The following is a 222395-nucleotide window of genomic DNA, read 5'->3' on the forward strand; positions in this document are numbered from 1 at the left end:
AAAAACCCAGGCGCTGCCAGTTGTAAACGTCCTCAGAAGCTCACGGGCAGCCGCTTCCCGTCAACTATGCAAGTGCTCCTCTGCGGGCGGGCGGCCCTGTTGGTGGTGGAGGAACCTTCCTCCTGCGACCTCCCAGCCCCTGGGTCCGTGGAGGGGTTGGGTGCCCCCAGCAGGGCCACTGGGCCAGGAGAGCAGCACTCCTGGGTGGCTCGTGTGGGCTTCAGGACTGGCTGGCTCCAGCCGCAGGGCGATTCTGTGGACGTTTGTGTGGATGGTGCAGTGTTCTCAAAATCTGTAGACCAGACCGGTGGAGTTTTACAAATGCAAGAGTCTAAAGGCTGATTACAAAAAACACAACGACTCGCTGGTGTGTTTTCTCCCATCTGAGGCGTCAGCGTCGCCTGAGCGTGGTCCCCGCCTCCCAGGCCCTTGGCCTGGCCTCCTCTCGGTTTGGGTCCTGCCCTCCCCGAGGCCTTCTGTATTCATTCCCTGCGTCGGGGCGGTGTCCCTGCTGGAGTTCCCGGCACTGGGGTCAGCCTCCGGGCCGCTTGCTTTGATCCGTTCTGTGTTTCAGCCACGTTTCCACAGCGGCCCCGCTTGTGTTACTCTGTCCCCATGTCAGTCAGTGACTATAAATACAGCCTTGATTTGGATGAAACTGTGGTCGTGTGTTCTGTGTGGCGTTGGGGGGCTGAGCTCGCCCAGGCTGACCCCCTACAGCCGTAGCTTCCTCCTGCGGATGCCTTGGGATGCCAGGCGCCTCGGTGGCCCCACGCTGTTGGGTGCTATCGCCACGGAGGTGAAGCACAGCAGGTCCTGGCGTCCTGGCCCCGCTGCCACCCTGACTGTGCCGAGGCCCCTCCCCCCAGCGCCACCTCTTCCCCCCAGCACCCTCCCCACAAATGCAACCTTTCGCCCCGTGCCCCCTCTCTCCCATCAGCGCCACCTCCCCCCAGTACCCCTCTCCCCCAGTACCCCTTCTCCCCCCCGTGCCCCCTCTCCACCCCAGCACCACCTCTCTCTCCCAGCGCCACCTTCCCCCCAGCACCCCCTTCCCCCCGTGCCCCCTCTCTCCCCCCAGCGCCCCCTCTCTCCCCCCAGCGCCCCCTCTCTCCCCCCAGCGCCCCCTCCCTCCCCCCAGCGCCCCCCTCCACCAACGCAACTTCTCACCCAGCGCCCCCCTCTCCCCCCAGCGCCCCCCTCCACCAACGCAACTTCTCACCCAGCGCCCCTCCCTCCCCTCAGCTCCCCCCTCCCCCGCCAGCGCCCCCTCTCCCCCCGCAGCGCCCCCTCTCCCCCTCACGTCCACCGCATTCTGCATAGAAGGTGCTCTTTGTTCCTGCCCTTGTGCCAGAAAGTTCTGGCCGCACAGGGACTTGCGTCCTTGTGGGATTGGCCTTGCCCTGGCTGTGCCCGGGTGAACAGGAGAGGGCAGGAACCAGGTGCAGAGGTGGCAGCTCCCACCCTCCAGTGTGTGAGTGCCAGGCCCACCTGCCTCTCTGCCCAGGTGACATGATGGGGTGGCCCCCTGGCTTGTGACTCATGTGATTATGTATGCCCTATCACTAAGCCTATAGATGACGACCTCATTCAGGACTCTTGTACCTAATAAATACAGATGCTTCTGGGCACTGGGGGCTCTCACCGATCTCCGCTCATAGGTGGCGCGGCCCCCCGAGTCCAGCTGCTCTCCAGTTCTTCAGTGTCCTGTCTCTTTACTTCTCAGATCCTGCACCTCAGCACAGCATAAGGGACACTCCACGACTCTGTGGGGCCAACAGCCCTACAGACCACCGTAGCCTGGACCGAGGAGGGACCGCCGCAGCCTGGACCGAGGACCCAGACCCTCCACCCTGCTGCAGTCATGGGAGGAGCCCCAGACTGAGGGACAGTCTAGAAACCCCACCTGCATCCTCCCAAACCACTCAGGTCTCACTGAGCACGGGAGGAAGCTGGGGCGGTGTGGTGGGCTCTGGGCTGCAGGGAGGGCCCTTGGGGGAAGTGTTTTAGTCGGTGAGAGAGACCCTGAGGTCTTCCTGGGAGCTGAGGTGGGAACACTGCGGGGGGGCCTCTAAGGTGCGTGGGGCCGGCAGGGACTCCTGCGGGCTGGGGGCCAGGTTCTGGGCTGCAGGACCCCACATGCCCACTAGAGGGTAGCAGCACTCTGCGGTCCTGGACACCCCCCGCCCCGCCACCACCCCCACAGCCAGCTCTGGAGAGGGGGGCTGGACCAGGGTGGGCAGGGGCTAGGCTACTCTCCAGAGGCAGCACAGGTGGGTGGGCAGCCCCTCCTGATACCCCACAGGACTGGCAGGAAGACTGCCAGGATGATCTGCCACGCCCTCAGTGCCCAGCACACACAGGGCTGTGGTCTCTAGGCCAGAAGCCTGGTCCTGGTGCTGGAGCCTGGCTTGTCTTCTGGGAACTTTCTGCTGTTCTGGAACGTCCATGTCCTCAAACAGCCCAGGCAGCCCTGCAGAACAGTCCACAGTGGCTAACACGACTCCCCAGACCCCCACAGATAGCCCCAGGCCCCCACTGACACCCCCAGATGCCCACTGACACCCCCAGGCCCCCATGGACACCCCCAGGCCCCCACGGACACCCCCAGACCCCCAGTGACACCCCCCAGACCCCCACTGACAACCCCCAGCCCCCACTGACACCTCCAGTCTCCCATGGACACCCCCAGATCCCCACTGACACCCCCTGGCCCCTACTGACACATCCAAGCCCCCAAGGACACCCCCAGATCCCTACTGATATCCCCTGGCCCCCACTGAAAATGCCTGGCCCCCACTGATACCCCTCAGCCCCCAATGATACCCCCCAGGCCCCCACTGACATTCCCAGGCCACCACTGACATTCCCAGGCCCCCACTGACACCCCAGATTCCCACTGACACCCCCAGATTCCCACTGATACCCCCAAACTCCCACTGACACCCCCAGGCCTACACTGACACCCCCAGCCCCCCACTGACACCCCCAGGCCTACACTGACACCCCCAGGCCCACACTGACACCCCCAGGCAGCCCTGCAGGACAGCCCACAGCAGCTAACACGACTCCCCAGGCCCCCAATGACACTCCCAGGTCCCTATTGACACCCCCAGATGCCCACTGACACCCCCAGGCCCCCACTGACACCCTCAGACCCCAGTCGGACACCCACACACCACTTGACTGATACCGCCAGACACCCTCAGAACCCATGGCTACAACCCCAGACTCCCCAGCTGGAAACCCCAGACCCTCTGGCCACACCCCCAGACTCCCTTGCCCACCTCAGCCTTCTTGGCAGACATCCCCAGATGCTGTGACCCCCAGCTGGACTCCGCCACATCCCATAGCCAACACCCCAGACCCTCTGGCCCATGGAGCGGACTGGCCAAGCCCCGTCGGAGGAGGCAGTTCCTCTGAGCTGCTGGCTGCTTCCCACAGTTGGCACGGCCAGGGCAGAGCCTGGCGTCCTCATCCCTCCTGCTTCCCACAGTCGGGCACCGGCCAGGCAGAGCCTGGCGTCCTCATCCCTCCTGCTTCCCAGTCGGGCACCGGCCGGGGCAGAGCCTGGCGTCCTCATCCCTCCTGCTTCCCACAGTCGGGCACTGGCCGGGCAGAGCCTGGCGTCCTCATCCCTCCTGCTTCCCACAGTCGGGCACCGGCCGTGGCAGAGCCTGGTGTCCTCATCCCTCCTGCTTCCCACAGTTGGGCACCGGCTGGGCAGAGCCTGGTGTCCTCATCCCTCCTGCTTCCCACAGTCGGGCACTGGCCGGGCAGAGCCTGGCGTCCTCATCCCTCCTGCTTCCCACAGTCGGGCACCGGCCGGGGCAGAGCCTGGCGTCCTCATCCCTCCTGCTTCCCACAGTTGGGCACCGGCCGGGGCAGAGCCTGGCGTCCTCATCCCTCCTGCTTCCCACAGTCGGGCACTGGCCGGGCAGAGCCTGGCGTCCTCATCCCTCCTGCTTCCCACAGTCGGGCACCGGCCGGGGCAGAGCCTGGTGTCCTCATCCCTCCTGCTTCCCACAGTTGGGCACCGGCCGGGGCAGAGCCTGGCGTCCTCATCCCTCCTGCTTCCCACAGTCGGGCACCGGCCGGGCAGAGCCTGGCGTCCTCATCCCTCCTGCTTCCCACAGTCGGGCACTGGCCGGGCAGAGCCTGGCGTCCTCATCCCTCCTGCTTCCCACAGTCGGGCACCGGCCGGGGCAGAGCCTGGTGTCCTCATCCCTCCTGCTTCCCACAGTTGGGCACCGGCCGGGGCAGAGCCTGGCGTCCTCATCCCTCCTGCTTCCCAGTCGGGCACCGGCCGGGGCAGAGCCTGGCGTCCTCATCCCTCCTGCTTCCCACAGTCGGGGGATGGTTGGGGGATGGGCCTGTGGGGGGTGGGCCTGTGGGGGATGGTTGGGGGATGGGTCTGTGGGGGATGGGCCTGTGGGGGGTGGGCCTGTGGGGGGTGGGTCTGTGGGGGGTGGGTCTGTGGGGGGTGGGCCTGTGGGGGGTGGGTCTGTGGGGGGTGGGTCTGTGGGGGGTGGGCCTGTGGGGGGTGGGCCTGTGGGGGGTGGGTCTGTGGGGGGTGGGCCTGTGGGGGGTGGGCCTGTGGGGGGTGGGTCTGTGGGGGGTGGGTCTGTGGGGGGTGGGTCTGTGGGGGGTGGTTGGGGGATGGGTCTGTGGGGGGTGGGTCTGTGGGGGTGGGCCTGTGGGGGGTGGGCCTGTGGGGGGTGGGCCTGTGGGGGGTGGGTCTGTGGGGGGTGGGTCTGTGGGGGGTGGGCCTGTGGGGGGTGGGTCTGTGGGGGGTGGGTCTGTGGGGGGTGGGCCTGTGGGGGGTGGGTCTGTGGGGGGTGGTTGGGGGATGGGTCTGTGGGGGGTGGGTCTGTGGGGGTGGGCCTGTGGGGGGTGGGCCTGTGGGGGGTGGGTCTGTGGGGGGTGGGCCTGTGGGGGGTGGGTCTGTGGGGGGTGGGTCTGTGGGGGGTGGGCCTGTGGGGGGTGGGCCTGTGGGGGGTGGGTCTGTGGGGGGTGGGCCTGTGGGGGGTGGGTCTGTGGGGGGTGGGTCTGTGGGGGGTGGTTGGGGGATGGGTCTGTGGGGGTGGGCCTGTGGGGGGTGGGCCTGTGGGGGGTGGGTCTGTGGGGGGTGGGTCTGTGGGGGGTGGGCCTGTGGGGGGTGGGCCTGTGGGGGGTGGGTCTGTGGGGGGTGGGTCTGTGGGGGGTGGTTGGGGGATGGGTCTGTGGGGGGTGGGTCTGTGGGGGTGGGCCTGTGGGGGGTGGGCCTGTGGGGGGTGGGTCTGTGGGGGGTGGGTCTGTGGGGGGTGGGTCTGTGGGGGGTGGGCCTGTGGGGGGTGGGTCTGTGGGGGGTGGGTCTGTGGGGGGTGGGCCTGTGGGGGGTGGGCCTGTGAGGGGTGGGTCTGTGGGGGGTGGGTCTGTGGGGGGTGGGTCTGTGGGGGGTGGGTCTGTGGGGGGGTGGGTTTGTGGGGGGTGGGTCTGTGGGGGATGGTTGGGGGGTGGGTCTGTGGGGGGTGGGTCTGTGGGGGGGTGGGTCTGTGGGGGATGGGCCTGTGGGGGGTGGGTCTGTGGGGGGTGGGCCTGTGGGGGGTGGGCCTGTGGGGGGTGGGTCTGTGGGGGGTGGGTCTGTGGGGGGTGGGCCTGTGGGGGGTTGGTCTGTGGGGGGGTGGGTCTGTGGGGGGTGGGTCTGTGGGGGATGGTTGGGGGGTGGGTCTGTGGGGGGTGGGTCTGTGGGGGGGTGGGTCTGTGGGGGATGGGCCTGTGGGGGGTGGGTCTGTGGGGGATGGGCCTGTGGGGGGTGGGTCTGTGGGGGGTGGGTCTGTGGGGGGTGGGCCTGTGGGGGGTGGGCCTGTGGGGGGGTGGGCCTGTGGGGGATGGGCCTGTGGGGGGTGGGTCTGTGGGGGATGGGTCTGTGGGGGTGGGTCTGTGGGGGGTGGGTCTGTGGGGGGTGGGCCTGTGGGGGGTGGGTCTGTGGGGGGTGGGTCTGTGGGGGATGGTTGGGGGATGGGTCTGTGGGGGCTGGGCCTGTGGGGGGTGGGTCTGTGGGGGGTGGGTCTGTGGGGGATGGTTGGGGGGTGGGTCTGTGGGGGGTGGGTCTGTGGGGGGGTGGGTCTGTGGGGGATGGGCCTGTGGGGGGTGGGTCTGTGGGGGATGGGCCTGTGGGGGGTGGGTCTGTGGGGGGTGGGTCTGTGGGGGGTGGGTCTGTGGGGGGTGGGCCTGTGGGGGGTGGGCCTGTGGGGGGTGGGCCTGTGGGGGGGTGGGCCTGTGGGGGATGGGCCTGTGGGGGGTGGGTCTGTGGGGGTGGGTCTGTGGGGGTGGGTCTGTGGGGGGTGGGTCTGTGGGGGGTGGGCCTGTGGGGGGTGGGTCTGTGGGGGGTGGGTCTGTGGGGGATGGTTGGGGGATGGGTCTGTGGGGGCTGGGCCTGTGGGGGGTGGGTCTGTGGGGGGTGGGTCTGTGGGGGATGGTTGGGGGGTGGGTCTGTGGGGGGTGGGTCTGTGGGGGGGTGGGTCTGTGGGGGATGGGCCTGTGGGGGGTGGGTCTGTGGGGGATGGGCCTGTGGGGGGTGGGTCTGTGGGGGGTGGGCCTGTGGGGGGTGGGTCTGTGGGGGGTGGGCCTGTGGGGGTGGGCCTGTGGGGGGTGGGCCTGTGGGGGGGTGGGCCTGTGGGGGATGGGCCTGTGGGGGGTGGGTCTGTGGGGGATGGGTCTGTGGGGGTGGGTCTGTGGGGGGTGGGTCTGTGGGGGGTGGGCCTGTGGGGGGTGGGCCTGTGGGGGATGGGCCTGTGGGGGGTGGGCCTGTGGGGGGTGGGCCTGTGGGGGTGGGTCTGTGGGGGATGGGCCTGTGGGGGATGGGCCTGTGGGGGGTGGGCCTGTGGGGGGTGGGCCTGTGGGGGTGGTTCTGTGGGGGGTGGGCCTGTGGGGCTTGGTGCCACCCCTGCCCAGCCTTCCAGGCTCCGTGGTTGTCCTCATCTGGCTCTTGCTCTACTGGCCCCACCGCGCATCTCTCCGCACACGGAGCCTTCACCATAGTTTCTTTGCACGGGAACCTGCCGTGGCCTTTTCTGCACGGGAACTTGTGCGGGATTGGCAGGTCCATCCGTCAGCCTCCAGCTGTGGCGGCTTCCCCGCAGGGATTTCCACCCCGGGCCACAGCCGCCCCTTCCCCAGGACCCGCCCCAGCCCGTGCTCTGTCCCACTCTGGGAGGGCCTGGCGAGCCCCTTGCCTGCGGCAGAATTTCAGGATCTCCCTCCGTAGGCCCTGGGTCCTAGCGGCTAAACCCGTCCTTCCGGACATCCCAAGAGAGGACGGTGTAGGCTGGGGTGGCGTGGCCGGGGAGGGATGGCCGTGGGGCTCTTCCTCTTCCACAGTCTCCTGTCTGGAGCCAGCCACTCCTGGTGGCTGGGCAGTGCCCGCTCTGGTGTTCTAGCCCAGGAAGACGGGGCCCCCGTGTGGCAGGCCAGGCTGCTGACCCAGCCCCCAGGCTTCCCCGATGCCCTCCCCTGCAGCACAGGGCTCCACGCAGCCAACTCCTTGCAGTGAGGCACGGGGCTGGCGGGACGGTGACAACCTAGATCCCAAGTGGGCCCGTTGCCCAGGAGGGAAAGCTGCTCAGGTTCTGGGGTGACTGGGGCGGGGCACAGGGCACAAGGCTGCTCAGGACCCTGGGGGACTCGGCAGCACAGGGGCTGCGTCTGTGGATTCATTTGCTGCAGGGCTGGGTGGGGCAGCGGGTGGGCAGCTGGGGGGCGTCCTGTGAGCTGTGAGGTCGAGTGAGCTGCCGGGAACGGACAGGGAAGGGAGGGCAGAGGTGGAGGAGGGACGTGCTCTCACTGACAGCATGGCCGCAGCCCCAGGCCGGGGCTCCAGGAATCCAGGCTTGCTCCGGAGGCTTTGGTCTCCGTGTTCCGGGAGCTGCAGGAGCCCTGCTCAACGTCCCTGACACCCCTCAGCTCCAATCCCTCCAATTCAGGGTTGCACTGTGGTGGCTGAAATCTGGAGCTCGCCCACCAGGAGGAACCCCCGGCCTGGGGCTGACGGCGACCCCGCCTTGGCCTCTGTTCTCCCTGCAGAATCGCTTTGCCTGCTCCTGAGGGCGGTGAGGCTGCCTTGCCGTGTCAGATTCATGGATTGCAATGGAATTCATCAGGTGAAAAGCAGACAAAGGAACATACAGGATGAAAGATTTAAAAAAACTGTGAACAGTGCAAAAATATTCCCATTGTCACGACCCAGCATTAAGAGAGAGTACAATCCTGCATGCTTGCTTCAAGCCCCTCTGTGCTTTCTCTCTATTTAAGGTACGCGATTGTTTCTGTAAAAATAACACATACTCATTCCAAAGAATTTAACCGATGCAGAAATGTGCCAAGAAAATAGTGCAAACACTCTGGGCACCTTCACGCAGGAAAGACTGCTGTTGACATGCGGTGATTATTATTCCAGGTCAGTGGCGGATACGCAGAAACCGCTCCGAATGTCAACACACTGTGGGTGCTATTTGCAGTCAGAGTTAAATTTCATTCACTTGAGCTTAAGATGAGAAAAGGAAACTCAAGGGGTTTTTGAATTGCAAATGCATAGTTCTCTAGCAAGTTATTTTTGAGAGAGTTCTCTAAGGCGATTGTAAAAAGTTTACAAAGCAGTGCAAGCTTTGAGTCATCTTTTAAGAATGGATGACAGTTTTAGACATACCTGTAAAACGTGGCGAATTTGTGTGTCCATTCTTCTGCCTGTCTCTTTTCCTCCCACTCTGACAGTTGTTGGTCATATCCTTGCTTTATATCGTCCTGCTTCGCAACACTGGTGTTCCAGTCTGAGACAATAATTCCTGCATCACTGGGTATAGGGTCTCTTTCCAGGATCCAGTGCTCCTGTCAAACACAATGGCTTTCACTTTTCTATTCCTGAAGTTGGACTCCACTCTGGATTGCTTTGCCAGCTGGAATCTGGTTTTTTAGGAAGGGTTCTTGGGTGCTGAACTCCTTTCATGCCTCTGTTCCAGGTGCTATCTTGGCTGGGTATGGCTTCTGCAGTCCTGCAGCCATTCCCTGTGTACTGGGTGATATCTTAGCTGGGTATGGCTTCTGCGGTCCTGCAGCCATTCCCTGTGTACTGGGTGATATCTTAGCTGGGTATGGCTTCTGCGGTCCTGCAGCCATTCCCTGTGTACTGGGTGATATCTTAGCTGGGTATGCCTTCTGCAGTCCTGCAGCCATTCCCTGTGTACTGGGTGATATCTTAGCTGGGTATGGCTTCTGCAGTCCTGCAGCCATTCCCTGTGTACTGGGTGATATCCTAGCTGGCTATGGCTTCTGCAGTCCTGCAGCCATTCCCTGTGTACTGGGTGATATCCTAGCTGGGTATGGCTTCTGCAGTCCTGCAGCCATTCCCTGTGTACTGGGTGATATCTTAGCTGGGTATGGCTTCTGCGGTCCTGCAGCCATTCCCTGTGTACTGGGTGATATCTTAGCTGGGTATGGCTTCTGCGGTCCTGCAGCCATTCCCTCACACTTGGCCATGGTTTTCCTCTGCCTTCTGGCTCTGAAGATGGCTGGTAACGTCTGAGGCCAGTGTGGCTGATTTTTTCTTGTAAATGATTTACTTTTTGTTGCCTAAAGAGTCTTTACCCTCAGTGTTCAGGAGCTCAACTATGTTTTCTTTCAAAATTTTCTGGAAAACAGGGCCCTCTTCAGATCTGCCAGTCCAGTGTTATTATTTTTTTTTAGAGAAATTTGTCTTTGGATGTATTATGTCTTGAAGGGGAGATTTATTCAGCCAGGAGCAAGGTGGCATGGTTGCCTTATAGCCAAGCTTGTCTAACAAAGGAAATCTCGCCTTTATATAGGCTCACAACTCTAGATATTACATGTGAAAGGGTCTTGGGTTTACAGTTTTAGAAGGTACCTGTGAGGGGGTTGGGATTGATGAAGTAAGCACGGGGGTTTGAGCAAGATCGAATGGGAACCATAGAGGGCGTTTCTCCATATCGCCCCCACCCTTAAGATTGCCTGAGATCTTAAGGGTCGGGGGATTTAATCTCTAACCTCCAGGCCACTGATCTCATGCCTGCTACTTCTCAGCTTTTACTTCCTCCTTCTCTGAGACAAAAGGCAGGGAAGAGGATATTTTTTCCTCATTTCTCCCCTTTGAGAACCTCACTTACTTGCTCTTAATAACCACTACCTGTGTTATGCTTATTATTTAAACTTTAGCTTGTTTCATTTATTTTATTTATTAAATTTCCTTCCTCATTTCCCCCCTTTAAAGGCTTTTATTAAAAATGAAAACTATTATTAGAAAGCTTTTACCTTCTTATTAATGTACAGAGTGCTGGAACAATAGGACAGAGTCTAAGTCTCCTCACAGGCACTTGCTTGCCTGCCTGGGAAGTTACTTTGCCGGGTACCTGCTCCTAGCGCTCCTTGCTGAGAGCAGACTGGCTCCTGGGTACCTGCTCCTAGCACTCCTTGCTGAGAGCAGACTGGCTCCTGGGTACCTGCTCCTAGGTCTCCTTGCTGAGAGCAGACTGGCTCCTGGGTACCTGCTCCTAGGTCTCCTTGCTGAGAGCAGACTGGCTCCTGGGTACCTGCTCCTAGCACTGCTTGCTGAGAGCAGACTGGCTCCTGGGTACCTGCTCCTAGCACTCCTTGCTGAGAGCAGACTGGCTCCTGGGTACCTGCTCCTAGGTCTCCTTGCTGAGAGCAGACTGGCTCCTGGGTACCTGCTCCTAGCACTGCTTGCTGAGAGCAGACTGGCTCCTGGGTACCTGCTCCTAGCACTCCTTGCTGAGAGCAGACTGGCTCCTGGGTACCTGCTCCTAGGTCTCCTTGCTGAGAGCAGACTGGCTCCTGGGTACCTGCTCCTAGCACTCCTTGCTGAGAGCAGACTGGCTCCTGGGTACCTGCTCCTAGCACTCCTTGCTGAGAGCAGACTGGCTCCTGGGTACCTGCTCCTAGGTCTCCTTGCTGAGAGCAGACTGGCTCCTGGGTACCTGCTCCTAGCACTGCTTGCTGAGAGCAGACTGGCTCCTGGGTACCTGCTCCTAGCACTCCTTGCTGAGAGCAGACTGGCTCCTGGGTACCTGCTCCTAGGTCTCCTTGCTGAGAGCAGACTGGCTCCTGGGTACCTGCTCCTAGCACTGCTTGCTGAGAGCAGACTGGCTCCTGGGTACCTGCTCCTAGCACTCCTTGCTGAGAGCAGACTGGCTCCTGGGTACCTGCTCCTAGGTCTCCTTGCTGAGAGCAGACTGGCTCCTGGGTACCTGCTCCTAGCACTCCTTGCTGAGAGCAGACTGGCTCCTGGGTACCTGCTCCTAGCTCTCCTTGCTGAGAGCAGACTGGCTCTTGGCTTGACCTTTGCCTCTGTGGGCCTCCCCGCAGCTGTGCGTGTCTTAGTTAGCTCTCATCTTTCAGGGAGTCTTACCCATCATTGACCAACCTGCCATCCACTCGGAGGGCACAGCGTTGCATTCTCTTAAAGAGAAGCACAAGTAAGCCCGTTAGGAGTTAAACTCGGAGCTCCTTCTTGCGCCATTTGCATGTGCCCAGGTAGGAGTTGGATCACACCCTAGCGAGTTACTTTACAAGTGATGTTTAAGACTTAGCTTCTGTACTTTGTCCTTGTACATCTCTGTGTGTAAGCCACATACAAGGTGAGGAAAGGGAGACGGGAAAGGAAAATAGCCTGTAAAAGACCTACATCCATTTCATAGCCTTCTGCCCTTTCATGCGATGAGCTTTCTTCTGTGGGTAATGGCTGTTACCTGTTTAGTGCCATTTTCAGGGAGGCGATGTGTTTTGTCAGCACTGCCTCTGTGGTGGACTGAATACCCCCAGACAGGAGTGGCAGAAAGCCAGGGAGTGTTAGCCGCCCGACAGAAGAACCGTGCTCCCTGTGAGAGTCCTGAATCCGCCAAAAGATGAAAGCCACCCAGCGACACAGTCTGGAGATCAACCATTTCCAGGTTTGGACTGGAGCATGGGTGTGACTGTTTCATCTAGCTGCCTGTCTGTTTCATTAATTTGTAAACAACAGTTAAATTTGCCGCAGGCTCCTCCTTCTGAGGCCAGCAGACAATCGAATGCTAGTCCGTTTTGATAGACTGCATTTCTCATTTGTGTAGACTGTACAGCTAACACATCTAAAGCTCTAGAGCTTTCATTAGTCATAATTTCTAATCCTGCTTGTAATCAGATGTGATTAATTACATAGATGGGAGTATGGTATCCCCACCTCTCATCTTGTGCCCAAGTAGCTGTACCATAATAGTTAATTATTCCCTCTGAAGGCCAATCTACTTCAAACGCTGACCAGTCTACTTTACACCAAGTTCTAAGTTTCCCTGGTGTCATGGTGATGCCATAATCTCCACTACATCCTTTCTTGAATTTTTTTTTTTAACATGGCCCCTAATGGAGTGGGTTCACTCCGCATCTTACCCATCTCCCTGTGTTAGGATGAGAGGTAAAGGGGTTGCTCACTGGCTTTGCCCGTTACTGCGGCTTGGGGCTCAGCACTTTACCCCCAGTTTTCTGCCTGTTACGGTGCCGCACGCATTCTCTCCCCAACCGGGTCCCACCACACTCACTCACAATTACACACGTCACACCAACCAAGTCAAGAACAGAGGCAAGATCACCAGTACCCACCTAGAGACTGAAACAAGTTCAGGTACTGAAACCAGTCACAGAGAAACGAAATCAAATCCCGAGTGCCGAGACTGGCACATGTGGGTGTTCAGGCCACCCTTCCACCCAGAGGAGGTGGGCAGTTTCCCAGGATCGATCCTACCAGGTTTCTGTTGTCCAGACCTTCCAAGTACCGGTTCCTTCTCAGTGTTCAGACACTGGGTGGATCCACACCACGAGGGCTTTCCTCCTTTGCTCTGGCGAGGCTTTCCACCAGGCCAATACCTGCCTGGGAGCACTCTCAGGAACTGCATCGCCCGAGCTGGCGGGACCCCGGCAGGGCTGCTCTGAAGGGCCAGGCAAACTGCCTGAAAAGCTGTGCCAGCCGTCTGCCAACTGAAACTCACTTCCCGGTCAGGGAACCAAATGAAGCAGGAGCGGCCGCAAGAAACACGCCTCTTGAACACCAAACCGGGAAGGAAGGGGTGATTTATTCGGCCGGGAGGCACAGTTGCCTAACAGCCGAGCTCCTTTTATGCATCTTTCGAGTTGATTACCTTCTCTCTCAACTGTCTTTTTCATCTGCATTCACCGTTTATCTCAAGCTTTTCTCCTATGATAATACTTGGATTTTCAGGGGCAGATAATACATATGGAAATGTATATGTATTATGCATTTCTTAGTAAAGGCTGGTGAAGTGACGGCAAAGATTATAAACTGGGATTAAAACCATTCAGGGGACGGCGGATGAGGCGGCACATCCACAGGGCGCCAGAGCAACGCCACGAAGACGACCTTCCGGTGTGAGCGTGGAGAGGCGGCTGCAGACGGAGGAGGCAGGCTGCCACCGCCGCCATCCCAGGCTCCTCTAACCGTCGCTCACAGCGGGACAGCCAGATGTCACTGTTGTGATGTGACTCAAAGTGCACAGCACAACCCATGGAGGGCGGCCACACCAAGCCTTCCCCACAATCTCCTAAAGCCTTTAGACGAAGCTTGCAGTTTCCAGATAACGCCGGAGGTGGAGCAGGCTGAAACACCAGGCACAGCAACTGCACCAACCAGCCACCAAGGTTTGCCGTGGAACGGGCGCCCTGTGCCCCTTGGCAGGCCGGCGGCACCAACAAGGACTTGCTTGCTGACGCAGTAGCCCAGGGCCACGCGTGGCTCTCCACGGGTTCTGCCTTCAACACATCTGCTGCCCGGGACAAGTGTTATGTCGGTTCAGGTCTGGAATTGGAAGGACAGCACCACAGACCGATGGTAACCGCACGGTGTGTCCTGCATGTGCGACCGCGTGAGGAAGAGGCGGAAGGGTCTGCAGCGTGGAAACGTGGAATCTTTTCTTTTTTGATAGGCAGAGTCTTATTCTGTCACCCAGGCTGGAGTGCAGTGGCGTGACGGCTCACTGCAGCCTTCACCTCCCGGGTTCAAGCAGTTCTCCTGCCTCAGCCTCCCGAGTAGCTGGGACTACAGGTGTGCATCACCATGAATTTTTATTTATTTATTTACTTTTTGAGACAGAGTTTCACTCTCGTCACCCAGGCTGGAGTGCAATGGCATGATCTCAGCTCACTGCAACCTCCACCTCCCGGGTTCAAGCGGTTCTCCTGCCTCAGCCTCCGAAGTAGCTGGGATTACAGGTGCACACCGCACCCAGATACTTTTTGTATTTTTTTTTTAGTAGAGACGGGGTTTTACCGTGTTGACTAGGCTGGTCTTGAACTCCTGACCTCAGGTGATCCGCCCACCTCAGCCTCCCAGAGTGCTGGGGTTACAGGCGTGAGCCCCGCACCCGGCCTAGAAGCATGACCTTTCCGTGTTGTCATTTTGCTTCCATTTTCTGATATTCTGCAAGGCACATCTATTACTTCCATGATAATAAAAGGGTTGTTTTACAAATAAATGTAGGATACGGAATTCTGAAGGCACCGAGGTTTAATGGTGCCGTTACATTTCTCGGCACTTTCAGGTTCTTCGTCAGGACCTTAATTTGTTTCCTTAGATCTGCAGTCTCTCTCTTCATATCGCTTTATTTTATTCTCTTATTTTGAATTCTTATTTTTATTGAACTTAGGTTATAATTAAGTCGTTTTACTAAGAAAAAATAATGAAAAACTTCCTTTGGTCCTAGAATGACGTTCCCTGTGTTTCTGTCTCCCGCCTGTATTTTGCACGCGTTCTCTCTCTCCCCCTCCCTCTCTCTTCTCGTCTCTGTCTCTCTCTCCTCACTCCCCTGTAGAGTGCCCAGTTTCCCGGACGTCCCCTCTGCTCTGGTGTCACGTGGGTGGCTCTGGACTCTTGCCTCCGGGCACTGGCCACAGCCTGGTCACCGTCTGCGGGCGTGGGGACCCCGGGAGCCGCGGTGTGCCCTCGGGGTGCTTGTGCAGAAGGCGTCCCGCCTCGATCTCGTTTCTTAGCAGACCTGGTCTGTGGGGATTGGAGGGCGTCTTCTCTCCAGGTGCGTCCCTTTCCCGCCCTTTCCCCCTTTCTTCCTGGTGGTTCCTGGATGGCTGGGGCTGCTTCCTGAGGCCAGTGGCGGTGTCTGGCAGAGGCCTCGGCTGTGACGGCCTGAAGCCGTGCTGGAGGCCTGCAGGGTCGCTGTGAGCAGAGACCACCTAGGGCCTGTGATAAAACCCACAGAATGCTGCAGGAGTCAGACTCAGCAGCTCTGGGGAGGGGCCTGGGGCTCTGGGGTGATGCGGACACAGCTGGTCTGGGCCACACTCTGAGGAGCCACCGTTTCACCAGGTTTCAGCTACGTGCAGCTACGTGTCACCCGTGCCCAAGGGCTGGGCTCCGGGTCCCCAAAACAGGGTGAATTTCCTGCAGGTTTCATTTCTTGAAATTGGAGGGGTGTCCCACACTCCCTGGGGAGGCCCCGGGGCTGGGCTCTGTACAGAGTCCTGGATCCTTCACGCTGTCAAAGAGGGCCAACAACAGCGACCCTGTCCCCACTGCCAGAGAGAGCCGACCCCAGCACCCACATCCCCGCTGTCATAGAGAGAGCCGACCCCAGCACCCACATCCCCGCTGCCAGAGAGAGCCGACCCCAGCACCCACATCCCCGCTGCCTGAGAGAGCCGACCCCAGCACCCACATCCCCGCTGCCTGAGAGAGCGCCGACCCCAGTACCCACATCCCCGCTGTCAGAGAGAGCCGACCCCAGCACCCACATCCCCGCTGTCATAGAGAGAGCCGACCCCAGCACCCACATCCCCACTGCCTGAGAGAGCGCCGACCCCAGCACCCACATCCCCGCTGCCTGAGAGAGCCGACCCCAGCACCCACATCCCTGCTGTCAGAGAGAGCCGACCCCAGCACCCACATCCCCACTGCCTGAGAGAGAGCCGACCCCAGCACCCACATCCCCGCTGCCAGAGAGAGCCGACCCCAGCACCCACATCCCCACTGCCTGAGAGAGCGCCGACCCCAGCACCCACATCCCCGCTGCCAGAGAGAGCCGACCCCAGCACCCACATCCCCGCTGTCATAGAGAGAGCCGACCCCAGCACCCATATCCCCGCTGCCAGAGAGAGCCGACCCCAGCACCCACATCCCCGCTGTCATAGAGAGAGCCGACCCCAGCACCCATATCCCCGCTGTCAGAGAGAGCCGACCCCAGCACCCACATCCCCACTGCCTGAGAGAGAGCCGACCCCAGCACCCACATCCCCACTGCCAGAGAGAGCCGACCCCAGCACCCACATCCCCGCTGCCAGAGAGAGCCGACCCCAGCACCCACATCCCCGCTGTCAGAGAGAGCCGACCCCAGCACCCACATCCCCACTGCCTGAGAGAGAGCCGACCCCAGCACCCACATCCCCACTGCCAGAGAGAGCCGACCCCAGCACCCACATCCCCGCTGCCAGAGAGAGCCGACCCCAGCACCCACATCCCCGCTGTCATAGAGAGCCGACCCCAGCACCCACATCCCCGCTGTCATAGAGAGAGCCGACACCAGCACCCACATCCCCGCTGTCATAGAGAGAGCCGACCCCAGCACCCACATCCCCGCTGTCAGAGAGAGCCGACCCCAGCACCCACATCCCCGCTGTCATAGAGAGCCGACCCCAGCACCCACATCCCCACTGCCTGAGAGAGCCGACCCCAGCACCCACATCCCCGCTGCCTGAGAGCCGACCCCAGCACCCACATCCCCGATGTCAGAGAGAGAGCCGACCCCAGCACCCACATCCCCCCTGTCAGAGAATGAGCCGACCCCAGCACCCACATCCCCGCTGTCAGAGAGAGCCGACCCCAGCACCCACATCCCCGCTGTCATAGAGAGCCGACCCCAGCACCCCATCCCCGCTGTCATAGAGAGAGCCGACCCCAGCACCCACATCCCCGATGTCAGAGAGAGAGCCGACCCCAGCACCCACATCCCCGCTGCCTGAGAGAGCCGACCCCAGCACCCACATCCCTGCTGTCAGAGAGAGCCGACCCCAGCACCCACATCCCCACTGCCTGAGAGAGAGCCGACCCCAGCACCCACATCCCCACTGCCTGAGAGAGAGCCGACCCCAGCACCCACATCCCCACTGCCTGAGAGAGAGCCGACCCCAGCACCCACATCCCCGCTGCCAGAGAGAGCCGACCCCAGCACCCACATCCCCGCTGCCAGAGAGAGCCGACCCCAGCACCCACATCCCCGCTGTCATAGAGAGAGCCGACCCCAGCACCCACATCCCCGATGTCTGAGAGAGAGCCGACCCCAGCACCCACATCCCCGCTGCCTGAGAGAGCCGACCCCAGCACCCACATCCCCGCTGTCATAGAGAGAGCCGACCCCAGCACCCACATCCCCGATGTCAGAGAGAGAGCCGACCCCAGCACCCACATCCCCGCTGCCTGAGAGAGCCGACCCCAGCACCCACATCCCTGCTGTCAGAGAGAGCCGACCCCAGCACCCACATCCCCACTGCCTGAGAGAGAGCCGACCCCAGCACCCACATCCCCGCTGCCAGAGAGAGCCGACCCCAGCACCCACATCCCCACTGCCTGAGAGAGAGCCGACCCCAGCACCCACATCCCCGCTGCCAGAGAGAGCCGACCCCAGCACCCACATCCCCGCTGCCAGAGAGAGCCGACCCCAGCACCCACATCCCCGCTGTCATAGAGAGAGCCGACCCCAGCACCCATATCCCCGCTGTCAGAGAGAGCCGACCCCAGCACCCACATCCCCGCTGTCATAGAGAGAGCCGACCCCAGCACCCACATCCCCGCTGTCATAGAGAGAGCCGACCCCAGCACCCACATCCCCGCTGTCATAGAGAGAGCCGACCCCAGCACCCATATCCCCGCTGTCAGAGAGAGCCGACCCCAGCACCCACATCCCCGCTGTCAGAGAGAGCCGACCCCAGCACCCACATCCCCGCTGTCAGAGAGAGCCGACCCCAGCACCCACATCCCCACTGCCTGAGAGAGCCGACCCCAGCACCCACATCCCCGCTGCCTGAGAGCCGACCCCAGCACCCACATCCCCGATGTCAGAGAGAGAGCCGACCCCAGCACCCACATCCCCCCTGTCAGAGAATGAGCCGACCCCAGCACCCACATCCCCGCTGTCAGAGAGAGCCGACCCCAGCACCCACATCCCCGCTGTCATAGAGAGCCGACCCCAGCACCCCATCCCCGCTGTCATAGAGAGAGCCGACCCCAGCACCCACATCCCCGATGTCTGAGAGAGAGCCGACCCCAGCACCCACATCCCCGCTGCCTGAGAGAGCCGACCCCAGCACCCACATCCCCGCTGTCATAGAGAGAGCCGACCCCAGCACCCACATCCCCGATGTCAGAGAGAGAGCCGACCCCAGCACCCACATCCCCGCTGCCTGAGAGAGCCGACCCCAGCACCCACATCCCTGCTGTCAGAGAGAGCCGACCCCAGCACCCACATCCCCACTGCCTGAGAGAGAGCCGACCCCAGCACCCACATCCCCGCTGCCAGAGAGAGCCGACCCCAGCACCCACATCCCCACTGCCTGAGAGAGAGCCGACCCCAGCACCCACATCCCCGCTGCCAGAGAGAGCCGACCCCAGCACCCACATCCCCGCTGCCAGAGAGAGCCGACCCCAGCACCCACATCCCCGCTGTCATAGAGAGAGCCGACCCCAGCACCCATATCCCCGCTGTCAGAGAGAGCCGACCCCAGCACCCACATCCCCGCTGTCATAGAGAGAGCCGACCCCAGCACCCACATCCCCGCTGTCATAGAGAGAGCCGACCCCAGCACCCACATCCCCGCTGTCATAGAGAGAGCCGACCCCAGCACCCATATCCCCGCTGTCAGAGAGAGCCGACCCCAGCACCCACATCCCCGCTGTCAGAGAGAGCCGACCCCAGCACCCACATCCCCGCTGTCATAGAGAGCCGACCCCAGCACCCACATCCCCACTGCCTGAGAGAGCCGACCCCAGCACCCACATCCCCGCTGCCTGAGAGCCGACCCCAGCACCCACATCCCCGATGTCAGAGAGAGAGCCGACCCCAGCACCCACATCCCCCCTGTCAGAGAATGAGCCGACCCCAGCACCCACATCCCCGCTGTCAGAGAGAGCCGACCCCAGCACCCACATCCCCGCTGTCATAGAGAGCCGACCCCAGCACCCCATCCCCGCTGTCATAGAGAGAGCCGACCCCAGCACCCACATCCCCGATGTCAGAGAGAGAGCCGACCCCAGCACCCACATCCCCGCTGCCTGAGAGAGCCGACCCCAGCACCCACATCCCTGCTGTCAGAGAGAGCCGACCCCAGCACCCACATCCCCACTGCCTGAGAGAGAGCCGACCCCAGCACCCACATCCCCGCTGCCAGAGAGAGCCGACCCCAGCACCCACATCCCCACTGCCTGAGAGAGAGCCGACCCCAGCACCCACATCCCCGCTGCCAGAGAGAGCCGACCCCAGCACCCACATCCCCGCTGCCAGAGAGAGCCGACCCCAGCACCCACATCCCCGCTGTCATAGAGAGAGCCGACCCCAGCACCCACATCCCCGATGTCAGAGAGAGAGCCGACCCCAGCACCCACATCCCCGCTGCCTGAGAGAGCCGACCCCAGCACCCACATCCCTGCTGTCAGAGAGAGCCGACCCCAGCACCCACATCCCCACTGCCTGAGAGAGAGCCGACCCCAGCACCCACATCCCCGCTGCCAGAGAGAGCCGACCCCAGCACCCACATCCCCACTGCCTGAGAGAGAGCCGACCCCAGCACCCACATCCCCGCTGCCAGAGAGAGCCGACCCCAGCACCCACATCCCCGCTGCCAGAGAGAGCCGACCCCAGCACCCACATCCCCGCTGTCATAGAGAGAGCCGACCCCAGCACCCATATCCCCGCTGCCAGAGAGAGCCGACCCCAGCACCCACATCCCCGCTGCCAGAGAGAGCCGACCCCAGCACCCACATCCCCGCTGTCATAGAGAGAGCCGACCCCAGCACCCACATCCCCGCTGTCATAGAGAGAGCCGACCCCAGCACCCATATCCCCGCTGTCAGAGAGAGCCGACCCCAGCACCCACATCCCCGCTGTCATAGAGAGAGCCGACCCCAGCACCCACATCCCCGCTGTCAGAGAGAGCCGACCCCAGCACCCACATCCCCGCTGCCTGAGAGAGCCGACCCCAGCACCCACATCCCCGCTGCCTGAGAGAGCCGACCCCAGCACCCACATCCCTGCTGTCAGAGAGAGCCGACCCCAGCACCCACATCCCCACTGCCTGAGAGAGAGCCGACCCCAGCACCCACATCCCCGCTGCCAGAGAGAGCCGACCCCAGCACCCACATCCCCACTGCCTGAGAGAGAGCCGACCCCAGCACCCACATCCCCACTGCCTGAGAGAGCCGACCCCAGCACCCACATCCCCGATGTCAGAGAGAGAGCCGACCCCAGCACCCACATCCCCCCTGTCAGAGAATGAGCCGACCCCAGCACCCACATCCCCGCTGTCAGAGAGAGCCGACCCCAGCACCCACATCCCCGCTGTCATAGAGAGCCGACCCCAGCACCCCATCCCCGCTGTCATAGAGAGAGCCGACCCCAGCACCCACATCCCCGCTGTCATAGAGAGAGCCGACCCCAGCACCCACATCCCCGCTGTCAGAGAGAGCCGACCCCAGCACCCACATCCCCGCTGCCTGAGAGAGCCGACCCCAGCACCCACATCCCCGCTGCCTGAGAGAGCCGACCCCAGCACCCACATCCCCGATGTCAGAGAGAGAGCCGACCCCAGCACCCACATCCCCGCTGTCAGAGAGAGCCGACCCCAGCACCCACATCCCCGCTGTCATAGAGAGCCGACCCCAGCACCCACATCCCCGCTGTCAGAGAGAGCCGACCCCAGCACCCACATCCCCGCTGTCAGAGAGAGAGCCGACCCCAGCACCCGTGTCCTCGGCTCTGGTTGTCCTGGCACCGTTTCCTCAGCCTCAGGCAGACAGAGCGGGAGGACGGAGGTCTCTGGGTTTTGCTCCTCTGAGACCCGGAACATTACTGTGAGTGCCAGGATTTGAGTGACTCATAGTCTTTCTCTCAAAATAATGTATTTTCATATCACAGGGACGATGACAATCCAGAGGACATTGCACTGGGCGGCTGTCGGGAACAATCATGGCCAATCTGCCTCTGAGCACGCGTGACACACCAGGACACTCAGCTTTTTCCACACACGTTTCCTCGGGGCTGAGCCCACGCTGCGGGGAGGGGACCTCTAGGCTGGGTGGGTGGGGGAGGGCAGGAGTTGGCCTCACCCTCGGGACAGGGCCTCCCTGGGGGGGAGGGCGCAGCGCCAGGTCATGGCACGGCCCCCCCAGGTAAGGAGGAAGTCTAATACGGCGGCTCGCCTGCATTCGATCGGTCGCTGTCCCGCAGGCTCTCCCCGCGGCATCTCTGCTGTCTGTTCCCCCAGCCAGGGTCCACGGAGCACCTGCCGTGGCCACGCCCTGGGCCAGGAGGTCCAACCTGCCGTCACGTGAGAGTTGGGGTCTCTGTCCTGCTGCGTCCGGCCTGGGCCGGTGAACCGGGGAATCATTGACTGTCCCAAAGGGTGAGAACTTTGGGAAGTACAACATCAGAGTGTGTGAAACGCTGTGACTCGGGCTGGGTGCTCGTGGGGCTTCTCTGGAAGGGACAACTGTCCTGGGTGCAGGGTGGCTGGAGAAGGGGAGGCAAGGCTGCCGGGGCCAGTGGCACTGCCCGCTGAGTGCAAGGAGGGTGGGTCTTGGTCAGTAGTGGCCAGCGGGTCCCAGCCCAGGAGCGGAGGGAGGGCTTGCTGCGTCCCCCGGGCTCTCACCTGCCTGTCTCCCACCCCTGCCGGGTGACTCAGCTGCTCACCCCACCCCACCGAGGGCGGAGTCTCTTTCCAGTCCTTGGTTCTGTGTCTGTCTATGGGATGGGACTTGGGCAGAAGCTGGGAAGGCACCTTCTGGTTCTTCCTCTCACCCTCACCATCGCCAGGTCTACGGTCCCCGGCGGAGGACGAGACACATCTGAGGGACGGGGCAGCGCTGCCTGGTGGTGGCTGGAGCCAAGCAGCCCTAGACCAGTGGGTGAGCCCTGAGTGGCCCCGATGGACAGAGGAGCCACCCGCTGAGCCCAGCCTGGCCCTCGACCTGCGGCTTGGGAGCTAAATCAATCCTTGGGTGGAAACCAGGGCTCCGGGCGACTCACTTCTAAGCATTATTGCTACAAAGGTGAGCTGATGGAGCGAGGAAGCACGAAAGGAGGTCAGAGGGACGGGACCGGACCCCGCAGGCCCTGGGGCCACATGCAGTGAGGTCTGGGGCACTGAGCCGTGATTTCCCCGCACAGTTAGTACTCTCCAGAGCGCTCTGACAAGGAGGAGCCTCGGGGGACGTCGCTAGGCAGAAGGTGGTCCCGGCTGTGCATGAGCAGGACTGAGGCCGGCCAGGCGGTGGGGGGTGGGGATGGGTGCCCCAGGACTCGGACCTCGGGGGCTGGAGGGGATGCTCAGGGCTTCCACCACCCGTGGATAAGTGAGCTTTGTGCCTTAGCGTGAGCAAAAATAGGCAGCCGTTCTCTGATTATGTCAGTAACTGAAGTTTCCTGTAGATAACTTGTAAACTGAAGCCTCAATAAGAAAGGAAGTGTTGTCTCTGATGCTCCGTGAAAATCCCGCTTTACACGTGGGTGACACATCGCATGTAACTGTTCTCCAGTTCACAGAGCCGAGCCAGCGCACACCGGGCATGAGTTTATAACTTTTCTAAAATGTAACATATTGTGTGTGCATTATACTTTTTGCAACACGATCTAAGTGCCCGCAGGGCAGCCAGTGTTTAAACACACGGCATTTCTCCAACCCGCCTCCTGCTGCTGGATGTCGCTCTCACCCTCACGGCTAGGCATCGCTGCAGGGAAAAGCTGCCGCCGAATCTCAGTGGCTGGGGTGCTTAATTTTAGGTATTAACCTGACTGGGTTAGGGGAGACCCGGAAAGCAGGTGAAACATGGTTACTGCATGTGTCTGTGTGGTGCGTGAGCCGGGGTCAGAGGGGAGGCTCCCTCACACATCCAGTCGGCTGAGGGCCCAGATAGAATGAAACGGTGCAGGAAAGGTGAATTCCCCCTCTCTCTTTCTCTTCCCCACCTCCCTGGCTCCTCCTTCCTCTCCCTCTTCCCTCCCTCTATTTCTCCCCGCCCCCTCCTGGAGTAGGAATGCCCTTCTTCTCCTGCCTTGGAGATCAGAGCTCCAGGTTCCCTGGCCTTGGACCCCAGGGCTTGGCCGGCGTCCACCACCCCTTGTTCTGAGGCCTCTAGACTTGGGCTGAGCCATGATACCAGCTTCCTTGTTCTCCAGATTGTAGACAGCCTGTCATGGGACTTCTCGGTCTCTGTAATCATGTGAAAGAAATTGAAGAGGATACAAACAAATGGAAAGACTCATGGATCAGAGCGCATGGATCAGAATTACTCCTGTTAAAATGACTATACTGCTGAAAGTAATCTACAGATTCGATGCAATTCCTATCAAAATACCAATGACATTCTTCACAGAAATAGAAAAAAATCTTAGCATTAGAAAGAGCTTAACAAGGGACTCAATCACAAAAGACACAGAATAGCCAAAGCAATCCTGAGCAAAACGAACGAAGCTGGTACAAAAATTAGACAGGTGTGGTGACACGCATCTGTAACCCCAGCTACAAAGGAGGCTGAGGCAGGAAAATTGCTCGAACCTAGGAGGTGGAGGTTGCAGTGAGCCAAGATTGAGCCATTGCACTCCAGCCTCGGTGATGGAGTGAAATGCCATGAAAAAAAAAAAAAACAAAGTTGGAGGAATCACATTACCAGACCTCAAAATATATGATAAAGCTACAGTAACCAAAACAGCATGGCACTGCCATTAAAAAAAAACAGATACATAGACAATGCAACAGAGCAGATAAGCTAGAAATCAACCCATCTATCTACCACCAACTGATATTTAACAAAGGTGCCAAGAGCACCCACTGGGGAAAGAACAGCCTTTTCAGTAAAAGGTGCGGAAAACCTGGATATCCATACTCAGAGGAATGAAACTAGACCCCCATCTCTCACCCTACACAAAAGTCAAGTCAAAAGGGATTAAAAAACCTAAGTGGAAGAGTCAAAACTACTAAACGTAGGGAAATCCTTAGGACATTGGTCAGGAAGAGATTTTATCGATAAGATTGCAAAAGCGTGCGCAGCACAGGAAAAACTAAACACACGGGGCTCATGTCAGACTAAACGCTTCTGCACAGCGAGGGGACAGACAGCCGCTGAATGGGAGAGGATGTCTGCAACGTACTCATCTGACGAGGGACTGATGTCCAGAACTTACAAGAAACTCAAACAGCTCAACAGCAAAACAATGGATTCAACAGCAACAATTTGATTAAAACACTGGCAAATGATCTGAACAGATAGTTATCAACAGAAGACATGTAAATGGTCAACAGAGCTGTACAGAAAGGCTCCGCATCGCTAACCATCAGGGAAATCCAACTGAAACTGTGAGGAGATAGCATCTTGTACCAGTCAGAACTGGTGCGTTATCAAAATGACAAAAAGAAGTAAATGCTGGCAGGGATGCAGAGAAGAGGGAATCTGTGCCCTGTTGGTGGGAAGGTAAAGGGACACGGCCGCGTGGACACGGCACGGAGCCTCCTCGGAAGTGCAGACAGCGCCGCCTCACGATCCAGCAATCCCACTTCTGGAGGTTTATCAAAGGGAAGAGTCTGTGCCTGCGAGAGACGTCTGCAGCCCGTGCTGACTACAGCCCTGTCCACAGCCGCCAAGATGTGGAGCCAACCTGGGTGTCCAGTGGCAGATGACTGGGTGAAGGGAGTGCTGTGCACACACTCCGCAGAATACTATTCAGCCGTGAAAAAACTCAAATCCTGTCCTTGGGGGCACCATGGATGGCACTGGAGGGCATCAGGTTAGATAAGTCAGGAATGGAAAGACAAATATCACCTGTCCTCACATGGGGAAGGTAAAACATGCTGACCTCAAAGAAGTCAAAAGGCAAAGAACGTGCTGGGTGGCAGAGGGTGGGGGAAGGAGGGGCGGGAAGGGTCTCTAAAGGGAGGAAAGTCACAGCCGGGCAGGAGGAGAGGTGCGAGGTGGCTGGCGTGGCAGGATGAGCAGCACTGACATGTGACACGGTCTCAAACAGCTGGAGGGATATTGAACGTTCCTAACAGAAAGAAATGGTAAGTGTTGGAGACGATGGTGTTAAAAAAAAAAAACTTCAGCCAAATCAGATTGAAAAGAGTGTAACTGAGCAAAGAACAATTTGCAAATTGGGCAGCCTCCCGCGAGAGAGTGGGCGCAGAGACTCCAGTGCAGCCGGGTGGCAGAAGAAGATTTATGGACGGGCAAGGAACGTGATGTCCAGAACACGAGAGCGACGGACAGAAATAGCCGGATTGGTGGCGGCTCGGCGTTGGCCTCATCTGAGCGCGGTTTGAACAGGTGGCCGCCTGTGAATGGCAGAACTCATGATTGGCACAAGAGCAGGCTGTGGTCAGTTTGCCCCTCCGTCGAGGCTCCCGGGCTCGGGGTACACGGAAGGACACGGCTTTAGCCAAACTTCATTTAACAATGGATACGCTAATGACCCTAAGCTGATCGCTGCGGTTGTACGTACGGAAGGAGCGCTCTGCAACTCTTGAGTATTAGACAATTATTAATTATTAAGTCAAAACACTTAAAAAATTGGGAAATATAAATTACTCCAAGGAAGAAATGGAGAACTAGACATCTTCTCCAAGGAAGATATACAGAGACATACACAGATACACAAAACCCCACGCCCAGGCAAGGAGGCTGCACGCCACTCATCATCACAGCACGATGAGAAATCGCCTCGCGCACGTTTTAAGTTGGGTGCTGAAGACCAGAGATAGCCAGTCAGTAAACACACAGAGACACTGGAATCCTTGTGCACTGCTGGAGGGAAGAAACGTGGACAGCTGCTGTGGAAGAGGGGAGTGTGGAGGGGCCTCGAAAAGTTAAAACTAGAACTACCGTCGGATCAGCAATTCCTCTCTGGGTAGATGCCCAAAAGAATTAAAGGGAATGGCCGGGCGCGGTGCCTCACGCCAGGAGTCCCAGCTACTCGGGAGGCTGAGGCAGGAGAATCGCTTGAATCCAGGAGGCGGAGGTTGCAGTGAGCCGAGACCGCACCACTGCACTCCAGCCTGGGCGACAGAGCGAGACTCCGTCTCAAAACAAATAATTGAAGGCAAGGTCTCAAAGAGATATTCGCACAGCTGTGTTCATACGACGATGTTCACAACAGGCTACAGGTGAACACAACACAAGTGTCTGGTCACAAACAGATAAACGCACGCAGTCCCCAGTACAATGGGACGTTATTCCGCCAGAAACAGGAAGGAAATTCTTTTTTTGAGATGCAATCTCGCTCTGTCACCCAGGCTGGAGGGCGGTGGTGCAATCTCAGCTCACTGCAACCTCTGCCTCGCAGGCTCAAGTGACTCTCCTGCCTCACTCAGCCTCCTGAGTAGCTGGGACCACAGGCGTGCACCACCACGCCCAGCTAATTTTTGTATTTTAGTAGAGGTGGAGTTTCACCATGTTGGTCAGTCTGGTCTCAAACTTCTGATCTCAAGTGATCCACACGCCTAGACCTCCCCAACTGCTGGGATTACAGGCGTGAGTCACCACACCTGACCAACAGGAAGAGAATTCTACAACAGGCTGTGAGGTGGACATTAGGCTGAGTGAACTGAGCCAGCCACAGAAGGACAAATCCTGGCGGATCTCAGTAATACAAAGTTCCCAGAGTCATCAGATCGAGAGAAAGGACGGAGAATGGAGGTGGGCAGAGCTGGGGGCGCGGAATGGGGAGTTTGAGTTTCAGAGGGCAGGGTTTCTGTTGGGCAGGACGGGAAGGTTCTGGAAGTGGGCGCTGCTGATGGCCGCACAGCAATGAGAATGCGTCTCGTGCCACTGAAGATGAAGTTTTTAAACAGGTAAGAGTGGTTAAAACAGCAAAGGTTACGTCATGCATCTGTTGCCATGATTTAAAAGTTAATGCATCTACAACTTACCTCCGAAATGACATCGAGACGCTTTAGCCGAAAACCGTGGCCTAGCCCAATCGATATCCAAAATGAACCGAGATCTGGGGCTGAGGAGGGACGGGTAGAGTTTCCAAGAGTGGAGAGACGGGGGCCGAGACAGATGCGGGCAGGTGGGGGGAGGCTGCCTGGACCCCGCTGCTGCCACTGGTGCCCGGGAGGACAGGGTGAAGGGCTGGTGCTCTGGCACAGCGTCCCCTCCTGTCCTTGTCACCCCAGAGCTCAGGCGGAAAGCAGAGGCAACCCAGTGACGAGAGAACAAGTCGGGGCGGGGAAGGGAGTGGGGTCAGAGGTCACGGCTGCCCTGAAGAGGACAGAGACCTCAGGCTGAGGCCAGGGCTCCTGGAGTCCACACTGTTGACCCACGGGACAAGGTGCCACCCATCGTGGGGTGATACCCTAGAAGCCAGCTCCTCCTCCTCCTTCCACTGGAGCTGGTGGATTCTGCCAAGCCCAGAAAAGTCTGTAGACCACTGCTCAGCGCCTTTCTGCCGAAAACCTCCCTCTGCACTCCCAGGATCTCCCACTACAACCTCCCTCTGCACTCCCAGGATCTCCCCCCTTAACTTCCCTGTGCACTCCCAGGATCTCCCCCCACAACTTCCCTCTGCACTGCCAGGATTTCGCCCCTCCAACTTCCCTCTGCACTCCCAGGCTCTCCTCCTTCAACTTCCCTCTGCACTCCCAGGATCTCCCCCGTCAACTTCCCTCTGCACTCCCAGGATCTCCCCCCTCCAACTTCCCTCTGCACTCCCAGGATCTCCCCCCAACAACTTCCCTCTGCACTCCCAGGATCTCCCCCCTCAACTTCCCTCTGCACTCCCAGGATCTCCCCCCTCAACTTCCCTCTGCACTTCCAGGATCTCCCCCGCAACTTCCCTCTGCACTCCCAGGATCTCCCCATTCAACTTCCCTCTGCACTCCCAGGATCTCCCCCCTCAACTTCTCTCTGCACTCCCTGGATCTCCCCCAACAACTTCCCTCTGCACTCCTAGGATCACACCCACAATTTCCCTCTGCATTCCCAGGATCTCCCCCCACAACTTCCCTCTGCACTCCCAGGATCTCCCCCCTTAACTTCCCTCTGCACTCCCAGGATCTCCCCCCTCAACTTCCCTCTGCACTCCCAGGATCTCCCCACAATTTCACTCTCCACTCCCTGGATCTCCCCAACAACTTCCCTCTGAACTCCCAGGATCTCCCCCACAATTTCCCTCTCCACTCCCTGGATCTCCCCCAACAACTTCCATCTGCACTCCCTGGATCTCCCCCCACAACTTCCCTCTGCACTCCCAGGATCTCCCCCCTCAACTTCCCTCTGCATTCCCAGGATCTCCCCCCACAATTTCCCTCTGCACTCCCTGGATCTCCCCCAACAACTTCCATCTGCACTCCCAGGATCCCCCCACAATTTCCCTCTCCACTCCCTGGATCTCCCCAACAACTTCCCTCTGAACTCCCAGGATCTCCCCCACAATTTCCCTCTCCACTCCCTGGATCTCCCCCAACAACTTCCATCTGCACTCCCTGGATCTCCCCCCACAACTTCCCTCTGCACTCCCAGGATCTCCCCCCTCAACTTCCCTCTGCACTCCCAGGATCTCCCCCCTCAACTTCCCTCTGCACTCCCAGGATCTCCCCCCTCAACTTCCCTCTCCACTCCCAGGATCTCCCCCCACAACTTCCCTCTGCACTCCCAGGATCTCCGCCCTCAACTTCCCTCTGCACTCCCAGGATCTCCCCCCTCAACTTCCCTCTGCACTCCCAGGATCTCCCCCCTCAACTTCCCTCTCCACTCCCAGGATCTCCCCCCAACAACTTCCCTCTGCACTCCCAGGATCTCCCCCCTCAACTTCCCTCTCCACTCACAGGATCTCCCCCCACAACTTCCCTCTGCACTCCCAGGATCTCCCCCCTCAACTTCCCTCTGCACTCCCAGGATCTCCCCCCACAACTTCCCTCTGCACTCCCAGGATCTCCCGCCTCAACTTCCCTCTCCACTCCCAGGATCTCCCCCCAACAACTTCCGTTTGCACTCCCAGGATCTCCCCCGCAACTTCCCTCTGCACTCCCAGGATCTCCGCCCTCAACTTCCCTCTGCAATCCCAGGATCTCCCCCCTCAACTTCCCTCTGCACTCCCAGGATCTCCCCCCACAACTTCCCTCTCCACTCCCAGGATCTCCCCCCTCAACTTGCCTCTGCACTCCCAGGATCTCCCCCCTCAACTTCCCTCTGCACTACAAGGATCTCCCCCCACAACTTCCCTCTCCACTCCCAGGATCTCCACCCACAACTTCCCTCTGCACTCCCAGGATCTCCCCCCACAACTTCCGTCTGCACTCCCAGGATCTCCCCCCTCAACTTCCCTCTGCACTCCCAGGATCTCCCCCGACAACTTCCCTCTCCACTCCCAGGATCTCCCCCCTCAACTTGCCTCTGCACTCCCAGGATCTCCCCCCTCAACTTCCCTCTGCACTACAAGGATCTCCCCCCACAACTTCCCTCTCCACTCCCAGGATCTCCACCCACAACTTCCCTCTGCACTCCCAGGATCTCCCCCCACAACTTCCGTCTGCACTCCCAGGATCTCCCCCCTCAACTTGCCTCTGCACTCCGAGGATCTCCCCCCACAACTTCCCTCTGCACTCCCAGGATCTCCCCCGACAACTTCCCTCTCCACTCCCAGGATCTCCCCCCTCAACTTGCCTCTGCACTCCCAGGATCTCCCCCCTCAACTTCCCTCTGCACTACAAGGATCTCCCCCCACAACTTCCCTCTCCACTCCCAGGATCTCCACCCACAACTTCCCTCTGCACTCCCAGGATCTCCCCCCACAACTTCCCTCTGCACTCCCAGGATCTCCCCCCTCAACTTGCCTCTGCACTCCCAGGATCTCCCTCCACAACTTCCCTCTGCACTCCCAGGATCTCCCCCCTCAACTTCCCTCTGCACTCCCAGGATCTCCCCCCACAACTTCCCTCTGCACTCCCAGGATCTCCCCCCTCAACTTCCCTCTGCACTCCCAGAATCTCCCTCCACAACTTCCCTCTGCACTCCCAGGATCTCCCCCCACAACTTCCCTCTGCACTCCCAGGATCTGCCCCCCAACTTCCCTCTGCACTCCCAGGATCTCCCCCCACAACTTCCCTCTGCACTCCCAGGATCTCCCTCCACAACTTCCCTCTGCACTCCCAGGATCTCCCCCCACAACTTCCCTCTGCACTCCCAGGATCTGCCCCCCAACTTCCCTCTCCACTCCCAGGATCTCCCCCCCAACTTCCCTCTGCACTCCCAGGATCTCCCCCCAACAAGTTCCGTCTGCACTCCCAGGATCTCCCCCGCAACTTCCCTCTGCACTCCCAGGATCTCCCCCCTCAACTTCCCTCTGCACTCCCAGGATCTCCCCCCACAACTTCCCTCTGCACTCCCAGGATCTGCCCCCCAACTTCCGTCTGCACTCCCAGGATCTCCCTCCACAACTTCCCTCTGCACTCCCAGGATCTCCCCACTCAACTTGCCTCTGCACTCCCAGGATCTGCCCCCAACAACTTCCCTCTGCACTCCCAGGATCTCCCCCCTCAACTTGCCTCTCCACTCCCAGAATCTCCCCCCTCAACTTCCCTCTGCACTACAAGGATCTCCCCCCACAACTTCCCTCTCCACTCCCAGGATCTCCCCCCACAACTTCCCTCTGCACTCCCAGGATCTCCCCCCACAACTTCCCTCTCCACTCCCAGGATCTCCCCCCACAACTTCCCTCTGTACTCCGAGGATCTCCCCCCAACAACTTCCGTCTGCACTCCCAGGATCTCCCCCCTCAACTTCCCTCTCCACTCCCAGGATCTCCCCCCTCAACTTCCCTCTCCACTCCCAGGATCTCCCCCCACAACTTCCCTCCGCACTCCGAGGATCTCCCCCCAACAACTTCCGTCTGCACTCCCAGGATCTCCCCCGCAACTTCCCTCTGCACTCCCAGGATCTCCCCCCAACAACATCCCTCTGCACTCCCAGGATCTCCCCCGCAACTTCCCTCTGCACTCCCAGGATCTCCCCCCACAACTTCCCTCTGCACTCCCAGGATCTCCCCCCTCAACTTGCCTCTCCACTCCCAGAATCTGCCCCGCAACTTCCCTCTCCACTCCCAGGATCTCCCCCCTCAACTTCCCTCTCCACTCCCAGGATCTCCCGCCCAACTTCCCTCTCCACTCCCAGGATCTCCCCCCCAACTTCCCTCTCCACTCCCAGGATCTCCCCCCAACAACTTCCGTCTGCACTCCCAGGATCTCCCCCGCAACTTCCCTCTGCACTCCCAGGATCTCCCACCTCAACTTGACTCTCCACTCCCAGAATCTCCCCCCTCAATTTCCCTCTGCACTACAAGGATCTCCCCCCACAACTTCCCTCTCCACTCCCAGGATCTCCCCCCACAACTTCCGTCTGCACTCCCAGGATCTCCACCCAACAACTTCCGTCTGCACTCCCAGGATCTCCCCCTCAACTTCCCTCTGCACTCCCAGGATCTCCCCCCTACAACTTCCGTCTGCACTCCCAGGATCTCCCCCTCAACTTGCCTCTCCACTCCCAGGATCTCCCCCCTCAACTTCCCTCTGCACTCCCAGGATCTCCCCCCAACAACTTCCGTCTGCACTCCCAGGATCTCCCCCTCAACTTGCCTCTCCACTCCCAGGATCTCCCCCCTCAACTTCCCTCTGCACTCCCAGGATCTCCCCCCTCAACTTCCCTCTGCACTCCCAGGATCTCCCCCCACAACTTCCCTCTGCACTCCCAGAATCTCCCCCCTCAACTTCCCTCTGCACTCCCAGGATCTCCCCCCACAACTTCCCTCTCCACTCCCAGGATCTCCCCCCACAACTTCCCTCTGCACTCCCAGGATCTCCCCCCTCAACTTGCCTCTGCACTCCCAGGATCTCCCTCCACAACTTCCCTCTGCACTCCCAGGATCTCCCGCCTCAACTTCCCTCTGCACTCCCAGGATCTCCCCCCACAACTTCCCTCTGCACTCCCAGGATCTCCCCCCACAACTTCCCTCTCCACTCCCAGGATCTCCACCCACAACTTCCCTCTGCACTCCCAGGATCTCCCCCCACAACTTCCCTCTGCACTCCCAGGATCTCCCCCCTCAACTTGCCTCTGCACTCCCAGGATCTCCCTCCACAACTTCCCTCTGCACTCCCAGGATCTCCCCCCTCAACTTCCCTCTGCACTCCCAGGATCTCCCCCCACAACTTCCCTCTGCACTCCCAGGATCTCCCCCCTCAACTTCCCTCTGCACTCCCAGGATCTCCCTCCACAACTTCCCTCTGCACTCCCAGGATCTCCCCCCTCAACTTCCCTCTGCACTCCCAGGATCTCCCCCCACAACTTCCCTCTGCACTCCCAGGATCTCCCCCCACAACTTCCCTCTGCACTCCCAGGATCTCCCCCCTCAACTTCCCTCTGCACTCCCAGGATCTCCCCCCACAACTTCCCTCTGCACTCCCAGGATCTCCCCCCAACAACTTCCCTCTGCACTCCCAGGATCTTCCCCCTCAACTTCCCTCTGCACTCCCAGGATCTCCCCCCACAACTTCCCTCTGCACTCCCAGGATCTCCCCCCACAACTTCCCTCTGCACTCCCAGGATCTCCCCCCTCAACTTCCCTCTGCACTCCCAGGATCTCCCCCCACAACTTCCCTCTGCACTCCCAGGATCTCCCCCCACAACTTCCCTCTGCACTCCCAGGATCTCCCCCCACAACTTCCCTCTGCACTCCCAGGATCTCCCCCCACAACTTCCCTCTGCACTCCCAGGATCTCCCCCCACAACTTCCCTCTGCACTCCCAGGATCTCCCCCCACAACTTCCCTCTGCACTCCCAGGATCTCCCCCCACAACTTCCCTCTGCACTCCCAGGATCTCCCCCCTCAACTTCCCTCTGCACTCCCAGGATCTCCCCCCACAACTTCCCTCTGCACTCCCAGGATCTCCCCCGAACAACTTCCCTCTGCACTCCCAGGATCTCCCCCGCAACTTCCCTCTGCACTCCCAGGATCTCCCCCCACAACTTCCCTCTGCACTCCCAGGATCTCCCCCCTCAACTTCCCTCTGCACTCCCAGGATCTCCCCCCACAACTTCCCTCTGCACTCCCAGGATCTCCCCCCACAACTTCCCTCTGCACTCCCAGGATCTCCCCCCACAACTTCCCTCTGCACTCCCAGGATCTCCCCCCTCAACTTCCCTCTGCACTCCCAGGATCTCCCCCCACAACTTCCCTCTGCACTCCCAGGATCTCCCCCCAACAACTTCCCTCTGCACTCCCAGGATCTCCCCCGCAACTTCCCTCTGCACTCCCAGGATCTCCCCCCACAACTTCCCTCTGCACTCCCAGGATCTCCCCCCTCAACTTCCCTCTGCACTCCCAGGATCTCCCCCCACAACTTCCCTCTGCACTCCCAGGATCTCCCCCCTCAACTTCCCTCTGCACTCCCAGGATCTCCCCCCACAACTTCCCTCTGCACTCCCAGGATCTCCCCCCTCAACTTGCCTCTGCACTCCCAGGATCTCCCCCCACAACTTCCCTCTGCACTCCCAGGATCTCCCCCCTCAACTTCCCTCTGCACTCCCAGGATCTCCCCCCACAGCTTCCCTCTGCACTCCCAGGATCTCCCCCCACAACTTCCCTCTCCACTCCCTGGATCTCCCCCTCAACTTCCCTCTGCATTCCTAGGATCTCCCCTACAATTTCCCTCTGCATTCCCAGGATCTCCCCCCCAACTTCCCTCTGCACTCCCAGGATCTTCCCCGCAACTTCCCTCTGCACTCCCAGGATCTCCCCGCTCAACTTCCCTCTGCACTCCGAGGATCTCCCCCCTCAACTTCCCTCTGCACTCCCAGGATCTCCCCCAACAACTTCCCTCTGCATTCCCAGGATCTCCCCCCACAACTTCCCTCTGCACTCCCAGGATCTCCCCCCTCAACTTCCCTCTGCACTCCCAGGATCTCCCCCGCAACTTCCCTCTGCACTCCCAGGATCTCCCCCCTCAACTTCCCTCTGCACTCCCAGGATCTCCCCCCACAACTTCCCTCTGCACTCCCAGGATCTCCCCCCACAACTTCCCTCTGCACTCCCAGGATCTCCCCCCTCAACTTGCCTCTGCACTCCCAGAATCTCCCCCCTCAACTTCCCTCTGCACTACAAGGATCTCCCCCCACAACTTCCCTCTCCACTCCCAGGATCTCCCCCCTCAACTTCCCTCTGCACTCCCAGGATCTCCCCCCTCAACTTCCCTCTGCACTCCCAGGATCTCCCCCCACAACTTCCCTCTGCACTCCCAGGATCTCCCCCCACAACTTCCCTCTGCACTCCCAGGATCTCCCCCCTCAACTTCCCTCTGCACTCCCAGGATCTCCCCCCTCAACTTCCCTCTGCACTCCCAGGATCTCCCCCCACAACTTCCCTCTGCACTCCCAGGATCTCCCCCCACAACTTCCCTCTGCACTCCCAGGATCTCCCCCCTCAACTTGCCTCTGCACTCCCAGAATCTCCCCCCTCAACTTCCCTCTGCACTACAAGGATCTCCCCCCACAAGTTCCCTCTCCACTCCCAGGATCTCCCCCCTCAACTTCCCTCTGCACTCCCAGGATCTCCCCCCTCAACTTCCCTCTGCACTCCCAGGATCTCCCCCGCAACTTCCCTCTGCACTCCCAGGATCTCCCCCCTCAACTTGCCTCTGCACTCCCAGGATCTCCCCCCACAACTTCCCTCTGCACTCCCAGGATCTCCCCCACAACTTCCCTCTCCACTCCCAGGATCTCCCCCCACAACTTCCCTCTGTACTCCGAGGATCTCCCCCCAACAACTTCCGTCTGCACTCCCAGGATCTCCCCCCTCAACTTCCCTCTGCACTCCCAGGATCTCCCCCCTCAACTTCCCTCTCCACTCCCAGGATCTCCCCAACAACTTCCCTCCGCACTCCGAGGATCTCCCCCCAACAACTTCCGTCTGCACTCCCAGGATCTCCCCCGCAACTTCCCTCTGCACTCCCAGGATCTCCCCCCAACAACATCCCTCTGCACTCCCAGGATCTCCCCCGCAACTTCCCTCTGCACTCCCAGGATCTCCCCCACAACTTCCCTCTGCACTCCCAGGATCTCCCCCATCAACTTGCCTCTCCACTCCCAGAATCTGCCCCGCAACTTCCCTCTCCACTCCCAGGATCTCCCCCCTCAACTTCCCTCTCCACTCCCAGGATCTCCCCCCTCAACTTCCCTCTCCACTCCCAGGATCTCCCCCCACAACTTCCCTCTGCACTCCCAGGATCTCCCCCCCAACTTCCCTCTCCACTCCCAGGATCTCCCCCCAACAACTTCCGTCTGCACTCCCAGGATCTCCCCCCTCAACTTGCCTCTCCACTCCCAGAATCTCCCCCCTCAATTTTCCTCTGCACTACAAGGATCTCCCCCCACAACTTCCCTCTCCACTCCCAGGATCTCCCCCCACAACTTCCGTCTGCACTCCCAGGATCTCCCCCCAACAACTTCCGTCTGCACTCCCAGGATCTCCCCCTCAACTTCCCTCTGCACTCCCAGGATCTCCGCCCTACAACTTCCGTCTGCACTCCCAGGATCTCCCCCTCAACTTGCCTCTCCACTCCCAGGATCTCCCCCCTCAACTTCCCTCTGCACTCCCAGGATCTCCCCCCAACAACTTCCGTCTGCACTCCCAGGATCTCCCCCTCAACTTGCCTCTCCACTCCCAGGATCTCCCCCCTCAAATTCCCTCTGCACTCCCAGGATCTCCCCCCTCAACTTCCCTCTGCACTCCCAGGATCTCCCCCCACAACTTCCCTCTGCACTCCCAGGATCTCCCCCCACAACTTCCCTCTGCACTCCCAGGATCTCCCCCCTCAACTTCCCTCTGCACTACAAGGATCTCCCCCCTCAACTTCCCTCTGCACTCCCAGGATCTCCCCCCACAACTTCCCTCTGCACTCCCAGGATCTCCCCCCTCAACTTGCCTCTCCACTCCTAGGATCTCCCCCCTCAACTTCCCTCTGCACTCCCAGGATCTCCCCCACAATTTCCCTCTGCACTCCCTGGATCTCCCCCCTCAACTTCCCTCTGCACTCCCTGGATCTCCCCCCTCAACTTCCCTCTGCACTCCCAGGATCTCCCCCCTCAACTTCCCTCTGCACTCCCAGGATCTCCCCCCTCAACTTCCCTCTCCACTCCCAGGATCTCCCCCCGACAACTTCCCTCTGCACTCCCAGGATCTCCCCCCTCAACTTCCCTCTGCACTCCCAGGATCTCCCCCCTCAACTTCCCTCTCCACTCCCAGGATCTCCCCCCGACAACTTCCCTCTGCACTCCCAGGATCTCTCCCCTCACCTTCCCTCTGCACTCCCAGGATCTCCCCACTCAACTTCCCTCTCCACTCCCAGGATCTCCCCCCGACAACTTCCCTCTGCACTCCCAGGATCTCCCCCCACAACTTCCCTCTCCACTCCCTGGATCTCCCCCAACAACTTCCCTCTGCACTCCTAGGATCTCCCCCACAATTTCCCTCTGCATTCCCAGGATCTCCCCCCTCAACTTCCCTCTGCACTCCCAGGATCTCCCCCCTCAACTTCCCTCTGCACTCCCAGGATCTCCCCCACAATTTCCCTCTGCACTCCCAGGATCTCCCCCCTTAACTTCCGTCTGCACTCCCAGGATCTCCCCCCATCCACCCCACACAACTTCCATCTGCACTCCCAGGATCTCCCACACAATTTCCCTCTGCACTCCCAGGGTCTCCCCCCACAACTTTCCTCTGCACTCCCAGGATCTCCCCCCTTAACTTCCCTCTGCACTCCCAGAATCTCCCCCCACCCACCCCACACAACTTCCCTCTGCACTCCCACGATCCCCCTGGCCCCTGGAGCTGGCCTCTTCCCCCCCCCTCTGTGGCACATCCTTCGGGCTTGCTTCCTCTGGCATCTGCTAAAAAGGATGTCTTCTGTTTTAGTTGAATGTGGAAGTCGGTTCCATCCAGGCAGTGCTGTTATTATCTGGTGCTGAATTTCAAGCAAAATGAAAATTAAAACCCCCAGCTCATGAATCTCACCCCTGGCTGCCACGCGACGTGTTGTTCGTTCCCAGAACGGTCTTACTAATGGTGTCAGAGATGTAATTATATTTATAATTGGACACGTAAATCAGCTTCTTCTTTTGTGGTGCTGCATCTGAATGTGGTGTGGTGTATGAGCTTTCCACGCGTGTGTATGAGGATGTGCGTGCCAGCGTGTGCTCACGTATGTAGGCATGTGTGCGTGTGCACATGTGTGCATACATGCAGGGTTGTGTGTTGCATGAGTGTGTGTGCATGTGTGCATACATGCAGGGTTGCATGTTGCATGAGTGTGTGTGTGCACGTGTGCATACATGCAGGGTTGTGTGTTGCATGAGTGTGTGTGTGCACGTGTGCATACATGCAGGGTTGTGTGTTGCATGAGTGTGTGTGCACGTGTGCATACATGCAGGGTTGCATGTTGCATAAATGTGTGTGTGCACGTGTGCATACATGCAGGGTTGCGTGTTGCATGAATGTGTGTGTGCACGTGTGCATACATGCAGGGTTGCATGTTGCATGAGTGTGTGTGCATACATGCAGGGTTGCACGTTGCATGAATGTGTGTGTGCACATGTGCGTACATGCAGGGTTGCATGTTGCATGAATGTGTGTGTGCACGTGTGTGCATACATGCAGGGTTGCGTGTTGCATGAGTGTGTGTGTGCAGGTGTGCAGCTGTGTACACGTGTGCATGTGTCTGTGCGTGTGCGCCATCTTCCTGGGCACACAGTGTGAACAAACAGCATGGCTGCCCCAGTTCTTCGTGCTGCTGATGGCGGAACCTGAGTGTGCTGGCGTCCAGGAAGTGGAGCTTGTGTGGATTCTGGTGTTTGGGATGCAAAGTGCCCGGTACCAGCGCTGGCTGGTGGGTCTTGGCCCTGGGTGCCCAGGAAGGCACCTGCCCTCATGGCATGGCCTGGGCTCTGCCGGTCCCCTTTCATGGGGCATCTCCCTCCTGCTCTCCCACCTGTGAGGCTGTGCCCGGCAGAGCAGAGCGGCAGTTGCTGGGGAAGGCCCCACGCTGCCAGTTGCTTAGGCAACCTCTCCTTGGCTAACCAAGGCCAGTTTTGTGAGGCTCCAGGCAGTAGCTATGTGCTTGGGGAGGCGGCCCCACCCCAGCCCCTGTGTGACGCCCCACTGGACTCAGCCTATGGTGGAATTCAATCGGCCTTTCCATGATTGGAGAGACCTGAACCCTCCAGGCCACCGGGCCACGGGACCCGGGGAGTGTCTGCGGAGACATTGTTCTCAGTCTTACAGAGGGACACAAGGAAGGTCTGGCCCCTGGAGCTCTGGGAGGGTGACGCTGGAGGTGGGCATGGGGTGGGCAGCTGCCGTGAGGTCCCGAGGAGCTGTCAGCAGCTCTCAGAATCCCTGCTGAGAGAAGAGCCACCTCTCATGGCTTCATTCGCTTTTCAGCTGGGTTTTCTTTACAGCTGAGGCACCCGATGGGTGCAGGGGCCGAGCACTCATCAGTGATTTTTGTACTCACTCCAGAGCTGAGGCTTCTTATCTGCAGGGTGCGTGGCCACGTGGCGCCTGGGCCAGAAGCCTGGAGCTGAGGCTTATTCTCTACAGGGCGCGTGGCCACGTGGCACCTGGGCCAGAAGCCTGGAGCTGAGGCTTATTCTCTACAGGGCGCGTGGCCACGTGGCGCCTGGGCCAGAAGCCTGGAGCTGAGGCTTATTCTCTACAGGGCGCGTGGCCACGTGGCGCCTGGGCCAGAAGCCTGGAGCTGAGGCTTATTCTCTACAGGGCGCGTGGCCACGTGGCGCCTGGGCCAGAAGCCTGGAGCTGAGGCTTATGCTCTACAGGGCGCGTGGCCACGTGGCGCCTGGGCCAGAAGCCTGGAGCTGAGGCTTATTCTCTACAGGGCGCGTGGCCACGTGGCGCTTGGGCCAGAAGCCTGGAGCTGAGGCTTATTGTCTACAGGGCGCGTGGCCACGTGGCGCCTGGGCCAGAAGCCTGGAGCTGAGGCTTATTCTCTACAGGGTGCGTGGCCACGTGGCGCCTGGGCCAGAAACCTGGAGCTGAGGCTTATTCTCTACAGGGCGCGTGGCCACGTGGCGCCTGGGCCAGAAGCCTGGAGCTGAGGCTTATTGTCTACAGGGCGCGTGGCCACGTGGCGCCTGGGCCAGAAACCTGGAGCTGAGGCTTATTGTCTACAGGGCGCGTGGCCACGTGGTGCCTGCGCTTTTCTATCAAGGCCCCGTGGGCCTCAGCAAATGAGGCAGGGGCCCTTCTTCCTCCCCCTCCAGGAGTGGCTGGCACCAGACCCACGTCTCAGCCTTTGCAGGCCACGCTTTGGGCATCCACAGAGAATACGGCAAAGGTGGTGGAATCCCAGGCACTGCCGGGGGCTTTCCCAGACCCCTGCACAGACTCATCCGCAAATTCCTCCCTCAGTCCTAATAGCTCCTGGCACAAGCTTTGGGGATTGGACTTCGAGCTCGGTCTGGACACAGCCCTGGCTTCTCCCGCTCAACCACAGTAGAGGGCTCCATACCCAGCAGCCTGTCTGGGGATCTGAGGAACCCAAATCCAGCTTCCACTGCTCACTGGAAAAGGGAGGCTAGGCCAGACCGGAGGTCGTGGGGGCGCGGCTGTCACAGTCGTGTTTTTTTAAAAAATGCCAGCTTAGGCCACGTCGTGAGAGCCCGTCTCTGTAAAACATGGGCCAGGTGTGGTGGCTCATGCCTGTGGCCCCAGCTACTTGGGAGACTGAGGTGGGAGGATCCCTTGAACCAGGGAGTTGGAGGGATCAATTGGAGGGTCACTCACAGGTGGGGACAGCAGAGGCATCCAGGGCCACTCACAGGTGGGGACAGCGGAGGCATCCAGGGCCACTCACAGGTGGGGACAGCGGAGGCATCCAGGGCCACTCACAGGTGGGGACAGCGGAGGCATCCAGGGCCACTCACAGGCAGGGGACAGCGGAGGCATCCAGGGCCACTCACAGGCAGGGGACAGCGGAGGCATCCAGGGCCACTCACAGGCAGGGGACAGCGGAGGCATCCAGGGCCACTCACAGGTGGGGACAGCGGAGGCATCCAGGGCCACTCACAGGCAGGGGACAGCGGAGGCATCCAGGGCCACTCACAGGCAGGGGACAGCGGAGGCATCCAGGGCCACTCACAGGCAGGGGACAGCGGAGGCATCCAGGGCCACTCACAGGTGGGGACAGCAGAGGCATCCAGGGCCACTCACAGGTGGGGACAGCGGAGGCATCCAGGGCCACTCACAGGTGGGGACAGCAGAGGCATCCAGGGCCACTCACAGGTGGGGACAGCGGAGGCATCCAGGGCCACTCACAGGCAGGGGACAGCGGAGGCATCCAGGGCCACTCACAGGTGGGGACAGCGGAGGCATCCAGGGCCACTCACAGGCGGGGACAGCGGAGGCATCCAGGGCCACTCACAGGTGGGGATGTGAGCTACAGTGAGCTGTGATCGCACCACTGCACTCCAGCCTGGGCGACACAGTGAGATCCTGGTTCAAATCGATACGATACATTACAATATAATACAATGTATAAATGTCGGTAGACGGTATTTAAAAACCAGGAAATACGTTAAAGAACCAGCTGTTCTGCACGGCGGGCCGGGACTCCGTGGCAGCATCGCCTTTGGAAGGGGTGCGCTCCCTGGTTGGGCGCAGGCCTCGCCCTCCTCACCGTGCCCGCCCCAGGTCTGGGCGTTGCTGGACACCCCTAACGTCTGTGCCGGCTCCCTGGCTACTTCCTCTGCCCACTGAGCGCCGCCGGGTGCAGCCCTCGACCGAGCAGCCCACACAGCCCTTTTCCTGCCGCACACTTGGGGTTACGGCTTCCAGCTCCAGGTTTTCAAGAGCTCCTTGAGGTCTGAGACAGTTTCACCAACCTGGTCCTGCCCCTCCTTCCTCTCTGGTCCCTCCTCAGGGATCTGAGATCAGTAGCCTGCGCTGAGGTCGGGGGTGGGCAGGACCAGGGCCAGCGCTCATGCCTGTGACACTGAGTGCCTCTGGCGTGGTCTTCGGGTGGAGGGGCCTCACCCTGTCCCCTGCCTGCTGTAAGAGGAAGGTAGAGATGGCACCACCAGTGCCAGCGTCGCTCCTCCACTGTCCCGCCCTGAGGCCCTTTGACAAGCCCCTCCCCGTTCCGGTCTGTGCCACACGGAGGGGCATCGCCCTTGAGCCCACAGTGGGCAGGTGACCAGGGAAGACCAGCGGGAGCGCCACAGTCCTCTGGCCTCATGCTTGGCTCAGGGAAAGCTGGTGACCCTGGACGCCACCCTGGTCCCCACCTGTGAGTGATCCTGGATGCCATCCCCGTCCCCTGCCTGTGAGTCACCCTGGACCCTGGCCCCATCCCCTGCCTGTGAGTCACCCTGGATACCATCCCCTTCCCCACCTATGAGTGACCCTGGATGCCTCCGCTGTCCCCTGCCTGTGAGTGACCCTGGACTCCGCCCCCATCCCCATCTGTGAGTGACCCTGGATACTGTCCCCATCCCCACCTGTGTGTGACCCTGAATGCCACTCCCGTCCCCTGCCTGCTGCAGAAGAAGGAAGGCACGCCTCCCTCCTGCCCACAGAACCTTCTGAGCCTCATTCCTCGCTGGCTGCAGTGTTTGGAGCCCTCTTTGCAGAACTGGCCTCAAAGGCTCAAGGTCAAAGCACCCCTTGAGCTGCTCTGGACAGAGAGATTTCATCTGATAACAAGTGAAACAGCTGAGCCAGGAACTCGTGACTTGGCTGGGCTTCTAGGTCCAGCAGGGGACTGAGAGGCACAAAAGGACAGAGAAATGCAAAAGTTCCTTTTGTTTAAATTAAGCAAATTGAGAGGAAGTGGCCTGAATTCCACCCGTGAGCACCGTCTGCACAGCCCTGCTGCCCACAGAAGCCGCTCACCCCGCCCCATCGCTGGAGGTGAGGACGGGCCTGGTAGTGCCGGGCACCGCTCTGAGACGTGGGACCCTCTCCCACTCTGTGGACGTCTAGACCCCCGAACACCTCTTGGATGAGCAGAGGCGTGGCCTCGTGCTGAGCTGGGCAGTTTCCAGGCTGGGCTGGAATGAGCAGCTCCCTCCTCTCCACACTGGCCAAAGCCCGTCCCGAGGGCGGATGGGGTTTGGCTGGAGTCTTTTGTCACTGAGCTGGCTGCTGGCCAGGAACTGGGACTCTGAGGCCACGGCATGGGTACAGGGGCGTCTGCCCAGGGGCCCCTCACTGCTCGTGGACCTGTGGGGGCCGACCCTCACAGCAGCACCCATCATTTGGGATTACGGTCAACTGCACCTAACAGAAATCCAGCTTCGGCAATTTAAACAAACAGGAGGGCAGACACGGTGTCGGGAAGAAGCAGCTCCTGAGACCTCAGTGAGAACTCAGACTGGCTCCCACCCCATCACCTGCAGCACGCATCTCCAGAGCTCACAGCCACATAGTGGCCGCCGCCCCTCCGAGCATCTTCCAACGGGGAGATGGAACGGGGCAATGGCTAAGTCAGAAAGCCTGAGCCGCTCCCAGAAATCCCTGGGGACTTGACACACGGTCACGTGTCACCGCGAGGGCATCTGGGAAGTGTGGTTTCTAAAGCTGTCCTGCTGAACCCCACGGCAAATCGGGTCTGCTGGAAGCCAAGGGGAGGGCGGGGCTAGTGGACAGCAGGCAGCTGCTGCCAAGCCCTGGAGAGAAAGGTCACGGGGCTGAGCGGCCGAGCGCTCCATCGCAAGGGCCAGGCAGGGAGGGCACGAGGCATGCCCGGGTGGAGAAGGCAGCTGCACCCAAGCGAAAAGGGACGTAATGAGTTCAGGAAAAAATCATAACACGTGTTTGTTTTTTAGAGTGGTTTTGGCTTACAGGGAACTGAGCAGAAAGCACAGAGCCCCTCCCCCATCACCAGTGTCCCCTGTAATTAACTCTTTATGCTGGCGAGGCCCACCTGTTACCACACGTGGGCCAGCATCGACGCGGGGTCATTAACCAAGGTCCGTGTTCGCGGTGGGGCCCCCGGGCTTCACAGCCTCATAATGACAGGTGATCGTGTGATGATGTAACGACTGACATGTAATGACGTGTGCTCATGCAATGACACTTAGTGACTGACACGTAATGACGTGTGCTCATGTGATGACACGTACTGACATGTAATGACACAGGACCACATGATGACATGTAATGACTGACATGTAATGGCTGACACGTAATGATGTGTGATCATGTGATGACACGTGCTGACATATAATGATGTAATAATGTAATTAGATGTAATGACTGACACGTAATGACACGTGACCATGTGATGACATGAATGACACATAACGACGTGTGATCATGTGATGACACGTAGTGACTGATATGTAATTGCATGTAACGATGCAACGACACGTAATGACTGACACGTAATGACGTGAACATGTGATGACACGTACTGACATGTAATGTCATGCAATACTGCAATTAGATGTAATGACTGACATGTAATGACACAAGACCACGTGATTGTGAAGTTTGTTCTTGGGTTCTTGCCAAGTTTAAAAGGAAGAAACCGAGGCCAACACAAGAAGATCCAATGTGAAGGAATTTATTCAGGCTCCTGGGTGAGGTTCTGCGGTCTGACAGGAGGGGCCGGAGAAGTCGCACGGACTCCTCTCCGACGTGGGGTTTTATAGGGAGTGAAGGAGCTCGATTGGTTGTGGGAGAGCAGGACTGCTATTGGGTAAGGTTACAAGCCTTTGTTTGCATACAGGACTTGGCTGCTATTGGTTAGAATTACTTGGCTGCTATTGGCTAGAAAGACTCGGCTGCTATTGGCTAGAAAGACTTGGCTGCTATTGGCTAGAATCACAAGACCCCGCTTGCATACTGGGTTCTTTAAGGGAAGGCCAGGCTGTGCGAGAAGGGGAGAAGGGAACATGCCCCAGCTTGTCCGAGCTTTCGGGGAAAAAAGGGGCTGCGGGGGGATGTACGTCCGAGCTCCCGGCGAGGCAGCCGGCCTTACAGTGATGACATGTAATGACTGACACGTAATGACGTGTGATCATGTGATGATACATAATGACTGGCATGTGATGACGTGATCATTTCATGACATGTAGTGGCATGCACCCATCATGCCTCACACGGAGGCGTTTCACAGCTCTGAGAGTCCTCTGTGCACGTATGAGCTGTTTATTTAATCCTCACCAACCCCCTCGAGGAAGCTTGTATTGTGGCAGGCATTTTACAAAAAGGGAAACTGAGGCACCAAGCCAGACGGCTCAGCACATTCCCGGGGAGCAGAGCCAGCACTGGCCAGCATGTGTGACTGGCCCCAGTCTGAACTCTTGGAGGAGTGGAGTTCCCAGGCGGTGGAGGTGGCCGGATGAGAAAGCCTCCCAGGCCAGGGAGCAGCCAGCGTGGGGGTTCCTAGGTGCCGGTGGGGCCAAGCGCCTCCCTCCGCCCCGGCCCGACGCCCTGAGCGGCCACGGCACACCTGCTATCTTCCTGCAGAGCCGGGGATGGAGAAGATTCCGGATGCAGCTTTCTCCTCTCTTAGGGCTCCCACGTGCCTGTTCATTCTTCACCGCAGGCAGGTCTGCTGAGTAAACGTGGGCCCAGTGACGGCACCAACAGCATTTCCTCAGTAATCGTTATACTTAGTCCAGGTGTAATTACCCATAATTTGCGGGGAAAGCGATCGTGTATTAACCTTGTAATTTGCAGCCGCATCTTAGACTGATGTGCTGCCTCTTCCTACGGAAAGCTCCGGAACGCGTGAAGAATCTGCAGCTCACAGACAGCCCACAAGGCGAGTGTGTGGGCCGCTGGTGCGGGTGGCGGAGTGTCTGGCCGCCTGGGGGGGCCCATTGCACGAGCTCCTCTCCTGGGCTGCATCCCGGGCTGCCGACAGCTCAGGTCTGGACTTCGGCCCAACCCATGCAGCCGGCCCAGACCTGCTCCCACCTGGCCAAGCTCCCTGCGGGCTCCCGTTCCCTGGGCTGCCTTCATCTGCTCACGCAGTGACCTGACACCCGCTGCACAGCAGGTCGCATTGCAGAGGGAGGCGTGCAGGTCTCCCCATGGGGCGGTGGGAAGGATCTCTCTGGCAGCCTCTGTAGCTGTGGGCTTGCAAATGTGTGGCGTGGGCACCCAAAGCCCTGGCGAGGGTCCAGCAGGGCCACCTTGGGCAACGTGGCCTTCAGAGCACCTTAAGGGGAGGAGGTGGCGTGTGTAGCAGGGATGGGACAGAGGGTGGGGAGGGCCATGCTGGGAACATCTCCGGGACGTCCTTAGAACCCCGGCCACTCAGAGGCCACCTGTCCCAGGAAACACTGCAGAGAGGCTGTGGAGGGTGCTGTGGAAGCAGCAGCTTGGGCCACGGAGCATCCAGAGCAGGCCCCGTGTGGCCTCTGTGGCATTCCTGCTGTGGCCTCCCTGCCGTCCCCCAGCCCTGGCCCAGCCGGACCCCCAGGGCTTCACGGCCCCTTCCAGTGCGTCCCCTGGACCTGCTCTGCCCTTCCCCTCCTGGGCCCCTTCCAGTGCGTCCCCTGGACCTGCTCTGCCCTTCCCCTCCTGGGGCCAGCACCCCTTCCAGTGCGTCCCCTGCACCTGCTCTGCCCTTCCCCTCCTGGGGTCAGCACATCGGAGGCCACGGCACAGCATGTTCCCAGCGCCATCTGCGGCAGGAGTCGCTTTCTGTGAAGGCCATGAGGACGACCACGGGCTGCCATTCACGCAGACGTATTTTCTCACCTCTCCAGAGGCTGCGAGGCCATGGTCAAGGTGTGGTTGGTTCCTGGGAGGCTGCGGTGGGTGGGGGTCTGCCCCAGGCCTCCCTCCTAGGCTGTCTCCATCTCCCCACACCAGCCCCTACATCCAAATCTCCCCTTCCATAGGCACAGAGGGGTGGGGCCAGTCCGTCCTGTTGTCTGGCCCTGGGAGTTGGGTGGCTCCGGCCTGCGCAGAGGAGGATGTCCCAGGGAGGCCCCGAGGCCCCTGCACATCCCAGCCGCTCCCACCTTTGTCCTTCGGGACCCCACGGACACAGGCGGTGGGAGAAGGAGGCGGTGTGTGTCCTTCACGGCGTGGCTGCCTGGCTGAGCCCTGCAGCAGCCTGTTCATTAAGGCCGGCCGCAGCATCCAAGTGGCTTAATTAGGGGCTTCATTAAGAGGGAAGATCAATAGCCAGAATGAGGAAAGCTCAAAGACGATGGAAACAATGGCCGCGCTTTGTCTTCCGTGACACACGACGTCGGGTCTGGCGAGTCCTCCTCCAGGCCGACCTTCCGGCTCCGCTGGGCGGCCGCGTGGGTCGCCTGGGAACAACTGTCCACCCAGCCCAGTCAGGCAGCACCCGCCCCGCCCCACGAGCGTCCGAGGTGTGCGGGGATCCTGGTTCTGGGCCGGTTTCCAGGCAAGCCGGGGAGACCCCCCTGCGTCACCCACGTCCACCAGGGTCCCCACTGCCCTGCTCCTGTGGGGACGCCCGCCTGCATCACCATCCTGACACGTCCTGGGTGGGGGCTGACGTTGGGAAGATGAGGATGGTGACCCTGAGGTGGGAGAGGACCGGGTTAGAACGCAGCGAGACGGAGGGAGGAGGGCGCCGCGAGCCGCAGACCTGGCGGGGGCTTCATGGACAGGTGACCTTTTATTCCCAAGGTCATGGAGGCCACTAGGACTGTTGGGTGCAGAAGGAGATGGCACTGGCGGGGGTCTCTCGAGGACAGAGGGGGCTCCTCAGGGAGAGGGCGGCTGAGTGGGACTGTGCTGGGCCCACGTCCACCCATGGCAGTGATGCCGGAGCACACTGGGCCGGGAGAAGCTGCTGCCCACAGGACTGGCAGAGGTGGCCGCAGAGGCCACAGGACTGAAGAGGTTCTGCAGCTGGGGGACGGGGACCGAGGCCCTGGAGGAACACAGTGGGTTTCGGTCCCCGACGGCCACACCTGGGCGGCCACCTGCCTCTGCGGTTCCTGCTGTCAACGAATCATCCCCAGCTCACTTGGGGGTGATGTGAAACCTGGCAGCTTCCCCAGGTCGTCGCCGCGTAGGGGGTACGGCCCTCGGACGGACGGTGCCACAGAGGCCCCTCACCGAGCACGGGGTGGGGGCTTCCTGCAGCCGCGACTCCCGTGGCAGGCATGGAGGCAGCAGGGAGCGGGAGGGGCTGCAAAGGGAGAGAGAAGCCGGGTGGGACTTGAGAGTCCATATCCCCAGAGTTAGAGCTCGCGCCTCTTAATCAGGCAGGTTCAGGTGCGTTCCCGCTGACGGTGCGAGGGGCCGGAGGGAGCCGCAGCCATCGTCGGGTCGACACCCCTGCTCGTTTGCTTCCTGCGGCTCCTGCCCAGGCCGCACGATCGCCCCAGCTTACCCTGCTCAAGAACTCAGGAGGCCTGGGCTACCCACGCGCACGGAGCAGGGACCCAAGTCTGACGGCCGTGGTGTCCTGGAGTGGGCTCTGCGGCCTGGCCCGGCTCACACCACGTGGAAGGCCCCACGCCTGCCACCTGCCCTGCACCCACCCGGCCTCCCAGGGCCGCACCTGCCATGGGTGCCCCCTCCCCCACAAGGCACTCGCTGCTCCCCAGCGTCTCTCGGCTTTTGCCTCCATGGGAAGGGGGCTTGGAAGGCTTTTCTTCTCTTTCTGTTTTGTGTTTTGCAAAGGCCTGAAAGCAAGCTGTTCCGTGTCACAGGAACATATGAGAGGAAGCACAGCTCTCCACACACAGTTGCTCCCCGGCTCAGACCCGGGAAGGCAAAGTTTCAGGAAGTAAACACCAGCAGATCTGAGTCAGAAGCAGCAGATGGTAGGGCTCCTCGGAGGCGGGCGCGCCCCCCGCCAGGCAGAAGCAGAAGCCGCCTGAGTCACTCCCTGCAGGGCTGGGAAGCCGCTGCCTCCCTCCTCCGACCTCAGGTGGCTCCCAGGAGCCCAGATGGAGTGGGGAGGACTGTGGCGCTCACGTCAAGCCGGCAGCATCCTTCCTTCTTCATGGGTGGGAAACGGGCACACTGAGCGGGGCGGCGTCCTGTGTTCTGCCTGGGAAGGGAGGTCGCCCTGCAGGGATGAGGTCGGGCCAAGGCTGTCCTGCTGCTGTCGCCGGCAGGGGTCTGGGGTGGGGTCGGGAGCTGCTGGGCTGGGAGCCGCAGGATGGACCGCACTCCCAGAGGGCACGTTCTGTGAGTGGGGCCGCGGGACGGATGGCAGCCCAATCCCACGTCTTTCAAAGCAGCGCAGCTGTCTCAGAACCTCAGCTGCGTCGGAGGAGGCCCTGGGGGTTCAGGGTGCGTGGAGCCCAGGGCGGTGGGGGCTCCGGTGTCTGTGTCGGGGAGCGGGGGAGGGGGTGCCGGGCTTCCCCCTGCTTTTGGGAAGCGGGGACGGTCTGACAGCATTTGCCCCGGTAACCACACGTTAAACGTGAGTTGTTCGCCACAGACGGCAGAAGCAGCTGGGCCTCCCGGAGCCGCGCTGTGTGTTTACACAAGGAGAAGCTCGTGTTAGGCCGACAAAGCACCAGGCGTCCGCACCAAGGACCACTGGCAGCTGCTTCGATCGGCAGGGGACTGGCGGGCACGGCTGGGAGGGACCGGACCAGACCTCAGGCGCCCTCGGGGCTGGTTCGCGGGAGGCTGGAGCCTGACACGTCCAGGTCCCACGTCAGGTCAAAACGCCTGGAGTAACTTCGGATGAACCGGAAGCTCCTTCGCGATGGAGAAGGAGGAGGCTCGGCCTCCAGACAACGCTGGAGTTTTCAGGTTCGCTTTGGTTGCAAGTGACAGAAAATTGATCTGAACTCACTTTGGCAAAAGGAGGACTTGCTGGAAGGGCCTCGTGGAATCAAGGGCAGGGACCCCCGGTGCGGCCGCAGGACCCCCAGGGCCCCGAGCTCCCCAGCGCCGGCTCCCGTGAGCGTCTCCCTCCGCGGCAGCTCTGGGTCCCCGTGCTCCTGAGATCTGTCCCTGGAGTCTCGCCTCATCCCCTGTCCTGGCGGGCAGGCTGTGCGCAGGTGTGCTGATTCCACTTGGAGGTTGACCTGGGACTGTTTGGCGGCGCAGGGCTGGGTGTTTCCCAAGGGTGGGGTCCCTAAGGAAGAGGGTGCGAGGGCTGACCAAGATGGCAGCACCTGTGGAAACCCAGTTCCCCACTGCCCACATCCCTGGCTCTGGCACCCTGTGTTCAGGGAACCCGCGAAGACTCCCCCCATTGTTGTCCGTGAGAGACCCCACCTTGGCCTGGAAGCGCCGCTGCCTCCCGGTGTGACGCTGGCTGAGCTGAAGGGTCCGTATGCCTTGGCCTAGACAGCGACAGCTCCTGTCCCCCGGGCAGGCCGAGCCCACGGTACCAGGGCTTCCCCGCGGGCTCCGGTGGGGATGGGGGCCCCACTGGCCTCCGCCAGGTGCACCCTTCCTCCCCGTGCAGGCTGACAAGGCACTGGCCAGGGGGCCTCTGCCGAAGGAAGGAGAGGCCAGGCTCCCCGGGCTCCGGGGCCTGGAGCAAGCCGGGCCTCCGTCTCACCGCCCTGCACCTCCACTCACAGGGCCATGGACCCCGAAGGTTCTGCTCCAGCCCCAAGAGCTAGGTTTCCTGTAACTTGCCACAGAAAGCCCCGAGCAAGCCACTGAGTACTGACCCAGAGGATGGCATCGCCAGCACGTGGAGGAAACGCCAGCTGCGGGGCCGACACGGCGGCTGATCTCGGCGACTAAATACAAAACTGTTTGCTCTCGGCATCGAAAGGCCACGCCATCATCCAGCGCAGGCCACGTGGCTGGTCGGCCGGGGCAGGGCACAGTCCCCGGTGGCCGAGCAGTCTCTGGGTGACCAGCCTCCTTCGTCATGTGGCTCTGTCCCTCTCTGACCCTCAGAATCCTCTTCACTCAGCCAGAGGCAGAGAGCAGGGCGTGAAGACAGGTGGGAACGATTCCTGAGCGTCAAGCCTGCAGGGACGCCCACGCCTGTCAGGGCCCAGCTCCACGGGAACGCCGTCCTGCTGTGCGCCCAAGTGGAACCGCAGAGGCCAGGTCCGCCCAGGCCGCCCGCCGCTCCATCACGGCTGCTTCGTCACGGCTGGATTCGTGCTCACTGCTGGGCTGACGCTGGGGCAGGAAGCCTCCTCAGCGGGACACCGTCCGCCCCTCCGCACCCTGGAGCCCACAGCCCCCGTCAGGCCGTATTCTGAGCCCCGAGACCCTGGGCGGACTGATGGAGGCAGTGGCGGTGGCAGGAAGTCCCGCCACACTCTTCATGAGACATTTGAGACAAACTCCGAGGGGAAGCCGCTCCTACCAGCAAGCTAATGGACCAAGCGCATCTCCGCGCAAAGGCGAGGTGCCCGCCTGCACTTGGGACGTCTGCAGCCGCCTGGATGGGGCAGGGAGGCTTAGCAGAACGTCACTTCGGGGCCAGAGCCGCTTCCTGATTACAATTCGGGATTACCGCGTTAATCTCTGCTGGTGGAATCCAGCCACGGACCCTGTGCGTGGCCACCTCCCTTGGGGGAAGCCAGACAGAGAAGCCAATTTTCCGCAGTCCCTGCTGTCTCTCTGGATGGACTTCGAGGTGTGGGGAGATTAATCAGAATGCCGCCGCCGGCCGGCCACACCTTCTTACAGGTGCGCGTTTATCGACCGATTTACTCCTTTTCTGCCCCGACTCCTCCCTCCTGCTGAAAAGCACTGGGACCTTCGGTGAGGGATGCTGGCAGGAGGAGGGGGCTCAAACCCGTCCACAGAAAAGCGGCTTCCTCCAGGCTGAGTGAGAACGTGGTGCCCGCACAGCCGGCCGCTTGCAGCGTCTCTTGCCAGAAGCCTGGAGCAAGCACTCAGGCCTCGAAGGAAGGGGCGGCGGGCGAGGGCCCGGTGGGCTGGCACACAGGCTTGGCGGGGTTGGGGCAGAGGCTGGGCCGGGTTCTGGGTCGGGCGTGGCAGCCGAGGGCGGGGACACTGAGCTGTGCCGGAAGAGTCCCTAGCAGGGGTGGACGCGGCCGCCTTGCCTCATCTCTTCTGGGGACTGGCACGTCTGTAGGGCCATCTCTATCTCTTGGTGCCGGCTTCACCCACACCTGCCACAGCCTCTGCCTTCCCGATCTGTGCAGGCATCACTCATGACCCGCTGGGCGGTGGGCGCCCCGTTGAGGCCTCCTGCGTGGCAGGCACGGGTGAGCTCTGAGTGCTGCGGTCGGGGGAGACCCGGCGCCTCTCCCCGAAACGCAGAAGGATGCAAGCAGAGACATGGAGAAAAGAGCAACGTGAGAAGAACCCCAGGAAAAGGGTGGGACTGGGGCTCCCTCAGAGCCTCCTGAGCCGCCATCGCCTCGGGCGGGGCCGGGCTCGGGGCCCCTGCAGGCCGGAGTCCTTGAAGCGGAGGCACCGTGTCCGCTGCGAGCCATGCCCGGCCTGGGACGGCAGTGTGCTCAGTGGATGTTCTCTAGCGTGTGGAAGGCGGATGGTCCGTGGGGTTCAGAGAAGAGGGGTCCTGCAGATGGGGAGCACACACGTTCCATGGGAAGGCCCAGTCCCCAGATGAACCCCCAGAGACCCAGAGAAGCCGCCAAGATTCCACTGCTCCCCATTTCCCGAGTTGCAGAAACGCAACACAGCTGTGGCTTGTGACGGCTGCAAGGTCCCGCGTGACCAGAACACGGGGCTATTATTGCGTGAAAGCAAAGCCCCGTGCCCGACTGTGCGCCCAGGCTGGAGGGCAGTGGCTGCTCACCGGCGCGGCTCACTGCAGCCACCACCTCCCGGGCTCCAGCTCCCCTCCGCCTCAGCCTCTCCCAAGTAGCTGCGGCCACAGGCGCCGCCGTGCCCACCGTTTTGTTCGTTTTTCTCTTTAGGAGCATGAGCCAAGCTCCTCGGCCATGGCCTCTTCCCTGGTGCTCCTGTAGCCGGCCCCTTCCTGGGGTTTTCACAGAGGCCGCCCTCCCCGCAGTGTCTTTCTGTCATCCGCCTTAAGTAGGCATATTTGGAGGTCAGCACAGGGTCCTCTGCCAGGGTGACCTATGCGCCCCACTGCAGGGCCTGCAGGCTCACAAGGGGGTCTCCGGCTTGTCTATGCTGGTGGCAGTTCTGTGAACGAACCCTCCAGGCGTCCTGGATGGGGAGTGGGGGGGCCTCCGGCCTCTCGCAAAGCAGCAGCAGTGTCCAGGACACCAGCAGCTGCAACCGTGCGGGGGGGCTTGGGGGTGACAGGCAGTGCCGAGTCTGGAGCGCAGGAGACACAGAGACAGCCACCACTCATGTCACCTTCGCTCAGCCCGGCGAGCCTCCGCCTCCGTGTGACTCAGAGGGAAACAGCTTCAGATTTCTCTGTCCATTTTGCAGACGAGAAAACATGACACCTGTGGGAGGTCCCACGCTGGGAAAGGGGTAGGGGTGGGGGAGATCCAGGGCCTGCACTTTTGAAACGACAAGAAAAAAAGCCGTCCTTGGGGGGTCGGTGACCATGATGAGCTCACAGCTGGGTGAGCCTGTGCTGAGGGAGGGGGTGGGGCAGAGCTCCCTGCGGAGCTGCAGGGAGGAGGATGGGAGAACATGGCCTTCTGCACCCAACCCTGTGTCCCAGCCCAGAGCCCGGCCCAGACCCCAGGGACTTGCTCAGCCAGGACAGAGGTTCTGGAGCCCCTGGGCCTCTCATAAGCTCCTGGGGCAGGGGCTGCGTAGCCCCGTGGTCTCGTCCCTCATACCAGCCTCTAGGGCTGTGCCAGGGCTCTTCTGGCTTTAACTCTCAGTGTCCATCCCCTCCTGTCCCAGGAGGGCCATGGCTGTGCTCAGCTCAGAATCTCAGAGGACAGACACTGGTGAGATGGGGACACAGATGGGGGACAGGGGCCATTCCGTTGCCTAAGAATCCAACCAGAGGCATCAGCTGGGCTGGGTGGGTGGGGAAGCGCAGGGCCCAGCCCCCCAGTGTCCACGTTTTGGTGATTCCAGGGAGGCCCCCTGGTTGGTGAGCAGCCTGTGTGCGATCTCACTGAGGCCGGTGCGCTCACCCCACTTCCTGCAGGAAGAATTGGAATTGGTGTTGGTGGTGGAGATTACGGTAATGATGGCAGAACTTTTTCCTGAAACAGGAGCTCTGGAGAGGTTAGGGATCTCTGTAAAAGTGATTCCAAATATGAAAGTCCACAAGCCAGGGACGTGAAGTAAATGGCTGATGTGGACTGGATGGGAATTGTGGGAAATTGGATTTTGCGTGTTCTAAAAGCAGGGCACTTACTCAGGTCCACCGCTTTGTGCAGGGAGGAAACGGGGCTTTATGCAGCCACATTTTCTAATACTTCTAGAGACACCAGAAATCCTGTGAAATATTCTGCTTTGAAAATATTGGGAAATAACTCAAAAACCTAAAGAAACGTTGATGTGCCACAGAAGACATATTCACTGGAAATATGAAAACCTCTTTTCAGAATGAAGGTGAAGTGAAGAAGAGACAGAAATCCAGGGCCTCGGGAGCAAGACCCCTGCCCTCCACCCCCTGCGTTCCAGGAACCTGGGCCAGGGACCCTCCCAGGCCTCCCTCCCCCAGGCAGCTCCTACTTCCTCCGAATCTGCCTTCCCTCACTTCTGAGGCCCCGGGAGTCCTGGGTCCCAGGGGCACCTCCTTAGAGAAAGCAAGTGGGGGCTGACTGAAGCGGGTCCCAGCTCTCCTCAGGCCCTGCTGGGGAAAGTGATATTCAAATTTAAATGGTGCCTGTTTGGGAAAACTCTTCCCGGGGCCTATAATCGGAGCCGTGGGAACATTTACACTAACGGAGAATTAACAAAAGCTTTGTTGCCGCAGTTAAGAGGAAACCTCAGAGTTTCCTCAGGAGGGGCCCCAGAGGCCCTCCCAGCTCCTCCAGAGGCCCTCCCAGCTCCTCCAGGGCCCCTCCCAGCTCCTCCAGGGCCCCGCCCAGCTCCTCCAGGGCCCCTCCCAGCTCCTCCAGGGGCCCCACCCAGCTCCTCCAGGGGCCCCTCCCAGCTCCTCCAGGGCCCCTCCCAGCTCCTCCAGGGCCCCTCCCAGCTCCTCCAGGGCCCCGCCCAGCTCCTCCAGGGCCCCGCCCAGCTCCTCCAGGGGCCCCCTCCCAGCTCCTCCAGGGGCCCCCTCCCAGCTCCTCCAGGGCCCCTCCCAGCTCCTCCAGGGGCCCCTCCCAGCTCCTCCAGGGCCCCGCCCAGCTCCTCCAGGGCCCCTCCCAGCTCCTCCAGGGCCCCGCCCAGCTCCTCCAGGGCCCCGCCCAGCTCCTCCAGGGCCCCGCCCAGCTCCTCCAGGGCCCCGCCCAGCTCCTCCAGGGGCCCCCTCCCAGCTCCTCCAGGGGCCCCCTCCCAGCTCCTCCAGGGCCCCTCCCAGCTCCTCCAGGGGCCCCTCCCAGCTCCTCCAGGGCCCCTCCCAGCTCCTCCAGGGGCCCCCTCCCAGCTCCTCCAGGGCCCCTCCCAGCTCCTCCAGGGGCCCCACCCAGCTCCTCCAGGGGCCCCTCCCAGCTCCTCCAGGGCCCCTCCCAGCTCCTCCAGGGGCCCCCTCCCAGCTCCTCCAGGGCCCCTCCCAGCTCCTCCAGGGGCCCCACCCAGCTCCTCCAGGGGCCCCCTCCCAGCTCCTCCAGGGCCCCTCCCAGCTCCTCCAGGGGCCCCTCCCAGCTCCTCCAGGGCCCCTCCCAGCTCCTCCAGGGGCCCCCTCCCAGCTCCTCCAGGGCCCCGCCCAGCTCCTCCAGGGCCCCTCCCAGCTCCTCCAGGGCCCCGCCCAGCTCCTCCAGGGGCCCCACCCAGCTCCTCCAGGGGCCCCCTCCCAGCTCCTCCAGGGGCCCCCTCCGAGCTCCTCCAGGGCCCCACCCAGCTCCTCCAGGGCCCCTCCCAGCTCCTCCAGGGCCCCTCCCAGCTCCTCCAGGGGCCCCACCCAGCTCCTCCAGGGGCCCCCTCCCAGCTCCTCCAGGGGCCCCACCCAGCTCCTCCAGGGGCCCCTCCCAGCTCCTCCAGGGCCCCTCCCAGCTCCTCCAGGGCCCCTCCCAGCTCCTCCAGGGGCCCCCTCCCAGCTCCTCCAGGGCCCCTCCCAGCTCCTCCAGGGCCCCTCCCAGCTCCTCCAGGGCCCCTCCCAGCTCCTCCAGGGGCCCCCTCCCAGCTCCTCCAGGGGCCCCACCCAGCTCCTCCAGGGCCCCTCCCAGCTCCTCCAGGGGCCCCACCCAGCTCCTCCAGGGCCCCACCCAGCTCCTCCAGGGCCCCTCCCAGCTCCTCCAGGGCCCCTCCCAGCTCCTCCAGGGCCCCGCCCAGCGCCTCCAGGGCCCCTCCCAGCTCCTCCAGGGCCCCTCCCAGCTCCTCCAGGGGCCCCACCCAGCTCCTCCAGGGCCCCACCCAGCTCCTCCAGGGGCCCACCCAGCTCCTCCAGGGCCCCACCCAGCTCCTCCAGGGGCCCCACCCAGCTCCTCCAGGGCCCCTCCCAGCTCCTCCAGGGGCCCCCTCCCAGCTCCTCCAGGGGCCCCCTCCCAGCTCCTCCAGGGGCCCCCTCCCAGCTCCTCCAGGGCCCCTCCCAGCTCCTCCAGGGCCCCTCCCAACTCCTCCAGGGGCCCCCTCCCAGCTCCTCCAGGGGCCCCCTCCCAGCTCCTCCAGGGGCCCCCTCCCAGCTCCTCCAGGGCCCCACCCAGCTCCTCCAGGGCCCCACCCAGCTCCTCCAGGGCCCCTCCCAGCTCCTCCAGGGGCCCCCTCCCAGCTCCTCCAGGGGCCCCCTCCCAGCTCCTCCAGGGGCCCCCTCCCAGCTCCTCCAGGGGCCCCCTCCCAGCTCCTCCAGGGCCCCTCCCAGCTCCTCCAGGGCCCCTCCCAGCTCCTCCAGGGGCCCCTCCCAGCTCCTCCAGGGGCCCCACCCAGCTCCTCCAGGGCCCCACCCAGCTCCTCCAGGGCCCCTCCCAGCTCCTCCAGGGGCCCCCTCCCAGCTCCTCCAGGGCCCCTCCCAGCTCCTCCAGGGCCCCTCCCAGCTCCTCCAGGGCCCCACCCAGCTCCTCCAGGGCCCCCTCCCAGCTCCTCCAGGGCCCCTCCCAGCTCCTCCAGGGCCCCACCCAGCTCCTCCAGGGCCCCTCCCAGCTCCTCCAGGGGCCCCACCCAGCTCCTCCAGGGGCCCCCTCCCAGCTCCTCCAGGGCCCCGCCCAGCTCCTCCAGGGGCCCCGCCCAGCTCCTCCAGGGGCCCCACCCAGCTCCTCCAGGGGCCCACTCAGGAGACAGAGCTCTGACCAGGAGGAAATGGCTTTTCTAAGGGCCTGGGCCACGAGGCAGAGGAGAAAATCAGAGAGAGGTGGAGGGAAAGAGGCGGGGGAGCCTGGGGCTGGGGTGGGGTGGCCTTTGGGTCCGCGGCCTTCTCACTCTGGCCGGCGGTGACTGTGGCTGGTCTGTGCCTGCCTTGCACTCGCATTTCCTCTGAAACCCTCCCAAAGGCCCCGGGTGAAAAGCAAGGTCATCTTACAGACACGGTCAGGACCGGACGGCCCAGAGGCTGAGGACTTGCCCAGGCCACACGCTCTCCAGCGGTGATCACGAGTCCCCTTGTGTTTCCCCAGATTCGTTGTGGGCATCCCGACCTCCCAGGACTGCGGGCATGACCTTGCATCTGGAGCTGTGGCAGCCGTGAGGTGTTAAGACGAGGCCACTCTGGAGTGGGGCGAACCGAACCCAGCATGACTGTGGCCTGATGGAAAGGGCCACCTGGCCCGGAAACTGGCACATGGGGAGGCCACGGGAGATGAAGCCAGAGACCGGGAGACCACCTGGAGCCACGGAATGCCGGAGAACACCGTCGCCCGGAGGGACGGGCCGCACCTCCTGCCTCGGAAGGAAGCTGCCACACAGGCCCGGCCTCCAGAGCCACAAGAGGCCACGCGTGTTTGGAGGTGGAGGCTCCCGGCACGTGGACTCCCCAGTGGGCCCAGAATGGAACCCTGTGCAGCTCCAGCCTCTGCCTCCCTTGCCTCGGTTCCTCTGTGTCAGGAGGGGGACCCACGGCTCTCCCAGGCGTCTGTCACGAAATGGACTAAGCCGTGGGGCTCGGGCGGGGCTCACGCTGCGTGGGCATCACTGTGGGGTCAGTGCCCCCTGCGTGGCCCTGCCTGAGCCAGTGGCTGCTGGTGTTTGACGGAGGAAGCGAGATTGCACTGAGGTGCAGGAAGGGGGGGTGATTTGCTGGAGGTCACAGAGGCAGACCTGAGCTCAGGCGTGTCCCCAGCGCGGGTCTCCAGGACACAGGAGCCCACGTCACCCCCCACCTTGAAGGGCACCCAGAGGACACCCCAACACCACCACAGCATCGGAGTTGGAGGAATCTGAGATGTGGCAGGTGAAGGCTGGGGCGCAGATGGCTGCTGGGTCATGGGGGCAACCAATCCACCTGAAGTGGGCTCCGGCCGCCGGGGACGGCACCAGCGGAATGCGCGGGGCTCAGAGCAGGACTTGGGTGCCTTCGTGTCTCCTCTTACCCCATGACCACCACAGAAATGTGCCCAGGCCAGCCCACTGGCGGCGGAGAGTGGGGTCATCTCAACGGATGCCCAGACACAGAAGAACCAGGCAGGGGCAGCAGAACCACTGAAAAACCCACAGCCAGCCACAGATTCATGAGTGAGCCTGGCCAAGTCCAGGAGGACCCACAGCCGGCCACGGATTCACAAGCCCAACCAAGTCCTGAGAACCCACAGCCAAGCCACAGATCCATGGGCTAAAGTCACTGTTCCCTGCTCTCTCTTCTCAGAGCGCTCATGTGGCTGTCACAGGGTGACGGTGGCGATGGAAACGGACTCCTAATTCACAGGTCCAGATGGTGGTCCACATTCTCACAGAGGACATAGGAGGCGCCACAGCACCCCCACAGGCCACGCGACGCCGTGGTTCTGAAGCGCCGCAGGACTCAGACCCACATCGGCAGCCTCCTCCGTGGGCAGCCCTGATCTCCCCAGTCAGCCGGCTCGGAGGATAGCTGCCTCATCAGTCCCGCGGTTCCAGAGGTGACAGCTTCCAGAGTGCAGATGGCATGTCTTAGCCATTTCCTTCGATAAAGTTGCTAAGATAATTATACGTGGTACTGAAGTTACGTAACAGTCGTTACAGCTCGCTTAAAAATTATCTGAATTTAATTGATCAATTAGATTGAATTATACAGTGGTGAGAGCTGGCAAACGCCCAGGTCACAGCTCGCAGGATTTGAAAAGCCCACAGTCCCGGTCCCGGAGCCTTGAAGCCAGCGCAGGTTTTATGTTGTTAACGAGGTTGTCACAGGTGATTCTCAGTGGTTCATTTAAAGCCGAGAGCAGGTGAAGACCACCGAGTCAGAGGCCTCACGAGCCCGGGAGGAGCCTCGCGCAGTCAGCTTCCTCGCGGGGTCCGCACACAAGGTAACTGCAGCCGGCCACGTGCTGAGAGGGCAGAGTGTGCCCACGGGGGCAGCACCGAGGCGCGGTCGCGGGCGGGCGTCCTGGGCTCCTGCACCCGGGCGACCTCTGGGTCGTGTACCCTTGCGGCAGACAAACACCTACAGCCCCGGGGCGAGCCGGGGTGGGGGTGGGGTGGGGCGGGGCCAGCACCCCGCGTGCTTATTTGTACACAGCAAAACTTTACCTATGATGGCCCCAGAGGCCCAGCTTGGCGGGCAGGAGGGCTGGCCGGCCTTGATCGACCTCTGTGAGAACTCAGCCTTTTTTTGTTTTGTTTTTTGAGACAGCGTCTCACTCTATCGCAGGCTGGAGTGCCGTGGTGTGATCTCAGGTCACCACAACCTCTGCCTCCCGAGTTCAAGGGATTCTCCTGCCTCAGCCTCCTGAGTAGCTAGGACTACAGGCACCCGCCACCACACCCGGCTAATTTTTTGCATTTTTAGTAGAGACTGGGTTTCACCACGTTGGCCAGGATGGTCTCGATCTCCTGACCTCGTGATCTGCCCGCCTCGGCCTCCAAAGTGCTGGGATTACAGACGTGAGCCACCGCACCTGGGAGCCTTTGACTCAGAGGGAGGGGGCCGCTGCAGGGTCGGGAGCAGATGGCAGTGTTCCGACCTCAGTGTGATGGCGGCTGCTGTGCCGGGAACATACTGAGCTTGGGAGAAGCGGGAGGGTGGTGGGTGCTGGAGCTGTGGTCTCAGCTGTTATCTGGCTGAGAGATGAGGACGCCTGGGACCAGGGCTGGGCTGCAGAGGTGGCCAGAATCGGGCAGATTCTGCACCTCTCCTGGGGACGGGGCCCACCGTGTTTGCTGACACATGGGGAGCCAGGGGTCAACTTTGCCACCAGGCACGGTGGGGATGGGGTGACTGTTCACTGCGCAGGGATGGAGGGTCAGGCAGGTTGGGACAGGCAGGCGCGGGGCTCCGGATGCTGAGTCAGGGGCTTTGACCCGAGGGTAAAGACAGGTTGTCGCCCCCCACCCTCCGAGAGCAGCGGCCCTTTCCTTCTCCACCTCCGAGCCACTGGCCCACACAGCGCACGAGGCCGGCTGCTTCCTGTTCTTGGGGTGGGCACCGCTGTAGCTGGGGCTGCTGGTAGAAATCCTGGGAGGGCCCGCCTGGGAATAAAGTCAGCCAGGACGGCAGGACGGTGGGGAGGTGGGGGGGTGCAAGGGGAGATGCAGATGCGGGCACAGCCGGTGCCGGTCCCTCCCGGGTTCCACCCCTGTGCCGCCGCTTACTTGCTAAAATGATCTGCAATCCCCACGTAGAACCCGTGTCTTTCTGGCCATTCGCAGGCGTGCACAGAGCTTCGGGAATCCTGCGGCCCCGCGCGGCCCCGGCCAGGGTGGATGAGGCCAGGCTCGCCTTCCTGCTTCTGCCCTCGGAGTACACGTGTCCCTTTCGTGGTCTGTTTAGGGTCGTGTTGTTCACATTTTTGTGCTCTGTGTTGGTGACGGTGCAGCCGACGTGGCCTCAAGGGCAGAGCTGAGGTTCTGTCCAGTGACCCTGAGTTCAGGAGGCTGTGGCGGGTGACGGAAAAGCTTCGTGCAGTCCCGTGTGGAGGATGGAGAAGCGTCACTCCGGCCCGCGTGGGGGATGGAGAAACGTCACTCGTCACTCGGGCCCGCGTGGGGGATGGAGAAGCGTCACTCCGGCCCGCGTGGGGGATGGAGAAGCGTCACTCGTCACTCGGGCCCGCGTGGGGGATGGAGAAGCGTCACTCAGGCCCGCGTGGGGGATGGAGAAGCGTCACTCCGGCCCGCGTGGGGGATGGAGAAACGTCACTCGTCACTCGGGCCCGCGTGGGGGATGGAGAAGCGTCACTCCGGCCCGCGTGGGGGATGGAGAAGCGTCACTCGTCACTCGGGCCCGCGTGGGGGATGGAGAAGCGTCACTCCGGCCCGCGTGGGGGATGGAGAAGCGTCACTCCGGCCCGCGTGGGGGATGGAGAAACGTCACTCCGGCCCGCGTGGGGGATGGAGAAGCGTCACTCAGGCCTGCATGGGGTGCTGCTGGCCGTGAGTTCCATGTGAGTGGATCGACTCTAGACACTAAATACAGTGTCTTTAAGCAGAAACAGATGTGGATCAAGGTGACATGTGGATGGACTGGTGAAAATGTGACCAGAGGCGCCACGGAATGTGGCCCTGTTTCCCGGAGGAGCAGAGGCTCAGCCCAGGCTGGAGTGGTGGGGCATTGTAGGGCATGGCCACTGAGAATGGGGAGGATCAGCCCCCCCGCCCCCCGCAACTCGCGAGGATGAGAGGACTTCATTTCACTCCGGGATGCAGCCATGCCCGAGGCCCTCAGCTTATCTCACAAGTCCGGGTTATAGAAGCCAGCCTCCTTCCTCCTTTGTTCAGGCTGGTTTGCGCCGGATCTCTGCTGCTGCTGACAAAATCTACCCTCCTAACACAAAACCCCATCTGGCGCCAACAGCAGGGTGACTTCTTTGTCCTGAGAAGTAGCCTGCTAGACTCTTAGAGACGGGCCTTCACTGGGCTTCCCAAGAACGTGTTCAAGCCACCGCCGGGGCGGGCAGTGGCACTCTGTACACACACGCTTGCTCCGTGCGGCTCTGGAGCAGCGAATAGCAGGAACGGAGGGGCAGGGAGGAACAGAGACCCCGCCCTGCCTCCTGCAGGACATCTGAGGACGCACGAGGACAGCCCGCCCACTTCCTCTCCCTCTGGCTTTTCAGCCAAACTCCCCAGAGAGGCGTCGTGGAGCGAGGCCATCACACAGAAAGATTTATGACGGTCATTTGTATACACGAGGCGCTCACAGACACCGCACTCCCGTGCCGCTTTTGATTTTATTTAGTGTGAAGGAGCAAGCTGTTCCAGCTCACGTCGAGGGCTCCTCATAAATCACGCGTGTCGGGGCGCCTTCCAGGGGCGGCCCACTCTCTCCAGTGGCTGCCGGTCAGCAGCAGCATCGCATGGAGCCGAACGTCCCTGCTCAGCTCAGAGCCGGGGCACAGAAAGGTGCAGCCAGCAAGGGCCGAGGGCAGCGAGCTCCTCCTCCGTCCATCCGGTGCGAGCGCTCAGCCCTGGGGGTTGCGACTGCTAACGTCACCTGATTTTTACACAACTCTCCCACTCTTACAACTCAGTATCCAGCTCAGATGCTGTCTTCCCAGAGCGAATGGCTCCCTGACCCTCGAGGTGGGCAAAAGATACACTCACACCCACACACTCACACTCACACATGCACACACTCACACTCATACATGCACACACAATAGCACTCACATACACAGGCACACACATGCATGCACTTATACACACATGCACACACACGCTCACAAATACCCGCACACTTACATTCGCACACATATGTGCATACGCATGCTTGTACACGTGCATGCACATGTGCACACATGCTCACACACACTTGTGCACACATGCATTCACACACTTGCACACCCACGCACACACGACACATGCAATTTCACACATGCACACACACCCACACATGCATATACACACGCACACACTTTGCACACACATCTGTGAGCACACACACTCACACCTGCACACTCAGTGCATATGCACATGCACACACAGGGTCCCCACACCCTGGTCCCCTCACAGCACTCCAGTGTCCCTGTGCTTCCTCTCCTGAGGGCAGGGCCTTGCTGAGTGGTTCAGGCCTGGATGGGCAGGTGGGGAAGCAGGCGAGGACTTAACAGCAAGTTCGGCTTCCTGTCCCCAGGGCCCAGAGGGGAGGTGGCCACATGCCTCTTCCTCGGAGGAGCCAGTGGAAGGACAGGCAGGAACCGAAGCTGAGAGCAGGTGGGCAGGGTACACAGTCACAGGAGACAGTGACTGCATGATTGTCTCTACTCAAGGGACTGAGGGTGGAGCAGGGACGGAGGGCCCCAGCGACTCCCGTGGCCACCAGGGAATCACCTGCGGAGGGCGGGGTGTAGGGCACGTTGGGCAGCAGATATAGGGCTGTTGGGGCCCCACAGGGTCGTGGGGTGTCCCTTATGCTGTGCTGAGGTTCAGGATCTGAGAAGTAAAGAGATAGGACATTGAAGAACTGGAGAAGAGCAGCTGGACCAGTTCTGCTCGGGGGGCATGCCACCTGTGAGCAGAGATCTGTGACGGCACCAAATGTCCCAGAGCATCTGCATTTATTAGGTACAAGCAGAGGACAGGGTCGTAAGTGAGGTCGTCATCTATAGGCTTAGTGACAGGGCATACATAATCCCGTGAATAACAAGCCAGGGGGCCACCCCATATGTCACCTGGGCAGAGAGGTGGGCCGTGCACAGTAGGGGGCCGTGCCATGCACAGTAGTAGAGGGTCGTGTACAGAAAAGGGGTCCACCCCCATTGGGTCACCGAGGCAAGGAGGTGGGCTGCGTGCAACAGGTGTCGTGCGCAACACTTCTTACCTGGGGGCTGGAGACTTCAGAGGATTTCTAATAGAAGGATACTGTAAGCCAGCGCAGTGGGAGCTGACAGACTTGTGCTCTTCTCTTAAGATATTTATGGGAGGATGATTTGAGCCAGCACAGAAGGGAGAAAAGACTGACAGGGTGTACAGCCGCCGTGACTGGTCACACCAGAGGGGTTCTTCTTCCTCGATTATTTGCAGGATCTCAGGCCTGAGGCCGACTTTCCACAGGAACTGGATGCAAGGTGCTACAACTCCTTTATCAGGAGGAGCGGCTCCTGCTCCAAGCCTGCCATACAGCGTGTGCCCTTTCAGGCAGGGACGCCACCGCCTGGGTCTTCGGTTCTCGTCCTGGTCTGGCTGTTTTCCCACGTGCTGCTTCTGTTCTGTGACTGCTCTGGGCATTCCTCCTACTACAGACGGCTATATGGTTCTATGGAAGGATTGTATAAATCAGCACTAAATGTGTCGGGACAGCTCCGACTACAATACCTATATGATTACGTAGAAAGATTATATGGGACTAAGTGTGATTATATGTATAAGCCAGATATAAGTAAGCAGTGAGTTATATGATTATATAGAAAGATTATATGGGACTAAGTGTGATTATATGTATAAGCCAGATATAAGTAAGCAGCGAGTTATATGATTATATAGAAAGATTATATGGGACTAAGTGTGATTATATGTATAAGCCAGATATAAGTAAGCAGTGAGTTATATGATTATATAGAAAGATTACATGGAACTAAGTATGCTAGATGTAAGTACTAAGTAGGATTATATAAGCTAGACAGATGTAAGCAGCAAGTTACACTTCAGGCACTAATTCAATAAACTAACGTGTGATTATATATGAAGGATTATATAAAGGAAACAGCTGAGTAATGACACTATAAACTAAGATGTTCTTCAGGCACTGTTTGTGCCTGGGGTCTGGACAGTCCTCCTTCCTTGAGGCCCCTGGGGGGTGTTACCCATGGGGGGCTCCCTGGAGGAGACACTGCTGGCCTCGCTGCCCTTCCCAGCTGGAATCCTCTGGGCTGGAGGAGGGAGGATGGGAGCTGCATCTGCAAACTGAGACTGGGACTGAGACAGGGCAAGGGGGAGGGGGAGGTGGCAGCTGGGTGTGCGCAGAGGCAGGCTCAGGGAGCGGCTCCCTTAAAGCCTCCACCGCAAGGGAGGTAACAGGGAAGGGGAAGGCGAGCGGCCCGGTGCATCAGAGGACACCTTCTTCCTGCCCTGCCTTTGCTCCATGAGTTAATTTTTAGGGCAAAAAGAAATTATTGCTCTTTGCAGTTGCAAAGAAAATGATTCCTGGTGTTTTCCCACTCCCCACTCCATGGGATTTGATTTGACCAAAGTGGTGCAAGGAACAAGATGGCGGAGACGGCACGGGGCTTGTGGCCCCTGGTTCTCACACCCGCACAGCCTGTGGGACAGGACAGCAGAGACGGCACGGGGCGCGTGGCCCCCATTCTCACACCCGCACAGCCCATGCGACAGGACAGTGGAGATGGAGCGGGGCTCTTCAGCCACCCGTGACTGTCCCTCTCTCCCTGAGGAGACCCCCAAGTGCTCAGAGCCCACATCTACACACACACAACCCCAGCAGCTTGTCCACATGCTAGAACTCACAGGCACAGGCTATGCTGTTGGGAATCGGGCCAGGGAGGAGGTTCGTCTCGGAGCTCCAGCACATTCCAGGGACCAGGGTGCACGTGCAGCTGGATATTAAGGGTGCAGGTGATGGTGAGAGGAACAGACGCAGGATCGGGCTGACTCTGGAAGCGGCTCGCCATGCCCAACTCCTGAGCTGAATGTCACAGCTCGTCGGGCAGGACAGGTGCAAACTGCGTGTCTGCCTGCCTGAAATGCAGGCCCCAGGTGGCCCTGTGAGAGGGTGGAAATGCTGCGCCTGCCTCGGTGTGACTGGAGGGAGGGATCCAGAGGCCCAGGGAGGCTGCGTGTCATGCTGGACCTGTTGTTAGACCTGCCCACCGCCCCAGGAGGGGCTCGGGGACAAGGCTTTCACCGCAGCTGGGAGAAATACCTGGGTGGGCTCTGTGGTGGCTCCTTCTGGGGGGCAGACCTCACAGTGGGAAATGCGGCCACAGCCTCAGGAAGCCTGAGTGCCACGGCGGGAAATGTGGCCACAGCCTCAGGAAGCCTGAGTGCCACAGGACTTCTGGATCCTGGGAAGGCAGAGCCGGGCGGTGGCACTCACGCACTGCCAGGCTCAGGCCTCCACCAAGGCCAGCTGCGACCCTCAGATGTGTGAGTGCCCAGCCAGCCGAGGAGTGCAGCTTCCTCCGGCCCCGACTGCCAGTCAGGGTCCCGGACCCCAGACACAGAGCCGAGTCCTCCCACTGCGTCCTGCCCACCGATATGTCCTGGTGCTAAGTGACTGCTTGCTGCTGTTTCCAGCCACTGGTTGGCCGTGGTTTGAGTATTCTGGTGGCTGAATTGTTCACCACCCTGAGCACTTGTGATAAGGAGCAAGTGACCCACACCATGGGCCAGCAGGAAACAGGAAAAATGAATCCTTTGTAGGATAAAAAAAAATCTATTTTAGGGTGGTTCGCTGGCCGCAGAGGCAGCTCAGAGACCAGCTTAAGGCTGCAGCTGGACGGTCCCGGGCAGAACCTGGCTGTGCCTCCTGTAACTGCAGCCTCAGGCAAGTCACGGGAAGCCCAGCTGCCTGTTCCCTCACCCACACCATGCGTGTGGCACAGACGCCCGCTGTGCTCTGAAGATGCAGGGAACGCCCTCTACATATTTGATAAACATACTTTTGATAAATTAAGGCAAAACTCGAAACCCTCCTAGGTGAAGGTTCTGTTCCACAGAAGAGACCAGCAGGGAACAGGCGTTTGACCCTGTTGACAGCTGCTGCCAGGGAACGGGATCGTGCCACAGTGACCACGACGCTAGGTCAGGCCCAAGAAATAAACGCCCTTTCAGCAGTGAGGACAGTCAAGGTCTACGACCCTTACAGTGTTGTGGGGAGAAAAAAGAGCAGAAAATGCACCCAGAGTCCTCGGTTTCATTACAGCTCCCTTGCACCCATCCTTCCTTCCTGCCTCTCCTTTTTCTCTTTCTCCCTCCTTCGCTCCCTCTTGCTCCCTCCCTCCCTCTCCCTCACACACACACATGCATGCACACACACGTACACACGTGTGGGAAGAAAGTGGCCCAGGTGCCGCGGCAAGACACTGAAGGCACGACTTGTCCCAGTGTAATAAGTAACTGATTAGTGTTAGCAATGACACCAAATATATTTAGAAACAATCACATAATCAATTATATAATCCTGTTAAATCATGGTTCTTTATTAATCTTTGCTTTAGTTTTATAGCATAGATTCATTGTAGCCTTATAGTGTAGACATAGTCGGGTGAAATATAATTCAGAAGTGAAGGGACACTGAGAGGTGACCAGGAGGCGAGCGTGAGAGCCTTGCGGTAGCGCCGGCGTCTGGGGAGGCGCCCGTTACTTAGCAGGCCGTGAGGGGGAGTTTCCCTCTCACTGGGGGAGTTCAGAGAACACTCTGCTCTGCTGGCTCTTGAGGAAGGCCTGACACTGGCCAGCCGGCCCGCAGACATCCAGGGGCTTAAACACCTCTCCGTGGTGCTGTGCTCCGGCGGCCACCATCCTCGTCCACCTTCATGTCCCACTTTCCCACCGATGCCCCTTGTAAATTCTTAGAAGCTGTGAGAATTAAGAATAGAAGAATCCTAAAAGCCTTTGATCTTTCTGATAAGTGCATGGAGAGATGCTGACCTATGCGATTCTCCTCCTTGCAGCAGCTGCCTGAGACGGACGGCCCCTGTGCTGTAAGCATGTGATTTGCTCAACCCTGTCAAGCATGTCAGATGATTCAGTCCCCTTACCCTGGCCCCATGCCCTGTATACAGTAAATTTCAGCATGTCCAGGCATTCGGGGCCAGTGCTGGACTCCGCACCTCGGCAGCAGCGGTCCCTGGGCCCAGCTGAATTCTTCTCTTGTCTCCGCGTCTGCGTCTTTCTTTCTTTCGATCTTTTGTCTCCACACACAAAAGAACACCCACTAGACCCTGTGGGGCTGGTCCCTGCACACAAACGTGCACACACATGCACATGTGCAGGTGCACACATACAGAGGCTCATACACGCACACACGCACACATGCATACACACGCACATGCACGCACACATACATGCACACACGCACACATGCACACACACATGCATATATACACAAGTATGCACACACATGCATATAAACGCACAAGCACACACACACATACACAAGCACACATGCACACACATGCATATACACAAGCACACACACACATGCATATACATACACATGCACACACACATGCATTAACATATGCACACACAAGCACACATGCATATATACACACGAGCATGTGCACACACATGCATATACACACAAGCACACACGTGCATGTCCATACACACACATGCATATACACACAAGCACACATGCACACACATGCATATACATACACATGCATACACACAAGCACACAAGCGCACACACATTCTTGCCCTGGCACCACTTCTCACACCTCTTCACCTGTTGGACTCACCTCTTTACCTGGAGAAGGCGGGTGGGGCCTGGGCCGCTGGGTTTCAGTCCCCTGTGTCTCTTCATCTTCAGCACACTACAAACCCACATTACCCGCCGGAGGCCCGCTGTGCCCAGCTGTGGAGTTAATGGGCTGTGGGCCGAGCCAGCTGTCACACAGGGGCATGTGAGGGTGGCACCAGGGGTAATGAATGAATGGCCATAAACATCTCTGCTGTCTCTTTAAAGCCACCAACAGTCTGATCTGCTGCCAGAGCCCAAGATAGGAAGACAGGGCTTGGAAAAGCAGGCTCAGACCCATGCCCTCCGTGTTGATGGGTCAGAGCTTAAATCCTGGCCTTGCTGCAAAGGACTCATCTTGCCAAAGTATTATAAGCGAAGTGGAATGAAAATTAAAGTTAATTCTGAAGCCAGGGTACTCTTAGGAAAAAATAAATAAATTTGTCTGATTTAATCATTCCACATTTTAAACATATCAACATCACATTGTAACTCATATAACATATACAATTATTTGTGAATTAAAAATAACTTTAAAAAAATACAGAAAAGCAGGACTGGATGGGGAGGAGATGGGGAGGGGAGGGGAAGGAGGGGAGGGAGAGGGGAGGGGGAGGGGAAGGGAGAGGGGAAGGGATCAGGGTGTTGTAGGTTCAATCTAAGAAACTCTGTCCCCAGGAGTCAGTATGTGCAGTGGAAAAATCACAGGCCTTAAAGTCCAACAGACCAGTGTTCAAATAATGATTCAGTTGTTTAAGAAGAATCTGGGGTGTCAGTTCCCCACACTTTGCCTCCTGGACCTGAACTGGAGCTGTCAGTGCACGTCTGTGGAAGTCACTCTCAGCAAGGACTTGGCCTGCACGCGGGTCTCCCGGGGGAGGCCCCACCCTCTTTTCTGCACTCCATGCCCAGAGGATCTCGGCCCAGGAGGGGGAAGCTGAGGCCCAGACCCCCCCTTGTCAGAACCAAAATGCGCAGCCCCCTGTCAGTCTTGCTTTTGTCCCGTCTTCTGTGACGTGGTCGCACTGGAGTCTGGTTTAACAACGCACCATACATTGGTACCCTGGGGATCCTGGCATTTGGGGGTGTGGGGTGAGTTTGGAATAAAATCCCGATTTGCTGGAAGGCTCCTGTGCTGATGGAGAGAGCTCGATTCTCCAAAAGACCCGGTCCTCCTGTCTTCTGAGCACGGGACAGGATCACCCTTCCCAGCCCACTGTTCATGCAGGGCCCGTGTGACAGTCTCTGTCCAGTTGGTGACACTGGACAGGGCGGGGGTCGATTTGGAGTGGGGCGTTTACAGCGTGAGGCCCCCGAGTGCTCCTCCTGGCTGGCCATCACAGCACTCTCGCCGGGGGCTCTGAGCGACTCTGGTCAACAGAACTCCCCGGTGACCCCAGTGGATGTGTAATCCCGTGAGAAATCACCGTGTCATTTGTGCCGCTGAGGTGTGGGGGTTGCTTGTGATCACAGCATCACCCGGTCTGCTCGAGGGACACTTAGGTGCTAAAACACGGCATGCCATGTTCCCGGGGTGATGCCTGAGTGAGAACATGCCTTTCTCTCCATGAGGCGGCCGGAAAGCACTTCAGTGACTTGAGTTCCAATCTGTGGTTCCAGGAAACGGCCAGGTCCAAGTCAGGGCGAATGCAGTTCAGATCTGTGCAAAATAATCCAGGCTAAACCTCCCAAGGGCTTAAACTCACGGGTGGGAAATAACCAGCATTTCCCCTCACTGGGCTCATTTTAAATTCCATGGCTGTGCCCTCCCATGCGCCCTCTTGGACGGGGGTTCATCCCTGAACCCCTGTGGGTGCGTGCGCCTTCTCGGACGGGAGATTGTCTCCACACCCCGGGGACTGCCTCACATGTTACAACTCACCGAGCATTCACTATATATATATTTTTTTCTGGTTTGTTTGTTTGTTTGTTTGTTTGTTGAGACAGGGTCTCAGTCTATCACCCTGGCTGGAGTGCAGTGGTGCCATCTCAGCTTACTGCAGCCTGGACCTCACCAGGCTCAGGAGATCCTCCCACCTCACCCTGCCATGTAGCTGGAACTAGGTGCACACCACCACGCCTGGCTAGTTTTTTTGTTTTGTTTTGTTTTGTTTTGTAGAGATGAGGTTTTGCCATGTTGCCAGGCTAGTCTTGAACTCCTGGGCTCAAGTAATCCACTGGCCTCAGCCTCCCAAATTGCTGGAATTACCGGGGGGAGGCCATGGCACCTGGCCTCCCGTATATTCTAAAAATCAAGCAAATGCTGGTTTGCCAGCCTAAGTGCGTTCTCTTCCACGTGAAGCACCCCAGTATCTTCCCACAGCCAATGTACTTGTATTTCCAGTGAAATTTACCCAAATCTTGACAGCAGTTAGGCCACATCTTTTCCTGCTAGATTTTCGAATGCAGGAAAATGTATTTACGTAAATAAAATGTTTTCTCCTACAAAACCACTTTAACATCCCTTTCATTAAACATCTAACGAAAAGTGCTTGGTGTTTTCTCTCGAGCGACCGTGGCTAATATAGTCAATTCTGGAGCCCAATTGTCTGGGCTTGAATCCCAGAGCCACGCTCTGCCATTGACGTGACCTTGAGAAGCCAGTGCCCGCTGGGTGCCTCTATTTCCCCAAAAGGATAATGAGATGACGCCCGCTTGCATTACACCTCAATGCGGCTGCTGTCCGTATTAACCAGGAGATAGCCACAGAAGGCCAGTGCCTGCGAAACCGTGGCACTGCGCGTGCACCAGCGAGCTGCATTACTCTTCCAGTAGCTATCCTCGTAATGTCGGGAAACACTTTACAACCTGCATTTTATAAACAGAAAAATACTGCATTTTAAGGAGGAACATGGGAATGGCTATTGATCAAAAACAGACCGGGGTTTATCAAGCTTGCTGCATCACAGGCGTCTCCGGAGTGATGAGTGAAAGCAGGTCCCAGCTCCGTCTCAGAGCAGGTGATATATCTGGTAAACGCCCTGCAGACAGCTGCCACCGGCCCAGTGTCGGGTCCTGCCTGGTTCTGGTCCTCTGCATTTCCTGAGATAAACGTCCTAAGGAGAAAAGAACGGCTCAACAAAGAAAGGAGAAATGGGTGTTCAGCTCGCCCAGCCTCTGCCAAGGGGCGGAAAACCTCCAAGTTGGATAGGCTGTCATGCCTGATGCCAAGAAGCGCATATTTGAAGAAGACAGTACTGAGCTTGGAGCCAGAACCCCGTAGGTACCCCTACACACATGTGCATACACAGACACACAAACACAGTCACATACACACTCACATGCACACACAGACATGCACACACAGACACACAGTCACACACATGCACACAGAGACACATGTACACATGAACACACAGAAATATGAACACACAGACGTGCACACACATGAACACATACAGACATGCACATACATGAAAACACAGACAGATGTACACAAATACACACAGACGTGCACACACAGGTATACATACAAACACAGACACATGCACACACATGAACACAGACACATGTACACACAGGGACACATGAACACACAGATACATGCACACCGATACAGACATGCACAGACACACAGACATGCACATACATGCACAGAGACAGACACATGCACACACATGGACAATGAACAGAGACACAGGCACACAGCACGCAGACACATGTACACAGATACAGACACATGCACAGAGACACATGCACACACAGACACACAAACACATGAACACAGATACATAGACATTGAAATACATAGACACACAAACACATACAGACACATGCACACACAGAGACAGACACATGCATGTGCATGCACGCTGACACAGCACAGATGTGCACATATGCAGACGCACAGGTGCACACAGAGGCAAATGCATGCACACACGCACACACACGTGCTCACACACGGACAGAGCCTCTGTACGGAAGGCCAAGCACAGGCGTGCTCTTAGTAAATGCTCTGTCATTTACTTACTCACCCCACAAACGTTTACTGAGCACCAACTCCATGTCCGATATCTGGAACACGGCGGTGAACCCTGCCTTCCGGGCGGAGTGCCTGCCTTCTGGGTGCTTGCATTCTGCGGCTGGAAGTTCGGCCCCTGTGCCCGGTGGCTTGGCTGACGTCTCCCTTGGATTCCAGGGCCTCCTCCATAAAACGCCGGTGTGGGGCCAGATCAGAGCCTGGGCTGGGGGGTCAGCCAGGGTTTGCGGGCCTTGCTTCCTACCTGAGAGCCTGGCTCAGGGACGGGCCTTCTCCTCTCCTGGTGCTGCCTGGGGCGGTCCCGCTGCATCCCAAGCCTCCCCGCCTGTCCTGGGACTCAGCTTCCCCGGTCCTCAGCCCTGGGAGGGGGAGCTTGGCTTAGGAGGGGTGGGCAGGAGACCATCAAAGCGGCCCTGCCCGGGCCCCTGCCCGGCCACCCCTTCCCCCATTCACGTGCCCGACACCGCCCCGACCCCTGGCCGGGCATTCCCCGCGGCCCCGCCTCCCTCGGGTCAAGCTTGAGGTCAATTCGGACCCTGTGGCCGCCGGGAGCCCTGGGGGTCGGGAGGGTCCTGGGGAGGGAGTGAGGGAGTGTCCGCGCCCGCCCGCCCCGCCCCCTCCCCGCGCCCGCGTGCCCTTGGCCCAGGCTCCCGCCGCGCGCTCCCCTCCGCAGCCCCGAACCCACCGTGCCGGGGTGCCGGGGGGTGCGGGCGCGCGGGGGGCGGTCCCGGGGGGCGCGGGGCGGGAGGGGCTGGGGCGGGCGGGGCGCGCATGCAGATGAGCCGAGCGCGGGGCCGCGTCACTCCGCACCGGCGCGGTGGCTGCGGGGCGGGCGGGAGCCGGCACAGCCACCCAGCGCCGCCCGCTCGCGCCGCCCTAGCCGCCCCCCGCGCCCCCCGGGGCGGGACCCTCTGCGGGGGATGCCGGCCGCGCCCCGCGCCCCCAGCCCCGGGCAGCCCCGTGCGCGCGGGGACCCCGGGCGGCCGCGGCCGGGCGCGCCGAGCTGGTGCTGAAGGGACAGCTCCCGGCCCAGCCCCGCGCCCCCAGCCCCGGGCGGCTCCTGGTCCCCGAAGCCGAGGTCGGGCGGGGAGGCCGGGGATGCCCCGCGGGTGAGGCGCCCCCGCCCGCAGCCGCGTTCATGGCGGTGGCCAGGAAGATCAAAACTTTGCTGACGGTCAACATCCTGGTGTTCGTGGGCATCGTCCTGTTCTCCGTGTACTGCCGCCTGCAGGGCCGCTCCCGGGAGCTCGTGCGCATCGTGGGCGCCGCCGACCGCCGGGTGCGCAGCCGGCACGCCAAGGTGGGCGCGCTGGGGGAGCGCGAGGCCATCCTGCAGCGCCTGGACCACCTGGAGGAGGTGGTCTACAACCAGCTCAACGGTGAGCGGGGGCGCCGGCGTGGGGCGGGGACGGAGGCCGCAGCCACGTCCACCCGGGCGTGATGGGTCGGGCCGGACTCGTGTGGGCGCCCTCTGCGCCCCTGTGGGAGGGTATACACGGGAGAGACAGGAAAGGGAAGGGCTGTGGAGGCCCCTCCAGTGGAGACTTGAGAACCTCCCCCAGGATGACTCCAAACTTTCTCCCCAGGAGAACTTCGGCAGGGATCCTTGGACCTGCTCTAGGAGCAGGCAGTGCCTAGTTCCGAGTGCAGGGTTAGGGGCCAGCCTGGAGCTCCAGAAGTCGGGGGCGTCAAGTTTAGGCTGCGCCTACCCCTCAACTCTTGGAGGTGGGGACGCTGCCCTTGGGAGGCTGCTGCAGTATTCTTTGTCCCTGAGGCTCGAAGGCACCCCAAATGCTTCGACACCTGGCCTAGTTGACCTCCTGTCCTGGGGGTGCCTGAGGCTGCATTAGAAAGTTGTTGTGGGGGAAGAAGCAGGAGCCTGAGACCTGAGACCCGTGGGGGATGGAGCTGGGGACCTAGTGGGGCCTGGTGGGGCTCATGACTCAGGGGACCTAGGAGGTGGCACCTGGGAGCCCCAGAGTCCGTGAGAGCCTCCAGCTCCTGGTGGGTCTGTTTCATCACATGAGGACGTAGGTCAGCCTGAGAGGCAGCACCAGTGTCACCACAGGTCAGGGCCAGTGGCTGCAGCAGCCCAGAGTAGGCACTTTTCTGCTGGCTACACTTTCCTGGAGGAGCAGCTGCCCCCCGGGGGGGCTGCTCTGTGAGCTGAGCCGGAAAGCAGGAAGAAAGTTTGTGTGTGTCTCCATCGCTAGCCAGCGTTTCTTTCCGTTCCGAGTTGATGATTCAGGTTTCTGCATTGGCAGCCCCAGCAAACCTCCTCCAGAAAGCGCCCGTTAACAGGCTGGAGTGGGAGGTGTCTGGGAGCTGGGGTTACGCGGCCAGGCGGGGGCTCCGGATCTGCAGGCCGTCTGGCCTGCTGTGTGGGGGCGAAGAAGTGGGGGTCGTCTTACATTTCCTTCAAGAAGCCGCACCCTCCCTTGAGGGTGGGCTGCAGACAGGCCTCGGGGTGGGGGGCGGGCGAGGTGAATCCCCAGGACACGGTGTTGCCCCAGCTTTGTCTGGCTCAGAGCACCCTGACTTCCTGAGCGCCTTCTCAGCACCCACAGAATCCCTGACTCTCCCGTAGAGCTGTTCTGGTGAGCTCTGTGGCTTCTCTGATCTTTCCGATTCAGCGGGAGCCACTGGGGGGGAAATCCTTCCCCGAGGGCGGCGTGTGGCAGCAGCACACGGCTCTGTTGAAGTGTGCTCGCCGCGGCGTTATGGTCTGTTTTATGGGGAGAGCCGGAGGATTACATAAAAACACTGGCAGCGTGCTGAGGTTGTGTAATACCACGGGGGCAGCTCCGCCCAGAGTCGCTTCCCTGCCTCACCCTTCAAGGTGAGGAGCGCGGGGACTCTGGGTGGTGGAAAAACCCAGAATGATCCGCTTTCCTGACATTGGCGGGAGATAAAGCAGCATTCCCGGAAAGGGCGTCTCCCCTCCCCCCCTCCCCACCCCCCACTGCCTCCCCCCTCCCCGCTCCTGTCCTCTGTCCCCTCCCCCTCCTCCTTTCTCCCTTTTAAAATCATTTCTCCTTCTTTCCTTCACTCCAGCTTTCCTCCCTCGTCAACCTCTGAACTGCCCCCGCCATCTGTCTGCCCCTCTCTCTGCCCTCCACCTTTTGATGAGGCCAAGTTTCGTCCCCCTCTGTGATGAGGCCATGCTGTGCCCTCTCTGTGACCGGTGGGGCTGGCAGTGTCTAAAGCAAGAGTCAGCAAACCTTTGCCCAGGAAACGGTGGGAGAAACCAAAATCGCTGTCCTCCCTGGTGGGCCCTAGGGGGAGGGTGGTGCAGCCGAGGCCTGATGTCTGTGCCCATGAGGCCATTTGAAAACCATATTGCCCACTCCGATGCTGGCACAGGCTCTCAGTGTTACAAGGTGTGGAAGAAGGCTTCCTGGAGGAGGCGGCCTGCTCTTCCATCACCGCCTGTTCCAGACTGACATCCCAGGATATAAAATTGATTCCTGGGAGCTCCCACTCGATGCCACCCACCCGAGCTCAGATACCGACCCACCCAAGCGCAGATACCGACCCACCCGAGCTCAGATACCAACCCACCCAAGCGCAGATACCGACCCACCCGAGCTCGGATACCGACCCGCCCGAGCGCGGATACCGACCCGCCCGAGCTCGGATACCGACCCGCCCGAGCTCGGAAAGGACGGGGAATCCAAACAAAAGGGACTGGCCACTTTTCCCTGCCCTGACTGCTTCCTGGAATTCCTCTGCTGGCTGAGGGGGCCTGGTGGAAGGGTGTCCACGTCTTCCTCGGAGCCAGAGGAACGGGAGGGCCGTCGGGGTGGGGAGGGCCCAGAATCGGACGGTCTCCCCACACCCTGCCTCCGCTGGCCCAGTAGCCTTTCTTTGGGGTGTCCATTGACCTTGGCCAAGAACTCCTAAGGAACGTGTGCAGATTCGAATTCATGAGGCTCAGGAGGGAATGATCATTAAGGAGAAGCTGTGAGGTCAGTCCTCTGTGTACGCGAGTGTTTGCTCTAAATTCAGTGCTCAAAGCAGGGAAAAATGTTTATACACAAAAACCATCTTCAACTGCACATAAAAGACAGCATCCATGGTTCTGTGCGTGCAGCGCACACAGCACGTCTCACAAACGTGGAACTTGAGAGCCTGTAACTCAAGGAAAAGGAGCAGGGAGAAATGTCTCCCCTCGCTTGTCTGGCATTCAAACCCTTCTGCCTTGGAGAGAATTTTCAGGCCCCTTGAGATAGGAAGGCAGGGGAGACAAAGGACCCCCCAGGCACTTGCAGGCCCCCCGCAGGCTGGCACGCAGGGCTGTTTGCTGCTGTGGGCATGGAGCCGGTGAGGGCCACCACCAGGGAGCAGGGGCTGGACTCCCACGTCTCAGGGATGGGCTCACTCTATGCTGGGAGAGGAGAATCACCCCCATGGTGTGGCCCCACCCTCTGACCCCTCAGGAAGAAAGGCTGTGAGCAGAGGATGGAGCTGGGATGGTTGTGAGGGAGGTCGTTTCTAAAATTCAGGGCACACATGTGTGAATTCCCTCTAACTAGCCTGCCCCAGCCCAGGTCCCAGGGCACACTCAGGACTGAGGAGGTTGGGGCCTGTGCAGCAGGAAAGTGGAGAGCCTGGGGTGGGCGGGCCACTGGACACAGAGGGCTTCAGCCGGCGGAGAGCCTGGGGTGGGCGGGCCACTGGACACAGAGGGCTTCAGCCAGGGGAGAGCCCAGGGCGGGCAGGCGGGCCACGGGACACAGAGGGCTTCAGCCAGGGGAGAGCCCAGGGTGGGAGGGCCACGGGACACAGAGGGCTTCAGCCAGGGGAGAGCCCGGGGTGGGCGGGCCACTGGACACAGAGGGCTTCAGCCGGGGGAGAGCCCAGGGTGGGAGGGCCACGGGTCAGAGGGCTTCAGCCGGGGGAGAGCCCAGGGTGGGAGGGCCACGGGTCAGAGGGCTTCAGCCGGGGGAGAGCCCGGGGCGGGCAGGCGGGCCACGGGACACAGAGGGCTTCAGCCAGGGGAGAGCCCAGGGTGGGCAGGCGGGCCACGGGACACAGAGGGCTTCAGCCGGGGGAGAGCCCGGGGTGGGCGGGCCACTGGACACAGAGGGCTTCAGCCGGGGGAGAGCCCAGGGTGGGAGGGCCACGGGTCAGAGGGCTTCAGCCGGGGGAGAGCCCAGGGTGGGAGGGCCACGGGTCAGAGGGCTTCAGCCGGGGGAGAGCCCGGGGCGGGCAGGCGGGCCACGGGACACAGAGGGCTTCAGCCAGGGGAGAGCCCAGGGTGGGAGAGCCTGGGGCGGGCGGGCGGGCCACGGGACACAGAGGGCTTCAGCCAGGGGAGAGCCCAGGGTGGGAGAGCCTGGGGCGGGCGGGCGGGCCACGGGACACAGAGGGCTTCAGCCAGGGGAGAGCCCGGGGTGGGAGAGCCTGGGGCGGGCGGGTGGGCCACGGGTCAGAGGGCTTCAGCCAGGGGAGAGCCCGGGGTGGGAGGGCCACGGGTCAGAGGGCTTCAGCCGGGGGAGAGCCCGGGGTGGGCGGGCCACAGGACACAGAGGGCTTCAGCCAGGGGAGAGCCCGGGGCGGGTGGGCCACGGGACACAGAGGGCTTCAGCCGGGGGAGAGCCTGGGGCGGGCAGGCGGGCCACGGGACACAGAGGGCTTCAGCCGGGGGAGAGCCCGGGGCGGGCGGGCCACGGGACACAGAGGGCTTCAGCCGGGGGAGAGCCTGGGGCAGGCGGGCCACAGGACACAGAGGGCTTCAGCCGGGGGAGAGCCCGGGGTGGGAGGGCCACGGGTCAGAGGGCTTCAGCCCGGGGAGAGCCCGGGGCGGGCGGGCCACAGGACACAGAGGGCTTCAGCCGGGGGAGAGCCCGGGGCGGGCGGGCCACGGGTCAGAGGGCTTCAGCCAGGGGAGAGCCTGGGGCGGGCGGGCCACGGGACACAGAGGGCTTCAGCGAGGCGGCGCTGGCTTTAGAGGGACCCAGGTTTCTGTCATTGCTAAAAGTTTAAATTTAAAAAGCAGAAGGCCACACTGTGGCCAACCGGTTGCCAGCCAGAGAACCTGGGCATGGCGGTGTCTGTGGCAGGCTGGTCCCGCCCCGGCTGCTGGCCCGTCAGCCGCAGGAGGACAGTGTCTCTCGCGTCTGTGGCGGGAAGCGCGTGCCCGTCAGCGCCGTGCGATGAGTGACGGCCTGGCAGGAGCTGGAGGACAGCGGGTCGGAGGGGCACGGGCCGGGTCCGGCCGGTGTCTCTGAGCGTCCTGCGGCCCCCACTCTTCCGGCTCTGGCGCCCCCTCCCTCGAGAGCTGCAGACGGTGTCAGGTGTGCGTTTCTAAAAGGCTTTCCGAGCTTCTGCTCTGCGTCAGCATTTCCATTTTGGAAACGCTCTGAGTTCTCCTTGCTGGGAAACGCGAGTTCCAGCAGAAGCTTTTCCTATTTACGTGTGAGTTTTATTTCCCGAATGGCTCCCGCTGGCTCTGGGCAGCCCTTCCAGCATGAGGTCACTGTCTCCGCCGTCCCCCGAGCTCCCCCCGCGGGTCACAACGTCCCACACCGCTGAGCCGAGCAGCCCGGGAGGCCTGGCTTCAGCAGCAGCGGCTTCCACGGGCGGACGTGGGGCCGTTTCCACGCGGATCCTGAGCCTCTCCGGCCCCCCGGGCCAGATTCACAGCTGCCCACGACTGTGCATCTACCGCAGAGAGTGAAGAGCAGTTACAACCGACGGCGGGAGCCCCGCTCTGACCCCGGGGAGCAGGCCGCGTTCTCGGCTACCAGACGGGAATGGCCTCTTCCGGCCTGCGGAGAAGCCGGCATTTCCGGGGTGTGAGGAGGTGAGCGGCGTTTCCGGGGTGTGAGGAGGTGAGCGGCATTTCCGGGGTCTGTGGTGAGCGGCGTTTCCGGGGTCTGAGGAGGTGAGCGGCGTTTCCGGGGTCTGAGGAGGTGAGCGGCGTTTCCGGGGTCTGTGGTGAGCGGCGTTTCTGGGGTCTGAGGAGGTGAGCGGCGTTTCCGGGGTCTGAGGAGGTGAGCGGCGTTTCCGGGGTCTGAGGAGGTGAGCGGCATTTCCGGGGTCTGTGGTGAGCGGCGTTTCCGGTCTGAGGAGGTGAGCGGCGTTTCCGGGGTCTGTGGTGAGCGGCGTTTCCGGTCTGAGGAGGTGAGCGGCGTTTCGGTCGTGCGTTCTCTTCCTTGCATGTGCAGCGGCACGTCAGCTGCACGAGGACGGTGTCCACTCACGCTGCCCCCGGATTCGCCAGGGGTCTTTATGCCAGCGGACCACAGACGTGTCGGATCCGCTCGGCCACTCTGTCACCCGCAGGGTGGGCTCTGCGCGGACCTGTGCCTTTGCGTCTTGTGGGAGGCGGGTTCCGGAACGATTGTCAGCCCCTTGCCGGCCACAGCCTGCGTCCCACACGCAGCAGCCGCTGTGCTTCTAGGAGGGCCCGACGGGCGGTGACCCCCCAGTCCCGTGTGCCGGGCTGAGCGTTTCCATTTACGCTTCAGCTCAGCGAGATTCATGTTTGAGTTTTGGAACTGTTTTCTGAAAGGACAGTTTATCCTTCATATCCTTCATTGGCTGGAGACTTGACAAAAATCGGTCTGTAAATTTCCATGTCTGATGTCCCGCTGAGGACAAACGTGCAGGACGGGCCCGCGTCTTGGGACCTGCGCAGGCAGCGGCCCGTCCTCTCTTGAACAAGCACAGATGCCTGTGAAGGGACAGGGAGCTGGAGAAGCCAGGAGGGGCAGAGGAGGCGCCGAGGCTGACGCTTGGCTCCCGCGCCCCAGGAAACGCCCTGTGACCCCAGCTTTCCCTCACGGGATGTCCAGCCGAGCGATGGCCGCCCCGCCACTCAGGAGGGACTGGTGTCAGCGTAACTCTGACATTTCCCCCGCTAGTTGCCATTCGCAGAAGGAGAAGCTCATTTTCCTGTCGTTTAAAAGGCGCTCAGGGCTGCGTCTCCTCACGGTGCGGAAGCAGCCCTCGGTGTGACAGCAGCTCAGCCCTGGGCTCACAACGCCCTCCAGGAAGCCGCCCAGCCTGCTCACGCCTCCATCCTGGCAGAGCCTGCCAGCCCTGTGCCCATGCCTGGGGGCGCCCATGGTGCTGCCCCAAGTTCTGGAAATAGGAGGGGCACACTGTGAGGGGGGCCCCAGGAGCAGGGTCAGGAGCTGCCCCCGTCCCCGGTGCAAACACTCGCCCTCCTGGAGCCTTCTGGGGGCTCACGACTGAGTCATGGACAGTGATGCTGGGGTCCTTGCTGAGCTTCAGCTGGCATTTGTGGGCCCAGCCCCTGCACCCCAAAGACCGCTGTCTCTGTGAGTGATGGCGCCTCACGTGCCCGCGTGTCCGTTCCTTCCTGGGGAATTCATGCGCCTGCTGTGTTCCTGCACTGCCCTGAGGACCCAGGCCTGAGCCACTGCAGGGCCTGGGACACACACGTGAGTGGGACGGAGCCAGTGTCTGAGTGGTGAACGAGGATAAAGAGCCTCCAGGAGAGAATCTGGGAAAAGCACCGGGTGTGGACGGCAGGTGCCGAGGCCCCAGTGGGCCCTGGGGTCCAGGGTGGTCGGGGGACGTGAGTCAGGAGGCGTCGAGGTGCTGGGGCATGGGCTTCTGGTCCTCTCCCGGTCTCTGCAGCCCCAGGAAGGATGCCAGCTGCACTCCCAGGCTCTGGGCCGTGCTGGGAGGTTCTTGACGAGGGATGTGACACCATGAGTGCCCGTTTCCCGGGGGCACTGAGGTCCCATCTCTGGGAGTGCCCGTCTCGCCAGCTGCTTGAAGCACATTTTCAATTTCATTCAGATCTGCCAGGACTCAGATGAGCCGGGTGGCTCATTAGCAGATGGGAAACCAAGGTTTCCGGAGCGGCTGCAGTTCCGTGGCCTTGATTCCAGACCGACGGGGCCCCTCAGCCAGGGCTGGCATGGGCGGGCGGTTCTTCCTGGCGGTGCTGCCCTGGGTCGGTTGTGAATGCTGAGCAGTGTTTGGCTCCACGCACTGCCAGGACACTAGGAGGCCCCTGGGGTGAGAGTCCACCCTGGCACCTGCCTGGCTGACCCTGTGGTGCCAACCGTCTGGGTCCACATCAAGCTCCTCCTGCCTCTGCTGCATGACTGTGGGCCAGTCACATGCCCCCTGCACTTCAGTTTCCCTGTCTGTAAAGGTGGATGCCAGAGCAACAGCCTCAGAGGGGCCTCGTGGCACTGAAGGGGGCAGTGGGGGTGGAGACCTCGCTGTGCCAGGCGCAGCAGAAGGACCCCCGCTGGCACCACCCACCTCCCCTCCGCCTCTGAGATGAGGGGGAACTGACGCGTCTCCAACCCCAAAGGCGCCTGTCGGGGGCTGAGGGCTTTAGGTGGCCCAGGGACGCCGAGTTGGGGAGAATCAGATCATGTCACGCCGTGGAAGCTTCCCTCCTCCCGCCTCCACCCTTTCCCACGGCTCCAGGACCACCCTCCCGGCCTCCAACCTCGGCAACCTCCCTCTCGATCACAGACGAGGCGTCCCTCCCGGCGCCGCACGGCTGCGCTGGCAGACACACCCGGCCAGACTCTCAGTGTGGCACTGTTTCCGTTCTGTTTACTAATATTTACTAGTAAAACGATACGTGTTTTCTACTGGTGCCAACCCATCACTTATTTAAGAAACGAATCAATTTAACTTAAAAAATGAGTCGATTTAAAAGAAACCGTTAAGTAATATGAACTCAAGCTTCTGCAGAGACGACACATTCCCCGGAACCCGGAAAGATCTGAGGTGGAGCGTCTGCACCACGTGGCCCTCGAGGGCTCTGGGCCGTGTCTGCCTCCCTGCCTCCTGGGGCGGAAAGAGAACCCACGAAGGAGCTCCGGGCTCCACAGCAGCTCTCCGGGGCGTGCCGCGCCTCTCAGTCTGATTTTAAACAACAACAACAAATAAAAGTAAAACGAGTGTGGACGAGCTGCGGGAGACGGCTTGGCGACAGGCCCTGGCACGCTGCACCCACGCCGATCTGGGGACGTTGCTGCAGGAAGCTCCGTTCCTCCGGGAGCAGCCCGAGGCCTGCCAGCTCTGTGAGCAGCTGACATGGTTAATTTTTAGCTACAGAAAACTCGAGCCTGACTGAGCGCACGCTAGCGGGACCCAGTGGCCAGTGGTTCTGGCATGGGGCAAGGTGTGACCCAGCGCCGGGGCCCCTCGCTGCCCCTTTTCCTTAGGAGCACCCGCCTCGGATCCCCGCCTGCGTAGTGGGGTCAGCGCCCCCGAACCTCAGGAAACTGAGTGGAGAAGACCCGGGTTCCTCGGAGGGAGGTCAGGCTGCCTTAGGCGGGCACGGAAGGCGGAACACCCAGGCCTGAGGAGTGTCTTCTGCCTGCGTGGGGCTGCAGGGAAAGCACCAAGGTGACCTGTGGCCACCTGTGGCACTGGGCACGTGTTGCATGGGCCACGTGTTGCACTGGGCACGGCGGTGTGCGTGGCGGAGGCGGGGCATTGACCTGCACCAGATGGAAAGGCCTGATGAGAAGCAGACTCAGCTGTTGTGCGGGTCAGGGCTGTCCCGGGGAACTGAGCCAGTGGAGAGAGACCCGGGAGGAGATTCAGGGTCGGGCTCAGCTCCCTCGACTGTGACTGCCAGCCACGAGGCCGCACGATCTGCCGTCCGCAAGCTGCAGGCCCGGGAAGTTGGTGGGGTCCTGAGTGCGGAGGCCTGAGGCCCGGGGTCAGGGTGGGAGAAACGGTGTAACTTCTACTCCAAAGGCCTGGGACCTGGCAGCTCCCTCCGATGCCCACAGGCAGGAGCAGAGGGAGGTCTCAGCTCACACGGGACATGGAGCCGCCCTCCTGAGCCTTTCTCTCCCAGCTGGACCTCTGAGAAGAGGCTGATCCCCGTCCGGCTGGGAGGGCAGGCCTTCCTTCCTCAGCCCCCATCAGACTCGAATCTTGCACAGACGCACCTGCGCATCCGAGGCCCTCTCGGTGGACGAAGAATTTACCATCACAGCTGGGGAATTTACCATCACACCACGGGGACACCCCTCCCTCGAAGGCACACACACTGCAGGCTTGGTGGCTCGGTGGCGGCCACGGACACCCAGGTCTGTCTCTGCTCCTCCCTCCCAGCGAGTCTCCGCAGCGTCCAGAGGACCCGTCCAGCCGCTCGGTGAGCATGAGCAGGGCCACGAAAGGCCGGAAGCCCCGCAGGGACGTCTGGGGACATACGAGCTTCCTGCCTCTCTGCTAGGACTGTGTCACCTTTGAGCACCGAGCCAGCCGCTGGCAGAGGACGGGAGGAACGCCCTGTGGGACTGGCCGGTCATGACTCGCCCGGGGCTGGGGCAGGAGCGGGGCTGCGGCAGGAGCAGGGCTGGGCCTCCTCCCGCGACGTAGAGGAGAGTGGACCTGACCACAGCTGGATCGGCCAGCGGACAAGAGGAGGGCAGGTGGCCCGCGGCCATGCAGCGTGTGACAGCGCTGCCCACACCCCGGCTACACATCTCAGGATCCACCGGGAGGTTTAGGGCGATGCCGAACCTGCAAGTCACCAGCTCCCGCCTGGTCCCACAGCTGCAGCCCGACCCCGTGCCAGGGTTCAAGCGTGGATGCCGCAGGTGAGGTCTGAGGCCCCTGCTGATTGGACGCCGGGTTTGTGTTCCTGGTGGCCTGAGGCCCCGGTGTTGGAGGCTGGACTGAAAGCTGGGGCGAGAAGGGACAGTGGCTAAGGACAGTGCTCTTCAGGCCCTCTGAGGAGAGGCAGCCGTGTGGGTTCCCCACGCACCCACCTCGCCGCTCCCTTTGGGTCAGGCCCGCCCAGTGCCTGCCCAGCCCCACGAGGCACCCAGCTCGCTCCATCCGCGTCCCGCCGCCCACGCTGCCTGGTCAGAGGGCTGCGCTCAGGCTGTGGGCCGTCAGGGTTTTATTTTATTTTATTTTAAAAATTTTTACAAGGCAGAGTTTCACTCCCACCACCCAGGGTCAAGTGATTCTCCTGCCTCAGCTTCCCAAGTAGCTGGTGCCCACCACCATGCCCAGCTAATTTTTGCATTTTTTGGTAGAGATGTGGTTTCATCATGTTGCCCAGGCTAGTCTTGAACTCCCGAGCTTAAGTGATCCGCCCGCCTCAGCCTCCCAAAGTGCTGGGATTACAGGCGTGACCCACCATGCCTGTCTGTGTTTTACTTGTAAGTAAACAAGCCAAGTGCGACTGTTCTTTGAGACGCCATCCTGGCCCCTGGCGGAGCGTGGGAGAAACAATGAGATCTGGTCGACCGAGAATCCCCCTGTGGCCCCTGGCAGCCCCTGTGCAGCCCCTCGGACGCCCTTCCTCCCTCCCTGCCTTCCCTGCCCTGGTTGGAAGGGACAAGGCTGGGCCTCGGGGCCGGAGGGGCTGAGGATGGGGCCAGCTGGGGACGGCCGGGCGCAGCCTCCACTGAGCGAGGGGGTTCTGACCACTGCAGTTTTTGAGCGTTTAGGAAGGTTTTTAAACACTCAAAATCTCAACGCAGACTTACCAAAATTGTAGTGTATTTACACGTTTATGGATAACAAATTAATGCTTTTAACAGACTTGCGGGAGTGTGATCCAATGGTGCTGTTCACAGATGATCCTGGAATTCATAAAATCCACAGGTCTCCACGGGGAGGTGGCCCGGCAGAGGAGCTGACCCCACGCTAGGGAGCGAGTGTGGACGGAGGAGCGGCGAGTCCAAGGCCTGGGCCCGGGCACTGACCCGGAGGACTTGAGCGGAAGGAGCAGGAGAGAGGGTGTGGCAGAGGGGGCCAGCGCAAGGGTCCTGTCCACGAAGCTGGGCAAGCTGACGCTGCCACTGCCCCTGTGGGGTGTGGGACCGGGCTGTGCTGTGTGGGGTGTGGGACGGGGCTGTGCTCTGTGGGGTGTGGGGTGTGGGACGGGGCTGTGCTCTGTGGGGTGTGGGGTGTGGGGTGTGGGACGGGGCTGTGCTCTGTGGGGTGTGGGGTGTGGGACGGGGCTGTGCTCTGTGGGGTGTGGGGTGTGGGGTGTGGGACGCAGCTGTGCTCTGTGGGGTGTAGGATTCGGGCTGTGCTCTGTTCTGTGGGGTGTCGGATGGGGCTGTGCCCTGTAGGGTGTAGGATTCAGGCTGTGCTCTGTTCTTGGGGGTGTGGGACTCAGGCCGGGCTGTGCAGCGTTCCTGGCTTTCACCTGCTAGATCCTGGTAGCTGCCCCTCCCCAGGTATGATAGCCAAGCCTGCCCAGGTCTCACCAGCTGTCCCTGTGGGTCCCAGTACCCCATGTGAGCTCCAGTGCCGTGGCAACGGGAAGGAGGCTGGGTGGCTCAGAGGGAGTTGGCTGGGGTGGGCGTTTCTGCCAGATCTGAAAGGATGGCCGGGGGACTGCCCAGAGCACAGGGGGGTTTGCTGAAGGGGAAGACAGAGGTCAGGGACACGCCCTGGTGGGAGGAGGGACAAGGCCCCGCGGCACCCCGTACCTCAGACGCCGGCGTGAAGGTGCTCGGGGTGGGCAGCTCAGGTGCTCCTGGATTCCCCGTTTCCAGGGAGGGAGGAAGCACGGCCATCCGAGGTTGAGAATTGCAATTCACTTCCTTTTCTTTCTTTTTCCTTTTTTAGTGAAGCTATAGCACTAAATAGCTTTGTAAAGAAAGTATATGCCCAGTTACAGGGGGTCTCTACTTCCTCTCAGAATAGGGGCATAAAAATGCATCGTGGCATGGGGACGTGGGGTCGTGCTGGGTGAGGACCCGCAGGCTGTGTCTGCCGGGCATGGCGCCCCCTTTGCAGGTGGGGCCCTGGGCAGGCACGGAGTGTGTGGTCCAGCTCCGCGCCTCTGCGGGAGACCCCAGCCGGGCCCCGGGCGCTGGGGTCTGTGGGGTCGCCTCCCCACCTTCGGGCCGACTCCTGCCTTGCCCACCTCTTTGATCAGTGAGAGGAGGCGAAAGGCTGGTGAGGAAAGATGGTGGAACCCAGACCTGCAGGCGTGAGGGGGAGGGCGGGGCGTTTCGGGGGCTGCTGTGCGTCCCCTCCATCCTCCACTCTGGAACATTCCGGAGGCTGTTCTCAGGGCCAGGAGCCACCTCCCTCTCATGCTCCAAGTTCCCATTATCGTCTCAGAAGGGACCCAGCACAGGGGTTTAGACTTCTCCTGGGGCCACGTCACTCACACCCGTATGACGCCGTGTGGCGTGTGAGTGAGTGGTTCCAACACGCAGCATCCCGAGTGCGCCCGGCCCTCTGTGCCACGTGGGGAGGCCGTCTCCAGACCCTGCATAGGACACCAGGGCCAAGTGTGTGTCCACAGCCTGGTGATGGCAGAGCTGGGACCCGAACCTGCGGGCCCGGGAGGCACGACCTTCTCAGATCAGCAGCTGTAGCGTGACCTTGCCACCTCCTACAGGGGAAAGGGGCTGTTTTTACTTTCAACAGAATAGTTCCGTGGCATCGGCTCTGTGTGTAGCCCCGGTGTGAGACCCAGCAAGCCGTGATTTTATTTCTAAGTAAGAAAAGAACAGGTAGGGTCTGAATCCTGCAAGGGGCGATTTTCACACTATTTTGAGAAAATCGTGGAAATACCCGTTAATATTCCGAGGCCCGAGCACTGTGCGGTGGACCCAGGAGGCCACCATGATCACCTTAGTGCTCGGTGCTGTCTTGTGGTTAAAATGTGGCTGGAGCGCTGGCCACCGGGACTCAGAGCCGAGCCCCACCACCTCCCCCGCGCCACCTCCGTGAGGCCACCCAGCGTCCCGCTCCACTCACCTCTGCCGTGAGGACGCTGCATGGGGGGCGCGTGCAAAGCTCTGGGAGCGGCACCCGGCAGCGGGTCGTGCTTAGTAAGCGACGGAGCTGCCGCCGTTTCTCATTTCCACCATCCGAGGTCCACCCGACCTTCCCGCCCGACTCCACTGCACAAAAGCTAGTTCCACTCCGGCCCTGGATGCGTGAACTCCAGGCTTCCAGGGGAAACTGGAGACGGGCGTCGGGGAGAGGGTTTGATCCGATTCACGCTTCATTCATCGAGCACCTGCCGGGCTGTGCAGAGCCCAGCAGGGTGTGCCCAGTGCCCGGAGCGGGCGCCTCTGCGAGCCCACAGCAGGCAGGGGCGGCAGCCTGCCCTCTGCTCTCTGAGGCACAGGAGAGGGGATTGCTTTGAAGGGGAAGGTCAGGACAGCTTCATGGAAGAGGAACCTTCGAGCTGCACATTCGGAGTTGGAGGGATCCCCATGTTCCAGACCCCCGTGTACTTTCCAAAGGGAAGCAGAGGGCCAGGAAACCCATCCGGCCAGGCGCGTCCAGCCACCCCGCCTACCTCGCTTTGGCCGCATAAACATTCATATTAGTCGAACATAAGTATTATGTGTGACGATTTATCAAACGCTGTATTCGTCTCGGTGAGAATATATTTTGCAGGTATTGCCATGTCCTGCAAAATATTCATGACTTCATGGCTTCAGAAGGGCAGTCAGTCTTTTCACTGTCGACAATATGTTATCAGTTTGGGTCCCCAGGGAATCTTGCAAGACCTGTCTGTAATGAAATTAGCTGTTGTATTTGGAGAGAGAGACATTATCTACAAAGGCAAACCAGGGTCTCTCTTTTCTATCTTCACTTGGTAATCATCAAAATTAATAGCTAGGCACATTAAATCAGTTTACATTTTTATAGTGGAAATAAAGAGGGGGCAAGGGAGCAGGTGGGCGCTCTGGCTGCTGCAGCTTCCACACTCCCCTCCGCCCTCCACAGCCCTGACGCGGACACCCAAGGTCACGGGCACGCGAGGGACACGGGGCCCGGAGGGCTGGGTGATGTGCGGCTGGCAGCAGGGTGGGGTCCTGCTTGCTGGGCAGAGGCCACGGTGGAGGCTGCTGGTGTCCTGGGACCCCAGGGCGGAGGGAGGGCCGCCGTCCCACGGCAGCGCCCGGGTCCGGAGTCACCTCTGTTCTTCCCGCCCGCGCTCGCTCACGGCGTTCCTTTCCCTTGTGTGCCTCGTTGCGTTTGACTGTGTGCTGCTCACTGCTGTTGAACGTGGATTTGCAGGCATAACCCGTGGCCTAGGTCGCGTGTGCTCCTCCGGGCTCCTGGGGGCTGCCCGCGCTGCCCCTGCCCGCGCTGCCCCTCTAATGCTGAGTTCGCGTCTCGAGGGTTGCTTGGGACACGCGGACGCTGCACGTCCTGAAGGCCGGTCCCCAGTGCGCCACCCTCACCCCTGTTTATGAAGGTGAGTTTTCCATCTGGCACCTCTGGCTTCTTCCCCTCTCCCTCAGAGTTACAATATTCAGAACACGCCCTTTGGGAAAAAGCCAATTGCAGGCCCATTCCTTTCTCCGATTCCCGTTTTCCCTTCACTTTTGGCCTAGGGGTTTCTTGCCATCTTGTCAGGTAGTCATTGATTTTTAGAAGTTGATGATATTGTTTCAATCCAGCGTTCTTCGTGCTTTTCGGAGGAAGGCAGCTTGGTCTGGCTCGTAGAGGCCACAATTACGGGAAGCCTTAGCTGGTGCCATGTGCCCAGTGGAGGCGGGCGCCCTGAAGGATGGGTGTGGACAGGTGGAGGCTCAGAACGGGACAGCGCTGGGTTTGCTGTTTGGGGATCACATCCCTTGGGCCATGGCCATGCCCAGTTCCTCTTTTCGTGGGAGGACAGCGTGGCACCCGTGTGGCATCCGCCTTCCCAGCAGCCCCTCCCTCTGCCCCTTCCTCCCAATTATCTTGCACCTGGCCGCCTCTCAATTTGTGCTGTTCCCTCTCTCGGAATATTGGCTTCAGTTGCTGTGACAGATGGAAATCAGTGACTCAAAGAGAAGCTGGGAGCTTGAAAGCCCACTTCCTTCCAAGTCGAAAAATCACAGCCACCCACATCTCCCAGGTATGGTGTGCTGAGTGAGCCGGCGGCCAAGTGTGAAATGACTCTTCTGGGGGCAGGCACCTGGAGGGAGCCGGCAGTGACGCCCGCTTTCCCGGAGGGCTCTCCGCCCCCAGGAGACGGCGGCCCCATTCTTCTGGGTGGGGCCGGGAGGTGGGAAGCACCCTGACTTCACACGCCTGACCTCTCGCTCCTGGCACTCGGCCCCGGCTCCTCTGGGTGAGGGAACTCACGGCCCTGACAATCCCGGCCCCTGCGAGCCTCGGCTCCTTTACTTCTGAGCGTAACACACCCGGACCAAAATGCCGAACCGCGGTGCAGCCCGTGAAATCCGGAGGGCTGGTGGGACCCTCGTGAGCCCAGTCGCACGTGCGTCCCGGCCCCTGCTTCCTGCACGAGGCACTCGGCCTCATGGTCACACGCTGGCTGCCCCAGCCCCGAGCATTGAGTCCTGGTTCCAGGCATGAAAAATGCTATGGGGCTGTGGATAAAGCCGAAAACCGCAGATTCCAGCAGAGTCTGCTTTTTTAGACGTGTTTCTCAGAAACTCCACCCAGCAAACTTCACTTGAGTCTTACTGACGAGGTGTTGGTCCGGCGCCACCGTCAGCCGTGAGGTCACCCGGGGAGGCCGGGGTTTCACCTGTGCCCACTGCCATCAAGCAAACAGTGGTTCTGCTGCTGGAGGACATGGGACGGGAGCTGGCCGGGCAGCCTGGGCGTCTGCTGGGCCCTTCCCCACCCCTCTCGCTGCTTCCTCGTGCGGCGTCTTTCTCTGTCCTCCTGTGGGTCCCTGGTGCTGCTGTAACACTGACCACAGACGGGGTCTGTGCACAACAGAGGTTCTCTCTCTGTTCTGGAGCCCGGGAGCCCGAAGCCATGGAGCCGGCAGGGACAGCTCCCCAGGGGAGGTCTGCAGCTGACCTGTTGGGGATCTGGGCAGCTGTAACTCCAGCAGGGACAGCTCCCCAGAGGAGGTCAACCGCAGGCCTGTTGGGGGTCTGGGCACCTGTGACTCCAGCAGGGACAGCTCCCCGGGGAAGGTCTGCTGCTGACCTGTTGGGGATCTGGGCAGCTGTAACTCCAGCAGGGACAGCTACCCGGGGGAGGTCAGCCACAGGCCTGTCGGGGGTCCAGGCAGTTGTGATTCTGTCTCCTCTGACGTCGCATGGCCTCTGTTCTCTGCCTGTGCTGATCCAAGCCCCTCATTTTCTTTTTTTTTTTTTTGAGGCGGAGTTTCGCTCTTGATACCCAGGCTGGAGTGCAATGGCGCGATCTCGGCTCACCGCAACCTCCGCCTCCTGGGTTCAGGCAATTCTCCTGCCTCAGCCTCCTGAGTAGCTGGGATTACAGGCACGCGCCACCGTGCCCAGCTAATTTTTTGTATTAGTAGAGACGGGGTTTCACCATGTTGACCAGGATGGTCTCGATCTCTTGACCTCGTGATCCACCCGCCTCGGCCTCCCAAAGTGCTGGGATTACAGGCTTGAGCCACCGCGCCCGGCCGAGCCCCTCATTTTCTAATCAGGACGCTTCTCATTGGATTTAGGCCCCCTGTGCAGAGTCCAGGATGACGGACGTCATCTGAAATCCTTACCTTGATTATACGTGGAAACACATTCCTCCTCCGTCTACACTCCCGATTATCTTGAACCCAGGGTGGAGATAGCTTTTGGGGCCCTCATTCACCCCACCGTCCTGCTCCATTCGTCTAACCTGGAGCATGACCCCTCGACCTCCAGCGGCTGCTGCGTGAGGCCTGTGGGCAGCAAGGGGGAGGGGGCCGGTCAGCCTCGGGCGTCCCTGGGGCCGACGTCCACCCAGCTCATCTCTGCCCCGCATGGCAGATCCGACTGTCAGATTCCTGGATCCCTCCAAGGAGGCAGGAACTCCAGGTTTTCAGGTGAAATCTATGGGGAGTTCCATGTTGGCAAAAACTCAGGATTCTGAGAGCATCGCGTGGGACAGGCACACACCCGTGGCCCGGTGGACTGAATGTGTGGGCCCAGGTTCTGCCCGCCGCCCTGCAGGGCTGCCCACAGGGCCTCTAGGACTCTCCCTGGTTGGGGGCAGAGGCGTGGGCCAGGCACCAGCTGACCCCTGCTCCACAGCCCTGCAGCCCCCGAGGGTGCTCAGCCGCCTCCCTCCCCGAGCCTGTGGGGGTGCACACGTGGCTCGGGAAGGCCTGGGAGCTGCAGCCTGATGGGTCTGTGTGGCCGCGGCGAGCCTCGCTGTCTGAGATGGGGGCGGCATGTGGCTGATGTCACGGGCAGTGTGAGGATTACAGGACGGGGACCCCGAGGTGGCAGGCAGGTGCCGGGCCCCTCTTGTCTCAGCCCTGGCATGGGAAAGCACCCGGTCCAAGGTCCCCCCAGCCCCGCCTGCCTCCCCGGCCTGTCTGCTTTTGGGGACTGCCCACATTCCACAGGGCCTCCCCTGCCTTTGGCAGTGTCTGGGAACCTGCTGGGTGCAGGCTCCGCCGGGGGCTGCTGGAAGAGAGTAGCAAACAGGATGGGGTGGTGGCCCCCAGCGAGGGCAGTGTCCGGGCACAGGGCAGGGTCGCACTGCAGGGCGGCTCCTCACAGCACCTCGGCCAGGGCAGGGTGGCACTGCAGGGCGGCTCCTCACAACACCTCGGCCAGGGCAGGGTGGCGCTGCAGGGCGGCTCCTCACGGCACCTCGGCCAGGGCAGGGTGGCACTGCAGGACAGCTCCTCACGGCACCTCGGCCAGGGCAGGGTGGCGCTGCAGGGCGGCTCCTCACAACACCTCGGCCAGGGCAGGGTGGCGCTGCAGGGCGGCTCCTCACGGCGCCTCGGCCAGGGCAGGCCTTCTGCGTGGCATGGCCTTGGGGGCCGCAGAGGCACCAGGCTGAGGTTCTGGCCCAGGGGCCCCCTCCTGCCCTCCTGGCCAGCACTGGGCTGGGTGCTGGAGGGTCCCCTGTGTTTAAACCGTCTTGTGTGTTGGGTCCACTTGGTTTACCCGCTTCGCCTCTGTGTTATTTCCTGTGCTGCCGTCAGAGATCACCACAGACTGGGGGGCTTAAAATGACACACGTTTCTTCTCTCACAGCTCCAGAGTCCAGACGCCCAAAGTGGATTTCACTGAGCTGTGGGCAGGGCCACGCTGCGGGCAGGGCCACGCTGCAGGCAGGGTCTGTCCTTCCCTCCCAGCTCCCCGGGGTGCCAGGCATCCGTGGCCAGGCGGCTGTGCCCTCTGCCTCCGTCACACGCAGCTGCCCCTTTTCCATCTGCGTGGAGTCTCCCTCCGCGCGTCTTGCTCCTGGTGTGTTGAGACAGCGTCTCCCTCTGTTGCCCAGGCTGCAGTGCAGCGGCACGATCACAGCTCAGCATCCTCCACCTCCTGAGGTCAAGCGATTCTCCTGCCTCAGCCTCCGGAGTAGCTGGTCTTATAAGTGCCCACCACCATGCCCAGCTAATTTTTTTTTTTTTTTTTTTTTTAAGTAGAGATGGGGCTTCACCATAATGGCCAGGCTGGTCTTAAACTCCTGACCTCAGGTAGTCCGTCCACCTCGGCCTCCCCAAGTGCTGGGGTTACAGGCGTGGGCCACCGTGCCCCGCCACTTCTCTGACACTTGTGATTGCATCCAGGGTCCACCTGGGTGACCAAGGCCACCCTCCACCTCAGGGCCCCTAACTTACATCTGTAAAGCCCCTTTCACCAGGAAAGTGGCTGAGTCATGGCTCCAGGGATCAGAACCTGGTGCCTTTGGGATTGTCATTTACCCGCCACAGCTGTCCTGCCTGATTAACAGATAGAGACAGACCCAGTGTGTGTTTGTTAACCTAATGCCATTTCTTTCCAAATGTCAATTCATTGCTGACATGTACAGATACAAAGCTGTGCGCTGGCACCTTCTGCTGGGATTGTAGAGGGCCTGGCATCTTTGCACCCGAGTCCCTGGTGGCGGTAACCCTTCGGTCCGAGCCACAGTCCCCGCCGCTCCCCGCTGCCCCAGACACACACGCCAAGTGACCGTCGGCTCAGGCTCGAACTTCCCTGGTGGTTTTCCTCGGGGTGCATTGAGAGGAGGTGCCTGGGAAGCGGGCATAGGTCCCCTCACAGCCCAGAGCACCCCCAGCTGCCCAGCTGCTCACAAACTGAGTCAGCCCCCGTGGAAATCGCATTCCCCACCAGGCTCCCCGACGGCTGTCTCCTCCCTGTGATCCTCTTCCAAATTATCTCCTGTAATTAGAAAAGTGCGCTCCCTCGGGTCATGGGAAAGGAACTTCAAATGGTGATTCCATAAAAGCAGAATGACCACGGGCACTTGGCGGCCACGCGCGTAAATGAGCCATCTTTTCCAATTACCGAGGCGACGATGAACGGGGCGGGGAGGGAGCCTTGTGTTCAGCCCAGAATCTCAAAAGGAAGCTGCTTTTCCTCTCGAAAGTCAAATCGCTGCCTCCAAAACCAAGCAGTGTCGGCGGCTCTGAGCAGGAGCGAAGGTGTGGAGAACGTCCCCCCAGGAAAGTGGGTGCCCTGTGGCACTGTCGGTGCCCGGGTGGGCGGGGGACCACACAGGCCTGGATTCTCACCTGCACCCTCCCAGCCGCTACGTCCGACCTGACTTCCCTTAAGAACTGGCTGCCCACAGCCTGGACCCCTGCTCTGCCCACCCACCTGCACCTCAGCTCCCAGACCCCCGAGAGCTGCCCCCAACAGGCCTCTGCATGGCTCCGGGACGACTCCTTGCCATCTGGGACAGCAGCTCCCACTGCTCTGCGCTGCAGCGTCACCTGGTTTGGACATTGTGGCGCCCCGGCCATTACGCCGACTCAGCGGGGAGGCCCGTCGGACTCCACGGGTGGCTCCTGTGCAGATGAGCTCCATCTGTTGACCCGAGGCAGCTGCTTGCAACGCTGCCTGAGTAAGGGTGCCCCGGAGGCCTGGTTAGGCCAAGCGTGGCCCCTCTGGGGGTTCGGGCTTAGTGGGTTTGGGGAGGGGTTCAGGCAATGCTGGGAGGAGCCAGGAGGAGAAGCCCCAGGCCTGGCATTCACACCTGCACTGGGGTCACACTGTCTACCCAAAGGCCTCACTGGCTCCCCTCTCTCAGGGCCCACTGAGCCCAAACATCCCCCAAATTGAGCTCCAGGAGGCCCCCCGAGCAAGGCCATGCCCAAGCAAGGATGTACCTAGGCAAGGCTGCACTCAGGTGAGGGTGTGCCCATGCAAGGGTTTGCCCTGGTGAGGGTGTGCCCCAGTGAGGGTGTGCCCCAGTGAGGGTGTGCCCCTGTGAGGTGTGCCTGGGTGAAGGTGTGCCCGGGTGAGGTGTGCCCGGGTGAGGGTGTGCCCTGGTGAGGTGTACCTGGGTGAGGGTGTGCCCTGGTGAGGTGTGCCTGGGTGAGGGTGTGCCCGGGTGAGGGTGTGCCCCTGTGAGGTGTGCCTGGGTGAGGTGTGCCCAGGTGAGGTGTGCCCGGGTGAGGGTGTGCCTGGGTGAGGGTGTGCCCCTGTGAGGTGTGCCTGGGTGAGGTGTGCCTGGGTGAGGGTGTGCCCTGGTGAGGTGTGGCTGGGTGAGGGTGTGCCCGGGCGAGGGTGCTGCTTCTCATCCCTCCTCTGCTTCCATTTTTGGTGATGTATTCTGGGCAGCTGCCTCTCGTGTTAGATGAGGACACCCTGTGAGCCTGTGCTGGTGCTCAGGATCCCTGAGCGGGGCCTCTCTCCTGGAGATGAAGGCACTTGGGGCGCTTGCCCAGCCTCAGCCAGTCACTGCACCCTGGGGTGAAGGGTCTGATGGGGACCACCGGGTGAAGGCAGGCCACGGGCTGACAGCCACAGTGCGCATGGGAACGGCCAGTCCTGAGAGACACAGAGAGGCTCTCCTGAGCGAGAGACAGAGAGAAACGAAGACAGAGCAGAGGGCGGGAAACCAAGTCTTCCGTGTGCACGCCATCTCACCCCCAGCAGGGGTCGGAACGCCAGACCCACACGGGCCCCGGGTTCCACCCTCGTCCCCTGCAGACGTTCAATGCAGTGGTTTATCTGCATGGAAAGCCTGACCACTGTGCCCTCCCTCCTCTCTCCTGCTCAGCTCAAAGCTCCTCCAAACTCCCTCTTCCTGCAGGATCAAAGTAAGTTCCCAGCCGACACAGAAAGCTCTCACCCTGTCCTGTCCGGTCACACCAGAAAGTTCTCACCCCATCCTGTGGCCCCAGAAAGCTCTCACCCCATCCTGTCCCATGGCCCCAGAAAGCTCTCACCCCATCCTGTGGCCCCAGAAAGCTCTCACCCCGTCCTGTCCCGTGGCCCCAGAAAGCTCTCACTCCATCCCGTGGCCCCAGAAAGCTCTCACCCCATCCTGTCCCGTGGCCCCAGAAAGCTCTCACCCCATCCTGTCCCGTGGCCCCAGAAAGCTCTCACCCCATCCCGTCATCCCCGTTCTGCCCCCCCCCAGCCCTGACCTGCCCCTGCAGCCACTCACAGGACACCTTCCTGCCCACCCCCGGCCTTTCTCTTCCCTCCAGTTCCTCTTTCTGGGGACCCTGCCCCCTTCTGCCAGTCTGCGTGACTGCTGACCTGCCCTCTTCTGGGGACCTGCGTGGAAGCGGCTGCCCTGGGCTAGCCATCACCCAGCTGGCACCCGCTGACCTGTGTGCGTGACGGGCATGAGCTCTGGGGCGGGTGGGCAGGCGGGTGCTGCGTTCGCTGGGGCCCTGGGCCTGCCCTGCTCAGGCTGCTCTTGGAATTTAGAGAATGGATGGATGAATAGATGGCGCAGCTACAAATTGACATTTCATGTTTGCAGCCATCAAAAGTTATGTTTATGAAGAATTTTTAGTGACATGGGAAAATACTTCAGAAGTAGTGATAAAAACAGATGCAGGCGACAGACACCAGATACAGGGATGGGGCTGTGCCGAGGCATCACACGTGACGTTAACACGGAGCACGAAAATACTGATATTAGTTTTCCCTGCGGATGAGACCCCAGGTGATCCTCCGTATGCGTGCGTGTGTGTGTGTGTGTGTGTGTGTGTGTTTAGAATTTTTTACCAGAAGCATTTATGACTTTTCCAATCAGAAGTGATGCGCTTTCTAATTAAAGTAGTGGAAGCATATACTGCTGGCAGTGAGACTAATCTAAGCCTTCTGGAAAATGGCTTGGCACCAAGATCTATGAAATTCCCCATCTTTGACGCAGTGGCTCAATTTCTGAAGTAAGTAACCATCCTAAATATGTAATAATAAATATGATGAAGGCGTGGGCCTCCAGAGCTGTCAGGCAGGCGTTCTGTGGACTGCCGCCTGGTGGATGTTACCTGGTGGCTGAGAGGTCAGTGCTACGGCTGCAGTGGGATTCTAGCTGTGACGGCACAGAAGGCATCCGTGGCCGTAACTTTAGGTGGAGAGAAGCAGAATGCAGACCCCTCCCTCCGGAAGGCAGTGCACGAGCGCTCCGTGACCCTCTGGAGCCACATCCATATCACCTTCCCCGTCCAAGGCCACACAGGGCTGAGGGACGGGGAGGCTGCATCTGCCGGGGAGAGGTTGGCCTCACTCTCCTGCCAGTGAGTGGGGCCCCAGGTCCCTCCTCCAAGGCCTGCTTCAACCCGGATGCGTCCACACGGCCGTGCTCCTTGTCCCTGGGCATCAGGAGGTCCTCGTGTGGTGCCGGTGGTGAATGTTCGCATGGCCATTCCTGCCTCCAGTCAGAATTGGGAGGGGTAGGGGCCAGCGATGGGGCAGCGCCATGGACAGAGGAGACCCACTGCATGCCCTGGAGGGGAGGTGTCCAGCTGGTACCTTGGTCTGATCCAGAAACGCCGGTGTGGTCCTGGCATGGGCGGCCCCCACGTGCTCGCCACAGCAGCGCTTGTCTGCAAAACGGCACAGAAGGGAAGTGCAGCCCGAGGTCCCCAAGCCTGGGGGTTATCATGTGAGTTGGTCATCGTGGGAGTGACTTGGTCATCTCGGGAGTGAGGTGGTCGTCTCGGGAGCGAGGTGGTCGTCTCGGGAGCGAGGTGGTCGTCTCGGGAGCGAGGTGGTCGTCTCGGGAGCGAGGTGGTCGTCTCGGGAGTGAGTTGGTCATCGTGGGAGTGAGTTGGTCATCTCGGGAGTGAGTTGGTCATCTCAGGAGTTGGTCATCGTGGGAGTGAGGTGGTCGTCTCGGGAGTGAGCTGGTCTTCTCGGGAGTGAGTTGTTTATCGTGGGAGTGAGTTGGTCGTCTCAGGAGTGAGCTGGTCGTCTTGGGAGTGAGTTGGTCATTATGGGAGTGAGTTGGTCATCGTGGGAGTGAGTTGGTCATCGTGGGAGTGAGTTGGTCATGATGGGAGTGAGTTAGTGATCTCGGGAGTGAGTTGGTCATCGTGGGAGTGAGTTGGTCATCTCGGGAGTGAGTTGGTTATCGTGGGAGTGAGTTGGTCATCGTGGGAGTGAGTTGGTCATCGTGGGAGTGAGTTGGTCATGATGGGAGTGAGTTAGTGATCTCGGGAGTGAGTTGGTCATCGTGGGAGTGAGGTGGTCATCTCGGGAGTGAGTTGGTTATCGTGGGAGTGAGGTGGTCGTCTCGGGAGTGAGCTGGTCGTCTCAGGAGTGAGCTGGTCGTCTCGGTAGTTGGTTGTCTCGGGAGTGAGCTGGTCATCATTGGAGCGAGTTGGTCATCTCGGGAGTGAGTTGATTATCATGGGAGTGAGTTGGTCATTGTAGAAGTGGGCTCCTGGTGGAAGGCAGAGTTCCCCACTCCCCCTCAGCCCCTAATGCATGCATGCTCTCACCATCCACACGGGATGACACAGCACAGAGGCCCAGGTCAGATCCATCCTCTTCATCTTGGACTTCTCAGCCTCCAGAGATGTAAGAAACAAATGTCTTTTCTTTGTGAATGGCCACATCTTAGGAATCGTGCTGAACACTGCTGTGGCCTGTCTGTGGCCTCTGAGAACAGCAGGATGTTGACCTTGGTTCATTTTTCATGAATGTTGGGGACAGACCTTTCAAAGGCTGAGCTAATGGGTACAAATTTCCCATTGTTCTCAAAATCTGTCTTACTGGAGGATGAGATGACAGGCTTGCGTGTTGATTCTGCCTGGAGGAGGAACCTGGGATTTCAAAGAAGAAAACACAAGATTAAGATCCTGTGGCCCAGGAAGACGCTGGCCGGGAGATCTGGGGAAGAGTCCAAAGCTGGGCCCTTGGGGATGGGGTGGCGCCGGCATCTCCTGCTCTTGAATCCCAGACAGACCTGTGTCCACTGGTCCCAGTGTTCTGGACGGTCATTTCCTGGGGCTGCCGTGACAAACTGCCACAGGCTGAATGGCTAGAACGACATAATCTGGAGCTCTCCCTTCCGAGGCTGGCGGTCCAGGACCATGGTACCGGCTGAGCCTCGCTCCCTCCGGAGGGTCAGGGGAGGATCCTTCCTGCCTCTTCCAGCTCCTGGTGACTTGGCATCCCTGGCGGGTGGCCGCTTCATTCCTGTCCCTGCCTCCATCCTCACACATGTCTCTGTCTCCTCTTCTTAGAAAGACACCATCGTGTTCAGCTCAGCCCCATGCACCTGGCACCGGTACCACCTCCTCTCTCCTTGATGACCTCGCAAACACCCTGTTCCCAGATAAGACCCTATCCCAGGTCCCCAGCCTAGGGCTCGGCCTGTTTTTCTGGAGGACACAATTCAACCCACAACAGTCTGCACAGCCTTGGCTCCCCACCCGCCCCCACCCGCCCATCCCTGGACCTCTCCTTCCCCCCCACCCGCCCATCCCTGGACCTCTCCTTCCCCACCCCCACCGGCCTCACAGGAAACGCGTGTGTGGGAGGAGCTTCGCTCGGCCTGGGTCACAGAGCTGTTGGCCCTAAGATCAGAATCATCAATAGATATTAAATAAGGCATCTTTATGCAGAAACACATGGAAAACCAAGTTACCTACTGAGGGGAAAACATGGCCAGAGGCTCCCTGGAGCCAGCCCGAGCTCCCCTGGAGCAAGCGTCCAGCGTCCACCATTCGGCCTCCACAAGGCCTCTGGAACCGAAACCACTGTGAATAACAAGAACTGATGGTATTTCCCAAGAACCGTCAAGCGAGTGCTGCCCGGAGGCCCCTCCCCTGCAGCCCCCAGCTGACCGAGCACCCCCATCTGTCCCCCGCATCTTCACAAGATGCCAGCCTCGAAGGTTGAGGCCTGGCTGGCTCAGCCCCGCTGGGGGGTGAGGGCTCAATGCCCCATTATGGCGGCCCTGGCCCCGCCACTCCCACCCCAGTGAGCAGAGCTGAAACCCCAAGTACCCCTTAAAGTGCGCGGAATTCCTAGGGACATGCGTTCTGGACTCTCCCTCTGCCTGTGCCCTCCAGGACTCTTCTCCTGGTGTGAAAACCTCTCTTTCCAGCATCTTCCATGAACGCACTGCGCACGCGAGGCGGTGTCCTCCGCAGAGCACCCATGAGTGTTCCGTGGATTCCTCCCAGTGACAGTGGTCTGGGCTTCCCGTCTCACCGACTCCATTCCCTCCCCACCCTGTTCCCCTCCCCTTTCTCTGAAATCGCACCCCCTCCCTCGGAGCAAGCAGTCCCTCCTTCGCTGTCCCCCGCTGCTGGATGCTGGAGCTCTGGCCCAGGAGGCGGTGCGGCCTGATGTCCAACCTCATCGGGGCCTCAAGACTTTCCTTCAAATACAAGCCTCCTCCCGTGTTCTGTGCAGCATTGTAGGGTTAATGCCGACGCCCGGGGGTCGGCCCAGCCAGGACCAGGATGGTGCTGCCCGGGCTCTGCTCCATTCGTGTGGAGACCAGGACCTCACACAGCAGGGCCCATGTGGGAGTCAGACTCGGGTCCTGCCTAGCACAGCCATCGAGGCCTTGGCTGGGCAAGTCGGTGGCTCAGGGTCCCTGCCTCTCCCGTGGGATGGGGGGAGGCAGTGCCCTGGAATCCACTCGGATCTGTTCACCCACCTCAGTGGCTCACCAGCTACACGCCATGAACACACTGTGAACACGTGAGATGCCAGGTTAGACGGTGGGAAGATGGGACAAAACCCCCGTCTCTTGCTCGTTGAGGGGAAGCAGAGCGTGGCCGAGGCGCAATTTTAGATGGTGATGAGTTCTGAGCTCTGGGAGCAAAGGGAAGCAGGGACTGAGATGCAGTCGCCTGGAGGGGCTTCAGGTCAGAACCTGGGAGGTCTCCGAGGGAGCAACGCGGAGCCAAGGCCTTAGCGAGGGGAGATCCAGGGAGGGGATGCAGCAGAGCCGAGGCCCCGGACCGTAAGCAGGAGCGTGGCTGGCATACCTCGAGCGACGGGGGCACCCACGAGGGCTGCAGAGGCTGGAGGGATGTGGCTGAGCCAGAACCACAAGAGCAGTGCGATTCAGGCCCACGGCTCCCAATAGGGGAGTGGCTCTAGAACCCTCTACACGCTCACGCTGGCTGCTGAGTGGACGACTGCAGATGTGGGGACAGGGAAGCCGGGAGGGGACGAGGAAGCAGGGAGGAAGGGAATGTGTGTGTCTGGTCTCCGGGGGCGCCAGCGTGGGTGTGGACATGGGCACTGTGGAGGTGGATGCTGTGGACTGGGTGCCGTGGGCGTGGTTGCCGTGGACATGGGCACTGTGGGCGTGGGTGCCATGGAGGTGGATGCTGTGGACTGGGTGCTGTGGACATGGATGATGTGGCTGTTTCTGCCTCTGCTTCCTCCTCCTGTACCACCAGTGTGGCCGGGCAGATAGCACAGAGAACAGCCTGTGGGGTGGCGATGGCGCCAGAGCACGGAGCACAGCACCCCAGGACACTGCGTGATGGGACAGCCTCGCTTACGCCCACGGTGCCTCGGGGTGGGGCCGCCTCTCACTGAGAGTCTGTGGCTTGGTTGGGCCTCTCTGCAGGGCGAGACCTGTCCTGGGCCCAGGCTGGGCTACAGTGAAGGGGGCTCTGCATATGGTGTGAGCAGATGGGGCAGGTGCCTGGCTCTGCAGGGGCCAGGCGGGGAACCAGGACATCATCCCTTGGGCCCTCTTTCCACAGGCGGCTCACAGACCAAGCCCCAAGTCAGGGAGGTGGGAAACCAGCACCCCGACGAAGCCACTGCAGAGGGGAGTGAAGAGCCATGGCCAGGACCCCACTCGTCCCCCGGGCAGCCTCTCTCTGCAGCTACAGGACAGTGACGGCACCGACTGCGCTGGCTGAGGAAGAAGATCGGGTCGAGGCAGCAAAGGCTCCTTCACCCCCGCTGCACGCTCAGTGCTGGGCTTGGCCTCCATGCTCCACATCTACCATCTGCACAGTCCTTAGATGGGAACTCGACGGTGACCTGCCTGTGACCAAGGAGGACCCTCAGGCCAGGAGAGGTCGGGCAGCTCAGCGTGCATGGCCCGTGGGCATCTGTGTCTGGACCAGGGGCTGCTCGGTTCTCTTAAGCACAGATGCAGCAGTGACGGGAGGTGTGGAGCCCCAGGCTCCTAGGGTGGAGGGAGGATGAGAACGGCAGCCTCTCGCTTCAGAAACACAATCAGTCAGAGGCATGGCAACCCTCACTGCCTCCTCCTCAAGGAAGCTGTGAGTGGCAGTGTGGCTGGGGTGTCCTCCAACCCCCACATGAGTGACTGGGGGCCACAGCAAGGAGCAGGCAAGCCAGTGAAGGCCCAGCTCCTCCACTCCTTCTGGCCAATGAACAGATTCAGGCAAAGCTGGGGGCGTCTGCCAAGTCCTGTTAGCCATGTAACGTGACACTCACCAGTTCCAGGGATTAGGACGTGGACAGCTTTGGGGCTGCTGCAAACCACATAAAATAAAACCAATTTGCCATTTGTGCAAGGCAGGGGTGATTGGAGAACAAGAAGCATCCATCCTTTGGGATTAAAAATATGACAAAACCAACTCAATGGACAGGCTAATTAGCAGCATGGCACAACAAAAGATCAAGCTGATGATATGAAAAACAAGAGAATGAAAATGGAGAAGGAAGCGTCAGGAGGCCAGAGATAAGCCAGGAGGGGAAACGTTCATTTAACAGAGGTTGCAGAAGAGAAAATGGGGATGGCAGATGGGAATACAGTCACATAATTAATAGAACAAACTTCCTAGAGCTGAGCATCGGCACGAGTGTGGATGGCCAAGCGTGACTGTGATTCATTTCAAGATATGCCCTGACCAAATCTAGGATGCCAATGACAAAAAAAAAGATCAGTTTCCAGAGAGAGGCAAAAATAAAATGCCAATCTGCAGAAGAAAGAGGGTCCCGCTGACCTCAGAACGCTCGCTGGCCACAGTGGGCGCTGCATGAGGGGGAGAAAGCCGTCGAGCCTGGAATTCTATACCCAGCACAATTATCAATCAAGCATGAAAGGCAATGAAAGGCACTTTCGGACATTTTAGGGCTCAGAAGTTTACTTTCCACATAACCCTTCTTCAGTTTTCTTTAGGAATATACTTCAGTGCGATGAAGAGGAAGTTCAGGACCCGAGCAGATGTGGGATCCACAGGACGATGGAGCCCACCCAGGCTTAGAGAGATGAGGGCCCAGGGGTGGCCACTGGGCAAATGACGGATGCAGAGGAACCCAGGAGTGAGAAGGCCATAAGGTTAGGGTGCCGAGGGCCAGCCCTGCAGTCGGGAACATCTCCAGGATGTGTTTCCGTCACATCGTCAGGAGGCCCGAGCTTACATGGCAGCAGAGCCCAGCCGTCAGAGCAGCTGCTCCATGCCACGTTGCCTGGGTTCAAACACGGTTCTGGTGCTGACAAGCCCTGTGACCTTGAGTGTGTGGCCTGGCCTCTCTGAGCCTCAGTTTCCTCATCTGCAAAATGGAGTGAAATACAGAACCTACATCCCTGGGGTGTTGTGGGGAATGACAGGTTAATACGCGTAAAGGGCACATGCTTGGTAGATATTATTGTTATTAATTATCTTTGTGTCTGCTCTGAAAAGGCATATGGAAAGTCAAGATCCAAACCTAAAACAAGTCAAAATAAGTCTGGGAAATTTAAATAGAGTGTCAGGAAAGTCAATTATATCGTCTTGACCTTTAAAAGTTCTTCATTAAGCAGTGCAGGCTTAGTGGGTGATAGAATCATATTTCGGTCCTAGTGGTCCAGGCTGCGCCGGCGACATGGTGAATAATAGCTACGTAACCCTGATGTGGTCATGTCAATTCACTTTCCTTTTTCTTTTTTTTTTGAGATGGAGCTTCAGTCTCTCTGTTGTCCAGGCTGGAGTGCAGTGGTGCAATCCCTGCTCATTGCAACCTCCGCCTCCTGGGTCCAGGTGATTCTCCTGCCTCAGCCTCCTGAGTAGCTGGGATTACAGGTGTGCACCACCACACCCGGCTAATTTTTTTATTTTTGGCAGAGATGACATTTCGCCATGTTGGTCAGGTTGGTCTCCAACTCCCGACCTCAAGTGATCCGCCCGCCTCAGCCTCCCAAAGTGCTGGGATGACAGTTGTGAGCCCCTCGCCCAGCCGCTTCTCATTCTAGAACTACCCTGAAGTCAAGTCCTGTGGACCGCTCACTCACAGTGATAGAGCCGAGCGTAGATGTCGCGTTCGTCTTTGAGGACATAAAAGCAGCGGCACAGCTGAGCAGCTGGCCCCCGGCGGGGCAGGGCGCCGATTTCTCCTCTGAAGAGGTCAGGAATCAAGAGATGCTGGCTAGAGCTGAAGCTTCCAGAAATAGAGGCTTAACTGTTCCTTTTGAAGCCACCAAGGTAACCACAGAATCACTAAAAATAATAGCTAAGAAAAATTGAGGGAAGGAGGAGGGGGCAGGCGAAGAAGGTGAAAATGGGCTCAACTTCTCATTTTTCATGCCAAGAAGTCAGGGCGTCATCCCAGGCTGACGAGGCAGGACCCGGATCGCAAGCTTACCACGCTCGTGTGCTGCAGACACCGTGAAAAGAACTCAAAGCAAAAGGCGAATCTCCTCTGGAGTGTGGAGCTCGCAGAGAGACAGTGCAGATGTTAACTCTCCGTTTTGTGATTTTTCTGGATTGTTTGAATTTTTCAATGTGTGCATGTTTTACTTTTACAAATGAAAAAGTAAAGTCCCAGTGCCAGGCATCAGGCACCCATCCCAAACTGTGATCGGGCACCAAAACCACGCTCGGCCACCCGACCCGCGCCCAGACACCCGACCCTCCCGCCCGGACACACCCGACCCTCCCGCCCGGACACACCCGACCCTCACGCCCTGACACACCCGACCCTCCCGCCCAGAAACCCGACCCACACCCAGACACCTGAACCACGCCCAACCCCTGCCCAGACACCCGACCTGTGCTCAGAAACCCGACCCTCACGCCCTGACACACCCGACCCTCCCGCCCGGACACACCCGACCCTCCCGCCCAGAAACCCGACCCTCCCGCCCAGACACCCGACCCTCCCGCTCAGAAACCCGACCCACACCCAGACACCTGAACCATGCCCAACCCCTGCCCAGACACCCGACCTGCACCCAACCCCCACCCAGACACCAGATCTGCACCCAGGCACCCGATCCATTCTCAGACACCCAACTCGCGCCCAGGCAGCTGACCCGCCCTCAGCCACCCGAACCGCACCTGAACCACGTTCAGACACCTGAACTGCACTTGGCCACCTGACCGCCCTCAGCCACCCGAGGCGTGAGCCCCGCAAATCCTGGGACGCCTCTCCCTCGAGTTAGAGGCTCTGCGCTCGCCTCTGGGAGACGTCCACTCCAGGCTTTCCAGAGTGAACAATGCAAGTGCAATATCGATACTTAAAAATGCAGGATTACATATTTATCTCAAAGTATTAAAATAAGAAGTGGAAGTGATTTGTGTCGTGTAATTTTTCAATTCTACATCCAATCTGTATCCTTCAGTCCTACATAAACACACTTTGTTTGCCCATTTAAAATGGAATATTCCAGAAACTGCAGAGGTTCTGGGAGGCTTGAGCCTCAGCTGTGCTGAGCGGAGAAGCCACTCACTGCCCATGTGGGGGGTGGGGATCATGGGCTGGGATCTTCCCAGGCCATCGCTCCCTCCCCGCCCTCCCTGGAGCAGGAATCTGCAGAGATGCTGCTGCTGCCCCAGGAGAAGGGCCTCCCCCACGCGGGCAGTGAAGGACGTCAGCAGCGATACTTCCCGAGTCTGCGTTTCCACCGGCCTTCCTCCGAGGGCCAGAGAACTCTCTGTGCAAGCTGACAAAAGGCAGCCCAGCCACAGGGGCCCATGCCGCCTCTTTCTGGCTTAAAACTGCTGCCCTGGCACCTGCCCCCACATCCAAGCTACCCCAGAGACTCGCAACTCAGAGAGCACCAAGGGTGCTGTCTTTGCGGGAGGACACCCGTCGCGTCCCCGTCCCTCTGGGAACAGCATCCCCAGGCCACATCCACTTGCCTGGCACAGCTGATCACCTAGAAGTTTCCCTGGCCCGGCGCCCCCCTTCCCGGGCACCCACTCCCCACACCCTGACCAAGCTGTGGAGCTTCCCGAGCAGCCCAGACATTCCACCTGCTCCTTTCCAGCTGACACCGCCCCACCCTGGGGTCCCCATCCTGCCCCATGGCTGAGGGGTGGGCTGTGAGTCCGTCTGTTCTTGACCCTCACGATGGTGGCCAGCAGGGGTAAGGTCTCCCGTGTTGATTGTTCATCTCAGCGCCACGTGTGTGAGCCACATCCAGTGTGGACGACCCGGTTCTTCTTACCCCAGAGGGCGCCACGTGTGTGGATGTGTTATGCTCACGTTACGCAGGCGCTGGTGGGGTGGTGGCCGTGGCAGGGTGTTTAAAACACCTGATCTTCTTAAGACTCGTTGCAATTTCTGAGCTGATGTTTTGACATTCGTGGGCATGGCTGTCAGGGCAGCTTTGGGTTTATAGAGACTTAGTGCGGTTCCCGCCTCCGCCGCCCCCACCGCAGGTGCAGTGCCCAGGTGTGAACGTGCGTGCGTGCGCTGTCGCCGTTCAAGGGCCGATCCTGCCAGATGCAGGCCGCTCACTGTGGTCTGTGGCCCCGGGGGGCTCACTCGGTGTCACATCTGCTGTGAGTTTGGACGGTTGCATAAGAACAGGTATTGGCCGGTGCTCTGGCTCACGCCTGTAACTGTAATCCCAGCACTTTGGGAGGCCGAGGTGGGTGGATCGCTTGAGGTCAGGAGTTCAAGACCAGCCTGGTCGTCATGGTGAAATCCTGTCTCCACAAAAAATACAAACATTTGCCAGTTGTGGCGGTGCGCCCAGCTACTCAGGAGGCTGAGGTGGGAGGATCGCTTCAGCCTGGGAGGTTGAGGCTGCAGTGAGCTGAGATCGGGTCACTGCACTGCAGCCTGGGTGACAGAGCGAGACCCTGAATCAACAAATACATAATAATAACAACAAATCTTCACCGTGGCAGCGTCACACGGAGTCCACTGCCCTTGACTGAGGTGTGACACCCGCTCCCCGCCCTCCTCCGCCAGGCACCGCCCTCTCACTGCGCAGGGTCTCAGTCTCGCGCTCTCTGGAATGCCCCAGAGCCGGAGCCTGCCATCTGCAGGGAGTTGGCCAGGCTCGCCCTGGGGGATGCGGCCGTCAGGGAGGGCAGGGGGCGCGGCTCCTGGGTGCGGCCGCTGCGCGTACCGGGCCTGCCTGACTTCCCTCTCTTCGTTTCGCCCAGGCCTCGCCAAGCCCATCGGCCTGGTGGAGGGGCCGGGCGGCCTGGGCCAGGGCGGCTTGGCGGCCACCCTGCGTGACGATGGCCAGGAGGCGGAAGGCAACTATGAGGAGTACGGGTACAACGCCCAGCTCAGCGACCGCATCTCCCTGGACCGGAGCATCCCCGACTACCGGCCCAGAAAGTGAGTGCCCCCACGCCGGCCGGGACCGCCCAGCGAGCTGTGGGTTCCTGGGAGAAACACACGAAGGCCCGCTGTCGGAAGCAGGGCGGGCGGGAGCCCCGGGCCTGTGGCGCCGCCTACCTCCCTACCTTCCCTCTCTCTCTCCTCCTCTGGCTCTCTCTGTCTCTCCCTCTTTCCCTCTCTCAATCTCTCTGGATCTCTCTGTCTCTCCCTCTTTCCTTCTCTCAGTCTCTCTGGCTCTCTCTGTCTCTCCCTCTTTCCTTCTCTCAATCTCTCTGTCTCTCTCTGTCTCTCCCTCTTTCCTTCTCTCAGTCTCTCTCTGTCTCTCCCTCTTTCCTTCTCTCAATCTCTCTGTCTCTCTCTGTCTCTCCCTCTTTCCTTCTCTCAGTCTCTCAGTCTCTCTCTGTCTCTCCCTCTTTCCTTCTCTCAATCTCTCTGGCTCTCTCTGTCTCTCCCTCTTTCCCTCTCTCAATCTCTCTGGATTTCTCTGTCTCTCTCTGTGTCTCTCCCATTTCCTGCAATCTCGGCTGCGGGCGACCGTCTCAGGACTCTGGTCCCAGGTTGGGGCCCCCCTGCCGAGGCTGCCTCTGCGGATCACGGAAGCCGGGCTGAGCACTGTGGCTCACGAAGCTCCGGCCCCCGGTGTCAGGCCCCGCCAGCCCTGGTCCTGCCCGCTGTGGCCTCAGTCACTGCCGAGCTGGGTGTCGACCGTGTCAAGCGAAGGCCTTTCTTTCCCGTTTCCATCCACGGCCTGTGCATCTCCCATCCCGTCACCCCAGGCCTGGCTTTGCCTCAGCGCCACTCGGGTCAGAGCTGGTCTGTGACCCTCACACCTGTCCTGATGGAGCAGCCAGGACAAACGCTCCATCAGTGGCGGATAAAGTTCACCCCAAGCTCGGCCTCTGGGGCTGGGAGCGACTGGCAGGTTGGGCGGGCCCCTACCCCAACCCCTCCCGCCCCTCCGTCCCAGAGCCCAGCCCACAACACGATGCTGCCCCAGGGCCCCTGGCGGCCTCAACCCGCAGAAGCTGGGTGCTTGCGCTGCGCAGTGGGGTTGAGTTTTACCGTGGGGTGGCAGCGGGCGCCTCGGCCACACTTGCCTCCTCCTGGAGCTGCCCGAGGGAGGAAGGGCGGGCGGGCAGCAGTGCCCTCCACGGCTCCTGGTGTGGTCAGCCTGCCCCGTCCGCCAGCAGGCCCTGACACCGGATGCTCGTTTGAGAGGGGGATGGGGAGGCTGGCAGGGAAGAGGAGGGAGGGGGAAGGCGAGTCTGAGCCGCATTCCTCATGCCTCGGGCACCGGTCCCCAGGGCATTCACTCACCTGGTCTGGGGTTCCCTGCGTGTGGACGGAGGGAGGTGGGACAGCCAGGCAGACCCGCGGGGTCCCGGGGTGCAGGGAGCGCCCCGGGCGGCCTGGAGGGTGCGGGGGCCGGAACTCCCTGCTCTAGCCAGGTGGGCTGCTTCACACCTTTCCCACAGATGCACACTGGGAACTGATTCTCAGTGCGATGATGATCCCTCAGACAGCATGGCGCCTCACGTGGGGCGCGCCCAGCTCCCAGGTTCCAATCCCGCTGAGGTGTCTCCACGCGTCCTTTAGACAGACAGGGCCGAGGCCTGGGCACGGAGGCTTCCGCACCTCCACCACCTCCAGAGTGTGGCAGCCTCGTTTCGTTTTCATTCCACTTATTTTCATGGTTTCCGTGGTTTAACACGCGTACTGCCAGCTTTCCGTTCGCAGCGATGAAACAAAGATTCCTTTTCAAATAAAAAATGCATTTAGTTTTAAAATAGGCCAATTTAAAGAAACACTCTCCATAAATAAAAACACAGTGATGTTTTCATGTGGCGCCAGCTGCAGGCACGGGGCTGGAGTGACTTCGGTTTGGAAAGTGGCTCATGGGCTCGTGTGAGTTAGCCCAGCCTGTGCACTGAGGGTGCATGGTGTGTGTGTGTGCATGTGCTGGTGTGGATGTACGTGTGTGTGCATGCATGCATGTACATGTGTGCATGTGTGTATGTGTGTGTGCACGCACGTGTGTGCGCGTGGTTGTGCATGTGTGGGTGTGCGTGTGGGTGTACGTGTGTGCACGTGCATGTATGTGTGGGTTTTTTAACGCTCCTGTGTGTCCTGAATTTGGGGGTGAAATTGGTGTGCCATTAGGGCTCCCTCACTGCTGGAGTGAGTGCCGTCCTTGGCCGTGAGCCTCCAGGCAGCTGTTGTGCAGCAGGAAGACCCCTGAGACCACCGTGACGTTCCACACCTCTCTAGAAGGATCGACAGAGCCCAGCCAGGCTGCTTTTCCCTGATGAGTTTTCTCACAGCAGAGGACACAGGTCAGCAGGGGGAAGAGACACCCAGGCAGGGCCCAGGAGAGGCTGGGCATGAGCTCCCAGGCGTCCCCTCCCAGGCGTCCCCTCCCAGGGCATCCCGTGGACTTGATCCTCCAGCACCGATGTGTGACAACGTGTGCCAGGCGGGACCAGCCAGGGAGCCCTCTGAGCGCCGGCGTCCAAGGTCCTCACTGAGTTGGTCTCGTGGACATGGCCGACCTCGGTCTCCACCCTCCAGAGGTCAAGCTGATGCCACGAGGCCGCAGCCCCACTGTGAATCCTGGTGCAGCACAGACCACCGGGGCGGCCGAGGCTGGGTGAGCAGGGCTCTCTTCTCCGCAGCAGGTTCCAGGGCCTGGGGCGGGCAGGGGCCGGTGCAGATGCTTGGGGTGTGGAGGAGCCGCCTGCCAAGTTAACCCTTTCCTGCTCACATGGCAAGAGTGGAAACAGCACAGCCCATCTGGCAGATGAGGGGTCCCCAAGTGCCCTGCCCCGTCCCCACCTCTCCTGCCCCCATCACTCCTCCCCTGTGACTTGAGGGGCTTCCAGCCACGAGGAAGGAGCTGCCCTCCTGGCCTGCCTGTTTTATCTCCCGGCTCTTGCTGTGAGGGAGGGAGGCTCCCTCCAGCACTGGTTTTCGAATCCCTGCAGGCCTTCGGTCCCCCGTGGAACCCTCTGGAGGATCGCAGCACGGCTGTGCATGACCTCAGTTGGTCCAGTCGGCAGGCAGGGGCCCGTGCGTCCAGTCGTGGGGGCTGGGTCATCTCTGAGTCGGGACTGAACCCGAGCTGCAGCTGAAGCCCCGAGTGACCCTTGCATCCCCCAAGGTTTGTTTTCTGGAGGCCCGGGAGACTGGACCCTGGGTGCTGAGTGCAGGGTGGGTGAGGGTCTCTCAGGGCCCAGCCTCACCCCGTGTCAAGGGATGGCTTTTCTAGCATAGATATGGGCCTGTGTGCCTTAGGTGTGTCTCATCATTTGCCTCCTGAGGTCCTGTCCCTGGCTCCGGGTGGAAGTCCCCGCGCCCCACGCTGATCCATTTCAGCCCAGCTTCGGATGCCCTGGCCCAGGTCTAAGCCAGAGCGTGACGGTCACCCCAGGCACAGAGGATGGCTCAGGGCTGGTCAGGTGGTTTCAGCTGGTCCAGTCAGAGTGAATTCTGCAATTACCAGGGGGCCATCGAGAAAAAAACCACCAGGCTTTTCCCACAAGGTGAAACGGCAAGGCTGGGAGACGAGGGAGCCGCAGCCACCTTCTCATCAAGAGGGGAGAGCTCGGCGTGCACAGGGCCCCTGTGAAACCCAAGAAGGGGCTGGTGACTGAACACCTGACTCCAACTGTTCCTGAAGCCGACATGCCTGGCTTTGCACTAAATTAGCACATGTTTGCACGCATGCACACACAGATACACGTGCGCACATGCATGCACACATACCTATTTAATTTTCTGTGTGAACACCTCTGAATTGGGTTTTCTGTCCTTAGAACCACAGGGGTCACAATGGATTCCCCTGCTGTGGGGGGTGAACCCCCAGGCCTGGCCTTGCTGCATAGGGGGTTCCTGCTCTCCTTTTGAGGACCCAGAGCCCTGCTGCCTCCCTGCAGGTGTAGGTGGCCCCCATAGGCAGAAGTGGCCAGTCCCAGCTGTGTTTCTTACATCGCAGAAGAGGACATCGGGGTGAATGTTGAAAGAGCTGGCATTTGCTCCGTCCTCACTGATAGAAACTCAGTTTAGAGATACTCTGGTTTGAAGGCACACAGCTCTGTGCCTCCTGAGTCAGAGAATGTGAATTTTATAGAAATATTTACACGTTTATTTATATCCCATTTCTTTCCCAAAAAAATTGAGGCGGCTTTGACACCAGTGACACACACACGCCCCGCGCCGCGCCTGCCTCTGTGCAGATGACAGCAGCTCTCTCGGCTCCGGGCACAGCCCGCTTCCCCCCACCCGCCGCGTCTGCGGAGTGGATCACAGGGCATTGTTCACGTGCAACAGCCGTCTCGAGGAGCAAACCACTTAGAGCGCAGACCCCGGTGGACGCTGGGTCTCATCCATTTCCCAGGGATCGCGTTCCCGAAGGGAACTTGGGTGGCGCCATCCGAACCCGGCGCAGCTCAGGGAGTGTGGCTGGGAAGCGTCTTGCGGTGCCCGGCCTTCCCCGGGGTCCCTGAAGAACCGCTGGCTGCAGACCACGCATTGCTCCCTTAAGCCCTGTAGCAGGCTTAGCGGCACAGCCTGTTAGTGCCCCACTGTACACATGGGGAAACTGAGGCAGGAAAGGTTACGCCTCTTGACTGAGATCCCACGGAGAGTAGGTGGCCGAGTGGGGAGTGGAACGTAGAGATTGACAGAAGAAGAGCGCAAACCCCGGTCGTTCCGAGGGAGCAGGTGGGGTGAAGGCCGAAAGCAGAGGCTGGGAGGGGCTGGGGGCTGCCCTCGGGGTCTCCCCCCCGGGTCTCGTCTCCCTGTGGGGCAGGCTCAGGAGTCTGGGGGCTCCGCTCCTTCCCGCAGCGGCCACGTGCCTGCCGGCCTCCTCCCGCCTCTCACAGACCCTCCCTCTCTAGCCCTGCGGGAGGACGTGGCACCCCCGCCCCTAGCTGCTTCTGGAAGCTTCCACGCAGGCCGCGTCCGGACGGCTTGCTCCACAGACACAGACGGGGCACCGTGGTCCGCCACAGGGCGCGGCGTGGGGCCGGTGGGGCCGAGCCTGGGCTGGGCAGGGGAGCCCAGGGAGGCACCAGCCTGCAGGTCCCGGGGCTCCGCGCGTGGCAGCCGCAGCCCGCCGTGCCCGCCGACGTCTTCCGACTCTCCGAGCAACAGTGCAAGCAAAATCTCAGGCATGACTTTCATTGGCCCACGGCAGGTCACGTGCTTGTCTGGGAACCAATCACAGCCAGCAGCCCGAGGAACAGCGTCCACTGATTGGCCAAGCCTCGCTAGCGATCCGTGGGAAATAAGTGCGCACCGTGGGGGCTGGGAGCGGGGGCGCGGCGCGGCAGAAGCCGGGTCACCGGGGCGCGCGGCGCGCTCCAGCCGTCTGTGCGGTGGGGTCCGAGGGTAGCCCCGGGAGGCCGAGTCCCGTTCAGATGGGCCGGGCCGCGTGGTGGGGCGGTGGCGTCCACAGCAGGGGACAGCGACGCTCTGGGTGCCCGGGCAGCGTTGGGGCCTTCGGACGTGGCGTCGGGCCCCGAGCCCGCAGGGCCCCCCTGATCCTCAGGCTCCCCAGGCGGCAGGAGGGGCCCTGCCCGCGGCCCGCAGCGTGTGCGGTGGGCACGCCCTCGGTGTAGGAGGCAGTCGGGGCGCGGACAGAGGACGGCGGCTCAGGGGGGCGCTCCCGGGAGCCAGCGGCAGACGCACCGGCCCCGGGAGGGCAGCGCAGCCCGCCTTCCTCTGGGCTTCCTCCCACCCGCAGTGAGCGGCCCGCAGGTGCCGGGGACCGCGAGGTCGGGGCTGCAATGGCTTCTCCGGCGGGGTGAGCACCGGCTCCGGGCGCGGCTGCCGCCGGCTCAGGCCCTCCCGGGCGGGCTGCGGGTGCGGAGAGGACCCCCCAGGTTAGGGGCCTGCGGTTCCAGCCTGCTGTGCTGCCTTCAAGTCCTCAAATAACCGGTATGTTTGAGGCCTAATTATTTGATTTTTGGTGCGTTTTTACGCTCAGAAGTCTGGATTATTCACACCTAGAGCCATACCCCGAGAGCGTGACGCGGCGTTCCTGCTGGCGCTGCTCACACCGGGGCAGGGAGCTGGACTGAACGCTGTCTTGCTGGAGCCTCTCCTCCCGCCTCACTTTAATCCCCACTCCCAGCCCCCGGGGGCCCTCGGGAAGCCTGGCAGCCTGGCCCGTGCCCACTGTCCCCGGGGCTTCCCCAGAGCCCACAGGGGCTGGACGCTGGGCCTAGAATGGGGAGGAGGAGTTTAGAAAAGTCAGACTGGGTGTGGGAGCGAGGGGAAGGACGGCAGGGGACGGGGAGGGCCACAGCAGCGCGCCGTGGTCAGAGCGCCACGGACCGTGTGACTTATAAACAACGCGCCGCATTTCTCACTGTTCTTGTGGCCGGAAGTCCAGGATCGGGGTGCCGGTGGGGCGGGGCCTGGCACGTCTCTCTGCTAGGTCATCAGCAGCTGTTCCCTCGTGTCCTCACGGGGTGAAATGGGTGAGGGAGCTCGGGATTCCCTTGTCTGTGGCACAAATCCCGTTCGTGAGGCTCCACCCCACGACCTCATCACTCCCAAAGGCCCCACCTCCTGATAGCGTCACTGGTCAGAGGGTCGCAGCTTCCACATGTGACCTTGGGAGGAACACAGGTGTGCAGACGGCAGAGCTAGGGCCTCTGAGGACCGCCTTGGCTGGACGCGCAGGAAGCCTGGGTGTACGTGGACCGCCTTGGCTGGGCAGTGCAGGAACCCTGGGTATCCTTGTGCAGCCTCACGTCGGGCCCCCTGGCTGCACAACCAGGCCTTGAATCCAGCAGAAGCTGAAACCCCTCCCTGGGCCCGGGGCTGCGGGAACCCAAGCGCACCTGCCTTTCCCCAGCCTGAGCTGGAGTTCTGTGAGTGCCACTGCTGGATGCTGACTGACAGGCGGGGCCCGAGCATCAGAAGCAAGTGGCTGGGAGCTGTGCTGGGTGCGGGGCTACCCGGGCTCTGGAGGGGAAGCGTCTCCTAAGCTGGAGTCCCAGCTGCGGCTCAGGCCCGGGCCGCTGTCACACCGGCTCAGCGACTTCCTCGTGACCAGCGTCCCAGGACTCAGTCTGCACACGTTGTCTGAAAAGGACCAGATGCCGATGTGGGAGGCATCCAGGCCCCACGCTTTCCACGGCAACTCCTCAACCCTGTGGCTGTGGCAGGAGAGCGGCCGCTCAGTCCCTGCATGAGCGGGTGTGGCCGGAGCCAGGACCCTGCTTCCACGGAAACAGATTGTGGGCGGGACTCCGACCCTGGGCCTCTGCGCGCTGGTTCCACGGAGTGCATTTTTCCAGAATCTCACTTTTTCACGTGGCCCGGTGTGGCAGATAGTACTTTCCAAGGATGGATGCAAACATGTCTTCCAGAACCTTGTCCTCCCCTTGAAACCAGTGGGATTCTGCGGCCATCAAGACAGGACGTTCAATGCGATGCTACGTGACTTCAGGGCGGCTGTGGGAAGGTTGAGTTCTTCTGGCCCAGTGCTGGCAGCAGAGCAGGGGCCTCAGGGGAGCCCCCAGCAGTCCTGGAGCCGCCAGGCTGTGAGGCGGCCCACGTGCTTCACACGGACAGTGAATGTGGATGGGCCCTGGGGTGGCATGAAGACAGGTGTCCGGCCAGTGCCAGCGCTCCAGCCCCAGCAGCCATGGCAGAAAGTCACGTGACAGCTGCCGCACGAAGCCACACGCTGGAGGCCGGCTGCACAACGAGGACGGGGACGTGAGTGGGCAGTGGCTTAGCCGGGACGTGGCAAGGTGGCAACACGCGGGTATGTGACATTAGCGGTGTCTGTGGGAGTCTTCCATCCCCCACCAGCCATCACGGAAGCTGCGTCTTGTCCCATGTGGGTGGAAGCGCCCGGCCACTGCAGGATGATTAGATAAGTAAACAGAAGCACGTGCAGCCCGACCCATTCAAAACGTTGTGGCTTGGATTCCCGAAATGCTTTCACCCCTTGGAGGCCATAACCATCCGTCAGAAACTGCATTGCTGGGTGGGTTGGTTTGACGGGTCTGGTCTTCGAAAATACATGTAGAATGTAGGAGTGTGTGTACGTGTGTGTGCCTGTGAGTGTGCGTCTGTCTGCATGTGTGTGCATGCCTGTCCACATGTGTCCGTGTCTGTGTGTGCATGCCTGTGAATGTGCGTCTGTCTGCATGTGTGCATGCCTGTCCACATGTGTCTGTGTGTCTCTGTGTGTGTGCCTGAGTGTGCATCTGTCTGCATGCCTGTGCATGTCTGTGTGCATGTGTGTGTGCATGTGTGCCTGTGAGTGTGCATGTCCACGTGTGTGCCTGTGTGTACATGTGTGCATATGTGTGTGCCTGTGAGTGTGCATGTGTCCATATGTGTGCCTGTGTCCGTGTACATGTGTGCATGTGTGTGCACCTGTGAGTGTGCATGTGTCTCTGTGTGCCTGTGTGTGTACATGCGTGCATGTGTCCGTGTGTGCATGCCTGTGAGTGTGCATGTGTATTGCATGTGTCCGTGTGTGCATGCCTGTGAGTGTGCATGTGTGTGTATGTGTATGTGTCCATATGTGTGCCTGTGTCTGTGCATGTGTGTACGCCTGTGAGTGTGCGTGTCCGTGTGTGCCTGTGTGTCCATGATACGTCCGTGCATGCCTGTGTCCACATTTGTACATGTGTCCCTGTGCCCACACATGTGTACACGTGTGTGGACATGCATGTACATGTGTGTTCTGGCACCAGCAGGCAACTCCATCCGCTTTCAGACCCAGCTCCTCCCCACCTTTCCCCATTAGCTGCGTGGCCGATTTCCCTTTGTCTGGGGTAGATGCTTTCCTAATTAGGCAGTGGCTTTAATTATGGCACAAAGAACATGACACAGATCTTGATGATTAGGAGTGGCCCATGGGATAATGAATGGAAGACTGGCAGCTCCAAATTAAACAGAATCGTAAAAACGCGTGCCTAATCCGAGAGGCCGTCCCACACCCAGCACAGGAACGTTTCCCGTTCCGTGTCTGCGGAGTCTTCATGTGTGTTAATTGCCTTAGCCCGAGCAGCCCGGCTGTCAGCTCTGATAAGTGAGGATTTAGTGGAAGGCCTTTGAGGAGCTGGGAGCAGGCACCTCAGCCCAGCCCAGCTTCCTGACGAAGCTTCTCTGTCTAAGGCCTCTTGCATTTCAGGTCTGTGATGAGAAGGCGGGAGGCATGGACGGTGAGGACAGGAGAAGTCGGGCGCCATCGTGGGGCTAGAGGTGTCCTTCCTCATCAAGGTGTGGGAGCGGCGGCCCGTTCCCCAGCTGATGTCTCCCCGTTTCACGCATCCCTGGCTCTGTGCAGGCCCGGGGTCTGTGCCTGGGAAGGAAACCTCTCAGGGGGAGTGGGACCCTCGGGTGAGCTCAGGGGGAACACACTCCCACTGGGTGGTCTTTGCCTTTGGAGCAGCTCTGCGGGCCCCTCCGGGCACAGCTTCAAGCCAGTCTTGTCCTTGGTTCACGGAAGCGAAACTGGAAAGCCAAGGTTCCCACCCTGTGGCTTCCTGCTCTGGTGTGGATTTGCTGGGACCCATGGGGCAGAGCCTGCTCCATGCCAGGCAGCCCTGGACTCTAAGCCGGAAGAGCCTCTTGGGCCTGGGTCCAGCTCCCTCTTCTGCCACGCAGATGGCTGGAGAGCCTGCTGGGGATCCCTGGTGGCCTTGGGCAGGGAGGGAGGGCCCAGCAAAGTAGCAGGAGGAGGACACGTGGCATCCCCACTGAGCAGGTGCCCACACGTGACGTCGCCAGGCCTCCAGGGCAGCTGCCGGTGTGTGGGCCTCGTGCCAGGGACTGTGGGGGGGTGCCCCTTCCTTGGCCAATACACTGCCTGGAGAAGCAGAAGGACTCAGCCCTGTGGACCACACCCGTGCAGACCACACCCCCATGGACCACACCCCTGCAGACCACACCCCCATGGACCACACCCCTGCAGACCACACCCCGGGCCTGGGGGGCCCCTTCTTGATGCATGGAAGCCCCAGACGCCCAGGGATGTCGCACTGCCCTGAGTAGGTTGTCAGTCAGCCCTGGGGGGCGCTTGGCCTCCAGGAAGCTGGACCCATCAGTCACCTGGAGGAGACCCTGAGGGATGGCCCCGACCCGTCTCTGTGTGAGTGAGGGGGGTGGGGAGGACCTTTCTCTGCCTGTGTTCAGAGGTCTGTGTCTGATGCGTGGGTGTTGCACGCAGGTGTGCGAGGCCCGAGAGCATTGGCATGTGTGTGCGCACACGTGTGTGTCTGAGTCACGTGTGCTCGTTCCTCAGCAGTTATACATTGGCATGTGTGTGTGCGTGTGTGTGTGTCTGAGGGTCACACGTGTGCTCGTTCCTCAGCAGTTATGCATTGGCGTGTGTGTGTGCGCACGTGTGTCTGAGGGTCACACGTGTGCTCGTTCCTCAGCAGTTACGCATTGGCGTGTGTGTGTGTGTGCGCGTGTCTGAGGGTCACACGTGTGCTCGTTCCTCAGCAGTTATGCATTGGCGTGTGTGTGTGTGTGTGTGCACGTGTGTCTGAGGGTCACACGTGTGCTCGTTCCTCAGCAGTTATGCATTGGCGTGTGTGTGTGTGTGCATGTGTGTGTCTGAGGGTCACACGTGTGCTCGTTCCTCAACAGTTATGCATTGGCATGTGTGCATTTGTGTGTGTCCATGTGTGTGCATGCGTGTGCATGTGTGTGTGTCTGAGGGTCACACGTGTGCTCGTTCCTCAGCAGTTATGCATTGGCGTGTGTGCATTTGTGTGCGTCCGTGTGCGTGCATGCGTGTGCATGTGTGTGTCTGAGGGTCACACGTGTGCTCGTTCCTCTGCAGTTATGGCTGAGGACAGCGTGGTGCTGAGTGAGCGGGTGCAGCCAGTCCTGGCCGTGTGTCTCTGTGGAGGTGGGTTTGGGTTGTAGGGACAGGGCCTGTGGCTGTAGGTCTGTGGGGGTCTGTGAGGGTCTGTGTGGAAGCATCTGTCTGTGATCAGTGCATGCCCTTGACCTGATGAACAGGAGCCGTGGGTGATCTGAGCACCTCAGCTGCGCCCCGGGGTCTGTTCGAGGTTCAGCTCTCTCCAGTGTGTGCTGGGTCTGTGGGTGAGATGCTGTGTGCGCACATGCGTGTGCCCAGGTGTGTGTGGGTGTGTGCCCGTGTGTTCATGTGTACACAGCGTCTTGTGTGTGTTTCAGGGAGGTCAGCTCCGGCCTCACCCGTCTCTGCCCCTTCAGCCCCACCCTTCATTCATCCATCCGCCTCGGGAGGCACCACGATTCTCCCAGCACTGAGGACACCATGTGTTCTTGGGGAAGATGGAACAGGCCAGACTTGGGAAGGTGCTCGGCTAGTTACTGCCGCCGCCAAACACGTGGCCCTGAGGTTAGTAGGGCTTTAGCCACGCTGAACACGCGTGGACACACAGGGCAGGTGCAGGGGGAGCAGCTCCTCCCTGGGCAGCGCTTCCAGGGGAAGTGTGAGGGGCAGGGGCACCCGGTCACTGGGGGGGACGTGAGCGGCACCCGGTCACTGGGGGGGACGTGAGCGGCACCCGGTCACTGGGGGGGACGTGAGGGGCACCCGGCCACTGGGGGGGACGTGAGCGGCACCCGGTCACTGGGGGGGACGTGAGCGGCACCCGGTCACTGGGGGGGACGTGAGGGGCACCCGGTCACTGGGGGGGACGTGAGCGGCACCCGGTCACTGGGGGGGACGTGAGCGGCACCCGGTCACTGGGGGGACGTGAGGGGCACCTGGTCACTGGGGCTGCACAGCAGGGGCTGGAATCCCCAGGGCTTCATTAGGCACAGGACCGACTCCCCACTGGGAGCTCTGGGTGGCCTGGCGTGGCCTGGGCCCCTCCCAGCATGGGGGCCTCTGGAGAGGGGGATTCCTTATGTGGTGCCTTGGGGCTCTAGGAACAAATGTCCCAGCAGGCAACGGGCCTCGCTGTGCTTCCAGACTCGGTGCAGGGGCACGTGGCCCCACTTCCACTGTAGTCTGCAGATGCAAAGTGCCCAAAGCCCATGGAGACCTGGGCCAGGGTCCCAGGGGAGACGGCAGGTGGGGTGAGGCTGCAGCACCCACTCTGGCTGTTGGGTGATTGTGTCTAGGGGAGAGGAGCAGGAGCCCCCTAAAGAGAGGGACGTCCTGTGTGGATGAGAAAACCCTCAGTGGATAAAAACCGACAGGCAGGCAGGAGTGGCTGCAGCGATGAAGGGACCCGCAATCTCCCACGACAGGGAGCCCAAGGCCGGGGGCCCAGCCGTTCCTCCACGGCTCCAGGATGTCCTCAGGGACCCAGGCTCTTTCGAGCTCTCTGCTTGGCCACGTTCAGGGTGTGGGCTCAGCTCACCATCAGCTCCCAGCATCGCCTCCTCCCAGGCCAGTTTCCACAGGGTGAGAATAGAAATGTCCCCTCCCCTGCCCCTCTTCAGAGCAGAGGAAACCTGCCCAGAATCCCCAGCCAGAGTCTCACCCAGGCCCGTCCTGAGCCACCGCCTGCAGAGAAATGGAAGCATGGGGCTGCGTTCAGGACAATTAAGATTCACCCACTGGGGCTGGTGAGGAACCTGGCCTCTGAGACCCAAAACCAGATGAAACTGGGTTGTCGCGAGGAGGAACAGGCAGGGTGGACATCCACACGGGACAGGAACAGGCCGCTGGGTGGCCAAGAGTCACCAACACCCAAGTTTGGTGGCACGAGGTGACGGCACCATTATAATTTTCTGTCTCCTGGCTCTGGAGGGCAGTGGTTCAGGCTCTCAGGATCCTTCACGCAGGTGAAGGTCACCCAAGGTGCCAACACCGGGGTACTGGCCAGCCGGGCACCCCTCTATCTCTGGCCACTGCACGTGGTCTCTCCAGCAGGGACCTTCAAAGTCACCAAATTCCTAAATCTGAAGTCAGCCGCCCTCGGGAGAGAAGCTGGCCCTGAGAGCAGCCAGGCAGGAGGCGGTCACCTGCAGCGCCATGTGGTCGGCAGGGCAGCCACGCCCGCCCGGTGCGCGGGAAGAGGCCACGGTCGCCACCCTGCAGTCGGGGCGAGGTTCTGGAAGAGCACAGATCAGAAAGGCCGTGCAGCCCATGAGGAAGCTCCCCCGTGGAGCAGGGTCACCCTGGGAGAGGCTGTGCAGACAGAAGGGCCCGTCCCTCTGTGGGAAGCTGGGAGGGCCTGCCTCACTGGGGGCCCTGGCCTAGTGGAGCCGTCCCTGTTGGGGCGTGTCTGGAATGAGGTCTGAAGTGGCTGGCGAGTGGTCCCTGGCTGGGGCGTCTCCTGGGGCACGCCTCTGGCCTTCCCCGTGGTCCCTGTCAGAACGCACAGACGGATCTGGGGTCTCAGCCTGCTGGGAACATCAGGACCTGGTGGGCACTGCAGGTCTGCCCCAGTAGTTTGCTGATTACCTGACTCTGCCTTTCATTTCCAGGCCCCGGAGACAAGGATCGGAAGAACCCTGAGCCTGGGCTCGTGACACGCCTGTCACGGGTCCTCTCACAGCCCACGTCTGCTGATGCGCTGAGTCGGTTAGATTTAATAATAAGCACCTGGATCCCACGTGGGGTTCTGGGACAGAACGGGTGTGAGGTAGACAATAGGGAAATACAAATGGATCGTGGGCTTGTGTCAGCACCAGTCACTGGCTGTGGCACACGCATCACGGACGCAGGCGTCAGTCACAGGGATGTGGGGTGGAGCCTGTGCTGGGCCAGGTCCCTGCAGCTTTCCCAAGATGCTGCTCGTCACCGAGCCTGGAGTGCAGTGGCGCAGTCTCGCCCCACCGCGGCCTCTGCCTTCTGGCTGGGATTACAGGAGTGAGCCACCGCACCCAGCCGCCTTTAGACTTTTAACATTATGTTCAAACAAAACCATACGGAGTCTCACCGATAGCTCTGAGGCTTTAGATGCCACCTGCTCGTCACCCGCCTTCCCCTCTGCCACAAGTGATGAACTCAAGCGCTGTAAGGTCTGTGTGCGTTACAGTTCTGCGGGCCAGGTTGGGGCGGTGAAACAGCAAACCCACAAGCAGAACCCCTGCCCCGGGAGCCGCGCCAGCAGGAGAGCAGGGCAGGGGCACGGAGAGCGAGGCAGAGCAGGGCGCTGGAGGCTGGCCCCGGTGGGGTTTTACGTCAAGCGTGGGCTGAGCATCTCAGAGGGTGACGGTGCGTGTGGCCATCCAGGCGGGGGTTGGGGACACAAAGGCCCTGGGGCAGGGACTGCAGAGCAAGGGGCCGGGAGGCAGCAGAGTGAGCCAAAGGGAACTAAGTGGGGGGGTGTAGGGAGGGGCCCAGCTGGGCAGCAGGGGGCCTTGACTTTCTCAGGGGTGATGGAAGCCTGGAATCGCATGGGCCGCTGCCGAGGTTGCCGCGGTGACCTCGCCAGGCGGGGAGGGGGTGCAGCCACCGCACCCAGGGAGGTGAGAAGGGGCCGGCCAGGCTGCCTGTTGTAAGGAGCGGACAAGGGCAGGAGTGAAAGGGCACGTGTGGGGCAGGGCGTCTGGCTTTTCTCTACCCTGTGATCATCCGTGAGGGCATCGGCAAGCTGGCCTCACTGTGGATGTGAAAACTCTGAAGTTCACCACGGTGGTCTTCCTTCAACGGCGGAGTGAGCCCAGGGCCTGGAAAGTTGATGGGGATTGGGTTTCCTTCCAGCCCTGAGGCCCTGGAGGTGGGCCCTGTGCTCCCTGGGCTGGCGAGCGTGACATTCCTGGCCCCCTGGCCCCTGTCCTCAGCGCGTCGCCTCTGCCCAGCCCTCAATCCCTGTGTCTCAAGAGCTACTCCAGCTGCTGTGATCTCGCTGACCTCCGGGGCTTTCCAAACACCATAAACCTGGTTTATGTTCTGTCTGAAAGACATGGCACCACTAAAGTCCAGCAAAGAACCCTCGGGTTCTGCTCAGGGCGAGTCACTGGGGGTCCGCTGCCGACTGGTTGGCATCTGTTTCCTGTGTGACGTCGGAGTGGGGACGACGCTGCCTCCCAGCACAGGGCCAGGGCAAGGGCGCTCACACAGTGGGGCCCGGCTGTGGGTCCTGGGCTGCCCACCTCCAGGAAGGGCGCTTTGCCACCATCAAAGCTGGCCGAGTTGACTCAGGCACAGCTGGAAGCCAGAACAGCAGTCGGCAGCAGCTGCACCTGACAAGGGCGGGAGCTGCGGGCCGAGGCGGAAATCCCCGTCTCTACTGAAAATGCAAACATTAGCCAGGCGTGGTGGCGGGCACCTGTAATCCCAGCTACTCAGGAGACTGAGGTTGGAGAATCACTTGAACCTGGGAGGCGGAGGTTGCAGTGAGCTGAGACTGTGCCACTGCCCTCCAGACTGGGTGACAGAGCGAGACTCCATCTCAGAAGTAAATGAAAGAAAAGAAAAGAGCCCAGAGCCTCGCTGCCCCAGCCACAGAATGGAACTGTGATTTCACAGAACAGGCCAGCCTGGCAGCAAGAATGACCACTCGCTCACAGCCACGCGGGCCGATTCTCAGGAACGGAGCGTCAGGAGGAAGAGGGGACGCCGAGGCCTGCGTGGGGGACACAGTGGCCGTGGTGTCGCTGGGGATGGGGAGGTGTGGGCAGAGCCTTGGGGAGGGCCCAGACGCGGCGGAGGCGCGGGCGACGCCGGGTGATCACGCTCTTTCCCCAGACCGGGCGTCGGGCACAGGCTTTGTATCGCTTCATCGACCGTCGTATTTGATGTATGTTTGATAAATATCCCTTTAAAATGAAAGACGATTCGTTGCTTGAGAAGGATACTGTATTATGAGTAAAAATCTATTTTGTGCTGAGTAGTGCTGGGTGGAAAATGAGGCAGATATATTACCTTATTTCCAATTTAAACAGCAGTTTGTCTGCGGAGGTTTGTGATGAGTGTCAGGGTGAGGCGCAGGTTGATGGCCCGAGATTGAGCCTCCTCCTGCGGAAAACGCAGCGTCTGTCGGGAACGCGCAGGCCGCCTACCCGGGTGCTGCCGCGGCCGTGGGTGTAGCGGGAAGCCGGGAACTGACGGACGCCCCGGCCGTGGGGTGGGCGCTGTGATATTTCATCCCACACAAGTTCGCTGAGCGGGGCCACCCTCAGAACACAGAGGAGCACCCGCCCCCGCCCCGTGCCATCTCTTAATTTTATTGTGTGAAGAAATTGGTTCAAAAACGGGATAAAGAAACCTGGGAGAAACAAACAAGAAGGCAGATGTGTGGGCAGGAGCGGCGGGCGCAGCGTCTGTGTCGCGAGGAAGCAGCGGACGGCGGCGGCCGAGGCGCCCGCTCTCCCCTTTGGTTGATTTTTAAGGACTGTGCTGCTCTTGTCTCCTCTCTGCCTCTGTCCCCTCCCTCCCTCCCTCCCTCCTCGCCCTCCCTCCTTCCCTCCCTCCTTCCTCTCCCTCCCTCCCTCCTTCCTTCCCCTCCCTCTCTGTCTCCATCTCCTCCTTCCTCTCTCTGAATCTCTGCCTCCCTGCCTCCTCCCCTCTCCCCTTCCTCCCTGTGTGGCAATGACTGACCGTCACCTCCCTCTTATCTTTTCTCCCTCTCTTCCTCCCTAGTAGAATTCTGAAATTTATCTGGGCTCCAGCCAGAGTGAAGACCACATTTCCTGGCATCCCTTGCAGGGCGCCGTGTCCGTGGCCATGGCCATGTGGTCGGGTCTGGCTGGGAGATGATGCCGGACTGCTCCACCTGGGACCTCAGACACATCTGATCCCTTTCTTCTTAAAGAGAGAATTGAAGTCGATTAAAGCCAAACTGAGTCCCTATTGATCACAGTCGTAGAATCAGAACCGTTATGTATGGAAGAGCCCACGTGTGAAGCCAGCTGCTCCCGTGGGCTCCTGCACCTGGGCTTTATCTCCAGCTGGCACCCTGCAGAGCACAGAGGTGGCATCACCCTGCCGGGTACTCCCAGGCCACTGCTCTCCAGTTTGCCCCTCGGGAGGAAGTTCCTGGTGGTCATATGTCAGGGAGACACAGGGTTTGGCTTCACTTTCAGCCCTGCTCCCCTCTATGACAACGTAGCTTCTGTTTCTCACGTCCCGGATCAGAGGTGCTCGCTGTTTGCCAAGCTCGGTTTGATCGATTCCATGTTTTACAGTTGTCTTGGCCACGTAGATGGACTGTTTTACAACAGCTGTGTGTTCAGCACCATAGCCTGTAACAGGCGTGACCCTATTCCATCTCTCATCCCTACTTGGGACTTGTTCTTTCTAGAATAACTAAACCAGAGCCGTCTCGGGAAACATTGTGTTATTTGAGGAGTTTCGTCCAGAGCACGGCTCCCAAGACAGAGCCGGAGACGGGAGAAGCCGCCTGGGGGTGCCTCAGCGAGAGGGTCCATCACGAAGTTCAGGTCTCAGAGCTGAGCTTATAAAACAGATCAAGCCGGAGTTGAACGGGAACCGACTGATCCACGCGCCCGTCTCCCTCGCCTGCGCGTGCTGCAGGGAAGAGCCAGACCTGTCACCGGTTAGACATGGGAGGGTGAGCGGCCAGGCCAGAGTCCCAGCAGGCGCCCGTGCCGCCCTGCCAGGCTCCAGGTGGCCCCAAGCGCCTGAGACGTGCCCGGGTGCACATTCCCGGCGGCATCAGCTTCACATCCTTCCCTCGGCTCTGAGTCTGTTCACCTGACTCCAGCTTTCTTCACAGTCATGTCTGGTGTTTGAGCTGAAACCACGTCTGAGCATGGGCCCGTCTTCCACGGCCCACCTTCCTGCTCTGAGCAGCACCTGCCTCGGGCAAAGGCCGCCCGCCCTGGGCTCTGGAACCCACCACTGGCTCCTCACAGGTGCCCCTCTGCCTTCTCCCGCTTTTCCCCTCACCAGACGAATATGGGACTCGGTGCCTCCCGCCCCTTCCTCTGCTCTGCCTGGCGGACCCACTCCTTGGGAAAGCTCACAGCCACTGGCGCCACCTGCTCTTCTCCCACGGGGGACATGGGACCCACCCCTTGTGGAAATCACACTGTTTGAGGCCTCTGTCTCCACGGCTGGAGTCTTCCTCGGCCACTGGCGGGCAGGTGGCGCTTCCGCCTGACACCTCCCGTGACCGTGCTGGGCGCCCTGGGTCCTCCTGGTCTCCCAGCCCACGGCCTCCCTGCCTCTCAGAGCTCCCGGGTGGGCATTCCTGGGCTGAGCCCTTGGGCTCCTCCCTCTGTCCGCGCCCTTCATTCCCGTCTAACGGATGCAAACGGTCCCGATGTCTGGCTCCAGCCCTGGCTTGAACTCCAGCGTCAATATCCATGCGTTGCACGTTTCCACAGAGTGCTGAGCCACGTCCCATCCCCACCCGCAGTGTGTGGGTGCTCCAGGCCCCCTGCGACCCTCAGCAGCGTGTGGGAGTCCCTCGGTGTGTGGGTGTTCCTTGGCGTGTGTGGGTCCCTCGGCGTGTGGGGGTCCCTCGGCGTGTGTGAGTCCCTCGGCGTGTGGGGGTCCCTCGGCGTGTGGGGGTCCCTCGGTGTGTGTGGGTCCCTCGGCGTGTGGGCGTCCGGCCCCTCTGTGACTCACTAGCGCCACTTTTGCGGGTTGTTGCATGTGAGCCCTTCCACGACCCACGTGGCTCTGAGTTCGGCTCCCTGACGGCGGCTGAGCGTGGGCACCTGTGCTCATGCTTGGTGGCCGCTTGTGTCTTCGGTGATGATGCATCTGTTCTGATCTTTTTCCTGGTTTTCACCGGACCTCTTGTTTTCTTTCTTTTGTGTTGTGAGAGTCTGTGTTACTCCTGGATACGGGTCCTTTCTGAGGTCTGTGCCTGGAAAATTCATCTTCCCCAGCCTGCCATGCCGTGTCTCTATTTACCCACGAGTGTCTTTCAAAGAACAGGAGTTTCTCATTTTAACGAAGTCCGGTTTCTCCGTTGTTGTTGCAGGAATCTTGCCTAAAGTCACAGAGGCTCTCCTGTCTGCTTCCCTCCAGGGTCTTCACAGCTTTAGGTTTTACACTCAGGTCAAGGATCCACTCTGAGTTAACTTCTGTGTGTGCTGGAAGGTACAGATCAAAATTCATTTATCCAGAATGAGAAGTGTTTGTTTGCCAAGGTGTGTGTTTGAGAGCGTGTGTGTGTGTGCATGAGTGTGTAGGTGTGGGTGTCTGTGTGTGTATGTGTGGGCATGCGTGTGTGGGAGTAGGCACGTGTGAATGTGTGAGTGCGTGAGAGCACTATGGGTTTGAGTGTGCTTGCGTGTGTGTGCTTGTGTGAGTGCGTGCATGGCTTTTGTGCTTGTCAGTGCCTGTGCTTGTGTGTGAGTGCGTACTTGTGTGCTTGTGTGTGCTTATGTGTGTGAGTGCATGTGTGGGTTTTGTGCTTGAGTGCGTGTGCTTGTGTGTGTGAGTGCATGCGTGTTTGCATGTGTGTTTGTGTGTGCATGGGTTTTGTGCTTGTGTGTGGTTGTGTGTGTGCATGCGTGTTTGTGTGCTTATGTGTTTGTGTGTGCTTGTGTGTGTGAGTGCATGCGTGGGTTTTGTGCTTTGTGTGCTTGTGTGTGTGAGTGTGCGTGTTTGCTTGTGTGTGCTTGTGTGTGCATGTTTGTGTGCTTGTTTGTGTGCTTATGTGTGTGAGTGCATGTGTGGGTTTTGTGCTTTGTGTGCTTGTGTGAGTGCGTGCGTGTTTGTGTGCTTGTCTGTGTGCTTGTGTGAGTGCGTGCGTGTTTGTGTGCGTGTGTGTTTATGTGTGCTTGTGTGTGTGTGCGCGTGGGTTTTGTGCTTGTGTGTGGTTGTGTGTGTGCATGCGTGTTTGTGTGCTTGTGTGTGTGTGCTTGTGTGTGTGAGTGCATGCGTGGGCCTTGTGCTTTGTGTGCTTGTGTGTGTGAATGCGTGCGTTTGTGTGCTTGTGTGTGTGAGTGCATGCGTGGGCCTTGTGCTTTGTGTGCTTGTGTGTGTGAGTGCGTGCGTGTTTGTGTGTGTGCTTGTGTGTGTGAGTGCGTGCGTGGGTTTGTGCTTGTGAGTGCGTGTGCTTGTGTGTGTGGGTCTGAGTGTGCATGTGTACTTCCCATTTGCCGAATCCTTTCTTTGCCTTAGTCCTTTATCTGTTTCAGCTTATCTTTGTATTTGTCCGGCTTCACTCCAGCGTTTCCCTGTCATTGGCCGTGACGCCAAAGTCTTGTCTTTAGAGGTGGCATGAGCCCCCACCTTCTTTCTTGAGATTGCTTTGGCTCTCCAAGATCTTTTGCATTTATTTGCATGTGAATTTCAGAATCAGCTGCTCAGGCTCTACCCTGAAGCCCGCTGGGGTGCTAAGGTGACTGTGTGCGGTCTCCGTGTGCGGGGTTGGGGGGATGTATCTTAGCCTCACTGAGGACCCCCGGCTGCTCACCTCCCATCCTCCTGTCTGCTGTTATCACCATGGGCCAGCCTGTGTGCTCCCCGTCTGCCCCCTTCCCCGCCCTCGTCCCCCTGCCCGCCCCCTTCCCCGCCCTCGTCCCCCTGCCCTCCTCTCAGGGGCTTGCGCTCTGGGCTCAGGTGTCTTCTTTTTCATGAGACAAGCCTGGCTTTTCCCACTTCCGTCCCTCTCCGCGCCCACATGCCACCTCCTCACCGCTGCTCGGGAGAGAGTTCAGCCGCATGTCCAGACGCAGATCACGCCTCAGACTGGCCCTTTCACACGCCAAGCAGAGGCTGCGTTTGAGACATTTTATTCTCAGAAACACCGCGATGCTCACCTGAGTCTCTACCCCCAGCCGAGGGAGGCCCTGAGCCCATTTAGGGACAGCAGAAAATAATAACAGAGACTCCAAGACACCCCTCACGTCCCCCTTGCGCAACTCAGCGGCGACTCACGCAGCAACCAGAAGCAGCCTTGCAGGAGCGGAGGCCCAGGCCCCACATCTGAGAGCAGAAGACGGACCACAGGCAGGTGGCTCCAGCATCGTGAATCTGCTCCCTCCCATTCTGGAGGCCAAGGCTGTGCTCCTTCCAGAGGCTTCAGGGAGCATCCTTCCCACCTCTCCTAGCTTCTGGGGTGCCAGGCACCCCTGGGCTCGTGGCCGTGCCATTAGGGTCTCTGCCTCTGCCTCCACGTGGCCTCCTGCCTGGCCTCCATGCTGCATTTCCTCTGCCTTCTCTTCGCTGGATTTAGGACCCACTCTGAACCCAGGATGATCTTCTTGTCAGTGGATGGCTGGGTCAGGTTCTTGACTTTGCAGCACAAAAGAATTTGAGAGCAAGTTTAACGCACGAGAAGGCAAAATAGTTCGTCACAAAGCAGAAGTGCTGCTCAGAGGGAGGGGCAGCCCCCGGTGCCTTGAGGGGAGGCCTTTTCCGGGAGATGTGCGTGCGTATTCCTGAACTACGGTGAGGTCAGGAATGGAAAGACAGACCGACGGCTGGCACACGTGCTCCAACACACGCTGCAGCGCCACTACACACAAAACCCTCACCGGGGGTGTGTCTCCATCAAAATAAGCGAAGGGTCCCTATAAGCTGAACTTTGAGCCTAGCTGTGTGCACGGGCTCCCGGAGAATCCCCTGGCCCCTCCGAGGCAGGAGTGTGTGGCTAAGAGCCTCGTGGGCTTTGGGTAACTGGCTGGAGGTTGGAGAAGCTACATCAGGAGTGAGGGGTGTTCCTTCTATTTCCTGGACCCACACTGAGCGTCAGGAGTGAGGGGTGGTCATTCTATTTCCTGGACCCGCACTGAGCGTCAGGAGTAAGGGGTGTTCCTTCTATTTCCTGGACCCACACTGAGCGTCAGGAGTGAGGGGTGGTCATTCTATTTCCTGGACCCACACTGAGCGTCAGGAGTGAGGGGTGTTCCTTCTATTTCCTGGACCCACACTGAGCGTCAGGAGTGAGGGGTGTTCATTCTATTTCCTGGGCCCGCACTGAGCGTCAGGAGTGAGGGGTGGTCATTCTATTTCCTGGGCCCGCACTGAGCGTCAGGAGTGAGGGGTGTTCCTTCTATTTCCTGGACCCGCACTGAGCGTCAGGAGTGAGGGGTGTTCATTCTATTTCCTGGGCCCACACTGAGCGTCAGGAGTGAGGGGTGTTCATTCTATTTCCTGGACCCACACTGAGCGTCAGGAGTAAGGGGTGTTCATTCTATTTCCTGGACCCACACTGAGCGTCAGGAGTGAGGGGTGGTCATTCTATTTCCTGGACCCGCACTGAGCGTCAGGAGTGAGGGGTGTTCCTTCTATTTCCTGGACCCGCACTGAGCGTCAGGAGTGAGGGGTGTTCCTTCTATTTCCTGGACCCACACTGAGCGTCAGGAGTGAGGGGTGTTCCTTCTATTTCCTGGGCCCGCACTGAGCGTCAGGAGTGAGGGGTGTTCCTTCTATTTCCTGGACCCACACTGAGCGTCAGGAGTGAGGGGTGGTCATTCTATTTCCTGGGCCCACACTGAGCATCAGGAGTGAGGGGTGTTCCTTCTATTTCCTGGACCCACACTGAGCGTCAGGAGTGAGGGGTGGTCATTCTATTTCCTGGGCCCACACTGAGCATCAGGAGTGAGGGGTGTTCCTTCTATTTCCTGGGCCCGCACTGAGCGTCAGGAGTGAGGGGTGTTCCTTCTATTTCCTGGGCCCGCACTGAGCGTCAGGAGTGAGGGGTGTTCCTTCTATTTCCTGGACCCACACTGAGCGTCAGGAGTGAGGGGTGTTCCTTCTATTTCCTGGGCCCGCACTGAGCGTCAGGAGTGAGGGGTGTTCCTTCTATTTCCTGGGCCCGCACTGAGCATCAGGAGTGAGGGGTGTTCCTTCTATTTCCTGGACCCACACTGAGCGTCAGGAGTAAGGGGTGGTCATTCTATTTCCTGGGCCCACACTGAGCATCAGGAGTGAGGGGTGTTCCTTCTATTTCCTGGACCCACACTGAGCGTCAGGAGTGAGGGGTGGTCATTCTATTTCCTGGGCCCACACTGAGCATCAGGAGTGAGGGGTGTTCCTTCTATTTTCTGGACCCACACTGAGCGTCAGGAGTGAGGGGTGTTCCTTCTATTTCCTGGGCCCGCACTGAGCGTCAGGAGTGAGGGGTGTTCCTTCTATTTCCTGGGCCCGCACTGAGCGTCAGGAGTGAGGGGTGTTCCTTCTATTTCCTGGACCCACACTGAGCGTCAGGAGTAAGGGGTGGTCATTCTATTTCCTGGGCCCACACTGAGCATCAGGAGTGAGGGGTGTTCCTTCTATTTCCTGGACCCGCACTGAGCGTCAGGAGTGAGGGGTGTTCGTTCTATTTCCTGAGCCCGCACTGGGAATCAGGAACTTGTCAGCATCTGGCGGTCGGCTGGTGTCCTGTGGCACTGCTTACCTTGAGGACCCTGCTGCAAAAGGGGCCCAGGGGCTTCATACAGGGAACAAGAAAGTCAGTGTGTCCTCCTCGCCCTTACCATCCTGCCTCAGTCCCACCTCAGGATCCCTGACTTAATTACAACCACAAAGATCCCAGTTGCAATGAGGTCACATGAGGACAGGCTCCTCTGAGATTAAACCTGGGCCAGAAGATGTGTTTTGGAGATCGGAGACATAGGCCCATGTCCTGCTGACACCGTGTCTTGGGTTGTGGGAGGGGGATACTGCTCAGCCCAGCACAGAAGATAAGGCTTCCACAGGGAAGACCCACCCAGCCGTGGTTCGCTGCCTGTGGCCTCTCTCTTATCCCCAGCAGGAGGCAGGCGGGAAAGGCTGGGGGCAGAAATTCAGGGCCAGTGACTTGACTTCCTGGCTCAAACCCCTGTAAGGTTTGGGTCTGCGGGAAGACAGCCTCAGCCATGCGGACAGGCCTTCCTGAGGTTCAACTCGAGCTAGAAGGCGTGGAGCCAAGAGAGGCAGACGGAGGCCCGTGTCCCGCTGATGAGCTCTGAGCCCCGCCCAAGCTGAGCCTGAAACTGAACAGCCAAGCACACCTGGACTTTTCCTGTGGATGAATCTCCAAGCCCCTCTTTGCTTAGGCCAGCCCGGCTCGGCTTTTCCACATTCCTGCCGAGTGGAGAGCAGGGGGTGTATCTGGAAGGTTCTGTTGCCGAGAGCTCCTGGGTGCCTCACACACTCCCCCGCGTGGCCGGTGTCTTGGGGGGCTCACATCCATCTCTCACACCTGCAGTGATGAGCTTGCAGGAGGCAGGCCTTGCGTTCCATGCAGGTGGCTTGTTCATAGAGCAAGTGGCCGCTGAGATCAGTAGATAAAGAGCCGTCAGTATCCTGGGGCGAAGAGTGGGCACCGGACACGGATTCTCAATCAAATGAGAGGTCAGTAAGAATGAGCGCCCACAGGTGACACCGGGATTCTCTGCCCCCGCCCCGCCTCGCTGTAAAGTCTGAGAAGGCTGGAGGCCCCGAGAATGATCACGCCGTAAATTATTTGTCCTTGCTACTGGAAAGTTCTTCGGCACAGGTGCACGTGGCCCCACAGCCAAGCCTGACACATCTGGCCTCCTGACCTAGTAATGGAGGGAGAAAGAAGGGGCGCGGTCCACCCGTGTCCGCAGAGGCCAGCGGCTTCCTCCACGGCTCTGACCGGGGGCTTGGCCGTGCATCCAGGCTGCAGGGAGCAGGCATGAGTGCTTCACGGGCCCGGCCGGTGTGCTTGGGGCCTCGAGTCTTAGTTCCTCCACTCATTACACAGATGTTTATAAAGTACCTGCTGTGTGCTGAGCACAGCCTGGGTTCTTGGTATAGAGCAGTCCACAGGACAGGAAAGGAGCTTGCTCTCGGGGTCTCACTTTCTGGTTGCGGGAGACAGACCCTGCAGGAACAAACAGGCACAGCGCATGTACTTGAGGTCGGTGAGCAGGGCCGCCGCGGGACGGGGCTCCCCACCGCCTTTCTGAGCAGCCTGCCGCCTCCCCCCGGCTCTGGGAGCGCTTCTGCTCCCAATCCGAAAGCTCCTTTCCAACCTGCAGCTGCCCCTGCAGTCCACCTTCAGATGTATTTCCTCTCTCAAGGTTTTTTGTTTTACACATTTTGCAAGTTCCTGAAAATTGTGCAACCCAAGCTTTTTCCTCCACAGACAAATGGAGTGAAGTCTCCTTGTCAGAAAGCATTTTTCTGAGTGATGAAATCTCCCTAGCGGAGCACCACAGCCCATAAAAATGCGACGGCAACGTGGGCAGCCCTTGTCCCTTTGAAATTCTCGCCAGAGGCTCAGAACCCAGCTGTGAGCCAGGGCGGGAAGTGGCCGCCGGTGTGTGGGGGGCGGGGTGGGGGGCAGCTCCTCGGCTGTGGCCAGCAGCGCCATTCTCAACAAGCTCCTGAAGCTGAGCTGGGGTTGGAATCCCAGCACCCACCCTCCTGGCCCACAGGGGAGGCTGCTGACTGCAGAACGGGGACAGTTGGCTCCCCTGGGGGTTGCTGTGAGGGCTGCATGAGCACAGGGCCCACGTGGCGCTGAGTGCCGTGTTACCGTTACTAGTTTCTTTCTAGAACAGCTCTGACCCCCCTTGGCATCTGCTTGTGGGTCACAGCCTCATCCTGTTGATCTTCGCAGGGTGCACGTGGCTACCAGGGTCCCACACGTCTCAAAGCATGTTTCCTGCAGGTGCAGACAGATGACCTATGCCCGGGACCTGCCCCAGGTCTCCGTGGTCTTCATCTTCGTCAACGAGGCACTGTCAGTCATCCTGCGCTCCGTGCACAGCGTGGTCAACCACACGCCCTCCCAGCTGCTCAAGGAGGTCATCCTGGTGGATGACAACAGTGACAATGGTGAGTGGGTGGGGCCTCGGCATGGGGCTCAGGTCAGCTGCCTGCAGCCGGGTGAAGCTGGGTTGGGTGGAGCCTCCCAGGGCGGCTGTGACAGAGGACTGCACCTGCCTGTCCGCAGGGCCTCTGAACCTACGGGGTCCCTCCTGCCTTCCAGCCTCTGTTGTGCCTGTGTGCCGTCCCCGGTGTGTGGCTGCCCGTGCCTCTCTCTGCCTGCATCACGTGGCCTCTCCCCGTGTGTCTGCGTCCTCTCCTTTTCTCAGGAGGACCCAGGCTGGATGCAGGGCTCACCCCAAACCCAGGAGGATCTCGTCTCTACATCCTTAGCCAGATACAACTACGAAGCTCCTGCTTCCAGACAAGGCCCTGCTCAGGCTCCGGGTGGAGACGAAGTTGGGGTCAGCCACTCCCCCTCCACAGTGAGGCCAGCAGAGCGAAGTGCTCCCAGCTGCCAGTCACACCCGCCTCTCATGCCCACAGAGGCTGGCATGGCCTGGCTGGATGGAGCTCGAGGCTGGCGCCCAAGCCCACCTCAGCCCCAGGTCACCTGAAGGCAGCCTACTTATACTCTCCAGCATACAGGCTTGAAACCCCAAGCGAGGGTCCAGCACTGGCCCCCATCCGCCCTTCCCAGGTACAGAGCAGAGACCCCGCAGCCATGATGCTCCCTCTGGAAATGGCGGGAAACACGGGCAGCCCCTTCCCGACCCCTTGTGGAGGCAGGAGGCCGTGCAGTGGGCCAAGCTCTGGCCTGCAGCAGGGTCCCCGCCCGGCAGCACCGTCTACACTGGGGTCTGTGTACCGAGGATTGGATGGCGTGGCCATCCTCCTGAGCCCCGTCTCACTGGACAGGGTGGCATGTGGGGAGGACCATGTGGTCCAGCTCGGCTACCTGTGTCCTGCCCTTGGTCACAGGGAGCTCCCTCAGGAGACCCTGCCCCCAGCATGCAGAGGCTACGTTTGTGCATCCACCCATCTGTCCATGGACTTGGCTGAGCGGGTTCCATTGCGTGGAGAGGCCACGTTTGTGCATCCACCCATCTGTCCATGGACTTGGCTGAGCGGGTTCCGTTGCGTGGAGAGGCCACGTTTGTTCATCCACCCATCTGTCCATGGACTTGGCTGAGCGGGTTCCGTTGCGTGGAGAGGCCACGTTTGTGCATCCACCCATCTATCCACGGACTTGGGTTTTTGTGGCTGACTGCTCGGCCCTGTGTCCCCGTCTCCATCTGGTCTGTGTCTCCTCGTTTGCTGTTCCCCAGTGAATGTCGGCGTCGTGAGGCTGGGGTCTGGTCTCTCTGTGGCGTCCCACGCTGAACTGTGTGCAACCCAGTGGGTCCTAAACGAATGTTCAGGAGACACTGATCCCACACGGGCCACGCGGCGTTCCTGGCTTAGGTCTCGGTGGCCCCCGCACCGGCCAGCACGCTGAAGTCTTGTCTCTCCTCAGTGGAGCTCAAGTTCAATCTGGACCAGTACGTGAACAAGCGGTACCCGGGCCTCGTGAAGATCGTCCGAAACAGCCGGAGGGAAGGACTGATCCGCGCCCGGCTGCAGGGCTGGAAGGCGGCCACCGCCCCGGTCGTCGGCTTCTTTGATGCCCACGTCGAGTTCAACACAGGCTGGTAAGGGCCAGGACAGGCTGGACAGCTGGGCTCAGCGGGTCCCATTCCACCATCCCCCTCTGCGCTGCCGTGCTGCTGCAGCCTTGCCAATGGCTTGGCCCCGGGGCCAGGGGACCCCCTGTAGCCTTCAGGAGCTGGGGCCAAGAGGCACCACCAAGTCCACCCGTGCAGCCTCCCCTCTTTGTGAGAGGAGCTTCTCCACGTGCACTCAGCTCTCCTGGGGCATCTCAGGCCTGAGCCAGGCGCTCTTCTGATGAGATGCTGCCACTTCTGCCCTGTGCCCTCCCTGCCCCTTCCTCGCTCCTCCCCTCGATGTTCGTCACCTGACGTGTTGTGCATGAGTTCTGTTCCACTGTCTGCCCCCCGCCAGGGTCACCCCACACTGTCGCACACATTGTGCACTGCACGGCTACCCCTGGCAGCCTTTCAGTCCCTCCCGCTGAAGCCACGTGAGCTTCTCGAGGCCTGGGGCCGTTTGGGGAAGGCTTGCATCTGTCACATCAAAATGCAATTTTAAAGCAGTGCAACTTTAATTTTCACAACTGACAACCCAGCTATCCGTCTGCAAATAAATAGCACCCCTCCCAGAACTGCCTCCACAAAGGATTCTGCCTTGGCAGACGTGGTATTTGCAGGGAGTTTTCGCCTCCGAGGCACTTTGCTAACAGTAATTAATTAATCCTCCTCACAGAGCTGAAAAGCAGGTAAATACCAGGTTCTCACCCAGAAGGACAGGAAGGAGGGGCGAGGATGGCCGCGTGGTCTCACAGGCAGGGTCAGCGCCTTGCCCCTCCCCAAGCCGGCCCTGCCTTAGCCTCGGGCCGCCCCGCCCCTCACTGCAGCCTCTGGGCTCTACGTCAGCAGGTGGCCGAGCGGCTCCAGCCCAGTGGGACCCAGGCCTCTGCGGGCGTCTCGCCTTTCAGCAGACCGTGGTGTCTCCACGGGCGAGGCTGCATCTGCTTCCCGGGACCCCCGCCTGGGACGGGGAGTCGCAGACTGAGCTGATGCCCGTGAAGCCGCTTCTGTTCACCCCCCTCTCTGCCCTCATGGCTTCGTCCGGCCTCCTGGCCAGCCCTGCGGCCCAGCAGGCACATCCTGGGGCTCTGGGGCAGCTGCTGCCCCCTCCGCGACACCCTCCACGCCCCCTCCCAGTCGCTACCCAAGGCAGCCCTCCTTACACCGCGAGCCCCTCCTGCCACATCCCACGACCCGCTTACACCTCGTCATCCTTCCCGTTCGCGGGTGGGGACGCCGCACGCTCGCGCAGGCTCCGCTCCGCACAGCACGGCCCGGCCGCGCTTCCGCCCCCACGCTGCGAGCTCCCTGCGGCGCGGATGGTTTTAATGTCTTAGCGGAGCCAGAGTTCACGGGCGCGCCCGTTTCCGCGCTGCTAGACTGAAAAGCAGAGGCCGGACGGGGTGGCGGGAAAGGGAACGGTCCCGCCCTACAGAGGCCGGACGGACGCGGGGGCGGGAAAGGGAACGGTCCCGCCCTACAGAGGCCGGACGGGGTGGCGGGAAAGGGAACGGTCCCGCCCTACAGAGGCCGGACGGGGTGGCGGGAAAGGGAACGGTCCCGCCCTACAGAGGCCGGACGGGGTGGCGGGAAAGGGAACGGTCACGCCCTACAGAGGCCGGACGGGGTGGCGGGAAAGGGAACGGTCACGCCCCACAGAGGCCGGACGGACGGGGTGGCGGGAAAGGGAACGGTCCCGCCCTACAGAGGCCGGACGGGGTGGCGGGAGAGGGAACGGTCCCGCCCCACAGAGGACGGACGGGGTGGCGGGAGAGGGAACGGTCCCGCCCTACAGAGGCCGGACGGGGGGGCGGGAGAGGGAACGGTCCCGCCCTACAGAGGCCGGACGGGGTGGCGGGAGAGGGAACGGCCACGCCCTACAGAGGCCGGACGGGGTGGCGGGAGAGGGAACGGTCACGCCCCACAGAGGACGGACGGGGTGGCGGGAGAGGGAACGGTCCCGCCCTACAGAGGCCGGACGGGGTGGCGGGAGAGGGAACGGTCCCGCCCTACAGAGGCCGGACGGGGTGGCGGGAGAGGGAACGGTCACGCCCCACAGAGGACGGACGGGGTGGCGGGAGAGGGAACGGTCACGCCCCACAGAGGCCGGACGGGGTGGCGGGAGAGGGAACGGTCCCGCCCTACAGAGGCCGGACGGGGTGGCGGGAGAGGGAACGGTCACGCCCTACAGAGGCCGGACGGGGTGGCGGGAAAGGGAACGGTCACGCCCTACAGAGGCCGGACGGGGGGGCGGGAAAGGGAACGGTCCCGCCCTACAGAGGCCGGACGGGGTGGCGGGAAAGGGAACGGTCACGCCCTACAGAGGCCGGACGGGGGGGCGGGAAAGGGAACGGTCACGCCCTACAGAGGCCGGACGGACGCGGGGGCGGGAAAGGGAACGGTCACGCCCTACAGAGGCCGGACGGACGGGGTGGCGGGAAAGGGAACGGTCCCGCCCTACTCCTCGGGAAAAGGCTCGAGGTGTTTTACACTCTGAGGAAGCAGCAGGAGGGGCGCAGGCCATGCACAGGGCGATGAAGTTAGTGACCAGATCAGAAAAGGGAGGAGGCGGCTCAGCAAGCTTGTCTGAGGAGACTGAAACGCCCCCTGCCTTCGTAGAGTTTTAATAAAGGAAATATAGGAGTCATTTGTAGAGTGTGTTTGTCCCATTTTAACCCCGAGATTACTGTGAGCGTTACAGAAAGTCAGTCCCACTTTTTTTTACCAAACGCCCAGGAATCCAGCGCTGACTTCGCCGCAGTAGTAGCTCCGGCGGCTGCGCTAAGCACAGTAATAACCCACAAGTTGGGCACCCGATGTAGGGCACGTTGGGTGCCAGATGTAGGGCTGAGGGCCCCACAGGGTCGTGGGGTGTCCCTTATGCTGTGCTGAGGCGCAGGATCCGAGGAAGGAAGAGACAGGACACAGAAGTACAAGGAAAACGCAGCTGGGCTCGGGGGGCCACGCCACCTATGAGCGGAGTCAGGCGAGGCCCCGAATGTCCAGAAGCGTGAGTATTTATCGTGTATAGGTTAGGGGGCAGGGCAGTGAGTGAAATCATCTTTAAGGATAGTGATGGGGTCGGGAGCAATAAAACAACGGGTCCACCCCCATTGGGTCACCTAGGCCGGGAGGTGGACAGTGCGCAGCAAGGGGCGGGTTCCCATGAAGGCAACGGCCGTGTGCAGTGAGGGGTCCACCCCCATTAGGTCACCTAGGCCGGGAGGTGGACAGTGCGCAGCAAGGGGCCCGTTCTCATGAAGGCAAGGGCCGTGTGCAGTGAGGGGTCCAACCCATTAGGTCACCGAGGCTTGAACATGGGCCGTGCGCAGTGAAGAGGGTGCAGTGTGCAATACCTCTATCTATGGGCAAACTACTTCTAAGAAGATTTATAAGAGGATGCTTTAAGTCACACAGCAGTGACAGAGCTGTCAGGGTTACCACCACCTTGATCAGAAGGAGTGGCTCTCGCCCCAAGCCTGCCATACAGCGGGTATCTTTACGATACGGAACGCTGCCGCCTGGGCCATGGATTCTTGTCCTGGTGTAACTGTTTTCCCTTAAATCATGCTCTGCACTGTGTCTGCTCTAGGCATTCCTCCAATTATGAACTAAGATATAATTATATATATATGTAGGGAAATATTCTTTAGGCACTCGTGCGATCAACTATTATATGATTATATAGAGACAGGATGATACAAAGGGAAATAGCTGAGTAGTAACACTGTAAACTGAGATATTATTCGGGCCTTAATTGTGCCAGGGTTCTGCTCAGCTCTCCTTCCTCAGTGCCTATATGGGGGGTTACCCACATAGTTCATAAATGTATTCCAGTTTGTGGGAGCAGGGCGTGGCACATGGATCCTCAATTAATTCTTGCAAATGAGTGCAGCTCCCACAGGAGCAGGAAAGGAGGCACTCAGGGCTGGGCAGAGAGGAAGACCGAGCTGGGGAGCCCCGTGGCGGACACAGCTGACCTCTTGTGGACCCCCTGGACAGCTCTTCAGAGACACTGCAGACTGGGCCAGCGTGGCCGGTGCCAGTGTGCCCCGGGGCCAGTGGCATCCGCTGGGCACCCCCAGCAGGGGTGTGGCCTTGGTCAGGGCGGGTCTGCGGCTAAGAGGGGCCCCGGGGTTTCCGAGGGAGGCTGTGGGTCCGACTCAGCAGGGGGTGACAGGGCTGGACACAGACTCGACCCTCCTTGGGGAGTGCTGGGGGCTGTGCCCGCCACCCTCACGCTGTCCCCGCCCCCCCCATGCTGGGCCCGCCCCCTCACGCTGGGCCCGCCACCCTCACGCTGGGTCCGCCCCCTCATGCTGTCCCCGCCCCCCCACGCTGGGCCCGCCCCCTCACGCTGGGCCCGCCCCTCACGCTGGGCCCGCCCCCCCACGCTGGGCCCGCCCCCTCACCCTGGGCCCGCCCCCTCACGCTGGGTCCGCCCTCCCACGCTGGGTCCGCCCCCTCACCCTGGGCCCGCCACCCTCACGCTGTCCCCGCCCCCTCGCCCTGGGCCCGCCCCCTCACGCTGGGCCCACCCCCTCACGCTGCGTCCGCTCCCTTCAGGGCGGAGCCCGCGCTGTCGCGCATCCGGGAGGACCGGCGTCGCATCGTGCTGCCGGCCATCGACAACATCAAGTACAGCACGTTCGAGGTGCAGCAGTACGCCAACGCGGCCCACGGCTACAACTGGGGCCTCTGGTGCATGTACATCATCCCCCCTCAGGACTGGCTGGATCGCGGCGACGAGTCGGCGCCCATCAGGTGAGCGGCCCCATGGGAGCGGAGGGCCACCCTGCCCAGGGTGAGGCGCGCGCGGGGCCGAGGGCTGCGGACGTCCCCGGCGAGCACAACGTGCTGCGGGCCCCGCAGAGACGAGCGTCGGGGCGGGTGCCGGGCCGGGCTTTGCGGTAAAAAACGGCTCACGGAGCTGGTCCGTATCCCAGAGCCCGCAGAGGCAGCCCCCAGGGCTCCCTGGAGCCGGGAGTAATTAATGGCTTGAAGGTTTTTCTTCATTGGAAATGCACTGGATAACTCCAGTTAGTACTAAAAGGAAGGCCTTGTCTGACGTTTTAAAAGTCAGTGAAATTCCGACAACCCAGTGGGAGGCATCCCCCGCAATGTTTGGCCGGCTCTGGACTCCCTGAGCTGCAGCAGGAGCAGGCTCGCTGGCCCCGTCGAGTCTGCAGGGCACGGCTGCCCCTGCTCCCCACAGCCACCACCTAGACAGCTGCTGAAAACGCCCGTGCCAACCCCCAGCTAAAAGACAGGTGGCGACTTGAACAAAGACTCCCCAGGAGATGACGGGCCCGCGCCAGTAAGCCCAGGAAAGGTGCTCCCCACAGCCCAGGGAGATGCAGATTAAACACGCAGTGAGGTGGGGCTCCGGCCACTGGCGTGGCTGAAAGGCGCAGGCTGACAATACCAAGTGTCGACAGGGACCTGGTGCAGACGCAACTCTCCGCCGTGGCTGGCAGGAGTGTAACTCGGTACAGCCGCTGTGGAAAACCAGCATTTCCTTCTGAAGGCCCCAGACCCTCTCCAGCTCTCACCTCTTCCACTCCAAGGTGTTTTTCTCAAAATGAATGAGACGTATGTACATGCAAAGGCTTCCACACAAACCTCACAGCGGCATTTCTCACAGGAGTCCCTCCTGTGCGTCAGCAGGTGAATGGATGAGCGGGGCAGACTCCACTCACATCATGAAATACTTGGAAACAGGGAGGGGCGGGCCCTTCCACACCCAACAGTGTGGTCGAGACGCAGAGGCTGGTGCCGAGCCCCAGAGCCACACACAGAAGAGCGTGCCCCTTCCACACCTAACACTGTGACACAGAGGCTGGTGCCGAGCCCCAGAGCCACACAGAAGAGACCTACAAGGGAAAGGAGATTTTCTGCAGAACGTAGGCTTCCCCCACGACAGACAACGGTTCACAGGCCTTTTCAAAATACATCAAAGAAATACGTTTCGGGTAAAATACTTCAGTTTCTTTCAGGGCCTGCTGTCATTTCTGTTGCATTTTGTCTCTAAAAGAGTCTGTTTGCTCAGACTTAACGTCTCTGTTTTAATGTTAGCACTGGTCAGTTGTGCCTGAATTTCAAAGGGAGCAGGGATAAGGAGCTTGTCCAGACGCCCTTCCCATCAGAACCTACGCTAGTGGCTCATCTTCAGAGGCCTCTTTGGAGGTGGCCTCGCTGCCCAGGCCCATGGGGTGGCTGCCCTGCTGGCCTCCGCCCCATTCTATCCCGCTTCCTGCTCCCCTTCTCCTTTCTCCAGGGACAAACCCTGGGGACCATCCTCATTGCGGAGGATTCCTGGGATCCCAGTTTAGACCTGGCACCCTATCACGTGAGCAAGGCAGGAGAATGGCGGGAAGGACGAGCCGCACCCCTCCCCAGAAAGTGGATACTGGGAACCCCTCCAAGATGCAGCCCCCGGGCCTGTTTCACAGCTCCCTGCCCTGTGACCTGCGTCGTGCACCTGACGCGCCTTTCTGTGTTCTTCTTCCTTAGTGTGCCCCGGCTTTAATTCTAAGTTTTTGTTTCAGTCCCTCTGATTGAAGGTGGCAAATGTTGACAAACCAAAGTTAAAATTGTATTGATCAAAATTCATGAAACCAAATGTGTGTCAAAGAAATGGAATAAGCTCTCGGGTGACATTTGCATGCGTGTAGCTTGCACATCTGCACGTACAGGTACCGTGTGTGGGTCACCACCTGTGACTTGCACGGTGAGTTTGTGTGTGTTATTCTCCACGTTCTGAACTCCGTGTGGAAGGACGTGGCTCTGGTGTGCTCGTCTTAGCTTCTCCGTGGATCGTGTCTGATGCGCGCACTGCCGTTTCCATACCTACCCCAGGTTCACGGACACTTGGCTCACCAGGCCTCCCTGGCACATGCAGACGGCAGGCCCACTGCAGGCCTTCAGGGATGTGGGTCCCCACTCCACAACCACACGGCAGCGCCCGCCGCCGCCTCCTCGCCATCCTGCCTAGGTGTGAGCTGAGCCTTTTTTGGTGATGTTTTTGTTTTTTGAGACAGAATCTTGCTCTGTCGCCCAGGCTGGAGTGCGGTGGCGCAATCCCGGCTCACTTCAATCTCTGCCTCCCAGGTTCAAGCGATTCTTCTGCCTCAGCCTTATGAGTAGCTGGGATTACAGGTACCTCCCACCACGCCCGGCTAGTTTTTGTAATTTTAGTAGAGATGGGGTTTCACCATGCTGGCCAGGCTGGTCTCTCAGATGATCCACCCACCCCAGCTTCCTAAAGTGCTGGGATTACAGGTGTGCACCCAGCCTGAGCTGAGCCTTTCTTTCTACAAAGGCCTCACCTCTTCTCACGGTCTCTGAGCCCCAGTCACTCCCAAAGCCACGCCTGCTGCTGCAGCCCCACCCACCCACACAACCACGCCCACTCCTGCAGCCCCACCCACTCCCAAGCCCCTCCCACTCCCACAGTCACACTCACTCCTGTAGCCCCGCCCACTCCAGAGCCCCACCCCTCCCCTCCCTTGGCCCCAGACTCCCACCTGCAGCCAGGTGTCGCCTGCAGGTCTGCACACACATGCACAGGAGCTTGCAGGAAAGCAGAGCGGAGGACCCAGCCCACCGTCCACTAACTGGGGACAGTTAAATGACCTGCAGTGCCTGCATAAGATGTAACAGCACAGGGGAGCTGCAGTAAACGCACCAGCGTGCGTCCTTCACAGCCCGAAAGGTGCAGGGCAGACGCCTGATTCAAGCTGGGCTACTCAGAACAGGGACTTAGTGATTCAGGCCTGGCTCCGGCCAGGGCTCACACGTTGCTGCCCAAAGCCTGCTTCCCTCCCTGCCCATTCCCGGGCCTGGTGTAACTCTCAGTGCAACGCCTATTCCTGAGCCACCAGCTGGGCCAGGACAACGCACGATCCAGCTTGCACCCCTGGGGTGAGGTCAGGGGAACCCATCAAACCACATCAGAAGGGGCCGGGGGGTGCTCAGCAAAACCCAGGGCCAAGCCCCGAAGAGGTGGAGCGCGGCGGGCGTCCTGCTGTCTCTCCCAGTCTGTGGGCTGGGGAGGAGGGTGACGCTGGTCCTGACCTGCAGCTTGTTTTGGGAGGCACAGACGAGCCGAGTCCCGGGTGCAGTACCTGGCCTCCATCAGCAGTCACCCCGATTGTCACCATCACAGGTGATATGATGACAATGGCTTTTCTTTTTTCTTTCTCTCTCTTTTTTTTTTTGAGACTCAGTCTCAGTCTGTCTCCCAGGCTGGAGTGCAATAGCACAATCTCAGCTCACTGAAGGCTCCGTCTCCTGGGTTTAAGCAATTCTTCTGCCTCAGCCTCCCAAGTAACTGGAATTACAGGCATGCGCCACCTCACCGAGCTAATTTTAGTATTTTTAGTAGAGATAGGGTTGCCCCCGTTGGTCAGGCTGGTCTCAGACTCTTGACTTTGTGATCTGTCCACCTCAGCCTCCCAAAGTGCTGGGATTACAGGCATGAGCCACCACGCCTGGCCACGACGGCTTTTCTTGTTATCAGGGCCTATGGAGGATCAAAGCACTCAGTGGGCCCTCGGTGAAACTCACATAATGTAAAATTAACCACACGAAAGGGTGCATTTCAGTGGTGTTTAGTGCGTCACGGCTTTATGCAGCCGCCACCTCACTCCTTGTACCCATGAGCAGTCACTCCCTGTTTCCCCACCACAGCCCCTGCATCCACGAATCCACGTCCTGCCTCCATGGACTTGCCTCTTCTGTTCCTTGCATGCAGACGGAGTCACACGGGGAGTGGCTTCTTGCCCCTGGCTCCCTGCCCTCAGTGCCACTCTTCCAGGGATCCTCCACGTCGCAGCCTGCATCAGCCTCACTCCTTCCACCGCGGAATCGCAGTCCATCGTCTGGATGGTCCCCTCTCTGTTTATCGACCTGTCCCCGTGACTGCCGGGCTGACTCGCTTCTGGTGCCGACAACAAGAATGAGAGGCGTCCGGCTGGGCTGAGGCCCCGGAAGCTGAGGACCGGAGGGCGTGCGCAGGCGTCGGGCAGAGCAGCTCAGGCACACAGGACCTGGGGTCTCCACCCTGCGCCCTTGTGCCCCGCCCTCGTGTGGTGGAACTGCCCCAAGGGGAGGCTGTCTCCATGGTGACAGGCAGCTCCGCCCGAGCGTGATGAGAACCCTCAGCCCTGCCTTTTTCTGGAATCACAGCAGGCGTTTCTCAGGCAGGTCAATCCAGTTCCAGCTGGTGCTGCCTCCCTTGCCTCATGCATTTAAGTTTATTTTAGGACTCTGAGCAATAGTAGAAAAGCCACTCCCCGCTACTATAGAGGTGGCAGAGAATGTGGCTCTTCACTTCATCAGAGGTCACCCCGAGATGACTGTTATTTTTAAGAAAACGGGAGAAATACCTGTCGTATGTGGTAAACTATAACTTACCCAATCAAATGTCGCTGTTGAAAATCAAAGAGGGCATTAAAATTTCATTACTGTTAGGTTTGTAGCCAAAATCTAATGCCAGAACAAATTAGATCTTTGCACAAATAAAAGGATAATTGCCTTTTAATGCTCCTGTTATTCTTGGACAATTGATGGGCATTTATTTCTGACTGCTGAGTCGCTGGGGACAGAACTGCTTCTTTTAAATTGTGACAGAGGCCAACTTTTGAGGCTGTGGTTTTTATTGAAGAACACGTTGATACCTAGAGGAGGATCGGGAAGCTCAAGGCCTGCAGGGCGGCTTTGGCCTTGACCGTGGCCACGGGAGCCCGTGCGGGCCTGCCTTGGCATCTGGGGACAGCGTGAGGCTCTGCTGGTTCCTCTGACAGCACCTGAGGCCTCGGAAAAAATGAAGCCCTCCACGGACAAGGAAATTGTTTTGAGGCCAAATCTTTCAGCAGATTAGAAGTTCCTCCTTCCCTGCAACACATAGACTCTGCTCGCTCCTTGCTGGAAATGGCATTTTCCTGCTTCCTTTTCAATCCCCGCCACCTTGCAGACACCCAGCAGAAACCCGAGAGGGATGAGTGAATGAGCTCACGGCGTCACCCACAACGCCACCGCCAGCTTACCCCTCCCGCTCCACCAAAAGATCCCGCCTTCCCTGCTGCTGTCCATGCGACCTCTTCCCAGGGGATTCACGGCACTGATGCATTCTCAGCACGTGCATGATTTCACAGATACGGGGCCAGGCTAAGTCGGCTGGCATTTGAGTTATTCGAGGAAGTGTGGTACAGCTGGCAGTCTGTTCCACGTAGCTGCACAGGCTGTGACTGGAGACGTCAACAGGTTCTGTGGAGTTGAGCAGTGCACAACCTACACAACTGCCCATTGCAGCTCTGACTCCTGATTCACCAATAGGGTAAAGCCTGGGGGAGGCGGGCAGGTGACTCATGGGAGCTGGGGAAACGATGTTCGAGGCAACCACAGGACTCCTTGGGTAAACTGATCTTTCTTCAGGGAAGTGGGGAGACAGGATCTCGCTCTGTTGCCCGGGCTGGAGTGTAGTGGTGCAGTGTCAGCTCGCTGCAGCCTCAACTTCCCAGGCTCCAGTGATCCTTCCCCTTGGCCTCCCTGAGTGCTGGGCTAGTGGGTGTGAGCCACCACAGCGGCCAGTTGGCGTTTGTTTCAGTCCCCAACACTAAGCTGAATTGAATTCGGTTTCTGTCATCTGTCGGTGCTGGGGGTGTGGACGCCGTCTGTGCCCAGTGCTGGACCAGGCTCTGAGGGACTCCAGTCCTGGGTCTGGAGGGCAGCGGCCCTCACCTTGGGCGCAGGGACCTGAGTGTGCAGGGAGGAGGCACAGGAGGGAGGGGATTGGGGTTCTCCCAGGCCGTCCCAGCTCATAGCCTGGCAGGCAGGGCTCGGGCCTGCATGGCGAGGGCCTCATGCCGACGTCTCTGCCTCCCAGGACCCCGGCCATGATCGGCTGCTCCTTTGTGGTGGACCGTGAATACTTCGGGGACATCGGGCTGCTGGACCCCGGCATGGAGGTGTACGGTGGTGAGAACGTGGAGCTGGGCATGAGGGTGAGTGTGACCATGGCGTCCGGGGACAGTGAGGGTGAGTGTGGCCGTGGCGTCTGGGGACAGTGAGGGTGAGTGTGGCCGCGGCGTCCGGGAACAGTGAGGGTGAGTGTGGCTGCAGTGTCTGGGAATAGTGAAGGCGAGTATGGCCATGGCATCCGGGGCTGCCGCTCAGGGCACTGAGGTCTCTCCAGAGCCTGGGCTGAGGCAGCTGGAAGCCGAGCTGGTCGGCCAAGGCCCCCAAGGTCCCTGAGCTGGAGTAGGGGATAGGAGACAGGGCTACACTGAGTCTCTCTAGAAGCTGGGTGGCAGTGTCACTGAGAAATCCTGTAGAATTGCAAAAGATGATATTTCCCATGACAACTGTATTTTTCAAGCCCCTGGTTTTGCTGTTGTAGGAATTGCCCGGGGTGAGGGGCAGTGCATTGGGACCTTGTAAAGTGGGTTCTTTGGCACAGGGGAGGGCAGCTGGGGGGATGCCAACCATATTCCATACCTCTGTCTTGGCTGGGTGTGGAGGGCAGGGTGCAGAGGGAGGTGAGGGTGCCTGGGGTCCCCGTAGGAGCCATGCTGGGGTCCTGGGGTACAGCCTGTGCAGAACTGGGGGGAATTCTGTGGCACAGCTGGGAAGGCCTGTGCAGAACTGGGGGGCCTGGGGCACAGCTGGGAAGGCCTGTGCAGAACTGGGGGACACTGGGGTGTAGCTAGGGGGCCCGGGGCACAGCTGGGAAGGCCTGTGCAGAACTGGGGGGCCCGGGGCACAGCTGGGAAGGCCTGTGCAGAACTGGGGGGCCTGGGGCACAGCTGGGAAGGCCTGTGCAGAACTGGGGGGCCTGGGGCACAGCTGGGAAGGCCTGTGCAGAACTGGGGGGCCTGGGGCACAGCTGGGAAGGCCTGTGCAGAACTGGGGGACACTGGGGTGTAGCTAGGGGGGCTGGGGCACAGCTGAGAAGGCCTGTGCAGAACTGGGGGGCCTGGGGAAGGCAGGCCTCAGCTCTGTGCCCCACGCCTTCCAGAAGCACAGGAGACCCAGGCCAGCCCAGCAGGCTCCCCCTGACTGCGTGCCCGGCCACCCGATGAGACCCGTCCCAGAGGGAGAGCCGTGAGGCTCAGCCCCTCCGTTCCACCCTCTTCCCCATTTCAAACTTCCGACGGTGGCTAAGAGAACTGATGGAAAGTTCTGTAAGAAGGTGTTACAAATGAGGGAATCCAGGGTGGTGGAGCTCATTCTCCTCCTAGACCCCCTAAGCTCTGACTGGCCGTCACCCCGCAGGACAGGGGCTTCAAGGCACTGTGCCCGGGCCCTGCTGCTCCAGAGGCTGGAGGCTGGTGCAGCCACAGTGGGCAGGGAAGAAATGGAGGCATTGGGCAGGCAGGGCCTGGGTCCGTCGCAGGACCACCCACTCCCGCTCCAGGTGAGACGGAAGGTGGAGCTCAGAGTGTGCCCAGCGTCTGAGGAGGCCCAGCTGGGAGTGTCCCAGGGCAGGACTCCTGGCCCAGGAATCCAGCGGCAGCACCTGCTCTTGGCACCATGGGGGCAAGGGTGGCTCCTGCAGGGCACAGAGATGTGATGACCCTGGGGTCAGGCCGCGTCTCCCGGGACCGTGTCGTGTGAGAGTCGTGTGAGGGTCTGAGCTCGGGTTGGGCTGCGTCTCCCGGGACCATGTCGTGTGAGGGTCTGAGCTCGGGGTTGGTTCATTTTGTTTCTTTCGTGTTTTGCCCATGGGCTTCTATTCACAAAAAAGACTATCCAAAACTAGTTATTAAAAATGTATATGTAGTTTATTAAGTTGCGCCTTTCAAAACCTGTGTGCTGCAAGCCTGCAGTTCACCTTAAATATCAGATTATGATGGTCACAAACCCAATTAATAAATTCTTATTGTATTATTATGGTCACAAATCCTTCCCCGTGGCCCCGATTGGTTAACTGAGTTTGGGCAGATCAAATAACGTCGTGAAACAGCAATCACTGCTTTTGTGCTTCTAGTTAATTAAATTCCCTTGAGCCTTTTAAAAATGACACTTATAAATGTAACGTTTTATTTTCTTTTAATCACTGTGAATGCCTGACATCACACCGGAAATCCCCCCGTCAGGTGCTTTAAACATTCTAGTTTATCTAATACATTGAACTTAGACCAGATCTCGAATTCTGTGAAGCATTTCAGGACTATTTGCAAATGTATTTAATCCTCTCATCCTGTCAGATTTTAAATTGCACATCCAGAATCAATCCTCACTGACACATTTTTGAATGGAAGCTGGAAGTTAATCTGGCAGGTTCTTTAATATTCTGACCTCCCTTAACTGCTGAGATTGTCAGGCACCGGGCTGCGAGGGCTCTGCCCTGGACTGAACACGCCCACGTGGGTGTCGGCTTCTCGCATCATCTTCCCGACGCTCACCCTGCGGAGCGGGAGACCAGGCCGGCAGTGGGGGGCCCAAGGAAGCCAAGGCCCTCAGGGGGACGAGGTATACCGCAGAGACTGAGAATGGCCCGGGGAGGGTGCGGGGACAGGCAGCGCGCGGCCACCACCGAGGCTGGAGAGTAAGGGAGGTCGGGAGCCCTGGGGTGGAGACACCTAGCAGATGTAGTCCTGGGAGGCGGCCACTGTCAGCGGAGACAAGTCTCCTGTGCAGGAAGGCCCAGGGAGAAACGCCCTAACCTCCCCCAGACAAAATCGGCTTCCGTGGGCCAAACCCACGGAAGGGTCACGGCACATCCCAGGCTCAGAGCGAAGCCAAGGCCACAGCGAACCTGTGCGGTGGGCGAGGGTCAGTGGGCTGGGCCGGGACGTGGGCACTGGAGCTCAGAGGACCTGGCTGCAGCCGACGGAGCGCTCTCCTGGGTCTCCATGACACAGGGGCCTTACTTTTTTCTTTCTTTTTTTGAAATAGAGTCTTGCTCTGTTGTCCAGGCTGGAGTGCAGTGGTGTAGTCTCAGCTCGCTGCAACCTCGGCCTCCCGGGTTCAAGCGATTCTCCTGCCTCAGCCTCCCGAGTAGCTGGGACTACAGGTGTGCGCCACCACGCCTGGCTAATTTTTGTACTTGCAACAGAGACAGGGTTTCACCATGTTGGTCAGGCTGGTCTTGAATTCCTGACCTCAGGTGATCTGCCTGCCTCAGCCTCCCAAAGTGGTGGGATTACAGGCGTGAGCCACTGCACTCGGCCTACGTAGGGGCCTTTGTGACAGCCTGACTCCTCCGAGTGGCAGAGGAGCCTGTGTCACCACCGGTTCTGTCTTTCACTTTTATCCCCTGACACTGCACAGCCGCAGCCATGCCCGGTGTTTGCTGTTCCCTCAGCTGACTCCCCGACCTCTCCCCCGACCTCTCTCTCATCCTGGGGATGTGGCAGTTTTCACCCTGGTGTTTTGTCTGGCGATCAGAGGTTGCTGTACGGTGGGAGACAGGCTGAGAGCCAGAACCCCATTCTCCCAGCTAGGGACAGCAGCTTACCTGTCCCCATCCCCACGCCCCCCACCCAGCCCCAGCCCTTCCAGGCCCCCGGATGCTGACCACCGCTTTCCAGCCTGGTGAGCTCGGAGCTGGAGGCACTACAGACGTCGGAAGCTGCACTGTGGTCCGAGTGGCTGCCCCGAGGCCGACACCGCCCCGTCTGTCCCCATGACCTGACCACACATCCCTGCAGTTTCCCTTAACATCTTTCCTGTCGAGCCCACTGGGGTGAACTTTCTTTCTTGTAGGGTGTGGTCAACACAGGACTCTTCCAAGAAATATTTGGGATGCAAAGCTGGCAAGGAACGGTGATTGGCGGGTGATGGATGGGTGATTGACAGGTGGGCTGGGACAGCAGCTGATTCCCAGCCCCCTGGCGGGCGGGGCCTTCACAGGGACAGAAGGCCGGGGCGTGTGTGTGGTGCGTGGGGGAGACCTGTGACAGACGCGGAGTTCAGGGGGCCCCAGGACAGCCAGGCGGGGCTCGCATTTGGGGTTAAAGCATGAGAGGGGAATGGAGACCATGCAGAAGCCGTTTGAGGGGACGGCGCAGGCAGCAGAAATGGAAATAGAACCAGGGCCTCCAGGGAGCCAGGTGGGGAGTCGCACGGTGTCTGGAGGGAAGGACGGGCACCAGAGCTGCCCCCGTGAAGCCAACTTCGCTTCCCCAAAGAGTGGATGCCCTGACTTTCAGAAACCAGGTCTGCGATGCGGGGCCCCCACTAGAGGCCCTCTGGTCTGTGGAAGAAGCCAGCTTAGAGGACTCACCTGAAGATGCCTGGGGGCCGATGGAGCCACGGGATGGAGGGTCGAAAGTGCAGCCCCGGGACCCACAGCCGAACCCGAGGTGGACAGGGAGACGGGCACCCAACTCCTGGGGAGGTGGAGAACATTCAGGAAGAAGAGCAAAGGAGGGGCCCCTGCAAGAGAGAGCTAAAAGGATGGGGAGGACTGGATGCTGAGGCCGCTATGGGCACGGACAGCCCCAGGAAGGGTGTGTACTGTGTGTAAATGTGTATAGACGGCCCCGGGAAGGGTGTGTGCTGTGTGTACATGTGTATAGACGGCCCCGGGAAGGGTGCGTGCTGTGTGTAAATGTGTATAGACGGCCCCGGGAAGGGTGTGTGGTGCGTGTAAATGTGTGTAGACGGCCCCGGGAAGGGTGCGTGCTGTGTGTAAATGTGTATAGACGGCCCCGGGAAGGGTGCGTGCTGTGTGTAAATGTGTATAGACGGCCCCGGGAAGGGTGTGTGCTGTGTGTAAATGTGTATAGACGGCCCCGGGAAGGGCGCGTGTTGTGTGTAAATGTGTATAGACGGCCCCGGGAAGGGTGTGTGGTGTGTGTAAATGTATACAGACGGCCCCGGGAAGGGTGTGTGCTGTGTGTAAATGTGTATAGACGGCCCCAGGAAGGGTGTGTGGTGTGTAAATGTGTATAGACGGCCCCGGGAAGGGTGCGTGCTGTGTGTAAATGTGTATAGACGGCCCCGGGAAGGGTGTGTGGTGTGTGTAAATGTATACAGACGGCCCCGGGAAGGGTGTGTGTTGTGTGTAAATGTGTATAGACGGCCCCGGGAAGGGTGTGTGTTGTGTGTAAATGTGTATAGACGGCCCCGGGAAGGGTGTGTGGTGTGTGTAAATGTGTATAGACGGCCCCGGGAAGGGTGTGTGTTGTGTGTAAATGTGTATAGACGGCCCCGGGAAGGGTGTGTGTTGTGTGTAAATGTGTATAGACGGCCCCGGGAAGGGTGTGTGGTGTGTGTAAATGTGTATAGACGGCCCCGGGAAGGGTGTGTGGTGTGTAAATGTGTATAGACGGCCCCGGGAAGGGTGTGTGCTGTGTGTAAAGGTGTATAGACGGCCCCGGGAAGGGTGTGTGCTGTGTGTAAATGTGTATAGACGGCCCCGGGAAGGGTGCGTGCTGTGTGTAAATGTGTATAGACGGCCCCGGGAAGGGTGCGTGCTGTGTGTAAATGTGTATAGACGGCCCCGGGAAGGGTGTGTGCTGTGTGTAAATGTGTATAGACGGCCCCGGGAAGGGTGTGTGGTGTGTGTAAATGTGTATAGATGGCCCCGGGAAGGGTGTGTGCTGTGTGTAACTGTGTGTAGATGGTCCAGGGAAGGGTGCGTGGTGTGTAAATGTGTATAGACGGCCCCGGGAAGGGTGTGTGGTGTGTAAATGTGTAGACGGCATGGGAAAGGGTGCGTGCTGTGTGTAAATGTCTGTAGACGGCCCAGGGAAGGGTGCGTGGTGTGTGTAAATGTGTGTAGACAGCCCCGGGAAGGGTGTGTGCTGTGTGTAAATGTGTATCGACGGCCCCGGGAAGGGTGCGTGCTGAGTGTAAATGTGTGTAGACAGCCCCGGGAAAGGTGTGTGCTGTGTAAATGTGTATAGACGGCCCCGGGAAGGGTGTGTGCTGTGTGTAAATGTGTATCGACGGCCCCGGGAAGGGTGCGTGGTGTGTGTAAATGTGTATAGACGGCATCGGGAAGGGTGTGTGCTGTGTGTAAATGTGTATAGACGGCCCCTGGAAGGGTGCATGCTGTGTGTAAATGTGTATAGACGGCCCCGGGAAGGGTGCGGGCTGTGTGTAAATGTGTATAGACGGCCCCGGGAAGGGTGTGTGCTGTGTGTAAATGTGTGTAGATGGCCCCGGGAAGGGTGTGTGCTGTGTGTAAATGTGTATAGACGGCCCCGGGAAGGGTGTATGCTGTGTTTAAATGTGTATAGACGGCCCCGGGAAGGGTGCGTGGTGTGTAAATGTGTATAGACGGCCCCGGGAAGGGTGCGTGCTGTTTGTTAATGTGTGTAGACAGCCCCGGGAAGGGTGTGTGCTGTGTTTAAATGTGTATAGACGGCCCCGGGAAGGGTGCGTGCTGTGTGTAAATGTATATAGACAGCCGCGGGAAAGGTGTGTGGTGTGTAAATGTGTATAGAAGGCCCCAGGAAGGGTGTGTGCTCTGTGTAAATGTGTATAGACGGCGCCGGGAAGGGTGTGTGCTGTGTGTAAATGTGTATAGATGGCCCCTGGAAGGGTGCGAGGTGTGTAAATGTGTATAGACGGCCCCAGGAAGGGTGTGTACTGTGTGTAAATGTGTATAGACGGCTCCGGGAAGGGTGCGTGGTGTGTAAATGTGTATAGACGGCCCTGGGAAGGGTGCGTGGTGTGTAAATGTGTATAGACGGCCCCGGGAAGGGTGTGTGCTGTGTGTAAATGTGTATAGACGGCCCCGGGAAGGGTGCGGGTGTGTAAATGTGTATAGACGGCTCCGGGAAGGGTGCGTGGTGTGTAAATGTGTATAGACGGCCCCGGGAAGGGTGCGTGGTGTGTAAATGTGTATAGACGGCCCCGGGAAGGGTGTGTGCTGTGTGTAAATGTGTGTAGACGGCCCCGGGAAGGGTGTGTGCTGTGTATAAATGTGTATAGACGGCCCCGGGAAGGGTGCGTGCTGTGTGTAAATGTATATAGACAGCCGCGGGAAAGGTGTGTGGTGTGTAAATGTGTATAGAAGGCCCCAGGAAGGGTGTGTGCTCTGTGTAAATGTGTATAGACGGCCCCGGGAAGGGTGTGTGCTGTGTGTAAATGTGTATAGATGGCCCCTGGAAGGGTGCGAGGTGTGTAAATGTGTATAGACGGCCCCAGGAAGGGTGTGTGCTGTGTGTAAATGTGTATAGACGGCTCCGGGAAGGGTGCGTGGTGTGTAAATGTGTATAGACGGCCCCGGGAAGGGTGCGTGGTGTGTAAATGTGTATAGACGGCCCCGGGAAGGGTGTGTGCTGTGTGTAAATGTGTATAGACGGCCCCGGGAAGGGTGGGTGGTGTGTAAATGTGTATAGACGGCCCCGGGAAGGGTGCATGCTGTGTGTAAATGTGTGTAGACGGCCCCGGGAAGGGTGCGTGGTGTGTAAATGTGTATAGACGGCCCCGGGAAGGGTGCGTGGTGTGTAAATGTGTGTAGACAGCCCCGGGAAGGGTCTGTGTTGTGTAAACGTGTATAGACGGCCCCAGGAAGGGTGTGTGCTGTGTGTAAACGTGTATAGACGGCCCGGGAAGGGTGTGTGCTGTTTGTAAATGTGTGTAGACGGCCCCGGGAAGGGTGCGTGCTGTGTGTAAATGTGTATAGACGGCCCCGGGAAGGGTGCGTGGTGTGTAAATGTGTATAGACGGCCCCGGGAAGGGTGCGTGCTGTGTGTAAATGTGTGTAGACGGCCCCGGGAAGGGTGCGTGCTGTGTGTAAACGTGTGTAGACGGCCCCGGGAAGGGTGCGTGCTGTGTGTAAACGTGTGTAGACGGCCCCGGGAAGGGTGTGTGCTGTGTGTAAACGTGTATAGACGGCCCCGGGAAGGGTGTGTGCTGTGTGTAAATGTGTATAGACGGCCCCGGGAAGGGTGTGTGCTGTGTGTAAATGTGTATAGACGGCCCCGGGAAGGGTGTGTGCTGTGTGTAAATGTGTATAGACGGCCCCCGGAAGGGTGTGTGCTGTGTAAATGTGTATAGAGGGCCCCGGGAAGGGTGTGTGCTGTGTGTAAATGTGTATAGACGGCCCCGGGAAGGGTGTGTGGTGTGTAAATGTGTATAGACGGCCCTGGGAATGGTGTTTGCTGTGTGTAAATGTGTATAGACGGTCACGGGAAGGGTGTGTGGTGTGTAAATGTGTATAGACGGCCACGGGAAGGGTGTGCGGTGTGTAAATGTGTATAGACGGCCCCGGGAAGGGTGCGTGCTGTGTGTAAATGTGTGTAGACGGCCCCGGGAAGGGTGTGTGCTGTGTGTAAATGTGTATAGACGGCCCCGGGAAGGGTGTGTGCTGTGTGTAAATGTGTGTAGATGGCCCCGGGAAGGGTGTGTGCTGTGTGTAAATGTGTATAGACGGCCCCGGGAAGGGTGTGTGCTGTGTGTAAATGTGTGTAGACGGCCCCGGGAAGGGTGTGTGCTGTGTGTAAATGTGTGTAGATGGCACCGGGAAGGGTGCGTGCTGTGTGTAAATGTGTATAGACGGCCCCGGGAAGGGTGTGTGCTGTGTGTAAATGTGTATAGACGGCCCCGGGAAGGGTGTGTGGTTTGTCAATGTGTATAGACGGCCCCGGGAATGGTGCGTGCTGTGTGTAAATGTGTATAGACGGCCCGGGAAGGGTCCGTGGTGTGTAAATGTGTATAGACGGCCCGGGAAGGGTCCGTGGTGTGTAAATGTGTATAGACGGCCCGGGAAGGGTGCGTGCTGTGTGTAAATGTGTATAGACGGCCCCGGGAAGGGTGCGTGCTGTGTGTAAATGTGTATAAACGGCCCCGGGAAGGGTGCGTGCTGTGTGTAAATGTGTATAAACGGCCCCGGGAAGGGTGCGTGCTGTGTGTAAATGTGTATCGACGGCCCCGGGAACGGTGTGTGCTGTGTGTAAATGTGTGTAGACGGCCCCGGGAAGGGTGCGTGCTGTGTGTAAATGTGTATAGACGGCCCCGGGAAGGGTGCGTGCTGTGTGTAAATGTGTATAGACGGCCCCGGGAAGGGTGCGTGCTGTGTGTAAATGTGTATAGACGGCCCCGGGAAGGGTGTGTGGTGTGTAAATGTGTATAGACGGCCCCGGGAAGGGTGCGTGCTGTGTGTAAATGTGTATAGACGGCCCCGGGAAGGGTGTGTGGTGTGTAAATGTGTATAGACGGCCCCGGGAATGGTGTGTGCTGTGTGTAAATGTGTATAGACGGCCCCGGGAAGGGTGCGTGCTGTGTGTAAATGTGTATAGACTGCCCCGGGAAGGGTGCGTGGTGTGTAAATGTGTATAGACGGCCCCGGGAAGGGTGCGTGCTGTGTGTAAATGTGTGTAGACGGCCCCGGGAAGGGTGTGTGGTGTGTAAATGTGTATAGACGGCATGGGGAAGGGTGCGTGCTGTGTGTAAATGTGTGTAGACGGCCCCGGGAAGGGTGCGTGCTGTGTGTAAATGTGTATAGACGGCCCCGGGAAGGGTGTGTGCTGTGTGTAAATGTGTATAGACGGCCCCGGGAAGGGTGTGTGCTGTGTGTAAATGTGTATAGACGGGCCCGGGAAGGGTGTGTGCTGTGTGTAAATGTGTATAGACGGCCCCGGGAAGGGTGTGTGCTGTGTTTAAATGTGTATAGACGGCCCCGGGAAGGGTGTGTGTTGTGTAAATGTGTATAGACGGCCCCAGGAAGGGTGTGTGCTGTGTGTAAACGTGTATAGACGGCCCCGGGAAGGGTGTGTGCTGTGTGTAAATGTGTGTAGATGGCCCCGGGAAGGGTGCGTGCTGTGTGTAAATGTGTATAGACGGCCCCGGGAAGGGTGTGTGTTGTGTAAATGTGTATAGATGGCCCCGGGAAGGGTGTGTGCTGTGTGTAAACGTGTATAGACGGCCCCGGGAAGGGTTTGTGCTGTGTGTAAATGTGTGTAGATGGCCCCGGGAAGGGTGCGTGCTGTGTGTAAATGTGTATAGATGGCCCCTGGAAGGGTGCGTGGTGTGTAAATGTGTATAGATGGCCCCGGGAAGGGTGTGTGCTGTGTGTAAATGTGTATAGACGGCCCCGGGAAGGGTGTGTGTTGTGTAAATGTGTATAGACGGCCCGGGGAAGGGTGCGTGCTGTGTGTAAATGTGTGTAGACAGCCCCGGGAAGGGTGCTTGGTGTGTAAATGTGTATAAACGGCCCCGGGAAGGGCGCGTGCTTTGTTTAAATGTGTGTAGACAGCCCCGGGAAGGGTGTGCGCTGTGTGTAAATGTGTGTAGACGGCCCCGGGATGGGTGTGTGGTGTGTAAATGTGTATAGACGGCCCCGGGAAGGGTGCGTGGTTTGTGTAAATGTGTATAGACGGCCCGGGAAGGGTGCGTGCTGTGTGTAAATGTGTGTAGACAGCCCCGGGAAAGGTGTGTGCTGTGTGTAAATGTGTGTAGACGGCCCCGGGATGGGTGTGTGGTGTGTAAATGTGTATAGACGGCCCCGGGAAGGGTGCGTGGTGTGTAAATGTGTGTAGACGGCCCTGGGAAGGGTGTGTGTTGTGTAAATGTGTATAGACGTCCCCGGGAAGGGTGTGTGCTGTGTGTAAACGTGTATAGATGGCCCCGGGAAGGGTGTGTGCTGTGTGTAAATGTGTGTAGATGGCCCCGGAAAGGGTGTGTTGTGTGTGTAAATGTGTACAGACGGCCCCGGGAAGGGTGCGTGGTGTGTAAATGTGTACAGACGGCCCCGGGAAGGGTGTGTGGTGTGTAAATGTGTACAGACGGCCCCGGGAAGGGTGCGTGGTGTGTAAATGTGTATAGACGTCCCCGTAAGGGTGTGTGGTGTGTGTAAATGTGTACAGAAGGCCCCGGGAAGGTTGCGTGGTGTGTAAATGTGTACAGACGGCTCCGGGAAGGGTGTGTGGTGTGTAAATGTGTATAGACGGCCCCGGGAAGGGTGCGTGGTGTGTAAATGTGTATAGACGGCCCCGGGAAGGGTGCGTGGTGTGTAAATGTGTACAGACGGCCCCGGGAAGGGTGTGGTGTGTAAATGTGTATAGACGACCCCGGGAAGGGTGCGTGGTGTGTGTAAATGTGTACAGACGGCCCCGGGAAGGGTGTGTGGTGTGTAAATGTGTGCAGACGGCCCCGGGAAGGGTGTGTGGTGTGTAAATGTGTACAGACGGCCCCGGGAAGGGTGCGTGGTGTGTAAATGTGTATAGACGGCCCCGGGAAGGGTCCGTGGTGTGTAAATGTGTACAGACGGCCCCGGGAAGGGTGTGTGGTGTGTAAATGTGTATAGATGGCCCCGGGAAGGGTGTATGGTGTGTGTAAATGTGTACAGACGGCCCCGGGAAGGGTGCGTGGTGTGTAAATGTGTACAGACGGCCCCGGGAAGGGTGCGTGGTGTGTAAATGTGTATAGATGATACTGCACATTCGTCTTCTGCTGTTGAGTTCTGGTAACTTGTGAGAAAAGAGGCTTCCAGCAAGAAATGGTAAATTATAAACAGAAGAGAGAAAGAGAAAGGAGGCAGCGCGTGAAGGGGACCAGGGCGATGCTGGCAGTGCACAGCCGCACCCCTGGCCACACAGGGGCAGCAGCACCACTGGCTTCCGAGTGAGTGGGCCCAGGTGGGCCCGGCCTTGCTTGCCCCATTGTGAGCGCTGGAGGAGCCTGTGGAAGCCGGGCTCACAGACTGTGTCTGTGCTTAACAAGCAGAGGTTGGAAGCCAAAGGGCCCCTCCCAGCATCCACGCAGCCAGCACGGGGTGCACAGTGGGGTCTCCCTGCAGGCCAGAGGCCAGCGCTGGGCCGGGGCCTCACGGAGGGGCCTGGCGACCTGCAGCCCGATGGCAGCACCCCGACTTGGCCATATTTCACATCCCCTGTCCTGCAGGGCAAGCGCCCGTGAACCCCGCCCCGCGCCGTGTAGGGAGGGGATTCCTCTCAAGCAGCCTCCACTAAACGCGGTTGTTCTCAGTGGAACATCTGTTGAATATTAAGCAGCGATGATTTCAGACCACTCTTCCTGATAGGCCTGAGGGGAGCAAGTCTATAAATTGCCGAAGGCTGTGGCTCTCCCTGCATTTGGCCGGTGGGCGGGGCCCGGTTCATGGGGGGAGCCTCTCTTAACCTCTGATCACTCCTCTCCCTCCAGGCTGTGCTGCCCCGTCCACGGGGGTGGGGGGAGAGGAGGGACCTGCCTGCTGACCCCGTTCCCACAGGGCTGGGCCAGGAAGGGGAAGGGAGAGCCCAGGGTATCCACCCTCACCCCAGCCCTGCCCTTGGTGCTTCCAGCCTCCTGGGCTCTGAACCCCATCCCCAGGGCTAGGCAGGCTCTGAACCCCGTCCCCGGAGCAGGCAGACTCTGAACCCCACCCCCAGGCAGGGCAGACTCTGAACCCCATCTCCACGGCCAGGCAGGCTCTGAACCCCATCCCCAGGGCTAGGCAGGCTCTGAACCCCGTCCCCGGAGCAGGCAGACTCTGAACCCCACCCCCAGGCAGGGCAGACTCTGAACCCCATCTCCTCGGCCGGGCAGGCTCTGAACCCCCATCCCCGGGGCCGGGCAGGCTCTGAACCCCCATCCCCGGGGCCGGGCAGGCTCTGAACCCCATCCCCAGGCCGGGCAGACTCTGGGCCAGGCAGGCTCCTGCAGGGTTTGTCTCCGGCCACCTCAGGCCAGCTCGTCTGCCCTCCGTTTTAAGGGAGCACAGGCGTTCACATCATCCTCTCAGGAAAGCCACGCAGTCTCCAGGACACAGCCTCCCCTTCCACCTGAAAAGAGGGCAGGGCTGGCAGGCAAGGGAGGCGGCCATGCTGGGGAAGGAGGGCGGGAGGGTGGCCACAGCTCAGGGATACAGCTCAGGGAAGCAGGGAAGGAAAAGTAAGGGACATCCCTGGGGGCAGCAGTGCCCAGTGGGAGAGGGAGGGTGAGGGGTGCGTCTTGGGCATTCATTCCTGGCCGATGAGGGAGGAGGACGGAGTCAGAGGCTTTGGCCACTAAAGAAATGACCGGGGGGAGTCAGGTGTGGGTCCATCTTCCTGGGGTACAGGAGCCTCTGCGGACACCATGTCCCACAGATGCCAGATGGCCTCGCAGTGAGGGGGTGGCGGGGGCAGCAGGAGGGGCACGTAGCTGTGTGGGGCCAGGCCCCTCCCAAGAGAAGGCTTCCCCCGTCTCTGCATCTCTCGCTCTGTGGTCTTTCTGTATCTCTGTGTCTATCTTTCTGTCTCTGCCTCTCTTTGTGTCTCTGTCTTTCTGTGTCTCTGTCTCTCTGTATCTCTGTTTCTTTGTCTCAGTCATTCTGTCCCTGGGTCTCTATGTGTGTCTCTTTGTCTCCGTGTCTCTCTCTGGGTCTGTCTCTGTATCTCTCTCTCTTTGTCTCTCTGTCTCTGTCTCTGTGTCTGTCCGTCTCTCTCTCCCTGTTCCCCACTCCCACACGGCTCCTGGGGTCTGAGAGACAGCAATGCTGTGTAGCCCCCACCCCCTCATCCTGAAAAGTATCCCATTCTCTTCTGAGCTTCCTGGTTATTTCAGGAGGAAACCGAGGCCGGATTCCGATCTCCTCTAACTCAGCAGTCTCGGCTTTTGAGGGCCCGTCAGACGCAAAGCCTTGCTGACTGCGGTGCCAACCACTTTAACCACAGCGTGCACTCTGTTGCATTTCTTTGTACAGTTATCTCTCATTTTTGGCAAGAGATAATGGTCCCCTCCTAAGGCAGCGATGAGTCTCCTGTGGAAATTCATGCCGTTACCCTTTGGGCGGAGTTACAGATGTGTGTTAGGTAAATGGTAGCTTGTCCCGGGCAGTCGGGCAGCCTGCAGATGGGCGGGGGGAGGGATCAGGCTGTCATTCTGCCAGCCCTCCCACAGCCTTGGGGAGGAGCTGAGGCCCAGAGAGGCTGTCTGACCTGCCCAGGGCCACGCAGCAGAGGGATGTGAGACTCACACTCAGGCCCGCCCAGCTCCGCCTCCCACAGGCCCAGGTGCAGGTCAGCCAGGCGAGGAGGCCCCATCCCTAGGGCAGCCCCTCCTGTGCCCGGCCCCTCCCTCGGGCCTGTCCCAGGCATCTGCAAAACCGTGGTCTCTCCTGCACCGGCAGTGGCCCGTTGTCCCGGAGGCCTTGATGCCCTCGCCCCGCAGCTGCTGCCCTGGCCTCCACCCCCCTTACAGGAAGCACTAGAGGGGTTACCCATGTGCCATCTCCACGTCCTCCTGCCAGCCCCTCCTGAAGACCCCATCCATCTCCATCCCCCTCGCCAGTGACCCTGGAGCCACCTGCAGAGGGCAGTCCTCAGTCTCCACTGCAAGGGACCCAGCAGCCAGCCACGTCTGTCGTGGGCTCTGGGGCAATCCCCCTCTCTCCTGGGTCCTGGGTGGCCCCTGCCCACGTCTCCTCAGCGGTGGAAGCGTGGGCCAGGCTCGTTTCCATAAGATCATGACTGTGTCCCTCAAGCCACCAAGTTGTGGAATTCGTGGCAGCCACAGGAAGCGCACGCGACGCCCACCTGACTGGGGCTTCCCCACTCCAGCATCACTGCCGGCTCCCCTGAGCTCCCGGTTAGGGCTTCTGTCTGCTGGGGTCACAGATGTGTCCTGAGGGCCTGGGTCTGGGCCGCACGCTGGGGAGAGATGGAGGCCCTGAAGCTGGAGGGCAGCAGGGCAGGCCTGGCATGGGGATCCCTTGTGCAGAGGCTTTGGGTCACTTGCCACGGATGGAGGGTCCCACCCCTGCCCCAACCACAGGCCTGGCAGACGCCTCCCAGCTCGGGTCAAGTGCTGTCCCTGACTGCCTCACTGGAGGCTGTGCAGTGTCCCAAGCCATCCCAGCTGAGCCATCCTTGACAGGGTGCCAGGCAGGCTAGGGGTGCCTTCTCATCCCCAGCCAAAGTCACGGAGCCGAAAAGCCTCTCAGCTGAGTGCCCAGGTTCCTGACACATGGAGGGTTAGATACAGTGGCTGTTGCTTGGGGACACTAGATCCTGGGGGCATCTACTGTGCCCGGGGGACATCTGCCGTGCTGCAGAGGGTCACCCGAGCCAGGGGAGGAGGTAGGGAGGGGCACATGGTGGCCGACGTGGGTGAGGGTTGTGTGTCGGGCACAGCTCTGTGCTCATTTCATCAGCACTCTGCCTTGCACCCTGCCGTCACCCCAGTTCACAGCTGAGGGAACCAGGAAGCTTCCAAAATGTGCCCAAGAACAAGCTGTGTGGGGTAGAGCCAAGATTTGCACCAAGTGCCCTAGAGGAGGAAAGAGCAGGGCCTGCGTCGGAGGGGCAGCCAGCCACGGGGGACGGGCTTTCAGAAGAGCAGGAGAAGCCGGGGCATAGCTCAGAGCGGGGGAAAGGCACCCAGTGGGAGTTAGGCTTCTCACGGGGCAGCCCCGGGCTCCCAGCGAGGGCATTCGTTCTAGCAGCAGCCAAGCTCGGGATGGTGCAGCCTGGGAATTCCCAGAACCTCACCTCCACTGGATTTTATTGATCAGGCAAGTGCTCAGCCCAGCCAGCCCAGACCCAAAGAGAGGGAATCAGCCTCCACCTCCAGTGGGAGGGCAGCCACGTGCCTGCGGACTCTGTCACCCGCCACACCTCTCCCTGCCCCCAGCTCGGAGCAGCAGCTCAGAGCAGCAGCTCAGAGCAGCAGCTCAGAGGCCGGGCTGCAGCCATATTTATACCCACTCTAATTACATGCAAATTAGGGTGTGGATTATGCAGGTGTTTCTAGGAAAAGGGTGGTGACTTCCAGGTCGCTGGGTTGTTGCCATGGGAAGAGTGGTAACTTCCAGTGTTGCCATGGCAACAGTAAACTGAGCTGGCACTGGTGGGCGTGTCTTGGGGGAGATGCTTCCACCTGTGTTAGGGAGTCCTCAGCCTGGTCCGGGGTCTGAGCCCCACCATCTCCTACCTTATCTCCACTCAAAACTTTGACTTCAGAAAGAGAGCCCCCGACCATACCGGGCCAAACCTTCCCTTCCCTTCGTCTCTGGCTCTCAGCTCCGATGACCACACCACGCACAGCGCCTGTGGCACCCAGCCCCTCACTCCTCCTCCAGCACCGTCGTCTGCCCCACACGGGCCGGCTCCACACTGGCCCTCTCACCCATCGAGCTGTGGCCCTAGCGCAAGCATCTATCACCACTTTCCCAGTGCCTGGAAGGCTGTGAGGCTCACAGAGACGTCCCCGAATGGAGGTTGGGAGCCCTGCAGTGTGGTCGGCCCGTAACCAGCTCAAGGGAGGCCGAGACACCAACAAAATCAATCAATCCATAACCCGGTGTTAACACATACCTCAGCCCTCAGTGTGGCCCTCACATGTCAGCCAGTCCCTTGCTGCCAAAATATGCCACGTCCTAGCCACAGGAGGAGTCCCAGCCACAGGAGGGGTCCCAGCCACAGGAGTCCCAGCCACAGGAGGGGTCCCAGCCACAGCAGGGGTCCCAGCCACAGGAGGGGTCCCAGCCACAGCAGGGGTCCCAGCACAGGAGGAGTCCCAGCCACAGGAGGGGTCCCAGCCACAGCAGGGGTCCCAGCCACAGCAGGGGTCCCAGCCACAGGAGGAGTCCCAGCCACAGCAGGGGTCCCAGCCACAGGAGTCCCAGCCACAGGAGGGGTCTCAACTACAGGAAGGGTCCCAGCCACAGCAGGGGTCCCAGCCACAGGAGGAGCCCCAGCCACAGGAGGGGTCCCAGCCACAGCAGGGGTCCCAGCCATAGGAGAACGGGGGCCTGAACCCTCCGATCTAAGGGCTGTGGGGAAGAGGTCACGCAAGGTGACCTTCTCATCCGGCTCTGTGAGGGCTCTCCTGCCACAAGGGCCAGGCGGGGTGGCCTTGGCCATGGGCGGGTTAACAGGGCTCCCCGGCCCACATGGGTCACGGGGCTTTTCCTGTGCCCAACAATCTGGCAGCAAACACCAAGGCGCTCCCAGACGCACCAAGCCCCTGCCGCAGGTGGTTTCTGCTCCAGCTCCTTTTGCCCTGCAGCAAACCACCTCGAATTCAGTGGCTGAAAGTGGCCATTTCATTTTGCTCACAAGCTTGTGGGTCAGGAACTTGGGAAGGGCGGGCGCTGTCCTGTGCAGCGGCCCCCATCACAAGGCTCGAAAGCAGGACGTCCAGCAAGGGGCACACACGCACGTGGCATCAGGAGACGTGCAGGCTCCGGAGGGTTCCGCAGGGAGGGTGGCTGTGCGCGGCCTCTCCACGCTGGGCTTCCTGGCGGCTCGTGAACTTTGGTGGCCCAGGCGGGAGTGATGATGCCTTCCATGCCCCGCCTTGGATGACCCAGACACAGCCACACGCCTGCCCAGGTTCGAGGGGGCGGGGCCGGGGCCCAGGTCTGCGCGGCAGGAAGCTCTGGGAACATGCGTTCGTTGTTTCACTGCTCTTCGCTTGCTCAGCAGAGTGAGGTGGCTGAGATGGGGGCCAGGAGCCTGTGACTCCACCACTGACGGACGGCGACCATGGGCAGGTGCCTTAGCTTCTCCGGCCTCAGCTTCCTCATCTGAGCAAATGTTCCTCTATACGATCAAACCAATGAACGCCTGTGGTGCCCTGAGCCCCAGCCTGGCACCTGGTCGGTGCTTCACAAACAGCGGTTCCCGTGACTTAGATCTCACCTGGGACACGGGGAGGGGCTGGTAGATTTCCAGCTAAGGACTGGGCACCCTGCGGGCCGTGTGGCCTGAGAAGGGCGGGGACAGCCCCACTGGAGCCCAGGCGGCCCCCCTCCCAGCCTCGTCCGGGTCACGGCGCTCATGTGGGCGGGGACTTGCCTCGGTGCTGCGCCCGCATCGGACCGTGGCGGAGTCCCGGGTGTTAGCGAATGAACAAATGAATCTTCTGGAGAGTGGCTTGTGCCAGGGCCCAGGACGGGTGGGGTGTCCAGGGGAAGCGACTTACTCATTGGCTGAGCAGATTCCTTCTGAGTGAGCTCAGGTTCCGCAGAGAGCAAAGCAGACCACGCATGTGCCTCGTGGGGCTTCCCTGAGGCGAACCGAGGCGCCGCGGGGCGTGGGCTCCACGGTGCGGGGAGAGGCCCGAGCCAGAGAGACCAGGGAACGGACCCACGACCTGTGAGCCAGGATGGAGGAGCAGAGGCGGCTGCGGGGAACAGCGTTCTCGACAGAGGCATCAGCAAGGGCAAAGGCTCTGTGCCCTGAAGCTGGCATGTGCTGGGGCAGGGTGGCCCCCAGACCACGTGGCAGTGTTCTGCCCCGGGCTCCACACCCGTGTCTGACCCTCCATACCCGCAGCCTCTCGGATCAATTCAGCCCCATTGGAGGAGTAATCTCCGGTCTCGGGGCCAATTTACGCTTCTGCCACGGTGGAAACGCCGGCTGCTCAGCGTCTAATGAGGGGAGTCCTAGAGCCCATTAGAGGAAAATGAGTCCGTGGCGTCCGTTCGGCTTAAAGGTCAGGACCGAAGCGAGAGGTGGAGCCGGGCAGGGAAAGCGTTGCTTTGCCATCCTGAACCGTTCAGGCCACTCCTCGGCAGGTGACGGGAAAACCTCTTTTGCACGGAAGGTAACTCCCGGACCCTGGACCCCCGAGGCCCCAGCGGCTGAGGGGCTGTGTGAGCATCAGTGTGTGGGGCCTGGGGGACAGCTTTGGCCATTCTCCCAACGGCGGGTTCATCCAAGATCCTGTTAATAAGCCCCGTCTGGCCAGAGGCAGAGAGGCGACCCCTTCCCCTGGGGAGGCAGCGAGGAGGTGCTGCCGGGGCTGCCCTGCCGCCCACACGCAGGGAAGGGGGTGTCTCCTTTCTGCGTGAGTGGAGGGCAGACGGGGAGGCCGGATGAGAAGCCCTGTTCCCGTTCTCTAGCACCGCTTTCTCAAAGGGCTTGTTCCAGCTGCAGGTGGTTGGCGCCTCCCCTGTGCCCCCTCCCGGGTCCACACGTGGTGTCCTCACCATGCCCAGCACCCCCACTTCGCAGCAGACCCCAGGGCAGGCTGCAGGTACAAGGCGGGCCCCTCGCCTCGTGCAGCCCCGCTTAACCTCAGCAGGTCAACCAGGCCTCCAGGCTGCAGGGAGGAGACAGATGGGGAAACCGAGGCTCAGAGCAAGGAGGCGTGGGGACAGGGGAGGTCTCCGTCCACTTACGCGTCCCTGTGGAGAAGCCCTACCGAGCATGGGGGTCTTCAGAAGACCCCGCGACATTGCCTCTGGACCCTGCCTCTGCCCGTTAACCAGCGGGGCCGCCCCCTCCCTCCGAGCCTCCGTCTCCCCATCTGTCACTAAGGATGACAGGCGACCACACCCCGGGGCTCTTAGGATTAGACGCCGTGGGGCTCCCCTCGCCTGGAATAGAGCACGCGTGCGAGAAATGCTCGTCATCACCACGGGCAGACATTCCTTAAATGCCAGTTTTCTTCAGAAAAACTGTTTTAGATGTAAAAGCACTGGAGACACGTTAACTAGAACAAAATAAAAATCACCCCAGTTGTGCCTGTGTCGGTTCGAGCTGGCGCCTCCGTGGAGCCCGCCTGTGTCCGTCAGTCCCCGTCTGCGGTGTGTGCCCGTGCCGGGGGTCCCGCGGCTGCAGTGCTGCTGGCACAGGCACAGGCTTCGGAGGGGGCCGTGGCCAGCGGGCCCAGGAGCAGGTGGCGGGCCTTCGTCTGCGGGTGCACTCCCTCACACGCGCATTCGGGACGGCGCCGTGCCCCGCGGTTCTGCCAGTGAGCGTGCGGACCGTCTGGAGCCTCTGTTCCACCCGCCGCAGAAACCACGCTTCCTGTGTCTGAGTCTCTCCTCGCACCCTGGCCGTTTCCTCGGGCTGGATTTCTAGAGGCGAAATTGCTGAGTCAGAGGAAACATATATTTTCATGGATTTTAATACAATTTGCCAAATTCGCCTCCCTGTCCCCTCCCCGCAAAAAAGCTGCGTGTCTGGGTTGTATGTATGTGTAGTATGTGGGGGGTGGTGTGTGTCCAGTGTGTGAAGTGTGTATGGGGTATTTGTGTGGGGACTCTACAGTGTGAGGGGTGTGTATAGGGTGTGTGTGGTGCTGTGTATGTACATGTGTGGGGTGTGTATATGGCATACGGGGTGTGTATGTACAGTATGTGGAGTATGGGTTCTGTAGTGTGTGAGTGTGATGTACAGTGTTCTTGTGTGTTATGTGTGTGGGGTGTATACACAGTGTCTGGGGTGTGTGGTGTGTGTGTGGGGGGGTGTGGGGTATATATGTACAGTGTGTGGGTTGTGTGGGGGTGTGTATGTACAGTACGGTGTGTGTGGGGGGTGTGTATGTACAGGTTGGGGTGTGGGTTGTATGGGTGTGGGGTGTGTGGTATGTGTGGGGTGTGTATTTACAGTGTGGGGTGTGGGGTGTATGTGTGAAGTGTGTACAGTGTGTGGGGTGTGGGTCGTGTGGTGTGTATGTGTGTGGGGTGTGTATGTACAGTGTGGGATGGGGGTTGTGTGCTGTGTATGTGTGGGTTGTGTGGTGTGTTTGTGTATGGGGTGTGTGAACTCAATGTGTGGGGTGTATAAATGGTGTGTACAGGGTATGTGAGTGGGGTATGTACATTATGGGGTGGGGTTGTGTAGTGTGTATGTGTGTGAGGTGTGGGTTGTGTGGTATGTGTGAGGTGTGTGTACAGTGGGGTGTGGGGTGTGTGTTGTGTATGTGTATGGGGTGTGTATGTGCAGTGTGTGGGTTGTGTGGTGTGTGGGGTGTGTGGTATGTAGGTGTGGGGTTTGTGTACAGTGTGTGGGATGTGGGTTGTGTGGTATATGTGGGGTGTGTGGCATGTGGGTTGTGTGGTATGTGTGATATGTATAGTGTGTGGGTTTGGTGTGTGTGGGGTGTGTATGTACAGTATGTGGGGTGTGGGTCATGGGGGGTGTGTGGGGTGTGTGTATATGTGTGGGGGTGTATGTACAGTGTGTGTGGTGTGGGTTGGATTGTGTGGTGTGTGTGGGGTGTATGTACAGTGTGTGTGGTGTGGGTTGGATTGCATGGTGTGTGTGGGGGTGTGTGTGGGGGGGTGTATGTACAGTGTGTCGTGTGGGTTGGGTTGCGTGGTGTGTGTGGGGGGTGTGTGTGGGGGGGGTGTATGTACAGTGGTGTGGGTTGGGTTGCGTGGTGTGTGGTGTGTGTATGTGTGTGTGGGGGTGTATGTACAGTGGTGTGGGTTGGGTTGCGTGGTGTGTGTGGGGTGTGTGTTATGTGTGGGGGGTGTATGTACAGTGTGTGGTGTGGGTTGGGTTGCGTGGTGTGTGTGTGGTGTGTGTATGTGTGTGGGGGTGTATGTACAGTGTGTGGTGTGGGTTGGGTTGCGTGGTGTGTGTGGGGTGTGTGTTATGTGTGGGGGGTGTATGTACAGTGTGTGTGGTGTGGGTTGGGTTGCGTGGTGTGTGTGTGGTGTGTGTACATGTGTGTGGGGGGGGTGTATGTACAGTGTGTGTGGTGTGGGTTGGGTTGTGTGATGTGTGTGTGGTGTGTGTATATGTGTGTGGGGGGGTGTATGTACAGTGTGTGGTGTGGGTTGCGTTGCGTGGTGTGTGTGTGGTGTGTATGTGTGGGGTGTATGTACAGTGTGTGTGGTGTGGGTTGGGTTGCGTGGTGTGTGTGGTGTGTGTATGTGTGTGTGGGTGTATGTACAGTGTGTGTGGTGTGGGTTGGGTTGCATGGTGTGTGTGGTGTGTGTATGTGTGTGGGGGGCTGTATGTACAGTGTGTGTGGTATGACTTGGGTTGCATGGTGTGTGTGCGGTGTGTATGTGTGTGTGGGGTGTATGTACAGTGTGTGTGGTGTGGGTTGGGTTGTGTGATGTGTGTGTGGTGTGTGTATATGTGTGTGGGGGGTGTATGTACAGTGTGTGTGGTGTGGGTTGGGTTGCATGGTGTGTGTGTGGTGTGTGTATATGTGTGTGGGGGGGTGTATGTACAGTGTGTGTGGTGTGGGTTGGGTTGCGTGGTGTGTGTGTGGTGTGTATGTGTGGGGTGTATGTACAGTGTGTGTGGTGTGGGTTGGGTTGCGTGGTGTGTGTGGTGTGTGTATGTGTGTGGGGGGCTGTATGTACAGTGTGTGTGGTGTGGCTTGGGTTGCGTGGTGTGTGTGCGGTGTGTATGTGTGTGGGGGGTGTATGTACAGTGTGTGTGGTGTGGGTTGGGTTGCGTGGTGTGTGTATGTGTGTCGGGGGCTGTATGTACAGTGTGTGTGGTGTGGGTTGGGTTGCATGGTGTGTGTGTGGTGTGTGTATGTGTGTGGTGTGGGTTGGGTTGTGTGGTGTGTGTGTGTGGTGTGTGTATGTGTGTGTGTGGGTGTATGTACAGTGTGTGGTGTGGGTTGGATTGCGTGGTGTGTGTGGGGTGTGTGTATGTGTGGGGGGGTGTATGTACAGTGTGTGTGGTGTGGGTTGGGTTGTGTGGTGTGTGTGGTGTGTGTATGTGTGTGTGGGGGTGTATGTACAGTGTGTGGTGTCAGTTGGGTTGCATGGTGTGTGTGGGGTGTGTGTATGTGTGGGGGGGTGTGTGTACAGTGTGTGTGGTGTGGGTTGGGTTGCATGGTGTGTGTGGTGTGTGTATGTGTGTGGGGGGCTGTATGTACAGTGTGTGTGGTGTGGCTTGGGTTGCGTGGTGTGTGTGCGGTGTGTATGTGTGTGGGGGGTGTATGTACAGTGTGTGGTGTGGGTTGGGTTGTGTGGTGTGTGTGCGGTGTGTATGTGTGTGGGGGGTGTATGTACAGTGTGTGGTGTGGGTTGGGTTGTGTGGTGTGTGTGCGGTGTGTATGTGTGTGGGGGGTGTATGTACAATGTGTGGTGTGGGTTGGGTTGCGTGGTGTGTGTGTGATGTGTGTATGTGTGGGGGGGTGTATGTACAGTGTGTGGTGTGGGTTGGGTTGCGTGGTGAGTATGTGTGGGGGGTGTGTCTGTGTCTCCTCAGTTGAGCTGCATGAGAAAGGCGACCTCCCAGGTCTTGCAGCACTTGGAGCCGACTGAATGTGGTCATTGTCACTTTTTGCAGTCATGACAGGCACATAAGAAGTGCCTCCACGGCTTTCTCTGCATTTCCTCCGTTGCTAAAGAGCCTGAGTGCTCCACGAATGGCTGGCTGTGTTTCTTCCTTTGCCAGCTTCAGCTCACTGTGCCCCTTGTGTTCTGGTTCAGGTGAGGAGCTCTTAGCCCTCGGGGTGGGAACTGCGTCTCCCTTGTGTGAGGTGGGAACTCCGTCTCCCTTGTGTGAGGTGGGAACTCCGTCTCCCTTGTGTGAGGAGCTCTTAGCCCTCGGGGTGGGAACTGGGTCTCCCTTGTGTTCTGGTTCAGGTGAGAAGCTCTTAGCCCTCGGGGTGGGAACTGCATCTCCCTTGTGTTCTGGTTCAGGTGAGGAGCTCTTAGCCCTCGGGGTGGGAACTGGGTCTCCCTTGTGTTCTGGTTCAGGTGAGGATCTCTTAGCCCTCGGGGTGGGAACTGGGTCTCCCTTGTGTTCTGGTTCAGGTGAGGAGCTCTTAGCCCTCGGGGTGGGAACTGGGTCTCCCTTGTGTTCTGGTTCAGGTGAGGATCTCTTAGCCCTCGGGGTGGGAACTGGGTCTCCCTTGTGTTCTGGTTCAGGTGAGGAGCTCTTAGCCCTCGGGGTGGGAACTGGGTCTCCCTTGTGTTCTGGTTCAGGTGAGGATCTCTTAGCCCTCGGGGTGGGAACTGGGTCTCCCTTGTGTTCTGGTTCAGGTGAGGAGCTCTTAGCCCTCAGGGTGGGAACTGGGTCTCCCTTGTGTTCTGGTTCAGGTGAGGATCTCTTAGCCCTCGGGGTGGGAACTGGGTCTCCCTTGTGTTCTGGTTCAGGTGAGGAGCTCTTAGCCCTCGGGGTGGGAACTGCATCTCGCTTGTGTGAGGAGCTCTTGGCTCTCAGGGTAGAAACCTGTGACAGAGCATTTTCTGTTCATCTGGCTTCATTTTATGATGTTGAGTTTTTGATGCATAGGAATTAGTTAATGCGAATTGTATCTATTTTTTGTGTGGAGATGGGGTTTCACCATGTTGCCCAGGCTGGCCTTGAACTCCTGGCCTCAAGCAGTCCTCCTGCCTCAGCCTCCCCAAGTGCTAGGGTCACAGGCTTGAGCCACTGTGCCCAGCCTGGTATCTGCGTTTTAATAGTGTGTGCCTTTGCTGTTCTTAGAGAAGCCTGTTTGATAATCTGAACGTCTTTCTTTCTGATACTCTTAGAATTCTCTTTTCAAATTAAAAGCTTTCATCCATTTGGAGTTGTGTGTTTTTACATGAGCAAGCCGGTGGGTGATCTTTGTCACGTTTTAAGATGGTAGACTACTTCTCATGCCAGTCACCAAATCTCCATCCTCAGCCGCTGACGGGAAGGGCGGCCCTCATCACAGCCCCATCAAATCTACTGTGCCTGCATTGAGCTTTCTAGTCTAAGCCATTATTTATAAAATACCTTCATATCCAGCAATTAAACACGTCCCCGTTACTATTTTAGCACTTTCTTGACTATTCTCTTGCTTTTACTTTCTCCTGTGAACCTTAGAAACCTTTTGCTGAAATTCAGTTTTGTGTGTGGGCGGAGTTTACCCAATGTCGCCCAGCACCACAGTACCAGAACAGGCTGCGAGGCGGGCTTCTGGGCCCCTGAGTGCCTCTGACCACAGAGCCCTGATGCTTGTGGATCCCTTTCCTTGATTCTTCTTGGGTCATTGCATACATTGTCCATCTGGGGCTTTGTGTCTTTTTTTTTTTTTTTTTTTGGAGACGTGGTCTCACTCTGTTGCCCAGGCTGGAGGGCAATGGTGCGATCTCGGCTCACTGCAACCTCCACCTCCTGGGTTCAAGCGATTCTCCTGCCTCAGCCTCCCAAGTAGGACTATAGGCATGCTGCACCACACCTGGCTAATTTTTGTATTTTTAGTAGAAACGGGGTTTCACTGTGTTGGCCAGGCTGGTCTTGAACTCCTGACCTCAGGTGATCTACCTGCCTCAGCCTCCCAAAGTACTGAGATTACAGGCATGAGTGACCACCTGTGTCTTTTTACAAATCTGGACACTCCTTAGTTTCTTGGTGCGTGGCTCCCTGTGGAAACGCTGCTGGAGGTCGGTGGGACTTCCGGTCAACCCTCAGGGTTGCCCCTGACTGTTTCCTGTTTCTGATCTCCTTTCCATTCTGTGGGGTGACCTGGGAAATTCCCCTGGTTCTGCATTCCAAGGAACAAGTCCTCTCTTCAGCCACATCCAGAGAGCAATCCAGGCCGCTTGCTTAGCCTTGGCTTTTCAAGTTAATGACTGCATATTACACGCAGGAGACGCTTCCATGGGCATTCTTCATATTTGGTTGTTCTTTTCATAATCGTTTAGATTCATAAACTCATGTTTTTGAAGAACACTTCCTTCATTCCTTCGTGTCTTTGGAAATTCTAACAGCCGTCCTAAGACCTTTGTAGTTACTCTTTTTTCTGTTTCTTTGGGTTTAAATTCACTCATTTTGTTGGATTTCTTGGCTGACTCTCCTGGAATTGAATTTCCTCAGGTGCTTTGTCATTTTTATTTATTTATTTGTTTTTTAGAGTCAGGGTCTTGCTGTCATCCTGGCTGGAGCATGCTGATGCAATCATGAACTCCTGGCCTCAGGTGATCCTCCTGTCTCAGCCTCCTGAGTAGCTGGGACTACAGGCGTGTGTCCCTACACCCAGGTAATTTTTTTTTTTTTTTTTTTTTTGCAAAGACAGGGTCTCACAGGGTTTCCCAGACTGGTCTCAAACTCCTGGGCTCAAGGGATCCTCCTGCCTCCTAAAGTGCTGGGATTACAGGTGTGAGCCACCGTGTCCAGCTGCCTTGGCATTTTGCTGAGAGCTGATCTTTTACAGAAGCTGTATCTGAACTCCATGAGCACTCACTCTGGGAAGGACTTTTCAGAGCATCTCCTCCTGGTACTCCTCACTCAAGACATGGAAGTCAGTGGCGGGTACCACCCTGAGGAGGTGCCCCTTCCCCTTCCCCAGGCGGGTGTCACCCTGAGGTGCCCCTTCCCCTTACCCAGGCGGGTGCCACCCTGAGGAGGTGCCCCTTACCCTTACCCAGGCGGGTGTCACCCTAGGAGGTGCCCCTTCCCCTTACCCAGGCGGGTGTCACCCTAGGAGGTGCCCCTTACCCTTACCCAGGCGGGTGTCACCCTAGGAGGTGCCCCTTCCCCTTACCCAGGCGGGTGTCACCCTGAGGTGCCCCTTCCCCTTACCCAGGCGGGTGCCACCCTGAGGAGGTGCCCCTTCCCCTTACCCAGGCGGGTGTCACCCTGGGAGGTGCCCCTTCCCCTTACCCAGGCGGGTGTCACCCTGGGAGGTGCCCCTTCCCCTTACCCAGGCGGGTGTCACCCTGGGAGGTGCCCCTTCCCCTTACCCAGGCGGATGTCACCCTGGGAGGTGCCCCTTCCCCTTACCCAGGCGGGTGTCACCATGGGAGGTGCCCCTTCCCCTTACCCAGGCGGGTGTCACCCTAGGGAGGTGCCCCTTACCCTTACCCAGGTGGGTGTCACCCTAGGAGGTGCCCCTTACCCTTACCCAGGCGGGTGTCACCCTAGGGAGGTGCCCCTTACCCTTACCCAGGTGGGTGTCACCCTGGGAGGTGCCCCTTACCCTTACCCAGGCGGCTGTCACCCTGGGAGTTGCCCCTTACCCTTACCCAGGTGGGTTTCACCCTAGGGAGGTGCCCCTTACCCTTACCCAGGTGGGTGTCACCCTAGGGAGGTGCCCCTTACCCTTACCCAGGTGGGTGTCACCCTAGGAGGTGCCCCTTACCCTTACCCAGGCGGGTGTCACCCTAGGGAGGTGCCCCTTACCCTTACCCAGGCAAGTGTCACCCTGGGAGGTGCCCCTTACCCTTACCCAGGCGGGTGTCACCCTGGGAGGTGCCCCTTACCCTTACCCAGGTGGGTGTCACCCTAGGGAGGTGCCCCTTACCCTTACCCAGGCGGGTGTCACCCTGGGAGGTGCCCCTTCCCCTTACCCAGGCGGGTGTCACCCTAGGGAGGTGCCCCTTACCCTTACCCAGGCGGGTGTCACCCTAGGGAGGTGCCCCTTACCCTTACCCAGGCGGGTGTCACCCTGGGAGGTGCCCCTTACCCTTACCCAGGCGGGTGTCACCCTAGGAGGTGCCCCTTACCCTTACCCAGGCGGGTGTCACCCTGGGAGGTGCCCCTTACCCTTACCCAGGCGGGTGTCACCCTAGGGAGGTGCCCCTTACCCTTACCCAGGCGGGTGTCACCCTGGGAGGTGCCCCTTCCCCTTACCCAGGCGGGTGTCACCCTGGGAGGTGCCCCTTCCCCTTACCCAGGCGGGTGCCACCCTGAGGAGGTGCCCTTTCCCCTTACCCAGGCATGTGCCACCCTGACGAGGTTTCCCTTCACCTTAGCCAGCAGGTGTCACCCTAGGGAAGTTTTCCTTCCCCTTACCCAGGCAGGTGTCACCCTGGGAGGTGCCCCTTCCCCTTACCCAGGCGGGTGCCACCCTGAGGAGGTGCCCTTTCCCCTTACCCAGGCATGTGCCACCCTGACGAGGTTTCCCTTCACCTTAGCCAGCAGGTGTCACCCTAGGGAAGTTTTCCTTCCCCTTACCCAGGCAGGTGTCACCCTGGGAGGTGCTTCCTCCCCTTACCCAGGTGTGTGCTGGCCTGAGTGCACATGCTGCCTCCTCTCACCAAGGGACATTTCTGGCCGCTGCCCCAGGGGTCCGTCAGAGCTGGTTTCAGCATCTGCTCCTGCTTGGGGAGCTCGTCCCCACCCTGAGTTTATGCTAGGGTCCTGGCCACATGTCCAGCACCTGTCCTGGCTGACGGTTGGATGCCAGCGCCTCATGGCTTCCGTGCCACTCTCTGCAGCCGGCTTCTGCTGCTTATGAGCTATGGAGAATTTCACCTTGTTTTCTAACATTACTTTTAACTTTTAAAACTGACCTATTGCTTCTGCATGTCTGAAGCTGCAGGGGAGAGTTCCATGTCTGTGGCGTTGACACGTCTTCCCACCATTTCACCTGTCACAGCTGCTGCAGGCCTGGTTCCACAGAAATCACCACCTAAACCATAGCGCCATCTCTGAGGACAGAAGCATGTCACAGAAAAAGCTGCCAGGTGTCATTTTGCTGCCGTTTGAGGGACAGGGCTTTGGGGACAGATGACTGTGGAGTGGGTGGGACGCGGTGAGAAGCCTCAGGCGCTTGGCTCTGCTATCCCCAAATGGCTGCCTCCACAGCATCCCAGGAGCTCAAAACGCGGCGCCCCTCCCCAAAGCGTCTGACTTCCCGGGTCCCACGTGGGGTCTGGGAATTTGCGGTTCTGGGAGCTCTGGGTGCCATGGGAGCTGCCGGGCCTGGGACCGCACTTTGAGAACCAATTGTTGGAAGGATGAGGCTGCTTCTCTCCCTCCGTTTGCTTGAGATGTTCAGTGTTTGGTGAGGCGGCAGGAGGGTCTGGACAGCGGCTGGGCCGGGGTCGGGAACGCTGAGGCCGCTGCTTTCTTCACCTCCGCGGGTAATTGCAGCCTTCGTCATCCAGGCAGAGATGGTTTCCTGTCAAACGTTGATGAATGGTGCCCGCTGTGCCCTGGGATATGGGATTTGCCTTTCTAGCAATAAATCCAGGCAGGTCCTGCCCCGAAGATGCAGAATGAGGTGTGTGTGTGACAAGAGGGTGGCGTCGCCCGCAGCCATGTCAGAGGAATTATTTCCTGAAACCGGCCTGGGCTCCAGGGTCAGGGACACACTGAGCAGGTTGTAAATCTCTTTAAAAAATCAGGTTCAGTGTGAAACCTCTCCAAGTGATGCACACATTTCCTCCAGAGTGGATATGAAGCCCTGCTTTTTGTTTGAGGGGAAATTCTGTTCTGCCGAAGGGAGGATGCTGACTGGCTGCCTCTTGGGTTTGTACCAGGAGAGACAACCTGGGGTCATGATGCCTGGGTTTCTGTCCATGCCAGCCTGGACCTCTGGGGCATCCAGTGTTTTGCCTGGAGGCCTGGGCCAGGAACACAGCTTTGCACGGTGCCTAGATAGAGTCATGCTGGTTCTATGGACTAATGCAGGTGGGTGGATGGATGAGTGGGTGGGAGGAGGAATGGGTAGATGGTGGCTAGGTGGGCGAATGAGTGTGTAGATGGATAAATGATGGATGAATGGATAGATGGGTGGGTAGAAAGATGGATGGATGAGTGGTAAGCGGGTGGGTGGAAGGATGGGTAGGATGAGTGGATGGGTGGGTGGATGGATGAGTGGGTGGGAGGAGGAATGGGTAGATGGTGGCTAGGTGGGCGAATGAGTGTGTAGATGGATAAAAGATGGGTGAATGGATAGGTGGGTGGATGGATGGATGAGTGGTAAGTAGATGGATAGATGAGTGGATGGATGGGTGGATGGATAAGTGGTTGGTAGGATGGATGGATGGATGGATAGATGGTGTCTAGGTGGGCAAATGAGTGGGTAGATGGATAACTGAACGGATAGATGAGTAGTGAGTGAATAGATGCGTGGATGGATGGGTGGATAGATGGTGGCTAGGTGGGTGAATGAATAGGTAGATGAATGAGTGAGTGGATGGTGGATGGGTGAATGGGTGAATGGCTGACTGGATGCAGGGATGGATGATGGATAGATAGATGAGTGGATGGATGGATGGATGAGTGAGTGGGTGGTGGATGGGTGAATGGAGAGCTGGCTGGTAGATGCAGGGATGGATGATGGATAGATAGATGAGTGGATGGATGAGTAGGTGGGTGGGTGGAGGGATGGATAAATGAATAAGTGAATGGATGGATGCAGGGGTGGATGGATGAGTGGATGCATGGACAAGTGAGTAGATGAATGGATAGATAGTGGCTAGGTGGGTGATTGAGTGAGTAGATGGGTAAATGGGTGGATCAGTGGATCATTCTATCAGTTGTATCCAAGGAATATTGGCAAAAGGGGAGAGGTTGCCTTGAGTAAATGTTGGCCATAACTTGAGAGGTGAAGTCTCATCCTCATTATTTTCAAGGTGAAACCCAGATTTTATAACAGTTTAGTGTATCACAACACCCAAAAGGAAACACACAGTTCGTCACACAACTAAACCTATCAGTCAAGAAAGAGCCAAGTTATTCCCAAATTCTCCTTCCCACTTACAAGGGCAGGCTGCCCACAGGGTGAAAAGCCCAGATCGCCTCCCTCTTGACCGATGCCGGCTGCAGGCACTACAGTTTTCAGCACATCTCATGGATTTGCTGTGCATACTTCTCAGGTGTAAGGGTTTCGCCAGGATTCAGAAAGCTGCAGTGGACCAGGCCAGCAGCACAGACCACCAGACAGTGACCAGGACCTTTTTTGGTGCGAGTGTGGCTTTTGGCAAGTTGGAGCTTCTTGGTCCAGCCATTAAGCTGGTCATTGCTAGTTGTCATATAAACTCCATTTTCCATTGCACGTCACAATCCAATTGAGAAATGGTTCGTTGTTGCGTAGAATAAGAGAAGGTGACACTTCAAAATAGTCATTTTTTATTCTCGGCTCACAAGGCACCCACTTATCAAGCTTTTTCAACTTTCCAGTTTGCTTCAAATGCCGATCGACCATAGAACGTCTGACACTGAGTTCTTCAGCAGCTCCTCATGTGATTGTGAGAGGATTGGCTTATGTGGCTGCTCCTCGTGTGATTGTGAGAGGATTGGCTTATGTGGCTGCTCCTTGTGTGGTTATGAGAGGATCAGCTTCCATGGCAGCTCCTCATATGGTTGTGAGAGGATCAGCTTCCATGGCAGCTCCTCGCGTGGTTGTGAGAGGATCAGCTTCCATGGCTGCTCCTCGCGTGGTTGTGAGAGGATTGGCTTCCATGGCAGCTCCTCATGGTTGTGAGAGGATAGGCTTCCGTGGTTGCTCCTCGTGTGGCTGTGAGAGGATAGGCTTCTGTGGTTGCTCCTCATGTGGCTGTGAGAGGATCAGCTTCCGTGGTTGCTCCTCGTGTGGCTGTGAGAGGATCGGCTTCCGTGGTTGCTCCTCATGTGGCTGTGAGAGGATCAGCTTCCATGGCAGCTCCTCGTGTGGTTGTGAGAGGATCGGCTTCCATGGCTGCTCCTCATGGTTGTGAGAGGATAGGCTTCCGTGGTTGCTCCTCGTGTGGCTGTGAGAGGATCAGCTTCCGTGGTTGCTCCTCGTGTGGTTGTGAGAGATAGGCTTCCGTGGTTGCTCCTCGTGTGGCTGTGAGAGGATCGGCTTCCATGGTTGCTCCTCGTGTGGCTGTGAGAGGATCGGCTTCAGTTTGCTCCTCATGTGATTGTGAGAGGATCAGCTTCCATGGCAGCTCCTCATGTGGTTGTGAGAGGATAGGCTTCCGTGGTTGCTCCTCATGTGGTTGTGACAGGATTGGCTTCCGTGGTTGCTCCTCATGTGACTGTGAGAGGATCGGCTTCCGTGGTTGCTCCTCGTGTGGCTGTGAGAGGATCGGCTTCCGTGGTTGCTCCTCATGTGGTTGTGACAGGATTGGCTTCTGTGGTTGCTCCTCGTGTGGCTGTGAGAGGATCGGCTTTCGTGGTTGCTCCTCATGTGGTTGTGACAGGATTGGCTGCCGTGGTTGCTCCTCGTGTGACTGTGAGAGGATAGGCTTCCGTGGTTGCTCCTCATGTGGTTGTGACAGGATCGGCTTCTGTGGTTGCTCCTCGTGTGGCTGTGAGAGGATCGGCTTCCGTGGTTGCTCCTCGTGTGACTGTGAGAGGATAGGCTTCTGTGGTTGCTCCTCGTGTGGCTGTGAGAGGATCGGCTTCTGTGGTTGCTCCTCGTGTGGCTGTGAGAGGATCGGCTTCTGTGGTTGCTCCTCGTGTGGCTGTGAGAGGATTGGCTTCCGTGGTTGCTCTTGTTGGTCATTGTCCACTTCCGATGGCCAGCCACTGCTCCTCATCTTCAAGGCCAAGCCTCTCCTTTGCAAAACTTCCCGAACCGCCACGGCCCTGTACGTTCATTAGCCGCTCTTGGCCAAGTGTGCTGTAGATGTCACAAGTTGTCTCCACTACTTTACGACCCATTTTGAACTGGAATAAGAAAATGGTTCAAATTTGCTTTAGTTTAACATCATTTCTGTAGTCTAAAATAAACATTAAACAGCCAGCCAGTAACAAGTCATTGGCAAAAAGACAAAGTGAGAAATGCGCATTAAATTGGTGAATAACACGACCACAGTTATTTAAGAATGCCTTCCAATGTTAAACGGCAAAGTCCAGCAGTGGCAAAACCAGTTACTTTTGCACTCACCTGATAACTCGGCTGAAACACACCCGGGACCGCAGTGTTGTCTGTGAGGCCCTGGGAGGCATCTGTAGTGAGGCCTGGCGAGGTCAGGAGCACCGTGCCTACGTCTCTGCTTCGTTTTCAGGGATAAAAGCCGTACATTCTCAGTATGAAAATTCAAATATTACAGAAATGCCACATAGGAAATACGACATTCTGTCCCGTGGTAACCACTGGGACAGCTTCTTCCAGATGTCTCTGTGTGTGTGATTTTCAAAATTCTCGTTTCTACAAAAATAGCATATTGTTCTAAAAACATGTGGACTTTGGGGACTGGGCCGTGCAGCGTCTGGGAGGAGGGGCTTTGGCCTGGGAAGGGGTCGCAGACAGAAGAAGTAGGGTCTGGACACAGGGGCGCTGGGAGGCTGCAGGCGGGCGGAGGGTGCCTGGGCTGGAGAGGACCCCGGGCTCATCCCCCCACCCCCCTGCCTGGCCGGCGCAGCTCATCCCACCCCCCTGCCTGGCCGGCGCGGCTCATCCCACCCCCCTGCCTGGCCGGCGCGGCTCCTAGTCAGGGCCGGTTCCCACCCAGTGTGGTTGGGTCTGGGGCAGCTGGGAGAAGCTCCAGGCCCAGGTTTCACCTCAGTTTCCCTCATGGTCAGGCAGGGTTGAGGGATGTGAGGGGTGGGAGCTGTGTCCCACACCCCTGGCGCCCACCAGCCCCTCATGAGGGGGGCATTGCTTGGTGCCTAGGAAGCCAGCAGGGCCCAGGAGCGGTGGGGACGGCCAGGGGGTCTTCCACACACATCACTACAGAAGCCGAGCCACTGAACTTATAGCCTGGAGTCCAAGACAGACACACATCACCCCGAGGCAAGGCTGAGGGCGGTCTCTGTTCCCACGGGGTCACTGCAGAAGGGGCCGTCTGGTCACTGTGGCGGTGGGAAGAAACGAAGAGAGCGACAGCGACAGCTGCGTTCTGCGTCAAGCTCACGGCACTGCCCGCAAGGCGGGTCACTCCCGTGAGGCACAGCGTGTTTCCCGGGGAGATGGAGGCCCGGGCAGAGGTTCAGGCCCGTCCACAGGCCCAGGGAGGTCAGCACCAGGCCTCTGGAGCTCACCCTCACAGTGAGGAAGCCGTTCTGTGCTGCCCTGCCGGTGACGGCTCCCGCCTTGAAGAGAGCTGAGAGTGGGGTCTCCTCCGCCTGCCACCACCCTGGGCTTCCACCGTCCAGACATCAGCCAGGACACGCTGAGACCCAGAGATCTGTAGGGGCTGGGGGACGGGTGGGGGTCTCCCCCGCTCCCGAGGGTGGGGCCCGCGTCCGTGAGCGCCTCCCCTCGAAGCAGCCGCCCTTTGTGCCTGCTGCTCCTGTCAGTGGGTCTAACCAAGTCAGCCTGGGAGCTGAGGGGCGGGGCGGGGCGGCCCTGCTCGGTGACAGCTCCATGGCCTGGGCGAAGAGGCAGCTTCAGGCTGAGCACTGTGGTCACCCTGCACCAGCCGTGTGCCCTCAGGCAGCAGACCAGGCCCCTGCACCTTGGCCTCATGTCCACCTGCAGACGGCAGTGTCGGCCCCCACCTGCCACGGTACGGGGTTGTAGGGGTTCCTCTTCACCCTGCCACCTCCTGGTCCCACTTTATTGGTTAGGGATAGAACAACAGAGGCCTTCTTGGTTCCTCAGGCTCGTGCAGATGGAGATTTGTGTCTCAGAACGCACAGAGCTAAATGCTTCACCAGCGTCTGCAGGGCTGTGGTCTCTAACGGTCCACGCCATCCTTGTTATATAGGCTCTGGCATGTATGTTTGTTGCCTCATGATCTCAAGATGGCTGCCATTCCTCTGGACCTCACATCCACATCCCTAACAGAAAGAATGGAAAGAGGCAAAAGACTCTGCCAGCTGAGTCTTCCCTTTTTAAAAAATCAGGATAGGCCAGGCACGGTGGCTCACACCTGTAATCCCAGCACTTTGGGAGGCTGAGGGGGGCAGATCACAAGGTCGAGAGATTGAGACCACCCTGGCCAACGTGGTGAAACCCCATCTCCACTAAAAGTAAAAAAAAATTAGCTGGGCATGGTGGTGTGTGCCTGTAGTCCCAGCTACTCGGGAGGCTGAGGCAGGAGAATCACTTGAACCCGAGAGGTGGAGGTTGCAGTGAGCTGAGATCACGGCACTGCACTCCAGCCTGGCGACAGAGTGAGATTCCCCTCCAAGAAAAAAAAATCAGGATAAGCCACAGCTTTGCCAAAAGCCCCATTCTGAGGTCCCTGCTTACACCTCATCAGCCAGGATTCTACCAGTGGCCGCCTCTGGCTACCAGTGGCCAGAGAATTGGGGGCTTGTGGATGCAACAGCCACAGCCCCCTCCACACTCTCGGAGACGGTGCCTCCTGCCGACCCTGCCCAGGTGATGGGCCAGTGCCTCACAGCCAGAGTCCTCAGGACGCTCTCTGAGCCCGTGTCACTGACCACAGCGCAGCCTGCCCAGGCCAGCTTTGCACAGCCCACGGCCCAGGAGGACTGAGCGCAGGCCTCAAGCACGCGTGCTTCTCACCGCCAGTTAATCCCATTCGCCGCCCATCTCTGCTCAGAGGCTGGGGTTCAGGAAGGTCTCCAGTCCCCGGCCAGGGCGCACTTCCTGCCTGAGTCTCAGGCCCCGCTCTGCTCCCAGCTGCGTCCACACACCGTCAGTGTGATTTCTGAGCCTCGCCCCCCTCCCCTCTAGATGACAGTTTCACAAGGGAGGCTGCAGGTTCCCAGCGCCTCCAGGAGAACCCTACAAGCCCTGTTGCTTTGCTGGACTAGACCAGAAGAACAGCTCCAACTTGATGGGACAGCCTCACACTCAGGCCCTGTGCCAGGCCCACAGGCCACCAAAGACAATGTCAGTCCTCAGGGTACAGGGGGACTTTTGACCCGACACCCGCAATCCCCTCGTCTCGCCTCTCGCCGTGACGCTCCAGCGCAGGGCCTGCAGATGAGGGGCCCCAGGGACCCGTCTGTGGAGGGGCCGGCTGTCTTCCCACCTCTGACCTTTGCAGTTAGCGACGGCCCCTCAGCCTTGGTGTGTGACGTATGTCACCCATGCCACCAAGTCTTCCTTGTGTTACCAGAAAGGAGTCTCCATCCAGACCCCAAGAGAGGGCTCTTGGATCTCATACAAGACAGAATTTGGGGCAAGTCCACAGAGTAAATGAAAGCAAGTGTATTAGAGACGTAAAAAAGAAGAATGGCTGCTCCACAGGGAGACTGGCCCCGGGAGCTGCTGGCTGGTTGTTTATTAATAACTTCTGTGGTTATTTCTTGATCATGTGCTAAATCCATGTGAGTGTTCTGGGAAAGGGGGTGGGATTTCCCAGAACGGAGGGTTCCTCTGTCTTCTTAGACCGTATAGGGTAACTTCCTGATGTGTCCGTGGCGTCTGTAGACTGTCAGCACTGAGGGGAGTGTCCTTTAGCAGCTAATGTGTTAGAAGTAGCGTGTAATGAGCTGTGAGGAAGACCCGAGGTCACTCTCATCCCCATCTTGGTTTAGGGGGCTCGTGGCCGGCTCCTTTACTGCATCCTGTTTTATCAGCAGTGTCCTGTGCTGACCTCTTCTCTCACCTCGTGACCTAGAATGCCTTAACCATCTGGGAATGCAGCCCAGTAGGTCTCAGCCTCATCTTACCCACCCCTGTTCAAGACGGAGTCGCTCTGGTTTGAATGGCTCTGACGCTTGGACTTCACCCTGGCTATGGGGCCAGACGGTCAGGTGGCATGGGGTGACCATAGGCATCGTCACCCAAACCAGGACACCTGAGAGTTACCTGAGGTGCTGTTAATAATTACCCCAAGACACGGGTATCGACTAGGGTTGTCTTGGGCAAATGGGGATGCGTGGCTAATAGCTAGCATTAACTGGTACTGACTGTCTGCTGCATGCAAGGAAGCCACAGGAGTGAGAGTCTTTGCCGGCTGTGCCTGCTGGAGCAGCCTGTATCGGTCAGCTCGTGGCTGTGTAACCATCCACTCTGAGATGTTGCTGCCTGAAACAACCATTTCCCTGGCCCATAACTCTGTGGGTTGGCAGCATGGCCTGTGTGGAGCAGAGCGGCTCTGCTCTCGGGTGGGCTTGCACGTGCACTACAGTCAGCCACCAGGTTTGCGGGGTTGGAGGGTTGGGTGGGGAGGAATGGGCTCAGCTGGGCGGCTTTCTGCTCACATGGTCTCTCATCCTCGTGGTGGGCGCCAGACTACAAGACAGAGGCCAGGGTTAGCGCAGTCTCCTGAGGCCGCAGCTTGGCCTTGGCACTGGGTGGGTTCTGCCTCGTTCTGTTGGTCCAACCAAATCATGTGATGAAGGGCTAGGGTGATAGCGTCCCTCTATAGTGGGAAGAGCCGTACAAACCGATGCCAGAGGGTGAGTCCAGCATAGCCCCAGTTGCTCTCAGCTCAGAGCACCAGCCGGCCTCTGACCTCCTTCACCTGGTCCTCCTCCAGCCAGGAAGGAGGGGCCCAGGCCTCCTACCTCTTGAGCATTCCCAAGAGATGGGCCGCATGCCCCTGGCTCCTGTGGGATGATTCTGCTTGGTCCTTCGTCTGGGTGTTGGTCTCTTCTTGCCTGCAGAGTGGAGAATTTATTGCCAAAATATTTATCTGAAATTTATAGGGGGGTGAAACTGTTTCCCTTGAAGCTGTGATTGTGAAGCCTTTCAGTTCTGCCTTCTGCACGAGCATCAATCTCCCAGGGAACACAGCAGGAAGCAGCTCTGCCAGCCAAATGATGTATTGGTCCCTGGCTTCAAACTGTATGAAAAATTACAAGGTCATTAACTCTGACACAGGAAGGAGACCTGCCCGGGTGTGGGGATGCCGCACGCCAGTGCCGCTCGCCCGAGAGTTGTGGTGGGAGGCGGGGGCCGTCCTGTTCTTTCCATTTTCCAAGGGTTGGAAATGGGATGTTACTGAGGGTGTGGGAGTTCACCCACCGACCCTCTCAACGCCTGAGCTAACGGCACTGCTGAAAAGCCAGGTCACCTGAGCCGCGGCTCTGTGTGGTTGGGGGCACGCCACATACCCCAGAAGCTCAGGGGTCTGCAGCCAGACCCGGAGACCAAACCAGCACAGCCCCCAGCTGTGAGGGCAGCTCAGCTAATGATGGAAGCCAGCAGGGCCACCCAACCCCCACTGCCAGGGGCCTCGCCTCTCCCCACTTCTGAAGAAGGGCATGTGAACCTTCAGTCCTTCAAGACAGGGTGGGGGACCCACGGGCCGAGAGACCTGAGGCTGCATTCACCCAAGAAGGGGTTGGGACTCCAGAGCCAAGCCTTGCGGGACCCCAGCACCACCTGCTAGCTCAGCACAGCCCAGGCTGGAATCTGCGGAGCTGCCCGGGGAGCCTTGCAGACCACCTGGCAGGCCCAGCAGGTTCCACACGGAATCTCCCCAGTGCTGCGGAAGCCCCAGGGACAGGGTGGCCGTAGGTGGCTGCTGGGTCCCTCACTATGCTGCCCAGGCTCGCTTGTCATTTTAATGGACAAATAGACCTGTCTCCCTCCGTGCGCGCAGCGTGCTGTACTCAGGTCAGGTGACTGCACAGCCGCCCTCTCCACTTGCCATTTCCTTGTGTGGGGGACGCTCGGCTCCTCCCTCAGCGGCACAGCCACCCTCACCCGCTCTCCTCCCGGGCCTCGGTTTTGCTCCCTGTTTTTTTCCTTTTTTGAGACAGTCTCGCTCTTTCTCCATGCTGGAGCACAGTGGTGTGATCTCAGTTCACTGCAACCTCCACCTCCCGAGTTCAAGCAGTTCTTCTACCTCGGCCTCCCATGTAGCTGGGATTACAAGTACCACCATGCCTGGCTAATTTTTGTATTTTTAATAGAGATGGGATTTCACCATGTTGGCCAGGCTGGTCTTGAACTCCTGGCCTCAAGTGATCCACCTGCCTCGGCCTCCCAAAGTGCTGGGATGACAGGCGTGAGCCAGCACGCCTGGCCAGTTTTGTGCCTCTAATCATTCTGGCATTGGAGCATCGAAGGCATGTAAAGGCCTGGGAAGGGTGTCTGGCGTGGGTACCACCTGTGCCAAGGCCCTGGGGGGTGTGTATGTGAACACAGGGATGGGCAGGACAGGCATCAGGAGCCCTGGGGGACTTTGTGTTCCCCTGGGTGAGGCCACAGGACAGGATGCTGTGGTGGGTGGGGGGACTGAGTCCTGTGGTCCCTGTGCTGGGGGTAGACAGGAAGGCTGAAGCTGCTGGAGGCCACTCCAGAGGCCTATGTGCCAGGCAGTCCTGACGACGGGCAGGCAATGGAGGATGAGGCTCTGTCCTGCTGCTGCAGAGCTTCCTCCGTTCCAGCCCCTTTCAACGAAGGGCAGGGCTCTGCAGTGCGACTCTTCCCCCTGTGAGGCCCCCGCCCCCCTGACAAAACCTGGTGGGAGACACCAGCGGAATGTGGGAGGGCAACAGGTGGGATTCACCAGCAAGGCCCCTTCCTGACACAAATGACAGAAATCCCACCCTCGTCTCAAAGGCAGAAAGGAAGCGCCAGCCCATGTGGCTGGAAAACCCCAGACTGGGCCCCCAGCAGCTCCAAGCCGGCGTTTCTCAGACAGGCTGTCCCATTCCAGAGATGACAGAGAGAAATCCTCGATGCTCCCCAGGGCACCGTCCTCCCACGTGTGAGCCTGATGCAGAAGCACGGTTCACTCGGGAGGCAAAGGCCACCATAGCCAGGCGCAGCAGTGACGTGGACTTCACCGTCCAGGGAAGGAGCCAGAGTCCTGTGGGTGACATGGCTGGGACTACAGGGTGGGGGTGTCCTGGGCGGGGCTGAGCAGTGAGGAGGCTCCAGGTGGCCGGGCCGCAGTCAGGGAGACACGTTGGCCACGTGCCGTGTCATCATCTCACCAAGGAGGGCGTGGCGCTCTCCTGCCCCGGACTCTGGATCTGCCCTGTGGTGGGCGGCATCACGGCGGCCATAAATGATCGGCGAGGCAACCTCCCTGGTTCTCTCTCCCACCTGGGACTTGGCTTCCTGAAGGCAGAGAGTTGGGTGGAGGGAGGAGCCCCCTGCTCCCGACATGAGGGACTGGCAGTGGGCTGGGCTGACGGGCAGCCCCTGGAAGCTGCAGCCACGCACCTGTGAGTGTGGCCCTCTTTGGGAAAAGGGGTCTTTGCAGATGTGGTTAAGATAACGGCCTGGAGATCAGAGCAGCCTGGACGAAGGCGGGACAGGGCTCATCTGGGCAGAGGCTCTGCCCCGGCCTTGGCACCTTCTCAGCACCACGGAGGGAACGGGCAATGCCAGGGCTGCCCACCCTCTCTCAGGTAGAGGGGGGGATTTGGGAGGTGAGGCCAGCATATGCTCGGCCTGGGCCTGGCACACTTGTGCACCCCCCGAATGTCCAGTGTGGGAGGCTCCGGGCTGATGACCTGCACGTGGTGGAGCTCGGGCCACGTGGATCAGACCCATTTGTTCGTGGTGATGTTGGCCCGTGGGTGGCACCAGCATTTATTTTATGGGGCGGATGGGATGGGATAGGGTAGGATAGGGTGGGACAGCGCTGGCTCGGGGCTCGTAGCAGATGATGGGGACATGGATTCAGATGTTGGGTGACCCTATAAGGAACTGGCTCACCAGTATGGAGACTGAGAATACTGAGACTGGCCAGTGGCTGGCAGGGGCAAGGAGAGCCGGTGAGGAGCGCCAGTGTGAGCCCAAGCCTGACGGCCGGAGAGGACCTGCCCCGGCCGGAATCGGGCAGAGAGAGGGACACTTCCTTCCTCGGCCTTTCTATCCCACTAAGGCCTGCAGGGCACGGATTTACACGCGGCCAAGTGTGTAAATGTCCCGGCCCCATACCCTGCCACATTGACACAAAATGAACCCTCACAGACAGGAGAGTGCAGGGACAGGCTGGAGAACAGATGGTGTTTAAAAGCAGGTGTAGGAAGGCTGGGTGTGTTTAAGTGAAACCACCCGGAAGGACGTGTGCATAGAAGGGTACACGGTGGGCCAGGCTCGGTGCTCACGCCTGTGACCCCAGCACTGTGGGAGGCCGAGGCGAGCAGATCACAGGGTCAGGAGTTTGAGACCAGTATGGCCAACATGGTGAAACCCCGTCTTTATAAAAATAATTAGCCAGGCATGGTGGCACACCTGTAATTCCAGCTACTTGGGAGGCTGAGGCATGAGAATTGTGTAAGCCGGGGGTGCGGAGGCTGCAGTGAGCCAAGATTGTGACACTGCACTCCAGCCTGGGCAACAGAGTGAGACTCTGTCTCACAAAAAAGGCTACATGGTGAAAAATACACTTGTACTGTGTGTGGGGGTGCAGAAGGCCAGGAGCTTTGGGGCGTGTATTTGCTGGGGAGGCTGCTTGGGGGCTTTCGGGGGTGCATTTGCTGGGGAGGCTGCTTGGGGGCTTTGGGGGGTGCAGTTGCTGGAGAGGCTGCTTGGGGGCTTTGGGGGGTGCAGTTGCTGGGGAGGCTGCTTGGGGGCTTTGGGGCGTGTATTTGCTGGGGAGGCTGCTTGGGGGCTTTGGGGGGTGCATTTGCTGGGGAGGCTGCTTGGGGGCTTTCGGGGGTGCATTTGCTGGGGAGGCTGCTTGGGGGCTTTGGGGCGTGTATTTGCTGGAGAGGCTGCTTGGGTTTTGTTCACACCCAGGTTGTGTGTGCTGGGGATGCGTGGTGTGGCATCTGCACAGCAAGTGGCTGTTTTTAAACGAGGTTGTTGGTGTGTGCGGGTGCAGTGGGGGGTGTCCCTGCACAGAACAAGCAAGCACGGGGGGTGGGAACCACAGGAAGGAACCTGGTGAGTGTTGGGGTCGGCGGAATAACCCCCACACACACACACAACCATCGGGTAACGCACAAGAGAAACCGCGCTCGGTCAGAGGTCCCCGAGAAAGCAGCCTGCACCCGCCCCAGTCCAGGCCTGCGCCTTCTCTTTGGGTGGCGTCCCCTGAAAACAGCCCCCAGGAAGCAAAGCCCTGGGACCCACCAGCGGTGCGTGTACCCTGGGAACACCTGGGAACGGAGGGCTGGGCCCCTTGGCCTCTCTGGGGAGGGCCCCCCGCAGCCAGCGCCGTCTGCCCGCAGGTGTGGCAGTGCGGCGGCAGCATGGAGGTCCTGCCCTGCTCGCGCGTGGCCCACATCGAGCGCACCAGGAAGCCCTACAACAACGACATCGACTATTACGCTAAGCGCAACGCCCTGCGGGCCGCCGAGGTGTGGATGGACGACTTCAAGTCCCACGTGTACATGGCCTGGAACATCCCCATGACGGTGAGGCCCCCCCCTGCAGGTGTGAACGGGGGTGAGCGGGTGGGCTGCCCGTCTGTGAAAGGGCCCACAGCACGCTTTTCTCTCAACCCAGAGCAGCTGCCCGTAGTTAAAGCCGGGGAGGGGCCGCCCCTCCGCTCCCCCAGGCCCGGGCAGCCTCAAATCGGCTCCAGCCCTGTGGATGTGTCTGTTCCTGAACGGCTCACACACTGCGGCTTCCCGCCCTCAGGCCGTGTTTGCAGGTCAACGCGCTGGCTCCCAGGGCCCAGTCATGGCCGTGGTGCGAACGGGGCGTCCTGGGGCCCCTTCCTTCATGGATGGACGTTTTCGTGTTTTCCTGTTGGCTTTTGGCCTATGAATGTCTGACCTGCTTCAAGTTGAGGGCTGCTGTTTGTTTTCTAATTTGTAGTCAACTAATTTCCCAGAAAGAGCCTGAATTCTGGCTTTCCTCGAAGTCTTAGGACACCTCGTACCCCAGCCACCACGACCCTAAGAGCAGAGGCTGAGATGGGGGCGGAGATCCCTCCACCCATCCCCCGCACGCCCCAGCGTCTCTGGGAACCCCGTTCCTTGCCACTGCAGGCCTTGGGTCCCCGAGATCAGAAGGACTCGTTTTTTGCATTAACCCCAGTAAGAGCCAGGTCGTGAGTGCACACACAGCAACTCCTCATTCACAGTACACGATTTAAAAATTCCCACGGCAGGCCGGGCACAGTGGCTCACGCCTGTAATCCCAGCACTTTGGGAGGCCGAGGTGGGTGGATCACGAGGTCAAGAGATCGAGACCATCCCGGTCAACATGGTGAAACCCTGTGTCTACTAAAAATACAAAAAATTAGCTGGGCACAGTGGCGCGTGCCTGTAATCCCAGCTACTCGGGAGGCTGAGGCAGGAGAATTGCCTGAACCCAGGAGGCGGAGGTTGCGGTGAGCCGAGATCGCGCCATTGCACTCCAGCCTGGGTAACAAAAGCGAAACTCCGTCTCAAAAAAAGAAAAAATATTCCCACGGCAGCCTCAAGCTGGTTCACCATCACCCGCTAGAGTGCGCCCCAGCGTGGGGGCAACACTGCCTGGAGGGCCCCAGGCTCGACCACTCACCGGGCAAATCCAACAGCCCGTCCCCGGGTCAGCTCCCAGGGCAGGCAGAGCAGGGAGGCCGCGGACACGTGCGCTCGTGTCTGAGAGATGAGAAGAGGGTGCCCGGTGCTCCTGCGGCCTTGTTCCCATGAACTGATGTGGAAAATGTGCAAGGCGGCGACGTCCCCAAGTGTGTGGGCAACTGAATGAGGCCTCCGGCTCCAGGCCCCCAGGCAGAGAGGCCGGCAAACACCTGTCACCTCCCTGCGTCCAACAGCCCTGGTGTGAGCCCCTCGACTTGTTAAAGCTGCATAACAAAGCCACAGTGAGCTTCTGGCATGACAGTCCTCACTTTACCCACAAGAACCTGAGGCACGGAGAGGGTAAGGGACTGTCCCAGGGCCACACACCAGGAAGGAGGTCACAGGATTCAAGCCCAGGCCGTCGTCTGCCTCCCACCAAGGTCCGAGATGGGAGCCTGGAGGGTCCCTGGGCGAGAGGCAGGTGCTCCCTCAAACCTGGCGCCCGTCAGAGAGCACCAGCCCTGCAGCCCCTCAGGCCCCACAATCCCAGAAGAGACAGACGCCGCACTTGGCTGCGGTTTCTCACGGCAGATGACCCAGGTTAAAGTCAGCAGAGGGAAGGGACGCCCAGGTGGGGTGTCCAGGGTCCTCACCGGGCTGGTCTCGTGGACATGGCTGACCTCGGTCTCCACCCTCCAGAGGTAAGGCTGACGCTGTGCGGCCAGGGCCAGGGGAGCAGGGCCATCTTCTCAGGCAGGAAGGTGCTGGGCCCAGGCCAGCCGTGGCTGCTCAGGGCATGGACACGCAGGCCACACACAACGGAGCCGTTCCTGTCGGGAACCGCGCCTCGGACCCTCTGTGGATATCGGGAGGGCTGGAGCCCCCACCTCATCATGGGGACAGTGACACTCACTTGCCCTCCCGCCTCCTTCTGGCCTTGCAGAACCCAGGGGTGGACTTTGGGGATGTGTCCGAGAGGCTGGCCCTGCGCCAGAAGCTGAAGTGTCGCAGCTTCAAGTGGTACCTGGAGAACGTGTACCCAGAGATGAGGATCTACAACAACACGCTCACGTACGGAGAGGTAGCGCCTCCGCCCGCAGGCCTCCCCGACCCCCGCACGCGGTGCAGGTTCACGTGAACACACGCAGGCTTGCATGTGACACGGAGAGGCAGCGCCTCCGCCCACAGGCCTCCCCGACCCCCGCACGCGGTGCAGGTTCACGTGAACACACGCAGGCTTGCATGTGACACGGAGAGGCAGCGCCTCCGCCCGCAGGCCTCCCCAAGCCCCGCACGCAGTGCAGGTTCACGTGAACACACGCAGGCTTGCATGTGACACGGAGAGGCAGCGCCTCCGCCCGCAGGCCTCCCCAACCCCCGCACGCGGTGCAGGTTCACATGAACACACACATGCACGCGTGCACTAACACATATGGACACAAGAGTACACACTCGCACAGTTTTGCTCCTGTGTACATAGCTCCTCATACACAAAGGGGCCTGCCTGTGCACAAACAGACAAGCACTTGTTATCAAGGCGAAATGACATGAGCGTGCATGTACAGAGGTGCACACGTCTGTGCGTCCACATAGGCAGAGCCGTGTTCGTCCCCCTCCGCATGTGCCGGCAGGTGCCCACACACTCATACAGGTACATCGGCGGCACAGAGACCCACCTGCCTTCACCGGCCCCCTCAGGCCAGCCGCACACACGGCGGTCTGTAAAGCCAGCGAGAAGGCGCTGCTCCTCTGCCCTCCCCTGGCCTGTGCAGTGGACAGGGTGCCTCCCACCGCGGGACCTGAGCCGAAAAAGCATCCCAGCCCTGAGCTAGCACTCAGATGGGGCGAGGAGGAGGGGTGCCTGGGCTGGACGGTTCTCGCTGAGCCTCCCCTCCCTGAAGCTCCTGGTCCACCCCGTGCTGATGCCAGGCAGCGTGGAGAGTGGATGGGCGCGCGTGGTGTGGGCAGGGCCTGTTCCCTAGCCCCCAGGCAGTGTGGAGAGTGGATGGGCGTGCGTGGTGTGGGCGGGGCCTGCTCCCCAGCCCCCAGGCAGCGTGGAGAGTGGATGGGAGCTCGTGGTGTGGGCGGGGCCTGTTCCCCAGCCCCCAGGCAGCGTGGAGAGTGGATGGGCGCGCGTGGTGTGGGCGGGGCCTGTTCCCCAGCCCTCAGGCAGCGTGGAGAGTGGATGGGCGCGCGTGGTGGGGGGGCCTGTTCCCCAGCCCCCAGGCAGCGTGGAGAGTGGATGGGTGCGCGTGGTGTGGGCAGGGCCTGTTCCCTAGCCCCCAGGCAGTGTGGAGAGTGGATGGGCGCGCGTGGTGGGGGGGCCTGTTCCCCAGTCCCCTGTGCTTCTGCTCCGCCCGCTCCATCCTCAGTCAAGCTCAGGCCTACCCACCCGTAACAGCCAGACTCTGCTGGGCTTTCTCAGTTGTCCCAATTCAAACCTGTGTGACCTCCGGCGGTAGCCATGCTGGATGGGTTAGCTCCTGCTGCAGAACCAGCATCCTGGAAATGACAAGCATTGGCCCCAGTGCTCACGAGCCAGGGTCACCCCCGCAGTGCTGACCTCAGATGGGCCTGGAAGCTGGAGGGTGGCTGGCTGACGACAACTCATCCCCTAGCAGGCTGGCCCAGGCTTGTTCTCAGGGTGGTGAGTAGTCTCTGCCCCCTCAGCGGGAGCTGCAAGGTTGCAGGGAGCAAGGCAGGGAAGCCCCTCCACAGCCAGGCCTCAGTCCCCTCTGTCTGAGCGAGGCTCACGCCGCTGCCTTCAAGCGTCCCTGTTGAGGAATGGTCAGGTCACGATCTGTGCATGGCAGACACATTGTGTCTCCATCAGTGACAAATGCAGTCGGCCACCCCTTCCCTGGAGGTCCAGCAAGTCCCTTCCCCTCCTGCTCCCGGGAGCCCCTCCCTCGGTGCTGGCTGCAGAGCTGAGTGGGGGAAGCTCCCTGTGGCCTCACCCACGGGTGACTCTGGCCTTTCTCCTGTGGCTTCCGGTTGCAGGTGAGAAACAGCAAAGCCAGCGGCTACTGCTTAGACCAGGGAGCGGAGGACGATGACCGAGCAATCCTCTACCCCTGCCACGGGATGTCCTCGCAGGTAAGAGTGGCAGCCACCGCCCCATGGAGCTCCCAAGGGGAACACGCCAGGCCACCCGCACCCCACACCCGGGGCAAGTGGGAGGTGGGTCCCAGGGACAGAGGCACAGGGCCAGCCTGCTGGGGCTGCATTCCGGGGCTTGGAGCAGCCTGAGGGCCCCTCTAGAAGAGGCCTCCCAGCCCACCCCACCTGGAAGGCAGCAGAACGTGGTAAAGCCTGGGCCAGGCAGGGTGGCTCACGCCTGTAATCCCAGCGCACTGGGAGGCCGAGGTGGACGGATCACTTAAGCCCAGGAGTCAAGAGCAGCCTGGGCAGCATGGCAAACCCTGTTTCCAAAAAAAAAAAAAAAACCAGCCTGGCGTGGTGGTGCAGGCCTGTAATCCCAGCCTGGCGTGGTGGTGCAGGCTTGTAATCCCAGCTACATCGGAGGCAGAGACTGAGCTAAGTTCACGGCCCTGCACACCAGCCAGGGCAGCAGAGCGAGACCCTGTCTCAAAAACAACAAGGAAACAGGCCTCTAGGGTCAGAAGGGCCTTGGGCACGTCCCTCCCCATCGGTCTAGAGGGGGACGGCAGTGTTTACCGCTCGAGGCTGTTCTGTGGTTACACAGAAGATGCGGGAAGCACTTGCCCCACGTGGATCAATACAGAAACACTGCTGCCACAACAGCAGGCCACCAGCCACTGAGCGACCCCACCGGGCCAGCTCCCCCGCAGCGAGGGCCAGCCCCACTCAGTGGAATTGCAGTGGTCAGGGGCCGGGTGTCCTGAAGGTCGGGGCAGATCTGACCACAACCCCCATAGAGAGCCGGACATTTCTAACCCCATGGGAACACGTGTTTTGCTCACACACAGTGCTGCTTTTTAGTGGGCACCGGACGTGATCGAAATTAAACCCCAGACTCCTGTCCTCCCCGAAATGAGCGGGGCCCCGTGCTCCGAGTCCGAGCCGTCTTCATGACGTCTATCCCCATGGAAACCCAAGAACCTGCACAAGCCGATGTCCGGGCCTGCAGAGCGCCCGGCACCGCCCAGCCCATGTCCCCACATGGACCCTGCCTGGCACCGCCCAGAGGACCCTGCCTGGCACCGCCCAGCCCATGTCCCCACATGGACCCTGCCTGGTACCGCCCAGCGGACCCTGCCTGGCACCGCCCAGCCCATGTCCCCACGTGGACCCTGCCTGGCACCGCCCAGCGGACCCTGCCTGGCACCACCCAGCCCATGTCCCCACATGGACCCTGCCTGGCACCGCCCAGCGGACCCTGCCTGGCACTGCCCAGCCCATGTCCCCACGTGGACCCTGCCTGGCACCGCCCAGCCCATGTCCCCACGTGGACCCTGCCTGGCCGGCCTCTTCCACCCACAACAGTGTCCCCAGGGTGGACAGAGTGGGAGGCCCCAAGGCAGCCGCTCACAGCCATTTCTAGGTGGCCGAAGGCTGCTTGCTGGGGAGGGCCTGCGCTGGACGCTGCTCACGCGAAGCCCCGGTGGTCCTGTCCCCAGCTGGTGCGGTACAGCGCTGACGGCCTGTTGCAGCTGGGGCCTCTGGGCTCCACGGCCTTCCTGCCTGACTCTAAGTGTCTGGTGGATGACGGCAGGGGCCGCACGCCCACCCTGAAGAGATGCGAGGACGTGGCGCGGCCAGCACAGCGGCTGTGGGACTTCACCCAGGTCAGCCGCTGGGGAAGGGGGTCGCGAGGTGGGGTGGGGCCGCCGGGACCCCCGGGTACCTCCACCACTAGCGCCAGCCCATGGTGGGTGGGAGGGGACAGGGCCTCGGTGCTCGTCAAGAGGGCAGAGGACTGTCCAGGGTCGGACAGCCAGAGAGGCCGGACAGTCAGCACAGCCCTGCAGCCACCTCTTCCAGCCTCAGGTGCCCGGGGTAGAGGGGGACTTAGGCAGGGGTAAGGTATGATTCCAGCCTGGACTGCTGGCCCGCAGGACAGACGGGAAATCCTCGAAGCTCCGTGGAGTCAGCCCTGTCCTAGCCCCTGGGTGCTGCTGGGATGCTGGGGTTCCATTCAAGCTGCTACAAGAATGAGCCTGAGGGCTGAGAGCGCGAAGCACCTCCCCGGAGGACAGCACCGGATGGCGCCTGGCTGACTTGCTGTGCCTGTCTGTCTCCACAGAGCGGCCCCATTGTGAGCCGGGCCACGGGCCGCTGCCTGGAGGTGGAGATGTCCAAAGACGCCAACTTCGGGCTCCGGCTGGTGGTGCAGAGGTGCTCGGGTCAGAAGTGGATGATCAGAAACTGGATCAAACACACGCGGCACTGACCCTGCCTCTGCCTGGACCTGCACGGGCCTCGGGAAGGCGCTGGGCTGAGCCCAGCACACACAGCGGGGCTCCAGGTGCGGCCAGGACAGCGGAGGCTGAGTGTCTAGGGTGTGGCCGGCGTGTCAGCCCCTCCTCGGGCAGACAGCTCTACCCAAGGGAGGGCGTCTGGGACAGCGACACCGACTCAAACACGTGCCTTCTCCACGGCATCTCCTGTCCTGGGACGGCCACCGCCTCTGCACGTGACACGGCTAGGGAGGCCAAGCCCCGGACCCCACACGAGGCTGCCCGGGCGCTTCCATCCACAGGGTTCCCATGCTCCGGGCGGCCACTCAGCCCTCCCTCCGAGACCTAAGCCACACGTCACAACACGGCTCCTCGCAACCGGTAAGGGGCACTGGGGCACAAGGGCAGTGACAGCAGTCCTATAGACAAACCCCAGGCCGGGTCTGGAGGCTGGCGGGACTGCTTCAGAGACCAAATAAAGAGCGGGCCAGGCAGTAGCGCTGTGTGTGTCTTCCTGGGAGCCGAGCCGGCAGCTGCACGCGGGGCCCAGTCCCACCTCTCTCCAGGCTCTGCCACGGCCCCTCGCCCGTTTCTATAAATAGTTTTATTGGCGCCCAGCCATGCCCATTTACTTACTGTTGTCTGCGGCCACCACTTCTGGGCTTTCAGTGCAGAGTCAAGTGGTGGCCACGTGGCTCACAAAGCCACAAACATGGACTCTGGCCGATTAGGAAATCATTTGCCGATGGCTGTGCTGGGATGTGGCCTGGCAGGCAGCCGCACCATGTCCATGGCACCAGGTGTGGGGGGACAGGGTGAGGGCAGTGGCCGGATGCTGCTCACATCCTTCATCACTGCCAAGCACCTCCCCCGGCTGCAAAGGAGGCTGGGAAATGTCTCATGGGGCAGCCATGTGTCCCCCTAAAATCCAGGGTTTGACATGAAAAGGGAGGAGAGGGGTTAAAGTCGCCGTCTCCGGGGGAGAGCACGATGCAGCCCCGCTCCAGCCGCTCACTCCTCCCTCCACCTGGAGGTGGGTGGCTCCTGCCGTCCAGACAGTGCGGGACCCCAGAACCCGTGTGGCTCCTCTAGCAGACACAACGCCAGGGTCCAAAAACCCAGCCAAGCAGCTGTGCCTTCAGGGCGGTCTGCTGCCCCACCTTGCAGTGTCCTGGGCAGAAACCGTGGGCCCCGTTGGAGTGACCTGAGAGCAGCCAGTGGGATTTCTAGATGGCAGAGCTGCTGGGGGTGCCCGAGGACCTCACCCGTCCTCACCCGGGAGCAGCCCCACAGCCCACCCTCCGGGGACCCCAGCCATCCAGGGCTGTCCCCAGACGAGCAGCCACAGGCCCGCATCCCAGCGGCGTCTATTTCTGGGCGAGGACTCGTTACCCGGCCGTGCCGCGGCCTCGGGCCCGTGAGAGAAACCTTCCCCAAGGTCAGCGCTGCTCTGTGCTCTCAGCCCCGGCCAAAGAATCAGAACAAGCAGGTACCACCATTCACAACACAGACACAGAGCCACACACGTGATGCACATACCACCCACACACCACACATCCAACCATGCAGCACACACATTTTAACACACGTGACACATGCCACACAATACACACACTACACATCCAACCACACGACACACCACACATCCAACCATGCAGCACACACATTTTAACACACGTGACACATGCCACACAATACACACACTATACATGCAACCACACGACACACACATCCAACCATGCAGCACACACATTTTAACACATGTGACACATGCCACACAATACACACACTGCACATCCAACCACATGACACACCACACATCCAACCATGCAGCACACACATTTTAACACACGTGACACATGCCACACAATACACACATGACACATGCAACCACACGACACACTACATGCCACACACATGTTTATACACCATTCAACCATGTGACATGCATGCTACACACAGTACACCACACATTCACACCATACAACCACGACACACACACCATACAACACATGCAATACACACACCACACATTCAACCACGCAACACATGCATACACGATACAGCACATGTGACACACATCATACGCACGACACCCTCAGCCATATGAGGCTCACACAGCACACTGCACACTCTCTGGCCCTCCCACCTGCCCGGGCCGCCGTGGTTGCAATGCTGTCCCAGCCACACCTGGGTGGGTGGGAAGGTCAGGGTCATTCCCGGGGCTCCCAGGCCTGGAGTGGGGGGAGAGGAGGAGCAGCCGGGCAGTCGGAGGCGGCCCCATCCCTCAAAGCCCGAAGAGGAGCATCTTCGGGGGACAGACATCACCAGCGGCAGGAAGAGCGCGCGGCGGGTACGAGGCAGAAGCAATGAAGGGACACAGCCGTGCTGGCGGCCTCGCACCTCACACCTGCAGTCATTGGGAGTCAAGGCAGCCGTCAGGCAGCAGCTTAGAAGGGCATGGACCCAGCATCCGGCCTCACTGCCCGCTTCTACCACACCCTCCAGAAGCTGAGGCTGACCGGCCACGGCCAGCACGTGACAGTGTGTGCTATCTGTCCACTGTGTGTGTGTGCGCATGCTGAGTTGTGCAGACTGTGGGTGAATGTGTGCTGGGTGTGTGGGTATGTATACTGAGTGTATGAGCATGTGCTGTGTGTGCTGTGTGAGTTGTGTGGGGTGTGAGCGTGTGCTGAGTGCATGCTGCGTATGCCGAGTGTGTGTGCTGTGTGTCATGCAGGGTGTGTGTACTGAGTGTGCGGGGTGTGTGTGCTGAGTATTTGCTGCATATGCTGAGTGTGTGCTGTATGAGTCATGCAGGGTGTGTATACTGTGTGGGTGTGAGCGTGTGCCGAGTGCGTGCTGCGTATGCCGAGTGTGTGTGCTATGTGAGTCATGCAGGGTGTGTGTACTGTGTGAGGGTGTGAGCGTGTATTGTGTGTCATCCAGGATGTTTACTGAGTGTGTGAGGGTGTGAGCCTGTGCTGAGTGCATGCTGCGTATGCCAAGTGTGTGCTGTGTGAGTCGTGCAGGGTGTGTTTACTGAGTGTGCCAGGTGTGAGCGTGTGCTGAGTGCGTGCTGCGTATTCCGAATGTGAGTGTGCGCTGTGTGAGTCGTGCAGGGTGTGTTTACTGAGTGTGTGAGGGTGTGAGCATGTGCTGAGTGCATGCTGCGTATGCCGAATGTGTGTGCTGAGTCGTGCAGGGTGTGTTTACTGAGTGAGGGTGTGAGCGTGTGCTGAGTGTGTGCTGCATATGCCGTGTGTGTGTGCTGTGTGAGTCATGCAGGGTGTGTGTACTGTGTGTGAAGGCATGCTGCGTTGCTGAATGTGTGTGCTGTGAGTTGTGCTGGGTGTAAGCATGAGCCAAGTGTGTTCTGCGTGTGTGCTGAGTGTGCAGATGTGTGCCACGTTAGTTGTGCAGGGCGAGTGTGAGCATGTGTGTTGTGTGTGCACTGACGATGGGAGTGTGTTAGGTGTGTCAAGGAGTTGTTGCATATTGCTGAGTGTGTAAAAAGCACAAAGACTGTAACTCGAGACTCGGCATGGCCATCCGCAATGGGGCGGGGACGGCTGTGGAGCAGGTGCCTCCCCCAGCTCTCCCTTTGGGGCGACACCACCCCTCCCTGGAGCCCACGCTCCCTGGAAACGCCCAACACCAGACCTTTCAGAGACACGGCGTCCATATGCACCCAACGCAGACACCGCAAAGCCCCGCAGAACGCAGGGGCACTCAAGTGCTGGACCAGTGTGCACCCGAGGCCCACGGGCCTCCCCGCAGTGAGGAAGCTGCGCACAGCGCTGCGACTGGCACACGCGGGGCTGTGAGCAGCTGAGTCCTCCTCCGTGTCTGCAGCCACGCTGGCTTCGTTTCTATTGTCATTTTTTAATTGTGTAAAATTATATGTATAATGCACGTCATATGCATTTTAAGCAGGTATTGAATACACATAATTGTATGTACATGATTTTGTTTAGTAACAGAAAACTCCCCATCGTTACCATTTTTAAGTGCACAGCTTAGCAGCATCGGGAGCAGCCATGTCTGTCCAGCCGTCGTCCGACCCCCCAGAACCTGTCATCTTCTCAGCTCGGTCTCTGTCCCCATGAAACACGAGCTCCCCAGCCCTGGGAGGGCCCGTTTCCCGCTCATAGACAGCCACCTTCTCACTGTGCCCTCACGTGGCCAAGACAGTGAGGGGAGAGGCTGTGTGTGTGCATGGCTATGTGTGCATGGATGTGTGCACACGTGCATGCATGAATTGTGTGCATATGTGCATGGATGCATTGTGTGTGTGCATGTCTGCATGTGTGTGCATGGATGTGTGCACATGCATGTGTGCATGTGTGTGCATCGACATGTGTGCATGGATGTGTGTGCATCGACATATGTGTGCATGGATGTGTGTGCATGTGTGTGCATCGATGTATTGCTTATGTGCCTGCATGTGCATGCGTGTATGTTTGCAACCCTAGTCCCAAGGAAGGATTCACCTGGCGCAGCCTGGGCGAGGAGCAACTCATCCTTCCGTCAACCTGCAGGGGACTCCCCCACCCCGGGGGCTTGAACTCTTGCCCATTCCCTGCAACAAGTGGCAGGTGACAGAAAAGGAGGGGCCCACCCTGCCAGCCCCACTCCCAGACCCCGCCTGTGCCAGGGGTTTCAGCCCGTCCTGAAGCACCTGGCCAGGCCCCCAGCTCACACAGACATGACTCTGCAGAAACACAGCCTCTGCCCACTGAAGCCACCAAGGCCACCCACCTGGACAGAGTTTCCTTCCCCCTGCCCTTTCCTGGGCTATGAGAGTCCCCACTGGCCACTGCACAGACAACTCTAACAATGAGTTAAGCCAAGAGCAAGCTGCAGGCACAGGTGGATCCAGCTGCTTTGCCTTCTGTCCCCAGCTCCTCCTGGGGGTGCTGTACCCAAGGGAACATCTCTGCAGGACTGCAGCAACTGTGGCTCTGATGGGACCACCATGAGCAATAACAATGGCACCTGGATGGGGACCTTGCTTCGGGTGGCTGTGCCCTGCTTCCTGCACACCTTCTCATTCGTTCTCACACCAACATGTAACAGATGAGGAAACTGAGGCCAGAGGGGTAAAGCGCCAGCCCCAAGCCCGCAGCGAGGGTGTGGAGGAGCCAAGATTCACACTGACACTGCCCCCCCCCACACAGCAAGGTGTCGGCCACGGTACCCTGAGCTGGACACCTGTCGTCCTTTGTGGGGGCAAGAGGGACTGGAGCTCGTGGGCCTGACGCGTTCCCTGAAGGCAGGAACTCAGCAGAGCTTCCTGCTCAGTACTCTGGCTGTGCTGGCGACAAGAAGAGCAGAAACCCAAGAATGCCCACGGCGCATCAGTCATGGTGGGTGGGGCTCGTCCACGGCGCATCAGTCGCGGTGGGTGGGGCTCGTCCACGGCGCATCAGTCACGGTGGGTGGGGCTCGTCCACGGCGCATCAGTCGCGGTGGGTGGGGCTCGTCCACGGCGCATCAGTCATGGTGGGGGGCTCGTCCAGGGCACATGAACAGCATGAACGTTAAGCTGAAAACAAGTCCATGATATGCCCCTAAACCAACCACAGCCCTGAGAACAGCATTTACACACCAGCCCAAGTGCTCCTGGAGACAAAGAGGACACTCGCTGAGACACCAGACACGGAACGCAGGGCGGCAGCTGCGTGAGATGCAGGCGCGGCCCAGGGCTCGGGCACACACCGTCTGGGTGTGAATGCCACCGTTGGGGTGGGCGGAAGGTCTGGCTCCCTCAGGGGGGCTGCCTGTAGCCACACTGGTCAAACCCTCCACACTGCACATTTAAAGCAGGTGCATTTCTAAGCAGGGCACAGCATTGCTTCTGTGGTTTTCTCACCAAAACTGGATTCCCTGAATTTAATCACAGGGAAACATCACAAACCCCAATCAAGAGGCATCCTGCAGAAGAGCTGGTCAGCACTCTTCAGCCAGCCAGTGCGTATGTCCATCTTTTTCACGGAGCCCTGCATTTCCAGGATCTTCCCGGTGCCGTGTGTGCCGAGCCCCCTCGCTCAGGGCTCCCGGCCCTGCTGCCCGACACCAGCAAACAGCTCGCCAGCAAACCATCCTCCCTTGGGGGTCTGCGTGAGGATTTACACAATACCAATGGACCCCATATGTGAGACCACATCCCGGTGAGCCAGCAAAGCAACACCCCACACGCCTTCCAGCAGAAACCAGACACTAAAGGAAAGCTCAAACCACACAGGATGTTGGGAACAGGTCCCTGGCTGGGGTTCTGGCAGCTGCTACAAGTGAAGGATTCGTCCTCACCACGGGTGCAGCTGTCATGCCTGGCAGAGGGTGCCAAGGAAGCAGGCATGGGACCCTCCTCACTGCAATGCAGACGGCTGGGAAGAGCTTTCCAGGAGATGGCTGGATGCTTTTCATTTGAAGAGTAAGAAAACTCAACAGAAAATGCTTAGGGCTGGGCACAGTGGCTCATGCCTGCAATCCCAGCACTTTGGGAGGCCACAGCAGGAAGTTTACTTGAGGCCAGCCTGGGCAATAGAGCAAGACCCCAGTTCTACAAAAAAAAATTTAATTAGCAGGCATGGTAGCACATGCCTGTAGTCCCAGCTACTCAGGAGGCTGAGATGGGAGGATCGCTTGAGTCCAGGAGCTTGAGGCTACAGTGAGCTGTGATCACACTACTGCACTCCAGCCTGGGCAACAGGAAAAGACCCCATCTCAAAATAATAATTTATTGCCTCATGTAATTCAGAAGTTCACAGGTAAACCACCTTCAGGCTTGGCTGGATCCAGGTCTAAGGGCTGTCCCAGGATATGGGTTCCCTCCAACTCTCAACTCTGGTTTCACTGTCAGACTCCACGGAAGAATCTGCAGTGCACCCAGGCTCTCCTCTGACTGGGGCAGTGTGGTGCAGCACGCTCGGTTGACCAGAACAATTAGGAACGCATTCAGCTGCAAGTTAATTCACCTGACAGTGAAGTAAAACACACAGGGCCAGGTGCCATGGCTCACACCTGTGATCCCAGCACTTCTTTTGGAAGCCAAGGCAGGCAGATCATTTGAGGTCAGGAGTTTGAGACCAGCCTGGCCAACATGGTGAAACCCCATCTCTACTAAAAATACAAAAGTAGCCAGGCATGGTGACAGGCACCTGTAATTCCAGCTACTCGGGAGGCTGAGGCAGGAGAATCGCTTGAACCTGGGGAGGCAGAGGTTGTAGTGAGCTGAGATTGTGCCATTGCACTCCAGCCTGAGTGACAGAGTAAGACCATCTCAAACAAACAAACAAACAAACAAAAAAAATACGTTGGTTCTTTAGCAAGAAGTCTGGGGCAGGCACTCCACTCAGAAGTTCAGCAGTCTCACCAGAGGCCCAGGTTTTCACCCCCGTCCATTCTCCCATTCGCAGCTGCCGTGACACATGTGTGGTGATGTGTTCACTGATGTTGCCCTGTTTGACTGTAAGCTCCTGGAAGGCAAGGACGGTGTCAGCATTGTTCATCACTGTATCGTCAGTGTTAGGCACATAGTAGGTGCCCAGAAAATGTTTCTTTTATTGGGAGGGTGGATGGATGGATGGATGGACAGACAGTTGGTAGGTGCGTGGACAGAAGGGTGGATGAGTGGAAGAATGGATGGGTGGGTGGGTGGGTAGACAAGTTGGTGGATGAGTGAGTAAATGAGTGGGTGGATAGATGCATGTGCAGGTGGATGAACAGAAGGATGGATGGATGGATAGATACATGTGTGGGGGATGAACAGAAGGATGGATGGATGGGTGGGTGGATGGATGGATGGATGGATAGATACGTGTGTGGATGGATGGATGGATGGGTGGGTGGGTGGATGGATGGATGGATGGATAGATACGTGTGTGGGTGGATGGATGGATGGATGGATGGATAGATACGTGTGTGGGGGATGAACAGAAGGATGGATGGATGGGTGGGTGGGTGGATGGATGGATGGATGGATAGATACGTGTGTGGGTGGATGGATGGATGGATGGATGGATAGATACGTGTGTGGGGGATGAACAGAAGGATGGATGGATGGGTGGATGGATGGATGGATGGATGGATATATACGTGTGTGGATGGATGGATGGATGGGTGGGTGGATAGATACATGTGTGGGGGATGAACAGAAGGATGGATGGATGGGTGGGTGGATGGATGGATAGATACGTGTGTGGGGGATGAACAGAAGGATGGATGGATGGGTGGATGGATGGATGGATGGATGGATAGATACGTGTGTGGATGGATGGATGGATGGATGGATGGATGATAGATACGTGTGTGGGTGGGTGGGTGGGTGGATGGATGGATGGATAGATATGTGTGTGGATGGATGGATGGATGGATGGATGGATAGATACGTGTGTGGGGGATGAACAGAAGGATGGATGGACAGGTGGGTGGATGGATGGATGGATGGATACATGTGTGGATGGATGGATGGATAGGTGGATGGATAGATACATGTGTGGGGGATGAACAGAAGGATGGATGGATGGGTGGGTGGATGGATGATAGATACGTGTGTGGATGGATGGATGGGTGGATGGATATATACGTGTGTGGATGGATGGATGGATGGGTGGGTGGATAGATACATGTGTGGGGGATGAACAGAAGGATGGATGGATGGGTGGGTGGATGGATGATAGATACGTGTGTGGATGGATGGATGGGTGGATGGATAGATACGTGTGGGGGATGAATAGAAGGATGGATGGATGATGAACTGATGGATGGATGGATAAATGAATTGATGGATGGATGGATGGATAGGTGAAGCCATTGATCCATAACTGCATGGAAGCATGAATGAGAGAAGGAAGAAAGGAAGGATGCAGGGAGGGAGGGAGGAAGGGTCACCCAGGCTCATCCATGGCCCTGGCCAGTGCAGGCCTCAGAGGACCTGAGTAGAGAGCCTCCCTCTCCAAGGGGCCCCTCCCTGGGACTCCCAGGAAGAGAAACCAAATCCTCCCCAGAAGCAGAAGCAGGGAGTGGGCAGAGGGACTGGCAAAGCTGCCTCTTCCCCACACAAACCTGCAGAGGGAGGTGGCCATCCCTCAAAGTTCCCAGGGGCGACCCAACAGGCTGGGACCTGCAGGGCCCCTCACTCCACCTCAGGCTCGCTCGGGAGGCATCAATGCCAAACAGCGTTGGAGAATGACCTGACCTGGAGATGCACCCAGAGCTCACGGGTGCCAGCCCTGGGGCAGTGCTTCCCAGGAGTCAGCTCCGTCACGCTCAGGAACGAGGACATGAGGCCACCAGGGGACGTCCCCTGCCCAAGGTCGAGCCTGTGGTAGGTGGTGGGGCTGCCATGGGCTCCAGGCTGGGGCCGGGCACACCGGGAGTGGGGGACAACCCTGCCCTGATGCATATTTACATGTCCGTTGCCCCCTCCAAGGCCCAGGGGACACCCCAGCCTCTTACGAGCAGCACAAGGACACTCAGGAGGAGCTCACCTGTCCTTTCTGGACATTTATTTTGAAAAGGAGGATGACAAAGATGGCCCCAAAGAGCCTGGCAAATCAGCACCCCCTCCACTCTGCATCTTCCAGAGACAAGCAAGCAGAGCCCCTCCCGCTGGGAGCCTGAGGGCCGGGCGGCAGCGGGGAGGGACAGCGGTGGGGCCCCTAGTGCTCTGGGTGGCACAGGTGCTGCAGCCTGACTCAGAACTCTGCGAGGAGCCCACCGCAGGCCTCACACAAAACACAAAGACCCAGCATGCGTTCCCCCAGAGTCTGTAAACCTCCACGCCTCACCCTCCCGGGGCCAGACCAACTGCAGGAAGATTCTGGAAGTCACAGAGCCGATCCGAGGCCATTGTCAGCCCTCACAGAGCTGGACCCAGGGTGACCTGGCCTGCAGCCACTGCCGGGCTCCCTAACCCTGTCCCAACTGGCTGCCCCAGCAGGGGGAACAGGGCAGGAGCCCCGCTGAGGGTCTGTGGTCCCGAGAGCAGGCAGCAAGGCTGACCCCTCCTGCGCTCCGGCCAGGAGCAAGGGCAGGCCGAGCTCCACCCCTCCCTCTCCGGGAGCTCGGAAACACCCCCTCCCTCTCCGGGACTCGGACACACCCCCTCCCTCTCCGGGGACCTCGGACACACCCCCTCCCTCTCCGGGACTCGGACACACCCCCTCCCTCTCCGGGACTCGGACACACCCCCTCCCTCTCCGGGGACCTCGGACACACCCCCTCCCTCTCCGGGACTCGGACACACCCCCTCCCTCTCCGGGGACCTCGGACACACCCCCTCCCTCTCCGGGGACCTCGGACACACCCCCTCCCTCTCCGGGACTCGGACACACCCCCTCCCTCTCCGGGGACCTCGGACACACCCCCTCCCTCTCTGGGACTCGGACACACCCCCTCCCTCTCCGGGATTCGGACACACCCCCTCCCTCTCCGGGATTCGGACACACCCCCTCCCTCTCCGGGACTCGGACACACCCCCTCCCTCTCCGGGACTCGGACACACCCCCTCCCTCTCCGGGGACCTCGGACACACCCCCTCCCTCTCTGGGACTCGGACACACCCCCTCCCTCTCCGGGACTCGGACACACCCCCTCCCTCTCCGGGGACCTCGGACACACCCCCTCCCTCTCTGGGACTCGGACACACTCCCTCCCTCTCTGGGACTCGGACACACCCCCTCCCTCTCCGGGATTCGGACACACCCCCTCCCTCTCCGGGACTCGGACACACCCCCTCCCTCTCCGGGATTCGGACACACCCCCTCCCTCTCCGGGACTCGGACACACCCCCTCCCTCTCCGGGACTCGGACACACCCCCTCCCTCTCTGGGACTCGGACACACCCCCTCCCTCTCTGGGACTCGGACACACCCCCTCCCTCTCCGGGACTCGGACACACCCCCTCCCTCTCCGGGGACCTTGGACACACCCCCTCCCTCTCCGGGACTCGGACACACCCCCTCCCTCTCCGGGACTCGGACACACCCCCTCCCTCTCTGGGACTCGGACGCACCTCCTCCCTCTCCGGGACTCGGACGCACCCCCTCCCTCTCTGGGACTCAGACACACCCCCTCCCTCTCTGGGACTCGGACACACCCCCTCCCTCTCCGGGGACCTCGGACACACCCCCTCCCTCTCCGGGACTCGGACACACCCCCTCCCTCTCCGGGACTCGGACACACCCCCTCCCTCTCCGGGGACCTTGGACACACCCCCTCCCTCTCCGGGACTCGGACACACCCCTTCGCTCACCGGGACTCGGACACACCCCCTCCCTCTCCGGGACTCGGACACACCCCCTCCCTCTCCGGGACTCGGACACACCCCCTCCCTCTCCGGGACTCGGACACACCCCCCTCCCTCTCTGGGACTCGGACGCACCTCCTCCCTCTCCGGGACTCGGACGCACCCCCTCCCTCTCTGGGACTCAGACACACCCCCTCCCTCTCTGGGACTCGGACACACCCCCTCCCTCTCCGGGGACCTCGGACACACCCCCTCCCTCTCCGGGACTCGGACACACCCCCTCCCTCTCCGGGACTCGGACACACCCCCTCCCTCACGGGGACCTCGGACACACCCCCTCCCTCTCCGGGACTCGGACACACCCCCTCCCTCTCCGGGACTCGGACACACCCCCTCCCTCTCCGGGACTCGGACACACCCCCTCCCTCTCCGGGACTCGGACACACCCCCTCCCTCTCCGGGACTCGGACACACCCCTTCGCTCACCGGGAGCTCACGCACTAACCTCCTTCCCTTGCCGGGAGCTCGGAGAACGCGGAAGTGGCCGCTCTGCAGCGGCGCCCGTCAACAGCCCGCGCATGCGCGCTCCTGGAAGACCCAGCAGCCCCGCCCCTACTTCCGGTTGGCTCCGCGTGAGGGGCCGGCCTCCGGCGACGTCGCAGAGGCGGACCGTTGGCGCCTTCACTCGGAGGTGTGTCGTCTGGGAGCTGCGTTGTCCTCTCCGCAGAGCAGAGCCCGGTAACCTCCACCTCCCGCTGCGTCCTGTGTGCTGCTGGCCGGAGAAGCGCAGGTAACACACTCCGACCCAGCACCGCGTTTATGTGGGTCAAAAATAGAAAAAGTGTGTCCGGACCCTGGGGAGGAGGGAGGTTCCTTCAGGCCAGGAGTTCAAGGGCAGCCTGGCAAAGTGGTGTGACCCCATTTCTGTAGTCCCACCTCAGCCTCCCAGCTACTTGAACCCCAAGGTTCAAGGCTGCAGTGAGCTGTGATCCTACCACAGCACTCCAGCCTGCGAGACTGAGGTAAACCCTGTCTTAAAAACTAAAAAAGAAAACTATCCAAGCGTGCGACATTGGGGGGCTGCTTCAAGAAAAATGGAGGCTGCCTGGGCCCTGTAATCCCAGCACTTTGGGAGGCCGAGGCGGGAGGATGGCTTGGAATCAGGAGTGTGAGACCGGCCTGAGCAACACGACAAAACCCCGTCTCTACAAAAGATACAAAAATGAGCCAGGCACAGCGCATGCCTGACCTAGTATTTTGTATTTTTTGTAGAGATGGGGGAGTCTTGCCCCCGTGCTGCCCAGGCCGGTCTCGAACTCCTGAGTACAAGCCGTCTTCTCACCTTGGCCTTCAGAGTCGTTGGGATTAAAGGTGTGAGCCACGGCGCCCCACGTGGGTTAGGCTATTTAATAACAAAGTCCGTGGCTCGGCTTGGTGGCTCACACCTGTAATCCCAGCACTTTGGGAAGCTGAGACACATCACTTCAGGCCAGGAGTTTGAGCAGAGCCTGGGCAATATGGCAAAACCGTGTCTCTACTAAAAACACAAAAATTAGCCAGGCGTGGTGGCACTTGCCTCTAATCCCAGCTACTCAGGAGGCTGAGACAGGAGAATGGCTTGATCCAGGCAGGTAGAGGTTGCAGGGAGCCGAGATCACGCCACTGCACTCTCGCTTGGGCAACAGAGTGAGACTCCATCTCAAAAAAAAAAAAAAAAAAAAAAAAAAAAAAAAAAAAAAACCCTGGCCGGGCGCGGTGGCTCAAGCCTGTAATCCCAGCACTTTGGGAGGCCGAGGCGGGTGGATCACGAGGTCAAGAGATCGAGACCATCCTGGTCAACATTGTGAAACCCCGTCTCTACTAATACAAAAAAATTAGCTGGGCATGGTGGCGCGTGCCTGTAATCCCAGCTACTCAGGAGGCTGAGGCAGGAGAATTGCCTGAACCCAGGAGGCGGAGGTTGCGGTGAGCTGAGATCGCGCCATTGCACTCCAGCCTGGGTAACAAGAGCGAAACTCCGTCTCAAAAAAAAAAAAAAAAAAAAAACCCTGAAGAAGAAATGTCTGCTTCTGGGGGTTGTGTGGGGGACTGCTGACAGAACTGGAAACTTTCTTCAGGTGGGGTTGTTTGTTTGTTTTGAGATGGAGTCTGGCTCTCTCACCCAGGCTGGAGTGCAGTGGCACAATTTTGGCTGACTACAACCTCCACCTCCCCCTCTTCAGGTTCAAACAGTTCCCATGTCTTGGCCTCCTAAGTAGCTGAGGTTACAGGCATGTGCCACCACACCAGCTAGTTTTTTTGCAGAGACGGGGTTTCACCATGTTGACCAGGCTGGTCTCGAACTTCTGACCTCAAGTGATCTACCCACTTTGACCTCCCAAAATGCTGGGATTACAGGCATGAACCACAGCACCCAGCCCCTTCAGGTGGGTTTTGAGGCTTCACTACGATACTAGTTTCCTGTTTCTGCTGCAACAAATTACCACACAATTAGGGCTTAAAACAACATAGACGTAGCTGGGCGTGGTGGCTCACGCCTGTAATCCAGCACTTTGGGAGGGTGAGGTGGGCGGATCACCTGAGGTCGGGAGTTCGAGACCAGCCTGACCAACATGGAGAAACTCCATCTCTACTAAAAATACAAAAATAGCTGGGCGTGGTAGTGCATGCCTGTAATCCCAGCTACTCAGGAGGCTGAGGCAGGAGAATCGCTTCAACCTGGAAGGCGGAGGTTGCAGTGAGCCGAGATCGCGCCATCGCATTCCAGCCTGGGTAAAAAGAGTGGAACTCTGTCTCAAAAAAAAAAAAAAGCAACACAGATGTATTCCCTTACAGTTCTGAAGGCCAGAATTCTAAAGTCAGTCCCACTGACTCAAGGTGGGAGCAGGGCAGGGACCTTCTGAGGCACTGCAGGAGAATGAGTTTCCTGGCCCTGGAGGCGTCCTGCACTCCTCAGCTGTGCTGCCCTTGTTGAATGACTCGAGGTTCCTGCTTCCATCACTACACTTCCCATCGCTCTCCATCACCTGCTCTGCTCTGACAAGGATTACAGGCCTGCATCACCTCGCTGGCTGCTGTAAAGTCTTATTTCCACACAGCTGAGACATGTTTTAGGAAGTTTGCTAAAAGACCCTTGGAGACATTCTCATTGTGGCCTCCTTGTTGTCTTATTTAATTTGATTGATCTTTTCTGCCCTCCTCCTTTTCAGAAATTAAAAGGATAAAAAGAGGTACTAGACTTTCAAACTTCTCTTACAGTGTCCAATTAAACTAATTATAGGAACCACCAAAAAAGGGAAAAATTTTTTCAAAAGCAGTAAAATGATACGGACTGTTGAGATGTAAAATACAGGAAATAAGTCATCATACGTTAATGTTGCTCTGAAATAGGGACGTATTATTGACAATCAACCTTTGCTCAATTTTCAGAGAAATGGAATGATCGTATCACTGATCTATGTAAACACATCGAGGAATTATCTGAAAGAAAATATGGTATGTCTAAACTGGAAAAGTCCTGTAATACTTTGTTCATGAGTGTTTACACAATGGAGTCACTGTTCATCTTGTAGTGTCTGTCTAAATATTAGAAACATTCTTTGTTTCTAGATTACCGCAATGCTAAGGAAAAGTCGTATCTCTTAAATTATCGGTTAGCATTTCTTTGAAACTTTCAGCATGGATATTGGGGATTTATTTACATATTTATTGCAAAGCCCTGGATCTTGGGGATTTAATTAATATTGTTTTTCTTTTTAACTAATTGTTTCTCTTTATCTGCTTTGTTAAATTCGGTATTAGGTCGGGCATGGTGGCTCATGCCTGTAATCCCAGCACTTTGGGAGGCCAAGGCGGGCAGATGATGAGGTCAGCTTGGCCAAGTCTCTCATCCTGTCTGAGCCTTGGTATTGTCTTTCGTGGTTGTGAGAACTGAAGATCTATCTCGAAGATTTGATAACATGCTACAGTGCTTCACATAATACCGGGTATATAAATACACAATAAATGCATCTTCCTTATGTTTTTATTTACTTATTTATTTATTTTTTGAGACAGAATCTTGCTCTGTTGCACACACTAGAGTGCAGTGGCATGAGATCTTGGCTCACTGCAACCTCTGCCTCATGGTTTCAAGCAATTCTTCTGCCTCAGCCTCCCAAGTAGCGGGGATTATAGGCGTGCACCACCATGCTCAGCTAACTTGTGTATTTTTTAGTAGAGACAGGGTTTCGCCATGTTGGCCAGAGTGGTCTTGAACTCCTGACCTCAAGTGATCCACCCGGCTTGGCCTCCCAAAGTGCTGGAATTTCAGGTGTGAGCCACTGCACCCGGCCTATGTTTTTATGATATTGTTAATTTAGTATTATTCTGAGTAAAAATCATTTGCTATTAAAGTTTTATGAATTCCCTGTTTTATAAATTGACTGACAAGTTTTATAAAGGTCAGTGCTTTTATAAGTTGAAACTGATTCAGGCTTTTGTTGTGATGGTGGTTTATTAGATTATTTTGTTTAAAGACAACAATGTTCATCTGTTGTGAAATTATAAAACGTGAAATTATAAAAACAATCTTCACATTTTATAATTTTAAAGCAATATTAATGGTAATTGCCTTAGGGAAAGTTATTTTTTTGTAATATGAAAGTATGATATTCAAGTTTAGTGTACAGCAAAGGATATTAAATCCAAGCACTAACGTGCTGTATAGTGCACTTGAAACATTAGTACAAATATCAGTGTTTAGCAGATAGACCTTAACACATAATGATAGCAAAAAAATGGAGCTGTTTTGATGGGAACTGTTGGTTATGTTTGATTTTAATACTCCCCATGCTCTTGACTTTCTTTTTTTTTTCTTTGAAACAGAGTCTTGCTCTTTCACTCAGGCTGGAGTGCAGTGGTGTGATCTCAGGTGACCGAAACTTCCACTTCTCAGGTTGAATCGATCCTCTTGCCTCAGCCTCCCTAGTAGCTTGGACTACAGGTGAGTGCCACCATGCCTGGCTAATTTTTAGTAGAGATGGGGTTTCACCGTGTTGGCCAGGTGATCCAGTCTCCTTGGCCTACCACAGTGCTGGGGTTCCAGGTGTGAGCCACCCTCACTTGGGTAGCTCTTGACTTTTTTTTTTTTGAGATGGAGTTTTGCTCTTGTTGCCCAGGCTGTAGGGCAATAGCTCAATCTCGACTCACTGCAACCTCTGCTTCCCGGGTTCAAGCTGCTATTCTGCCTCAGCCTCCAGAGTAGCTGGGATTACAGGCATATGCCACAGTTAATTTTATATCTTATTAGAGATGGGTTTTTTTCATGTTGGTCAGGCTAGTCTGGAACGGTCTACCTCAGGTGATTTGCCTGCCTCAGCTTCCCAAAATGTTGGGATTACAGGCGTGAGCCACCATGCCCAGCCCAGCTCTTGACTTTTTATAGCTGTTATATTAGTTGAATCTTGAGTAAATAAATGCTAGCTTAAAAGTTGCAGTTCAGGGAATCTTCTGTTTCCGTTATTAAAAAAATTATTTTTACAAGTCCAATAAGGTCACACTGATGTTTCTGTTTTGAAAATATTACCTCTTCCATTTAGTACTGTATGTATTAAATAATATTAGCTGGTATGTTTTTCTCGCTTTATAATGTGGTTCAGATTTCTGTAGAAAGTCTGGCTGTATCTACATTGCCTTAATGTAATGGGATCTATGTATCTTTTCTTTTCTTTTTTCTTTTTTTTTTTTGAGCTGGAGTTTTGCTCTTGTTACCCATGCTACAGTGCAATGGGGTGATCTTAGCTCACTGCAACGTCTGCCTCCTGGGTTTAGGTGATTCTCCTATCTCAGCTTCCCAAGTAGCTAAGATTATAAGCACTCACCACCAAAACTGGCTAATTTTTGTATTTTTCGTAGAGATGCGGTTTTGCCATGTTGGCCAGCCTGGTCTCCAATTCCTGACCTCAGGCGATTCACCTGCCTTGGCCTCCCAAGTGCTAGGATTACAGGGGTAAGTCACCCTGCCTGGCTGTAGTGGGATATTTCACTGCGAACTTTGATGAACAGAATATTAGCATTTTTGGTGTTATTTTTATTTTCCTCACACTGTTTTTCTTTGGACTGAATTACAATAACAGAAGTAAAGATGAAATTATAAAAGTTAAAGAGCAATGCCTGGCTCAGTGGCTCACGCCTGTAATCCCAGCACTTTGGGAGGCCAAGGTGGGTGGATCACGAGGTCAGGAGATCGAGACCATCCTGGCAAACATGGTGAAATTCCGTCTCTACTAAAAGTATAAAAATTAGCTGAGCATGGTGGCGGGCACATGTAGTCCCAGCTACTTGGGAGGCTTAGGCAGGAGAATCACTTGAACCCGGGACACGGAGGTTGCAGTGAACTGAGATTGTGCTGCTTCACTCAGCCTGGCGACAGAGCGAGACTCCATCTGAAAAATAAAAAGTTAAAGAGCAATACAGATTGTGCTTAAATGATCTCCCTTTTTCTTTTTGTCCTGATAGCTCAAACAGTAAAAGCCAATGGTCTGTTGATGATCCTATTCCCCTTTTCTCCAGTCTCATGTTGAAGATCTTTATGTAGAAGGACTTCCCAAAGGAATGTTTTTTCCTTTGTGAGACAGAGTTTTCACTCTTGTCGCCTCGGCTGGAGCGTAGTCACGTGATCTCGGCTCACTTCAACCTCTGCCTCCTGGGATCAAGCAATTCTCCTGCCTCAATCTCCATATGGGCCAGGCTGGCCTCAAAATCCTGACCTTGTGATACACCTTCCTTGGCCTTCCAAAGTGCTGGGATTACAGGCATGAGCCACTGTGCCCAGCCTATTTTATGTATTTTTCATCTTCCCCTTCTTAATTTATCTGGGTCCAACTTTGAGTCAGTCATGCCAGTGTTAGCTTTTGAAACATGAACACCGCCCACACCTGACTGGCATGCAACTTACATTTTCTTTTACAGTGTTGTGCTACTTTTGCTGAAGAAAAGAGTATCCATGTCTTGCTTTTAGGCCTGAGATTTTTAAAGCATATGTGGGAATATATGATTGTTTTTGTAGATATATAGAGGAAGATAGCCTTGAATGCAATGCAATATTAAAGGATTCCATTTAAGATTTTGTAGTATGCTTCAAAGAGCTGTGTGTTGCCAAGTTGCCACTTTACTTGTGAGGACACATGCTCCGTGAAGCAACTTAGGAGACAATTTGCAATTATTTTTTTTGTTACTCTTTAGAAACCTCAACTGAAGGTTTAGTTGTGCTCAAGCATTCAGATTGTCTTTTCTTAAGTTTTTTCTGAGAGGGAGTCTTGCTCTGTCACCTAGGCTATGTAGTGCAGTGATGTGATCTCGGCTCACTGCAACCTCCTCCTCTTAGGTGCAAGCAATTCTCCAGCTCAGCCTCCTGAGTAGCTGCGATTCCAGGTGCCTGCCGCCACACCCAGGTAAGGTTTGTATTTTTAGTGGAGATGGGGTTTTACCATGTTGGCCTGGTTGGTCTCAAACTTTTGACCTTGTGATCCGTCTGCCTCAGCTTTCCAAAGTGTTGGAATTACAGGCAGGAGTTACTGTGCCCAGCCTGCCTTTTCTTTTCAAAACCACCCTTGGTGATTAAATATTCAATATGTACTAATGGATATTACTTTGCTAAATATTGCCTAGTGAATATTAAATATTCTCACCTTTCAGACATGAACTTATGAATTCAAGAACTGGAGATTTACAGCTTGATAAACCAGCTTCAGGAGGTACGTCTTCAGTCTTAGGCCAGATGAGAAGATTATGTGCAATAATTATTTAATGATTAACATTGATTTATTTAATGGTTCCTTCCACGTGAAATAATATGTCTCTAACTATTAATTGTTTTCCAGGATAAGAGAATTCATGCTGTCAAAATTCTAATGCCCTCTAAAACAGTCAACTTATTTTCTTTGTATTAACCCATTATAAATCCCTGTAGATACTGGATTAATGGGTAGACAGCAGTAAAATAACAATCTTTGTCCTACTTCTCAGATGCAAGATTTATTTGGTGTAGCGCATCGAACAGTTTATTGTTCAAGTCTACACCAGTCAACTGAACAAGCATTCATCAAATGCTCATGATACCCAGAACATAAGAAGGTTTCCTTTTAGAGTATGCAGCCAGGCATGTCATGTCTTCATTATTAGATGTGTTTTCAAAGAAATAGAATTGATTTTCTCACTAGTTTTGGCTCTGGCGTGGTGTGGGGGCAAAACAGAATGGAATTAAACTGTTTAGATTTACTAAAATGGGAGGATTGCCAGCAAGATCATGTCCCTAGTCTCCCCATAGCAAATGTCGCCTGCTAGCTGTTCATTTATTTATTTATTGAGATGGAGTTTTGCTGGGTCGCCCATGCTGGAGTGCAGTGGCATGATCTCAGCTTGCTGTATCCTCCCACCTTCTGGGTTCAAGCAAATCTTCCTACTTCATGTTTCAAGTAGCTGGGATTACAGGCACCTGCCACCGTGGCTGCCTAATTTTTGTATTTGTAGCAGGGATGGGGTTTCACCATGTTGGCCAGGCTGGTCTTGAACTCCTGACCTCAGGTGATCTGCCTGCTTTGGCCTCCCAAAGTGCTAGGATTACAGGCGTGAGCCACTTTGCCTGGCCTGGTAGCTGTTCTTGAGCACACCGAGTTCTGCTTTTTTCCAGCTTTAATGAATGTCTGGTTCTTCCTTTTTTTGTTCAGGGTTAGCATTGTTTCAGTAATAAATACATTCTGGAATCTTAGAAATAGTTTTAGTCACAGGAAAGAGAAAATACTGCCTATTTTATAATAATAATATTTAGGCCGGGCATGGTGGCTCACGCCTGTAATCAAGCACTTCGAAGGCCAAGGTGGGTGGATCACCTGAGGTTGGGAGTTCAAGACCAGCCTGACCAACGTGGTGAAACCCCGTCTTAAAACAACAACAATAATAATAATAATATTTAACAACCCAGGTTAGTAAACCCATTACATTGAGAAAACTTGTATTTTTGTGATTTCGACAGTAAAGGAAGAATGATGTGCCAGAATCACCAAACTAAGAAAGACAGTGGATCAGCTTTTCTGCAAAACAATTGGGTAAGCCTTTTTTCCTCCTTTAAAGTATGTTACTGAGTAATGTCTTTTGTTTTGTTTTGTTTTGTTTTCTTTGTATGGAGTCTTGCTCTGTCACCCAGGCTGGAGTACAGTGGCTCTCTGCAACCTCCACCTCCCGGATTCAAGTCATTTTCTTGCCTCACTCTCCCGAGTAGCTGAGATTACAGGCGCACACCACCATGTATAGCTAATGTTTGTATTTTTTTGGTAGATGTGGATTTCACCATGTTGGCCAGGCTTGTCTTGAACTCCTCATTCTGTGATTCCCACGTTTTGGCCTCCCAAAGTGCTGGCATTACAGATGTGAGCCACCACACCTGGTGGGAATGTTTTTTATAATGTTTTATCTTAGGAAAGTAAATACAATGGGTAGGACTCAGCTCCAGTTTTGTCTTACTAGTTTTGTTTGTTTTTTTTTGGTGATGGAGTCTCAGTGTTGTTGCTCAGGCTGGAGTGCAGAGTGGCACTGTCTTGGCTCACTGCAACCTTCACCTCCCAGGTTCAAGCAATTGTCTTGCCTCAGCCTTTCAAATAGCTGGGATTGTAGGCACCTGCCACCATGCCTGGCTAATATTTGCATTTTTAGTAGAGTTGGGGTTTCATCAATTTGGCCAGGCTAGCCTAAAACTCCTGACCTGAGTCGATTCCCCCTCCTCCCAACATGTTGGGATTACAGGCATGAGCCACTACACCTGGAGTCTCATTCTGTCACCCAGGCTGGAGTGCAATGGCAGGATCTCAGTTCACTGCAACCTCTGCCTCCCAGTTTCAAGTGATTCTCCTGCCTCAGCCTCCCGACTAGCTGGGATTTTAGGCATGACCACCACACTTGGCTAATTTTGTATTTTCAGTAGAGACAGGGCTTTGCCTTGTTGGTCAGGCTGGTCTCAAACTCCTGACCTCAGGCGGTTCAGCTGCCTCAGCGTCCCAAATTGCTGGGATCACAGATCTGAGCCACCATGCTTGGCCATCCTACAGTTTTTAATATGCATTGATTATGGAAATTTTAATCCTACATAAGAGGAGAGAGTCGGGTAATGGAACCACATATGCTTTTTACTGAGTAGATTTTTCTGTACAGTCAAAGGTTTTCTGCAGGAGGATTGACACCATTGGGAAGCCTCTTTTCTTTGGGCTTTACCTGTGCCTGGGTGCCACTCTGTAGTAACAGAGAGAGCTTTGGCAGTAGCCACCACTGGGCATTTGAAGGTACAACCTCAGCCAACCTGTCTCATCTATCGTGTTCCTTAAATACTTCATCAACACTTCAAAATACTGTTTTAATTTTTTATTCAACACCTTTTGCCACCCAGAGTTGCTCTCTGCCCCATTTTTATTCTGCTTCTCAGCAGAATTCTAGGTTATTGTTCTCTGTCCCCCCATTTTTTATAAAAATGTTCAAATCTTGTGGACTCTTTCTTGGCTCCTCTCTGTCTCATTTTCAGTCTCTTGAGGCCCCTGCCCTCATCCTCTCTACACTGGAGAGTGCCAGCCGGCAGCTTCATCCTGAGCCCTCTTTCTTTCTTTCTTTTTTTTTTTTTTTGAGATAGAATCTTCCTCTTGTCACCCAGGCTGGAGTGCAGTGGCACAGTCTTGGCTCACTGCAACCTCTGCCTCCCTGGTTCAAGCGATTCTCCTGCCTCAGTCTCCTGAGTAGCTGGGATTACAGATGTCCACCACTATGCCTGGCTAATTTTTCTATTTTTTTAGTAGAGATGAGGTTTCGCCATGTTGGCCAGGCTGGTCTCGAACTCCTGACCTCGTGATCCACCTGCCTTGGCCTCCCAAAGTGCTCAGATTACAGACATGAGCCACTTTGCCCAGCCTCTTTCTCTCTTCTTCCTGTGTCTTACTTACAGATAATCCCACCCTGCCCACCTCTTGAAAATATTATATTGTCTGTGTCTTTGAGACTCTCATTCCTGGCCCTGAAGATGCTCCTCATACCAGATCTCTATATTTACCTGTCTGCTTGACCCCTCCTCAGGCTTCATGTGTCCCAGGCAAAGTCCCCATTTCCCTCTCCATGAGCTCCTCTCAGGGTCTACCAGCTGCCCAAGCCAGATGCCCAGGAGTTACCCTGAGGTATGATTGTCTCCCCGTATCCAGCCTAGCAAGGTCTGCTGACTCTGCCCAAACACAAAGCCCGGGTTCTACCCCATCCTCCTTCACTGCCCTCCAGTGCCCAGTTAGAGCCATGCCACAGAACGGCCAGGTTAGGCTCATTGGAAGCAGGAGGTGGAGCCTGTCATTCTCTGGACTGTCATCTGTAGTGGCTTCCACTGTACTTGGAGAAACCTCACAGCCCCTGATTGGATCTGCAGGGGCATGGGTGAGCTGCTCTCCGCCATTCCTCTGCTTTTCCCACATGCCCTCTGTGGATTGCTTGCTCTGTGCCAGCCACTCCGGTCATTTCTGTGCCTCTCTTCCTCTCAGGTCACAGCCTCCTGGCACTGTTGCGCTGAGGGCTGGTGTTTGTGGAATGCTGTTAGTTGAGGGCTTTCTGTGCTTCTCCTTTCTATTAGCATCACAGTTGAAATGTCACCAGGCTGGAGAGGTCTTCACTGAGCACCGTCTCACCTCAGCCTCCAGGCTCACTGATTCATCCTCCTTTCATTTTTCACGGAGCGCTGCTGGCTGACTTTTTCCTCCTGCTTCAGCACAGTGGCCCTGACAGCGCAGATCATGCCTGTCTTGTTTACTTCTCAAGCAGGTTCTCAAGTGATTCTCCTGCCTCAGCCTCCCAAGTAGCTGGGATCACAGGTGTGCACCACCACACACAGCTAATTTTATTTTTCATTTGTAGTAGAGAAGGGGGTTCCACCATGTTGGTCAGGCTGCTCTGAAGCTCCTGACCTAAGGTGATCCACCCACCTTGGCCTCCCAGAGTGCTGGGTTTACAGGTGTGAGCCACTGTGCCCGGCCAGGAATGGATGATTTGTATGCTTCCCCTTTTGAGCAAACTGTCATGGTGCTGGTGGGAGTGTAGTAGCAGTGAGGACGACCAGAGGCCACTCTCGTCACTATCTTGGTTTTGGCTGGCCGCTTTACTGCCACCCATTTGATCAGCAAGGTCTTTATGAACTGTATCTTGTGCTGGCCTCCTTCCTCACCCTGTGACTTAGAATGCCTTAACTATCTGAGAATGCAACTCAGCAGGTCTCAGCCTCATTTTACCCAGCTCCTATTTTAGTTGGAGTTGCTCTGGTTCAAATACCTCTGACGGTATTGCTGCTTGCTTTATGGTCCCCGAAAGGGGAAAGGAAATCTTAGGATTTTCTTTGCTGTGAACCACTGCAAGTATTGAGGAAATAATCACTACTTCCAACCTCATAATCCTGAAGTCATTTGGTACCTGTGAGTCAGGTGTTGGAAACTGGGCGCTGTGGGAGACGGTGCCCTGCCCCATGCATTCTGGAGCATTTAATCCGGTGGGGGAATGTGTAGTAAGTAGGAGATATTTACTATGTAAGAAGGGGTTGTGGTCTGGGAAAGAATTAAGTGGAATAAGGGGGATACTGAGGCAGAGGGTGCGATTGGGACAGCCTTGGTGATGCGTGAGGAGCACATTCTGCAGCTGGTCTCACCTCTTTCTAAACTTGCTGTGTTCACTCTCAACCCCAACAAAGGGTTCTTTTTTGTTTTATAGAAAGTTTGTCAGAATTAGGTTTATATATTTTCTGACTGAATTAACAGAATAATTTGATGTAACGTCACTCTCTAGTATGACTGAAAGCCTCTAATCTTTTACTGTTGTTTATTTATGGGCATATTTCTTTTTACAGCTATGATAATTATTTCACTTTGTGTGATTTCTCAAAAACACATGTTTCTTATGTCAAAGAGCTCCTACACTAGATCCCTTCAGATTTGATGCCAATAACATGAAGTAAGAATTTAAGACAAGTCTTTAGATGTTAGAGGAAAGCCAATCTAATAGCAAAGAAATTAATTAATTAATTTCAAGTTGACATTCAGGTTGAGTTGCGGAGGTGGGGGAGGCAGTTTGGTAAATGAGTTCGGAAGTAAGGAGAAAGGTCTGGCAATAGATAGAATTTTGGATTTTGTAGTAGTGTTTCGATAGCAGTTGTTGATAGCACCAAAATAAATTATCAGTCAGCTCCCTGACAGCTCCCTGACTTTGCTTTTTCTTTTTTTTTTTTAATTAATTAATTATTTATTTATTTATTTATTTTATTTATGTTGAGACGGAGTTTCACTCTTGTTACCCAGGCTGGAGTGCAATGGCGCGATCTCGGCTCACCGCAACCTCCGCCTCCTGGGTTCAGGCAATTCTCCTGCCTCAGCCTCCTGAGTAGCTGGGATTACAGGCACGTGCCACCATGCCCAGCTAATTTTTTTGTATTAGTAGAGACGGGGTTTCACCATGTTGACCAGGATGGTCTCGATCTCTTGACCTCGTGATCCACCCACCTCGGCCTCCCAAAGTGCTGGGATTACAGGCTTGAGCCACCGCGCCCGGCCTGACTTTTCTTTTTAAAGAAACAGGGTCGTGTTATTTTTCGGGGCTGGCTAGAACTCCTGGGCTCAAGCTGTCCTCCTGTCTCAGTCTCCTAAGTCGTATCTAGGGCTACAGCCATGTGCCACCATGCCCAGGTTTGAGCCACTCGCAGCCATCATGTTGCAAAATATTTAAATGTTACATTCAGAGGTGCATGGGAGATCTGTATATAAATAGCATCACGTAAATTGCTTGAATGTTTCTCGTTAGAGTTCTGTTTGGATGTGGCTTTAGAGCAGGGATTAGTAAATTCTTTTTTACTTTTTTTTCTTAAGGCAGATTCTCACTCTGTTGTTCGGGCTGGAGTGCAGTAGATCCCTGCAGCCTCTGCCTCCCGGGTTCAACCGATTCTCTTGCCTCAGCCTCATGAGTAGCTGGGACTACAGGTGCCGGCCACCACACCCAGTTTTTTTTTTTCCTTTTTCTAGAGACAGGGTTTCACCATGTTGGCCAGGCTGGTCTCGAACTCCTGACCCAAGTGATGCCCCCACCTTGGCTTTTCAAAGAGTTGGGATTACAGGCATGAGCCATGGTGTCTGGCCATTTTTTTTTCTCTTTTTTTACATTTTTAAATTGCAGTTTTTATACCTATTCAGAAGTAGAGAAAATAGTACAATGAACACTAAAATACCCATTCCTGGATTTCTGTGGTCATTAAGATTGTCCTACATTCTGTTCTATTTCTTCTTAGAAATAGAACATCGTTTTACCTGTTCAGTGCACATCCCCAAACAGCCACTGTCTCATCACATCTCACAAAACTAAAAATGATTTTTTTGGCGTCAGCTCATTGTTTGCTTTATATCTGGATCCAAACAATCTTCTTGTGCTAACTTGGTTATTATGCCTCTTTTAATCTAAACCAGCCTCTGCTTACTATTGTTATTTCACATTCCGTGAATTCTTTGTGGAAAGTTGTTTCTTTTAAAATAGCGTGCTTACAAGGTTGAAGGGGTAAAGAATATCGATCTTGTGGTTGCAGTGCCGATGAAAGTGTAGCCTGAATGGGCCAGTGTGCAGCAGCATGGAGGAGGGTTATTAGAGGTCACCAGCAGGGAGTAGCAAAAGGCTGCTTCCAAATAGTATTTACAGGCTGGGTGCGATGGCTCATGCCTGTAATCCCAGCACTTTGGGAGGCCGAGATGGGCGAACCACCTGAGATCAGGAGTTTGAGACCATCCTGCCCAAAATGGTGAAACCCGGTCTGTACTAAAAAATACAAAAATTAGCCAGGCATGATGGCAGGTGCCTATAATCTTAGCTACTTGGGAGGCTGAGGCAGTAGAATTGCTAGAACCTGGGAGGTGGAGGTTGCAGTGAGCTGAAATCATGCCACTGCACTCCAGCCTGGGTGACAGAGCAAGACTCCATCTCAAAAAAAAAAAAAAAAAATGCTACTTAGGTTGTATTCTTTATTTTCTATAATAATTTTCTTTCTCTCTCTTCCTAAGGGTATTAAAAAAAAAGTTTTATCTTTTAGGGTCTTTGAAGATCTCTTTTAAGACCAAAACTTTGAAGCACATTCAAATGATTTGTATGTGGAAGGACTACTGGAAAACATTCCTTTCAGAAATCCCTCGTGATATGGAATTCCAAGGCTGGAAAACATCAGTCAAGTGGGCAACTGAATTAAATTTTTATTAAAAGGTAAGATAATCTGCAGAAACAAATTAAGAAGAGATTAATTTGATGAAGATGGGCCTTTTGTTCCCGTCTCATCATGACTTCTTTATATTTACAATTAATATTTAGATTCGCTTATTGAACAAACGTTTATTTAGTATAAGCGTTAGATGTGCAAAATTGGGTCTGACAAGGACCCTGTCGTTGGGGGCTTAATACTAAGAAAAATAAAATTAGAAGTTATTGAGCATTTTTGGGGAAGAAGCAAGGATGACATATCCAGTTACTGTCTCATTAAAGATCAACGAGAAAGCAAAAGCCAAGTATTCTAAATTCCATCAGAGAAAACCATTTAAGCTTTTGTTTTTGAGACAGTCTCACTCCGTCACCCAACCTGGAGTGTTGAACATGATCATCTTTAAACACAAAAATTAATCACCATCACAACAGAAGCCCCACAACATGATCTTCTTCACTTACCAAAAGCGAAAAGAGAAAGGGAACCTGTTTCAAATATGAGTAAAGGCAGGGAGGTGTCAAATATGGTCACATATTCACATACCTCACCCATTGTGTGTGGAGTGAGGAGTGCCATGTGGGTGTGGTGGGATTGCATAGACTTGTGTGACCAAGTGGAGGAAGGGCTTAGAGCCTACCAAAGAAGTGACAGTCATTAAATGGTCTCATAGTGTTATGCCCTAGCGAGTTTAAACAGACGCGCCATGCACTGAGTTTGTTGAGAGTCCACCTTTATGCTGGCATCTGAGAGTCAGCTAGAGCTCAAACCTCTCGGCCAAGAACAAAGGGCAGTCAACATTTTTATACCAGTTTAGGGTCGGGGGCAGTAAGCAGATTATTACAGAAGCAGAAGGAGCAGGTCAAGGGAAGGGGGGCTTGTCTAACAAAAAGTTCTACTTAAGATTGTTTTTCACTCAGGCGCATCGCCCTCCTGACAGTGGCCTCCCCAGCATCAGCCACTGCCTGCCGGTGGCTTCCCCAGGCCGAGATCCTGCCTGCCTCCCGGCTGCGTCCACAAGCCCAGCGCCTCCCTCACACTGGCCGGTTGAGGCCCACCTCGTGCCTCTGGCAGACGTCTCTGGACCCAGCTCTCACCTGGTGCTGGCCTCAAGTCTGTGCCCAGGTCCTCCCTCGCACCAGCCTTTCTCAGCCCACCTCACCTCTCATGGACTCTCCCTCCCGGGCCAGCTCCTGCCTCCCGGTGGCCTCCCCAGGCCCGGCTCCTGCCTGCACTAGGCCCCTCCGGGCCCAGCGTCCGCCGCTCAGTGGACCCTCCAGACCCAGCTTGTGGCCTCACTGTGACCTCTGCTCAGCCAAGGTCCTGCCTCTGTGGCAGCCTGTATCTACAGGCCTCGCCCCCGGCCTCCCCGTGGCCTCCTCAGTCCAAGCTGGTGCCTCCCGGCGGCCCTCCTGGGCGCAGCATTGGCCTCCTGGCATCCTCTCCATGTCTAGAACGTCTTCAGGTAGGCCTCTTGGGGCCCAGCTCCTCCTCCCAGTGGCATCTAGCGGCCCACCTTCCAGCCTCGCCTTGCAGCAACCTCTGTGGACTCGGCTCCTACCCAGCTCCCGGCAGCTTTGTAGGCCCAAAAGCTCAGGCCCTCAACTCAGGCTCTCCCGACCCACCTGGCTCATGTCTCATGCTGGCCTGTCCAGGCTTGGCTACTGCCCTCCCAGGGCGCCTCCAGGCCCCAAACGTCCCCGAGTCGGCTTCTGCTGGTCCGGCTCTGGCCTCCTCCTGCTGGCTCAGCAGGCCCAGGCATTGGGTCCTGAAGTTGTTCTCTGCAGGCCCAGCTCCTGCCCTCCTGGCGTCTCCTCCCCATGGGAGCAAAACGTCATAAGGTTGGGCCCTGCAGGGCCAGCTCCTGCCTCCCAAAGGCCCCCTGGGGCCCAGCTCCTGCCTCCTGTCAGCCTCTCCAGGAGGTCTAGCCTGTGCCTCCCTTCTGGCAGCCTCCCCAGGCCCAGATCCTCCTCCTGGCTGCATCTATGGGCCCACGTTTTGCCTCCCAGCAGCATTTTTTTTTTTTTTTTTTTTTTTGAGACGGAGTTTCGCTCTTGTTACCCAGGCTGGAGTGCAATGGCGCAATCTTGATTCACCGCAACCTCCACCTCCTGGGTTCAGGCAATTCTCCTGCCTCAGCCTCCTGAGTAGCTGGGATTACAGGCACGTGCCATCATGCCCAGCAATCTTTTGTTTTGTTTTGTTTTTTTTTTTTGAGATGGAGTTTCGCTCTTGTTACCCAGGCTGGAGTGCAACGGCACGATCTCGGCTCACCGCAACCTCCGTCTCCTGGGTTCAGGCAATTCTCCTGCCTCAGCCTCCTGAGTAGCTGGGATTACAGGCACGTGCCATCATGCCCAGCAATTTTTTTTTTTTTTTTTTTTTTTTTTTTTTGAGATGGAGTTTCGCTCTTGTTACCCAGGCTGGAGTGCAATGGCACGATCTCGGCTCACCGCAACCTCCGCCTCCTGGGTTCAGGCAATTCTCCTGCCTCAGCCTCCTGTGTATCTGGGATTACAGGCACACGCCACCGTGCCCAGCTAATTTTTTTGTATTTTTGGTAGAGACGGGGTTTCACCATGTTGACCGGGATGGTCTCGACCTCTTGACCTAGTGATCCACCTGCCTCAGCCTCCCAAAGTGCTGGGATTACAGGCGTGAGCCACCGCGCCCGGCCCCCAGGAGCCGAGCCAAAAGAGGCTGCTGGAAGGCAAAACATGGACCCGTACACGCAGCCAGGAGGAGGTTTCGGGCCTTGGGAGGCAGAGGCTGGACCTCCTGGAGACGTCGACAGGAGGCACAGCTGAGCCCCAGGGAGCTGCTGGGAGGTAGAACCTGGCCCTAGAGGGGCCCACGCAATGACGTATTGCACCCGTGTTGGGGGGGGCCACCGGGAGGGTAAAAACTGCGCCTGCAGAGGTGGACTTCAGGACCCAGTGCTTGGGCCTCCCACGGCCAGTGGGACTGGGCCTCCGGGCCCAACTCGGGACTCCCCACAGCCTCCCCAGCACCAGCTGCTGCCTGCTGGCAGCTTCCCCTTGTCAAGATCCTGCCTGGCTGCCTGGCTGCATCCCAGCTGCGTCCACAGGCCCAGCACCTCCCTCACACTGGCCCGTTTGGGCCCAGCTCATGCCTGTGGCAAACACCCCGGGCCCAGCTCTCGCCTTGCGCCGGCCTTGAGCCTAGGCCCAGGTCCTCCCTCGCAGTGGCCTTCCTCAGCCCAGCTCACTTATCACAGTCTCTCCCGGGCCAGCTCCTGCCCGGGAGTATATATGTTACCATAAGCAGAGGGTATCCATAATTATGAGTATTTAACATGTATTCATTTTCTGGAGTGTTTGTCCCTTGAAATACTCAAATTCACAGAAATGAACCGTTAAAGCACTACCTGATGGGTAGAAAACACATTTTATTATTGATTCTGCGAAAGGCAAACATGTTTTTGTTAAAATTTGGCATCCAGGCCAGGTGCAGTGGCTCATGCCTGTAATTCCAGCGGTTTGAGAGGCCGAGGCGGGTGGATCACGAGGTCAGAAGTTCAAGACCAGCCTGGCCAAAATGGCGAAACCCCGTCTCCACTAAAAATA

At 58.8% G+C, this 222395-nt stretch overlaps 1 protein-coding gene and 2 long non-coding RNA genes across 5 annotated transcripts; 2 read left to right on the forward strand and 1 right to left on the reverse strand.

Annotated features, from left to right (window-relative positions):
• Positions 1 to 68280: 68280 nt before the first annotated feature.
• LOC105706332 (uncharacterized) lies at positions 68281 to 72046 on the reverse strand. The gene is made up of 3 exons (XR_001104814.3): positions 71901 to 72046; positions 71652 to 71753; positions 68281 to 70733 (listed from the first exon to the last, which is right to left on the reverse strand). It is a non-coding gene; the product is annotated as an uncharacterized LOC105706332 (long non-coding RNA).
• Positions 72047 to 72454: 408 nt separating this feature from the next.
• On the forward strand, positions 72455 to 192783 carry GALNT9 (polypeptide N-acetylgalactosaminyltransferase 9). Of its 2 annotated transcripts, XM_021675912.2 has the most exons (11): positions 72455 to 73035; positions 106032 to 106212; positions 131643 to 131809; positions 133257 to 133431; positions 138013 to 138210; positions 144335 to 144452; positions 185625 to 185810; positions 187852 to 187989; positions 189909 to 190004; positions 191510 to 191677; positions 192136 to 192783. In XM_021675912.2, exons 1-11 carry the CDS (start codon positions 72795 to 72797, stop codon positions 192280 to 192282), a joined length of 1815 nt encoding a protein of 604 aa, XP_021531587.1. In that variant the 5' UTR covers positions 72455 to 72794; the 3' UTR covers positions 192283 to 192783. The 2 variants fall into 2 exon arrangements, with proteins under 2 accessions (XP_021531587.1, XP_064235603.1); XM_064379533.1 differs by lacking the exons at positions 72455 to 73035; positions 106032 to 106212; positions 131643 to 131809; ... (1 more) ...; positions 138013 to 138210; positions 144335 to 144452 and adding an exon at positions 169912 to 169998.
• A 15633-nt stretch (positions 192784 to 208416) lies between these two features.
• On the forward strand, positions 208417 to 218826 carry LOC135276213 (uncharacterized). Of its 2 annotated transcripts, none has more exons than XR_010343751.1 (5): positions 208417 to 208527; positions 209439 to 209532; positions 211221 to 211279; positions 212557 to 212629; positions 218650 to 218826. It is a non-coding gene; the product is annotated as an uncharacterized LOC135276213 (long non-coding RNA). The 2 variants fall into 2 exon arrangements; XR_010343752.1 differs by having other exon boundaries at positions 212562 to 212629.
• Positions 218827 to 222395: the final 3569 nt, after the last annotated feature.

This window comes from Aotus nancymaae, unplaced genomic scaffold (genome assembly GCF_030222135.1).
Source record: "Aotus nancymaae isolate 86718 unplaced genomic scaffold, 86718_ANA_hifiasm-v0.15.2.pri h1tg000021l, whole genome shotgun sequence".
NCBI lineage: Eukaryota > Metazoa > Chordata > Mammalia > Primates > Aotidae > Aotus > Aotus nancymaae.

Bases quoted from the DNA above. Each gene is read 5' to 3' on its own strand.
- GALNT9 (XM_021675912.2), top strand. From the start codon at position 72,795: ATGGCGGTGGCCAGGAAGATCAAAACTTTGCTGACGGTCAACATCCTG. The intron at 133,432-138,012 runs GTAAGGGCCAGG...CGCTCCCTTCAG, and splicing joins GTCGAGTTCAACACAGGCTG to GGCGGAGCCCGCGCTGTCGC. The intron at 187,990-189,908 runs GTAGCGCCTCCG...TTCCGGTTGCAG, and splicing joins ACACGCTCACGTACGGAGAG to GTGAGAAACAGCAAAGCCAG.